This window comes from Melopsittacus undulatus, chromosome Z, assembly GCF_012275295.1.
Source record: "Melopsittacus undulatus isolate bMelUnd1 chromosome Z, bMelUnd1.mat.Z, whole genome shotgun sequence".
Lineage (NCBI taxonomy): Eukaryota > Metazoa > Chordata > Aves > Psittaciformes > Psittaculidae > Melopsittacus > Melopsittacus undulatus.
Genome location: NC_047557.1, coordinates 68,357,095 through 68,605,506, shown reverse-complemented (window position 1 = coordinate 68,605,506; position 248,412 = coordinate 68,357,095). Strand labels below are relative to the sequence as shown.

The 248,412-nt window shown below is 38.8% G+C and overlaps 1 protein-coding gene and 1 long non-coding RNA gene across 2 annotated transcripts; both read left to right on the top strand.

Annotated features, from left to right (window-relative positions):
* The first annotated feature begins 36,139 nt into the window (after positions 1–36,139).
* LOC115947627 (uncharacterized) lies at positions 36,140–42,024 on the top strand. Its single transcript, XR_004081515.1, has 3 exons — positions 36,140–36,241; positions 38,462–38,573; positions 41,895–42,024. It is a non-coding gene; the product is annotated as an uncharacterized lncRNA (long non-coding RNA).
* Positions 42,025–59,724: 17,700 nt separating this feature from the next.
* On the top strand, positions 59,725–213,178 carry FER (FER tyrosine kinase). Its single transcript, XM_034072609.1, is given in 19 exon segments — positions 59,725–59,814; positions 64,970–65,229; positions 70,211–70,384; positions 73,857–73,956; positions 83,446–83,629; positions 86,098–86,235; positions 87,138–87,257; positions 94,779–94,946; positions 97,822–98,011; positions 121,236–121,328; positions 124,596–124,799; positions 127,790–127,912; positions 145,784–145,840; positions 149,001–149,116; positions 150,700–150,794; positions 169,251–169,374; positions 197,940–198,094; positions 201,789–201,911; positions 204,833–213,178. Coding segments are annotated over 18 exon segments (2,514 nt in total). The 5' UTR covers positions 59,725–59,814; positions 64,970–65,022; the 3' UTR covers positions 204,976–213,178.
* Positions 213,179–248,412: the final 35,234 nt, after the last annotated feature.

Genomic DNA, 248,412 nt, shown 5'->3' with positions numbered 1-248,412 from the left:
TGTCTTGTGTGGTGACAAGCCTTTGAAAAGCAAAAAAATATTATTTAAACATGTGCCTCAGATGTATCATGACACTTTTTGTGCAGGGGCTGCAGTAGATGCTGGAAATTATCTTTATGAAATCAAGCTGGTATTAATTGCATAAGTGTAGTTATGTTGAACAAGTAGGAATGGTGAAGGGACTAGTAGGAATAGCTTAGTGAGGGTTATTTTGGTAGACATTTGTAACAGAGAGATAAGATCAAAGGAAAGATGCGCTTGACCTCATTTTACTGTTTTCTGCGTTGTCTTAAAAGTGTTTAGATACTTGTGGATTACTTAGGATTGTCAGCACTAAGGTGGGCTACGTAGGGTAGCAGTACATAGGGTACCAGTAGGGGGGTGATTCCTAGGTAAATTCTTCCCCCGTGGGAATCTGTGCTGGTGAAAGGAAAAAACAGTTAGTTCTATGTATAGCTCTTCAAGTCCCCAGATACAGTAGTAGGGCATACACAAAGTAATCTTGTGTTTCCTCCATAAGGCATGTGGAATTCATGTTCAAAACATTTTTTTTTTCTAAAAGAAATAGTATTTCAAGTTATTTTAATATAATTTAAATCAGAGTCTGCTGATGAAAGCTTTGATTTGAATGTGGGAGAACAGTGAAATACGACCATTTCAGTTCACTCATGTCCCATTTCAGCTGGCATATCACGTACAGGCACTCCACTCCAGGAAACCGTGAATCTTTTATCAGCAAAAGCATTTTAATATTTCTACCCAAATCAGCTGTTCCAATCAGTTGTTTTCTGATCATTGCCTGGTCCTAAAATAACTTCTTATATTTAATTGTTAAGAATTTTCACACACATCAATGGGGCACTTTGGGGAATAGCATAGGTGAACTGAAAAATGGATTCCCCTGTAGCAATTTCCTAATACTTACCTTTCTGGAAGTTCATTGAAAATATAAGCCTTCCCTTCTTCTTCTTACAGTCCAGTGTTCTCAACCAGTTTTTCTTCAGGAAGAGCCTTGATGTTGGCACTGCCAGTCACAGCCACAACTGAGAGAAGGACAGAGGGCTTTTCTGCTGTCTTGGAAATGAAGTCTTAGCTGACACTGAATAGCAATGGCTTCAAAACTGCAGGAAAGAAGAAAAAAATGAAAGAATAATGTGAGCCTTTTCCCTGTTTACTAAGGGAGCTGTACACAGCAAATGTGTCTCTTACAGGAAAAAGTGACTTCTAAAGATTAATGAATTTACATTCACGTTTCCATAAAGAGAAAAAAACTGTTATCTACATGCACAGAAGAGGAATATGAGGCACAGGCAGGATAGAACAGCCTATAGTCACATGGGAAAGCTGTGGCAGAATAAGAAATAGGATGAAAAACTTGCCAGACATTTGCTATGATCTCCTTACTTACCTCATTTACCCCATAATGGGGACTGGGAATGAATTTATTTCCACATCTTAATATTAGAATCTTGTACAGGGGAAGAGGAGAGGAGTATTTAGGACTGTCCTGTTTCTCTGAGTAACACTATCTCTGAGACAAATCCTAAAATGCTGGAGTACCTTAAAATGTGTGAAATGATTCAACTTGCTGAGGGGAGTAGCTTGAGAAAGGATGCCTGTAACACTGGAGCGGAGCCAGGGGAGATCAGCGTCCAGAACCCTCACCTCAGAGCGACAAGAGCCACTGAGGAGGGAACCTCAAGTCCTCGACAGGACTTGCCCAAGAGCTCAGCTACTGCGAGGAGGTGACTCACCAGGGGCGGAGACAGGAGGGGTGGCACCAACTGTGAGGGGTTAAAAATCTACCCAGGGAGCGTGGCAAACAGAGCAGGCAAACAGAGAGGGTCGAGGCAGTTTGCGCGGCAGTTCGCACGGGCAGGCGAGTGGGATGGTGAGCACTCGCCGTACGACCAGGGTCCGGTCTGGGCGCTCTGCCCGGCCGCCCCGGTGGTGGCCAGCGTAGGCACCCAGACAGAGCCGGTAAGTGGGGAGGTTGCGGTGCAGAGCTTGGAGTGTAGAGAGTGCCTGCACTGGTCTGGTGAGGGAAAGGTGCAGAATGGGCAGGGCTGCGCTCGCTGCTCCCTGATGGAGGTCCTCCTCCAGCAGGTGGCTGAGCTACGGCATGCTGTCAGTAAGCTGCAAGATGTCAGGGAAGCTGAGAGGAAGCAGGACTGCTTGCTCCAGGCCCAAACAGCACAGGGGCCTCAAGCTTCCCCTCTAACTCATGGAGGAAAGAAGGAAGCTGTTGATCAGGGAAGCTGGGAATTAGTAACAAAAAGAAACAACAAAAGGAGGAAGAGACCAATTAAAAGCCAGGGGCTTCCTCCTAAATCTGCTGTACCCACCCAGAACCGCTTTGCTGTCCTGCAAGGGGCTGATGAGGAAATGCACTTGCATCAGAAACAGTCGGCTGGTGCACTGGTACAGAAGATCTCTACTGGTGCTGCCAGGAAAAAGCGGCGGGTTGTAGTAGTAGGGGACTCTGCCTTGAAAGGGACAGAAGCGTTCATCTGTCGGCCTGACCCAGTCACAAGGGAGGTGTGTTGCCTACCTGGGGCACGGATCAGGGATGTTGCGGAGAGGCTGCCTGCTCTAGTAAGTCCCACAGACTATTACCCGCTTCTAGTGATACATGTGGGTGCTAGGGATATAGATAGTAGTAGCCTGAGGAGTATAAAGAAGGACTACAGAGCTCTGGGAGAGGTGGTCAGGGGTTCTGGAGCTCAGATAGTCTTTTTGACAATTCTCCAAGACACAGGGCAACACCTTCCAAAGGCAAGGAGGATTGGACAGGTTAATAAATGGTAAAAAGGGTGGTGTCATAGTCAAGGGTTTGGGTGTCTTGAACATGGGGCCCACATTTGTAGGCCAGGCCTACTGGCGGCTGGTGGAACTGCTCTGATAAAGAAAGGGAAGAGTGGTTTTGGTAGGAGGCTTGTCAGACTTGTCAAGGATGCTTTAAGCTAGTTGTGTTGGGGGAGGGGAGCATCATTCCATCCCAACACACCCAGTCAGTGGCTAGCACCTATAATAAATACTCTGCTCAGAGTACTTATTATAGATGTAGTAATACTCTACAGATGTAGAGTACATCAACTCTATAGATGTAGTAATACTCTAGCCGCTCCAGCCACTGAGCTGGCTTCATTTGGAGCTCGGATCAGATGCCTCTATACAAATGCCCGTAGCATGGGGAATAAACAAGAGGAATTAGAGATGTGGGTACATCTATGCGGCTATGATATAATAGGCATCACCGAAACATGGTGGGATGGCTCCTTTGATTGGAGTGTTGGAATGGAAGGTTATAGGCTTTTTAGAAAAGACAGGCCCGGTAGGAGGGGAGGGGGAGTTGCCCTTTATGTTAGGGATAGGCTGGAGAGTATGGAACTCTGTCTGGGACAGGTGATCAGTTAACAGAAAGTTTGTGGGTCAGGCTTAAGGGGAAATCGGTGACGGGACACATTACTGTGGGGATATGTTACAGACCGCCTGATCAAGAGGAACCTGTGGATGAAGAACTCTACAGACAAATAGGAAAGCCTCACACTCACAGGCCCTCGTTCTCATGGGGGACTTCAACCACCCTGACATCTCTTGGGGCAACGGTACAGCCCGGTACAAGCAATCCAGGAGGTTTCTCGATTGTGTGGAAGACAACTTCCTTCTGCAAGCAATAGAGGAGCTGACAAGGAGAGGTGCCCTGCTTGACCTCGCGCTCACCAACAGGGAAGGGCTCGTTGGAAATGTGACCCTCCAGGGAAGTCTTGGATGCAGTGATCACGAGATGGTCGAATTTGAGGTCCTCAAGACAGTGAGAAGAGCGTGCAGCAAGCTCACTGCCCTGGACTTCAAGAGAGCAGACTTTGGCCTCTTCAGGAACCTGCTTAGCAAGGTTCCATGGGATATAGCCCTAGAGGGCAAGGGGGCCCAAGACTCTTGGTTAACATTCAAGGGTCACCTGCTACAAGCTCAGGAGTGTTGCATCCCGACTAGAAGGAAGTGCAGCAGGAGGGCCAGGAGACCTCCTTGGATGGATGGATAAGGAGCTGCTGAGAAAAATTCACAAGAAAAAGAGGCTTATAAAAGGTGGAAGCAAGGACAGGTGGCCTGGGATGAAGACAGGGATGCTGTATGGGAGGTTAGGACCAACTTAGGAAAGCTAAGGCCCAATTGGAGCTAAACTTGGCTAGGGATGTTAAAGATAATAGGAAGGGATTATATAGGTAGGTAGCAGCTAAAAAACAGTCTAAGGACAATGTAGGCCCCCTCCGGAAGCTTTCGGGAGAACTGGCTACACAGGACTTGGAGAAGGCTGAGGTTCTGAATGACTTCTTTGCCTCGGTCTTCACTGGCAAAGGCTCTGACCGCAGCACCCAAGTCTTGGAGGGCGGACGCCGGGACTGTGAAAACTTAGACCTTGGGCCCACTGTAGGAGAGGATCTGGTTCGAGACCATCTTAAGAACCTGAATGTACACAAGTCCATGGGACCTGATGAAATCCATCTGCGGGTCCTGAAGGAGCTGTCGAATGAAGTTGCAAAGCCCACTGGCCATCATATTTGAAAAATCATGGCAGACAGGTGAAGTTCCTGACGACTGGAAAAAGGGAAATATAACCCCCATTTTCAAGAAGGGGAAAATGGATGACGCGGGGAATTACAGACCAGTCAGTCCTACACCTCTGTGCCTGGCAAAATCTGGGAGCAGATTCTCTTGGAAGGCATGCTTAGGCACATGAAAAAGAGAAAGGTGCTTGGTGACAGCCAGCATGGCTTTACTAGGGGAAAAATCCTGCCTGACCAATTTTGGTGGCCTTCTATGACAGGGCTACAAAAGTGATGGACGGGGTGGAGCAGTTGACATCATCTACCTGGACTTGTGCAAAGCGCTCGAGGACTGTCCCACATGACATCCTGTCTCTAAATTGGAGTGTCATCAATTTGATAGGTGGACCACTAGGTGGATAAAGAACTGGCTGGATGGTCGCACTCAAAGAGTTGTGGTCAACCGGTTCAATGTCCGGCTGGAGACCAGTAACGAGTGGTGTCCCTCAGGGATCGGTGTTGGGACCGGTCTTTTTTAATATTTTTTGTCACTGACATGGACAATGGAATTGAGTGTGCCCTCGGCAAGTTTGCCGATTACACCAAGCTGTGTGGTTCCGTTGATAGGCTAGTAGGGGAAGAACTGCCATTCAGAGGGACCTTGACACACTTGTGAGGTGGGCCTGATGCCAACATCATGAAGTTTAATGAAGACAAGCGCAAGTTCCTACACCTGGGGTGGGAGCAATCCCAGGCACAGCCTACAGGTTGGCAAAAAGGAAATTCATGGTAATCCTGCGGAGAAGGACTGGGGGTGTTAGTCAATGAGAAAATGAACATGAGCCAGCAGTGTGTGCTCAACAGCCCAGAAAGCCAACCATATCCTGGGCTGCATCAAGAGAAGCGTGACCAGCAGGTCGAAGGAGGTGATCCTGCCCCTCTACTCTGCTCTTGTGAGACCTCACTTGGAGTATTGTGTGCAGTTCTGGTGTCCTCAACATAGAAAGGACATGGTACTGTTAGAACAAGTCCAGAGGAGGGCCACGAGGATGATCAGGGGACTGGAGCACCTCCCATATGAAGACAGGCTGAGAAAGTTGGGGCTGTTCAGCCTGGAGAAGAGAAGGCTGCGTGGAGACCTCATAGCAGCCTTCCAGTATTTGAAGGGGGGCCTACAGGGATGCTGGGGAGGGACTATTCATTAGGGACTGTAATGATAGGACAAGGGGTAATGGATTGAAACTTAAACAGCAGGGGTTTAGACTGGATCTAAGGAAGAAATTCTTTACTGTGAGGGTGGTGAGGTACTGGAATGGGTTGCTCAGGGACGTTGTGAATCTGATAGTTTTCAAGCAAGCATTAGTAGGATATACATTAAAGAATCAAGAAATACAGCTGGCACGTACAACATTGTGCTAAGCAACTGAAGTAAGATGGTACTAAACAAAATGTCTGCAAAATTCAGGTTTACAATAACCAATACACTGTCAGCTGTTGGACAAACATGTTAATGACAGAACTACAGGTTTCATCTTACAGTTAAATTACTTTGACTATATTTGACTGGGTTTTGGCCTATTTTTTTTGCATTCTTCAATCATACTGTCCTAACTCTAAGGACTCCAGTCCTGGTACTGCATTCAATTCTGTATTTAACTGTTTTTTTGAGTTTTTTTTTTCTTATTCTGAAGGAATATAAGTGTTGTCATTATCTTGAATTAAGGCTGTTAATGTTTTTCAAAAAAAAAACAAACATGGGATTGATTTTTTTTTGTCCGCAATATAATTCTTTACAGCTACAATTTCCAGCAATTGTTCCAATTACAGAGCAGAAACTTCTACTTTTTCTACATCCCCATATACAGTTCCACCATTTACATCTTATTGTCAAGTATCTGTTATCAAAGCAATGCTCTCATTAGTTATGTTGCTGCAGACATATGATGCATGTATAGTAAAACAGTTTGCCCAGAACTCTTTTTGGTGGGTCCTTTCATTGTGCTGATCTGTTCAGAGGGAAATCATTGAAACATTAGAAGATCACACCTACAGGAAAATCCTCAGCTCCTTGACATTAGCTCTGAAAGCTGTGGCCATGACACTCCATGCCACCTGCATAGGATACTCTAGTGCAGTCAGTGCCTAAGGTTCTCCCTTAGTGTCAGTGGGGCTAGGTACTGAATATGGGTGTGTGATAGTCAGTGTTCAGCAAGTCACACTGATATTTCCACCAGTTTAATGCTATTAAAGCGAAAACCTTCACACAATGAATTGACAGGAGTCTTTATAATGATCTGAACATACCAATTAAGGAGCCCTACTTCGCTCCTTGATTGTAGTGACCATTAATACGTTTCTAATTTTCCTCATTAAGAAGCCATGTTTACATTTTTAAGTTTATATTCATTGATGTTTAGTTTCAATGTTTTACGTTGTATGTAAATACACATCCATCATGAAAAATGCTTGATCACCACATCTGCCTTAAAGACTTCTTGCACAGTTCAACTTCTGTCTATGGAATAATGGCTTCTGGGATTCAGTAAGGTATTTTTCAAGAGAATTTCTAGCTTTCATTAGTAGTTTAAATGCTTTAGTTTGAAAGAGTTTCAAATCATTGTAACAATAGTTGCTTTAAGCCTTGTTGTCTTTTTAGAAGATTCAGACTTGGGGTTTGCATGTTGGCATGGCATTCTGTACATATAGAATACATAAAATTAAATTATTACTGTAGGTACTATAAACAACTACACATTTTCAGCCTAAACTCTGCATTTCTGCATACATCTGGTAGGGTGCTACCACATGCAAAAGAAGAGACTTTTGGTGTTTATAGGGAAAAAGCCTTTACATTTAGAAACTCTTGAACAGCTTTGTTACTGGCTGCATCAGAATACTTAAGAAGAACCACTGAAGTTGAAAAGGTCAACTTTGAACTGTAAGAAAGGTTGTACATGTGTATCTGGAACTGAATCCTTAATGACAGATTTGTTAGTAATTAACTTAAAAATTCGTAATTAACTTCCTTTTCTGTGAGTTTGTTGCATGAAAACTATCAGATTCACAACCTCCCTGGGCAACCCATTCCAGTACCTCACCACCCTCACAGTAAAGAATTTCTTCCTTATATCCAGTCTAAACCCCTGCTGTTTAAGTTTCAATCCATTACCCCTTGTCCTATCATTACAGTCCCTAATGAATAGTCCCTCCCCAGCATCCCTGCAGGCCCCTTTCAGATACTGGAAGGCTGCTATGAGGTCTCCACGCAGCCTTGTCTTCTCCAGGCTGAACAGACCCAACTTTCTCAGCCTGTCTTCATATGGGAGGTGCTCCAGTCCCCTGATCATCCTTGTGGCCCTCCTCTGGACTTGTTCCAACAGTTCCATGTCCTTTCTATGTTGAGGACACCAGAACTGCACACAATACTCCAAGTGAGGTCTCACAAGAGCAGAGTAGAGGGGCAGGATCACCTCCTTCAACCTGCTGGTCACGCTTCTTTTGATGCAGCCCACAATACGGTTATAATAATATTGAAACTTATCCCCAGGAAGTAACCATACTGAACATTATAATACCCTACAAACTTGAGGGGGTTTGACTATTGAGTAAGACCATCTTCAATTGATGATGGGTGTCATGGGTTGAGCAGTGGCAGTCATTTTTTCTCCTTCTTGTAGCTGGTGCAGTGCTGTGTTCTGACTTTTGGGCTGGGAGCAGTTGCTTGATAGCGAGCATGTTTTGGGGGTGTTTTTGTTCAAGGCCTTTTCTGAGCTCATGCTCTGCCAGGGAGAAGGGGAGGCCGGGAGGAAGGAGAGACAGGACACATGACCCAGGCTAGCCAATGAGGTATTCCATACCATAGCACGTCGTGCCCAGGATGCAACTGGGAGAGGGCTGAAGGGGTGGAGCTCTGGAGGAAAATGGAGGAGGGAGCACGCGGTGCTCGGCCAGGCAGGGTGGAGTGAGTTATGGGTCGGTGGCTGGTGGGGTGTTGTATTCTTTTTCACTTGTTGTTTGCTGTATCATATTATTTGTAGTAGTAATGGCAGTAGTGATTTTGTGTTATGCCTTAGCTATTAAAACGTTCTTATCTCAATTCGTGTGGGCTACATTCTTTGGATTTTCCTTCCTAACTCTCTGGGAGTTGGGGACTTGGTTTAAAACCATGACAATGGGTCAAAAGAAGTATCACTAGAGAAGTTTAGGCAACTTTGATTATTTTAGAATTTAAAAAATTAGTCTTTCAATTGAATTTTGCTCTGTCCTGCTTTAAGACCTATTGCTGGAATATATTGTGAAAACAGAATAAACTTTAAATCTGAACTTTATCAGAGAAAGCTAAAGCTCATTCATTAGCAATGATTCCTGTTCCAATGTCAGTTTAGATACAGAACAGTACTTAAACAACACAGGTATAAGATGAAAACTGCTGACAGAGAAAAATCAATTTTTTTCACCTCTTGAAGGAAACACCCTCTAGACTTTAAGTAGGTTATTGCTTGATGCTTTAGTCTAATGCAAAGGAGCACTGATGCTTACAGGTAAACATGCAGCCATCTGTGACAGCTTATTGTAGCCCAGCAGTTTCTCCATTTGGAGATGGGAAACATTAGAAATATTGATGTGGAGGAACAGAGCTCTGTATATAAATTGCTGTTTGCAAATGCAGTGTAAACTGAATAGGACAAGATACTGCCTTCAGGATATTTCATCTCTGGAAAAGAAACAAACCAGCATTAAGTTCTGAATTTGTAGTAAACTAAGAAATCTGAAAACACTTGTGAAAGCCTAAACATGTAGATTTCTAGTTTTAAATTATCTCTCCTCTTCACTTCAAAATGATTAATTTAGATTCTTTCCCTCCTTTGTATCTACTGTCACTTCTGTCTGAGCTAAAGTGCACCAATATTCCTGGAGACAGATTCCAACCTAGTTTTTGGCAAATGGCTACTCAGCTGGTGCTAAATCACATCATACTGAGTTTTCACTAGTTCAGTCCCCCAAAGCATTACTTCCGAATTTTTGTCCATGGGCAGCACCTGAATCTTAACACATTAAACTTACTGGTACTCCATGTATTCTAGGTTTAGATACAAGGTGTTCTGCTGTCTCTCATCTGAGGCACAATATGATAAGCATATTTAGAGAATGCTGATTTCTATGTTTCCTATTCTAGAAGTTCATAAATCATCTACATGCAATGAACAGGATAAACTAAGATACTTAATTCTAGATTATAAATTCCACTGAAAAAAACATGGAAGTCTTTAGATAATTTTGTAAATATATCCTTTTGACACTTCTAGTCTATTAGTCCAAGAAAAAGCTTTTGCCAGTTTTGCAAACAACATTTTTTATACTATTCTGAAAAGTAATTAATAGAAAACTTCATTCTGATTTCTTATACTGTAACTTCAAGCTAGCCGTAACTTTTGAATACCTATTTTCTGATGAATTTTTCTTTCTCTCAAGTTTATTTGCAATCAGGAACACTTCCATTTTCTCCCTCTTTTAATGTCTGTTGTTTCTTAAAGAGACAATCCACAGAAGAGTTAATAATCTACTACCATATGTTATCATCTGCTTTACATGACACTGAAGGCTGAAAACAGAGGCTTGCTGCTCTTGCCTGCAGAATTTGCTCTTTATCTATGCTATTTATAAAACTGTCACATCTTTCAAACTTCATATTTCTCTTAATTTTTTATGCACATTTCTTACTTTCCCACATCTCCTACCCCATGTACTTCCACGTGATGCTGTGCTTGTTCTTCAGCAATGTGAAGAAGGCCCAGAATTTATTAACCTGTGACATGCTTCAGTAAAACTTACCTTGAATGCACTACACTTTTGTTATAGAAATAAATTTTTGCAGCTGAGTTTGGTGAGGCTAGACATCTATTTAGAGCTACATAGGGAAGAAAAATTGGTAACTGCTGCATTACTTTTCCAGCAGGGACTCCTTTCTGCTCTTGGACATGACAAGATAGTTTTAAGTTGTCTTCACCAAACAAGGAGGCTGTAGCCTACATTTCTGTAATACAAATCATTACAAGTTGACTTAATTCTTTTCATAAAATCTATTATCATTCTTGCTGTACCAAATGTAAGGTCACATGGCAATTATCTAAGTAGATTTCATAAACACCATTCAAATATATTTATTGGCTCAGTTTTCCCTTTAAAACCTAAACATTAAAGCAGCAGGCAGCAAAAACTATCAAGAATATATATGGGGGTTTAGTGTAGCTAAAGGAAAACCTTTTTTTTTTTTCTCACAGTGTTTAGCTTTGATTTTTCAGTTAAAGCTCTCTTCCAAGCTTCATTCTGCACCTATTCCTGCATGCAGGTGTCCCAAACAGAAAGAATGAATACTCCACCTTTCTTGTCTTCTTTTTTTAAACTCAATGTTAGCAAAAAGAGCTAAGTAAAAACTAGTTTCCATTCTTTACTAACAGGAGTCTTTGTCTAGAGCAGCTTTGATAAGTGCTCACACTTCTTTTTTTTTTTATTTAACTAGGATAAAAAGATAAGCAGAAAAACATTCATGGTTCTGAGGTAGTGGAATGTACTAGGAGTTAAATAACTTAAATTATTGAAGACGCAAGTGCAGAAAATAACTTTAAAATATTTCAGTCCCAGAGTATTGAATAAAAAAATTGCACTCTTGAAATTTTTCCTACACAGCCTTTTCTCTGGCATCAGACATGTGGTATAGCTTACATTGATTTTTCTGTAGACAAAAAATAGATTACAAGGGCAAATAATAATCATAGCAAGGCGGTTTATAGTCAATCTTTATCCAGCACATAGACCAGAAGAAGATGAGAAATATAAGACCATGTGTACGTTAAACATTTTGTGTTTGCTGTACCGTTGTCTTTTTCTCATTACCAAAGCTAATTATAGTTCAATCAACATCACCTCTAGGTCATTACTAAATACATGAATTATGCTTGTTTTCATATTGAGTGCTTGTATTGCTACATTCATTGCTGTGAATTTACCTGATAAGGATGAAGTGTACTCACTTATTCTATACTGCTAACGAGGCAGTATTTTCTTGCTGTTTCCATGAATTATCAGTTCTGTATGGTTAGATGAGTTCTGTTTAGATATGCTACATTTCCTTTATCCACTGAGACTGTGTGTCAGAAGAGACATAGATATTTAGTTTGGTGTCTTTTGCTTGACAAAACTCTACTAGCTTTCTTCCTTACTTAACTTCCTGTCAGTAGGAGATAATATTCTTTAAAAATACCATCAAGAGACAAGCTTTTCATCAGTCTCTTTAATCTGTTAGCAGTTCTGCCAGATTTGAGTTTAGATACCTGTTGTCCAACTAATTTCATTATTTCTCATCTATTTTAGGCAAGCATGCTACACGAACACTTTCACAAGGAAGCCCAAACCTTTGTTATTCTACAGAAAAACTGTTGCTGAACAGTTAAAAGTCAGAAACAATACTCTAATGTAAATTTAGTTATACTTACAAGCATTTTAAAAACCATTTTGTTTTCTTTCAGTAGTAATCATATTATGTTTTCCTAATATGTCATTCACATGTTTATGAAGCGTGGTTTTCTCTTTCGTGCTGCTAGGCACAAGAAAAACTGTGCTCCTCCATACACCTCTTCTAATATGGATCCTTTGTACCCTTGATCATCCTAGTAAACATCCCAACACCTTTTCCACTTTCTGTTTTCAATCTGCTGTCTAGGCTGTTATGAATTTATTAAGTTAATCTTATTTCTATGCATTTCAGGTTTTATTTTAACATTGACCTAAATGTACTATTTTGAAAATAGAAGATGCATAATATATTAGTGTCTTATTGCAAGAGAGAAATGTGAGAATCAAATAAAAAAATAAAATTATAGTTTATTAGAATTATTATTTTTAACTGAGTTTAGGATACTTCTTATATAAAGAACTGTGGTAAGCAAGAATACTCTGCAGAGAAAACCTGCACTCACTCAAAAAACAGAATTTGGAGGGAAGGGAATTGGATAAAAAGTAGGAAGAAAGGATGTAGTAAAAATAGTTGCTTTCAGTCTTAGTCATTCTCTCTCTCAGTTTCACATCGCAACTCTAATTTTTTCAACTTTTCAACTATCTTTTTATTTTCATGCATGTGTTTGTTACCGTTAGCTTTCTGGAAAGTTGGAACCGATAATGTACGACTATACAAATGAAAAAAAGGCTTTAAAATTGTGGCTTGTAGCCAGCCAGAGTGGCAAGATTGTGGTGATCAGTTTAGAGAGATATATATTTTCGTTTTACCTAGAGAATTAACAACATAATGGTGTTATGCAAATCAATGACCTAGAGCATTCAGAATGCAGACACTGAGAGAAACCCCATCATTATGGGTCAGCAACTGCACAAGCTCTCTGCAGTCTGATTGGTTGAGCTAATTCTAAGTCAATTCCTAAAAAACTTCATTAATATTCAATAGAAATGTGTAATTTAGTATTATTGAATTAACTTTTTATAATAAATCTGGTCTCGATTTTCAGCCCTCCATCTAAATTTTAAAAAGAGTAATTTCTTCTAAGAGATCTCCTTCCAACTCAGTATGATGCTAATATCTGGTTTGAGTTTCAGAAAATGCATTTATAATGTCTCATCTTGAATAGCAAAATGAGTAGCTGGAACACCAATTTGACCTTTTTTTCATAGCAGCCTTCCAGTATTTGAAGTGGACCTACAAAGATGTGGGGGAACTCTTCACCAGGGACTGTAGTGACAGGACAAGGGGTAATGGGGTACAGCTTACATAGGGGAAGTTTAGATTGGATATAAGGAAGAAGTTCTTTACTGTAAGAGTGGTGAGGCACTGGAATGGGTTGTCCAGGGAAGTTGTGAATGCTCCATCCCTGGGGGTGTTCAAGACCAGGTTGGACAGAGGCTTGGGTGATATGGTTTAGTGTGAGGTGTCCCTGCCCATGGCAGGGGGGTTGGAACTAGATGATCTTAAGGTCCTTTCCTACCCTAACTATTCTATGATTCTATGTGCAAAAGTGAAAGATCAAAATACTAGTACCTCAGCACTATTCAGCTGTGACTGAATAATACCTTTAAACTTAGCTGTAATTTGTTCTGCATTCCCAGCACTCTGGCCAGCAGCATCCTTTTTAAACTGATTTGGGGGCCAGACTGTTTACAAAATATATGTGAGCCTTACTGGTCAAGTACTTGTTATCAAAACAAGGTACTTGCACTGTTACTTGGAAAGAAACAACTCAGTATTTTACAGTAAAGAAAAGTGACAGCAGAATGATTTTCAGAAGGGAAAATAATTCATGAGAGGGGGTAGGTGGTGTTGCTGGTTTTTTGGTTTTGTCTTGTGGGGATTTTTTTAAAGACTGACAGACATACTGTTTTTTACTTTACTTTCTTCAAGGTGAAAAAAGAAAATGAAACACAAAAAAAAGTTAAAAAAATGGAAATGTGGCAGTCCCCATGCTTAACAGGCTGACTGACACAACAGTTACTGTATGCTTTGTCTGGGTTCCCTTGCCTGCTGAAACACTCTCTAGTATGCAAAGAATAAAAAATGAGCTTAATTCAGATTGAAATTTCCAAAGGAGGACTTCATTTATGTAAGGGGAACATATCCTTTTCACAGTCTCTCTCTTCTTAATAGGAAAGAGGAAGAAAATAAGAAAGAGGAAAAATATGGAGGATGGTTGGAGGTGCATGGGATCTCTTGCACACATAAGCTCCACTGAAACTCAGTGGGTTCCTATCATTCATTTGGGTGACATGGTTTATTGGGAGGTGTCCCTGTCTGTGGAAGGGGGGTGGAACTAGATGATCTTAAGGTCCTTTCCAACCTTAACTATTCTATGATTCTATGATTTTATTCCAATCACACCCTCATCGTGCTGGAGAACTTCTTATTCAGACTTCTTGGTCTATGTGTTTAACAGAAGTTGCCAGAAAGTTAAAGCAGTTGTTCTAGTATTTTTTTTATTGTCTTTTGCTTTTTCTTCCTACTTTTTCACAACCTCTTTAGTCAGCCTACTCTGAAGAGAAATTGTACCTTCCCACACAAGTTATTTCTAAAGGCACTCCCAATAAGAAGCAGTGAAAGGCAGCAAGGCAGCCTAATTATACACTGCTTATCCCTTGACTCTGCAATGGAAGGAAGGTAATTTCCTTGCCCTTAGATTGGACCTAACCACTAGTACTTTATTTCACACTTCTAGTTATGACCCCAGGGAGGTTGTTTTGAAATTGCTTTTTATGTGAAACAGTTTAAAAGACAGAGTCAAATACCTCTGTAAACGTGAGACTTGTGTTCAGATTTCAAAGACAGAATATGAACACCTGGCAAAGTGAAAGGAAGGTCCACAAATCTGCCAGATTTAAGAAGGATATTGTCAAGCAGGTGGTAATTAAGACATTTTAAATAAATAAAAGACATTTATCTCACTAGGAACTGTAATTCTAACCCAGCCAGCCAGAGCAATGTGTCCCATAGGAGTTGTTTGGAGGTTTTTTTTTCTCCATGGCTGTTCATTTGCATGGTCTTCTGAGAGGCAGAACAGACACCTACCTGTCAGTAAAATGTAAAATACAGAAGAAATGTTCTTAAAGTCCCACTGGTACTTTATAAATGTTCTTTCAATTTCACTCTGTTTCAGGAAGTAATTGTCTCCAAGATGGGGGGAAAAAAGTCAGGTACCCATCATTTCTGAGTACTAAAAGTTGTTTGTGAGTGATAATTGCTATTAAATTATGTATCTTGAGATTATTATAACTTCTCAGAAGAAAAAAAAATTACAAAAGAGCTTGTATTCCCAAAACAGCACGCAGTTACATCTCTTTAAAATTCGATAGCTATAGGGGCAAGAAAAAACAATAGAAATAAAAATTAAAAGATTAAATTAAAAGCAAAAGACCTGTTCAACTCTATGTAATAAACAAGATAACTGTGACCTGAGCAATCATCAGATTTTTAATGGTATATTTCTTTCAACCTACAATTGTAATTAAAATATTCAAATTTATGTTCTCTATTTTCTGATGCATGTGTGCAAGATCGATACATGACAACGAATATTTGATCAGTCAGCCAGAGATTCATACAGGATGATTTAATTTCTAAGCTTTTCTTTTTCCTCTCATCTCGGTTTACCAAGCTATCTAGAAAAATGTTAATTAATATTTTTGCATAATATCCAGGTATAACTTTTGACAATCTAGAATTAAATCACATAAATAAAATGCTCAGATTTAAATTACTACACATGATCACTTCTTTTTACCACACTTACAAGAATTAAAATTGTTCTATGCACAGGAGCAGAAAGCTATGCTGGAGAAAAAAGCAATTGCTTACAAATAAACCTCATTTTAAGAACTGTAAAGCAGAAAAGTAATCTCACATATTAGATTCTACAGAGTCCAAGCTTGTTTAATTACAAATAACCAAGTTTTGAGTGAGATAAAATGGTTCCTAAATATTACTTTTCATTTGTTTTGGATTTTTTTTGTGGGAATTTTTACTCTGCCTATGCCATTAATATTATGTACACCTCCATTTCTTTTTGAACCATTTGTATAGCAGCAATTTTACTGAAAAAACAACCCAAATAAAAACCAAACCAAAACAGGCTAAGACACATTAATTCAAAAAAAGACTTCTTGTAGTTAGGAGAAGATATGAACCATGTAATATACTATTTCTTCCACATTTCTTCCCCATGCCACCCAAGGGGAGGAGGGAGGGTCGAGGTGAACAAGTGGCTGTGTGGTACTTAGTTACTGTCTGGGCTTAAATCATGATATTAACACACTAGTTGAAAATATAGACAACATTAAAAAGAGACAAAATTTAAAATTTCTTCTTGGCAAAATCCTGGGCTTAAAGCACAAACTGCCTCTCCATTACTGTCTAGTCAATTTTTAGTGCTATTGATTTGAATGCTAGAAAAACTAGTGCCATCCAAATCTACGAAGCTAAAAAGCCTTTGAGGTTTAGTGATACTCCTTCCTGACAATTCAGGTTTAGCGGGAGGTTGATTAGTTTCGACACTGCTGTGTTGCTTTAGGGCATAGCACAACAGGCCAGTTTACTGCTACTTGCAAACTTAGAAGCCTTAGGAGATATCAGCATGAGACCTATGGCAGGTTTAAATTGTCTTTTTTTGCTGCACATTTAGAAAATATAGAATTCCAAATTCTGTGAAACAGAATTTCACTGTTTCACAGCATAAATTAATTGGACAAACTTTTGTCAATTGCCTGCCAAATTGGAGACAATCTTTATCTCTTTTATGTGATGACTTCTAGGCACAGTGAAAGTTGTAACATCCAGATGACTGTATCTGGATGTCCCAACAGTTGCACAGTGGTACAGTTAATCTTGGTCATTGCTAACCTGCCACTGCATTGGTACTTGGACACACTCAATATGAAGAAAAAGAATTAATCTATGAAAACTATTTTGCCTTGGTAATTTCTTGTAAAGCATTGAAGATTAACATTTTATCACAAAAGGGTGAAAACATTAGAAGAAGGAAGTCAGTAACTTGCCTATGAAATTATAACTTTGTGTGGCATTAATAAGAAGTGGTGAGACTAAGGTGAAAAATATATTTATGTATTGCCTCTTTTATACAGTACAATACTAAATTGTCTCTTGACCCTATAACAATTCTTTTGGGGGGGTCATAAGGATAGAAAAGGATGTTTGTCTTGATACATCCTAGATACTGAGTTAGCATGTTGTATGTTATATTGTGTGCTAGCAAATCCAGTTAGCACGCCCAGATAGGCAGAAAACCACTAATTTCTAGGGGCTTTTTTAATTCATTGTGCTCACATTTGTGAACACTTCAGCTCTTTCAATCATGACCTCCATTTAACTTGATATTTCTCAAGGAGGTAGAGGTACCGTAGGTAAGATCTTTGTGGAAAAATGTTATGTGAAATAACAGAATAAGACTCTGAAATTAAATCTGATCTGACCTCATCACCCATTAAAATTCCATTTAATCATGTTTTACCAAATCAGCTTCCCAATACATTTTACAGAAATAAGTATGGTAAGACTCCAGATAAAATCATGGGGCAGAGGAGATGCCAAACAGTACTAGCAAAAATTGGACATTTCATAAGGCCAGTTAGATAGCTTTTCTTTTGGATAAGTCTTTCTTTTAAATTCTCCTACCAAGTACTCACAGAGTCTGATCTTGATTAATTATAGACAACCAAGTCTGAAGTGAGATGAAATGGCTCCTAGATACTTCTGTTTGGCCGGGGGTTTTGAGAGGTTTTTTGTTTGCTTGGTCAGCCTATGTCATTGATATCATGTATACCTCCATTTCTTATGGAACCATTTGTATAGCAGCAATTTTACTGAAAAATCAGGCTAAGATACATGATTCAGAAAAAATTTCTTATGATCCATAAGAGGTCCATAAGATGTGGACCATGGGATATACTAGTGATGTAAAACTCAGATCAGTAGAACTACACAGGGAAGTGTTATGGGCCATCAAGTAAGAAGGACATCCACTCCTATTACTGCTGCAAATGCTTTAAAAAAGCATACCCTTCCATCCCTTATTACAAGAATAAAGCTTTGTAGTTCCCATGTGTCCTGGGTTCAGCAGTAGCAGGAATTTTTCTCCTTCTTTGTAGCTGGTGCAGTGCTGTGTTTTCAACTTCAGCCTGAGAACAACATTGATAACACTGATGTTTTAGTTGTTGCTAAGTAAGGTTTACTCCAATCAAGGACTTTTTAGTCTCTCATGCTCTGCCAGTGAGGAGGGGGACAAGAAGTCAGGAGGAAGCAGAGACAGGACACCTCCCCCAAACTAGCCAAAGTGGTATTCCATACCACAGCACGTCATGCCCAGTATATAGACTGGGGGGAGTTTTCTGGGAACTGATTTCATCATCTCTTCTGAATGGTTTTTAGGAAGAAATTATTTTTCAAGGACAGGTGGTCCCAGTTTATTTCTATTGCAAAGCTCTTTTCACTGGAGTATTTGAGATATATGGAATGGTGAGATATACTAGGATGGTACAGAAAATCTGTGCATCCCTAATTTTTCATAACCCCTCTGCATTCTTTTACTGAAATGGCACAGTAGACAGGTTACTCATCTGCAAAGTCAACAAAACATTTATTTTGTCATTGTTTTGTTGATATTTTTAATCAATGTTGTCTCCCCTCTGGCACTAAACTTTTCCATCATGCATCATGTTAGGGAAAAGAAAAAAACCAAAGATAAACATTTATTTTGTCATTGTTTTGTTGACATTTTTAATCAATGTTGTCTCCCCTCTGGCACTAAACTTTTCCATCATGCATCATGTTAGGGAAAAGAAAAAAAACAAAGATAAACCCTACAAAGCCAAGTTTATTCTGTAATTCTGCACTTGAAAACTCTACTTCAAGATGTCAGGATCAACACATCAAGCATATATTGTCAGCATAAGTATCAAGTATACAAAGATATGCTTGTATTTCTAATTCAGTTCAGGTCCTTGTGACTTTCTCAGTGGGCTATGCATAATCCTTTGCTGCCAGTAAACAAGTCAAATGCTCTTTATTTTCCTTCTGCAACAGCATCACAGCAATGAGAAGATGCCTGTAGGTACAAATCTTCAAACTGTACTATGCAGGTTGCAAACCAGATAGTCCACCCAGCCAGAAGTGATTACTCAAATAAGGGAATAGAGAAAACAGAGTTGTAATCACCATTCATTGGTTTAGAAATGTCATGACAGCCACATTTCAGACATCATATGATATTAGTACTAATCAAAATGTATTAGCAGCCAGATATGTTCACAAATGTTCTAACAGCTGAGTGCCTCCAAGCTAAATTAATTTAATTCTTTAGACACCCATTAACACCTCTCCTTCCCATTTAGATAATAGAACACAGTTGTTCAGAGGTGTTTATGAAATGACATTCATTTCATTGATGAGTGACCTTGACTGAATGAGAATATATGCTTGCTGGAATTTAAAAGATCATCTTCCATTCCAATAACCTTGTCAGAGTTACAGACCTCCAAAATCCTTAGAGAATTTGTAAGTGCACAATCAGTAAATACTGATTTCTTTTTTTTTTTTTTTTCCATGAGAAATGTGTTTGGGAGGATCAACTTTTAAATAAAGTCTTTCATATACATACTAATATTCTAATTGCAGAAAGTGTTGAAGAAATGTGAGAATGATAGTCTGGTTTTAAAAATAAATCTATGTTTAATTATTTGATTTTTGTACCTTAATCTGATTTGAAAAACTCACTGGCTCCCATGGACCATTCTTATTAAGATCAAATGAAATATTGAAGCTTCATATATTGTTTATAGGGCACATAACCTAGCTATGATTATCTTTGATACGATGCCAGAAAAAAAAAAAACCCTTTCAGTTTAGTATAGGACTGTTTTCTAGAGCTGCATTATAAGAGCTTTTCAACAATAGAGACTAAATAATTAAAATGCAATTTTATTGAAATCAGACCATTCTTCTTGTATTTCAAAATTACACACTGTAACAGACGAGACTGTCATTTCAGCTCCAGATGGAGGCAATCCAATCTTTTCTGTACATTACTTCAAGGAGAACATCAGACAGAATTTAAAAATGGGAAGTACTGACCAGAATATTTATTCAAGAGTTTAAGCAGAAAGCTTGGGATTTTCAGGGGTGCTTGAATATGCTTGCAGACAGGTTATTTGGGGGACATCACTGACACCAACTTTTCTTCATTCTAGAGAAGCTACTCTTGGGAGGTGAAGAAGCAACCACTGCTGATTATCCCACCTACCCCCAGGGCAATCCCCAAGCAGCCACACTTTAAGTCTCGAGCCCTCCATCTGCAGCCACTGCTGTTTCTGGCACCATAGAAGGTTACCCAAGCAGCGCCAACTGCAGCATTTTCTGAGGGCTCTGTGACAGAGCAGGTAGGCACTCTGGTGTCCTTAATAAGGCTGGATACAAGCAGCCTGTGAGCCAGATCTGGTTCACCAAACACCAGCTGGACTGTGTTAATAGTGCAAAAATTAATTTAGAAATGTTTTTGCCCCAGATTTGACAGTAACTGTTACAAGCTATTTCCATTGTATAGAGCAGCTGCTTACGCAATCCCATTTAAGTGAGACACAGAATGGAAGCAAAGGCATTCCAGGGTCAGTTCATAGTTATTTGCATAGGTTAATTTATGTGGGTTTTTGGAAGCATATTTTCTCCCTTCTGATACTATAATTCTTTCTGTATTATTGCTTTTTGTCTCTGCTGCTAGAATTGAAAAGATCAATCAACCATGATCGTTATGATCACACAGCTGTGCCGTTTTCCAGGATATTCTTTATGCTAATCAAGGGCCTCATCGAGTTCAGAGTTTAACAACCGCAGGATGTAGTACACTTTTCACCTCTTCCTAGTGAACAGCGCTCTGCAACCTACGTTTCAATAGCAAGTTGAATCAGTAAAAGTGAGGAGCTGTGTTTCTGACCGTGATAGCAGGACATGTGCACTGGGTTGCTTATCACTGGCTACAGCACAGTGTCCAAGGCTTTCCTGCTTTGTTTAGGGTTTATGTACACCAGGCGCAAGGAAATAATCCCCAAATAGATTTCAGTTATCCAGGGTCCTTTGCCTTTACCTCACTCTGAGATGAAATGAAGAGGCAACCATAAAACACTACTTAGTCCATTCCAGCTCAGATTTTTAGCCCTTCTTAGGAATTGCCTGATCCTCTATCTTGGGTCCAATAACTGGATAAATTTAGCATAAGAGGCAAATCCATGCTGCTCACTGTGCTGTGCCCTGGTGTTAGACAGGTTCAATTCATAAGGCTCACACAAAATCATACAGCATCTTTGTCAGCTCTTCATCAGGTCAAAAGGAGTCTCTACTGGTACAGCTTTTTGGGTACCTGCTCTAATTTGTCTTTAATATGTTGAAGGGAGTGAATGCTTTTGCTTAGAATCACCAATTAAAGACTCTCTTGATAGACTGGTGTATATTTCAAAAACTACAAACCTGGTGTTTTTCTGGTAAGTGTATTTTTCTAGAAAAAAAAATTATTGAAAAGTAATTCTTCGTGTTATATCTAAACAAGTAATTAGCAATTTGATCTCTATTTTAGACAAAAGAGCAGCTCAGTCATGAAATTCACTCATCCCTCACTTGATATTGTCAACCAGTGTATCAGCTGTGTTTAATTTCATCATTAAAGAGTTTTGCTGATTGTGGCAAATGCACTATAAAGAACTCTATTTCATGTAGGATAAATTAAGCATCCCTCAGATAGAAAACAGATTAAAAACTCTGAAACACATGATCAAAGAGCTGTGACCATCTCCGATTTTATGAACTTGCAGTTTCTTGTCATCAAATGTCTGGTGGAAGTCATTTATATGTGACAAAGTCAACATACTTCACAGTCGACTCTTCACAGGTCAGGTCCATAATACAGCCCACCTTTGTCAGCCAAACTGTCCATTAAGCGTTTGGCTTACAGAGGAACAGAAGCTCAAAAACTGACTTTCTGATGCTGCTACTGGACTTACTCTTCAGCACGAGAGCAGTCACACATCTGGGGAAATTGCATGATAAATCATTGCAATAAGATTTGCTAGAGCTCATTTTTTAAAGATTTTGAGAAAGCAAAACATCTCTGCATGTAGATCTTTAACAGTTAATAACTTCACATTCAGAGAGAGTGTTTTCTTCTCCTTAGGTCTCTGCTGAAACAATTCTTGCAGCAGCTAGAGTTTCCTAGGTCACTGGCAATGTGCTCTTAGATCTCTTCAGAGTAATCCATAGAAACTTTCATAAAATTGGAAATAACATTCTTCAGTTATGACCAGCTTGATCATCCCAGCAGTTTTCAATACCACCAATGAAAAATTGATACCAAGATCTTGTCAGTTCTTGAGTTTTAACTGCTCCCATCTTTTGTTGCTAGAAAATAACTAGAAATACAGCTACACCTGGGTTCAAAAGTTTTTTTAGAAAGAAAGGGAACATGCATCTGCTTGCAAACACTCTTGTAAAAATACAAGATTCTGGACAGACTTGCTGGCTCTTCTGTCCTTAAATTTGTGGATAGTTTCCCTGTTCCTTCATTTGAATACAGTATGTTAATTGGCCTAAATTTAAGCCATTCCTGGTTTTTAGTAACTGACATGACAAGGCAGGTGATGGCATAGCCTGCCAAGCAAGTATAAAGGATACAGCAATGCTTTTGTAGCCTCCTCTCACTTAAGCAAATCTTGGGAAAGGGAGAATCTAAGTAATTTAACAGATGTGAAAAACCATGTATGTTTGCAAAGGATATCTATTTTAAATGGCTTTTCTAAAATCCAACCATTTTATATTGAAATTGTTACATGTTGATGACAGATGCATGTAGCTAGCAAGAGAAGTATTTGGTAAAAGCTAATATCCGACTATAGGTCTAAGAAAAACTTAATTTCAGATGGTTAATGTGGGCCAAACTTGACCTAGAGGTTACAATTGTTTAAACTGATGTTTTGTTTTGTTTTTTTTTTAATCATATTTACTAGTTCTTATTTTAATTCTATCAGGTAGCTTGTTGAAAGTAAGAAAATTTTTGACAGAACTGGAGTGAAACCCAAGTGTCTCCAGCCTGCTTTCATACCGATTTAATAATTAAGAAGAAAGACTTTTGTCCTTAGAATTGGATTGAATAAGAAGACATTTAAATGCTCAAGTGTCATAGTTGTTACTGTTAAACCAGTATAAAAGCAGACTGGAGACTAATTTACAGGCTCTGGGTGAGCAAGATACCTGTTTTTAGACACCCATTTTTAGAAAGATTGTAAGCATAAAATATGGAGTTCAAATGCCATTGATGTTTAAGTTCCTTCATTTTAAGTATATATACAGTAGCCAGTTCCTGCTTGACAGTGCTCCTTAGTTTTACTATCCTTCAGGTTAGCTTGTCAAACAACAAAAATAATTCAAGTTACTCTTAAAGTTATATTACAAAGCAGTTCATATAATTACAATTCAATAATACACTTTAATTCTTTTGACAAAATTATTATCATGGATTTAAGTAAATAGAAGATGGACATAACACCTGGAGATACAGCCTAATCTTCCCTCATTAGGTGTCTTATCTCTGAAAGCTTGTTGGAAATTCCCTGGTCTTTAAGAGTATTGGATGTCTCCTACCTGAGGGACACCATTAGGAACCCAGTGCATGTACATTATATATCATTATGCAATGAGCTGTTCACCCAGCACTTTAGTGACATTTCATTGTATTTATAATTTATATGATGTATAAAAGACACTGGTCTTTACCTGTGAGATGTATAAAAGATACAGCTCTTTACCTATGAGAAAATAATCCATATGCATTTGAGTTAACTGGCAGTCAGGTTGTAAATTATTGAAGCAAGTTATGTCCATTTTTGGTATGCAATAACACATCTTATTTCTTTCTGAACAATTAACATTTTTCAAATAGATTATGACAACTAGTTTTTATCTGTTACATGAATCACCCCAATGTATTTCATTAATAGATGGGAAATTACAGATTTAGGTACATACTCCATTGTCGTGGTTTAAACTAAATCTGCACAGTTCCCCCTTTGTTTCCCCTCCCCCCCTCACCTTCCCACTCCCGAAGGGATGGGAAGGAGAGCCAGAGGAACACAACTCCCACGGACTGAGGTAAAATCAGTCCAGCAATCAAGGTATAACAGAAATCACTAACGTACCAATAACAAATCAATGTTAGAGGAGACAAACAGGGAGAGAGAATACGATACCACCTGCTGCCACGAGGCCAGCCTGGAAGAGAGAGAGCTGAACCCTCCCCTACCAGCCAGCTTCCAGTTGCCTCCCCGAGCCCAGCCCGGAGTGGTAACCACTTCCCTCCCGGCCAGCTTCCAGTCCCCTCCCCCAGCAGGACGTGCTGTGGTATGGAATACCTCCCCGACTAGCCCAGACCAGGCGCCCTATCTCTCCTTCCTCCCTGGCAGAGCATGAGCTACTGCTGAACCCATGACATTATCCACCCCTTATTCCATACCATTCACGTCATGCTCAGATGCCACATTTTCAATATACCACCACATATATATATATATATATGTATATATATATATATATATATATATATATATATATACACATCTGCATATACCCAGACAGGTAGAAAGAAATCATTTCTTAATACATGGACCAATCCCTATAATGCAATTGAGTCCATTTGGTCCATGATGTTAAGTTTGTAATAGTCTTTTGTAGCAGGAGAGTCTGTGTGTACTGCTGGATTGTTGCCTGCCGATGTTGATCATTCCTTTACTGCAGAACTCATCTGGTTCTATCAAAGTTCATTCTCTGTTGGGACGATGGTTAGAGGGAAGTCAGGGCCAGTCCCTGGTGACCTGAAGACATCTAACTGATGGACTATAAAAATATTACACAGCAAGCAACAACGTATAATTAAGTTCATTGGCTGTTTTCCCCTAAAATCAAATCCCCTTGAGGTATACATCAGACTTCCCCATCTTCCTGCATTACCCACCAAGTATATCCGGGTCCTTGAGCAAAAGCAATCCCACGAGTGGGTTTGCCTTGGCCTGAAACAGGAGTAACCCAGACTGTCTTCCCTAGCAAAATCCTCATGTGCACTACAGGAACCTTGTCCCCCTCTACAATATGTAAAAGTTCTGACTGGGCTGGGCCAGCCCTGTTAGCAGATCCTCTGGTGTTGACCAGCCAGGTGGCCTTTGGTAAATGTGTATCCCAAGGCTTGAAAGTTCCCCCACCCATTGCTCTCAGTGTAGTTTTTAACAGCCCATTGTACCGTTCAATTTTCCCAGAGGCTGGTGCATGGTAAGGGATGTGATATACCCACTCAATGCCATGTTCTTTGGCCCAAGTGCCTATAAGGTTGTTCTGAAAATGAGTCCCATTGTCTGACTCAATTCTCTCTGGGGTGCCATGTCGCCACAAAATCTGTTTCTCAAGGCCCAGGATAGTATTCCGGGCAGTGGTGTGGGGCACAGCATATGTTTCCAGCCATCCTGTGGTTGTTTCCACCATGGTAAGCACATAGCGCTTGCCTTGGCGGGTTGGGGGGAGTGTGATATAGTCAATTTGCCAGGCCTCCCCATATTTATACTTCAGCCATCGTCCTCCATACCAAAGAGGTTTTAACCGTTCAGCTTGTTTAATTGCAGCACATGTCTCACACTCATGAATAACCTGGGCGGTAGTGTCTATTGTTAAGTCCACCCCTCGATCACGAGCCCATTTGTACGTTGCGTCTCTGCCCTGATGGCCTGAAGTGTCATGGGCCCACCGGGCCAAAAATAATTCGCCTTTATGTTGCCAATCTAAGTCCATCTGAGCTACTTCGACCTTAGCAGCTTTATCCACTTGTTGGTTATTGTGGTGATCCTCAGTGGCCCGACGCTTAGGTATGTGGGCATCTACATGGTGTACCCTCACCACCAGCTTCTGAACCCGGGCAGCGATATCTTGCCATAATGCAGCAGCCCAGATGGGTTTAGCTCTGCGTTGCCAGTTGCTCTGCTTCCATTGCTGCAACCACCCCCACGGGGCATTTGCCAACATCCATGAGTCAGTATAAAGGTAGAGTACCAGCCACCTTTCTCGCTCAGCAATGTCCAGGGCCAGCTGGATGGCTTTCACCTCGGCAAACTGACTCGATTCACCCTCTCCTTCAGCAGTTTCAGCAACTTGTCGCTGAGGACTCCACACAGCTGCCTTCCATCTCCGATGCTTTCCCACAATACGGCAGGACCCATCAGTGAACAAGGCATACTGCTTTTCACTTTCTGACAATTTATTATATGGTGGTGCCTCTTCGGCACGCATCACCTCCTCCTCTGGTGACATTCCAAAATCTTTGCCCTCTGGCCAGTCCATGATGACTTCCAGAATGCCTGGATGACTGGGATTTCCTATCTGACCTCTCTGTGTAATTAGTGCAGCCCATTTACTCCAAGTAGCATCAGTTGCATGATGTGTAGAGGAGACCCTGCCTTTGAACATCCAGCCCAGCACTGGCAAGCGGGGTGCCAAAAGGAGCTGTGCTTCAGTGCCAATCACTTCCGAAGCAGCTCAAACCCCTTCATAAGCTGCCAATATCTCTTTCTCTGTTGGGGTATAGCTGGCCTCCGAGCCTTTGTATCCCCGACTCCAAAAACCAAGGGGTCGACCTCGAGTCTCCCCTGGAGTTTTCTGCCAGAGGCTCCAGGTAGGACCATTCTCCCCAGCTGCGGTGTACAGTACATTTTTCACATCTGGACCGGTCCGGACTGGTCCAAGGGCCACTGCCTGAACTATCTCGCGTTTAATTTGCTCGAAGACTTGTTGTTGCTCAGGACTCCATTTGAAATCATTCTTTTACCAGGTCACATGATAGAGAGGACTTACGATTGAACTGTAATTTGGAATGTGCATTCTCCAGAACCCCACAGCAACCAAGAAAGCTTCTGTTTCTTTCTTATCAGTTGGTGGAGACATTGCTGTTATCTTACTGATTACTTCTGCAGGGATATGTCTACGTCCATCTTGCCATTTTATTCCCAAAAATTGAATTTCCCGTGCAGGTCCCTTGACTTTACTCCGTTTTATGGCAAAACTGGCTTTCAACAGGATTTGGATTATTTCCCTCCCTTTCTCAGAAACTTCTTCTGCTGTATCACCCCACACAATAATGTCATCGATGTATTGCAAGTGTTCTGGAGCTTGCCCCTGTTCCAGTGCAGTCTGGATCAGTCCGTGGCAGATGATGGGGCTGTGTTTCCACCCCTGGGGCAGTCGGTTCCAAGTGAACTGGACACCCCTCCACGTAAAAGCGAACTGTGGCCTGCACTCTGCTGACAAAGGAATTGAGAAAAATGCATTGGCAATATCAATCGTGGTATACCACTTGGCTGCCTTTGACTCTAATTCATACTGCAGCTCTAACATATCCGGCACGGCAGCACTCAATGGTGGTGTGACTTCATTCAGGCCACGATAGTCTACTGTTAGTCTCCACTCTCCGTTAGACTTTTGCACTGGCCATATGGGGCTATTAAAAGGTGAGCGGGTCCTGCTGATCACTCCCTGCCTCTCCAGTCTACGGATCAGATTATGGATGGGAATCAGGGAGTCTCGATTGGTGCGATATTGCCGCCGGTGAACTGTTGTGGTCGCAATTGGCACTTGTTGTTCTTCGACTTTCAGCAACCCCACAACAGAAGGATCCTCTGAGAGACCAGGCAAGGTGGACAGCTGCTCAATTTCCTCAGTCTCCAAAGCAGCAATACCAAAAGCCCTCCGGTACCCTTTTGGGTCTTTGAAGTACCCTCTCCTGAGGTAGTCCATGCCGAGGATGCATGGAGCCTCTGGACCAGTCACAATGGGGTGATTCTGCCATTTCTTCCCAGTCAGGCTAATTTCAGGCTCTAGTACAGTCAACTCTTGGGACCCTCCTGTCACTCCAGAAATATAGATGGGTTCCACCCCTTGACAGTTCGATGGCATCAGGGTACACTGTGCACCGGTATCTACTAGAGCCTTATACTTCTGTGGGGCCGATGTGCCAGGACATTTGATCCACACAGTCCAGTAAATACGATTGTCCCCTACCTCCACCTGGCTGGAGGCAGGGCCCCTCTAATAGTCATCGTCGTCACAATCTTGGACACCTAAGTCGTGTTGAAAGGGATTATTCTTCTTTATCACAGGAGCTGGAGTAAAATCAGCTCTTCCACTCCATCTGGGAACCTGTTCACCAGAGACTGAAGCTGCAGCTCTCATGGGGCAATCAGTCTTGGCCCTTGCTCCTCTCTTCAATTCACCCACACATTCCTCCGAGGCTGAAGTAGGTTTTCCATCCCACTTTGTCATGTCTTCTCTGTGACCCCACACGTAAAACCATAGAGTGGCCCGCGGTGTGTATCTTATATATTTTCTCTCTCGAGCAATAGGACGCCTTTTGTTACTAGCTGAAATGCGTGTTGGCACACGTGAGGAGCTAGATAAATCAGACAGATCGTCCCTCAACTGTCTGAGATCATGAGACAGTTTTTCCACAGCTGAGATGATGGAAGGGGTAAGATTGTCTTCCAATTCTCGGAGTTTATGAACCATTTCATCCACTGTTAGTGGTGCTATGTCATTCAGGTTACCGTTGCCAATGGATGGGCATATGACGACGGTGTGTTTCGTGTAAGCTTTCGCCACATGGGTCGTGTGCATTCGACTTCATCTGGGTCTATGGGTACATTCCCATTATTCGGCTTGGTGTGGTAGATCATCTCTACAATAGCTGATTCCCTCAGGGACTGGATGCCTTCGTCTATAGTAGTCCACTTGGCCGAACGACTCATAACATCATCCTTGTATGGGAACCTCTCTTTCACAGCTGCCAAAAGCCACCTCCAAAGACTGAGGGACTTTTTCTCTCTTGCAATTGCTTTGTCAATTCCCCCTTCTCTAGCAAGTGATCCCAGCTGCTTGGCTTCTGTACCTGCTAGTTCGTGACCATCGGCCCCATTATCCCAACATCGGAGCAACCAGGTGATGATGTGCTCCCCTGATTGACGGGTGAAATCTTTTCACATTATTCCGCAGCTCAGTTGAGGTCCGAGATCGAGAAGTCACCTCTTCTTCTTCGTCGTGTGATGATGACCCCTGATCAGATACTAGACCAGGTAGTGGATGCATAGTTTCTTCATCCTGCCTCTTCCTTCTTGCCTCCTTTCTGCTTTTTCTCTCGTGTACAGGAGCAACCGATATTGGTACGAATTGGTCCTCTAGTTCAGCTGCAGTGATTATCACTGTAGTTTGAGTAGCAACTGTACTTGTTGCTGGGGTAGCTGCACTGTCTGTCGCAGTCGAGGGTTGAATAGCTGCTGTACTCGTTACTGGGGTAGCTGCTTCACAGCTGAAGTTTGGGTAGCAAGTGTACTTGCCGCTGAGGATGGTGTAGCTGCTGTACTTGGAATTGGAACAGCTGCGCTGACTTCTGTGTTGCTCTCAGATCCAGGGACATTTTTTTCCTTTTGAAGGTGTTGGATAGTGTCGAACAAGGCCCTATAGGCACAGGCCAAGCCCCAGCATGTTGCCATAATTTGTCCATCTCTGGTGTGGCCAGGACGACAACACACCTCATTTAGCTGTTTTACTAATTCTTCTGGATTCTTCACTTGTTCGGGAGTAAAATTCCAAAGTACTGGAGGGGCCCACTGACCTAGATGCTTGCCCATACTATCCCACACACCCTGCCACTCACGGCTGTCCAGCCGCTGGGAAAATCTCCTGGTCCTCCTATGTCGTCGTTTAACCCCAATACCGGACCAGACCTGACTCCGCTTAACTCTTGAAATCAGATGAAATAACTGTGAGCAAAACACACTCTGTATGCGTGCTACTATGGTGATCCCCATCACAATCAGCATACAAGTCTCAACAGTATTAAAAGGCCATTCAAAAACTTCAAAACCCTCAAATGATGTTGTAGACCATCTGGAGAGAACACTGGGAGGATAGCAGAACGTCTCCTTCACAGGTTGACCACCTGAGAAGGAGAAAAAAGATGTGAAATTCCTAAGCACTTTATTATATACCTCCCAAAATATCAAGTTGGTGACCATACCGGGAGCATAAACCAGATCAGTTTCATGATCAATGCTTCTATTGTATTACAAGTCATTAACATAAAGTACAATGAGACCAGAACCTTAGCCCAAACCCCATACTTGATAAACACTAACACAGCTAACATATAAGAAAAGTAATTGGTAAAATCCTGAAACCATGAGATCAAGAGAAAAAACTGTGAGAGCCAATAAAACAGCATTGTGACAAATGACTATAAATCCCGTCAGATTTGTTCTTATTTCATGGGTTTGTGCCCCACGTTGGGCGCCAAAAACTGTCGTGGTTTAAACTAAATCTGCACAGTTCTCCCTTTGTTTCCCCTCCCCCCCCCCCCACCTTCCCACTCCCGGAGGGATGGGAAGGAGAGCCAGAGGAATACAACTCCCATGGATTGAGGTAAAATCAGTCCAGCAATCAAGGTATAACAGAAATCACTAACGTACCAATAACAAATCAATGTTAGAGGAAATAAACAGGGAGAGAGAATACGATTCCACCCACCGCCACGAGGCCAGCCCGGAAGAGAGAGAGCTCCCCCCTCCCCTCCTGGCCGGCTTCCAGTCCCCTCCCCAAGCAGGACGTGCTGTGGTATGGAATATCTCCCCGACTAGCCCAGACCAGGCGCCCTATCTCTCCCTCCTCCCTGGCAGAGCATGAGCTACTGCTGAACCCATGACAGGGTAGACGATGTAGATGCTCACATACCTAAGCGTCGGGCCACTGAGGATCACCACAATAACCAACAAGTGGATAAAGCTGCTAAGGTCGAAGTAGCTCAGATGGACTTAGATTGGCAACATAAAGGCGAATTATTTTTGGCCCGGTGGGCCCATGACACTTCAGGCCATCAGGGCAGAGGCGCAACGTACAAATGGGCTCGTGATCGAGGGGTGGACTTAACAATAGACACTATCGCCCAGGTTATTCATGAGTGTGAGACATGTGCTGCAATTAAACAAGCTGAACGGTTAAAGCCTCTTTGGTATGGAGGACGATGGCTGAAGTATAAATATGGGGAGGCCTGGCAAATTGACTATATCACACTCCCCCCAACCCGCCAAGGCAAGCGCTATGTGCTTACCATGGTGGAAACAACCACAGGATGGCTGGAAACATATGCTGTGCCCCACACCACTGCCCGGAATACTATCCTGGGCCTTGAGAAACAGATTTTGTGGCGACATGGCACCCCAGAGAGAATTGAGTCAGACAATGGGACTCATTTTCGGAACAACCTTATAGGTACTTGGGCCAAAGAACATGGCATTGAGTGGGTATATCACATCCCTTACCATGCACCAGCCTCTGGGAAAATTGAACGGTACAATGGGCTGTTAAAAACTACACTGAGAGCAATGGGTGGGGGAACTTTCAAGCCTTGGGATACACATTTACCAAAGGCCACCTGGCTGGTCAACACCAGAGGATCTGCTAACAGGGCTGGCCCAGCCCAGTCAGAACTTTTACATATTGTAGAGGGGGACAAGGTTCCTGTAGTGCACATGAGGATTTTTGCTAGGGGAAGACAGTCTGGGTTACTCCTGTTTCAGGCCAAGGCAAACCCACTCGTGGGATTGCTTTTGCTCAAGGACCCGGATATACTTGGTGGGTAATGCAGGAAGATGGGGAAGTCCGATGTATACCTCAAGGGGATTTGATTTTAGGGGAAAACAGCCAATGAACTTAATTATACGTTGTTGCTTGCTGTGTAATATTTTTATAGTCCATCAGTTAGATGTCTTCAGGTCACTGACTTCCCTCTAACCATCGTCCCAACAGAGAATGAACTTTGATAGAACCAGATGAGTTCTGCAGTAAAGGAATGATCAACATCGGCAGGCAACAATCCAGCAGTACACACAGACTCTCCTGCTACAAAAGACTATTACAAACTTAACATCATGGACCAAATGGACTCAATTGCATTATAGGGATTGGTCCATGTATTAAGAAATGATTTCTTTCTACCTGTCTGGGTGTATGCAGATGTATATATATATATATATATATATATATATGTATATGGTGGTATATTGAAAATGTGGCATCTGAGCATGACGTGAATGGTATGGAATAAGGGGTGGATAATGTCATGGGTTCAGCAGTAGCTCATGCTCTGCCAGGGAGGAAGGAGAGATAGGGCGCCTGGTCTGGGCTAGTCGGGGAGGTATTCCATACCACAGCACGTCCTGCTGGGGGAGGGGACTGGAAGCTGGCCGGGAGGGAAGTGGTTACCACTCCGGGCTGGGCTCGGGGAGGCAACTGGAAGCTGGCCGGTAGGGGAGGGTTCAGCTCTCTCTCTTCCAGGCTGGCCTCGTGGCGGTGGGTGGTATCGTATTCTCTCTCCCTGTTTATTTCCTCTAACATTGATTTGTTATTGGTACGTTAGTGATTTCTGTTATACCTTGATTGCTGGACTGATTTTACCTCAATCCATGGGAGTTGTATTCCTCTGGCTCTCCTTCCCATCCCTTCGGGAGTGGGAAGGTGAGGGGGGGAGGGAGGGGAAACAAAGGGGGAACTGTGCAGATTTAGTTTAAACCACGACATTGAGCAGTGGTGGAAAAAAAACAAACAAACCCAACAGAAAAGACACAGTTATTACTGCTTTCACTTAGAGTTACTAAATGGTTTCTGAACTGCATGAAAGAATTGCAGGGAAGAGAAGAACTTAGTGACATTCGAAGTGCATATAAAGACTTATCTTAAAATAAACTTATTAATGTTGCTAGTACTCAAGTCATCAAATACACTAAGGCAAGGAACCAGTAGGAGGGACAGTACTTCTGTACTAATATCTTCATTAATTACATAAAAAGTGGGATTGAGTGAACCATCACCGAGTTTGCAAATGACATCAAGCTGCGTAGTATGGTAGACACACCTGTGAAATGGAATGCCATGCAGAGGGACCTCAACAAGCTCAAGAAGTGGGCACATGTGAACCTCATGAGGTTCAATGAGGCCAAGTGTAAGGTCCCATGTCTGGTTCAGGGTAACCCTCAGTAGCAATACCGGCTGGGGGATGAAGGGATTGAGAGCAGCCCTAAGGAGAAGGACTTGGGAATATTGACTGATGAAAAGCTCAACATGACCTGGCTTTAGTGTCCACTCACATCTCAGAAACCCAACTGTGTCCTGGGCTGCATCAAAAGCAGTATGACCAGCATGTTGAGGGAGGTGATCCTGCCCCTCTACTTCACTCTCATGAGACCACACCTGCAGTCCTGCATCCAGCTCTGAGGCCCTCAAACCAAGAAAGGCATGGATCTGTTGGAGTGGGTCCAGAGGAAGGCCATAAAGATAATCAGAGTTGGGGTTGTTTAGCCTGAAGAAGGTCTCAAGGAAACATTATTGCAGCTTTTCAGTACTTAAGGGAGGCTTGTAAGAAAGATCGTTCAGACATTGTAGTATGGCCTGTTGTGACAGGACAAGGGATGATGGCTTTAAATTGAAAGAGAGTAAATTCAGACTAGATAAAAAGAATTTTTTTATGATGGGGGTGATGAAGCACTTGCACAGGTTGCCTAGAAAGGTGGCAGAGGTCAGGTTGGATGGCAGTCTAAGTAATGTGATCTAGTTGAATGTGTCCCTGCTTATTGCAGGGTGGTTGGACTAGATGACCCTTAATGGTCTCTTCCAACCCAAACCCTTCTATGATTCTACAAAATAACAAGCTCATGATTCTCAGACCTGCTACTGACATGCAAACATACATAAGGTCTGCACAACAAAGGACGGGACAGAATTCAACTCCTGTAACCAACATTTGTCTTAACCTTTAAGGTTTTGAACTATTTTTTTCCTTTGTGGTTTGCAGCTTCAGTCACTGACTATGTCGCCAAACTAACAAGGCTCTGAACACCCTTTCCGGCAATATACTTATATCCTGATTAAGATGTTACAGATGCAAGATCTAACAAACTAGGAGCAGCTCTGCCAGAAAAAGCTGGAGGTCCTAGTGTACAGCAAGTATGAGTCAGCTCTGTGCCATGGCAGCAAAGAAGGCCAACAGCATCTTTGTCTGTACTAACACTAGCACAGATTAAGGGAATTGATTATTCTGCCTTATGCAGCACTTGTTAGAGCACATACTATTGCATCCAGTTTTGGACACCATGTACAAGAAATGTTGACAAACTGGGACAAGTCAAGCAGAAGGCCATCAAGAGGGTCTTCATCTCCTTTCTGATAATCTCCTAGTAGGGCACTAACAAGCATTGATGGATATAATCAACTGCATATAGGATCTGCACCCACGTAATAGACTGCCACCCTCCCCATGGGCACAGGGACTCCATTTAAGCTCAGCTCTAGGCCTTTGGCCCTTACCCAGGAGTGCTGGTCTCCAGCCACACCTGCCTGTAGTCCTTACCAATACTGACTAGTGGGCTTATTTCTTTGGTTTGATCTTGACCCTACCCCACCCTCAGTTTTGTGAGATGCCCTAGACTTGGGTCTTTCCTTCCTTCGCCACCTCATAGCACCTCCCCTGCTCCCTTCCTGGGGTGATGAGATGGGTGGTGAGGTCTCCTGTCTTGTCAGCCCTGAGGTCCCCTTGACTTTCTGCGTCTGGGAGATATTGGCTCTTAGGAAGCAGTTGACCCTCGCTGAGTTCTGGCACCTGCCTAGTCTGGATTACATTTCAAGGTGGCTGATTCTCTGCACTCACAGTTCAAATGCAGTTCAAAATATAGGGGTCTGGGAATGAGGTATCCAACCTTGTCACAGCACTACAAGTACTTGTGGGGTTCAGAGTTCTCCTGATTCTTACAGAGGGGATTCAAGGTAAGAATGCTGCCATGTCTTGCTTGAACTGAGACAGAGTAATAATGTGAGACATTGATACTTCCAAATATTTATTTGGATCATCTGTAAAAAAGATGCCAATGTAATTCGCAGTACCACAGAATCACAGAATCATTGAGTTGGAAGGGATCTCTGGAGATTATCTGGTCCAGCTCTCCTAAGGCAGTGTCACCGAGACCAGGTTACACAGGAATGTGTCCAGGCAGGTTTCCACAACCCCCCGTCAGCGTGTTCCAGTGCTCTGCCACCCTCAGTGTAAAGTTCTTCCTCATGTTGAGGTGAAGCTTCTTGTGCTTTAGTTTATGGCCATTGCTCCTTGTGCTGTTGCTGGCACCATCCTCCCAGCACCCATCTTTGAGATCCCTTCTCAGACTTCTCTAGACTAAGGAAGCCCAGCTCCCACTGGATTCTATACTTTATTTGAAGATCTAAGTATTTGAAGAATACTTAGTCTTCTGCAATAAGAAAACTCACCATAATGCAGGAAGACCAGTTTTGCTACGCTGGTTTATACATTCTCCCATAAAAAGAAACTCAGAATGTGCCTTCAAATACGCTAGCCCGACCACCTAAAAATATCATAATAAATCAGATCAAAACAATGTTTTCTACATTTGAAAAAGCTTATTCTTAGCTAAGTGCAAACATTGTTCCAGATATTTAATATAAACTAGCCAAGCAATTTCTGTAATTTAATATTTAACAGTAAGGAATGCTGATAAGCTACAGACATCTTATTTCCTGCACTTACATCAACAATTTTAGTGCAGTTTCTATTAAAATGGTATCATCATAATCCTAGACTATCTATTAGAGCAGAGGAAAATCTTGTGTTTTACAAGAAATGCTATTTATGACATATGATATGAATAAAATAGAGATGAGGTTAACGTTTATGAAACAAAGAAACTATTCTGATTAACTTTTCCTTTAAAACACCTTTTGCTGACTTTCATATTGAAAAAAATAAATTGAATCAAGTCAGAGACTTTTATTATCCTGCTTTGGATTCTAGAAGGTGAGATTGATTTACTGCAGCTGATTAAACAAGGGCACAAAAAATAAAAAACACTTATCAACTTGTTACAGCTTCACATGCAGGTGTTCAAACCTGGAAGATGGATATCTGAAGGTTTTTCATTTGGTTTGCTGCAAGCTGTGGAATTCATAATGTTGGCTGTTGAATGTGCTCCCACACCACCAATGTTGATATGCTTTGGCTCCAACATGCAAGGTATCGGTTCCTTATAGGAAAAGCTTCAAATTATGCAGAATTAAGATTGCTGTTGCATAAAGCTCTTCTTTGCAAATTCTACTGCTGCTTTCAGTATGACTCACTTATTAAAGGTCACATGAGAAAGTGTGCATGTACGCACTCATCCTTAAAGGGTTATGTAGGCCTGCCAGGGCTATCTAAACTGCATAAATGTCATATAATCTACTAAACACTTGTTGAATGTCCAGTGGCACAACATGTCAGATATGCCAGAAGCACCACCTTGATTACAGAGCTATGAGATAATCAACTTGCTGTAATTTTTTACCACTAGCATGTAGAAGAATTTGTATTAAAATTTGGGAAAGCTATTCACCCCCTTTCTCTCTGTACCTCTCCCTCCTTCCCTCCCTCTTTCCTTTGTCCCTCAGTTCATTTTCTGAGAGAAATATACTTGCCATGTATGCTTATTCCAAGACCTGAATAGCTGGACTTTCCAGAAAAGGATATGTTAGCTCTCATATAGTTGGAAGAGGTTCAGGATTGACTCTGAGAAACAGAAACAATGTGGCAGGTAGCTCATTGTACCCGGTTATTATTGCTGTGCTGTGTAACATTTAAAAGTCAATTTTAATTGTGAAATACACTCTGTTTCAAGAAGAGTAATGATGTGTAAAGTATCCCAGGGGACTTAGCTCCAGAAATCTAAAACAGTTTCTGATAAGAAGAAATTCCATTTTAGACATTTTTTAAAGAAAGTTCCCATGTCTCTCCATAAAACCTTCACTGTAAATAATGACATTATTGCCATTTTCTGCCTTGGGAACTCCAGTGTTTTCTCTTCCTGAATTCTCCTGCTCTGTGGTTTGCAATGGCATGTTATTCCTCTAGGTTCTCTTACTAATAGGTACTGAAAAACTGCCTGACAGGAGAATTCCACTATAAAAAGACAGGCAATTTTAATAAGATGTTTCTGACATCAGGGTAATTTTTTTTTTTACTTTTTCCTTGAGCTCTATCTAGGTAGGAAAACCAAAATTTTAAAATTATAAGTCAAATCATACACCACTCAGAAAAGAACAACTCAAGTATGGAAATGAGAAAGTGAGGAAAAGATTTATACAGGTTTTAATACAGAAATTACCTTTGGCACCCAACAAAAGCTAAAAGAAAAGTAAATTAATTCCACAAACCAGGTGTGTGCAACTTCTTTGATAGGTCTAGGGAGAGATTCAGAGGAAGAGTTACATATATTGGTATGCTAACTCTGAGAAACACCTTTCCATAATTCATCTATAAAGGTGCTTAACCACTTAACCAGTTATGGTATTGTTTATACAAACTCTTCAACCTAAAAAGCTTTTCTTAAAGGAAGAACACCTAAGAAATATGTAGCGTTATAAATTCTCCCTTCTGTTTTCTGTCTGCCTTCTCAGGGATTTTCAGGTTAAGATGTTGACTTTTATTTTTGTTGCTGCTTACATTTTAGAAAGACTACTCCTTCACCATAGTAGGGGGATGGATTAAATCATGAACCTGTTCTGAAAAACATGCTAATGTCTCAAGGTGAAGGATCAACTTCTAGATCATGGATTAACAAGTCCTCTCTTACAGACTTTTTTGTTTGTTTGCAGGATTTTATTTAGGCTTACCAGTTTTGTTCACGATGTAACCCTACTAACAGTTGCGTCAGTACAATCTAGCATAGTAGCATAATGCAGCACAGGAGAAGGAATGTGCATAATGGGAGAGAGGCTTAAACTGGAATTTGTCCTGAAGGTGTTTTTCTCTTTTTAAAATACAATCACAACAGTTTCATACAAGTGTATGACCAGGGAAGGCCATGATTTATTTAAACATATGAAGTAGCTTTGCACGTGCCTTACACTACCGTCTGCTTCTCAGAATAGATAAGGCAGTGACACAGAAAAAGAGGCAGATTTCCTATCCCAGGCTTGGAGGGGTAGGAATAGGAAAGAGGCAATCTCAGCCTGCTGCTTCAAGAATTGTACTCTGTAGTAACAATAGAAGACTCAGGTATTGCCACACTCATGCTCCTCCCCTGATGAGCATACCTAGCCTTGTGCAGCTGAGTTGTGCTGGCTGTATTGTTAATAAGATAGGGAACACATATGGTTTAAAAAACATAACAAGACTTACATGAAGAAATTATATATATCTAAACATAATAGCAAGACTATTTTTTAAGCTGGGTCATCTCCCATATGTACTTTTCAGGTCCACTGCATAGACGTTTCTCAGGGCAGAAGTGAGGGAACAGCATGCTGAAGATGGAGGAGGGGAACACATGGCTGTGGAAGGGTGGCAGAGGGAGCAATCCTGACTTAAGGTATTGTATCTGAAGATTTCACATCATGAACGTACAGTCCAAGATAAAATATCAACAGAAGGCTCAGTCTGCTTTACCTAGTTGGACCAACATACAATTGTTACACTTTCTTGCAGCTGGAAAATTAATTCTCTTTAACACTGTTGAACTTTTTTAAGTGGCTTCTGTGTTGTGTGAATCATAAACATTCACACCTTTTTCCAGTTCAGTTAAGCAGCATGATATAAATTCTGTGACTTTCAAGAAGAGACATTTAGCTGAGACATTAATATTCCTCAAGCTTAAGAGCAGTAACTAGCCCGTTAGTCAGCAGCTGAAGGGGAATTTCAAACAATTTTTCACAGAAGATTTCACCATAATTTATTTTTTTTTTTTTTTTTTACTAGTCAAAAATCTAACACTGTGGATTAGCAATACTTGCTCCATAGAGTTAGGTGTAGGAAAATGAAAACAGTGTGTCAGTCTGTACCATCACCTGACGTACAAGATAAAACCAGGGCTTACCATGTTAAGAATGGGAGTCAAGTGTTTGTAAATTCTTTGCGTAGATTCTGTGATTTTTTTTTTAATAGGTCTAAGTGCTAAGGAGCTTAGATCTATGGGACTTCTGTCCTTTCTTTTAGCACTAGTTGATGCAGTCCATCATTTAGATCCCACATTTAGATTACAGTGCATCTGTTCCAGTACTTGAGCAGGGTATCTGTGACCATCTATTGGGTTACAGCCTATGACTCTAATGATAATGGCAGTAAATTTATCAGGAATTTAAATAGTCTTTGGTATCAAGGATTTGAATGCTTGTTGTTGGCTTTGGATTATGAGTGGCTCCTTCATTACATGCTTGTATTTTATATTCAGGCGTTAGCAAGGATCAGCATCTCCTTTTCAGAATGAAACCACAACTTAAATACCTTCACACTTATCTTCTTTTCTAAAACTCTGCTAAGTTTTAATTCATTATTTTAAAATTAAACAGAACCTGCTGGCTTTTCTTACTTCTCTAAGAAGTCCTGTGGCAGATTCCAGCTTCCACACAGCTGAAAACCAAATGTGTATGTGTATATGTACATGTGCCTGCCTGTTTGTATACACATACACATATATATGTGTGTATATATATATTTATATGCATGGGAAGATTGACAAATATTCTTCCTTCTGTTAATCCCGCCATCTTCTATTTAGCCTCCATGCCCCACAGAAGCAATTGTTCAAAGTAATGCATACAGGGATAGAAAAGCAGTGGCAGGTACCAGGATTTAGGACTGCATATCTGCACCACAGTTTATGATTGGGAAATCCTGTCAGGTTATTCTAAGGAAATCTCCAGACACCTTTAGCATAAAATGTGTAGCTTTAAATAGCATGATGTAGATTTGAAAGGGATCTGAAGGCAGTACTAGTCAGACCATGGTGTTGTCATAGCAACAGACATGGAAATTAAAAAAATTAATTACAAAATGGGGTTGGGAAAAGATGGATAGAGAAAAGTAGTTTGCAAAGATGAAAATCTGTAAAAAGAATATGAAAATTAGACTTCCATTAAACAATGATAGAATAACTAAAATATCCTTATTCTGCATATTATTATTATTTTTATTTTTTTACCTTTTCCATACAACAATTTGAAAATGCTTTATAAATATTAACAATCTAAATCATCAAACATCCCTCAAGGAAAGTATTGATCTTGTCATTTATAGATAGAAATACTGAGGCAAAGAGACCTTTGCATTTGTAGAATGTGCATGGCAGAAGTGAAAAGAGAGTTCAGCTGTTTGCTTAGCTCTGTGCTCACATGCTCTTTGCTGCATTGTTTTAACATGACAGAGCTCTATGATGTTATTATATAGATATGTAACAGAAGGACCTGAGTAATTTTAATAATAACAGCAAAATAACAGTAGTAACAGCATTCTTTTTTTTTTCTGACAATAAAGCTCCAGGGCTATGGTAAGCAGTTTGTGTAATTATTTAAACTTTTAACTGTATTTCTTTACAGTAATACTGAGTAAATAGGGAAAGAATGAGTGAAATGATAAACTGCATTTTTTTTTCCTGAAGATGTGCAACAGTTTAGAAAGAGATACTCATTCATGCCTTACTTATCAGGAAACTACAGCAAATCTATTTCAACAGGAAGGCATTAATATGTCCTTGTTGGGGTTAAAGGAACCATGTTGTTGGTCAAAACCCTGGGATTACTGGGATTTTTTTCACGATTTATTATTTTTAGCCCTTACAGACATCTTTTTGCAATCTTCTATTTTGAGTATACTGTTATAATAACTTCTCTATATTACTGACTTGTGTATAATAGATTTTTTTAGTATATCCAGGAGATTTTTTTTATGTTGGATTTTGCAATGACTTGTATTTTACTTCAGCATTTTGAAAAGTGATAATGAGGAGCTTTCCTTCTCTTTCTTTCCTACATTTGTGTTTCCCTTCTAGGCATGTAATTTAATTTAAAGTTGTTATCATTCTTGAAGTAACATAATGCTACAGTATCTATCCTCTGAGAACAACTTTAAGTTTTTTCAACATGCATATCAGCAGTATAAAGCAGACAACTTGCATGTCACATCCAGGAATTTGAGGCAATGAGCCATAAAGAAATTAGATAAAGGTAGAAAAGAAGCATTCAAAATTATAAAAATGTGCTGACTGAATTATAGACTGACAGTACACCAGAAGAGTTGGAGCAAACAGAAGAACAACAGAAAAAGATTCTTGAAACCTCAGTCTTAATCAAATAGGTCAAGAGTTTTGCAATTTAAAGAGCAAATCCTCTGGTATTCCTAGGTTTGCAACGGTAATTATGATAGAAAGCTGAAAATTCTGTGGCAGTGGGGAACTCAGATGAGATTAAAGAAGATGAGTTTATAGAAGATGAGTCATGTCAGAGAAGAAAGATCCAGGGTAGTAAACCTGAAGTTTTCAGGTATGTTTACTAGACAGCTGCTATAGTTTCAGCTAGTCGAGCCATGAAGTCCTCTGGTTGGTAGGTGTTGAGGTGTTGTTGCACCATGGAATGCAGCATGTGCCAAGGTGCTTGCTGAGTTTGTCAGGAGGCAATTTTGTGGTAAGATCTGAAACAATTCTTCAATGTCACCTTTGTCCAAACCACAGGTTTAACATACCCACATTGGTCAGCTGTGGTTTAGCATGAAGCTATAGATTTAATGTGTATGATTTAAAATGTAGGAGCAAAGAGGAGAGGATGAAAGAAAGTAGGTCCAGGGATTGACAGAATGTGCTGAAATAGGACTACAAGAATTTTCCTGATTTTCTTTTTTTTTTTTTTTTTGTCTCTTTCAGATACTTTTAGGACCTAACCTCTCTGCTTATGGAGTTAGAAGTGGGACCTACATTAGGCCAGGTAGGAAAGTGGCAGAGGAAATCACATATGGAGCTGACTGGAGGAATGTGTGTAGAACCAGAAGACTAGGCTAGGGAAAAGAGAGGATCAGCATTTGCAGCTTTGTAGAAATAAAGCTGTTAATTTGGCTCTTATTTGCAAGTGCTAATATAATTTTAAAGCTTTTCATATTCCATTATTACACTTTCTAAATAAAATTAACAATTTGATTTTCAAAATAGTTTGCATATGTCTACACTTGTACTGCAGTGATTACACTATAGGCTTACCTTCTTTTCATCTTTAGTCAACAAATATCTGAAAGCTTTGGGAGAAAAACACTCTACTACAAAAAAGAACAGGAAATTCTTTCTTTCTTAGAAGGCAAACTGGCTCCTTAGTAATGTTAAAAAAATTCAAAGTGAAAAATTAATGATGAGAGATTTTTCTACTCTTGTAACATTGTCTACTACTTTTAATCAGATTCAGGGGTCTCAGGGCTGGCTAAATTACCAAACTGTAGACATAATCACAAAAGATTGTCTTTAAGCATGTAAGACTGAGAAATTATTTGCCCAGTAAAACAGTTTTCTTTGAATACAGCTGAACCAAAACTGAATCAGGCTGCTTGCACCTGCATTTGTCATAAAGCTCTGATATTAATGGCTTTTATACTGAATTCACTATTTGCACCTAATAGAAGATTTTTATCCCAAATATTATTGCAAAGTAATTAATTGCAAATTACATCTTAAATGTAATATAAAAACCTGCTTCTGACTGTACATATGTCTCAACTTGCCTCAAGATGCATATGGATGCACTACAAAAGAATCTAGTTCTTTCTCATTTGCTAAACAGGTAAATAAAGGAAACTGTTTTTATGTTATAAAGTTATGGAAGAAAAAGGCATAAATGCCTTAAACAGAGGTAGGAAGCTGCACACAGCAAAGTTTCTCTAGTGTTTTTTAAACACTCTGTTCTAGAAAGGCTTGGTTAGGAATACAACTGCTCTACGCACATCTTGTTTTTTAGACTCCTTCTGAAATACCAGTGACTATCAACTTATTGAGAAAGGGTGTTTGTCTGCAACTCTAGTCTTTCGTTCTTCCATACCTATGAAAAACATTGTGGTATCAAACTTTGTTATTGCTACATAATTAAATTAATTTGTTCATTTACTTTAAACACAAACTATTTCAAGAGATGATATACAACACTTCAATATGCATGAAGTTTGCCTAAACCTGTCAAGTTAGTGTAACAATATGAGCTTTTCAAAAAAAACTTTTTATTGTTTTCTACTTCCTTTCCTAATTTCATTTCTGTTTCTTTTTTTCTTCTGTTCTGCTCCTGACACTGAGTTGGGAGGTTACTGAACAGCAGACTTCTTGTCTATCTGCCCATAAAGTGCAGGGTCCTGGAGCTGTCCTCTCAGGATTTGACACCATTAGTCACAGAATCATAGAACCATTTGGGTTGGAAAGGACCTTAAGATCATCTAGCCCCAGTCCTTCTGTCATGGGCAGGGACACCTCCCACTAAACGATGTCACCAAAAGCTCTATCCAACCTGGCCTTGAACACTCACAGGGATGGAGCAAGTACCACTTCCTTGGGCAAACTGTTCCAGTGCCTCACTACCCTCACAGTAAAGAGCTTCTTCCTTATAACTAACCTGAACTTGACCTGTTTAAGTTTTAACCCGTTATCCCTTGTCCTATCACTACCATCCCTAATGAAGTGTCTCTCTCCAACATCCTTACAGGTCCCCTTCAGATACTGGAAGGCTGCTATGAGGTCTCCACGCAGCCTTCTCTTCTCCAGGCTGAGCAGTGACAACTTTCTCAGCCTGTCTTCATATGGGAGGTACTCCAGTCCCCTCATCATCCTTGTTGTTATCAACGAGTGAGCCAATCTCCTTTAAAACATAAATCTGACTAAATCAAGCAAGTGATAGGAGATAAAAAAAAAAAAAACAAACAGGGCTGGGAGCACTGGGGAGTCACCGCTCCACCCAACCCCAGGTTTTTGTGAGGTTGTCCTTTATACTTCTCGGTTCAAGGCTTCATCTTTTCGCTCAGATGTTGATGTGGCTCTTCTCCATTGTTTCCCTTTGTTGTTGGGGTCTCATCGTTGAGAAGTTTTGAGAAGTTCCCAGAGGTTTCGAGAAGCGTCTGTTACCAGCCTCATTATCGCAACCTCCATCCCTTATATGTTGCAACAAGATATAACTTCAAACTACCTAACCCCCCCCCCTTTTCCTTTTCATAATCTTGTGTAATAATACAACTGACTTCCCCTTTATAACTCATGAAGTACAATAGTTACAAAAACAACAAATAAAAGGAATATGGTTTCACACAGTGACAGTTTCTTAGAGTTTCTTAGAGTGTAGCAAGCAATATTTCCCTTTAAACCTCTTGATGAACAAACCCCACACATTACACTGGTGGCCCTCCTCTGGACTTGTTCCAACAGTTCCATGTCCTTTTTATGTTGAGAACACCAGAACTGCACACAATACTCCAAGTGAGGTCTCACGAGAGAGGTCAGGTTCATTTTGGTGCAGCCCAGCACATGGTTGGTTTCTCAGCTGAGAACGCACACTGAAGCAGGCCAACATCCCCAAGTCCTTCTGTCCACTCGGTGGAGCAGTGGGGATGGAAGCACACAGACTACACAGGCGTTCCAGGGCCGGTGTACATTGCACGACAGTGCTGTGATTCTACTCCCACGGATCCAGCCCCCGCGCTCTTTCGAGGGCCCTGAGGTGTCCCCAGGGGCATTGAGCACAGCCGTTGCTAGGAAACCGGCTCGCGGGAGGTGTGGTCGAAGGGCAGACCAGTGTCTCGAGGCGCACCACAGCTCTCCTCCAATGGCGCGCCTGGAGGCGGGAGCCACGGAGGATCTTTCCCCGCTGACTAGTCTTCATCTTCAGTGCGTCACCAGAAGGCGGGGAGCTCCCAGATTGGCTGCCCGGAAGAACGGCAGCGTAGTGCTGATTGGCCCGCAGCTGTCACGCGGCTCTGGTAGGGCTGTGACGCCCGCGGCTGCGGAGGGGTTCGGCTTGTCAGGTAGGAAGGTGTTGTGCTCGGAGCGCTGGCGCCGCCGCTGCTGTCCGACCCCGAGAGCGGTGGTCGGGCAGGGGGTAGCCTACCCCTACCCCTTGCCGTGTCCTGCCCGGCCCGGCGCCCCTCCCGCCCGTCAGGCAGCCGGTGCCGGGGGCGGGTAGGCCCTGTGCGGGGATTTACTTGCGGGCGGGGCGGGCAGCGGCTCCGCTCACGCTTTCTTCTGAGGGGGCTGCGGCGGTGGCACCTGGTGTCCTCGCTCGACGGTGGTGCGGGGAACCGGCGGCGGCGTCTGTTGCCTGGGGGCGGTTTCGCCCCAGCGGGGCCGCAGCGCGCCGGGCCCTGTGGCTGCCGCTGGGCCGGGGCCGCGGGGCCCTGCACGGGGTTGGGCCGGCCAGATCCTGCAGCATCTGTCCCCGACGGTGGGGACCCGGCATGTCCGCTCCTGTTCTGTGCTACGGGCTGAGACTGCCGCGAATAACGGACGGACGCGCCAGCCACCGCTTGGAGCTGTGATATGTGCCCACCCGCCAAATAAACCCAGCACCCCAGGCTTTGGATGGCCCCCAGTATACAGCCTGGGGAGTTTCTGAACTTGGGCGTTAGATGTATGGCCGACGTAGACAGGGCCTTGTCTGTGCTGCTGGCCAGGGTTTTTTCACTCGCGTTTTTATGCTGTGTTTGTGTGTTTGGTGTCTGCGATGGTCCTGAATGCTCACATAGCTAGTGTTCGAGGTCGAAATACATAGAAGGATGTGAAACACTGTTTTTCACGTTGGAGTATGTTTCTGGTTTGTTTGAACTCACGTGTGCATACACTCTTGGAATAGACACATCGTATGTGAATAAGTAGGGCTTTATTGTACTTTTAAACAGTCCGACTCTTTTTCTATTTGCGAGAAAGCAGCAGTGTTTCCACACGTGGATGTGACTTTTCCTGCTTTGTAACAAACCTTCACAAACAGATTTTGATGGTCTGCTGTATTTTAGTGCAGCTTCTTTTAACAAGTTCCTGTGTAAGAAAAATGGGTGACATCTGAAGTCTTTTGACCAAAAGAGTTTACCAGAAGTTGTATCTTCTGAATAATATATAATAAAAATATGACTGATACAGTTTACTACCTGTATGTGTTAGTCCTTGGGAGACTCAGGGAGGTGGGATGTGAATACTTCTGAGGTGTGCCCAATGAAAACAAATTGCAAATGATGGATATACAGTTTGAGGTACCATAGTGGTTATCATTGGTGAGACAAATGTATTTTTTTCTCTTTTTATAAATTCCTTTTTAATGTGTTAAAGCAAATTGTCAGTACATTGTTACAGTTTTAAAATATACATGCTTGGAATGTTAACCCCAGAAGAGTTGAGCTTTGGAGATATTTCTTCAAAGGAGAAGAGCAAGGTTACTTATTAACTGAGCAAAAGCTATGTTATCCATCACCAAGGTCCTTTCCAGGTTCCTTGCAACTATAACTTTGAGTCACAACTGAGTCTTTCGAATGAAGACTCTTCTCCAGTTGGTATTTATATTGCCAATGTGTAAAGCAGTTATGTAGAAATCATTCTGAGAAAACAAGACAGGCTGAAGAGGGGGCAGGAGGATTTTAAGGGTACAGTGACACAAAGGAAGATGAGAAAGGCCTTCACTACGCGTGCCTCACTGGAATGAGAGATTTAACACAGGAAAGCAAGATCCAGCTGCATGGGGCTGCAGTGTGGTTAGGTAACAGAGGATCTATTTCCATGCTTGAAAGTGTTCGTAGTTCACTGGAGAGAAGCGGATGATGTGTTATTTTGATGCTACTTTGCCGCGGCTCGGGGTGCTTTAGGCCACCCGCCAGGCGTCAGTTCTTTGTCCATGTAGAGACACCCCCCCCCTCCCCCCCTTTCCTGCCCGGCTCACCCTGCCGCTGCTAGGGGTACTTTGGGCTGGGGGCGGTGGGTGAAGGGAGATACGCTGCGTGTCAGCCCGAGCGCGGAGGAAGCTGGCTGCCAGCCCGAAGCTGCTCCATACAAGGAGATGGGCTTAGCTGCATGAGGTCATCACTGCGCAGGGAGGAGGTTTGTGCCCTGTGTAAGAAGTGGGTCTAGGAAAAGGAAAGGAGATTCTTTTGCCGGGGCGGGGAGTGGGGGGAGGAGAAGCAGCAAGAGAAGAGAGGAAAGCTTGAGTTCAGTCTAGCAGGATATAAGCTGAGTATATATGCTTCTGTCATAAGATAAGCCTGTCTGCTCTGTACTGTCTGAATTCTAGTGTTGGTGTATTTGCCTTGTAAGAATGTATTTTGAAAACTTAATGGAGAGGTTTATTATGTAGTAGACACAGTCTTGGAATTGTTAAGTATTCGTTTCTTTTAGGGAATTAAAGGGTTTGAAATACTGTGTGTGTACATATGCAGCACATTTCTACTGTATAATATTTGCATTAGGTAACTGCCACATTTTAAAAAACTATAATTTAGAAATTTTTGTTTGGTAGTGAATCAGTGGCATTTGTAGCTGTGCATCCCAGGTTTGAGAGGGTGTAAGGAAGGTAGTTACCATTCTTTGTAAGAGCTAGGTGTGTGATCTCATGCCGTGCGTAGAAATTTTTGGTAATAGCTCTTAAAAAGCAGCAAGGGTGCTTCTGAAATGGCTTCCTCCCACTCCCGCGTCTTTTTAGGCCAGCTTCATGGGATTTTGGTTCCTGTCATCTTGTAGCATGAAATAATATTTGAAAACATGATTGGAATATTTTCTAATTCCCTCTGCAAGTTTGAATTCAGAGTTGAGGTTGGTTTTGAGTGTAATGCATCTGAAGTAATAAAGAGTTTTTCAGTTCTATCTGTTTCCCTGTGGATAATAAAAATAAATTCCTAATAAATTAAGACTTAATGCTGTTGTTAGTCTGAGTGAATTGTACTTCCTAACATAATTCTACTTTGGATCTCAGATTATCACTTGCTCTGTAGGCACCAGCTTCCTTTACATTTCTGTCTTTCTGTGCTAGAGGGAAAATGCCAAATGGTTTAACAACATACCATTTCAAACTTTCTTTCCCATGTCTGAGCTTGTTAATAACCTGCTCATGATACACTAACTGAACTTGTTACTAAATGCTCATCAAGAGTGTCACAGGGAGTAGAGACAACTCTCCATACTCAGAACTGTACTGTGGTTCAGTGACTGTTTTCTGGCCAGTTGTACAGGTTTGTCAGTATTCCTGATCTTTGAAATGTATTAGTCAGCTTGTTAGAACACAGCTCTGGCTGCTTAATCTTGTCTGTGTTCTGAACTTGCACCCTGAGCAGCGAGGGTATTTCATTAGGTTTTCTGATATGGTTGCTCTTTCTGTTGTGGGGAAAGTTACTACTCTGGCCAGGTCTTGTCCTTATGATTGTGTTAAGGTGAATGTGGAATAACAACAGTAGTTGTGTACTGTGAGGAGTTTCTGTGGGGTGGCTCTCTGTTAAGGTGATCATGCGGAGCTTTCAACTGTTAAGGGAGAATTAAAAACATTGCAAGTGTACTCTTAATTTGTCCTTTAGGTATACTTTACAATATTGCTTATACAATACTGTAGTCCATTTGGAACCCTGTCTTATAAAGTGGTAGTAAGGAAAATACTTAATAAACAACTATTTGATAGTTATCATGTATTTATCATTTTCCTATATGGTAATCAAACCCTGGTCTGAAGACAGTCGTTTGTTTGCTAGCTCCTTTGTAATTATCATAATTTGCTCTTAGAGTCTCAAAACCTTTTTTCATATTATGATTTTGGAAGTGATTTATTTTAACATTAGGAGCTGAAACATAAGAAATTAAGCTTAATCATCAAAATAAAGGACCATAATTAAGACCTAATGAAAAATCAATTACCTTTTAAGTAGGGTCAACCTGTGAAAAGTTTGTGAATTCTTTGGTATGATGTGAGTGCTCCTTGCCAGAAGCAGAAATAGAATCCAGAACAGTGTTAAAGTACATTAATCATGAGCCCTTTGTTCCCTTGAAATTGCCTGTTTAGAAATTGGGAGACATACAATTACAGCAATGAGTGTGATAAGAGTTGTGAAGATGAGCCCCTCTGTGACAGAATGCTGAATCATCCCCAGTGCAGTCCATCCTCTGTAATAAATGAGGCAAGTGTTTATGGAGAAAAGTGGTATGGAAATAATTACATGACCACATGATGCATATTCCAAAGAGGATGGTATTTAGGTTTTCATCCTCAATTTGTGATTCTCTCAATTTCAGTACCTAATTTGTCAGTTTTGCTCCATTTGTGCAGTTCTCTTTATGCCTAACTTTTTGGCTTAGAAAAATTAGAAAATCTTATTCTATACATCAACAGCATATTGTAACTTACATTGTTGTCACATTTATAAGTGTTTGCTGTTTGAGCTGAGAATGGCAGTAGTAAGTTGATTTTCTCAGTACAAAACACACTGGAGTGGGAAATGGCATAGATGGTTGTTTAATGGTTATTTAATAAAAGCAGGAATAATTTTATTGAATATTTGGTGCTGTAATGCTCAGACATTACAAATAACATATTAATAATGGCTCAGTTAGTAGAGGTTGTTAGTGGCTGGGCTAGTAAATCATGAAATTCACCCGTGCTGAACCTATGAATAAATAAGAGTAGGGTCTTAAGATAAATTTGTTTTTGAATACCTAAAGCATGACTTATTGACTATTAAATTGTGAAAGTTTTAAAAATCTTGTTAGTGTAGCATACTGCCGCTCTGTCTGTTAAAATACAGCTTTTGTGAATTATGCTAAAGCTTTCTTTAATGTTTTGGCTTTCTTTCAGGTAGCATCTGACTTTCTAGTTGTGGCTTCTGCTTCAGAATGTTCACAGATATAAAATTGTACCCCACAGTATTTGTATCTCAAGAAAGTTTCAGGAATTCTAGATAAGGGGTGCAGTTGAGTGAAGTGGTTATGGTTTTAAAATGTGACAGTTTAAACACTGTAAACAATTTTATTTTAAAACAACTGTGCTACCCCTTTAGCAAAATAGTGTGAGAATTGCTCTTGTAGCAAATTTTAAGGAAAATCATACACCTTTTGAACATCTTTTTGCTGATTAAAAAACAAAGCATGGAATCAAAAACCATACACTCATTTATTGTTGGTGCACATGGTTGTTTTTGCTGGTGCTGAGAATAGTATGCTTTCTCCAAAGAAGAATATCTTTTGTGTAATTTCCATAATACGGTTGTTTACCAGTTCAGCAGATGTGATAAGTGAAGTTCACCATATAAAAGCAAATGCTTGATTCACCAAATGGAGAAAAATGTTAGTGGTTGAAGTGTGCAGCTGAAAAAGCAAAGAATTATAGAGTTAAAGGTGTATAACAAATGTGTGTAACAAAGGTAGAAGAAGGCCATTTATTACTCACTTCTGCCATTTGGGTTGGGTGAATGTTGACATTGGAGTGGCAAATCACTTATCACTGAATGTGTTAAGTGAATCCGAATCTACTTATTTAAACAAATTTAAGTGGCATCTAGATTATATAATTTATCTAAATGGTTCCTTCTTCATATGAGGAGGTAATTATACACATCCTCATTAAAGTCAAAATCTCAGTTTGATTCAGCCCTCCTCTTCCTTCATGGCCTCTTAGCTTTCCATGCTGTATGCTCCCTAGCTCTGCTTTTCCGATATCAGCTGGTACCCTCCAAAAGAAACCTGCCCACAGGTGATGGGATTTTTTTTCTCCAGGCTTTGCTGCATCCACAATGTGGATGCACACTGCAGCAGATTTGTGTCCTAAGCTAAACAGTGTCCCAGAAGTCTACTATCCTATGTGCCCTGTGTCTCCACACCTAAGGCTTTATGTTTCCACAAAGCACGTGGTGCATACCCTGCATATCATGCTGCTGAAACGTCATTCTGATGGCTGTGACATGGTGATTCCTTATGCTCTAGTATTTCATCACCAAAGTTATTCTACCCCACCATGAGGAGCCTAGTGGAGATGTACGGATTTGCAGGGTCTTTCAGCAGCTGTGAGGGGCCATTTCCAAGCAGTGATTAAGCAGATGATTGTTAACATTTTTTGACTATTACAGTAAGATACAGTAAGATGCCTTCTGTCCCTCTGAGTTTTTCTGAGATTAAGCAGGATTTCAGGTTTAAAGATGCAGTCAGTCAAATTCCCTTCAACTATCTCAGAGTACAATAAGGCAAGAATTTGGAGGGACCTAAATAACCCTTTCCCTGCAATACCAACATTATTATCCCTGAGTTTATTTATATTTTTTTTTCTGAAGAACATTCATGAATGGTGCTATGTCCTGAAGAACACTGGCCTCATAAAGTAAAGTTAGCTGTTTGGTAGCGTTGGTGGAAAGAATACTTAAATATGCATAATGAAAAGCTGGGGCAAAAAAAAAAAAATCTGTTGCAATAAAGATCAGTTAGGCTGAGTCTTATACAAATAGATTTCCCTGTGACGAGTCCAAGCATAAGTTTTGGGGTTTTTTTGCTCATGTGGACTTCAGTACCATTTATCCCAGAGACCTGGGAGGTTAAACGTTCACAACTTTTAGCTGTATAATACCCATTAATTAAAATTTGATCCATTTGTGCATTTTGAAATGAGAAAAATATCCTTCAGAAGGAATGTCTGTAACTGGGAAGGCTTATCTAAAAAAAAAAATGGCTGGATGTAAAAAGGGTAGGTTTGCTCATTGAAAAATCAGCTTTATATATTTGTAAAGTGTACTCATTAAATTTTTTTATGCACTTCAAGTACTTAAGAAGGCACACATGCATAGTTCAGTCACCTGCCTTTCTGGTGACTCTACCTTTAGTGAGAGTTACTGTATCCCGTTTAATAGAATTACCACAGTATCTTCTAGGATACCAAGAGTGTGAGTGAACTTGAAGCAACACCTTTCAATGAACCATACAAAGTATTCCTGTAGTGCAGCAGTCTGTTGCAAGATGACAGGACTCTCTCTCTTTTTCTTATGGACCTGTGTTTCTTGTGGACTGATTTTCTGTACAGAATACTGTGTGGTCAGACTACATTAAATGTGACATAATTGTGCCAAGGAAATAAGTGACTTGAACTGAGGTGAACAATGACTTAACTAAGTAGAGGGTTTAATGACCCAGAAGGATGTAATTAGTTTAATGATGGAGGAAAGAAGAAGCAGCACACTGGTTGTTCTTTGACTTTCTTTTCAAAGAGTGATGTATACTTGCAACTAGATTGTGTTTCTCCTGAGAAGACCAGTATTGTTATATATTTACAGAGTAATGGCAGATTTTTAATCTAATTGTTTTTGGCAGCAGTGAGAAATTCTGGCTGATGTTGGGCCATAGGAAGAAATTAAGCTGCCTCTAGATTTTTTAAAAAATTTCATGTCCTGTGGATTTTTGTGTTTCTCTGCACTTTATGTCCATAATCTCAGGAGGTAATACAGCGCTTCTAGAGGAAGTTCCTAGCAGTATTCCGGATTTCTAAATTGAAAAGTGCAATATCAGCAACTAGAAGAGTATGGGGATCTGAAACCTTTCCAGGAAGGGAAGCTTTCTTTATTTGTAAGCATGTAGAAGGTAGCAAGAAACTAGGTGCATTTACCCTTTGAAAGCAAGGTGTATGTGTGTTATTTTGTACATGGTATTGCCATTTTCAGTGTTAACAAGAGCATGACGTGGAGTCTAGAGGCTCACAGGCAGAGGGTGGTTTGTGGCAGCCATCCTAGTTCTGCTCTTCCTAACCTATAGATTAGGTTTAGATTAGGATTACAGGCCCTCACTGTCTTTTTCTTTTCTGCCTGGTGAGATCAGTCTCCACTGTCTGCCTTGCTATTTACTTGTGACTCTGAGGCAGAAAATTCTACAGGATGGAAGCGAAAGTGGTGAAGTAACTGCAGCTGTAGTAGAGAACCATTTACTGCATGGTTCTCTACTACATGGCAGCCCTTCCCATTGCTCATTTTTCACAGTATGCCAGAGGTGATAAAATAAAGGGTATGTTGCAGAAGATTTCAGGCCATGGGGAGTTGGGAACAACTGCAGGTGTTGTAGAGAATGAGATTACAGTTCAGAATCATCTTGGCAAATGGAAGACATCATTTGGAACAGAGCAGGGCATCAGCACAAAAGCTACACAGTCTATAGGCTGGATTGCATGAGTATGTGATGGGGGAAGAAACAGGGTATGATGCAGTTTGGTGAAAAGGACTTGGAATTTTTTGATCACAAAGGACACCGTATCATGCTATTTGGAAGAGACTGAAGCATTTGGGCAGGAGCTCAGAAATAATTTGAAGTAATCTCTCTGGTTTTCTCAGAGTTGATGGGTTGTACAGTACCTGACTACTTTAGGTTCTGAACTCTAAGTGAGATAGTGTCTACTTGGAGGGTGTTCAGAGGACAGCAGTGGTCTAGAAAATGATTTAAAATTAAGAATTTAAAGAATTGAAATAGTTTAATCCAAAAATAGTATATTCAGACTGTACAGAAGTGACTAGTCATTTCTCTCTGTTCCTCAGTCAGAGTGAGGAAGGTTAGGTTTGGTCATTGAGAAACTTTTTTCCTAGTGCTAAGGGCAGGGAGTGCTAAATCAGATAGCCTGAGAAGACTGAGTCGTGACAAAAATCTTTCTGTGGTACTTTGGTGGAACAGGAAATGGTTAGGTGGGCTCTTTACATAGCAAGCCTTATACCTGCATGATTATTAGTGACTTACTTTCATCATGTCTATTACTGCCATTTGCTCATGTGAAAAGAATTCCAACAGGTAAAGGAAAACTTTTTATATCCAAAAAAGGAAGTGTGTATTGTAATTCTGGACTGTCTGAGAGTTGTTTTCTGAGCTTTTATCCGTGTGGGTGTTATTTTTTTTTTGTGGTTTTTTTTTTGTTTTATTTTTGTGTATTTTTTTTGATACTACTGACAAGTGAAATCCAGTTCTTTGATGGAGCTCATTCCTTCTTATTTGCACATATTTTTAATAAGATCGCAGCTGCAAGATCTGCTAGGGAAAGCTGGTTTTCATACAGCTGCAGGGATAGCATAGTGAGAGCACATTGTGTGAAGATGCTTGTATGTGAGCAAGTATTGAGTACAGACTTCACTTGATTCAGTCAGGTAAGAAGGGATGTTGGCACAACTGACGGATAGTAATTCCTGTCCTGCTTTTGCAGTTTAGAGACGTCTTGAGATGGAAGTTCTGCTGTTAAACAGATCCGTGTTTTTTTTTTTTGCATGAATTTTTATCATATTTTTTTAACCTGTTTGTTTCTTGGTGTCAAAAGTATCTTTAGACATTGAATTCTCTCATTTAATTATTAGCTAGGCAAAGAAGTACTCAAGAGTAGCTTTTAGAAATTTCATTTGCTGTCCCCATGCTCTTCTGGGAAACATTTCAGGGATCTGACATACCATGTCACTTTGTGCTGTCATCTTTTTTTTTTTTTTTATTTTGATCTGACACTGTCACACTTACCTGTTTTGTGAGCGAAAAAATTCTCTTTACTTTCTTTGTGCAGAAGTTGCTCCATATTCTGAGCAGTGATACCTATACTTTTTTGATGCTTTGTGTTCTTCATGAGCTAGAATAATTTGAAGGTTTAGAGCAGCACAAATGTGTCAGCAGTGTAAGAATATGTTATGTTCTCTTTTCCCTTCATTTAAAAAAATCTGATATTCTGGATGGTTCCTAACCTGACTGCTTCAAAGCACTGAACAAATACTTTTGAAGGTATATGTTCAGGGACTACCAGACCTTTTTCTGGTAATGCCATTAAATAACCTGCAGTTCTCTCTTCCAGTATGTTACATTGCATTTACAGACATATGATGTCATCTGCTGTTTTATATGTTTGTTGCTCAGTGTTCTGGAGTTCTTATGTAAATTTTTAAATTATTTGTCAGTTCTGATTGCTCATAATGATCTTGTGTAATTTGGAAAGGTAAGCACAGATGATATGTGAAATGACAGATATGCAGGTGACCATTCTGAACAGCAGTCCAAGACCTGGCTTAGATTCTGGTGAGGCTTCTGACTCTCTCCCCTGTGAGTGTTTGTCTGGCTAAGTCTTACCCTGCATGGTTTTTACTTCTGTAATAGCTTCCAATGAGAAACATCAGAAGAAACTTCTTAGAAATCTTTTGTTCACCCCTAGTTCCAGCACCTTAACCCACAGGATCCTTGATTACTTCAAAGAACTCTTCAGATTGCAAAGCATGTTTTCCCTCTACAAAAGCAGTGGTGTATTTTTATTCTCCCTATTATTCTAGTCTACAAATTCTTCAGTATGATTTTAACCACCTTGTCTGGTATTGAAGTGAGACTGTCTTTGTTGTGCTTCTGCTAATTGCCTTTCCAAACTGTGAAAAAAATTGATATATTTTCCATTCTCCATTCCTCTTTACATAGGTCACCTTAAGTCTTAAGTTTTTGCAGAACTAATAGTTTGTCAATTTCATATTTTATGATGCTTTAACACCTCAGCTGAATAGTATCTGCCTCTGGTGATTTCTTACTATTAATTTGATATTTTTAAATGCCCTTCTGATGCTTCATTTTGAGAGAATGCCTTACATATTCCCAGTCTTAAGGGGATCTGATGTAGGATTGTCTTTGAGTGTCTCAGCAGTAATTTCAGAAAATAATAGATCATCCTATATTTTCTGCTCTATCTTATAATCTTCTTTCTTTTTATATCTTCATTATCTAGTGTTTTTTTTTTTTTTCATTGAGGTAGCGAGCTGTCTGTAACTATCAAATTCTACTGTGTTTGAGCTCAGAAACAGCAATGGGAGTCCTGTAGCATTTTATTGCTCTCTTACAGATGTCTCTAGTTCACTCGCAAGCCTTTATTATACTTTCGTGTACTAGCTACTATATACCTGTCAGTTAGATCAGTATTGGACTTATATTACCGGTTTTAAATTCTACTAATGACCTGTATGCAGATGAAAATATGCATATAGATAAAACGTCAGTAGCAATTTGAATTCTAAAGAAAAGTTGGGTTTGCATTTTAGTTTTGTATTGACTAACAATTCTCCATTCTACAGTAAGTGATAGTTTTTCCTTAAAAAAAAAAAAGGGCTCTTTGTGCAGAGAGCAAAAGATGGAGCTTTAACATCTGCTTGAAATCTAAATGTGGCCAGGTGCTGGTGGTAGTATGTGTTTTACTTTTTGTGAGTCCCGTTTGAACCAGGAAGGGGGTTAAAACTAGTGTTCCTGTCCAGTGATATACTGTTGTTTCCAGCTGGTTTTTATGTGTGATGGGAGGACTGAAGCTAAATTTACTATGATGTTTTCACTCTTTCTTGTAATTTTTTGCTGGTGAAGACTTTCTCTTGGGCTTTGCAACAAGTATTTTTGTATGTGTTTTTAAAAATGTAGTGGATTTTGTAGTGCTTCTAGCCTGCTGCATTTCTTTTACCTCCTTTTGTATCTGCTTGAGTAGCTGCTGGTTTTTTTTGCAGTAACTACATGTAAGCATCACATACAGTCTTCTCTATTTTTGGTCATGGAGCACTGAAGTTTCATATTTATATTAGGCAGCACTTTGTTTCTAGAATGTCACTAAGTAACCAGAAGGGAATACTAAATAATGTGTGCTTCAGTATAAAATAAACCTATCCCTTCATAAGATTTTGTAAATGTGTCCATGATTACTGCTGTGTTTTACATAGTGGTGATCTTGAAAATAATTCTGTTTTCTTTATCCTTACACACTGTCTTTCAGTTTTGCTCAATATGTCCTTTCTTAAAAGGGCATTGCTAAACTAATACTGAATGTCTCATCTTTAGATCTTTAGATGAGACATTCTGGTATAAGAGTGTGAGTGTACACTTAATACTGGTCTAAATGTAGCTTACACAGTATATATAACACTTGTAAGCTATAGCAAAGACTGTTTCTTATTGTTTTTTCTATTTCATATAGTTTTAATATAAAACCTCAAAGTTTCAGCCTTCTGTTTCAGTTTGCTTCACCTAGATTGCAGTTCAGAGTTACAGCTTGAAATTTTAGTGCTGCAGTCACCTGACCTCTTACTGCTCTAGATCTTGGAGTAATTAGAGCCATATAAGAAATATCTGTGTCTTGATTAGTCCCTTTCTTATGTTGATACTTGTTTTCTTACAGTGCCCTGAAAATACTGCTACTAAGTTTTGTCTTTCATATGATAAAGTCTGGCCTTTCATGCTTTCGTTTTCCTAATTAACTGGCTTCCTTTTTGTTTTGTCATGGGCGAAGTTCAGAAATAAATGAAATTATTCAATTTTATGGCTACAATACACTCTGCCATAAGACTTTCCAAGAACTTAAAAAAACCCCAATCTTTGATTACACGTGTTTGGCCTCTTCAGGAACCTGTTTAGCAAGGTTCCATGGAATATAGCCATTGAGTGTAAGGGGGCCCAAGACTCTTGCTTAACATTCAAGGATCACCTGCTACAAGCTCAGGAGTGTTGCATCCCGACTAGAAGGAAGTGCAGCAGGAGGGCCAGGAGACCCCCTTGGGTGGATAAGGAGCTGCTGAGAAAAATTCACAAGAAAAAAGAGGCTTATAAAAGCTGGAAGCAAGGACAGGTGGCCCGGGATGAAGACAGGGATGTTGTCGGGGTAGTTAGCAACCAAGTTAGGAAAGCTAAGGACAATTGGAGCTAAACTTGGCAAGGGATGTTAAAGATAACAGGAAGGGATTTTACAGGTAGGTAGCAGCTAAAAAACAGATTAGGGACAATGTAGGCCCCCTCCGGAAGCTTTCGGGAGAACTGGCTACACAGGATTTGGAGAAAGCTGAGGTTCTGAATGACTTCTTTGTCTCGGTCTTCACTGGCAAAGGCTCTGACCACACCACCCGAGTCTTAGAAGGCGGATGCAGGGACTGTGAAAACCTAGACGTTGGGCCCACTGTAGGAGAGGATCTGGTTCGAGACCATCTTAAGAACCTGAATGTACACAAGTCCATGGGCTGTGACGAAATCCATCTGCGGGTCCTGAAGGAGCTGGCGAATGAAGTTGCAAAGCCACTGGCCATCATATTTGAAAAATCATGGCAGACAGGTGAAGTTCCTGATGACTGGAAAAGGGGAAATATAACCCCCATTTTCAAGAAGGGGAAAATGGATGACGCGGGGAATTACAGAGCAGTCAGTCTGACCTCTGTGCCTGGCAAAATCTGGGAGCAAATTCTCTTGGAAGGCATGCTAGAGCACATGAAAAACCACAAGGTGCTTGGTGACAGCTAGCATGGCTTTACTAGGGGAAAATCCTGCCTGACCAATTTGGTGGCCTTCTATGACAGGGCTACAAAAGTGATGGACAGGGGTGGAGCAGTTGACATCATCTACCTGGACTTGTGCAAAGCGCTTGAGACTGTCCCACATGACATCCTTGTCTCTAAATTGTAGTGTCATCAATTTGATAGGTGGACCACTCAGTGGATAAAGAACTGGCTGGATGGTCGCACTCAAAGAGTTGTGGTCAACGGTTCAATGTCCGGCTGGAGACCAGTAACGAGTGGTGTCCCTCAGGGATCGGTGTTGGGACCGGTCTTGTTTAATATCTTTGTCGGTGACATGGACAATGGAATTGAGTGTGCCCTCAGCAAGTTTGCCAATGACACCAAGCTGTGTGGTTCTGTTGATAGGCTAGAGGGAAGGAATGCCATTCAGAAGGACCTTGACATACTTGTGAGGTGGGCTGTTGCCAACCTCATGAAGTTTAATGAAGACAAGCGCAAGTTCCTCCACCTGGGTCGGAGCAATCCCAGGCACAGCTACAGGTTGGGCAAAAAGGAAATTCATGGTAGTCCTGCGGAGAAGGACTTGGGGGTGTTAGTCAATGAGAAAATGAACATGAGCCAGCAGTGTGGACTCACAGCCCAGAAAGCCAACCGTATCTTGGGCTGCATCAAGAGGAGCGTGACCCGCAGGTCGAAGGAGGTGATCCTGCCCCTCTACTCTGCTCTTGTGAGACCTCACTTGGAGTATTGTGTGCAGTTCTGTTGTCCTCAACATAAAAAGGACATGGTACTGTTAGAACAAGTCCAGAGGAGGGCCACGAGGATGATCAGGGGACTCGAGCACCTCCCATATGAAGACAGGCTGAGAAAGTTGGGGCTGTTCAGCCTGGAGAAGAGAAGGCTGTGTGGAGACCTCATAGCAGCCTTCCAGTATTTGAAGGGGGCCTACAGGGATGCTGGGGATGGACTATTCATTAGTGACTGCAGTGATAGGACAGGGGTTAACGGGTTGAAACTTAAACAGCGGGGGTTTAGACTTGATCTAAGGAAGACAGTCTTTCCTGTTAGGCTGGTGAGGTACTGGAATGGGTTGCCCAGGGAGGTTGTGAATGCTCCATCCCTGGCAGTGTTCAAGGCCAGGTTGGATGAAGCCTTGGGTGATACAGTTTAGTGTGAGGTGTCCCTGCCCATGGGCAGGGGGTTGGAACTAGATGATCTTAAGGTCCTTTCCAGGCCTAACTATTCTATGATTCTGTGTGTAGAGGCAAAAGAATTTCTTCCCTCAGAACTGGGTGTCTGAAATCATAGCCTGCTGTGGCAGTCATTTAGGAAGTCTCCTCTTTTGGTTTTCTTGAATGACCTTAAAAAACCCTATATATATGTGTCTAATGGTAATAGTCTGAAAATGCAAAGCAACTTACATAACCTAAAGTTTCACAATTTATTTTAAAATGCTGAAATAATAAAGAAGCTTGATCTCTTTTTCTTTCCCAGAGTCCCCAGAAAATAAAAATATATTTCATAAAGTGAAATTCAGAAGTAGCTGCTGACATAGAAGTGTACTAAGGATCATTTCTTGAGGACATTTTTTTAAGGTATGTGAGCTGTGTTTTGCAGAAAAGCCTTCCTGACAATGACCTGGGTATTTTACCTTGAGTGGAGTAATATTTAGATCAATTTTGAAATGATCAGGCTAGCTTTAGATAATAACTTTGAGTGTTTATTGATGGCAGTAGCTCCATAGATGTATTAATTTTGCTAGTTCATGTTCCATACTTTTCACATTAAAATACTGAATGTGTGGTTAGTATAAACAAATAGTAGTTAAATCATATGTTATGTGTTTCATGGTCTTGAGCATTCCAGGAATAGGTCCTACACTTACATAAATGTCAATTGTTTTAATAGTTCAGTTTTCATTTAAGGTGTGGATGGAGGGCTAAGAATGACTCACTTCACTGTTTTAATGGAATATAACTACCATAAACCTGACATTCAGAAACTGAGTTGGATTGTCTTTACAAATTGGTCATCTGTTATAAAATTGCTTTTAAATCACTGCAGAAGCCTTGCATTGGAGCGTTTGTCCCCTGAATCAAAGTCCTCTTATTTTCCAGTTTTGCAGTATTATTAATGTTTGTAGGAGGCAAACTATAAACCATGCTAAGTGATTTGGAGTCCATATAGATTTATGATCAAGGGAGATGACAGCAGATCAAGAGTGAGTATGGTCTACTGTGTACCCTGCCCATTCCATGTTGCTCCCTCTGTAGGGGCCAGATGTGTTCTCTGCTTTCCTGTTCTGAGTTTAACTGGGGGTCAGGTGTGCTTCTGGTCTGTGTTTTATCGGTTGCTTACCTTGCCATCCATATTGTAAAACTACAAGTTCAAACTAATGCATGTAGATCCATCATTATTTTGACAATAGCAGTCAGAGTCTTGGGTATATTTCATGGCAGTATATAACAGAAAGCACCAATTGTTACGAGAGTAGGACAGCATCATGGAAATATATTGCCATGTATGTGCCCCCCGTTCATATGATTTTGGCCATTGTCAGACACACAGGATCTGTCATGAACAGATTGCAGTCTTTAAATTAAATGTAGATTTGCTATGAAAACTACTTGCTTCAGAGTTGTTGCTGGAATTCAGGAAGACTACTAAGGCTAGAATATCGGCTTTATTTGTTAAAAGAAGTGTTACAGTACTGAAGAATTATGTGACTCATTGAATTTTCTTACTGTCACGCTGACAAAACTTAACTTTGTTTGAAATCTGACTGCCTCACTGTGGTGATGGTGAAGACAAATTATAAGCTGTATTCAGTAACTATGCTTACATCTACTGCTGTTCAGGGTCTGATTGCTCATTCACAGTCTGTTGTTAAATGTACATTGAGTGTTCACTTCCTGTCAGCGATTAGCTTGTTATTTTTGAGAGTGATTCTGAAAAGAAAGAAATTCTTACTTTCTTTAAATTGGCTCTGATACGTATTTAACCGTTAAAGCTTACCAAGTATTGGTTGGCTAATTTGCATATCCACAATTTTTGTAGTAGCATATATATATTTTTCAAAATAAAAAAACTAGCTGAAAATCATTCGTCCTATTTAATGCCACTGGGATATTATTACTTTTACAAAACATGCTAGAATTCAGACTTGATAGCCTTGTCAAATTATGCAAGTATTGTTCATGCATGGAAAAAGAGATGAGCATCATGGGCATCTGGGAGAGAAGTAGGAAAGATCTCTTCAGAGTCAGAACAAGTAACTCCTAAAGGTTTTTTCTGTATGAATTTAGCGTATCATGTTTGTTGGCATTAGTTTTCCATCCAGGTACTTTAAAATGTGATGCCGTCTCTGTGGTTTTTGTTTGTTTGTTTTGGTTTTTTTTATGTGGGGCTTTTTTTTTTTCTTTTAAGGTAAAATATTCTCCCAACAATCTTTTGAGCAAGATTTTGTTTACCTTAGAATATGTTTGATGCTATATTTTCATCTTTTCAACACTGGAGTAGACACTCCCTATATTTTCTGGTAAATCTTTTCTGGTGTCAGATTTTGTTGCACTACTTCATTTTGCCACTAATATGTGGTTGCAAAATCTGAATCAGAATATGTCTTTGTTGTACCTGTACAATCTGAGCATTGTAATGTATGGTAAAGCCAAAAAATGGGACTATTAATATTTCTTCTGTAATCCTGTAACTGTGAACATGCGGAAGCAGAAAGAAGATCATGCCAGAAATAGCAGCCCAACTTGTTTGCTGTTGTTGAAGGGCAACTCCTGGTGCCATGGTTAGAGATGGAGAGCTGATCTAAATGGATCATTTTGCCCAGATGATTGTTGTAGGTCCCTTCAAACAGAAATATTCTGTTCTGCTGGTCTCACCCTATAGGGCAGCTGTCAACTCATCTGTGCATGCAAAGCAGGGAGATATTGGAAAAACAACTTTCTGTATTGGTGCCAGATATTTTCTCTGTGACAACTGGCTGTTGGCAATGGCCTTGTGCTTTTTAAGAGTAACGGAAATAAAGATTGTTTAGAATATGTCCATTTGTTGGTAATTCTTACAGTTTTGACTTCAGATAAGTGAGTCTGATCTGTACTGTTTTCAGTTGTTAAAAAATGTTAAAAAATTAAAAGTGATTTTAAGTAAAGCATTGGGTTTTAGCTAATCAACAGTTAAATGGCTGAGGTCTTGGATACTTGTTCACCACTTCTTTACCTCCACAATATTGGACCATTTGAGTTCTGCTGAATGTTTTGCTGAAACATTTCCTTAATTTACAATGAAGGCATACAGAGGCTGGCTTACCCAGCTGGGAATCATCAGCTCTGAGACTTCATTTATGCTCATTAGTCTTACAGAATCAGAATTTTATTACTTTTGAAAAACTAATTTTTACTGTGCTGCTTCTGCCATGGTGAATGGAGTAATTTAAAACTAGGACCACAGTCCAGTATTTGTACAAATTTATCTAGGTACCCAGGCATCTAATAGTGCAATCAGAAAAAAAAATCTACTTAGTGAAGGGAGGCTAAACAGGCGAGAGTGAGATGTTGTTGGATCTTCTGTTCTATTGATTTTTGAAATTGTATGGCTCCACAGTGAGTTGGCAGAAGCTGGCTGAAATACCATATGCTGAGAGTATTTCCTCTTGCCCTTGCCTGCCTACCTCTCAGTAAGACAGAGGTTAAAGTGAAATCAAACAAACTTTACTCATTGCACAAGGTTAGAGTAAAAGCAAGCAAGTCGGCACTTTACTCATAACATAAGGCCAGACATCATCCTGACATTCAGTTCCCATCTTTTCTGAATATGGAGTGTAAGGAAAGGAAGGTGCTATCTTTTTTTATAGCTAAAGGATATTTAGGTAATTATGCTAAAATGTGCTAAGAGAAAAATCAACTTGATCACAAAATTTTTTGTCTAAAAGGTGTCAAAAAATTCTGCTTCAATCATGTTAGTAAGTAGGTACTTTAAGATGTTTTGTTTTGCTTGTCTTACTAAAATATTGGTAGTTTTGCAAGACTGTTCTTAAATTTAAACTGGGAAAATATTAATACAACTTATAATGACACAGTCCACCCTTTTTAATTATTTGCTATTGTTCTTTATGACTGAGCTCCTAGCCATCAGCAAGAAATTCTAAAATGTACAGCTTCAAGTTAAAGAGAGTATGAAGCCTTAAGATAGATTTAAGGTTACTCATGCAACCTTGACTTGTCTCTCTTGTGTAGATGCATATGGGATGGTACTGTTCTTACTATTTTATCAGATCTTTGTTTCTTTAATAACATAGTATGGTTTGTGTTCTGAGAATAAATACGTAGTGGATGAGTTATTTCCATAACTCATGGGAAAAGCTAATGGAGTCAGGGAACTGCAGGGAGAGAGAAGTGAGTCCTGGGAATCAGACTTTAGGTTCTGATCTGGAAAATCTTTTGAATTTTTCTGTGGTAACTGAAGCCAGTAATGTCTTGCTTTTTTCTTGATAGGCTAAAAATACTAGACACCGAAAAGTGTGCTCTTAAACCGTTGTGCGTTCCAGTATTAGCTGGTACAGTGTTGTCATTAGGTTAATTGTCTCAGTTCTCAGTGTAAAATATGATGCTTCACCCCATGGGCTGTTAGGAAATGCGTCTGTTAATATTTGAAATACATTCTGCCAATTTAAGTAGTAATTTAAAGCCTATGGAAAAGATTAATACTCCTGGATTCCAAAGAGCCAGGACTTTGCTGGGGTGCAAGAATTTATGACTAAGCAGTACACAGGCTGTGTCTGCACTGTAGTTGAGAGCTGTAATTGCAGTTTAGTGTGAATTTATCTTACTTAATATGAAGCTGCTTAGTGTAGGGCAGTTTCTTGGTGTATATCAGATAACAGGATTCAACCCACATTACAAAACTCATGGAAGTCTGTGGAAATTACTCATGTGTGCCTTCAGAATTTCTATAATGTGGCTGCATGTTTATCAGTATTACAGGGAAGTATTTTAGAGCTAGCTCAAACAGATGACTTTGAGCTGTGGTTGTGTCATAGCATTTCATAAGGCAGCATTTCTTATCTGTTTATCAAATGGTTTCCATTTAGTACAGTAAGACTGGACTGCCTTAGGGGAAACTGTGAACTGAAGGACTCCTCTCTAATGGGTGTCACGGGGGAGCAGTGGACAATTACATGGGGAGCCTTGTTTGGGATATTTTCTGATTTTTGGGAGGTTGAAAATGCAAGTTTAATGGCCTGCTAATGTTTAGGAGCAAACTACCTTCTAACTAGTTGCCCAGTTCCCACAGATACGCTGCTTTAGAGCTGATGTGTTATTTGGACTTGTCTGTGCTCAGAGGACAGTAAACACCAGAAACAAATGTTCTGAGTCACCAGGAGTGGGATAGTATATGTAGTGTAGTTGGCAGTCCTTGTGTGGAAATACTTACTGGATTAAGTAAGTGGATTGGTCTTTAATATCTGTCTGAGGTGTTTTTATGTGTTCACCCATAGTTTCACTTCAAGTTACGAGAGCTACATTTTGCAGAAGGAAGCTGGAGAACAGCCTGAGATCTCTTCCAGTCATAGATAGGTATTTGAAACACTCTGACTCACAGTTTTTTTTTGAAGAAGTATATGTATGTGGTTAATCTTGCAGTTAAGTTATTTCAGGGTTTAGACATTAATAGTTTGTCACACTGGAAGTGTCTTTTTTTTTGTTTGATAGTGTCTCATGAATCTTATTTTGATTTCAGATGTGGTGAAGAGCCTGTATTTTCCCTTGTGTGGTATATAGTGCCTTAAAAAAATGGGGTTTGGAGGTGACCTGAAGTATTCTCATGATGCTTTATTAAAACTGCAAGATTGGGAGCTGCGACTGCTGGAAACGGTGAAGAAATTTATGGTTATGCGAGTAAAAAGTGACAAAGAATATGCCTCCACTTTACAGAATCTTTGTAATCAAGTAGATAAAGAGAGCACTTGTCAATTGGATTTTATCAGCAATGTGTCCAAGGTAAGACTATTTTGAATTTGGAATATCTTTGGAAATAACGGTGCTTGTTAGATTTATTTTTGCTTGTTTTAGTTTGAGTTGGATTTCTGTTTGCTCAGCTTCTTGGGAGTTAATCTTGCTAAAGTAGTTAAAATGCATTCCTTTCAGTTCCTCAGTGGAATATGTGGAACTTGAGCTCCAGTTTTGCTTTGAAATAATGATTGAAGTAGAATCAATCATGAATTCTGAAATTCAGTGTTTTAATTCCTGGGTTGAGCCTGTTACTTTGTTTAGTGTTTTGAAAATACAGCATGCTAAAGTAAGCTTTTCTTTTAAGGCAGTTAAATAGGAACTGTTATTTATATTATATAGAATTTGTGACAGAAATAGAAAAATATCAGGAAACCAGGCGAAGACTAGCAATCCAGCTGTTGTTCACACTGCAGCATGTGTTGTAAAAACAAAACATTAATTCAGGATGTTTCTCATAATTGTGAAGTTATTTTTTACCCAATTTAAAATGAATGTGTTTACTTTTTATAAAGGTAATGCTGTCCTTCCTTCAAATTATTAATTTGCAGATTTAGAGCAAGTTCAGTAAAGGTAATGGTGAAGTAAACTTGCATATTTCACCTGTTTGTATGCTTCACTCCTGTATTGGAATTCAGTCCTGAGTAGGGAAAACTACTCTGTTTTAATGGTTTACTTAATTCCCGGCCCTTCTGATACAGCAATGGTTCCACAGTCTCTTCAGTCTGGCATGAATCTGATCTCACCTCTTCAGGAAAGCACCCTTTTTTGGGTGATGTTAAGTTTTAGGCAAAGCAGTTTTTATGTAGTGGGTTTATGGTGTGGCTGCTTGAACACTAACTATGGCACAGCATTAGCAATGTGACTGCTCCTTGTGCAGCAGCCTAGATTTATGCTGGATTAAAGTGATGGGGTGTGTGACTTGAAAGCTGCACTGTTACAGCTATCCTGCTTCAGCTGCCCCAAAAGTAGCACTGCACAATGTTTATTTAGAGCAAAACCTGCCGCTGCTTCACTCTGCCATGATAATTCTTGTCATGTAAATTGATGCCTTGATGGTTGGGTTTTTTTTTTTGTTTGTTTGTTTTTTTAATCTGTGTGTTTTGGTGGTGTATTTGAAATGCTTTTCACCCAGTTATGTTTTTTCTACATGGTTTATTACAGATCTTGCTATATAGGTTGTGATGATTTTGGTAAATAAACATGAAAGCGTTGTTAGACTAAGGCAGAAGTCAGGGTTGGCTTCAAGTTTTCTACTCTCGGATCTTGAAGCTTTGTATAGAATTATTGTTGATGTGACTAATAATACTTGCTATTGTTGCCCCACTAGTATTGCTCTTATGTGCTACTAAACTGTCTTGCAGGTTTTTTTAGCCAATGAAACAGGGTGGATTAGGGCAAGAGAAATAAAGGAGCAAGACAAATCAGAGTATTTAGCATTATAAAGTACAAGCAATCTTTAACCTTCATATAGCTAGCTCAGTCTGCCTTGGTTCATGTCGGTAACATGGACACATCCTGTGAGCAAATAAATTTAAAAAACCTGGAGATTTGACTTAAGCCATGTTCTTTTTGGGTTGAAGAGAAGTACATGTGTCTCATATTTTAAAATCTTGTTTTGGACATAGGCATAAATTGAAAAACAAGCTGTTCTGTCAGGATTATTTTGTTCTTTATTCTTTTTTCTCGTAAAGACATACTATTTTTCTTTCAATGATATCGACAGAATCCCCGATCTCTACATCTTTATATAACAGTGTCAGCAGAGCACGTGCTCAGAAAAGGCCCTGAACAAAAACACCCTCAAAACATGCTCACTAGCAAGCAACTGTTCCCAGCCCAGAAGTCAAAGCACAGCACTTCACCAGCTACAAGAAGGAGAAAAATGACTGCTACGGCTGAACCCATGACAAACAGCAAATCACAGAATCCTAGAATAGTTAGGGTTGGAAAGGACCTTAAGATCATCTAGTTCCAACCCCCCTGCCCATGGGCAGGGACACCTCACGCTAAACACTGCCAGGGATGGAGCATTCACAACCTCCCTGGGCAACCCATTCCAGTACCTCACCACCCTCACAGTAAAGAACTTCTTCCTTATATCCAAGCTAAACCTCTGCTGTTTAAGTTTCAACCTGTTACCCCTTGTCCTATCACTGCAGTCCCTAATGTCCCTCCCCAGCATCCCTGTAGGCCCCCTTCAAATACTGGAAGGCTGCTATGAGGTCTCCACTTATTCATATGCTACTGACAGATCTTTTGTATGAGCTTGCCTTGAAATTTCACTGTCACCTTGTATTTTACAGTTGCGTAGTGACACATTGCTGTACTGGTTTTGGCGGTTAAAATGTCCAAAATACTGCTTACCTCACTCACCTCCTGCTAATTTACTATTTCATGATACTTTTTCTCTCTTCCTCACATTTTACAGAGTCAAAGTATGACCCAGTTATTTTGAGACGTAAATCTAGTATCTTGAATCTTCTAGGATTTAAAATACATGTATACTGAATATTTCATATTATGTGGCATTAAAACCAAATACAAAGATAGCTAATTTTTTCCTGGGGTAATAGTTGCAATTGATGATCTTAAAGGTCTTTTCCAACCTTTCTAGTTTCTGTGATTATAATTTTTTTTGTTTGTTTATTCTGTTGTTGTTGTTGCTTTGTGTGTCTGTGCCATTGTTTGGTTTTTGTTTTCTTTTTAAGCATACAGCAAGCGTGAGCACTTTGAGAGAAAGAATGTTTGGGAAAATTGGTCCTATGCTTATTCTGTGCAGAGGTAGCAAACTTTCTGGATGACGTAGTGACATCAACTGCTAATTCTATAAAAGCAGTATTTTTAAGTGCTTACCAACAGCTCTGTTGTGTTCATGTATAAACTTTTTTCTGTACATGTCTAAAAAATCCTCTTCAACCAAAAAAACCTTTTTTTTATTGGTTCTGCTGGACTGTGGTTTATTTTCTATGAAAGAAAACACTTTGCATTTTCTGCTGTTCTCTAACAGGCTGCTTTTCTGACCCATATAAATCTCTATTTTTTAAGCTTTTCCTCAAGTATACCTTTTCACTTTAGCTTTTCCTATTTTAAAATTAGTCACAGCAAACACAGAAATCTTGCTAATCTATGTAAATCTTGATGTTTTGTCAGTATGGAAAGAGGGATGTAGAGAACAGGAAAATGTACAAATGATTATTTATTTATTTATTTATTAAAAAATTGAAAGGGAAGTTTCCGGTCTGTTTCTGACTTACTTGTGTTTATTTGGTGGATTGTAAGCTAAGTATTTCTTTAGAGTACTTGTCCTGTTGGAAAATGCTTTTCCTGTGATTTTGAGGGTTGATGGAAATGGTACTTGTCTCATCAGTAATAAATCAGCCGTAAAGAAGACGGAGAGCTCTGACTACATTTTAACCTCTGAAAATGCTCTTATAAACCCTTCTATAACCACAAGAACCACTCTGCTCAGAGAGGTGTTTAATGACATTTTTAGTTTATGCAATATGGCTTAGATACAAGGAGGAAGTTCTTTACTGTGAGGGAAGTGAGGAACTGGAACAGGTTGCCCAAGGAAGTTGTGAATGTTTCATCCCTGGAAGTGTTCATGGACAGGCTGGACAGAGCCTTGGGCATCATGGTATAGGGTGAGGCAACCCTACCAAACTATTCTATGATTCTGATCTCATTTGGATAATTTTTTTCAATGGAGAGGTGAAAAAGTGTTCAGCCATAGCTGGGGAGCTTTAGGCCATGGTATTTTACACCACCAGACTTTAAAGCAGTCTGAGATAGCTCCAATGTAAAGATAGCTCAGATAGTCTGAGGTAACAAGTCAATGGGATGTTTACAAACTGACGGAAATGTTAAAGATGGTATAATATATACAGGAGTTAACTACCTTTTGTTTCCTTCTTAAGAATCCAGTTTGCATGCGGCATTGTCATGTAGACATGGAAATATCATATGTGTGTGTGTTTATTTCTGAGATGTAAGGAAACCCCCAAAGCTACCAAACAAACTATTTTTCTAAATTTTGATGATCTAAGGTGAATTTCTGTCTTTTGTAAAAGTAAAATAAATGCTAGTAAAACTAACATACTAGCTGCTTTCAAAACCTGGTAATTGCATGGCATGTAGCCTTTCTGGAATTTCAGATATAGCACAGTATTCAGTGTCAGGGAGTTCTCTCTAAGCAGTACAGTACTGTTTCTGTCAACAAACTGTGACAGAGATCTTTAGGATATCAAATGCTTTTGTTTGAGCTGAATTTTAATTTTGTATTTATATCTGTGGTGCTTTGGAAGTGTCTCTATTCACCTTAGAGTTCTTAATCAAAATTCAGAGCCACCCACAGCACATTAAGCTGTCCTGAAATTGACTGAGTGGCCAAGGAAGTTATTAAAATAAGGGTACAGAAAAATGCTAGATTACTAGGACAGAGGAGTAACTCTTAAGCTATTAGCACTTAATGCTTTGGTACTGGAGGCCTGACTGATGCTGTTGGTTATGTGAAGCAGGTCTTAAACAGTAACCACTCAAAATGCATATTACTGGGAGGTATTTAGACAAGGGAGGTCAGCTTGAACAGAGTAGCTGCCTGGGAAACAGAACAAAGGACATGCGAACATGGTTGTCAGGGGTGTTGGGGATGTATTCCAAAAAAAGGCTGTAAAACTTTCATCAGTGTTTAGAAGTAGTAAGTCAATGCTGAAGGGTGAACCTACAGTATTGTATTTTTGTCTCTGGTGCTTTTTATAGTTTTATGAGTAAGTCCAAGGCATGATTGTTCTGTAGCAGGAAGAACTTTTATTTTGGAACTGAATTTGGGAAAGTTTAAAATTAGTGGGGTTTTTTTCTGGATTATACTGAATTTTAAATGATGCAACTTTTCCCACAGTTCATGTTCATTGTTTCATTATTTGTAAGCCAGAATAAGTGAGTATTTTTTGTTTATGCTTTTTTTTTATAGTCTTGGTTGCTTGTGGTACAGCAAACAGAACAGCTGAGCAAAATAATGAAGACACATGCAGAAGACCTTAATTCTGGGCCTTTGCATAGGCTTACAATGATGATCAAAGATAAACAGCAGGTTAAGAAGAGTTTTGTAGGTGTTCATCAACAAATTGAAGCAGAAATGTACAAGGTACGTTATTTAATTGTACTTTAGAAATTTATTATAGTTTCGTGTGTTTAAAAGTCATATATTGAGAGTGGATTATTTTTGTGGTTATACTTGTCCTATGAAAAGGGTTGTGATTTGTTATATGTAGAATCTAGTTTAAATTTTAGCTGTTTCCTCTACATTTTCTCTTCCCTGCTAGCTGACAAGGCAGAGATGAACAAATTTCTTTTATATGAATTTGTACGAACAAATAGCACTGGATATGCTCTTGTTCCAGTAAAGGATGATTCTGTTGGATGCTTCTCTGTTCTATCTCTCTTCCTGTTCTCATTTCACTCCAGAAATCCATAGGACCGGGGCACTGAAAACATTTGTGAATGAATGCTGTTGATAGTCCAGACTATTTTGGGTGAGATTCTAGTGTCTATTCCAAAATATAAATCAAGTGTAAACTAAACATTATGGCTGCAGATGGAGGTCTTCAGGGCCTTTGCTGTTATGTGTCGGTTGTCCTGCTTATGTTGAAAGCAGTGTATCTTAGTCAGTAAAACTGACAGAAATCACGGTTTCATTCAGGTGCTCTGGGGTAAGTTTAACTGCAGATGTCAAAAATTTCAGATTTAAAGTCTGAAGGGTCTGGAGAGAAGAGGAAGCACTGTTTCTTCTTTCTTCCAGCAGAGAATTTGAAGTTTAGAGTAATATAACATCGAAGTAGTACAGTACAAATGTCATGGACTGATGAGTAAAAGATTCTTCATCCAGTTATGAGAACTCTAGGAGCAAACATACTAGGTTAAAAGTATTGTCTCTAAAGGGACTGCTTCCATGATGTGCTAAGATCTTGGCATCTTTCCCAGGTATTGACAGTAGGGAATACATCTTTTTTGTTGCATGGTCAGTTGACTGTCTTATCTGATAAAATTCCCAAGCCAGATAATCTCTCACAGCCACTTATGGAATGGCGTGTCTAAAAACACTCAGGATGGAAGAAGAGATAAAACTGATAGCATACATTAGAAATAATAGAGATTAAATATATAAAGAATTAGGAAATGGAAACAGAAAGAAAGAAACAAGACTGTTGGAAGTACAGATATACTCTTAAAAAGACTGCACAAAACATGTATTTTCTGTTAATAAATTAACTCTCATAAAAACTCTACTAAAGCTGTCTTTTAAAATAAGACTTTAAAAAAAATATATATTGAGCACTCAAAAACCATATTGATTTTAATCAGGGGCTGCATGGCCATGCGAATATTTTGCATCCTGATGAATAAGCTTGCATTGTTGTTTGGGTGTTTTTTCCCTTTCCTGATTTTCCTAAGAAGCATTTGAATAGCATTCTGGTTAGATATGATATGCTCTTGCATTGTTAGCTGACATTGTTTGTTCAAAGGTTTTGTGTCACTGGAACACTTAAAGAATGGTTCTCAGAAATTCAAAATACTTCTCATAGTCTCTGGATTACTTCTGCTTTTGTTACACACAGAAGCAGCATACTTATTACTTCCCAGGACATTATCCAACCCTTGTGAAGGTCAGTGTCTGTGCAGTTTATAGGATACAATGGCAAAAAAATGTGTTTTCCTTTAGGTGAAATGCATATGTATCATCCTTTCTTTTTTTTAAGCACCTCTTCACTGAGGAATCTTTTATTAAAACTCTTAATGACAGTGAAACACCATGGCTTTTACCTAAATGCAGTAGAATTCATATCTTGTAGATTTATTCAAATTCCCATTCAGATACTGGATTCTTTTTTTCCCATGAAACTTGAGGAAAAAAGTAGAGTACTGTGCTAGTTAGGTGGGCAAGAATTTTTTGCTATAAAAACTGGGTTTAAGATCATAGAATCATAGAATAGTTAGGGTTGGAAAGGACCTTAAGATCATCAAGTTCCAATCCCCCTGCCGTGTGCAGAGACATCACACCCTAAACCATATCACCCAAGACTCCATCCAGCCTGGCCTTGAACACTGCTAGGGATGGGGCATTCACAACTGCCTTGGGCAACCTGTTCCAGTGCCTCACCACCCTCACAGTAAAGAACTTCTTCCTTATTTTATATGTAACTGTGCATACAATCCATGTACAACCTTGACTTAAGATAATTCTTGACTTAAATATCTTTTGGGGATGGAGGTGCTCTTGGTTTTGGTTTTGTCTGTCGGAAGAACATAGTATAAGAATCAGTAAAATACATTTTGTAATTGCTACAAAGGTCTGCCTTTTATTTTCCAGTTTTTTGTAAGAGAAACAGTTCATTGTTATTTATGTCTTAATTGTGTTCATTACTTCCTAACTTCGTGTTTTTCTCAGTTTCTCATAGAATTTTTATAATAAGTTTTAAGCTTGTCATAGTTAATTTTTCTTGTCTGTAATAGCAACAATTGTGAGTGTAACTTACAGTGTGTAGAAATATCAGATGAGAATATAGGATCTATGTGGAGTGAAGTTAATGCCTCTAAGTTATGTCTTTGCACAGTTGATGCAGAAATAGAAGCTGTAGATAGCAACTTGCTGGGTCTTCGAAGAATTCTGTTAAGGGTAAAAGCAGTGGTATCTGGGCATTACCTCATGAAAAAATGGAGAATTGTGAACTCCAGGTCTCTTCATGCCAGCTGTGAGGGAAATAGATTTTCTGTAGAAAGGACTTCCTTTTCTGCGTGTTAATTGTGGAGAGCACTTCCATTACACTTAAGTTCCTTTTTTCCCATGTTGAGTATATTTTTGTCAGAATTTTTACTTTTAATTACTATGTGTGCCACCCTTTTGGTATTGTAGTGGTTAGTTTGTTACTAGCTTTTGTTTGCAAGTTTACAATTTGTGATTATTTGTGAACAGTGAATGTAAGTAGGGGATAGAAGAGACAACTTTATTTTTTTGATCAAAAATGTCATGTTCTGTGGGCCTGCTTCTACTGCAAAAAGATTCTTCTGTGCAGTTTGTTTTGGGGTTTTTATTTGTTTGTTTATTTCCCCTCCCCCCTTTTTTTTCCTATTTAGGGTTTAAGTGTTACAACAGCTAAATTGGTTCACCTGCAGTTGCAGTTTCTAAGCCATTTGTAGGAACTGTAATGCCTAAAAATTCTGTCTTTTTTTTTTAAAGATGCTAAAGGTTTTCCTTCCCATGCATAGAAATTATTCTTCTAGTATTATTTATTAAGCATCTTTTGGTGTTTTTTTTTTTTTATCTTGTCATTGCGATGGAAGTGTTTATGATTAGCTGGATTTCCTAAACATATTTTCCATTAGACTGATGTGGATGGAGATCCATGTTTCCAGGCCTCATATTTCATTCCATGTATTTGTTGAATTTGATTTTGTTACACCACGTAATATCCTATTAATATTATCTCAGGCCATTGGGAAGCGTTAACATCCTTATTTTGGAAAATAAATCTTAATTCTCTTAAATGAATGCTATGAGGGTTTTTTATATGTTGTGATTAAGTATTTTTAATACTTGTTATATTTCTGTTTTCTTTAAGGTCACAAAGACAGAACTAGAGAAACTAAAATCTAGCTATAGACAACTAATAAAAGAAGTAAATTCTGCCAAAGAAAAGTATAAAGAAGCTGTGGCGAAAGGTATGACTGAGTTAATTTTGTATATTTATTGGTGCCTTCTTCAAGCCTGCTAAAACTCTTACATTGAAACAGGGTGATTTTATTTTGAGCAGCTCAGTTACAATATAAAAGCTCATTTAGTATCTTAAGTAAGACAAGCTAATTGTGGTCAGGTGTACTTGGTGGTACTCTTTTAAAAAAAAAAAAAACAAAAACGAAAAAAAGGATAGCCCTTCTTTTTATGTAAATGCTAATCCTGTTCAATTCTTCTGTTATTTATTCAATGCATTTGGAAAGAGAATTTGCTGAAATGAGCTATTGATTGTGGTAAGTGGTTTGCAGCTCTGCCTCATTCACTTTGTAGCTTCAGGCTACTTGCATCTCCTGACCTTCTCTGGTTGCTGCAGTGGAATCAGCATCAGTTCTTTACAGTGTAATGCATTTGACCTTGTCAAGCTTACCCCAAAAAAGAAAAGAATTTATTTGTATACTGCGATGTTTAAAGATTTTTGAGGAATGATGTGTCCAAACTTCAGGGATTGTTTTGTGTGCTAATCGCGAGATTGCATATTGACTGCAGGTCACCTGAGCTGTTTGAGATTTTTTTTTTTTGCCATAGTGTTTTTATAGGGTTTCTGAGCCCTCAAGTTGTCAAATTGGTTTGTGAAGTTAGGGAAGTCTTAAAATTGTAATGCTTCATTACTGCAGGCATTAGCTTGGTAACTAGTCCTTATCCAAATTATGTTCCATTAGGAAATATTGCTTTTGTTAATATACAAACTGGTTTGGTTTTTCAGGATTTCAAGAATTACTGAAAACAACAGAAGGAACAGTGCCTACCAGAAAAGTTGGGAGGGCATAATCAAATGTTGGAAATATGCTCAGGAACATTTTATTAGTCAAAACCCCAAAATCTTTGGACCCCAGCCCTTGTAAGAAATGAGTTAAAAGAACCAGTCCTGGGCCACTTCTGTAAAATGCTCTTCTCCACAGACCCTGTTACTTTGGTAAACCATTTCTCCATAACAGTCCGTGGCCCTGCATTTCTGGAGCTAAATAGGACAACTGCTCCTTAGGACATACTACTTTGTCTTTTCCCCTGGGTGCATGCTGAATTAGCTGTAAATTTGTGTACCTCTAGCTCTACAAGCTGGTCAACATTAAAAGAATGCAAGGCACATAAAGAAAGGACTTAGAAATTTCTGTTTTACAAGTGGTCTCGAAATTTAGTGACTTTTTTTTTGTTTTGCTTTGGAATAGCAAAACCGTCTCTAGTGAGAGAGTCAATTGCTGCTAGTAGAAGAGACAGAAGTGATTCTCGAGTTTGGGAAAATAACCATTTCCCAGTTTTCTGATGGAGTTGTTAAAAGTGATACTAGATTCTGGGCTAAACGCACACAGTAGATGTTATTATCTGAAAAGGGTAAAGTCTGGCAAAGTTATAAAGAGTGGAAAGTGATTTTCTGTTTTTTATGTTTTTTTTTTTTTCTGCAGTCACAGTGTATGTGGATAAACTTGAATTTATGGGTTACACTTTCTACCAGCTAACAGGACAGTCACTTTGAATCAGCATGTTGGTTTGTAGCACTAAAGCAGGGTTACGCATTATTTTCAGTTTTTGGTGAAAACACTAACAGGACCTGTGGAAAGAGTAATAAGAATAAGGGCCTAGCACTGAATATGATATTGGTTAGTTACAGCCTTTGTTTGTGTTAGGACAGTGGGAAGGAAGCTGGTGGTTATTTTTGATAGTTTTATAATGCAGAAGAGGGAACTGCTTTCTGAAGAGTGCAGAAGCTTCAATATGGAAGTTTTTGTGCTGTGCAGATCTAGAGGAAGATGAAAGTGTCTGAGGTGCTGGCTCAGGAGTTCTTCTGGTTAACCCACCGTAGCACTTCTGCTTGGGCATCAGGGAAGCTGTGAGATGTGCTGTGTTGCACAGTGTGCACCAGTGAGCCTTGTCTGCCACTTAGTCCTTAGACTGAATTGCACTGCCCTGTTGTGGCCACCAGTGGCTGCATGCCATCTCAGTCAGAACTGACTGATTTATCTTGCTTGTTCTATCCCTTACTCCATTTAGTCATGTATTGTTGCTACCATGGAATCACAAGTGCAGCCTGCGTGGTTGTTCTTGGGGATGGAGACCTCAGGTGTCAGGCAGTTTGGTTGGTTGTTACTTGATTGATAAGGTTTTTTTGCCTTTTTTTTTCTTTCATGTATGGGTAGAGAAAACAAGTGGAGAGGGAGTAAAGTTAGCAAGAACTAGTCCAGTGCCTCTCTGATGACTGGGACTATGGATAGATTGATTTCCATAGTCTCTTCTGGGTTGAAAAGCTTTCTAAAACCCCAAAAGTATGTACTATGAATGCACAGCATGTTCGTTTGCCAGATTGGGGCATTTGGGCATGTTGGTGTCATTGGAGCAAACAGTAAGATAAAACTTACTGAATTGATTTTCCATAGTGAAATAGATAGCCTCTGAAATCTTTTGGACGTGTGATACTGAGAAAAATTTGGTGTAAAATTCTTAGAATAGTGGTCCAAAATAACACTGACAAGTTGTGTACAACTTGGAGCCTACAATGCTATGCTGACACACCAGGGCTGTTCAGTAACAACGTGTATAAATTGTGGCATGTTAATGTTGCTGCTGCAACAAAGCACATCAAAACAAAATTTATGCCAATCAATAAAGCCATTGTTTGGCTAAAAAGAAATCACAAAGCTTCTAAAAATATTTCATAAATAATGGGTTAAGAACACAAAATGGAAACTGTAGAACAGATAGGTATCAAGTGTGGTATTTCCTTACAGTTTGAATTTCAATGCATGTATTACAGTTGCTTATCATATTCTTGTTACTGATTAATTACTGGTTGAATGTAGAAGCTATGTTACCATATTACTGTGTGATAGAATGGATCTGAAGTAAAGAGTAAAGAAAAAGGTACTGATTCTAAGTATTTAATTTCATAATTTTATTTGCTGCTAGAGCACTATTAAAAAAAATGTACCAGGTTTCCCAAGGTTGGCTTGTGTTCTTTGACAACATTGTGATACAGAGAAGACCAGAAATGCTAACAGTATTCCTAGCACATTATACAGTGTTGCATCTTCAGAATTGATGTTACTTCTCTGGTATATACTAAAGTTGCATGACCCCATAAGCTATATCTGTGATTACCAAGGAGCTGTTGAAATAGTGTTCATTAGATCAAATTATTGTGCTACTATTCTTTTTATTAGCTGACTGGCCAGAAATTACTTTTACTAGATGGCTAGTGCATTCATCCCTAGATGCCTGTAAAATCTGCATTTCCTGGTGGCATGTGTTGCCTTCAGCTATTGCTGAGATCAAGGAAACTTCTAGGGGGTGTTTTTCTAGTTTATTTTTTATTAGAGCTCTCCCATTGTTAAGGCAAAACAAGTAACACTTTCCAGACTGGTCTGTCTTACTCTCAGGTGTCAGCAGGCTGGATGGATTTCAAATTAACTGGCTATTGTAAGTATTTGAAGTCATAGACACTACCAGTGCTTTCAAGGATGAGGGTTGTTTATTCATGTGTAAAATAAAGCTTCTAGAGCAAGAAAGTTTGTGGAATGCCAAGAGATCTTGATGACTTCTTTTGGAGTGTGGGAGACCAGCGTGGGTGTATTGTTGCCACTCAACATGGACATGCAGCCCCAGGATGTTCTGTCCTCAGTCTTCGCAGATTAGCACTCATAGTTCCGAGATAATTTATTAGTGGTCCTTATTAGCTCAAACATCTGACAGCAGTTCAAAAGACTGCACTTCAGTTTTCATGTTTATACTATGTTATTTGTTTATCATAACATTAAACAGATAACTTAATTGAACTGATTCTTGCATTAGAGGTTTATTCTGTGAATTTGAAATCTGGAAGTATATACAAATAATGTTTTTTTCCTCCCATTAGAAAACTAATTGTTACCTGCAGTCATTAATTTGTTAAATAACATTTGAAAAAAAAATCTTATCCTCTTCTTAGAAATAAGCTGAGCGGAGGAGGGAGGGAGTGATTTTATTTCTTAAAAAAACTCCATTCATGTAAGCCTCTTAAAAGACATAAAGGGAAAAAAGACCTTTAGAGATTAAAAGCCAAGATTTAATCTTCTTTCTGTATATCTTTGTGATTTTGGTCTTGTGAAACCCATGTTAATTAAGAGCACTGCATTTGCATCTCTTTATGTGGGGAGTGATGATAAGGCCGGTCACTCAAAATTTCTGAGTCTTCCTGAGACAGAACAATGAGAGCCATCCTAGTTTAGTTGGATGTTTATGCAGTTTACATAAAAACTAAGTCAATGTCACTGGGTAAAAGTTGTGTCACTGTTGGTTTTCTTGTAAGAAGTATTGTACAAGGAAATAATTTTCATAATGAGCAGTGGTATTAGACATGCCTAGCATTGTGTGAAATACTGAGTTTAAGGAGAGAACTTTAATTTTAATTTTAAAATTTTCTGAAATCAAATGTTGTGATACTCTAGTGAAGTTTTCATACAGAAAATTACAACTCTGAAGCCAAGCTTTTTGGCTTTTCCTGGAGCCTTGCTCGTCTTAACCCATAAGCTGTCTTGTCAGCTCTTCATCCATCCCTAGGCACAGCTCCCTGTACTCCAGCTGCTCTCTCATGTGGAAGGCAGGCAACTCACTCTCCTTGTCTTCCTGAGCTATCTTGCCTCAAGAGCCTGTGTCAATCTATTCCAACACTCCTGTCATGGGAACCATCCCGCTATGCCTCCATGATTCCTGCTGCGCAGAGATCACTTAGCTCATCATGTTCATTCCCCACGGTCCATGCTGTAATATACAGGCACTTCAGAGTGGCACCACATCATTTTGAGTTCCTAGAGAGAAAGATTTGGGGGATTTTTCCACGGGGGTTCCTTGTAGGCACCTCGTGCCCTGTACGCAGGTGCTGGAGGTGACCCTACACAAGGCACTGCTTTTTTTGTTTGTTTTCCCATCCCTTCCTATCACACCACACCTTGAACTACAGATGCAGTTATGTGAATTCTTGATGTATGTTTTCCTCCAAGTTTCTCTTGGAATGTTAGTCATAGTTTTATTTAGGTATAAAGATTATCTTTCCCTTTGTTACTTGTGTAGATCTTCAGGTTGCCCTTTTGATTTTCATTTTGTTTGTCTTGTAATTCTGTTGCTTTTCTGTTTCCAAAGTCGTCCCATATTTAAGGCTTCCCACTGTGTTTTTGTTGGGAGTGTATAACCCTTTATTGTTGTGTCAGGTGTGCCTCATCGTTACTGAATTAAATTAATTGTCAAAAAACTGGACTTGTGTAATAAAATTATATTCGCCTTTGTCAGATGGATGTTATCTTCATTAATGTTTGTTCATGCCACAGCCAAAAGTCTCATTTCAGAGCTAGGAGCTGTAAATCCAGAAAGTTAATTCATCTGTTGTAAGCTAAGCTTTTACTATGATCTATATTGACTCTTTAAAGAACTTCGTCATCACTTCTGAATGTCTGAAGTTCATATCTCTTGGTATCACTTAAGTTCCCAAGAGTGGGAGGCAAAGGGAAGTCTTGAAATACGAAGAGTTACAGGCAGACTTCTTCTGACATTTTTGAAAACTGGATTAAAAATTCTCTCTAATTATAGATGTTCCAAAATTTGCCCAACTCTGACAGATTTATGTTGTTTTCACAAACTACTTAGTATTTCAGTTATGCCTCCTGCATAATTGCAGTGATGATATATATTGTCTTTTAAGGACAAAGATGCGAAAAATAAGAGAGTTTCAGGCATACCTAGATGTTGACAAGTTTTTAGCTCTTTGTGTCTTTTTTATTTTTTATTATTTCCATTTTTTTTTCTCCTTCTCTGTCCTCAAAGGGCCCAAAAGAAGCAAATAAAAACAAAGTAAACTTAAGAACAAATAACTTAATAACTGATGCTTCAAAGGAGGTCTTGTAGCCTTTTTTTTTTTTTTACCATTGTTGCAAGGCAGTGTGGATAGGGAAAAATATAATTTTTTATAGAATGGCATATCATTGATGTAGGATTTTGTCTGAGCTGAAAGGCTGACTAGTTACATTTGCAAGGAAGGGTTGTGACTAAACCAACTTAACTGGATTTTTCTTTTACAGAAACAAGAGTAGATGTAAGCCTCAGTCATTAATTTAACCTATGCTATTATGAAGCAGGGTTTGAAATCTGAATAGCTAAGCTTGTGCTAAGTCTTGACGTGAGTCTTAAATGTCATGCTACAGGTAGCCTTCAGGATCTAGATCCTTGTCCTATGTGAATTAGTGGGTTCATTACACTCTATTCCACAGATTCTGAATTTTGCTGTTTCAATAAAGCATTAAATTCTGTAATGCAAATTTGAAGACCTTACAAGTGTTAAATTGTATTTAAATCAGTGATAACTAAATGTAGGGAACATATAAGGGAATATAAGCCTTGACTTACAATTTTTGACCAGCTGGAAAAAAATTGTAAGGGGGTAAAAATCTGACATTTTCAATATAATTATGTCTTTTTAGTAAAAAATATATATGATTTTTTTTTCTATTTGCAGTATTTCTATTCTGAATGTTTTTTTTCTTTGAGGCGATTACACTGTACACAGCTTATTTATTATGTGATTATTATGTAATTATTATGAGCTGAATTTTTCCTCAGTTGGTTGTCCTATCCAGTTTCTGTTCTTCCATTCGAGCTGAATAATAAACAAGAGACTAATACTTACAGTAGTAAGAACTTTAGAATAGCATATCTGCCTTTTTTAATAGAAAATACCCTAAAACATTTTTTCTGTATGTAGTAAAATCTGAAAGAGTTTTTATTAGCAATTGAAATACTTGACTGTAGAATGATTTAAAAAGAATGCCAGCCTTTGCAGATGTCAAACTTTCATAATTAAATTTTTGCAAGCTTCATAATACTGTTTATGGAGTGACATACTGTATACACAGTCAGTTTCTATAAACATTAAACAGTTTTGTCAACAACTAATGGCAGTGGAATTATAATTAGATCTATTTATAAAATTCATTATACAGATAAAGAAAATTTGATGTTCTCCTCTGTGCTAATTGACGTGTAGAACAATTGTGTACTCTGCTTCACTGCATTTTAGCTGGTTTAAAAGATAAATTACAATATGAAGATGATACTGTAGCTGTATTCCTTGTATTAATTGTAAGTCTAAAGGTTGTATTCAAAAGTTGAGTATATATGATAATTTGATTTATTTTGCTGTTAATAGAGGTGTGCTACTGAGGAATAATGTATATCAAAACAATTCAGTCCTCAAGGCAGGAGGGAAAATGGGATGGTTTAGCCGTTAATGAAGTTTCTGAGAGAGATAGTATTGCTAAGTCTCTAGTTACATGCTTGAGATGATCTTTAGGGTAACTTTTCAGTTTAGTTTAACTTTAAAGGCTGTTTGTTGTGTGGTTCATAGGTCAGAAGCCTGTACTGATGGTACGCAGTATAATTTGATAGATGTTGATTTTGGTAAGCTGATAGGAGGTGTATTTTAAAGACGTGGACAAGTTGTGGGTTTTAACATTTTAAACTGTGATATATGAAGTTAATTTTGGATTTTGTAATCTAGCATGTGCTTGAGTGGAGGTGGCCAAACATACAAAAAAGCCAAGAAATAATTCAGGATTTCTACTCTGATACTGCCTTCTCTCCCTCTGTTTCCCTGGCCAGTGTATCTCCCAAGGGATTGGACCAGGGCAAGGAAAGTGTAGTGCTTCTAGATCCAGTGGCTTCCACCTGCCCTGTACTCTTCTTCTCTTTGATCTAGTCCCTGCACTGTAACTGCTACTTGATGTCTTCCCCTCCAGACCTTCTTCAGACACCTTCTGTTATTTCCCATGTCACATGCCTTTCATTTTTCTCAAAGACCTTATAATATATCTGTCTTGGTCTGCAGATGACTAAAAATATCCTTTTATGACAAGGGTAGTGCCTGACTAAGTTGAAAATACTCTAGTAGAGGTGCAAAACTTTCATAAAGCTGCTTGGAGAATGGTTTTTAATGAGGCAGAATGATGTATCCTAAGCGACATTGTTGAGATTAGGTTTGGGTGGTCTGCCAGTGTTTCATTATCTAGTTTCAGAGTTTGCTTACATTCCCAGACGTTGCTATGCCTTGAAGAGACTAAAAGCTCATTGGAGGGCAGCTGTACAGTTAGAAAAAATTTGATAAACTGAGAAGTCAGTCTCAGAAAAATAGTGTTACTTGGCCGCATCAGATGCTAAAGCAAGAGTAATGAGTGATGCCATGTTTGTATGGTATTAAAAGCAGACACTTTTTTTTTTTTCAGTGAGCTAGAAGCATCAAGAATGTAAAGTTATTCTTTGACTTTAAGCCTTGACTGAAGTTGTACTTCTGTAAGATTGTGAACCAGTCAACCAAAAAAAGACAACAGGGCTTACAAGGGAAGACCTGTAAGTCAGTTAGTATGAAGTTTAGAAGACTGGGCAAAAGAAAAGAGTATGTTATGTAATATATAAAGGACGGATTGTAGAGGATGTAGAATCTATGTCTCAACCCCATGGCACATATGAAGTAAGTAAGGGTTTAAATTAAAGCAGTGAAGATCTACATTGGAGAATGAAGGGGCAGGTAGGTGGGGAGAAACCTTCGCTAGTCCTGAATGGTACTAGAAAGTTGCTAAATTATGTCAGTGGAGATGTTACGAAAATCATGAAAGTGTACACCATATACTTGTACAAGTACTGTGGCAAAAAATTGGATAGGTGACCTCTTGAAGTACCCTGTAGCTCTTGGGTTCAGCACTAAACTGTTCTTGTCAGCATGAATTTCAAGACTTCTAATCTCTAACACTGTAGAGCTGAGATTGTAGGTCCAACCTGCTGCTGACCAGGATATCACCAGGGATAAAGAAATGTTAAATCATAGTAGAGAAGTGGCCCATTTTGGACAGGAGTAATATCGTGTGAGAGTTCAGCTACTAATATGGAGACTGCACTGTTGCCTTATTTGGATGATATGTAGCAATAGAATTTTTGCTTGCAGTAAGTGACAGATTTTTACTGAGCCGTGGATCTGACCTAGTTGGATATCTCTTACGTTTTTCATTTAAAAATGTTTATTTGCTTTGAGGTAAATAAGATTAGCTTTGTGATTGTTGTGTATGAGTTTCGTTCTTTATTCTTCATAGTTATGTTATTTTTATACCATGTAGATAGTGGTTTTCATACACTTTTAGATAAAGAATGCTCACATTGCTGTTCAAAAAAAAAACCAACCCAAAACCAAACCATCAACTTTTTCCTACTTAGTCTCTTAACTAGAAAATCAAGACATTTGGTCTTGCTAGTGATCTGAAAGCAGTAAGATTTTATGTTCTTCAGAGAAGTACCTTGAAAAGAGTACTGTAGAAAAAGGTGCAAACTTATCATAACTCCACTAAATTTATGTCATCTACAAGTTTACATACTGTAAGTTACCACATACATCCTGATTTTTTATTTTCTCTTAGGAAAGGAGACTGAGAAAGCTAAAGATCGGTGTGAGAAAGCCACTATGAAGCTTCATATGTTGCATAATCAGTATGTGTTGGCACTGAAAGGAGCACAGTTACATCAGCATCAGTATTATGACACTACACTTCCTCTGTTACTTGATTCACTACAGAAGATGCAAGAAGAAATGATTAAAGCCCTGTAAGATGTATTCTTAAGTATTTATACTTGTGAAATTTTGTATGTATAGCATTCTAATTAATTTTTATTATTATTTGAAAATAATTGTCATTAATTGTATAGCTAGGGATAATGAAAAAAGATATTTTATCTTTCAGTTGACAAATGTACTGTATTTTTGGGTGATTACTTGAACATTTTTGCAAGGCGCTGTCTTATCATTAAAGTTTAAAATATTACAGATTAAGTGCGGTGTTTATATCTGACCTCATGCTTTGTCCTTCAGTTGGTGTATTATATATATACTGTACAGGTATATTATGGCAAGTTTATTTCATCTCCTGTAGTCTTATTAAGTTCTCCTAAGCAACAGTTTAGATTTGAACTGGCCAGCTGTCTTGCAAGTCATTGTGGAGGAGGGCCAGGCAGATGCATGGTTTATCATATGTGTTGGAGAAGTAACAGGATTGTATAATCCTGATCTCACTGTAAGGAGTTCTACCTTAAAAATACAGTTACCTTTTTCGTGAAAGATCTTAGATAGCTTTTAACATCGTTACAGAAGGTGTGCAAACTGATGATCTCAGAGGACTTTAAGCTTTCTTTTCTAATTTTGAACCACCATGCTCTTTGTCTTTCATGGAGAACATGAGTTGGTATAGGAGTCTGTGCTGTAGCTCTTTTTCTGGGGTGTTACTTAAATCATTTAGCCTAAAAGAAAGGGAACTTACTTTTTTTGTCATTTAAATATGAGGCACTCTAACTCATTTTCTTACCTTCTCTGAAGTCTGTGTTCATTGTGACTTCAGCATACAGGAAGTGAGGGAGAATTGCGAATTTCAGGCTTTACATGCTTACATGATGCAGATGCCATTAACGGCCCTATGCAGTATCATACTAATACCTTTGATTCTGGTGCCAATATCAAAATGAAATATGCCTTTGTAGTAGTCTCTATACAGACCTTTTAATCTTAATTTTGTATGTAAAATCACAGCAAAAGGCTACAGTTGAATTTCTGTGCTGTAATTACAGTGATTTTTCAGAATTATGAGATAATTCACTGAATAATTTCATGATGGAACAAGAGCCTATTTACCTCGCCTTTGTGATGTCTGGAATGAAAACCTGTGGAAAAAAAAATTGTTACTACATAGACATTTTTGTGAGATCTGAATGTACAGGAAAATTACTCCTTTCTACTAATTTGTTGTACAGAAAGAGGTGGTGATTTGAGGTGTAGAGCCTGGTGTGACCATCTGTGTGAAACACCCTTAATAACCTGATTTTGTTCATAAATTAGCTCAGTAAACTTGAATAAGTATAGATTAGTACTGCTAATGATTTTTATTTTCTTTTTTGCAATTGACAGATTTCCTTTCTCTTTGAGATGACATTGCTGTAGTTGCTGTTTGCCTATCTTGTAATGATATTCTTTAAACTATTTTCTGGAATCTTTTCACACATGTTGTTCGTAGGCAAGGCAAGATTTAATGCCTTCTTTTGTCTGTTTCCTTCTCAGAAGAAGTATTGAAAAAATTCGATCACATAACTTTTGCTACAGAGTTTGTGTTACTTGACATCTGGTCCAGGAAAAATCTATTGATTTTTTTTTTTTTTTTTCTGCATGTTCCTCTGGGCTGTCCAGTAGTCATCCATATTTTACGAAGTCTCACCATGATTAAGGGCCTGGCAGCATGGCAAGTTTATTGAAGATAAAGCTGAAATAGGAAACAATTATGAGGGTTTGTTTATGGAAAACTGAAAATTAAAGAGAATAGGAAGGTGTTCTGAGAATATGCCACTGGATGCTATGAAGAGTAGTAGCACAATGCCATCTTTTCTTTTGCTGTTCTTTATTCACCTGTTTTTTCCCACTCTGGGAAGCAGGTAAAGACAAGGCTGGGTGGCTTGTACTTTTTTTACAGGAAATTCTTGTGTGATTTTGTTGCAAAAATATACTAACTTGTAATTTATGCTTCTTTTTTGTCTGAATAACAAATCATAAAATGAATATATGAAAGAAGATAGTTTAAACATTAAAGAAAACTAGTTTTAAAGGAAATGCACACTATTTTGTGACTTGTTTTGATTTATGCCAGAATATAATTATTTTGACAGTCAGAACATGAAAAGCTTTAGTGTAGGATAGAGCAAGCATGGTAAGTCCCTTGTGAAGAAGAATGTCATCAATGAGCTATGTAGATACCTTCTCCATGTAATTTCTACAGTTTTTAGCTACTCTGTGTGTAGATGCACTGAAATCAGTACAAGGAGCATGGTCTTAGAGGCTCATAGTCAATCTGTAAAGAAAAGGCCCCAGCTGATCTGTTATTTCTCTAAGAATTATATTGTTTTATTTTTCCTTTTTTTTTTAGCCAGTTGTAGCAAGAGTTTGTAGAAACAGAAAATCGAAAGTTTGAAGCATCTTCAATGCCATCTGTACCTTTAGTGCCATGTTACACACACGAATTTTTTTTCCTCTCTAGAAAAGGAATCTTGGATGAGTATAGCCAGATCACCAGTCTTGTAACAGAAGAGATTGTGAATATCCATAAAGAGATCCAGACCTCGGTTGAACAGATAGACCCTAACTCTGAGTATAATGACTTCATAGATACACACAGGTACGTATTTTCACCTTGTGCATGTTCATGTTCTTTCTTAGGAAAACCCTGCATTAAACTGCAACACTGCTTATGAGCTGAGTTTGTATCTGTTTGTCTCCTTTTACATTTTTGCTTGTGAACATGTACTCTAGTTTGAAAATCATTCTACTTGCACATGCAGAAAACTGGCTGAAAGTCAGGTTTTGTAACTGACTTTGTTTAACCATCCAAAGCTTGGCTGGCAGTATTTTCAGTTACCTTCATTATATGTTAAGAACCATAACAGGTACTGACAGCAGACTATGCATGACAGTCCAGACTGTGTAAGCTAATTCACTGTTTATTTGGATGCACTTTGCCTTCTTGGCTAAACTTTCTCTGCTTTATGTCTCTTGTTGTCCAGGTTCTAGTTTAAAGTGAACTCTAGGTACCTCTGTGCACTCTGCAGTTAATGCAGGTTGAGCAGTGCCTGGGACTACAGAGTAAACAGATAATTAGATTTTTCACCGTAAAAATAAACTCTATACCATTATTGAACTGTTACTCCATATTAGTATATGCTGAAACAGTCCTAAGACTTCATGCGTTATCTATTTTGTTGTCGTGTGTGAATTCATAATTGTCATGTGCAGGTTTACAGCAGGACTAGCCAAGATTGGAACTATTAATATTGATACCCCTTGAGAACCTTTATTATGCTGTGGTCTTGATTAAAAGAATTGTATGTCATTTTATTACCTGGTATGATTTTGGAGTGCAATTTTTATTCAAAAGAAAAAGAATATGTATCCAGCTACTACCTTTTATTTCATATGTAATTTTAATTCTAGTTATTAAAATAATTCAATATATAGTGATTTGGTTTATGATCTACTCAAAGGTAATGTTATTTTTGAAACTATAATAATTTAATAAATTAGGTCATCAGAAGTTGTTGAGGAAGAAATAGAGTTTGATACATCTTTACTAGAAGAAAACGAAAACCTTCAGGCTAATGAGATCATGTGGAATAATCTGACAGCAGAAAGTTTACAAATCACGTAAGTCTTTACAAACCTTTCAATCTTTGGAAATGCTGTTATACGTTATATTTAGGCTCATTTTAATCATCACATGGTGTGCTCATTTTTAAGGTCTAGCCTCTTAAAAATAACATTTTCATAGAATCATAGAATAGTTAGGGTTGGAAAGGACCTTAAGATCATCTAGTTCCAATGCCACTGCCATGGGCAGGGACACCTCACACTAAACCATGTCACCTGAGGCTTCATCCAACCTGGCCTTGAACATCACCATGGATGGAGCATTCATGCTATAGACTCTTTTCCATACTGGTTTTATTGTTCCCTTGCACAAAATTTTCTGCTCCAGTCATACTCCCCAGCTTGGTAGCACTTTCAATATGTGTTCATCTCCTTGACAATTAATATAATGCCCCAAATCCATCATGAGTCCTCCTTTGGCTGATACTGATTCATCTTCCCAGTGCTGTTTCCACATTCAGTACTCTAGGAAAAATACTGAAATCTTTTGATGGAACCACAGAGTGCTGTGTGAAATTTTCATGACTGTATTTTACTTGTTTTCTAAGTGTTTGCTTTTGGTTTTAACCTTTAAAACAGATTAATTTACTAACACAGGTGTAGCTGTTGTATTGCATTTCATGGAGCTTTCAGCTATTCGGAGTGGTAAATTACCTCTCCATGTATTTTGTTAATACATTGTCCAGTTAAATCTTTTCATTACTTTTACCAGCTTCACCTTTAATTATTTGTTCCTGGGGAGCAAATCTCCTACTGAGGTTATTATGTTCTATCAGCCACAGCATTTGACATAAAATGTTCTAACACAGTAACTTCTGAGATTGCAAATATTAAGTGTATATTTATTTTTATATTAATGATAATGATTTAAAATAGAAAATTCATAATTTTATTCGTTGATGATGTTTTTGTTGTCTCTACAGTATTTCAAGCCATGTTTGACTTAGTTGCATCAGTTATGCTTTCTAGAGGAAAAAGTTCAGCTAATATCAGTGCTGTGTTGTGGGTAAAGCTTTTTAAAAATTTTCAGCAGCTTAATCAATCTGTGATCCATATTTCTTGTAGGTATTTCTGAAGACCAAAATCATAGGGAGTCCTAATAGCAGTGATGTATTTCACATATAAATACATTGCAGTGTCTGCAGATTTTCTCAACATAACAGAATCTCTGGACTGGATTATAAATTCCCTTTCAAGACCATGAATCATCCTTGCGTTTTTACCATTGCATTCTTATTACTTTTAATAAATATATTCCGTAATAGATCCTGAAATTCTATTTTTAATATGAAGTCTCAGCCTCCTTTGTTAAACTCCTCCTTAATCCTGAAGACACTTCATCTTTTTTCTGAAGGGAAGAAGGATCCCTTGATAATTGAAGTTCTTCCTTTCCTTTGAACATGTTTCTGTGTACAATATATTCTGCTTCATTACGAAATTGAGATTATTCCTGTTTAAACTATGCCAGTGTTGTACATCTAGATGTACTTCAGCACAGTAACAAGAAAAATACATATACTAAATCTTGCTTTTCATGAAAGTTTTACAAATTTTCAAAGATTTTTCTCTTCCATAGCTCAAAAAGATAAATGCCTTCTTGTTGGACTTGCCTTCTGTATTGCATTGTTTAGAAATAAGACATTAGCACATCTAAGTGAAAGAGATAAGATGCTGCTTCTTTAGTATGTGATTCTCATGAGGTGTATATTTGTTTTTATAAATGTGTGTCTGCATAATTACCTGTATATACGCATTTTCAATACAATTTCCAGGGTGTCCTGTTAGATATATCCACCCATTTTAAACTGTTTTGTGAATTTGAGAGAGCAATTGTATGGTGTGAGACTATTTTTGAAACAGGAATCAAATAGCTCTTTTAAGTATTGATGTCTTTAAGCTTAGTGTTTGCTTTCTGATACAGATTTAGGACTGAGCAAAAAAGTTTTAACTGTGCTAGTTCAGACTGACCTACCCAACTTTTTTCTCTCTGATAGTAGCCACAGGGAAAATACTGGAGGTGACAAGAACAGGATGAATATGCAGTGTTTGTTCCTTAGAATGATCTCTCAGCTTTCCATGATGTTCAGGTCAGAAATGTAGTAGAAGTAGTTTAATACCCTTCAGAGGTATTTTAATTTGGTAAATTTGTACAGTCAGTTTCAGTATGTTCAGGTATTTGTTGTCCACAGAATTTTTGGTCAAGGAATTCCAAAGAGTAACTTCCTGTCATCATATATGAACCTGATACTTCCTAGCTTTGTTTTATGGCTCTTAAGCTCTTTGTTTTGGAAGAAAACAGGAACATTCTATTCCTTTTTGGCTATGATACAGTAAACTTCTGTCGTACTCCTACTTTGTGATCTGTTTTTCAAAGGCGTCTTTAGCTTTAGTTTGTTCTTTCACAAAACTTACTCATACCCTTTATCAAGATTGTCATCTTTATTTGAATTTTTTTGAGGTTACTGTATTATTTTAGAAATGAATGATCATAACAAGTAATCTAGAGGCATAGTTTAGAGAGAGATGTACTGAGGTTTCCTCTATTCTTGTTCTGCTCTGTGTTTCACAAACCCTAGGAAATTGTTCTGTTTGATTTTTCTGACCACTGCAATGGTCAGAAGAGGCAGTGTTTTCACAGAACCATCTGCTGTAATTCCAAGATCTTGTTTCTGTATGGTAACAGCTTAAAGCTGCTCACTACATAAATAAAGCTTTGGATTGTTTTTTCTCCTCTGTGTATTTACCTATTTCAATATTCATTGAAATTATCTTCTAAATGACAGTCCAGTAATTGGGTATCATAAGATTCAGAATAATTCTTTCGTAGTCTTTGCTTTCAGCCCCTTCCCCCTATGTCAAATGACATAGTACTGTCAGCATTCTTTGTCACTGTTTAAACTGTCCTTTTATTTGGGTTATTATGAACATATTAAGCAGTACAGATTTTTGTAAAGCTTCACTAGTTCCTGGCACTGTAAAAATTGTTCATTCTTATCCTCTTTGGCCTTTTTCTTAATTGCTTTTTAGTGCAGGTCAAAACATTTCCTTTTAGAAGTGCTTAGTTCACTGTAACTGCCTTTTCTCATACACCTTTTTAACTGCTTTTTAGATATGTTTGCTAGTCTTACTTTTAAACCACTACAGCCAAAAAATGCATGGATATTTTCATAAACTCACTGTGTATGACTAAAAATTTGCAAGTAAGCTAAGTATTACATCCTTTATCCATAGATACGTTTCTGTAGAAGGGAGCTACCTTCGGTATCTACAAAATATAATAAATGCAATACACATATTGGATTTATTTTACAGACTTTTAATAGATACGAAGGTGTATATTGATTTGGAATCAGTAATTTTTGGTTGCATCAGTTGGTTTATTGACAACGTGAAGAAAAACATGGCAGCTTTACATATATTACTGTTTAAAAGTTTATAAAAACATTTTAAGGAAACATGATGAGAAAACTGGCTTACTTTTACATTTTTTAGGGAAGTTTATATTTACAAATAATGTTTTTGACAGAGGGAGATAGTTAAAAGTCAATGTTGACTACCTAACATATAAGTAATGAGAGAGGTATGATGTCTCCTGATAAATGTTGATGACTGTCAGTGTCTGAGATATTCTGAAAAGTAGAACAATGGCAGTTTATGCTTTGAAGATGAATGCATTAAAAACAGAGAGGAGCCAACCAGGATTAAGTAAATGTTGTTCAGTGGGCGTATGAATTAATATCCAAAATGAATGTAAAAAAATCTTCAAAATAGGAGTGTGTAAGCATAGGTATTTATTTTTATTGATATTTGAGACAGAATAGTGCAATGACTGAAGAAATCTGAAAGACAGCTTTCCAGGTAGCCAGAACCTAGTTTTAAGATTTTTTTTCTTTTTTTTTGTTGTTTTTTTGTTGTTGTTGTTTTTTTGTCTCATTTTATATGATGTTATGCCATTGAAACCTAGCAGTTTGGGATTACATGGCTGTTAAAGCTAATTAAGGATTATAGTGACTGGCTGGTTAGCAATAAGAACCCTTTTGTAAACTATTTTATCCAGGAGGCAAATACGAGGCCACAAGAAACTTACAAGTAAGATAACACAAGGCAGATGCAGAGATGTCAGTTCTTGCCAGTTTGAATGAAAATTATTGCTTAAAACAAAAAAAATAGAGGTTGAAGCAAGGAGAAAGGTTAGTTTAGTGTGTATATGATTACTGTGTTTTGGTTTCCCTAAAGTAAATACAAACATTTTAAAGTATCTTAAAGGATCACGGGAGACCTACGTGAACTTTCTGTTTCAATTTGATGCTGCAATATAAAATCTGATATTTTTGAAATGGTACAATATTTTAATACATTGTTTCTGTGTGCATACACTCATATCTTCCAGTGATAAACAATCTTACTAATTTGATTTTAATTTCTTGAATATTGGTGCTTGATTATTAGATGTAACATCTGCTTCCTGTTAATCAATTATTAAGCAAATACAATGTTGATTAAAATTTTTATTAGAAAGCTGATCAAAAAACAGTATCTGCATTTTCAAAATTGGTAATTATGTTTTTAGCAAGGTATTAAAAGAAAAAAATCGATATTAAATTGCTGATCCGGTGTAAGAACATTGTAATTTCTGAGAAGCTAAGCAAAGTTTTATAGCCTAAAACCAGTAAAAATGTTTATTAAAAGGAGATCTGTGGTGATATTTTAGAAAAATGTTTTAAGTATTCCACTCACTTCAAAATAAACACATTCAGAAGCTTGTTAACATAGGAAATAAACTTACCATTCATTGTATGGCTTTTTTATAGTAATGTCTTCCAAGATAAGATGCAGAACTTTCTGAATAAAGAGTATATATAATCAACATTGAATAAAATATATCAAGAAGGGAGAAAACTAAATCAGCATTTAGAATCAAGTCATTCAGTTTGGTATATATGGATGTAGAACATGGCTCCTAGATATCTAGAGTCCATGTATATTACTCTTAATTGACCTTCTTTGCCGCTCCACAGTCTGGAATGATTTTGCGCAATAGATTTGTGCAGTGGCAAGTACTGTTTGTATTTTACCTTTGCTCAACTCTTTATTTCGAGTTTTTTTAAATTGAAATTGGACTTCAAAATACAGGGGCAGGAGATTAGGGTAGTAAAAGACAGGTAGGTGAATGCTGTGCAGGAAATCAGGTGTACATATTTTTCCTGCATTGTTTGGAGTGCAGATGTTTTGTACATTTGTTGACTTTCTGGTTATCATAGATCTTAGAATGGTTACAGTTTGAAGGGACCTTAAAGATTATCCAGTTCCAACCTCAGGCAGTGACACCTTTCACCAGACCATGTTGCTCCAAGACCCATCCAACCTGGCCTTCAATGGTGCCAGGCATGGGGCAGCCACAACTTCTCTGGGCAACCTCTACCAATGTTTCACCACCTGTGCAGTAAAGAATTTCTTCCTAATGTCTAATCTAATCTCCTCTTTGTCAGTTTAAAGCCATCCCCACTGGTCCTGTCACTACAGGCCCTTGTAAAAAACCATCTCCAGATTTCTTGTAGACTGCCTTTAGATACTGACAGCTGCTTGAAAGCCTCCCCAGAGCCTTCTCCATGCTGAATAGCACCAACTCTCTCAGCATGTCTTCATAGGAGAGGTACTCCTCTGATCATCTTCATGGCTCTCCTCTGGACTTGCTCAAGCTGGTCCACATCTGCTTAGGGGACCCCAGAACTGAATGCAGGACTGCAGGTGGGGTTTCACAAGAGCAGTGAGGAAGAATCCCCTCCCTTGGCCTGCTGGGCACACTCTTTTTGATGCAGCCCACCCAGGACACCGTTGGTTTCTGGACTGCGAGCACACATTGCTGGATCACATTGAGCTTCTTATCAACCAACACACCGCTCAGGGCAGCTCTCATTCCAATCTCCACCCAGCCTGTTTTTGTGCTTGGGATTGCCCTGACCCAGATGCAGGACATCCTGCTTGGTCTTGTTGAACCATGGCATTTGAACTGGCCCACATCTCAAGCCTGTCAAGGATCCTCTGGTTGGCATCCCTTCACTCCAGTGTGTCAGCTGCACCACACACTTGGTGTTGGCAAACTTGCTGAAGGTGCATCAATCCCCCTGTCCATATCACTGACAACGATGTTGAACATCACCAGTCCCAGTACCAACCCTTGAGGACCACCATTCATCACTGAGATAGTCACTTGGACATTGAGACATTGACCATAACTCTGTGAGTTTGACTATCCAGCTGATTCCTTATCCACTGAGTGCTCCATCCATCAAATCCATGCCTCTCCAATATAGGGGCAAGGATCGTGTGCAAGACTGTCGAATGCCTTGCTCATGTCCAGGTAGATGACACTGGTTGCTCTTCTTTTATCTGCCAATGCCATAACCCCATCATAGAATGGCACCAGATTTGACAGGCAAAATTTGCCCGTAGTGAAATCATGATGGCTGTCATCAATCACCCTCTTATTGCCCATGTGCCTTAGCATAGTTTCCAGGATGATCTCTCCATGATATTGCTGGGCACCAAGGTGAGACTGATCAGCCCATAGTTACACAGGTCTTCCTTTTTTTCCTTTTTAAAAATGGGGGTTATATTTCCCTTTTTTCAGTCAGGAGGATCTTCACCAGACTGACATGACTTCTCAAATACAGTAGATAATGGCTTGTTGGTAATGATTCAGCAAATCTGCCAGTTCTCTCAGGACCTCTGGATGCGTCTCATCAGGTCCCATGGACTTGCACACCTTCAGGTTCCTTAGCTGATTTCAGACCTGATCTTCTGCTACCATGGGTTATCCACATTTGCCTTCTGCGACCGCGGCAGTGTGGCTGGTGCTCTTGCCAGTGAAGACTGAAGCAAAAAGATCATTGAGTGCCTTGGTCTTCTCCATATCCAGGTCTCCTGTTGCCTTCTGGGAGGAGCCCATGCGTATTGAATTTTTGTCATTGGAATGTTTGCCAGCATAATTGAAATGGTTGTAATGTGCAATAACCCCTTATCTTTTAGTATTAAGCAAATACTGATACCTTCTTGTACAAATGCTATCTTTCATTTGAATTAACTGTTACCAAATATTGACTGGCTTTAAAAAAAGTTAATTGTAGAGAAAAAAATACAAACCACTCTTATGGTAGTGTCCATTTCTATTTTTGTTATTCGTAGAGATGAGTACGGCCCAACTGCTGATTCATTGTATTTGGAAGGGTTTGATCTTTCATAAAATGTCTCATAAATTAGCAATATATTAGGAAGGTATTAATTCATAGACCACATCACACATTCTGGAAGAAATTTTCTTCAGGAGAGCCTGCAGGCAGCAGATCATTCTATAACCTTGTATGTGTACAGAAATTAGTATGGGATCTGTAATAATTTAAGTTAATAGCATAATATAAACCTCCATCCACAGAAAAAGATCACCAGGCACCGAGCAAGGTAAAGAGTAATGCTCTTTGCATCTTAAGGAAGAAAATGCAATGTTCCAAATATATACAGTTTGCATATTAATAACGTGGGCTTCTGAAATCTATGTTTTATAGGTTAAAAAACTGTAATAGAAGAACTGATTCAGACACAGCAAACCCTTTTGAGCAAAGAGGAACTTGTTTTGGAGCTGGAGAAAAAAATAGAAGAGTCCTCTAAGACTTGTGAAAAGAAGTCTGAGTAAGTCAAAATGAAATTTCAAAATACAGTAATGTGAGGCAAAAGTACCTATAATTGATTTCCTAAGAAGTAAGTAAGAAGTAACAATCGCTAATCTTGTTTTGCTTTTGTGAGATTATTTTGAAAAAGAATACCTCATCTCTAAAATAACCCTTACCTACTGCAGATCTTAATTCAGTAGGAAACTGAGCAGATCCACTAGTTCAGTATAATTGTCACAGTGTTGAGAGGGCTCAAGAACTGAACCTTTGCTTATTTTTAACTTCAGTCTGATGGAAGAAGAGCAGTCAATTTAGATTGCCTCTCTGTGGAGTTTATTGTGTAGATACAGTTTTGTGGAAGACTTTCAGACTCATGTTCAAGATGTACTTTTTCTTATGCAAGAATATGTTTGAGCTCATCAGGTTAAGTTAATTCTTTGTTGTATTTTCTTTACAAAACTGAATGTAGATCTGATACCTTGTAGTACAGCATTGTAAAAAATGAAGGTGAGGGATTAATGAGTGCTTTACAGTGCCATAAGTAAAAGATTATTATATTATTGGTAAAAGATTATTATTGGACAAGACCTTAGGTTTTTTTCTACCTCTGGTTAGAAAAAATACTCACATCCCAGTCTAAACTGAAGTTAATACAACACACAACCAAGCCTGTTGTGCTGATGTTTTTATGGTTCTTGTTGCAATCAGTCATAACCTTACGAACTTGGTCATAAATACGAGTTTATAATACCAGTAAATTGTAACAAAAGTCCTCAGGTAATCCTTTCTTCATTCACTGAAGAAGTCTTGAAGCTCTTTGCTGAAGGCAACTTGTCACTTGATACTTTGGATATAATTTTATTCATAAACAAAATTTTATGTATGTAATGTATATGATATTAGTGTTTTGGTTAGGTACTTTCCTATTCTTTCTTTGGTGAAATTCACATATAGGCACAGTATATTTTCCAGTCTTTTGGTTTCTGACCTATCTTCCTTGCTGCATGTTACTTAAATGATAAATTGTATTTGAACTGGATGAGTTTGGTGGTGTGTTTTTATTTTCTTTTTAATTTGGTTTGGTGTTTTCCTCAGTATAATTATTAGTTACCTCTCTAAGTTCAGACCATCCCTGAGTTTCTCACTGTGGGAAGACTCCTTTAACTGATCCCGTAGATGTTTGTGGTGTTGAGATGATTCCAGTTCAGTCTGCACCAGCACTTGTAGGTTGTATTAAAAGGCATGAAATTTGGTTCAGATTTCTAGTTGTCAGATAAAAGCTTCCATGAAATCATCCCAGGTCTGATTTGTCATTGGTCATGTCTTCCTCCAACAGACCCTGTTGCCACCTTTTAACTGCAGTTCAGAGTATATCAGGATGTTTTTGCATGTGCTTAGGGTCCACAGAAAATCTCTCATCCAACTGTTGCATGCTCTTGACTGCTGTCATAGCATATGGACTGGCATCAGTGATGCAAGACAAGGCGAAAAATAAAGGTAGTTGAGCAAAAAAAAGAAAGCTTGCTTCCTGAGCCAGAGGTTATTCTGCTGGTGAAGTGCAAGTCTGTCATCAGGAAAAGACAGTGAGGAGGCCCACTCAAATGCAAGAGCTCTAGACCCTATGTTATTGTTGAGCCTCACCCAATGTGCTGAGCGTTGCCCTTCAATGCTGAGGAAATCTACTTGTCTACTTTATGTGGGCAAAATGATAAAAGTCTGCAAAATCATGTTTTCTGTCTCTTCATTTTGAAGCAGTTTGGACTTCAGCTGTCCCCCTACTTCTTTATGACACAGCTTCAGTACCACATGTTCTGAGTTGTTTACTGGCTTTGCAGCAGGAATTTGGGTTGGGGCTTAAAAGCATTTCTCATTGTCTAATTCTGGCAAAACTACCAATTGATCTTTGCATGTACTAAGCTTTTAACTAGGGCATATGCAGAATTGTATCTCCAGGTCTCTGATTTTGTGTTTCTCCTCAAAAATTAGTTGTATTGCTGCTGTTATCCTGGCATTGATATCCATTTCCTTTTTCAAATGACAGTATCACCCATAACACAGGGAGTAGTTTCATATTTTATTTGTATATGTGTATGTGAGACATACCATCTTCCTTCCTAACATGATAGCATATTGAATATTTGTTTTTTAATTCAGTTAACCTTTTTACCACTTCCCAACCTGTTGCCCTCTTCAGGTCTTGCAAGGATTCTTCACACAAGATCTTACTCTGTGAGACATAGCAGCTCTTTAACATGCCACAAGGACTATAAAGTTTGCACTCAGGCAAGCCATAGGCAAATAGTTTTATAGGTTCTAATTCCTCATGCATAGATGGAATGGGGAGCAGTCTATGTTGGATTTGGGCAAGTCAATTAGAAGATAATCCATTTTGCCACAGTTGGGTTGAGAGAATAGCTTGTGACTTTTAACTTGCAAGATGTCTTGTTATCTTCAGATCATGATAAGAAGGAAGCCATTCAATGTTAGGGATGTGTCATTATATCCACCATCACCAAGGCCCTGCAGATGGTGGAAGACCATTTCCACAGGGTGATCTCTTTTTTCAAGATTTCTTCTCTAAAGAATGGTGAACCCTAGTGTTTATAAATTCAGTCCAAAATGGACAAAAATAGGAGTTTCATCTATATTTATTACAACATGATTTTGGGATAGATTGAGAGAAGAAAATGGCAAAGTAGGTGTTTGCATTGCCTTATAGCTTTGGAAATTTTCTAGAATTGTGTCATGTGTTTATGCCTTTGAACAGATAATTCTGTTGAGAAGTTTTCATGCTCTCTTTTGTATGTTTGTCTTTTTTAAAAAAAAATTTATGAAACAAACTATGTATTTTAAGTCATATATTTTTTAAAATAGTTCGTTGTTTTCCTCTGCAGCATTGTACTCTTACTGAGCCAAAAGCAAGCACTGGAAGAACTTAAGCAAACAGTTCAGCAATTAAGATGCTCTGAGGCAAAATTTGCAGCCCAGAAAGAACTACTGGAACAAAAAGTTCAAGAAAATGATGGAAAAGAGCCACCACCTGTAGTGAATTATGAAGAAGATGCCAGATCAGTGACTTCTATGGTAAGTTTTACATCTGTTTTACTGAATTGTGCAGTCTTTCTGTTGTACTTTGATTCTGGATAGAGTCCCAGGATATTCACAGGGATGACTGAAGTGAGTAAACCTCACTTTCTGTTTGTGAAGACTTGTCTAAAAAAAAGGTTCAGTTTTGTAGGGTTTTTTTTGTTTGTTCGGTTAGTTGGTTTTTAATTTGAATGACTTGTAATGCTCCCTGTATGTCTGTGGACTTGGTTTGTTCTTCTGTACAGTTGATGCTTAGATTTTCATTAGACTGTTTTATAATCAAATGTATAAAACCTTAAATAGATTCACTAAACATGACTGAGTAGATATTGATAGTTTCATTACCTCTGTTGAACCTTCACAGTTGTAGATAGAAATATAACAGTAAAAGCTGCTGGAATTGCTGCACACATGTAACTAAGAAGTGACTTTTATGTATATAATTACTCTTTTCTTTGAATAGAAATGAATGCTGGTTTCTTTGCAACTTACTTTTAAATATTTACGTCCTCTTACTTATCAACGGAATGTTTTGTACGATGATGAGGCCTCATGCAATTTGAATAAGTATAATTCCTTTTCTCAATTGTATGCAGCTGTGTGTAGGGACAGTAGGCTACATAAAAAAAGCAAACAAACTCTGTTTACTAAAGGGAAAAGCAGTAGTGTTTGCTTTTATGGATTAGGTTTGACATATATGAGATTTTGGTGACTTGTTTTCTTTAGAGGTTTAGCTTGCCATTTGTTTTGGCCCCCAGAGCACCAGCTCAGTGAAAGAATAATGAAATTATTGTTTCTGATAGGAATGCTTTTGTTTTCTCTGTTTGTGGAACCAAGTTTGTTTTTATTTCCATTCTCTTTCTACATATACACTTAATTATCAGTATTCTCTTACTTCCACTGCTGTTAAATATTTACAAGGCACTGGCAGGTTGCTGCCATTTTCACTGGTACAAAACTTAATTTCACAAAGTTGGCATGCTTATCATCTAGGGAGTTGCTAAAGCACAAAAAGATGGAGAAGGAAAGATCAGGGTAATGATTATGAAAGACTAGGAGGCTTGGAATCTTTTTGGGTAGGCTATCTTGTTAGTTATTTCATGTTAGTTACAGTAACTATAGTATTTCATAGTTATTTATATGTAGTGTTCCTACGCATCCTGTAGTAGCAGTAGTGGATATTGTCTGTAAGGGTTGAGATGATGAGTCTAATCAAGAGACTGGTATTCTTCTACCTCAGTGTACGATTACTAAAAACTGTTGTCCTGTCTCCAAATCTGTTTCAATGGTTATGAGAAAATAATCCTTGTACAACACATATGAGTAAAGAGTACTCACCTCTTAATTTTTTTTGGAATAAAAGTTATCCATGATAATTTTGTGGTGGTTTTTTGTTGTTTGTTTGGTGGTTTGTTTTTTTTTTTTTCTTCTCTGGAGTATGTGTATACTGAAATTTCTGGTATGATGCAGGAAATACATTTTTTGCATATATTAAATGTGCTGAGAGTAAGAAAAATGTTGCTAATTTGGCTTAAGAAAATTTAGTCTTGTAATTTGTATGTACCATGAAAAATAACAGAATTTGACTTAAGTGTTGGGTGATTTTCCTTGAGTAATTTATTTAAAGCAGGCATATACCACTTAAGTTTTGCGTAACTATTAAGTTAATATCATGTGCTAGTAAAATTGATTAAAAAAGTGGTAGAAACAGCTCAAATCTAAATTGAACTTTTTTCAAATTCCTGTAATTTGAGAGGGCAGTCTTGACTGTAATTCAAGATGAAAAAATAATACACTGACAGGCTGTTCAAATAAATAAGCTTCCTTATGCTTTTTATAATAAGATTATTTTTTTAAGTAAAACTGCTTAAAATTATACAGCTGTTAAATAATTAAAATGAAATGTTCTTACTGCTGATTGCTCATTGTGGTATCATTCAAGAGAATTGTTGTTTCTTCAGCTATGATTCTGTTTAGGTTTCTTGTCTGTATCCAGAAGCAGTTCATCTGAATGTTGTCTGATACTGCATTTGGATGTGGCTATTTATTCCTCTTCAGAACTTCATCATGAACGCTTATTTTACGAATTCTATTCCTAGGAATGACAAAATCATAGTTGGCTTGTGTTGTGAGCATGCATATGAAGTAAATTTTAATGTATTCAGTCACAAGTGAATTTTTTTTTGTAATTTAAAATTAAAAATATGATATACAAAACATTTTGTAAAGTTTCCTTTTCGTGTATTTATATGCTGTCATATAAATACAATCAAATTCATTGTAGATTAGGGCACAAATTGTGTCGTTTTCCATCTCATACATTAGGTAAAATTCCTTTGTTTCCTTGTTCTTTTTTTGCTTCTGTTAACTGTAGACTGCACACATTGTTAGTGTCTTCAACATGGTTTGGTTTATTCAATATATTTTATTGTTTCCAGAATGTTAGCTATGTATTGGTGTTCATGTGTACATTTTAAGAAAAAAGGTAATTGCTGGATGCTTCTCTTTTGTTCAATGATATACTATAGCAAGGAGTTGAGGAAAAAAATTTCTGGTTTTGCCCATTACTGAACATTGCATTTATTAGTTTTGGCATCATATGTGGAAATTTTTCTGGTATTTGTGCCTTTCGACTGAGATTACCATGCAAGACAGAGATAATTTTAATGCTGAAGTTGCTACAAGTTTAAAATAATGGCTTCAAATTTATACAATGCACTATGTAATCTGAAAAATCATAATTAACTTTTTCTTCTATACTTAACGTTTAAGAGATAAATACTAAGAAAAAGCTGGTTATTCCTTGTAAACTTCTGGATTTATTTCCCAAATGTATCCGAATTGATTTGATATGTATTATGTTACTTTACAAAAATTAACCAGTACCTGTAAGCTTGAACTCGTGTTTCATGTTTAGGTGTTAGGTCAATGGATGTATGGCCTGTCTTTTGTACTAAGGTATAAATGCTGTTCTTGCTATTAGCATGATTAACAGAGCATGACAGTAATCCATTGTCATTAAAACAAATACAACAACAACAACAACACTTACATCTTAAGATCTGAATAGAAACAAAAACACCAGGAATATTTGGAATATTGCAGTACCAGTTAAACGCTTACTGAGGTAATTAAGTACAATGATGGTGGTTTCCATTTCAGAGGCTTAAAATTACAGTGTCAGTTTTAGGGTGGAAGTTGTTACATAGTAGGAAATCTTCGTGAAGTGCTTAAGCCTAGTTAAAATAAAATAGTAATTAATTTTGTTTAGCAATAATACAGTTAAATCTGTATACCTCTTTAAAATGTTTTCTCCTTTTTGTTTACATGGTAAAAGCAAATACTATATAGGTGCAATCCCGTTACTTTTAAGAATATGTATGTGAAACTATATGGTTTTCTCACTATAGAAATGTGTCAAGTAGATTTATTTTTAGTAATACAGCATTATACTGGAACCACTGATAAAACTGAGACTTGGTATGCAGCCTTTGCAATACTTAAAGAATTGTCAGCAGGTGGAGCTAAGTGTCAGAAGACAAGTTATGACTGAAAATCAAAATTTTTTTTTGTTACATATGTTTAAAAAAGCCATGTAAGACACACAGATGTGGAGGGAAAAAATGTGTGTTCTCATCTGTCTAACGTCTAAATAATCTGAAATAATGGCTTTCTCTTGTATTGTTCGGATTTTTTATTTTTTGCAAATAATAGAAAAATACATACAACTGTAATGTAAAAACATCTTAATTCATAATCTCCAGCAGTGTGTAAGGCAACTAAAAGAGCTGTGTAGTTAGAATGTCCATGGAGCAACAGTACAATGTTACTGTTCTTTCTCCATATACTCCTTAAAGGACTCCCTGTCCAGCTTGGCTGTCAGGATGGAAGGTTCTCTGGAGTGCTGATGAGTCAGGAAGGAGACTGTGATGTCTCTGATAACTTTAATTCATGAGAGCTACACAGAGTAGAAGGAAGCTGAAGCATCACAATATTGTGGTACAGCAGTGGGATTGATCTCACCAATAATGCACTCCTCCAGGAGAGTGATATGCTTAAAACTGTGTGCAGTGGAATATGCTGTGGTATTTGTAGAAATTTTGCATTTCTGAGTTCCAGTTTTACCTGTTATAGCAGAATTATCCAAAAGGAAAAAAGTATATAGAAGTTCACCTCATATCTCACTGGTTTTTACTATTTGTCATTCCTTCAACAAAGGCTTCAGAGATCCTATTCTATTCTCAGTAAAAGCTTTAACAGTAAGATAAGCCAGCTTTTGGTAAAGATGACGGTAGAAAAACCCAATAAGTTCTCAACTGTTATGGTGGAAAAATATGAAATGCATGAAACAGTGTTTTCCTAATATGAATGCTTTATATTTCCATGCTCACTTTCTAAATTCCATGACTCAGTGCTCCTTCTAATAGTGCAATCAGCAAATCAGCAGTCTTAAGAATCTTCCTGTGTAGGTTTGGGTTTGAGGGAAGTGTTTTCAGGATTCTCACTGAAATCGTAATCGACAAATTTAATCAATTTGTCAGTTCTAAATTTTTTAAAGTCACCAAACAGCTGCCTTGCTTATCTGTCCATATAAGTAATTCTCTACTAATCTGTGTCTCATGACATAAATAACTAAGATTATATGAGGGCATGTAGTACGAAGTAGTAAGGGAGCCCTTCACAGTTGTTTGATTTATGTGTTTATAAATTTTGTAGACTTCTACTGTGGTATTCCAAGAATTTAAGATTCTTGTCAATAGAAACTGGGCCAAAGTAAGTTTGTGCAGTGTTGGTATCCCTATCTGTTCTCTCAATTATTTTTTCATCAGTAGAGGAAATGCTGCCAATCCAGTCATGTTGGAATTGTGCTTATTAATTCATAAAAGCCTTGGAAATAATTGCATTCATTGGTTGCCTGGACGAGTAGAGTTCATCTAAGCGATCTTTGCTTTGGGTCCCTTTCCAGGCTTGCTGGCTGGAGTCTGTGTTTCTGGCTTACAGCCAAACTTAACATGGAAAAAAATATTCCAAATGTCAGATGCTTCTAGGAAGTGTGGAGGATGAATTCTGTCCATCTTGCTCGCAGAGTGAGCATGTTCTGTTTCTTCTCCTTGTAAATCCTACTTGCCTGATGGACGAGCGTCAGAGTATGAACAATCCAAAAGGAGACACTAAAGAAACAGATTAACTCAGTCTTAATTTGTCCCATGTGGGCAGTACTGAGTGGTCCAGAATTTACAAGGTGGAAGATCAGTGGAGTTGTGAAGTTTCTTTCCAGTGAACATGCCTAGGAACATCTGAAGTGAAAGATTAGCATGACTTTTAGCAGACTTTTTCATAGATGAAGGTTCAGAAATTATGTATTTCTTGAAGTTATCATTTTATCTATCAAAAAGTATTGGGGAATAACCTAGTCTTGGGGAAAGGAAAATTAGAACTGGGGAGGAACTGAGGGAGGTGATTCATTCGGAGTAAACAAACTCTCAGAATATTTTAAGTGCAGAATTATTTTGCGCTGTCTGTATGAAGAAGAATATATGTTCTTAAGTACATATATTTCTCTTGAGCAGCCAAAAATATTTCAAGGCCTTTCAGTTTTCCTTAAGAAGAAGGCTTCATCATAGTAATGTTGCAGGATTGCACACCACTGGGGATTTGTTCTTTTGGTCAAATTTTTCTCTGTGAATTAAGAGAGCTTCACTCAGAAGTTTCCCTTTGAATAGAAATCACATGCTGGTATCCAGCATAAGTTTCAGTGTGTTTTGGAATGTTTGTGTGCTGGGAGAAAAGTAGTAATTCTCTGCCAGAATTATCAGGATTAGCTTCTTGCATCTTTTTCATGGTGATGGGATGGGATTTGTGCGATTATTAGCTTCTCATACCCTCTAGACAGCACACAGGAAATAGTGGGATAGAATTTGGCTGCTTCAAATCATCTCCTTTTTTAAGTGGCTGGTTAAAAATACCCTTGTTCTTAAATGTAATTATTATGTTTCTAAAAGTGTTAAAATGCATTGTAAAATACTTATTGGAATTGGAATTTATGGGTTGGATCTAGTGCCACTGGTAGTTTGTTGCCAGATTGAATTCTATGATTTTATGGTTTACTTTGTGACTTCTGCACTTTTTTGCCATGAGTATGGCAAAAAGCTGTGGGAGGACTCTTTCCTCCTACAGACTGAGAAAACACAATGGCATTCTAATCTATTTTTCAGAGCCCTACCCTTATGATACAGACCCAGTAATTTTTTGTTCCTGTTTTTATATTTTACTGTTAGCAATTTTTAACAGTGGGCTAATAATATAGCATGCTTCAGATATCACTGATTTTTATTTTTTTTTTCTTCTTTGGGTCATCCTTCAGTAATATATTTTTTAGTATTTTTAAGTGAGGGAAGATATATTCAGAGAGTTTTGAAAAAAAAAAGTGAACTAGTAAATTCTGAGTTAAAAAAAGAATACACTTCTAGGTACAAAAATCTTTCATGATTCTGAAAAGGAAGCCCCTGTCTTCAAGGAAAATTAAGGTTTAGAACAGCTGATATAAATTACTTTTTGCTGTAAAAGTCTGCAGTTATTATAGCATAGAGAGGATAGACTGTTAACGAGTGTGACAAAAAGACAAACCTGCAGGTAGGAATTGAGAGCATTTCCTACCTAATGGGATGTCTCATTACAGTGTATTTGTGCTTGTTTAGTAATTGTGAATGAGGGTTCCAAGCTACAGTAATATGTGACATACTTAGGTACGTAAGTACCATTAATGGAGGGATGATTTGTCTTCAGATAATTTTTGTATGGAGCAATGAAGTGGCTTTTTGAAAAATATGAGAGTTTTCTTTTAAGACTGTTGGTGGAACATCCTCTTTATTGTCACTAATTTAGTTCTTAGGAGAGCTCTGCTGAGATAGCCAGTGTGACAGTATGCAAACTGTGGGTGTGTATTAGAGGGAGTTTGTACATTTCAGGTGCTTGCTGCTGCTGTGTGGTTGTTCTGTTCAGTCTGTGGGATTTATGTATCATTGTAAAATTAACTCTACGTATATGGATCACAGTATCTGCAATGTAATCTTGACATTGAAGTGCCTCAGGAGCAGTGTGATAATGAAATGGAGCTTTATAATGTGATAAAAATTAATGAGGAAATAAGGATTTTCAACTAAGATAACTTAGAGTATCTTGTCAGTTCCTTTCTTCAACATACTTCTTGATAAGTTGCCTCATTGAGTCATGTATAACTGTACCCATAATCTGTAGAAGTTATTGGCCCTTTTCGGGGGTGGAAGGGAAGAGGACAGCAAAAGAAGTTTCTTCTGTTACTTAGGAGACTTTTATTTGTCAAGCAGCTTGAGAATGCTTAATAGGTACTACTGATGAACTCCGAGGAGGTTGGAAAAGTTTCCTTTTAATGGGTAATGAGTGAAACACATGAAAGACTCTTGTTGACTACTGAGCATAAAAAATTACAGTCTTTTTGTAATTCTGTGTGAAAAACTCTGCATATTTTATTTTGGCTCATTGTGCTAGATACCATTTATGAACTTCAGTTTGGATTTGAATCTGTTACTCTCATACCATTCCTGAGACTTGCACACTGAGTCTTTCCTCCTTCCAATATCTGTATTTTCAGAGTAGTCTTGTTTGTGCTTATGCTTCATACACCTGTGATGTATGACATGAGGTCAGTGGACAATAGGCTTTACTCAGATTAGAATTTGAACACTGCCTATTGGGTTTGCATTTTTCATTTTCTATTTAACAGATATTTGTGGTATTGTTTAATTTGTAAAAACTTTTAACACTATGTTGGTTTGCTGTTTCTCTTAATGGAAAAAAATAGTGGGTATTTGTGTATTATGCTTTTAAGTTCTGAGCAAAAACACTATTATGTTTCTAGTAGTTATGCCAGTAGATACTATTTATAGAAATGAAAGCTTAATTTTAAATTGGTACCCTACAAAAATTACTCATTAATCCTACCTCAGGAAGCCGCTGAAGTTTTGTATTGCAGCTGTTACAAAGTCTCTCTGTCATTTTGTCTATTAATATGAATCTGAGTTTGTTAATAAGCTGATGCAGGGATCTATGAAGAACATCACGTTCTGACTGTGCTAGCTGCCCAACAGAAATACCTGATCTCATTTGAATCTAGTTGCAGTACAAAATCTTTCTGGTTATGAAAGTATCATTTTTATTCTTTAAACAGCTCATTTAAGTGTGTATATGGCTTAAGAACCTGTTGTGTCTCATCTGACGGAAGTTGTTCAGTGTTAACTCATCAAGCTTTATTTTATTGTGATCCAACAAATGCATCTTCTCACAATACAGTTACCAAACAGGATGCAATCACAAGTCTATATTTAGAAATGCTATTTGTTCAGGGAAGAAAGAAGTTTTACATCCTGGCAGATCACAGGATGCTTAATGCTTAATGCTATTTCACATCACTTGATGTAGCATTTGCCAGGGTTGCTTCATTAAAACCAGTCAGTGAGTCATCTACAGCCACTTGGAGTCACAAAAGGCATCTTCATTGTTAGGTGCCAGTTTTTGGGTGGCAGTATGTAGAGTGCAGAATTCAATGAATGTTACTTTAAACCAGTCAAAATGGTATGATTAAGTTACAGACAACTAATTTCTCATGGGTGCAAGTAATGGGTGGCTGGGGAGACTGGGTTCCTCATGGGGGTCTAGAAACTTCCATTGAGGTTAGGGAAAAATATGGGGGTTCTCCTTCCTGGATGGAGTACTCTCTTCTGTTGGTTGGCATGGATCAGTTCTAAAGTTGAGTGGCGAGTCCCCGCTTACAGCCAGGGAGTCTGCAGCTGTGAAGTACTCAGTTCTTGGTGTCTCATGGACCCTGAAAGGAATTAACAGTTGCTTGTGGATTTCAAGGTCATGTGATACGGAGATCATGTTCTTCTTCCCTGTTCCTTCCTTACATGTTGACTTCTGGCCACTGATTCCCCCGCAGCTGTTAGCACTTCAGGGTATGGCTGCTAATCTATGCCTCTAGTCTAATTCCAGGGACCAGATGTTCTTGGGCTTAAATGCCTCAAATCTGAACTCCACCAATGGATTTGTCAGACATATTTCTTTAGCAGGCATTGCTGTGACAGTGTGACCTACTGTGACATATCTTTAACTGGAAAGCTACCAAATACAAACCACAGCTTTTAGAATATATATTTAATGAGATCTGGGAAGATTGTGTCATTCCTTCTGCTACTGACTAATGCATTCTAATTAAAGTAATTGACCTGCATACTAAGTGCAGTCACTAGCAGCATGCTAAATTCAGTTCATGCAGTACTTGTAAATGCTGTATTTGGGTATCTTTTGGGCTGCATAACTATCAGCTGGCACAGTGGTCTGTTGAGTTGGCCGATGGACAGACTGCTTTCTCTCATAGCTTCAGTCTTAAGTTTATGCAGCTGGTACAACATCCTGTAAGTTACTTCACTTGTCTATCAATTTATTCTCTTCTGGATACAAAATGCTGAATTCCAAAGACCTCCTTAGAAAAATCTCCTTTTAGAGGGAACCTCTGCTCGAGTGGAAGACACGTGAAACTTTATTTTCAGTTATCTCTTAAAGAGAAGCCCCCAGACTGTCCTTCCCATGGTACCCCTTACCTTTGCTCTGTATTCCCTATATTTTTCTGTAACATCTTTTGAGTAGCCTTTGTAGAAGCAATAATTCACCTGCTTATAGCTACAGTTTTTGTCTTTGTTGCCTTCTAATGCCCTCCCTACAAACTGCTTAACAGATTTGGATCATGTTTCATCAGAGTGCTGGTGCCATTATATTTGGTGGAACTGGAGGAGATTTGCCTGTGCAGATCAGGAATAAACAGTTGAGAGCAGTTCATGCTTTGTGCCTTGCTGAAATGTGGGTTGGCTTCTGATCTGCAATTTTTGAGTTATAAAATAATCAGAACACAGGTTTTTGCTCTTAATTAGGAAGGGAGAATGGTTTGTGTTTCTCAGTCCAGAAGGTATGTAAATATACATAGATTTCTGGCAAGCCTATTAACTGTCATTTGTGGTTAGTAAAAATAATTTCCATTCCATGTGGCATTCTTTGCATGTACACTGCTCTCCATGGATTCACCAACATGCTTGTGGTAGCTGTGAGTGATCATCCTTTCCTGACTTCAGCTACTGACCATTGCAGAGACCGTTAGAAATTGAGGGGTTTTTTTTGCCATTTTGTGCAACACTTTTTATGTTCAACAGTCCAGATCCTCATGTGAAAATGGCTGGAAGTTGTGTTTATATCTGCTTAATCTGCTGAGTTCCTTGTATGATTCATTGTACTTCAGCCACCTGCACTGTAAAATCAGTCATGCCTCATGCAAAATGTAGCCTTAGAGGTTCTTCACCTGTCTGTATTATTTGCCTATGCAGCTGTCTTTCACCAAATTCTTCCTCTGTTACAATTGCTGTGTTTTGATGCCTCTCTTGAGCATAGGTCAAGCAATCTTAATTTTTCAAAAATACATGTTCATTCCAAATTTGGGTCTAAGCTTTCAGGAGTCTGAACTGGTTTGTTAAGTTGCCTTTATTGAAATCAGTTCTCCTTTGTTTGGCATCATTATGCGATCAGAGGATGGATGTGTATTCATGGTGTAGAGATACATTCATTAAGCAAAGCAGGAATTCCTTACTAAATTCTGTCTGCCTTGCAAAAGCGTTTCTCTGTCTACCTTTTCCTTTCACAAAAACAGTGATTGGGCAGGATATCTGTGTCTCTGCTTAGGTGCAGTACACTTAGCCATCGTCTTCTATAAAGAATAGTTGACATTCTTAGTGATAACTAGATTAAATCAACTTTTTTTTTCCTTTAATAGAAAGATTGTTTAGCATGTAAAAATTAAAATGTACCATGTCTCTGGAAACATTATTGCCAGCCCCAGTTAAGAGGTACTCTGCTTCCTTAAAGATGTCTAATACACATTCATGTGTTTGGAAGATTTATTAATCATTTCAAATGTGAAGGTGACATTTCCCTGACATTTTATACATGGCTTGAAAAATTGGTCCTCTGAAACTCTAATTAAAACAGATAACAGTGCAGTCAACTTAACTGTACATTCTGTTCTGATAGATAGTCGTTCAAAAATAAAGCAAAGGGTCAGTCATGAATACATGCTGCTTTTTAAAACATTACTTCATTTATAAAAAGTGTATGCTGACGTCTGATGCTTTCCTAAGTAAAATTAGCCAAATTTTTTTTGTCTCCAGGTTTTTGTCTCCAAATAGTTTACCAGTCTCTTGTGTAATGATCTTTTTTATTGCTGTTTCTTTGAACAGAAAAAAAACCACTTTCTAATCTGTGTTGCACCTTAAAGATTCTGGTATAGAAGTAATAATATGCATATAAGTAATTAAAATAGTAGAAAACTTTATTTGGAAATAAAGCAAATATTTTTGGTAGTAAGTTTAGTGAATTCCTTGTTATAAATTATACAGATTATGTCTGTATTTGGTTTTTTATGTTAGTGTTATATATGAGTAACTACATTCCTGCAGAACGGGTTGTTGTAACAGTGCTTGATTTCACATGTAACAGTAGTGGACTCAGACTTACCAGTCAAAACAAGGTCCGAATGTTCCTGAGGATATCAGGTCACTGTTTACTCTAGTGCTCTAAACCAAAAAATATGCTAGAAGTTTTGTGAAAAGGGAGAGAAGATAGAGAAGAAAACATTACATCAGTCTAAATTGATGTGCACCTGCTTCCCATATATCTCAGAACTGCAGAATAATTTAAATTGGAAGAGATCTCAGGGAAGCCATCTGGTCTTGCTTCTTGATCAGAGCAGGGTCATATATTACGTCAGGCTGCAGAATGCCTTCTTGCAATTGAGGTTCTAGCAGCTCTAGTGATGGAAGTCTTTCTGGGCAGTCTGTTTCAGTATTTGATCCCTGTCCCTGTTGTGATTCTTTCCCCCCCAGTATCTAACTGGAATTCTCTGTTGCTGTTTTCCTTGTGTTGTATACCACCTAGAAGAATCTGCCTCCATGTAATCACTTATTTTCAGCTCTGTAAATTACAAAATTTATGTAGGAGAATTCAAAAAGGCAAAATAATGCTCAAATATGTGGAGGAGTTTCTGTAGAATTAGTGAATGAGTAGATTAGGCTTCACAGACTTGAAAAGCAGGCTAAAGGGTTATGTGATAAAGATACATACAATGTGTTGGGTGTTGGGTAACGTGGGAATGTGGAATGCTGGTTGTTCACTCTCTCTTCAGAAGCAAGAAGTAGAGGCCATCAAATAAGCATAGAGGTAGATGATTCAAAGCAAGCAGACAAACCTGTTCTTCAAAAACATGTAAATAAGTCATGCAACTGCTTGGTACAGCAGTGGTGTGTAGTAGTTCATATAGATTCAGAAAGCAACTGAAAGAACTCCTTTCATAACTGTTGCATGTAGAAACGTAACATCTTACATGACCAAGGCAGATCTTATACCACAGAACTTAAGAGGACAAACATACGCTCTAAAGAAATATCATTTGTCTTTTCCTGCAGGCCATTAGGCCACTGGCATAGCCTGGGCTGTATCTTTTGTCTGAGAATACATAGCTGTTCTTGAATTTCACACCAGTAACTCTGTGTTTTTCAGGCTACACCCTGCAATTCAAAAGGCAAAACTTTAATTTACATTCAGTACAGTGGTTTACAGTATGTGTACCTTAGTTATGCATAATTTCTGCTGCTTTGGAAGGTGTTGCTTGTGTTTAAAACAAAAAGTGTTACCTTATTTTTTTTTAATAGCTGTGCTGTTTAATTGGTTTCACTGTGTACTGGTGAGATTTTTAATTATCTTTGAATGTTTTAAATTTTAGTAACTATGTTCTGTCTTCATGGCACAGTGCTGTTCTCAGTTCTAGATATCTGTAATAGTAAACTAAGAAAACACATATTTTTTGTATTTCCTAGGAAGGTGCTCTGAGAATAGTGATCTGTTCATCTCAGATAATCAGCTCATATTCAGCCAGCAACTCATTCCATTTGTGAGTGCCATGGTGATAGTTTCAAATATCCTGTTTTGTTTGGTAAAGGTAGTGTGATTCTTTATCTGGTTTTCTACCTGTGGTCTTTATGGGATACCCAGAGGAAAAAGGAAAAAAAACTTACTTTATTTTATTTCTTACTTCAGAAATAAAATCATAGACTTCAAGGACATCAGACATTGACTGTTCAGGTTTTAATATACATCAGTATTTACATCTCCCCGAGTACGTGCTAATACTTATAAAACAGACACACAGAGATTTTGTGGTTACAGTCCTCATCCAGTCATCAATAGGCAGGCTAGAGTTGCTGTTACAGTCTCTTTGTTACACAGTTTTGGGGTGTCTCCTGAATAACTTCTAATGCTCACTGCTGGAGTTACTAATGCAGAGATCCATTTTCAGGAAATTATTTTCTCTGAGCTTCTTTGAAGAATTCTTGATTATAAATCACTAAACTCCATTCTCATGGCAGACATTTATAGCCTTCTAAAAGCAAAAATTTTCCTTGTTCTTCCCATTACGTGAATTTGAAGCCTTAAGATTAATGTTCTGTACCTTTTTCATCAGGAAAATTGAAGCATTTCCTTTGTGAAAAGTAGAACATCTTAATTGCTCTGGCAGATACTGTCTGGTATGTCTTTTTTATCTGTATGTTCACTTGAACATATAATTTTCAATAACTATCAGGAACCCCTCCCTGCTAGTTTTATTAGAGCTCTTGTATTGTGCTGAGTTTTCATCCAAATCTGTAAGAACCAGATCCCAAGCCAAATAGCAGAAGCAGTACTGTCATGCTCACCTTTTAGATGTCACTAATGTTCTTCTAATGAAATGTCCTTTTCTTGAGAATTAAGTTCCTCTTTCAGTTGAAGGGTTCTCATCATATTTCCTCTAAATTTCCTATGGAGCTTCTCTGATTCCATTTGCAGGCTTACAATCAACTTCTGTATCCATGCTTTGTATCTGACTCATTAGGTGTTTTTTCTTTGAATGGAATAATTTTAAAGTATTTGCCTGTTCATATGACCTATATGTATATGTCTGGCTAGTGTTTTTACCAGTATTAAATAAATGCTGCATTGTCCATTGTCCCTCTTACTGCTAATCTTCCACCTTTTGATCAGTAGAGATGTGTTACTATTAGCCTGTCACTTGGAAGGATTAGCTCTTTTTTCTTAAATCCCTCTCCAGCTTCTTACTTCCTTGCTTTTCTAAAAAAAGTATATATAATATATATATGTATGTGTATATTATAATAGCATCTAAGATACAGCCATTTTTCTGCATTTATACAGCCAAAAAGCTCCATGGGACTTTTATGTTATGCAGCTCAATTTAAGCAAAATCTGTTGCACTGTTGCTTTGTCTTGCTTACGTTCACTCAAAACACCATTGTGAATGTGATTCTTAAGTCCTGTCATTTTGAATGTGTCACAGTTCTGGGTATGTTGTATTACTTTTCATGCACTCCAAGTTCTGTGGTGATTTTGTCCAGTGACAGAACTGTATGTCTAGCAAAAAGGCGATTTTTGTCCACATGACCCTAACAGTTGCAGTGCATGGCCATGGAAGAAAACTTTTAGGGAAAAATCCATTAAAATGGACAGGAACTCGTGTTGCACAAAATCCCCAAAAGTGAACGTATGAAGGAGGGAATCTTGGCTTTCTGTGTTTCATATAGAAAGATGTACCTAAGGAAATCCTCAACCAGAACAGGGAATGCTTAATTCACATTTTAAGGCTGCCCTGAATCCTGCACTTCTTCTGGGGGTTTTATTTTTCCTTTCTCCATCTTGTCAAAATTGAAAAATGGAAAGTAAAATTAAGAGTGCCCGAGTGGTCTTCTGCTGTGACATCTCTTGAAAAGGGCTGAGGTAATTGTTTTGACTGTTAAGAAGGAAAAGGAGAACTGGAACAAAAGCCCAACTGAAATGTATACAGCTGGAAACAGGAGTTCAGCATTCCTTGTTTTGTGGCAGAATTGTAACAACACTGTTGCATCCAAAATTGATTTCTTGTGAAATATGACAGAGCACTTTAATCTGATGGCTACAAGTAGCTGCTGTCAGCAAGTTTCTCAAGAAAAACTATTTTTCTTAATAAATCATAGAATCAACAGTCTTAGAATAATAGAATCATAGAATACTTACGGTTGGAAAGGACCTTAAGATCATCTAGTTCCAACCCCCCTGCCATGGGCAGGCACACCTCACACTAGACCATATCACCCAAGGCTTCATCCAACCTGGTCTTGAACACTGCCAGGGATGGAGCATTCACAACCTCCCTGGGCAACCCATTCCAGTACCTCACCACCCTAACAGTAAAGAATTTCTTTCTTATATCCAGTCTAAACCTCTGCTGTTGAAGTTTAAACCCATTAAACCCTTGTCCTATCACTATAGTCCCTAATGAATAGTCCCTCCCTAGCATCCCTCTAGGCCCCTTTCAGATACTGGAAGGCTGCTATGAGGTCTCCACGCAGCCTTGTCTTCTCCAGGCTGAACAGCCCCAACTTTCTCAGCCTGTCTTCATATGGGAGGTGCTCCAGTCCCCTGATCATCCTTGTGGCCCTCCTCTGGACTTGTTCTAACAGTTCCATGTCCTTTCTATGTTGAGGACACCAGAACTGCACCCAGTACTCCAAGTGAGGTCTCACAAGAGCAGAGTAGAGGGGCAGGATCACCTCCTTCAACCTGCTGGTCATGCTTCTTTTGATGCAACCCAGAATACAGTTGACTTTCTGGGCTGTAAGTACACACTGCTGGCTCATGTTCATTTTCTCATTGACTAACACCCCCAAGTCCTTTTCCGCAGGACTACCATGAATTTCCTTTTTGCCCAACCTGTAGCTGTGTCTGGGATTGCTCCCACCCAGGTGTAGGACCTTGCACTTGTCATGGTTAAACTTTATGAGGTTGGCATCAGCCCACCTCACAAGTGTGTCAAGGTACCTCTGGATGGCATTCCTTCCCTCCAGTGTATCAACAGAAGCACACAGCTTGGTGTCATCGGCAAACTTGCTGAGGGTGCACTCAATCCCACTGTCCATGTCACTGACAAAGATGTTAAACAAGACCGGTCCCAACACCAATCCCTGAGGGACACCACTCATTACTGGTTTCCAGTCGGACATTGAACCATTGACCACAACTCTTTGAGTGCAACCATCCATCCAGTTCTTTATCCACTGAGTTTGGAAATAAAAGCAGTAGTGCTTTGCATTATTATCAAACAGGATAATGACAATAATTCCCACCCATAAAACAGTTCTTTGCATTCAGTCTTCCATCAATCCAGGGTAAGTAGGTGGCTTTTCAGCAGTTTTGGTAGGTATAATCATCCAATGTATAGAAAGTTCAGTATCTGCTCTAGGTGCCAGTCCAGATGTGGTGAAGACTCATTTAAATTCATTCCAGGCAGTGATTAGAAATCCATCTAGTCCTAAAAGGGAACTATCAGTCAATGAATTTTTTGTAATTCCTTGTATGATGTGCTCTCATGCCACAAGTACACCTAAACACAATCAAAGAAATAGATTATAAATGCTCTGTAATGACAGGATATATTTTTATATGTATCTAGCTTCTAAATGATAAACTACAATTTATTCTACAATAATTCAGTCTTTGCATAAAATCTTATGGCCCACTGTTGCTGCTCTTCAGTTTTATCCAGGTTGCCCTAAAAATTCTTAAATGAAATAAATAAACTCAGTACAAGCTACAGTTGTATTTATCACATGTTTAATATTGCCTGCCGACAAATTATAAGTCTTCATTGCTGTAAGATACAGAGTAGATTCAGTATGGCAGAGAGAAAGTGCTGTGAAAATATTGAACAGTGTTCATAAATGTAGTTTGAACAGGACATGCACTATGTTTTGAACAAGGCCCTTTAATCTGCATTTTAATGCTCATTCTGTTTAATGTGACTGTTAGCCTCTGTGTAGCATTTGGTGCTGCTTGTCAAAGTCCTCTGGTGTCTGTCCAGGAGGCTTTCTGGTGCTTAGGAGTCAATAAACTTCCTTGTTGTTAAAAAACTTTTTTCAGTAAGGAGAATTTTGTGAATGTAGAACCATACTTGTCATTTGGTGTTCTCATTAGATACTGTTTAGATACTGTTTTACATTTAGATACTTGTCATTACATACTGTTATTGTAAAATGGAAAGAAATTCTGTTTAGGGGAAGTGTAAGTGGAATTCATGCGTCTTTTTGGTAACTTATTTTATTCTGATCTATAAAGCGAATCCATTTAAGTGCAGTTAAATATCATGGCTCACTTCTGAAGAGATGTGTGAAATGAATGGATTATTCGACACCCAGCATGCAAACAAAATTAATCTCTGTCACCCTCAGTCATTAACAAGATTTTTTTTGTTTGTTTAATTCATCAATATTGCAAAAATAAAAATCAGGTCCCAGCACAGAGATTTTTATTATAAGAAAATTAATTGGCATATAATATAACTTGAGTCTGATAAAAGGAATAAAAAGGTTATTAATGGGTAAATGGACACATAGTTAAGGGTGACTCACTGGGGGCGGAGACAGGAGGCTTGGTGGAACATACAAACCAGCCATCAGCGGCCATTGTTAGTCAACTTGCTGAGGGGGGTGGCTTGAGAAAGGATGCCTGTGGCACCGGAGCGGAGCCGGGGGAGATAAGCGTCCAGAAACCTCACCACAGAGCGACAAGAGCCACTGAGGAGGGGGCCTCAAGTCCTTGACAGGACTTGCAAAGAGCTCAACTACCGCGAGGAGGTGACCCACCGGGGACGGAGACAGGAGGGGTGGCACCAACTGTGAGTGGTTAAAAATCTACCCAGGGAGCGTGGCAAACAGGAGTGCGGTGAACAGAGCAGGCAAACAGAGCAGATTGAGGCAGTTTGTGCGGCAGTTTGCGCGGGCAGGCGAGCAGGATGGTGAGCACTCGCTGTATGACCAGGGTCCGGTCTGGGAGCTCTGTCCCGGCCGTCCCAGTGGTGGCCAGCGTAGGCACCCAGACAAAGCTGCTAAGTGGGGAGGTTGCGGTGCAGACCTTGGAGTGTAGAGAGTGCCTGCACTGGTCTTGTGAGGGAAAGATGCAGAATGGGCAGGGCTGCGCTCGCTGCTCCCTGATGGAGGTCCTCCTCCAGCAGGTGGCTGAGCTATGACATGCTGTCAGTAAGCTGCAAGATGTCAGGGAAGCTGAGAGGAAGCAGGACTGCTTGCTCCAGGCCCAAACAGCACAGGGGCCTCAAGCTTCCCCTCTAACTCATGGAGGAAAGAAGGAAGCTGTTGATCAGGGAAGCTGGGAATTAGTAACAAAAAGAAACAACAAAAGGAGGAAGAGAGCCAGGGGCTTCCTCCTAAATCTGCTGTACCTACCCAGAAACGCTTTGCTGTCCTGCAGGGGGCTGATGAGGAAATGCACTTGCATCAGAAACAGTCGGCTGGTGCACTGGTACAGAAGATCTCTACTGGTACCACCAGGAAAAAGCGGCGGGTTGTAGTAGTAGGGGACTCTGCCTTGAAAGGGACAGAAGCGCTCATCTGTCGGCCTGACCCGGTCGCAAGGGAGGTGTGTTGCCTACCTGGGGCACGGATCAGGGATGTTGCGGAGAGGCTGCCTGCTCTAGTAAGTCCCACGGACTATTACCTGCTTCTAGTGATGCATGTGTGTGCTAGGGATATAGATAGTAGTAGCCTGAGGAGTATAAAGAAGGACTACAGAGCTCTGGGAGAGGTGGTCAGGGATTCTGTAGCTCAGATAGTTTTTTCGACAATTCTCCAAGACACAGGGCAACACCTTCCAAAGGCAAGGAGGATTAGACAGGTTAATAAATGGTTGAAAGGGTGGTGTCATAGTCAAGGGTTTGGGTGTCTTGAACATGGGGCCCACATTTGTAGGCCAGGTCTACTGGGGGCTGGTGGAACTGCTCAGATAAAGAAAGGGAAGAGTGGTTTTGGTAGGAGGCTTGCCAGACTTGTCAAGGATGCTTTAAGCTAGTTGTGTTGGGGGAGGGGAGAATCATTCCATCCCAACACACCCAGGCAGTTGCAAGCACCTATAATAAATACTCTGAGCAATGTAGTAATATTCTAGCCACGCCAGCCACTGAGCCGGCTTCATTTGGAGCTTGGATCAGATGCCTCTATACAAATGCCCATAGCATGGGGAATAAAAAAGAGGAATTAGAGATGTGGGCACATCCACGGGGCTGTGATATAATAGGCATCACCGAAACATGGTGGGATGGCTCCTTTGATTGGAGTGTTGGAATGGAAGGTTATAGGCTTTTTAGAAAAGACAGGCCCGGTAGGAGGGGAGGGGGAGTTGCCCTTTATGTTAGGGATAGGCTGGAGAGTATGGAACTCTGTCTGGGGACAGGCGATAATTTAACAGAAAGTTTGTGGGTCAGGGTTAAGGGGAAATCGGTGATGGGAGACATTACTGTGGGGATATGTTACAGACCGCCTGATCAAGAGGAACCTGTGCATGAAGAACTCTACAGACAAATAGGAAAAGCCTCATGCTCACAGGCCCTTGTTCTCATGGGGGACTTCAACCACCCTGACATCTGTTGGGGCAATGGTACGGCCCGGCACAAGCAATCCAGGAGGTTTATCAATTGTTTGGAAGACAACTTCCTTCTGCAAGCAATAGAGGAGCTGACAAGGAGAGGTGCCCTGCTTGACCTCATGCTCACCAGCAGGGAAGGGCTCGTTGGAAATGTGACCCTCCAAGGAAGTCTTGGATGCAGTGATCACGAGATGGTCGAATTCGAGGTCCTCAGGACAGTGAGAAGAGTGTGCAGTAAGTTCACTGCCCTGGACTTCAAGAGAGCAGACTTTGGCCTCTTCAGGAACCTGCTTAGAGAGATTCCATGGGATACAGCCCTAGAGGGCAAGGGGGCCCAAGACTCTTGGTTAACATTCAAGGGTCACCTGCTACAAGCTCAGGAGTGTTGCATACCAACTAGAAGGAAGTGCAGCAGGAGGGCCAGGAGACCCCCTTGGGTGGATAAGGAGCTGCTGAGAAAAATTCACAAGAAAAAAGAGGCTTATAAAAGGTGGAAGCAAGGACAGGTGGCCTGGGATGAATACAGGGATGTTGTCCGGGAAGTTAGGGACCAAGTTAGGAAAGCTAAGGCTCAACTGGGGTAAACTTGGCTAGGGATGTTAAACATAACAGGAAGGGATTTTATAGGTATGTAGCGGCTAAAAAACAGACTAAGGACAATGTAGGCCCCCTCCGGAAACTTTCAGGAGAACTGGCTACACAGGACTTGGAGAAGGCTGAGGTTCTGAATGGCTTCTTTGCCACAGTCTTCAATGGCAAAGGCTCTGACCGCAGCACCCGAGTCTTGGAAGGCGGACGCCGGGACTGTGAAAACCTAAACGTTGGGCCCACTGTAGGAGAGGATCTGGTTCGAGACCATCTTAAGAACCTGAATGTACACAAGTCCATGGGACCTGATGAAATCCATCTGCGGGTCCTGAAGGAGCTGTCGAATGAAGTTGCAAAGCCACTGGCCATCATATTTGAAAAATCGTGGCAATCAGGTGAAGTTCCCAATGACTGGAAAAAGGGAAATATAACCCCCATTTTCAAGAAGGGGAAAATGGATGATGCGGGTAATTACAGACCAGTCAGTCTCGCCTCTGTGCCTAGCAAAATCTGGGAACAGATTCTCTTGGAAGGCATGCTAGGGCACATGAAAAAGAGAAAGGTGCTTGGTGACAGCCAGCATGGCTTTACTAGGGGAAAATCCTGCCTGACCAATTTGGTGGCCTTCTATGACAGAGCTACAGAAGTGATGGACAGGTGTGGAGCAGTTGACATCATCTACCCGGACTTGTGCAAAGCGTTCGACACTGTCCCAAATGACATCCTTTTCTCTAAATTGAAGTGTCATCAATTTGATTGGTGGACCACTCAGTGGATAAAGAACTGGCTGGATGGTTGCACTCAAAGAGTTGTGGTCAACGGTTCAGTGTCCAGCTGGAGACCAGTAACGAGTGGTGTCCCTCAGGGATCGGTGTTCGGACCCGTCTTGTTTAATATTTTTGTCAGTGACATGGACAATGGAATTGAGTGTGCCCTCAGCAAGTTTGCCGATGACACCAAGCTGTGTGCTTCTGTTGATACACTGGAGGGAAGGAATGCCATCCAGAGGGACCTTGACACACTTGTGAGGTGGGCTGATGCCTACCTCATGAAGTTTAACCGTGCCAAATGCAAGGTCCTCCACCTGGGTGGGAGCAATCCCAGGCACAGCTACAGGTTGGGCAAAAAGGAAATTCATGGTAGTCCTGCGGAGAAGGACTTGGGGGTGTTAGTCAATGAGAAAACAAACATGAGCCAGCAGTGTGCACTCACAGCCCAGAAAGCCAACCGTATACTGGGTTGCATCAAAAGAAGCGTGACCAGTAGGTTGAAGGAGGTGATCCTGCCCCTCTACTCTGCTCTTGTGAGACCTCACTTGGAGTATTGTGTGCAGTTCTGTTGTCCTGAACATAAAAAGGACATGGTACTGTTAGAACAAGTCCAGAGGAGGGCCACGAGGATGGTCAGGGGACTGGAGCACCTCCCATATGAAGACAGGCTGAGAAAGTTGGGTCTGTTCAGCCTGGAGAAGAGAAGGCTGCGTGGAGACCTCATAGCAGCCTTCCAGTATCTGAAGGGGGCCTACAGGGATGCTGGGGAGGGATTATTCGTTAGTGACTGTAGTGATAGGAGAAGGGGTAACAGGGTGAAACTTAAACGGCAGAGGTTTAGACTTGATATAAGAAAGAAATTCTTTACTGTTAGGGTGGTGAGGTACTGGAATGGGTTGCCCAGGGAGGCAGTGAATGCTCCATCCGTGGCAGTGTTCAAGACCAGGTTGGATGAAGCCTTGGGTGATATGGTTTAGTGTGAGGTGTCCCTGCCCATGGCAGGGGGGTTGGAACTAGATGATCTTGAGGTCCTTTCCAATCCTAACTATTCTATGATTCTATGATTCTAGGAGTGTTTCAGGGAATAATAATATCCCTACTACTGTTTTGACTCTTTGACTGGGTTTTGTGCGCTTTTGCACAGCATACAAATTAAAGCACATTGCAGAATTCTACTGCCATATAAATAGATTTCTATTACTAAGACAATGTTTGACCTGTATCCTGTCAAGTAAATTGTGTTTGAGTCATTTTTAAGCACTGGTATATTCTGTGTACAGAATAAACGGATTTTGTTGTTCATTCTGAAGTCCTGGAATAAACTGAAGCTATGTTTATTATATTATCATTTTCAGTTTCTTCAGTCTAGGGTGTCCAAAACCTGGAAGCAACTTCTGTTTGTAACACTTGCAAACAGTTGTAGTCTGTCTCCATTATCAGTTGCTTATGGATAACCTATAGCTAATTAGAATGAGGTTGTTCATGTGTGATCTCTCTGCTTCAGGTTTAATTGCTTTGCAGAATCATATTAAAATATCTTTCCTGTTTCTGATTGTGATTTGCAAGCAATAAACTCAGTTTGTCAGTGTTAAAAAAATACATTTTTGTATTTTTTGACATTCTTTTATACTAACTTGGAGAGTTGATTGTAAATCAGAGGTTAAGTTATATGCAAGCTTTGGGCTAAGTCAAGTTATGAGCACCTTGGGATTTACGTTGACCTGTGCTGAACTAGAGGTGCTTAAGGGCTGTTTCAGTGTTCTAGTTAGATCCCTCTACTTACAGAGTTTAAAATCCAGATGGTGCTTGCACCTATGATTTACAGTAATGCCAGAAAGCAGGTGGATTCTATAACTTGCACTGATTTGTACTAGTATTTAAAAGTAGTCTATTGTTAGAGAAGAACATATTGAGGAAAGGAAAAAAACCCAAGCCTGTATTAACCAAGGATAATGTACCTGTGTATTTTTGTTTTACTAGGAAGGCTTTTTTTTATTCCATGTTTTTAAAATCAGTGTCCTTTTAAAATAATAGATATTTCAGGAGAGAGTGAACTGAGAATTATGCCCTGTGCTTTTAGGATACAAAAGAATTTCAGTTCTCTATATAGTTAGCAATAGTGATACTTAAAATAATTACACAAAATATTTAAGAAATTATAGAATTTCTAAACGAGTTAGCTTTATTCCACTGAAGTTTGCACTTCTCCAGTAATTCAGTGGTCATACCAATTTGCTAGATGTCACTGGAGATACTGCTTTTTCTCCTAGGACAAGAAAGACAAAGTCTCAAGATTTGATACTATACGTCATTCCATAGCGGGAATTATAAGGTCTCCAAAATCCATGCTGGGCTCATCCTCGGTAAGTAGCATCAATAATGTGCTTGTTGGAGTACACTGTGTTATTTTTACAGTTTAAGTGGGATTTTTTTTTTCCCTGAAACATCATGAATTTCCACCTATATGGACAAAAATTACGTTAAAATAATGTTATAAAAGCAGTGTTATGATTGATTAGCAGACATTATAATATTGTGGCATATGAGTATGTGCTAGAAAAGCTGACCATGCATACACAGATAAAATTTACTTTGTGAATTAGTACTTACCTTCTAATGTGGTCAGCTGCTAGGCTTTTTCCTGCTGACAGTTACATCACTGTACTTATTGCTGAATGTGTAAGCTGGTACTTAAAACTTATTATCCATCAACAAAGTATACAAAGTGATTATTAAAGGTGTGATATAAAATAATTTTAACACATGTAAAAGAATTTTTTTTAATAGATCAAGACCAAAAAGGATCTTGAGGCAAAGTAGGAAAAAATGTAATGTGAACTATCTGTTTTCATATTATATGTTTTAAGTGTATTGAAACTTTTAGAAGTAGAGCCATATCTTGGTTTACATACAGTGCCATTCTAAAATACCATTCCATATTTAATTGGTGGGAGAAGTTGGATATTATGTGTAATTAGAGAAAAGAGTTTTTTTTCATAGTCATAGGGAAACTGCACTTCCAGCAGCAGCCAGGAGTTGAGCTGTTACTTAAATTATTCATGTGCAGTAGGAATGTGAAGGTAAAGGGTAATATAGGGAAAAAGTGTAGTTTGAAGAGCAAGGAATTCATGTACTTTTTGTGGGGAAAATTCTAGCCAGTTTTCTGTAATAGCAAGAGACATAAGTTTAATGAAATAAGGAGTGAAAGCACAAGGGGCAACTTCCATGTACACGTAGTGCAGTACTATGGATGAACTGTATCAAGAGTCAGAATGAATAGCATTGTGAATACCAGTATCTGCCCCACTGCCTGTGTTTTTTTGCCACTGCGGCATTTCAGCTTAGCGCAGGTATCTATCGTTGTTCATAACTTTTTTGTTATTTACCCTAATAGGTGCAATTAATGCTGGTTTTATATGGTGTGTTAGCATGTATGAATGAGACAGGAATATGGAGGCAAAGGTAGGCTATTCCATAGGGAGTTATCTCAACACCTGGATTAGAGAAATCCCAGGGACACCTACACGTTTGGCAGAGAACAGATTTAGAGCAGCCCTGTGGAGGACTTGGGGGTGTTGCTCAATGAGAAACTCAACATGAGCTGGCTTCAGTGTGTGCTCACAGCCCAGAAAGCCAACCGTGCCGTGGGCTGCATCAAAAGGAGCATGATAGCAGGTCGAAGGAGGTGATCCTGCCCCTCTACTCTGCTCTCGTGAGACCTCACTTAGTGTGCAGTTCTGGTGTCCTCAACATAAAAAGGACATGGAATTGTTGGAACAATTCCAGAGGAGGGCCAAGAGGATGATCAGGGGACTGGAGCACCTCCCGTATGAAGACAGGCTGAGAAAGTTGTGTCTGTTCAGCCTGGAGAAGAGAAGGCTGTGTGCAGACCTCGTAGCAGCCTTCCAGTAACTGAAGGGGACCTGTAAGGATGGTGGTGAGAGACTCTTCATTAGGGATTGTAGTGATAGGACAAGGGGTAACGGGTTCAAACTGAAACAGGGCAAGTTCAGGTTAGATATAAGGAATTAGTTCTTTATTGTGAGGGTGGTGAGGCACTGGAATGGGTTGCCCAAGGGTGTTGTTAGTGCTCCATCCCTGGCAGTGTTCAAGGCCAGGTTGGAGAGAGGCTTGGATGACATGGTTTAGTGTGAGGTGTCTTTGCCTGTGACAGGGGTGTTGGAACTTGATCATCTTAAGGTCCTTTCCAGCCCTAACTATTCTATGATTCTATGATTCTACGTTTTTATAACTTATCAACTTAGATCTGTTGGTTTTCTTTCTTATATATGTCTGTGCCCATCTTTTACACTGGGGGCAAAAATGTCCTGACAAAATGTTTTGCTTGCTTAAAGGTGGAAGATAATGAAGTATGCAAAGTCTGAGCTCAGAATATATGTGGAAATACTGCACCATTTGTTTAATAAAATGTCATTCCCATTATTATTTTCTTTTCATTGACAGTGTAAGTACAGGAATAATGTGTCATTTTTTTGAGTTAGAAATAATACACTGCTGTTTGTTTAATTTTTCTCTTGAATAAGGGCAGCAGCTGGGGACTGCTTCATTTTATTTTGGAAAAAAAGTACTGTTTCAATGGATTGTTAAATAGGGAGAGAGAATTTAGGCTCAGAATAAGTAAAGAGGACAGTACTAGCATGATGAAGGATATGAGGGCATTTCCCTCCACTCAGAAGGGATGTTTTTAATCGGGGCAGAGCAGTAGGAGAGATTAATTCAGAACTGTATGCTTTGTTTGTATCTGTTTGTGCATAATTGAGGTGTGGGTCTTCCTACTGTTATCTAAAATGCAGCTCAGCAGGCTTGCCTGGGACACATTCACATGCTTGTTCAACTCATGATACAGAATGCACTGTTATTTTGTTCAGTTTTACTACTCTGGCAGTGAGAATTTCTGTGAGTGCTGACACTAATGATTTTGACTGATGTAGAGCTTAAGTAAAGGCTTTTCTGTCTACCTGTAACAAATAAATCTTAAGTGTTCACTGACCAAAATACCAAGTGTTTCTCAGTGTTTTCTTAAACAATGAAAGCATGTTAAAATTAATATGTTAAATTGGTGGTTAAAACTCATTAACTACCATTTATAGCCAGTATACACAGGTGCATATTCTGTGTTACAGCATAAATGCTAAGAAAAGTATCTCCTAGAGCTATTAACTGATTTGGGATGCAATTGGCAAATAAATTGATGAAAACAATTTACCTAGTTCAAATGCTTTTTATAAATCAATTTCTTATGTTTTTTTATTTGAGAAGTTTCTGTCTTTAAAAAGAAATGGTTCATTTTGAATTGCTGTTAATAACACTTGAGATGTTCGAGAAAGAGTTGGTCAGTGTGACTGGAAAAAATGGAAGGCAAATAAAAAATATTAAATAGTTTTATGGGTGTTTCCATAATCTTTTGCATTTTGTATGTGAATTTTTTAGGTGATAAAAAGGTGATCCCTGTGTCATTTTTGTAAATGTAAGAGGCTTGATTTTGTTTGTTGACGGAAATACGTAATTTAGATACAGAAATGGAAATCGTTGTTTAGCATGCTTTTCATGTCAAAGTAAACTAAAAAGAAGCTGTCAGAGTAACATTTTTCTTCAATATTTTTCCAAAGTTCTTTGATGTAATTTCAACCACTGAGAAACCACTGGCTGAGCAAGACTGGTATCATGGCGCAATTCCAAGAATAGAAGCCCAGGAGCTGCTAAAACAACAAGGAGACTTCTTGGTGCGAGAGAGCCACGGGAAACCTGGTGAATATGTCCTTTCTGTGTTTTCAGATGGACAACGGAGACACTTTATCATACAATATGCTGATGTACGTCTCTGACATAGTACTGAATATTTTAAATGTTAGGAAATTTATAATTTCAGCTAACCAGTGTAACCTATGCATAATTTACTATGGCAAATGGCTTTAGCCTTTATATGAAAATATGAAAGCCCTTGGAAAGATTTCCATCAATACTGAAATCGGGGGAGGGGAAAGATAATTATGGGAAACAAAATTATGAACTATGAGGTTATTCAACATCTTTTATCTTGCTTTAAAAAGTCAAGATATTTCTGTAAATGTTTTGAAATCCAGAATTTGTTATTACTAATTTATTCCTGTACATTTATTTTTAAACCCATTTTCTTAATTAGGCCACTTTTAATTCAGACTGTAAAGATTCCATTGAAAATTGCAAACATGCACAGAGGAAAGTAATCTGTGTTGATTTTTGTGTGGCTGGGAATTGAAACTGTTACATTAGAGATGTTCCTGTACTTTTTAGCCCTATGGATATTGTTCAGTATAACAAAAACTTGTGGATGTTGCAGAGCTCATATGCTTCTGAGGACCAGAATTTATTTCCTTGTTGCTCTAACTTAAGAAAAATTGTCCATTTTAAACCATATTTTAATTCTTACATGCCTTTATGCAGTGTATTTCTTCTTACTCTTCTTAATGCATTACTTGTGTTTTTTAATGTATTATTTGCTTTACTTTACAGAATTTCAAACTTACTCAAAATATGACAGTTCTTATTATTAGACGTTCTTGTAGTATGACATATCAGCAAATCATTCTTAGTTTTGATTCAGAAATGCTGCCAAGACATATTTCAGACTCTTGCAATAAAGTCTCCCACATACAGGAAAAACCCCACAAATTTAATCATATAACAAGATTTACAGTGGGAAATTTACTTGTCAAAATCCCTAGCTGATGCAGCATGCCTGTATGAAGTCAATATTGTGTACTTGTTTGTTTTGTTTTATGAGAGGAAGTGATATTTTTAAAAATTTGCTGAAGTTAGGAGGATTTGCTTACAGAAGCCAATTATATGTTAATCATTATGGGCCCTAACCCCAACCCTAAACTTAACTCAGTACAGCTGGAGTTTTAATTAATTTTCACCTAGAGTTTTCCTTACAGAAGTGAACCTTTGCACAAAGTCAGGGTTGATTTTAGTTTGATTCTATAACCTGAAAGCATTTTGACATGGCAGGATGCAGAATGAGAAAACAGGAGCAATTAAATTACCTGTACAGTCTTATAAGGTGTTTGGATCTCTCTGATCCCGACACTGCAGAAATAAATGCGCATTATATACTTGGTGTGGCTGGAACAGTTTTGCGTAAAATACATGACAAGTAGACCTTCATAGAAATGTAGATTGGACTTCCTAGTCGGTTAAAGTAGAGGATTTTGGTTAATAAGTATTACTTTGAGGCTTACCTGTAAGAGGACTCATTTTTGTACTAGAATTTTCCACAAAAAAAAAAAGTCTTTATTTCTATAATTTCACTACTTTCTCTTAGGAATGACATTTGAAATGTAAGACTGATGTTGTTTAATATTTCGTAGCTTGGGTGGCCTGCTTTTTCTGCTTTTAAGTTTAGTAATAGGGCATTATGTTCGTCTGATCTTGGGATGCATTTGTGTCAGATTTCCTTGACAATCATAGAAGCTAAAACCTTTTTCTTAAATAAATGCAGGACTCCTTATGTAGTCCTATGGGATGAATTTTGAGCATTTATTGTGGCAAAAAAAAAAAGAGCATTAATTGTAGAAAGAGTAAAGCTTATTAGGCTCTAAAAAGTAGATGGTGGGATTGTTACAGTCACATAACAAGAGGGATTGCATTCATGAGCATTTTGGCAGGGAAGTTTGAGGAGAGCTTAGTGCAAGGGATTTGTTTGTTAGAATTGATATGAACAGTGTAATCAGGTCTCTATGACTGGTCAAATCACACTTTTGGAACACTGACAAGTCTCCATATGAAGGCCAAACTTGGTGTCCAGGAGTGTTCTCTCTCTGTTATTTTGAAGTTTTATGTTAATACAACTATGTGTGTGATAGATGACTTTAGCATTTAGCTTTAAGCACCAAAATTCACTGTTGTCATTCAAGGTAGCTGCTGTTTCTTGAGTCTGTGCTTTATCCAAATGTTAGTAATCTTAGTAAGACATTCAGGAGAATGAAATAAATACTTCTTTTCTATTTTTTTCCCCATCAAGAGGGTGGGCAAAGATGAGCAATGACAATAACATTTTTTTCTCCTTAAAACCTGAAAAAATTGTATGTCATAGCAGTCTTTGCTAAGAAAATGTTACGTGCTTCTAAGAAACTAGTAAGGATTTAACTGTTTCCATTGTGTTTAATTATATATATAAAAAAATAAATTTATGAAGTGAGGGACGGAATTCTGTCTTGCCCAACTTCTCTGTGAATTCTGTGCATAACCTGCCCTTTTTTTTTTTTTTAGCTGCTGTAGACTCCTCTGGTCTATACTGCTTATTAAAGATCAATTATGCATCTTGGGCTCTGTGCTAGGGATTTATTGATTTTATCAAACATTGTAAATGCAGTGAGATCAAAGTTAGGTAGTGTTACTCATCTCCTGTTTATTTTATTGCCAGATGTTTAGGTTTTAGGTTGATATCTGTAATTCTTAGAACTTCAAGTAATTAGGAAGTTGGGGTTTTTTTGTAGTTTAGAATATTTTTTTTCACTCTGTCAGGGCTTTGACTGTCCTAAATATTTAAATTATGAATTTAAATAAATAGTTATTTTATCACGTTGCCTTAAATGAGTGATGCAGTAATTTTTCATTTACTAATTTATCATCTTTTTAACTATCATTCCATTTAATTCAGTAGAAATACTATTAAGTAGATCAGAAAAAAAAATCTAGTTCTGTAAAAGCAAATACTTCTTTACTTTGTTACTAGTGAGGGAAACTTGGTCATGCTCTTTTTCAGTTTCTTGTTCAAAACATTGCTTGTAGAGAAACAATATTTCCTTTTACCTCCATACAGAATCAATATCGTTTTGAAGGAACTGGATTTCCAACTATTCCTCAGCTCATAGAACATCATTACACAACAAAGCAAGTTATTACAAAAAAATCAGGTGTTGTTCTGCTGAATCCTGTTGTTAAGGTAATGCGTGCATTCCAAGAACTCTGTTTAATTGAAAAGAATTTGGAGAGGATGTTTGTATTGTTATTTAAGTTATGTTTCTGTGCAACTTCTTGGAAGATATTTCAATTCTTGCTCATTTTGTGACCGAGCTTTTCACCCTTCTCTCCTCCATGCAGCACATTTCTTTAGAATAATGCTTCATCCCGATTCCTGTAGTAAATCTTTACTATCTTGAAAGAATGTCATTCAGCATCTGACAAAATATCCTCCTACTTTTGTTTTTTGTTTTCCATTTTGTCATGGGTTCAGCAGTAGCAGTCATTTTTTCTCCTTCTTGGTAGCTGGTGCAGTGCTGTGTTTTGACTTTCGGGCTGGGAGCGGTTGCTGGTGGCGCGTATGTTTTGAGTTACTGCTTAAATGTTTGGTTTTGCCCAAGGCCTTTTCTAAGCTCATGCTCTGCCAGGAAGGAGAGGAGGCCGGGAGGAGGGAGAGATAGGGCGCCTGGCCTGGGCTAGCATGTCATGCTTGGGGAGGTAACTGGAAGTTGGCTGGAAGGGGGGGGGGGGGAGGTTAGCTCTCTTCCAGGTTGGGCTCGTTTCGGCGGGTGGTATCGTTTTTTTGTTTATTTCCTCTAACATTGATTTATTAGTGGTAGCAGTATTTGTGTTATACCTTAATTGCTGGATTGGTTTTATCTCAATCTGTGGGAGTTATATTCCTCCGGTTCTCCTCCTCATCCCTCCGGGAGTGGGGAGGTGGGGGGGGAAAAGGGGTGTGTGGTACTGCGGGAGACTGAGGTGGGGTTTTAAACCATGACACATTTGGATTTAATTTCCAAGTAATTGAAAGTAGTAGTTCATTGCCCATAAAGCTTTGATGAAGAAATTTTTTTTTATAAAATTGAGTTCTTTGACTAGTAAAGTTCTCATGAAATTTGGAAGTTACAGCAACTCTTTTGTCTCTATTTTATGTGTCAGAAATAAGTTATACAGACACAGAGAAAGGTACTGTCATTCCAGCATCACTGCAGGTTTGAAATAAGAAGTCCCTCTTTAATCAGTAAGCTATTGCTGAAAGTCTTTCAGAAGGTAAATTAAAGGGATGAAAATATTAAAGTATATGACTGTTTAGAAAGCTTAAGAGACTCCCTGGCTTCCGTCAGTAGTTTTGCAGTTAATATCTTTTTAATTGATGTTTATTTCATAAGCAAATTCTTTTCCACTTAAATCTTTGCATTTTAACTACGAGTAAGCCATTTGTTCTTATTTTTTTTTTAAGACTGGTTTCAAGTATATGTAAAGCACCTTCTGTGTATACAGAATTTCAGGAAGCATAACAGTTTTTATTTCAGAGTTAGTTTCCTACCCCAGTATTCTAGTCATTTTTCCCTAATAATCCTAAAAAATTAAAGCATATTCCATTCTCAGAATTGTGGGTTTTTTTAACACTTATCTTTGCTTACCAAATTATATGATTTTAAAATTTAAAGAATGGAGCTTTGTAAATACACATTTTGGGCTAATGTCTTGGTGATTACCAACTTGGCACTTTATTGAATGTAAAATATTGCTTAAATTCATTGTGGAACATATGAGAAAATGTCAGACATTATTTTTGATGCATGAATAAGTCGTATTTTGGTACAAAATGTTTAAGCAAAAATAAAGGGCTGTCAAACTGAAAATATCTTTTTGTACCTATTTGCAAGTTTTTGTCTTCTATAATACAATATTTGCTTTAAATGTTTAAGGACTTTTCTGTTTCCTGTTACTGTAGAGCAGGCCTATTTTAGCAAATGTAAAACTGTAGTGCAGTATGTTACTACATACTAAATGATACCAAAACTTAGTTATTCTCTGTTAATGTCAGATAGGAAAACATCTGGAAAATACCATCTCATCATTCTCTGTTCTTTACTTGGAAGACAAGGAGTCTCAGTATTCCTGACATTTTATTTTTGTTTTGCCATAACTTTTTTTATAAAGTCAAGTTTTAATTTATGCTCAGTTTTATGTAACTATCTATTGGCAAATAATTTTCCCACTACCTATACTATGAAGAAATATGGTCCCAAATCAATTTCCTGATCATTTCTCCATGACTGTAGTTGATCTCATGACCTTTGAGACATAAATGTACGAACAGAGCATGTGAATATCTCAGTGGCAACCATGCAGACCTGTATGACTGTGTGGTTGGTCTTTCCGGGGCTTGAACCCATACCACTATGTTGTGTCATAATCTCCTTACAAAGGGATGGAGAACAACTTTTTAAGGCAGGGGTTTTCTACAGTCACAGTTTTTCATTTTGGTTTGTTTGGTTTTTTGTTTGTTTGTGTGTGTGATTTTGTTTTGGGTTTTGTTTTTGTTTGTTGCCTTTTTTAAATTTTTTTTATTTTTAGGGGGAAAATGGGGCGGGACTTCTCTATACTTGTTGAGTTAGTCTGAACTAAAATTAGTGGAAATACTAATATTTCCTCTAGAATCATGCTAGTTTTATGACCAGTTGGTAGTAGATTTGAGCTGCAGTGCAAGTACTTTTGGCTATTCAGGTTTCCTGAAGTGCTGCAAGTAATTCATAAAAGCCAATCACACAGGCTCCATTTATTTTTACATATGACTTATTTAGTGCTGGTTTGCATCAGTCTTAATATGCAGAAGTATTTCCTTTAGGGTTAATGAACATTTCAGTTTTCATTCTGATAGTTTATACAAAGTAATGGAAAGGATGTCCATGGTTATACTGACTGCTAGTGCTGAGAAGAGTATTGGGTGACAGAAAACTTTATAGGTTTTTTGTAATACATTATGTAATTTATATATTTTATATATTGTATACAGGCTTTCAAGAATATATGAAATAGGATCTGAGTGTCTAATATGTGCTTATACTTTGTGTAAGCTAAAACCAGTGTACCTACTGCTTGATGACCAGTAACCTGAACCAAGGAAGACAGTGTTGAAAGGGTGTTAGCTGGATGATATAAATTGCTTTACAGCAGCTGTTGTTAAACATACAAAACAAACAAAAAACCTGCCCCAACACAAAACAAAAACAAAATACAACAAACCCAACTAAATAATTTTGTTTTGTAATACCTTTCAGTCTGGGCTATGATGTTATGATGATTTTAGCTCTCCCATTGGATAAAAACTAGTTGTTGGAAAAAGTGTTTCAGAACTAAGACAAAGAATGTTGTGAGCTTTCTGTTTTAATTTGCAGGGAGCTCCAGCTTTTATATGGGCAAGTGGAGACATTTTAAATTGCATTCAGAAATAGCATGTGCACTCTGACACCTAGTGTTGCCGTATTTTAGGCATCATATGCTATTATCAGAACATTTTTGATCATTTCCTTAAAATTCATTTGACATCTACGAAGATCTTCAAGACTGTTTTCTTTGTTTGTACTATAGCTGCAAAGCAGTCTTTGTCATTTTGTGCAGTATTTAATCTTTTTATACAAATTGTTTTCCCTGTAACAGCCTACTTAGGAAATGAAAGTTAAATATAACAGAACTTCACAGAAAAAAATGTATGCTTTGTAGTTTGTTTTTGCATTCCCAGTCATTCATCCTTCTTTACTATATTAGTAAAATTAGTGTTCACCTTCTGTGATGTTGCCCTTGAAAGGAGCAATCTTATTTGTGTCACAAAAAGCTTGTCCCACATCCTATTTCATGTAGACCAAATCTGTCTGATTGGAATTTTAATGGTACTGTAAAAATAGAATTTAAATTAGAAAAACTGAAGGTATTAAAAACGTATCTGCAAGTGATTTCTTTAATAAAAAAGTCTCTCATATTTATTTATAATCTTTAGAAAAAATGTATGTTAGGTTCTTCAGTTCATTATTGATGAGGTGACTGGTATGTAAAACCCTTGAATAACCTCAGTGCACACCCAAGGACATTATTAAAATAAATGCTATTTTAACCATATTAAATAAATTTTAACTTTCTAACATCCTTGACATCATTTTGAGAAGGTTTTAAAATTTACTAAAATGAATTTTTTTACATGTAAGAAATCTGTTTTAAGTTGTGAATAAGCTTCAGTTTAACTACTAGAAAAGGGAATAATCAAAGAAATAATGAATGCCATGTTTATTTGGATACATGTGCATTCATGTTTTCACTTGGATCAGAAATATGCTCTTGAAACAAATCTGCCCATGGCACTTTGCATTCTTTGCTTCCATTATTGAGCAGTTTCTGAGCATTCAAACATTCAGCTGAAAAAAAATGGAAGGTGCACATCTGCTCATGAGAAGCCATTGGGTCTTCAGAAGCATGACACACCTTGTTTGAAGTGATGTTTTTCCCCCAGATGCACATTTCAGGTCCTCAGCACTGTTTCACTTCACAGATCTGCAATTGTCAAGATCGCTAGTAACAATGAAGTCCTAGTCTTTGGATCCTTAGAAAAAGATCCAAGATCCAAGAAAATGATATATTTGAAAAAGCATGACAGTCAGGTAAAGTTCCCAATGACTGGGAAAAGGGAAGTATAGCCCTCATTTTCAAGAAAGGGAAACTGGAAGACCCAGGAAAATACAGACCAGTCACTCTCACCTTTGTATGAGGTAAAATCTTGGAGCAGATTCTCCTGGAAAGCATGCTGAAGCACATGAAAAACAGCAGGGTGGTTGGTGACAGCCAGCGTGGCTTCACTAAGGGGAAATCCTGCCTGACCAATTTGGTGGCCTTCTATGAGGGGTCTACGAAACTGATGGAGAGGGGCAGAGCTGTTGATGTCATTTACCTGGACTTGTTCAAAGCATTCAACACTGTCTCACACAACATCCTTGTCTCTAAATTTGGGGAGACATCAATTTGATGGATGGACCACTTGGTAAATCAAGAATTAGCTGGATGGCCATACACAGAGTTGTGGTCAACGGCCCAGTGTTGATCTGGAGACCAGTAACAAATGATGTCTCTCAGGGGTTGGAGTTGAGACTGATCTTGTTCAACATCTTTGTTGGTGACATGGACAGAGGGATTGATGCATCCTCAGCAAGTTTGCTGACAACACTAGGTTTTGTGGTCTGGTTGATACCTGGAGAGAAGGGATGGGATTCAGAGGGATCTTAACATACTTGAGAGGTAGGCCTGTGCCAGCCTCATGAAGTTCAACCAAGTCAAATACAAGGTCCTGCACTTGGGTCGGGGCAATCCCAGGCACAGCTACAGGTTGGGCAGAGAAGAGATTCAGAGCAACGCTGTGGAGAAGGACTTGGGGCTGTTGGTCAATGAGAAAATGAACATGAGCTGGCTTCAGTGTGCCCTCACAGCCCAGAAAGCCAACCGTGCCGTGGGCTGCATCAAAAGGAGTGTGATCAGCAGGTTGAAGGAGGTGATCCTGCCCCTCTACTCTGCTCTCGTGAGACCTCACTTGGAGTATTGTGTGCAGTTCTGATGTCCTCAACATAAAAAGGACATGGAACTGTTGGAACAAGTCCAGAGGAGGGCCAGGAGGATGATCAGGGGACTGGAGCACCTCCCATATGAAGACAGGCTGAGAAAGTTGGGGCTGTTCAGCCTGGAGAAGACAAGGCTGCGTGGAGACCTCATAGCAGCTTCGTGGTATCTGAATGGGGCCTACAAGGATGCTGGGGAGGAGCTCTTAATTGGGGACTGTAGTGATAGAACAAGGAGTAGTGGGTTCAAATTGAAACAGGGCAAGTTCAGGATAGATATAAGGAATTAGTTCTTTATTGTGAGGGTGGTGAGGCACTGGAACAGGCTGCCCAAAGAAGTCGTGAATGCTCCATCCCTGGCAGTGTTCAAAGCCAGGTTGACAGAGCCTTGGGCAACATGGTTTAGGGTGAGGAACCCCGCCTATGTCAGGGGATTAGAACTGGATGATCTTAATATCCTTTCTAGCCCAAACCATTCTATGATTCTGTAATCCTCTGTAGTAAATTCAGATTCTGAGCTGATGGAAATTAAAACTTTGTCAGATAATTAAGCCATATTTATATATTGCCATTAACTTTCATTTTAAAACTGATTCCATTTTGATGTGACAGAAAAGCCTGGAATATGACCTCAACATTTTCTGTACATGGGAAAATGATGAACCAGTTAATGCTGAGTGAGCACATGAAAATGAAAAGTGTGAAGAAAAAATTCACACAATGAAAAGTGTGAAGAAAAAAAAGTGATTTGTTATAGTGGTTCTAATATTCATGAAAAAGTTTGCAAATAATGTAACAATTCTGTGAATATGATGCTGTCTCGCCAGAGTATGTTAGTGTTAGAGATGAAAAGAAATGATGAAGAAATATGCATTTAATGGAGAACACTGCTTTCATGAAAATGCACTCATAGAAATCTGACGTGATGCTTATTTTTCAGTCACTGAACCAATTTGAGTAGTTTGCATTTACAAGTCTTTGAGCTGAGCTTTCAAAGATGAACAGCATGAAGTGTATCTGCTCCATGTTTCAGCTTCTTAATAGTACCACAGAAGTAATACTGGCTCCTTTAACATTTAGTTAGCATGCACTTATCCATGCAAAGCTAAACAGAAGTTGCTTTCCTGCATTTTGTCTCTCATTAGTGTTGGTTGGCTTTATGGGTGTTTTGTGTGGTTTTGCTTTGTTTTGAAAAACAAGCTGAAGTTTGCTGAAGCATAGAGACTTACCAAAGAGACTTTCAAGTTTATCATAAAGTCATTCCATCACTCAGAGATTCTCATCTTGTGACAGAAAAGGGAAACAGCTGCAGTAATTATGTGCCTTTTGGGATATCATAGAATCATAGAATAGTTAGGGTTGGAAAGAACCTTAAGTTCATCTAGTTCCAGCCCCCCTGTCATGGGCAGGGACACCTCACACTAAACCGTGTCACCCAAGGCTTCATCCAACCTGGCCTTGAACACTGCCAGGGGTGGAGCATTCACAACCTTCCTGGGCAACCCATTCCAGTACCTCATCACCCTAACAGTAAATGATTTCTTCCTTATATCCAATATAAATCTCCCCTGTTTAAGTTTCCATTTGTTTGGTCTGAGGACAGTTCTTTAGGGAGCAGAAATCTCAGCTGGAAAGGAAGAAGCAGGCTGTAGCAGTGAGCAATTCAGTTATTGCAATTTTACCTATGCTAGGTTTGTAGCTCCAAAGAGGATCTGTCTGTGAAATGCAAGTGTGATACCCATGCATCTGACCAGGCTTGTAGCAACGCTGAGAAGCACCTGGTGGTTATGGTCAATGTATGTTCATTTTTGGCCCAAAGCTCTAATTCTCATGAAGTCTGATACATGCATTTTTCAGTGTTAAAATACATCTTTTCTCTAAGAAAATTGAAACCACAGTGCGAAGTGAGGATTTATAATAAGTAAAAGATGTACTTATAGAAAATTACTGTACATATTGCATAAGCACAAAATGAATTTTTTGCTACTTATTTGCCATTCAGTGATATGATGATCATGCAGAAGGCTTTTGATTCATATGTCAAGAAAATTGGTAGGGTTTTTTTTAGGAAAATTTGGCTGAATTTTTAGTAGGTTTTTAAGTTTAATTCTGGAATCTGAAGAGAAGGCTGCAGCTATTGGTATTTGATAGCAGAGTTTCATATTTTAATGCTAGAGATGGATTTCAGTTCCTATTTCCACTGAACATAGATATGTTGTGCAATTCCTTTTAAAGCTTTTTAGCAGAGAGTGTTGCAATATTTCTGTCAGGTAACAATAAGAATGCATCTTTCGTAATGCTGGTCTGTACTTTCAAGAGACTGCATCCTAATGAGAAAAGGTAAAAAGGAGAGTAATTTTCTCATTATGCTAACAAAGTGCTAAACCAAGTGTATGTATAATTTCAGGTGTCTTGAGTACTTCTAAAATTTAGAGTATTTTTTATAAAAAAAAATCTTAAAAATATGTCATAATAGCAGAGACACATAATGCTACCTGAACAAAGTTGATTTATATCCAGTGATCAAAGTTTTCTGTAGCTTTGTTTTAAAGGCCATAGCACTGAAAATCTGCACTGCTAAATGTTTCTGATTCAGCCTTGTCTGTATGTTATTTCTTTCTGTGATCAGGTTTAGAATAAAATCGGAAGATAACGCTTTTAGAGGGTGCACCTGCAGGGAGGGTGCAAAAAGCATGGAGCCAGGCTCTTTGTATTCCTTTCTTTTTAAATCATAAAGAATGTTTAAATGGGAAACTATGTTATCATACAGTTTTTTTGCCTTTGAGCATATGGAAGATTCTCACTGTTTTGGAGGGCATTATTTGATAACAGGCAGATAACTTCTCTGCATGTATTTGATCAACAGGTGATTCAGAGTACTTCAGTTTGGGGGCTGGATTTACTGTATTAGGTAGAGAGGAATGCTATAAGTTTCTTTACTGTGTTTGAAATATAATGGTTTTGACATAAACTTGACTTTCCTTTTCCTGTGCTTAAGGATTTCACATTCTGTATCTGGTTCCTTCTCAGGGTTTTTTTCTTCTTATTTTTTATTTCCTGTATTTTTTCCTGAAAGATCCTTAGCATCTAGTCCTTTGATGAATAGGAGAGTATAAACTTAAGGAAATACTGTGCATCCTTCAAATAAAAAACTGAAGAAAACTGAGTTTGCATGTTGACTTCTACAGTAATTTTGTCTATTGATCTTCAAGAAAGTATGCTCAAAGAAAAGATGTGCAGTCAATCTGTCACTTTTGCAGCTTACTACATAGTAGCTTTTGCAAATCTCAGTTCTACCTTCTAGATTTATGGTGGTTTAGAATTTGGTTTGACAGAAAGGTTGAACTACACAGTGGTTTTTTAGGGAACAAGAACAGGTCAGATGAAATAGTGCTTTTTTCCAAGGAGGTGAACCTATTTGCACTATAATTCTGTTTTACAGCTCACATTGAATTTCATCAGTGTGGCTTAATACAGGGCTGATAATAATGCAAAACAGCTTCTATAACAATTTTTACAGCTCATGAATCTTTATTCTGAAACAGTTTTAAAGAAGTTGTCCACAGGGTGTTTTTAAAACCCTTTTTGTAAAACTCACTTGTTCTTATGAAAAATCTTTTCCACTAGCTACCTTTATTTCTGTACATAATCTGAAGGACTTAAAACCCATAGGTTATGATTCATGAAATTGATATGCACATTAGATATACTGGCATAAGTGATGTCAAAAATAGTACTTCTCTAAGAAAATAGTTTCTCATTTCCACATTTTTAGGCCTTATCCGCATGTACACAACTGTTACTGACTTTCTTTTTTTCTCTGTTTCATCAAGTTCTGTTAAGTGGTATCTAAATGTGATTAAAAAATATTATTTTCTTATCTGTTAAAAAAAGTCTTACTCTAATTATCATTAATACTGAAAATGAAAGATGGACTTTTTCTTTCTGTTTTTCTTGTGGAAAAATGTCTCTTAGCTGCAGTAATTCATAGTATTGTTATTTTCTATGTCATTTGGAAGAAGGAGAGCAAATATTACTTTCCAAAATATATTTCTGAATGCATTTTTTCTGTATACAGCATGGAGAAATGAGCATAATGCATGTTTATGCACCATACTTGTGAGAGGCTGACACTATAATTCTATTTTATTTTAGAGTAATGTTAATGATTAATTTACTGGGGTGAGGAAAAAAGGGATGGATATGTAGGCTTTTGCTGAATTCTTCATGCTGTGTTCAGGTAGATTCTTAGGTTAGGAAGTCTTATGTTTTCAGTTCTTTTAAAGTAATACGTTTTCCTTTTGCTTCAGCCATTTTGGGTTTCTCCAAGTCAGCTAAGGTTTCCAGTTTCAAGAGGTCTTTACCCTTTTTTGCTTCTATTACTCCTACAGTTAAGATTAAAAGTGATGGCAAAATTTGCTGTAGATACTGCCTTCATTAGCATGATGGTATCCAGCTTTATATTTTAATGTGGTCAGAAGTAGCTAGAGTAAATAATGTGACAGGGATCATGAAATAGTAAAGTGATGATAACATTGAGTTCTTATTTATTCATACTGTGGTGGAACCTTCTCAGGATTTGCTCACTCTTCCTCTTTTACAAATCTTGCTTTGGCTTCTGTGTAAGAATCTTGGTTTTGTTTCATGACACTCTGAAACTGAATGTAAGCGCAGTTGGCATTTTCTCTTTATCCCTTTTTCTCTCTCCTATTAAAAATTGAAAGATTTTAAAGACAAATGTTTAAGCTGAGGCTCATAAATTCATATCTAATTCCCTAAATGTCTGTTTTAAAGATACTTAGTATGTAATTGCATTAATGCTCATTGTTAATTTGAAAAAGTACAATTTTAGAGTACTTCATGATTGACATCATTACCAAAAATTATAGAAAAATAGTGCTAGGGGCATGTGAACACTAAGTATTTGTTCTGGGTTGTTTTTCATCTCACTGAAAGCTGTTACAATTTACTGCAATTAATTCATGAGACTGCTTCCTGGCATAATAATTTGTGATTTCTTTGATGTAGTTCCTACTAATGAAGGAAGATGGGCAGGAGGAAAACTACACTTCAGACTTGAGCTTACCTGGAAGACATTCAGGGCAATAGTGATAATGTTTCAGTCTCATAGCTCAGAAAAAGAAAAATGAGGTTGTGTCTTGTACAGCCACCATCTGCTGTTCATACTTTGGCCTCAGTGGTCTTGCACACAACACTTAATACCTGCCTCTTCGCTGAAGAAAGGACCAACTGATTCCCTACTGACTGCTCAGGTCTTGAAACTCACTGTAGTCCAGGGAACCATGAGGCTTACTAACTAACATATTCAGATAGCTTTATTTTACAAGTAAAAAGATAAATTTCTAGTTATTTTGCCTAGTTGACACCTTGTTTCTTATCACTTTGCCAACAGATCTAGCAGTATCTTCAAAGGGAAGATGCAGAGATAGGACTCCAAACATGTTATTAGTGAAAGACTAGGTCACTAAGGGTCTTGAGAGCATCCCCTATCCTGGATGGGGCTTAGCATCAAAAGGATAATGCAACTGAGGACTGCTGCTATCACCCTCAGCTGAGTGAAGGTCTGAGGCAGAGCCAGACCCTGTCCTGTGGAAGCCACTTTTGGCTGAGGCTCTGCTGCTCAGCTGAGACCCATCTCCTGCTGCCTTGCACTCCTGTGCCTAGTCATGCACCAAGTTCATCAGGCCCTGGCCCTTGGTGCCCAGATTGCTTCCGGACTGAGCATTGCACTGCCTTGTCGCTAAGAATGTGCCCATCAGTCGTGGGCGGTTGTCTGACTCCTGTTCCCATCAGTGGCCTTCAGCCTGAGCCCGACTCACAGGCTGACCTGGCTTGGCCGCAGACCTGCTTTCACCAAGGACGTGACTGATCTGAGCTTGGGGCTGCCCACCCAGCCTAGCCTGCTCCCTTGCAGTGGAGTGGGTGAGCCTCAGGGGTCCCCCATGTCTCCAGGGAGCAGCCAGCCCTCGCAACACATTGTTGCTCTGCTGCTCAGGAAATCAGGAGAATGAATAAGCAAGGAAAATTAAACAAAATAGGTGAGAGGATGTGACTTCAGAAGACAGTGATGCCTTTTGCAGCCTGGAAAGAAAGAATATCTCTGCCTAGGGTGGTCTCAGTGGGGTTCCTGCTCATCTTCCTTCTCAAGAAGAAGGTGAAAGTCCACCTTGAGGCAGTTTCTTCCTATCATTAGGTATCTCGTAATTTCCACGATACTCTTCCATAGTGTCTCAAAACCCTGCTCTTGCCAGATAGCTCCTCGTGTCTGATAAAAGTTATCTCCCAAGAGGCACTGGAGCTTTATCTGAGCTGAGCCAAGTTGGTTACTGTGCTTAGCTAAGAAGTTTGGCAGTCACTTTCCCCTCATGGGGAAGACCATAGGGCATAAATAAAGTAGAATGTGGTAAAGTCCTGTATTTCTTAATTCCATTTGTAAATAAGATATATTATTAACATAAAAACCAAGCATCCTCAAGCACTAAAGTCTGTAACTGGATTTGTCTAAAGTGCTTTTATATTCTGTGGCCCAAGATTAACAATACAAAAATCTGAACAAGCATGAGTTAAAGAGAGATTTACAGTGGTCTTACAAGAAGGTGGCTAAGCAGGCTCCTTCTGGGGGGAATAGTAGTGTATTGATAGTCTCCAGAGTTCTGTCCTCTCTCATTCAGGTTAGTTTATGATTAGGTGTGGAAATGAGGTGGATTTGCTCTATTTGATGTAGAAGCAGCTCAATTAAAAATTTCTATGACTTAAATTGATGGGCATTACAGTGTCTGTTTATCTATACCTACACTAAAGATTATTTTTTATTTTTCATTTTTCTGTCACATTTCTAACTTTCAGTATCTTTTGTATGCATGATTAGTCTGTAGAATAATAGCATTTAACAATTGCAGAAATACTACTTTTTATTCCTAATTAGAATTAAATACTTCCAGAAGATCATAAAATTTGTGATCTGACAGGAATAACGTCATGACTTTATTTCTGGCTTTTTTTAATGATATGCTAGTATGCCTCCATTCCTTTGTCTGCTTAAAGGGTTTATTTAATTACTGGCAGCTATCAAAAATATTGAATGATGACCTATTCAACTCAGTGCAATTTGAATGCAATTAGTGAGACAACTTACTTGTAGAAAGAATCTTTTCTTTGCTAGTGTCCACCCTGCAATGCTCTTTATTAATTAAAGATAAATCTGAACCAGTGATACTTTGTTTTGAAACAGTATTTAAAGGGGTATGCAACACACTGCAAGTTAGAAAATCGGGTTTGTTTCTTGACAGATGAGTTTGGTTTTGTGCAAGTGCCAGAATTATACACTAGTATGATGTAGGTGATGACATAGCTTCTCTTAGATTCTTTCTCACTATCTGTTTGAGAAACTGCTGTTTTTACAGTTTGGGGTTGTAGTATTCCACAAGTGCCTGAAGATACTAGATAAAACTGCAGTGCATGCTGCCTTTTTAACTTAATATTTCTACTTGAAATGCTTTCTTTAACTTTACTAGTGCTATGGGACAGAGGGACTAACTGCAGCTTCAGAGTTGAATTCAGAAATGGACTTAGGGACCGTAATTGGAAGTTCTTTTTTACCATCACAGAATACAAAACTCTGTGTTGGGTTTCCAGCCTGTCTTTTCACAGCATGGGGAGTCATGTACCATAGAAGGAAATTGCAGTCTTAGGAGAAAATTCAAACTTAGCTAGTGCTAGGGCTTAGGCACTTCTGTCTGCATAGCAGTTACAGTGTGTAATCCCTATGCCCTGCAGCACCTGAGTATCTTAGGTGAAGGTATCTCAAGTGAATCAGTTCACTTTGCAAATAGAAAAATACAGTGCATTATGAAAGCTGCCATCTTTTTATCCAGAAGCTCAATGTTAACACTCAGAGAAGGCTATATAAGATGCAGGGGAAGGAGAATTCTGTTTTGATACTTCCCAGTGGGGGAAAGAAATAAATACTGTATTCATAGACTTTAAGGCTTTCACTGTATCTGAGAGAGAGAAACCAGGAAGGGGAAGCATGACACAAAAGCTTATGAGTGAGGGGAAGGAAATGAGATAGATAGAAAAAAGGGAGAAAGGGAGAGAGAAAGAAAGAGGAAGAGAGAAAGAAAAGAAAGAAAGTGAGAGAGAAGGAAAGAAGGAAGGAAGGAAAAGAAGGAAAGGAAAAAGGAAGGAAAGGAAAAGTTCTGGGTTACAGTTTCTGTTCTGTTAATTCTGTCAAAGTATGTACTTTGTGCTAATCTCATGTGGATCATCTGGCAAATATTGCCAGCGTCAGGTTCCATGACAAATGTATAAGTTAAAAGACTAAACAAATGATGAAAGGTGCAGTCAAAAAGAGTACAACATGCTAAGGGTTGCATTAATTTCCTGAGCTGTCTGCTTTTGAGGTCTGTGCAGGTGTTGCCTGACGATTAGTGAAAGGACAGTTCTGAAGAGATTCCATCTGGGAACAAAAAGGATCATTGAAGCAGCACCTGCCTCCTTTTCAGTCTGCTGGCTCAGCCTTGTAGCCACAGAAGTGAGACATATGATAAGTCTTTGAATTTAAGATATAGTTTATATACCTACAAAATTAATTCAAGATTTCTATTCATAAAAGATCTCATAAACAGCAAACTCTCAGTTTATGTACCACTGAGGTGAATATTCACCTGCTGATACATTGTAAAACTGATAATAGCAGGGCTGCATAATTTACGTATGCTGATTATTAAAGATTCTTTCTAAACCAACAACGGGAACTCCAGTTACAAAGATGATCAAACTTTGAACAGTCCTTTGTGAAAGCTCTGGCAGAACCATGATAATGTAATGAACGGGTTATACTGGTATAGTAAATGACTGAAAGTTTTCATAAAAAGTGCAGGTAGTGAATAATGTACTGATACAGTAATAACAAATCCTTCAACAGATTACTTGGTTCCAGTTTATATTGCCATTTATTTTGATTAGTTTTCTGAAGAGCTATGCATCAGATTTTTTCTCCATAAACAAGCCTTTGAAATGCCATGTTTTTACTATTTTCTAAAAGTCGCTCACTGAAGTACTGTATCATTGGAATTAAGCAGTAAAAAATCCACTACATTTTAATTGTATAACTTGTTTGCTTTTACATTTGCATCTCAATGTTAAAACCCATTATACTGATACCTCCAAGTAATCATTTTTGTGATTTTTTTCTTTACAAATTTACTTGCAAACTGTTTTCTTAAACTTGCATTTTACTCCTAAAGTGTGCACTTTAATGACACTTGCTATCTATCTGTAGTGTAACAGCTTCTGAATGAGGCATCCACCCAATCAGAAAAAAAAAAAAAATCTAGAAAATTTTCATTGAATAGAACATGTATGATTTTTAGTAAAATCAAAAGGAGGAGATCAAGGAAATACATTACTTATGATCTGATCGGTGAAGCAGTAGTTTTGATTAAGAATCTTGCCTACAGGAGAAAGATCATTTGATGTTGAAGATCCCTTTCAACCCAAACTGTTCTATGAGTCTATGTTGGTAGGGTATTTCCTCACAAGAGGAGCAGGAGTGGCAGAGTATGGATCCCATCACAGCATAGTGGCATGGCATCGAAATTCATGCGATGGGGCTGACAGGAGTTGCCTGCTGGAAGTGTGGGTGAACAGAGGCATTCAGAAAGTCTCTGGAATGTGGACACTGAGCACAGCTTACAGGAGCAGTGGTCTGTGTGATTTTGTGACATTATATGTAAGAAGAAAAAAAACCCACAGAAGTCACCATAGCAATGACACCCCACACATATACTTTTTTTTTTACTCTGCTGAATTCATGTCAGTCAAAAAATGTGGAGGTTACAAATTAGTAGCCACCTTCCCAGCAAGTGCAGCTTAAATCTTCTGTGCTTGTTTAATTCTTTCAGTTGCCCAGAACATTTCTGGCTTGTCTGATGACTAATTTCCTCCTTGCAAAAAGAGGGAGCCATCAGTCAGTACAAACCTCCACCTTCCTTAGGAGTTGACAGCAGACTTCACTGGTTGTACTCTCCGAGATCCACATACAAGAAAGATATGGACCATTAGAATGCATCCAGAGGAAGGGCACAAAAAGTTATCAGAGGAGTGGAACACCTCTGTTATGAAGAGAGGCTGACATTATTGGGGTTGTTCAGCTTGGAGAAGGAAAGACTCTGAGGAGACATTCATGCAGCCTTTTAGTATTTAAAGTTGACTTACAAGAAAGGCAAAGAGAGTCTTTTTGCTAGGGCCTCTAGTGACAGGACAAAGGGCAATTATTTTAAACTGGTAGAGAGTAGATTCAGGTTAGGTACAAGGCAGAAATTATATATTGTGAGGGTGGTAAGACCCTGGAACAGATTACCCAGAGAAAGGGCAGATGCCCCATCCTTGGAGGTGTTCAAGATCAAGTTGGATGGGGCTTTGAGCAACCTTATCTAGAGAAAGATGTCCCTTCCTATGGCAGGGGTGTTGGTCTAAATTCTCTTTAAAAGTCCCTTCTAACACAGACCATTCAGGGATTCAATGGACTATTTACACACAGAAAGTTTTTCTCTGCCTTCAAATTACAGGCTTATTTAGATTGGAAGGGTGTTCTTGAGATTTTCTCTTCCAATCCCCCTGCTCAGGTAGGTTCAGCTACTGTGGATTTCCCAGGACTGTGTCCAGTTGTGTTTTGATTGCCTTTTGATTTGAGATGAAGACTCTCATTCTGGGTTACCTGTTCAGTGTTTGACCACCCTCACAGTAAATTCCTCATGATCAGAATTAATTTCCTGATTTAAATAATGGGCATTAGTATGTGACCATTACCTCTTGCCCTTTTTCTAAGCACCACTCACTGAGAAGACTCTGGCTCCCTTTTCTGCATTCCTTGACGTCAGGTGTTATATGCATTGCAAAGATCCTGTTTTGCGCCAGGAGGTGATGTTAATGATTCCAGTAGGAAAAGGACTTAGAGTGTAGAAGATATAATTTAAAATACTGTCTGTTACAGCTAATACTGTAAGGAGAGAGTAATATAGACAATCTTGCACCCCTTTAGACAGCGGGAGCCCCAGGTGGCATAGCAGTGGATGGGCTGCTAGTCCACATACATCATGCTGAAGAATGCCTGCCTGTAGTAGAGATTCTCACATTTTGGTTATTCGAGCTATAAGAGGATCCTCTTACTATGAAGCAACTCTGTTCATTATTTGAACTGGTAAACAGAAAGGACATCCACATGAGAATTCTTGGAGCACTTGTAGATAAAAGTAAGGCCATGCAGGTGCTGTGGTTGCTGGTAACCAGTGGGAACTGCTTATGGGCACCATTGCAAGAGTAGTGGCAGAGTTCCTCCTGCAGACAAGGGAGCTGTGCAGCAGAACACAGGCCTAGGCTCACTCCAGTTAACTGCTGTGTAGATCACTAACACTGTAATGTACATCCTGGCTTCTTCCGGTCATGATCATATAGTGATCCTGACCAGTATGTGAGCCTTCTGGACCACTCCATGGTCCAGAAAACCTGGTAATCTAATGTATTAAGTATACTTCAAAGCCAGCATGTTTGACTAGGTTTTATGGGAGTTTTAATGAGATATAATTTAATAAGTTAGCATACAATTATTTAGATATTTGCCTTTTTCGTTAGTAATAAAGAATGCTTAGAGCCTTACTGCTAACAGGAGGAGCAGTAGTAGTGTTTGTGAGGTGGTAAGTCGACGAGGTGCTAGCAGAGAAGTAAAATGGGAAAATACTAAATATGGGTAAGACTTAAAATATCCTATTCTAACACTTTAGCTAAGTATTTATTAAATATGTCTGTGTAGCAGGAAGTTTGTAATTGCTTTTTATATGTCTTTGAGCTGTTGCAGAGTATTTGTACTGTTGCTCATCAGCACTCGACAAATACTTTAACTGGCATTTGTTACGTTGTCTTTTCAAGTAGTTGCTTGTAATATTTCAAACTACCACAGAAGAGGCACAAATATATGTTTTCTTAATATGTAGATAAACCTGTTCTTCATGTACATAGAAAAGAAAAATGTGTTTTTTTAGTCTACTATTTCATGTTACATTTCATGTTATGTTTCATATACTAAAATGAAGTTTTCTTATCTGATTTTGACTCAGGTATCTTATCTCATTCTGACCTGTTAAAAAACAGGTGCTAGGTATCATTTCCAAGGTTTGTATGAAAATTTGCATAGTGTTCTATCTGCATACATGCTGTCTTATTGTAGGCTGAATCTTCTGATAGAAATTTGCGAAGTAGTGTATTTCAGTATTTTATTGTGTAGCAAATCTTCTAAACTGTTCTATAACAGTTTAGATTTAAAACTTCCTGGGATGTTTTTGATTGAGCAGTCTGAATGCAATGGTTCTACCTAGTGAAATGTATCTTATAGAAAATCATATATATTTGCACAGACTGAAAATTATTCTTTACATTTCTTTCTATAGGATAAGAAATGGGTTCTCAATCATGAGGATGTCACATTGGGAGAATTACTGGGTAAAGTAAGTAATCAAGGGAGCTAAACAACATTTAGATAAGTATATGTTCATCATAGAGCCATTTTCTGTTTTGCTATATCTTTTAAATTGCTGTGGTATATGATTTTTGTATAAAGTCTTTTACTTTAGGAGAAAAGACAGCATTGCACTTTATATGTCACATTTACTGGTAAAAGAATGTGTATGCTGAAAGTATTTAACTGGCATACATATTTTTCTCTTTTGGAAGGCTTTTAAGCTAACTAGATTTCTATAAAGCACAGTGTGACTGTTTTACTTTTTGTAGTCTTACAAAAATGTTGCAAATTATAAAAATGGAAAAAAATATATGCTTATGTATTTATGAAATTTCTGGGATTAAGCATAAAATCTTATATAATGAGATTAAATGAAAATTTATTAAGACAAATATTCTCTATTTTGTATGATTTATTGCATGTGAAGTAATTTCACAACCATTTATATATAAAATTAATAATTGTATAATGTAGTTTATATCACAAATTCTGCTTCAGAGCTCCAAGTCTTTCAAGTCAGGTAAGCCCCATAACTCACTTAAATTCTTAGCATCTTTGCACCTACAAAGACGGTCCAAGGGTCACATTGGACACAATGTTACTAAGGATTACCCTAAAGCTGAAAAACAAGCTTAAATGAGGAGATAAATGAAAGCAGTAACTGCTGCCTTACTTTGATACACCCTAAAAGAATTGATAAACTATTCATGAAATGGGGGCGCTAAATACTATCAGAAAGTTCTGTTACTGAGGACAAAATCTCTTTGGCAGCATAAGATTACATAAAATTCTGTCTGCCAGTAAAAAGAACTGTGTCTGCATCTGACAGCTTCACATTCTTAAACAGAATAGTATCAAGGGAGAAAAATTAAGATGTTTCAGGCATTAAAAAACTTTGTCTTGCTAAAAAATAAAGATGGATTAGTCTTGATGAGTAAAGACAGTTAAAGTAATCTGAAAATTTAGTAAACTGAATTTACATGTTCACTGCGTATTTTTAGCACAAAGCATTTTTAACATTCAATAAAGACCCCTCAGTGCTTAAAAGCAATTATAGAAGGATATGGTTTTTAAAAAATACAGAAAAGGATACAAACTTTCTTGGAATACAGTATAAATCTGTTATGCCTCCATCTGTAGAAAGAGAGTCAAATTGGAAAAGGTAAGAATGACAGGACCATCAGCATCTGTATGATAGAAGTTGGAACTACAGCCATTCACCATAGAAGTGAGAAATCTGAGGGTCTTTAAAATCTTTTGTGGCCTGAAAACCTTAGGAGGAAGATCATGAAAGTTTAATGTGTGAGAGGACTCAAACTTCAGAAAACATAGAATCATATAATCATAGAATAGTTAGGGTTGGAAAGGAAATAAGATCATCTAGTTCCAACCCCCCTGCCATGGGCAGGGACACCTCACACTAAACCTTATCACCCAAGGCTTCATCCAGCCTGGTCTTGAACACTGCCAGGGATGGAGTATTCACTACTTCCCTGGGCAACCCATTCCAGTACCTCACCATCCTCACAGTAAATAATTTCTTCCTTAGATCCAGTCTAAACCTCTGCTGTTTAAGTTTCAACCCGTTACCCCTTGTCCTATTGCTACAGTCCCTAAGGAAGAGTCCTCACCAGCATCCCTGTAGGCCCCCTTCAGATACTGGAAGGCTGCTATGAGGTCTCCACGCAGCCTTCTCTTCTCCAGGCTGAACAGCCCCAACTTTCTCAGCCTGTGTTCATAGGGGAGGTGCTCCAGTCCCCTGATCATCCTCCTGGCCCTCCTCTGGACTTGTTCCAACAGTTCCATGTCCTTTCTATGTTGAGGACATCAGAACTGCACACAATACTCCAAGTGAGGTCTCACGAGAGCAGAGTAGAGGGGCAGGATCACCTCCTTCGACCTGCTGGTCATGCTCCTCTTGATGCGGTCCAGGATACGGTTGGCTTTCTGGGCTGTGAGTGCACACTGCTGGCTCATGTTCATTTTCTCATTGACTAACACCCCCAAGTCCTTCTCTGCAGGGCTGCACTGAATTTTCTTTTTGCCCAACCTGTAGCTGTGCCTGGGATTGCTCCGACCCAGGTGGAGGACCTTGCACTTGGCATGGTTAAACTTCATGAGGTTGGCAATGGTATGGAAATTTATCAGATGCCTAATTTAAATTAAGTTGTACTTACTCTTTGGGAAATGCAAAACTTTAATAAAAGTATGAGATGTTTAATTTTGGGAGGGTTTTTTTTCTTCTCCTGGATTTTTTTCATTGATAGCAGTGTTTTGTCATATACCCCACAATTTCCTTCTTCCTTCCATTTGTGTCCTAATTAATTTTCCTTTTTTTTATTTAAGTAAATATTACATCTGTTGGAGATAATTCTATGATATGTATTATTTCAGTTTTCTTCTATAAAAAAAAAACGAACAACCAAAACCCAAACCAAAAAATTTACGCTTGGGGTATGTTGTTGAACACCTGAAAATGATTATAAAAAGAGCTACTTCTAAAATCTTGTCCAAATATATAGAGCAGTAGTGAGGTTAAGTTTTTTAAAAAAAAATGTGAATCATGTAACTTTCTCAGGGGAGACATGACAAGGTATTTTTTGAAGCGGCTTTAAGTTATTGAGTGGTGTCAGTTTTCTTATTTTGCATTTTTTAATTTCCTGTATGTGTGAGAATGTATCCATTATTATGGTATATTTTGTCTTAGTTTCACAGATCATCTCGTGGTCACTTACAGGCTGCAAGTTGGAAATTGTTTATAAAATACAGTAGTGTGGAAACGAAACAGTGCAGGAGTAAGAATAAGAAAAAAATATCAATTATCTGCACTATTATCAATGTCTGTTTACTTTAGAAGTTAGTAAGAGGTTTTATGAGAAAATTGTAATTATACAGTTAATGGGTTTTCTTTTTCTTTTGCCATCAAGGTCAAAGTAGAACTCATACAGTGTCCATATAATAGATGTCTGTCCTTATAACTATGTCTGTGTGAATTGTATTGTGTTAGGGACAAATACTGGAAGAAAACTTCATTTGACTTCATAAACATTTCAAAGTTCTCTACCAGTTACATTAGCTTTCTGCATTACTTTTGTGGAGTTTTGTGAAGATATTCTTTATTTAGATTTTTCTTTTCCTGATTTCAGGGTAATTTTGGTGAGGTGTATAAGGGAATATTAAAAGATAAAACTCCGGTTGCTGTAAAAACTTGTAAAGAAGATCTTCCTCAGGAATTGAAAATAAAATTTCTGTCAGAAGCCAGGTAGGTTCTCTAAATTTAATTGAAATGTATACTTGTCGTCAGGTGGGTTTTTTTCAAGTTTTATTACTAGATGAATTTACAAAATCTAACCTTCAGAAAAATTCAAAGAAGCAGTAGTCAAACTTTTCCTTCCTTTCCCCTCAGTATATTCTAGAACTGTTTCCCTTGTAACTAAAGATACGCATTTTAGTATGTGAAGCACAGTAACATCTGCGCTTGCTGAAGCTACCTCTTTGGCAAAGCAAGCTCTGCCTATAAAACACAATTATGTTGGTTTAAGTGCTTCCATTTGGAACTTCTGTGATGTATCATGAGCACATTTAATAAGATTATACCAGTCATAAATCCTACTTTACATGTGTGACTAGTAGAGCTGATCAAATGTGGTGAGGTTACTGAACAGATTTCGTTTAGTAATTTTCTTTGTAGGAAGAGTTCACTCCAGTAGAGATATTTTATGTTGTGTCAGGTAGTATGTGATTGCATACTTGCTTTTCAAATAATATTCATGCCACAATATGCTAAGTATTCTGAATGTAGCCTGATGTAGATAGGTAAGTTCTGAGACCTCTCAGTAAAGGGGTATGTTGAGATAATTTCACAATTATTTAAATTAACCTTTTCACTTTTGCTCTGAAGCTTAATATGTGAAAACATTTTTACTCCTGAACTAGTATGACCAGTATGGAAAAGTACAAGATACAATGTACATTTAGAGAATGAAGATCAGCCACTGTATCTATTGAACTTTAAATAGCTCAGAATTTGGCAAGTGCCACTTGTTAAGCAGCCTGCTGCTAATGGAGTAGTCTTAGTCTGAAATAAAATTAAATACATTGTTTCTCACTAGACATGTATACACCAGGTAGGTTAGCATTTTACTCCAGAACCCAGAAATAAAAGAGAGAAAAAGATGTGTTTTGAGTCAACAAATAGTAGAAAAAGCATTTAAGTTACTAGGTCTCTGTAGATTTCTTCCTTGCCCTTCATTTCACTTTTAAATGGTAGCATGCTGGTTTAGGCTGCAAATGTTATTAATAAAGTATTGCTTGAAATTATGTCATTTTTTTTAATTCCCAAAATTAAAATTGCTCTCTTTATATTCTTCTGAAACTTATTGTATTAATTAATCTCTGACAGTAAAAGTGGAATGAATGTTCTTTTGAAAAATGCAGCAGGGAAATGTAGAGGCATGCTGAGCATGCTTTTTTGATGTAGCTCTGCTTCTGATCCACCACTGAAATTCTGTTTAATTACAAGGGTTCTTGAGAAACTGCAAACCCATCAGGCCATTATTCAGAAATATAGACAAATGTTATGTGGACAAATGGTAAACTTACAGTGTTCAATCTTTGATTTATTAGTGAATCATGAATCAGTATGCCTTCCGTTTCAAACAGAATAAAGATTGATCTGTTACATTGATTTTTTTTTCTTTCTGATAACAATAATGATATGTTCCATTAAAATAATATTAAGAGTTTAAAATATTTTCCTATGTTATTCAGTCAGTTTGTACAATAAAATTAATAATTTAAAATAAAGTTAAAATTAATATAATAAACTTACTGTATGTTTTGCAGAATACTCAAACAGTATGATCATCCTAATATTGTAAAACTTATAGGAGTTTGCACACAACGACAGCCTATTTATATTGTTATGGAACTTGTTCCAGGTAATTTTTTCCCCTTTTTTTCAGCATATTTTCATAGGTTTTTTTTCCATAATATAAAGTGTATTGTTTTCTATCTGCCTTTATCTCCATTCTTACGACTGATCTCAAAAGTCACCTCTCTTGCAAATCTTTGGAAATACTAGGTTCTGCTAGATTTGGAGTGGAGGGATCTCCACAAATCTGTTGTGAGTTTCTCTGTAGGCATTGAAGACAATAGAGTTTGCTGAAAGGTATCTCAGCTCTATCTTCATTTTCCTCCTGACAAGATACTACATTTCCTTTAACAGTAGAGTTATGTAGTGAATGCTGAGAGTCTTGTATTTAAAGAAACTTCATGGCTGTGTAATGTTTCAATTTTAATAATATAAATTTGGGTCATCTTTGTTAATATAAGAGGGGGGGTTTCTTTATCAAAATGTTCAGGATCTTTATGTTCAGTTTATGAATAGCTTTTGATTTATCTTTGTATTCTTGAGTTCATGTTATTCAGGAATGGCTGGAGAGAATTTCAAGTGTTGGGATGATAACAGCTATTGGGCAATTTTATTTCTTTGCTGGTTTTCTCAGCAGCTGAAAAATGTGTGAGCTTGGTAGCATTTTGTACTGCAACACTATATTTGTTTAACATGTCACTGGATTTGTCTTCAAAATTATGCAGCAAGCTGTTTTAAGAACTCTCTTCATTCAGGAAGACTTCAATTGTTTATAATTCTTGAATATTGGCTTTAGTACAAGAGGACCTATTGGAATTTTCTGCCTTTAGTTGATTAAATTATATTAGAGTATTATATTTGTAAGCGTGGTTAGCTTTATTAAAATGGAGACTAAAAGCAGTGTCCTGGGTTTCAAGGCATACCTTGGTAATTAGCTTCTCCAGACATCTCTGAAGATAAAAATAAACCCTGATCTTTTAAAACCTTTATCATTCTGGTTCAGGGTTTTCAGAGCCTAGGACAAACTATTGAAATATACTAATACAATTGAGGAGGAATTAGTGAAAACCTTTCTCTGATTCTTATGCCTATTTTGCAGTCCAAATCTATCAAAAAATTCTTTTCTGTCCTGGCTTTGAATTTGTTAGAAACAGTTTCTTAATTCTTATCCTGTTTTGCTGGTCTTCAAGTCCTCTGGATAGGTTCTGTGCTTGCCTGTCTGCGTAAACCCTGTGTTATGTTCAAGCCATTACACTTTTCCATGTTCTTCTATGCCTTTGCTAGCACACCATGAGGCTGACCAAATCGGCTATGATAAGGAACTCTGAAGAAACTGGCAGAGGAAAGATAAAACACATCAATTCAGAGAAGCAATGATTCTGATGTTACTGGTTTTCTGTTTTCTTATAGCAAGTTTGGATGAGATTTCCTCAAATAATAATTACTAGTGTTCTGATTTGGTACTTAATGCTGCCCTCTGAAGAATAAAATAGCAGTAGGCTTGTTGACTTGCACTCAACAAAACTTCCTCAGTATCTGTTTTGTCTGTGTTTTGTCTTAAATGTGTTTATGCTTGAAGGTATTTAAGCAATGACATTCTTTTTAATAACTAAAAATGGCATGGTTTAGCTTAGAATTGTATTCTGGAAATGTATGGCTGAGGATGCCTATAATTCATAAATGTCTGACAGCTTTTACTGTGAGGAAAAAACTAGAAACATCTCCATAAAATGTGGAATTCTTGTGTTCTGTTTAATGTTTGCACTTTTTTTACTATTTTTATATCCTAAATACGTGTCAGTTATATACTTACTATACTATATAGACTGCTGTGGTTTGGCTCAGTAGCAGCTAATTCTGCTTGTCGCTCTGGATTCAGATTTCAGTTCAGATTCTTAATTTGTTCAGGTATTAAATATGTAATTTGAAACTTAGCACTTTATGTAGATAGGTGGTACTCAGTTCGTGATTCTGTCATAAGCTATCTCTGCAAAGGATTCTTTTTCCTTTGTTGCAAATGTAAATTGCTTTAAAAACTATGCATCTGCATAAAGTCATTACTAAAAACAATAGAGAAGGTGGCAGATGCATATTTCAGCATCTGTGCACCCATTGTTACATGCAGAAATAGCCCAGATGTTGCCAACAGAAAACAAGAGAAGTAAAGCAAATTGTCAACGACAGTTATCCTTTGTCTGTCCCTTTTCTTTGTTTGTGCATTAACATAACAAGGGACGTATCCTAAAGTGATAATCACATAAAGAAATTTCAAAATATGTGATATAGGAAGGATTAACTGAAATAGTAAATAAGGTAGCAGAGCATGTTTCAGATACATAGCCAAAGTGAAAAAGTAGATGAGAAACTATATATGTTAATGAAAAAGAACCATCAATTACTATTCACTTACTTGCCATTGGCCATACTGATCTCACTGTATATGTCCGCCCTGTGACAATCCATCATAGATTACTCCAGTACAGAAAGACCCTGTTATCTCTTTCTCAATCCAGCACCTGTAAAGAAATTAGGGTAGTATCTCAATGTCATATGTATGTGTTTTACATAAATTCTCTTTAAATCATGCATATGTGGAAAAATATATCTAGTCTCCCTGTCACCAGATGTGTTGTTAGAGCCAGGCCTCCTCTTAGTCTTGTCCTGCAGGTCTTTCTGCAGGAACCTCTACAGGTGAGAAGGGGAGGAGCAGAATGTGATATCTTTTCTTAGAGTAGGTTGAGATGAGGTTACTCTTGTCCTTCTAGTTTCTCAGATAACATCTATAGAAAGCAACAGTTCCTTAAACTGATAAGGGAGAAGGCCTGGAACGACATAACTGTATTTTTATGATAATCCTGTTGTGATTACATGGACTTAGAATGCTTCATTGACTAGATTAAAGATATGGCAGTAAAAGTCCTACAAGCTATGCATGATTTTTATGTCAAGGTAAGAGAGTCTAGTAATCTGGTGAAAGACAATTTTTTTCTGAAGAAAGAAATATATATATATGTATACACACATTACAAATGTCATATATATATAGCCTATCTATGACATAAACAAATACTTTAAGAAATATGTGTTTTACAGTTTCTAATAAAATATGCTCAATGACCATCACAAGATAAGTGTCTTTCTTACATTTTAAAGAATGTGTATCAGGCAACATGCAATTTAATGTAGGAAAAAAACCTACTGGAATTATTTTAAAGAGCTGAGCTCTGTTTTCCAGGTGAGCAACTGTAATATTGCCCAAGTAAAGGCATATAGTAGTTTCTCTGATTACAATTGTTTCTTACTCTTCCTGAGACACTTACTGCAAATAAAAATTTCAGTAAGCTGTGGTGGCTACTACTAATAAGAAACTCCCAATCATTATTCTAAAGAGTGGTGTTTGGGAGCTATGTGCTCTATTTTGTGTAGGGCAATATTTATTTGTTGTTTAATTTAGATTTGTTGTTGCTTTATAAAAGCTATTCTTGTAACTGATTAAAAAAAAGATTAAAATATTCCCTGTCTTGTATAAACAGAAGCTAAAATGGGGTGTAACAGCAACTATGTCCTTCATATATATACATGGAAAGTTAAATGTATAGAAGAGATGTGATGTAAGACTGCCATTCAGAAATTTATTGAGAGTTACCAATATATAAAATCTCAGATTTTTGTAATCCCAAGCAAATTGTTCTCTTTCTCTTTCCCTCCCCTTCAGAAAATCGCCAAGAGAGCTGTTGAAGTTGAGTCAATGAGTCTTTAATTTTTTCCTTACAAATATTTTAACAGAGATATATAGAAAAATCTGAATTGCAGGCTTAAGTTACGCTACTTAGCTGCTCTGAAAAAGCAATTAGCAAAGCAGATGGTTCTAAAATGTTGATTTGTGACTGCATAATGGATACATTTATAATACCTTTTAAAGCATTCTTGCAAATAATTTTATTCTTTTTTATCTAAATGACATTGAAATACTGGGCCCAGATCCTTACAAGGGCCCAGTGCTGAAGCTGCTCACTCGTTTCTCAGCCACCACATAATAAAAATTAGCCTTGAGTTTTACAATGTCATAGGTTTTTTTTCTGTGAATTTTTTAGTAGACTAAGAGCTGAGAAAACAACTCAATTGGAAATAATCTTTGTTAACTACAGTAGTCATAGAGAGTCATAACTACCAAACAAGAGCAAATCTCTCTGAGATGTTCTCCATTAGCAAATGTTGTAATACAATTTGAAAATATTAAGACTGTTAAAAAGAAAGAAAATGAGGAGCACAACACCCATGCATTTCTATGCTGATTTTTTTTTTGCACTTGTTTTGTGTTCCTAATAAGAGTTGGGCTTTTATTTCTCATTTGCTGTGCACTTAACTTTGCTCATATTACCTGGTTTCATATTGCTAGCTTCTACTCTTCATATACTATTAGGACTCTTAATTTAGGGTGGGCCTGCACAATGCATATGCACGTCTTCACCTGGTAAGTCAGATATGCTGGTTTCTAGATGCATAGACTCCAGTAATCTCAGCTCCCTGGGCACGTGGTGTGATGGTCTGAGCCAGAGAGCATATGAATTTGTTGAGCATTTGATAATAATCTGCGCAGCGTATGCACAGGAAGGATATGCATCCAGTGGAGGACTGTGTTTTAATACTAAGATGTTGTTCAGATAAAGAGCCTGTAAACTTATCTATGACCCTGAGATTTACCTTGCAGCAATACCTGGGGACAATACAGTGGGTAAAGTCTCTCTACTGATTATGATGTCAGTGAGGCTACTGGATGTAGGGGAACAGTATCTGACTGCCTGTTTCTTTTTCTGTCTCTACTGCCCAAGAACAGATTTCAGATGCTGTGTTACCACAGACCTAATGAGAACTCCATGACAGTGAACTTAAATCTTACTGTACTTGCAATATCATGCCCTGAACTTTGAATCCTGTATTGAAAAAGTAGAATGTTGAAGATCAGCTTGAGAAAAAGCAGAATAGAATTCTCAATTTGATGTATACTGCCCAAGATTTTCATACCTTTCCAAAAATCTGCTTAGAAAGAAATAGACCTGTTAGTATTAAGAACTTCAGTAGTCTAGAGCTTGTAGTTTGGGAACTACAAACCAGTTAGTCTCACCTCTGTGCCTGGCAAAATCTTGGAGCAGATTATCCTGGAAGGCATGCTAAGGCACATGAAAAACAACAAGGTGGTTGTTGACAACCAGCATGGCTTCCCTAAGGGGAAATCCTGCCTGACCAATTCGGTGGCATTCTATGATGGGACTACGGAACTGACAGACAGGGGTAGAGCAGGTGACATCATGTACCTGGACTTGTGCAAAGCATTCAACACTGTTCGACATGACATCCTTGTATAGGCCTACTGCTGAACGAAGTGGGTGCCCTGGAGACAGAGGATATAAAGAAGGCAGAGGTGCTGAATGCCTTCTTTGCCTCTGTCTTTACTCCTGCAGACTCTCCCCGGGGGTCCCAGATTCCTATAGCCCCAGAAGGAGTCAGGACAAAGGAGGAGTTTGCTTTGGTAGATGAGGATTGGGTTAGGGATCAGCTATGCAATCTGGACATCTATAAATCGATGGGTCCGGATGGAATACACCCACAGGTGCTGAGGCAGCTGGCGGAGGTCATTGCTAGGCCACTCTCCATCATCTTTGGTAAATCATGGGAAACGGGAGAGGTGCCTGAGGGTTGGAGGATGGCAAATGTCACGCCAGTCTATAAGAAGAGCAAGAAGGAGGACCCGGGTAATTATAGACTGGTCAGCCTTACCTCCATCCCTGGAAAGGTGATGGAATAACTTATTCTTGATGCCATCTCTAGACATATGAAGGATGAGGGGGTCATTAAGAGCAGCCAACATGGTTTTACCAGGGTGAAGTCATGTTTGATGAACCTTACAGACTTCTATGAGGAAGTAACTAGGTGGATGGATGATGGTAGAGTGTTAGATGTGTTTTTTTTTATTTCAGTAAGGCATTTGATACTGTCTCCCACAGCATCCTTATAGATAAGCTAAGGAAATGTGGGCTTGACGATCAGGTAGTGAGGTGGATCAAGAACTGGTTGAAAGGAAGAAGGCAGAGAGTTGTGGTCAATGGGGCAGAATCTAGCTGGAGGTCTGTGACTAGTGGAGTCCCTCAGGGATTGGTGCTGGGACCAGTGCTGTTTAATATTTTCATCAACGACCTGGATGAGGGAACTGAGTGTACCCTCAGCAAGTTCGCTGATGACACCAAACTGGGAGGAGTGGCTGACATACCAGAAGGCTGTGTTGCCATTCAGCGAGACCTGGACAGGCTGGAGAGTTGGGCAGGGAGAAACTTGATGAAATTCAACAAGGGCAAGTGTTGAGTCCTGCATCTTGGGAAGAACAACCCCATGTACCACTACAGATTGGGTGTTGACCTGCTGGAAAGTAGTGAAGGGGAAAGGGACATGGGGGTCCTGGTGGATAGAAGGATGACCATGAGCCAACAATGTGCCCTTGTGGCCAAGAAGGCAAATGGCATCCTAGGGTGCATTAGAAAGGGTGTGGTTAGTAGGGCAAGAGGGGTTCTCCTCCCCCTCTACTCTGCCTTGGTGAGGCCGCGTCTGGAATATTGCATCCAGTTCTGGGCCCCTCAGTTCAAGAAGGACAGGGAATTGCTTGAAAGAGTCCAGCACAGAGCCATAAAGATGATGGAGTGGAACACCTCTGTTATGAGGAGAGGCTGAGGGAGCTGGGTCTCTTTAGTTTGGAGGAGACTGAGGGGTGACCTCATCAGTGTTTCCAAATATGTAAAGGGTGGGTGTCAGGATGATGGAGCTAGGCTTTTTTCAGTCATACCCAGTGGTAGGACAAGGGACAGTGGATGTAAACTGGAGCATAGGAGGTTCCACGTTAACATCAGAAAGAACTTCTTTACTGTGAGAGTGACGGAGCACCAGAACAGGTTGCCTAGGGGGGTTGTGGAGTCTCCTACATTGGAGATATTCAAGGCCCGCCTGGACAAGTTCCTGTGTGATGTACTCTAGGTTACCCTGCTCTTGCAGGGGGGTTGGACTAGATGATCTTTCGAGGTCCCTTCCAAGCCTTGGGATTCTGTGATTCTGTGTAAACTAGAGAGACATCAATTTGATAGGTGGACCACTCAGTGGATAAAGAACTGGCTGGATGGCCACGCACAGAGTTATGGTCAGTGGCTTAGTGTCCAGCTGGAGACCAGTAAGGAGTGGTGTCCCTCAGGAATTGGTATTGGGACCAGTCTTGTTCAATGTCTTTGTTGGTGACATGGATAGTGGGATTGAATGCGCCCTCAGCAAGTTTGCCAATGACACCAAGCTGTGTGGTTCGGTTGATACACTGGAGGGAAGGAGTGCCATCCAGAGGAACGCTTGTGAGGTGGGCTGATGCAAACCTTATGAAGTTTAACCATTCCAAATGCAAGGTCCTACACCTGGGACAGAGAAATCCCAGGCACAGCTACAGGTTGGGCAGAAGAGATTCAGAAGAGATTCAGAGCAGCCCTGCGGAGAAGGACTTAGGGGTTTTGGTTCATGAAAAACTCAACATGACCTGGCAGTGTGCACTTGCAGTCCAGAAAGCCAACCATATCCTGGGCTGCATCAAAAGGAGCGTGACCAGCAGGTCAAAGGAGGTGATCCTGCCCCTCTACTCTGCTCTTGTGAGACCTCACTTGGAGTATTGTGTGCAGTTCTGTTGTCCTCAACATAAAAAGGACATGGAACTGTTGGAACAAGTCCAGAGGAGGGCCACGAGGATGATCAGGGGACTGGAGCACCTCCTGTATGAACACAGGCTGAGAAGGTTGGGGCTGTTTATCCTGGAGAAGAGAAGCTGCGTGGAGACCTCATAGCAGCCTTCCAGTATCTGAAGGGGGCCTATAAGGATGCTGGTGAGGACTCTTCATTAGGGACTGTAGTGACAGGACAAGGGGTAATGAGGTACAGCTTACACAGGGGAAGTTTAGATTGGATCTAAGGAAGAAATTCTTTACTGTAAGGGTGGTGAGGCACTGGAATATGTTGCCCAAGGAAGTTGTGAATGCTCCATCCCTGGCAGTGTCCATGTCTGGGTTGGCAGGAGCCTTGGGTGACATGGCTTAGTGTGAGGTGTCCCTGCCCATAGCAGGGGGGTTGGAACTAGATGATCCTAAGGTCCTTTCCAACCCTAACCATTCTGATTCTGTGAATCATATAAGCTGCTGTAAATTATTTTCTTTGTGGTATTGTTCCTTTTTTTCTTACTAATTTAGAATGAAATTATAGCTTAGATGGTTTCATAAGGTTTATTGCAAAGGGGGTGTTTGATGGGAGTTTTTTTTTCTGATACCTTCTAAAAATATGAATACTGCATTATTTAATAACTTAATACATAACTTTTTCATAATCTGGTATGATACATTTTAAATACTCTGTTGATTTTAAGAAAGAAGAAATTAAAGTGATAATTACAAAGAATTTCAGGGAAAAAAACATATGTTGAGATTTGCCAAATGCTTAATGTTAATATAGAGACATGAGTTTGTATCATCATGCTGACTTGACTAACTTGGTGGAAAAGTAAAGTAATAATGATGGGATACTAATCTTAAGGTTTTTCAGTGAGGGTTGCTAGTTATTTGAGACTGTGAATGTAGCCTGCACCACAGTAATTTTCTAATGTAGATAGCCTTTGGCAGGGATGGTTTTGAAAATGAGGAACAGTAGAACTTTGTGTGAATGTATGGTTTATAGAACTGTGTGAGAAAGCACATAACTTCTCTGTGATGCCACATCAATCTAAAAAAATGAGCGTTTTACTTACATTTTACAGGTTACTATATCCATTTTTTCTTTGCTTTGTGCATGTTTTCCCAGCGGTTTTTTTTGGTGCTTTAACCTGTGTTGTTGACCTTAAAACTGAAGAAAAGGAAGTAATTATGAGAAGCTGCTTTGGTATTCAGAACAGGAAAAGAGCAATTTGCCATTCTCTCTTAGGGCCACACAGGGCATAAGGAGTTTTAATAACAGCTCATTTTCAACTAATTTAGATGATGATCAGAAAGACTGCCTGGAATACTGCTAGCGTTATCTGTAAGGTGGCCAAAGTGATAACTTGAGACAAATGGATGCTGGATTTTGATGGGGTATAAAGAAGATTATCAGGAAAGTGCATGAAGAGGTTAAGAAAACCTTCCTGTTCTTTTCACCTTTGAGGGTGACCTCAACATCTTTTAATGGAAAAAGATAGGAAAACAGGTGACTAGAATACCCTTCTTTTTTACCTTCCTCACTGTTATCTTCCTGGTCCCAACTTCTCTCTTAGTGATCTTGGGTCTCATTATGGTATTTTTGTTTTGCGAACACAGGCTTTTAATTTACCGAAACACTCAGAATCAGTTAGCTGTGTTTCATCTGCTCTTAATTTGTTGTGCAATCTCACATATAATAAAAACAAACGAAAAAAAAACAGGAGTTCCTTTAAACTTTGAAGTTTTTTTTTTTCCCTACTTTTCAGGAAAAAACAAATCAAAATCACTTGTAATTGGTGAGATGCAAAAACCAGTTCCAAACCACAAAATTCTTTCTTGTCATTTGTTATTTTCATTTCCATTTACTCAAATATTAGCTTGCCCTGAAAGGAGAATTCAGTTTAGAGGTAGGAACTTCACATATTTGTGAATGGTGAGTGGGAGATCTAGACTGAGAGATTTTGAAGATAGATCTGTAATTCTGTAGTGCAGTTACAAGTTTCAGCAGTTTATTTTGTAGAACCTTTGAAGGTGTCTCTGCCCCTCCAGCAAAAAGAGTCCATGCAGATTGTTAAGATAAGCATCATCATCACACCTGCACCAACTCACTCCAGAAGGATTCATCTAATTGACAATAGATGCAAACATCTTTATATATTGCGATAGTTGATTTAAAGTAGTAGAAAGAATTTATAGTTGTATTGTTTTGTGACCTTCTTGTTTTAGAGGTTGGATGTTTAATTGCAAGCTGATAGTCTACTTTCTGTTTCAGATTGCTATACATTTAAACATTTTTATACTTAATATAGTTAAAATTACATCCACAGAAATATTTTGAAAGCATTTTCTTTTTGCTGTGTCAGGCATTTAGCAATAGACAATTCAAGAGTCTCGTTTGTCTGCTGAGTTTTAAATTAAATTCCTGTAGCATGTGAATTTTGATGATATAATACATTATGAATATATTATATGTTACAATATTATGAAAATCTGATCTCCTTTCTGTTCCAGATCCTTACCTCATACAGTTTTGAACAGTTTTTCAGCCATAGTTCTTGGTCTCCAAATCCATTTGTGACCATAGGCTTATTTAGTCTGTTCTATCAGAGATCTGCGCTTAGTATGATGCTGACACCCCCTCCCCAGTGAACATTTATGGGCATTTTTCCCTCTAATATCAAATGAATTGTAGACATGTCTGTGGAATATGTGCATTCCTGGTACCATCATAGAATTCCTATTTGAAAATGGATACAGGGTTGCAAAAAAAGTAACCACTTAACTAGGCATGAAATTTTACTTGTTTTTCTTAGGCTTATGCTGACATAAATCACAGTGGATCTGCTGACCATTTGCAGCTGGAAACAGGTTGAGCTCTGCTTGTGTATATGAACAGCTATGAAAATATCCAGTAATCTAATAGCATGGAAAGGTGCCTGAATTAGTTTTCAAATGTGTATGCTCATCTTATATCTAGACATATGTAGTTAGCTTTCAAAGCTCAGGAAGGTCGTATCATGCATCTTTGCAACTGGATAAGGTAACCTGTTGAAGTTTATGCTGAATCATTTGAGATGCAAATTGCCTATGCCATTGATGCAGAAACTGTTCAGAAGTGACAGATTTTATTAGCCTGGGTGCAGCACTACCAGCAACTCTGGCTGCCATGCATGTTCAGAAAGACCATAGACATTTCTCTACTGCCTGTAAGAAGATTTGATAAGCCATTCTTAACCCAGGCTCTGTGATTACCTTTGAGCCCTGTTTATGGTGTCTGACCTGCTTCCTGGTGTCTTTGGCCCATCTTGGCTACTTACTCCCATCTCTTCTGAAATAAAGGTGCCTCCATTTCTCTTTTCTGTATGTTACTTTTTACTCCAGCAAGACATGTTAGGTCAGAAGCATTTGCAAAAGTCCAGTATCTTGCCTGGCCTCTTGGGCCCTCATTTTAGCCTTTGTCAGAAGAGAATGCTGTACAGCGTAAAGTGGAGAAATACCTACAGCTTGGTTATAGCTAGTGCTGTGGTATATCTGGTACAACTTTCTGAATCTTCACTGACTTTTGCGGAATTACTCTTACTTTCTGCGTGTGCTATACCTATACCTCAGGGTATAGCATCAAATCACAACCAGCTCCTTGTATTTCTGCTGTTACTTCCAGTGAAATCAACAAGCCCATTTATACCCGAAGTCTTAGAGCTGAGGCTGAGGTACGTATAACATTTATTTAACAAATAAATGATACCTGTATTATCTGAGCTTTTGTGCAAGTTTGCTGATGACACCAAGCTGTGTGGTGTGTTTGATAGGCTGGAGGGAAGGAATGCCATCCTGAGGGACCTTGACACGCTTGTGAGGTGGGCTGATGCCAGCTCTATGAGGTTTAACCATGCCAAGTGGAAGGTCCTACACCTAGGTCAGAGCAACCCCAGGCACAGCTGCAGGTTGGGCAGAAGAGATTCAATGCAGCCCTGCTGAACACAGTATGAAATGTTTGCGAGAGCTTAATTTCCAAACACCATGGAAAATCACTTAAAGGTGCTTGAGTAGTTATGCATTTTAGGAAACACAAAATAAGTAGATTAAAATAGAAGACTCAAAAGACTCAAAAGTACAAAGTGAAGGTATTGTCACAAGAGCCTGTTTCCTGTTTAATGTAGTACACTGGACTGCATATGGCTAGGAAAGATGGATTTCCATTATGTATCAAATGAACTGTATGCATTTCTGAAATAACAAAAGTAAAATTCAAAACACTTTTTGCATTGGAACAAGCACCCAGAATAGAAAAAGTGTGTGAATGTTAGCAACACTTTTGATAGTTGATAAGACATGTTCATTACCTCTATACTCTGATCATTATATACTATGATATAGTATACTACTATCAGTAGTCACTCTACTCTGCTCTCATGAGACCTCACTTGGAGTATTGTGTGCAGTTCTGGTGTCCTCAGCATAAAAAGAACATGGAACTGTTGGAACAAGTCCAGAGGAGGGCCACAAGGATGATCAGGTGACTGGAGCACCTCCCGTATGAAGACAGGCTGAGAAGGTTGGGGCTGATTATCCTGGAGAAGAGAAGCTGCGTGGAGACCTCATAGCAGCCTTCCAGTATCTGAAGGGGGCCTATAAGGATGCTGGTGAGGACTCTTCATTAGGGACTGTAGTGATAGGACAAGGGGTAATGGGTTAAAACTTAAACAGGGGAAGTTTAGATTGGATCTAAGGAAGAAATTCTTTACTGTAAGGGTGGTGAGGCACTGGAATGGGTTGTCCAAGGAAGTTGTGAATGCTCCATCCCTGGCAGTGTCCAAGTCTAGGTTGGATGAAGCCTTGGGTGACATGGTTTAGCGTGGTGTCCCTGCCCATAGCAGGGGGGCTGGAACCAGATGATCCTAAGGTCCTTTCCAACCCTAAATATTCTATGTTTCCATGAATTGTCATGTTGAATAAGGGAGAGCTAATGCCAGGAGTAGCTAAAGTGCATCCATGCTGTGGCTTATCTGAGCTTAACGTTAGCCTTGCAGCCAGTTTCATAGACATTCTTGAGATGTTGACCAATGGTGAAAAAATGGGAACTTTTAGTTTCATATTATGTGATTCAGCTGCTGTGTTTTCGACTTTGGTGGTGCTTTTTTCTCTTTCCTGCTTCTGGAGGATTGAAATCTCTATAGAGATTTTTTTTTTCTCTATTAGTTCTTGTCAGACATCACTTTAAACTTTTAATAAAAAGGTTTGCATGATCTGCCCCTGTGGTTGTATTATGCACTTTTGCCAGCGAATTTCAGATCTATATCCTAGCTTGCAGTCACATCCTGTATCTTTACTGCTGGTGAAAAAATCAAGGCAGCAGAAAGAAAAAAAGACCTAATTCTAGCCAAATTGAAATCAGAGATAAGGTGCAGATTTTTAATAGTGGTAGTGACTGGCTTTGTTTTCAGGTTTTTTGTTGTTTTGTTTTTTTTTCCTAGTCAGATGAATTATCTGGTTTAATACCTAGCTGTTGCTAAAGCCACCTTCTGTCTGCCCTTCACTTTCTCTTCTCATTTTCTCTTGTGCTCAGCTAAGCTTCCAGCTTCCGTTTTTCTTTGTCTCTACTTCACTGCGACCTGCCATGGTTCTACCTCTGCCACCTTCTTTCTTGTTGGGCATGTCATGCTATGAACCAGTCACCCTTCTGTGGATTCCTTCAGTGTGTATGTGTATGTGCAGCTTCACCCTCTCAAGCCTTCTGGGTGTATGCACACACATGCAGATATACAGACCCCATTTTTTCTTTATTCTTTCATTTCTTTGTGTTGTACATTCATATGGGTCCCTGCCTTCCGATTTGCTCTATGTTTTCCAACTGTGAAGATACTAAGAGAGGAAGCAGTTAAATTCCTTTGTCAGGTTGTAGGTGGTAGTGATTAAAAGCTCCTTCAGGCTCATAGCTCCTCTAGTTGATAAAACCAGAAGCCCTCTATACAATCTTCTTTTAATGTAACATTTGAGATTAGAGTTTGTTTTTTATATTTTAAAATATTTTAGGCTTTGATGATATTATATTCCGTATTGAGATTGCACAAAAATGTATCGTCAAGTAGATGAAACTGGAAAATCCGAAAACTGAATAAAAAAACCCAAAAGTAAAAAAACAGTAGAGTGTTTTCGTAGTTGCAAGAACTTCTATATGCATCTTATGTCTTAATTTTTATTTATTGGTATTCCTTCACATTATTGTTTTTGCTTTACCTGTAATAACTTTTAGGTAAAAATATCTATTATTTAATGTGTCTGCATTTAAAAAATATGCTCATATTCATATTTGTATAATTATTATTTGCAACATTATTTAAATTGCGTGATGCCATATAGAGATACAATATATAATATATGTCTACATATCTAAAAATCAGTAAGTGAGAGATTTTGCACCATAATTTCAAAGCTATTTTTTAATTATATTCAGTGTGGATATTGGCACTGTTGGCATTCAGAAGAATGACAGGACTGCGTAGAACAAGTAGATGGGTGCCATTTTGGGCACCAACTCAGGAGAACACTGACTTGTGTGCTCACGGCTGATCATAAATGCCATTAAAGTCAGGAATTATTTCATTGGTGTTTCTTGTATTTTGATTTATTCTCATAGATCACAGATAGTTTTTCTTCTCCTGCAAAACATCAGCTTACTTTTGTGTGCACCATTAATGGAACTGTTACATTGCCATAAAATACTGTTCAACATACAGCATAAAATTTACGTTATAAACTATGGCCAACAGTAGGAAATGCTGGTATGTGGTATTGTTATGCTTAAAAATTCTGCGTATAATGAGAAATAGCTCATATTCACAGTGAAATACATGAAGGGGTGTTTTCAGGAATACAGTTACTAGAGTCTGCTCTCACGGAGCTTCTGCTTAGATATACTGCCTCTTGTCATCTACTTAGTAAAATAATTTTATCGTATTAGGCAGACACTCTTGTACTGTTATTTATCCTCTTGTAAACCCAAAACAGGCAGTCAGTTTCTGTTTGGTGATAATACTGTAATGGTCTAATTATTTCTATAGTACTTAGAGTGGTTGGAGCAAACCTTATTTCCTGATAAGTGTTGAATTCCATTAACTGTAATAACGCATAACCATGTAGAATACAATAGAAATTTCATGTAGAAGAGAAAGTACTAGTATGTAGTAATCTAGTTTAGTTTCAGTTGTTTAATAGTCTAATTGGTCTGTTTATTTAATTTTTTTATCAATGGCTACTATATTGGAGAAGATGTTGTGACACTGTGTGCTGCAAATAGTGAATTAGGGCTTTCTATATTTAAACATGTTTTAAGAAGCACATAAAGACATTACATAGCCACAGTTCTACACTGAAGGGTTTATAGTGAAATCCTCTTATCAGTGAAGGTATTCGTGTGCATGCTTTTCTATGAAGATGAGTAAGTGGAAAATTGGCCACAATAGACAGTAAAAGCAAAAATCTACTAGTAAGAAAATTTCTGTTAGTTAAAGGACAGACTTAAGACTATGTTCATATCACAATGATGAAGATTTAATTTGAGGATCAGATTTGACCTAAAATGACGTATTTTATACAAGTGTATCACTTTGTTCTTTTGTCTGCAACAGAGGGTGCTTTCAAATCAATACTGAACAGATTATTTAAAAGACATTTTTGTCATCTCTGTGCCAGGATAGATAGAAGGAAACAAAACTGCTATTGAAAATGTTCTTTTGCTGACTTTTTTCGCTATTGAGACTGAGGCAGATTAGGATAAGTTTATTAAACTGTGTTTTGATGATAGGCATAAAAAACACTGTATGCAGCTCAAGGTATATTGTGCTGGTTCTGCTCAGAACTCTGAAAGTTCAATACAGTACAAACACTGAAAACTAGCAAGTCTAAATCACTTCCTGCACTGGGAAGTTACAGGTTTCTGCTCTTGCGAGTTTGGCTTATTCTAGTGTGAGGAACTGAGCAGCTTTTGATCCTGTTCAGAAACAAAGTGATCAAGGTTAGGACAATATTTTGATTGCCTGAGAATATTAGAAACAAATTTATAACATGTATTATTTCAAAATTTTTAATGCATATGGTTAACTTTTAATATCTTAAAAATCTTTAGTAGTTCCTAAGGGCTGGCCCAAAATGGACAATTCCTAGCATTGTGAGTAAAAAAGATCACTCAACTTTGCTTTCATCCTTGTACTTGAAAAATGTATTCTGGCAGTCTGGTAGTTAAATACCTAGATAATCCATAGTATTGGATTATGTGGTTTATACAAACCCTTTGTTATTCTTACAAATGGAAAAATAGACTATATATGCCTTAAAGAGACTGTTTTTGCTGTTAAGTACACTGCTTTTTAAAAATGGCTGGAAATCTGTCACTGAAGAAAGAATGTATCAGGTAAATTTATTCACCTGTTTAACTGGAATCAAAGTATGAAGGAAATTAGAGGTCATTAAAGAGCAGTGTACTACAGAGGTCAATACTGTGTCCAGACCTGTTCAGCATCTTCGTTAATGATCTGAATGATAGGCAGAGTGCACTGTCAGCAAGTCTGCAGATGACACTGAACTGGGAGGAGGGGCTGATACACCAGAGGGTTGTGCTGTCATCCAGAGGCACCTGGACAGGCTGGAGAAATGGGCTGACAGGAACCTCATGCAGTTCAACAAGGGGAAGAGTAAAGTCCTATAGTCAGGGATAGGAACAGCTCCAGGCAACAGAACATGCTGGCGGCTGCCCAGCTAGGAAGCATCTTGGCAGAAAGAGACCTGGAGGTCCTGGTGGACACTAAGGGTTGAACACAGACCAGCAATGTGTCCTTGTGGGAAAGGTGAATGTTATTCTGTGTTATGGGCTGCATTAGGAGAAGTGTTGCTAGCAGATCAAGGAAGATGATCTTTCCTCTTTTACTCAGCAGTGGTGTGGCCACATCTGGAATACCATGTCCAGTTCTGGGCTCCCCAGTACAAGACAGACATGGACACATTAGAGATAATGCAGCAAAGGGCCACCAAGATGATGAAGGGACTGGAGCAGCTTTTCTAAGAGAAAGGACTGAGCAAGCTGGGACTGTTCAGCCTGGAGAAGAGAAGGGTCAGGAGGTCTCATCAATGTATATAAATACCAGGGAGGGTGCAAAGAGGCTGGAGCCATGCTCTTTTCAGTCATGCCCCATAACAGGAAGAGAGAAGATAGGCACACACTGAAATACAGGAAGTGCCTCCTGAGCATCAGGCAGTACTTCCCTGTGATGGTGACTGAGCACTGACACAGAGAGGTTCTGACACCTCCATGCATGGAGATATTCAAAAGCCATCTGGGAATAGTCCTGGGCACCCAGCTCTAGTGGGCCCTGCCTGAGCAGACTGTTGAATCAGGTGACCTCCAGAGGATCACTGCCAGCCTCAACTATACTGTTCTGTGAAAACTGTGTTTTCTCACTTTCCTGTAATATCACTGTGTTAAAAAAAAAAAAAAAAAAGTCAAGCAAAATGGAAACTGGTTATCTATAGTTTAATAGGTGTTAATTTCCTGTGAATTTCATTAAGGAACAGCCTATAAAGCCTATCAAGATCATTTGTACTAAAAGATACCTAAATCCAGGCAAAAAGAATAAACAGAACAGTTGACAGTTAAGGTGCTAATCCATTTTACAATTACTCCAATTTAATATTAGGTAGGTATTGCAGTTACACTTCACAACAGCAGACATTTAATATTCTCTTACTTTTTGCAGTATGAAATATAAATAGGAATGGCCTTCTAAGAAAATCCCATACGAAGCTTTTAATAATGTCTTTTCACGTAGATAAGAAGGCAGCAAATAGAATTGTGTGAGAGTGCAGTATTTGCCAATGTGTATCACTATGGTCAATTCAGTGCAAAGTGAAGAGAAACAAAGACTGGAGCAATGGCTGGCTACATTCTAGTAAATAAATAATGTGTTGTTGAAAGTTCCAATACAATTTTTTGTCTTTGTCTGGAAGAGTGTATTTTGGAAAAAATACTTAATACAGTTAATATCAATCAGAAAATGGCAATGCAGTCCATAAAATGTCTCCATGTAATATATGCAGACATAAAATGTCTCTCTTGCTTATCTTTGTCCTAATTTAGTTTTCAGAAACTCTTTTTTGCAAACACAGATGTCTTTTTTGAAATCCTCCATACTGTCCCCTTTCCTCCTCAGACAAGAGGACAGTAGTTTTGTTCCTCCAAGGCAGAATACTGTGAAGTCACAGCAACCATTGTTTGCCTTCAGTTGGCAGTGTCAAATATGCAGTTAGCACTGCCTGAGAAGTAAAACAATTTGTTACCCCTCTTCAGGGTATGACCCCAAACACATCAGTGCAGAATTTGAGATACACCCATGCAAATGATCAACTAAAAATCACACTCATCTAAGTAGCAGGACCTAAACTCTTTATTTGGAATTTTTGTAAACCCTTGCAGCAACCATTCTGTCATTAGTTACATTTATCACAAATTAGGTTTTGTCAACAATTTTCGTATGTCTGGATTTAATGTACACTGGTAAAGATTTTGTGTATATTAGAAACATGCTGTGCAGTTTTCACTTTAAGCACTTAGTGTTTATGGGGAAGTTAGGGAAACTGCTTTTTGGAAGGTAAGTTCCTTGTTCTTAAGCTAACCTCAAACTGATGCGTTCAGAAAATCGCTGCATTTAGTTTGGTTTTGCACCCCTAAGAGAAGTAAATGCCAGTACACTATCTGTTGTGTCTCACTGTCCATCTCTCTGTTTTGCTAGGAGGTGATTTCCTGTCCTTTTTGAGAAAAAAGAAGGATGATCTAAAAACCAAACAGTTGGTGAAATTTTCATTGGATGCTGCTTCTGGTATGGCATATCTCGAATCTAAAAATTGTATACATAGGTAAGAAAGATTTTTTTTTCCATACTAATTTTCATAACTGAAAATGCTGTCTGTTTCAATGTATATGATGCATATTATCAACAAGGATGGTGCCTGCAATTGAAAAAAAAAAAAAAAAAGGACTATTTCTAATACGAATAATGATTGCTTGGCTAATTTAAGACAATTGTGTTCATTTGGGTAAAAATAAGTACTATATTATTAGATCTGTATCATTTGTTGCTATTAAGATGTTAATAATGATTTTTCACAATAATAGTTGCATTATAAGAAGTGTCATCCATACAGTGACAGTGAATCATGTCAGAAAGCAATCTCTGAGGCCTTCCTGTATGAAATTCACAGATATTTGCCTGGCCAAGAAAGAAGTTAAGTTACATTTGGAGTGTGTGTCAGAAAAATGCACTGGTTTCTCAGATAATAAAGGGAAAAAAAATAGAGTTCTGTATATTAAAATATTAATTACCTATGCTGCTTTCTCTAAGATATTGAAGATTATCAGGCATTGTGCTCTTGGGTACCATGTGTCTCTTCATACCATGCCTTTTTGGTTTTTCTTCTCCAGTTTGACTTTGCCATGGCACTGCTTGTACTTAGTTTGTGTCAAAAGAAATGTACTTAATTTCCACATATTTTTCTCTGAAAATGACAGTGCATACCTTGCTGCACTGATACGGCTGAAATATGAGACATAAGCATGATGATAATCCACTTGACAGAAAAATTTTGAAGAACAAGTTTTTGTTTGTTATGTTGTAACATAACTTTTGCTTTGAGTTATAAAACATTTGGAGGGGACCTGTGTACCACTTCCATAATCAATCTGTTTCATATTTCGCATCATTCTGATGAATGCTGTTATCGGAGACCTGAGTGGTATTCCCTTATGTTTTTATTAATAGTGAATTTTGCAATCAGAACCGTGCAGGTCAGGAAGTAGATTCATCTTTAAAAACATGCTTTCAGTGACCATGAGCCTAAAACCTATTTATAAAATGTGACAGTATTGTCATAGGTGTCATTTATGTATTTTTTGTGCTTTTTTTTTTTTTTTGTTTTGAACTTGATTGAAGGAAGCTTAAATGGAACAGTAATCTTACTCTGTTTGCAAAATTTGGAAAAATATTTGGAAATACAAGTTAATTTGAAAACTTATGCAAGATCATGATATAAAAGAAGCATTGAAAAGAATAAAAAAATACCCTAAAACATGCAATATAAAACTGTGGAATATTACTTTTGGGAAATCCCAGAAAAGCATTGTAAGCACCATGACAAAAAATAGGATTAAGGTCCCAGCATTGTGTCATAGGAGAATGGGTTTCAGAGCCTGGCTCTATTTGCCAAGAAAATAACAGCATAAAAAGTCAGAGCAAGTCACAGCGTTAGTGACTTACACTAGCCACATCAATGCTCCAGTGCCTAATAATTTCTGTAACTGTCAGATCAGTGTTAAATCAGAAGTGCCTGTTTAAAACTCCTGTGTTCTTAGAAGTTAAAACTAGAGGGAAAAATAATTGCCAAACAGCTAAAATTTATTAGAAATGTATTGTTTAATGTCTTAGTTAGTGATAGTAATTACTGAGGAAGAGTAGAGTATTTATTTGTTACAGGGTAGAGCGATGTCTGCAAAATATAAATAATTTTACAAAAGGAATATTTTTGAGAAATATTTTCCCTTCTTCTCCTCCCCCCTTTTTTATTTAATTCTGGGAAGAAGGTATCTCTGCATGTCTGTGTGGATTAGTACTGTTCTAATGGCTGTAGGTCACAATGTGGCTTCAATGTAGCTCTGAAAGATGCACTTGGTTTTAGCAGTGAATAGGACCAGCTATTCTTAAGATATGTTTAAAAAGCTAATAGTGATTCAGAAAATATATTTCAGAGAGAAGATGTATGTAGCAGTGTCTTACTGTATGAAGATTTAATTGTGTCACTGCTTTCAGTTAGAAAGCTAAATACAAATGTCATACAGATCTCAAGTCAGGAAACAGAGCTATAGTCTGATCTGTTTCATCAGTGCCAGAGACCTGCCAATGCACACAGCCTGAGTGTAGTACAAGTAGGGAAAGAGGTTTTTTCACTGTGTTTATCTTTTAACTTTCAGAATCCTCACAAAGTTTGTTTATTCTTATCACAGATTGTCATATGAGGTTATCAGAGAGAGCTACCACTTTCCTTAATGGGAGAAACAAAATTTTTAGTAGACCTATCCTGAAGAAAGATAGAATTTTGAAGTGCAGCCAATCAAGCAAAGAGTGACTTCAGGAGAATGGCTTACTTTTATGAAAATTACAGGTTAATAAATCAAAATATGTATTTCCAATATTATTTTATGAGTCTTACTTTATGGGATATTCAGGATTATTTCCAGTTTTATGTGGTTGGCCATAATATATGTTTATTATATTTATGAGCTAATTCTTCTGAATTTGATAGGTAAATATGAAAATTTCTGAATCAGGACAACAACCTAAAATTTCTGCAAAAATAAGTGACTTTAGCAGAAATTTCTGAGGGACTTCTGATCAAGAGGTTTTTTTTAATTGCGAATACAGGTTAATTGGCAAATGCTTACCAAAAAAACAGTTGCTCTGGAATTTTTAAAGTGAATTTTACCAAAGGCTGAACTGCACTTCAGTGGGATTAGCATGCACAACATTTTTCTAGGTCTGTTCCCTGTTTGAGGTGTCTTAGCATTTATCCAGGATTTTTTGGCTTCTGGAGAAGGGGTGGCTGGAGATGCATTTGCTGGAATTGCTCTCTGCCACAGAAGCGCCAAGCATCTGTTGCTTGCTGGGTATTTTGAACCTGTTGCACAGTGGTGGGAACAGCATTCTTGTTGCTGTGCTGCAGATACACGTGACAAGGGAATGACAGCCTAGCAGGGAAAAATCAAACTGTTTCATGCTGTATAAGCAAGCTCCAGGGATTCAGAACTCAGAGCTCCACTGGAGATTTCAGCCCCTTCTTACCCAGGCACTGAAGTGCTGTGTGACTGCATGATCTATACAAGGAATTTGGGAGGCCTTGTTTCCTCCTTTTTAGGTCAGGTAAGACAAATTAATAATGGGTACATTTAATGTTGAGAGCAGGTAGATTAGAATGGAAAAAAACAGTTTGTAATATGAAGAAGATGTAAGATTATGTTAAAATAATAATTTTTTAAAAGAAAAATAAGCTTGTTTTTTTTTGTCAGAAAATTCATCAACTGAAAGTGGTTCTCAGGTAAAGATAGACTAAGCAATGGAATGTTTTTTATTTTGTTTAAAGTTGATAGGCTTTGGTTACTGTGATTAATGTTAAGAAGGATTAGTAATATGTAATTAGAAATAGTTTCTATTATGTAGGTTGCAGCAAAACAGAATTGTTTTGCTTCATGCTGTTGCTTTTCTGTAGTATTCTATTTCTTCTTTTGCAGATTGTTTTCAGAATCCTCATATGGTTTTTAGTAGTTTAGGTGGCTGTAATTTAGTACTAGGTGCATTTGACTTGTTGTTAATGTGAAACTAAAGGCTGCTCATCAGTCTAAGAAAGTTATTTTTAATGCCACTTTTTAGTTGTAGCTGGTATACTAGTATATACTGAGTGTATACTATACTAAGTATACTAGCTATACTTAGCCTTTATATTTTAAAATTCTAGCTAAATCTTACCTATATACCTATATAGCATCCTACAGTGTACCTAGAGTATACTATGTATATACTAAGTATACTAGCTATACTTAGCCTTTATGTTCTAAAATTCTACCTAAATCTATACTAGCTTTCTGAAATTGCTATTTGAGTAATATATTAACTTAGCCTTTCAGTGCTGAAGCCAGTGCAATATCTAATCTGCTCTCTCTTTTCTGTTTTCCTGTGTGCTACGGTGTTTCAGTGGTTAGAAATCTAAAGTGAAAATTTGTCAGAGTTAGAATGCTTAATGCATGTGAGTGATTATTTGATCCACATCTTCATCTCCTCAAGCATCAAGATATCACTTGCTCTTTGCTCTCTCTTTGTTCTGTTTAAAGAGCAGAAATGAGTGGACTTAAATGAAAAAAAAAGAAAAAAGCTGCATGAAAAGATGTTATTAAAAGTAATAAAAAGAGTGGTTGAATATATACAGAAGAATGTAATCATTTCATCTCCATTTAATTAACATGAGGTTGAAGAATTGTTTCTCACTTCATTTTTGCCATATGGCATTGTTTAAATAGTTCCATTTTTTCTGTTAATTAGAAAAAGAAGATAAAGGTGCAGATGTGATAATTTCAGTTGGTTCAATAAGCATTTATGGGTATATTTTCCAGTATTTTATTTGCATATGATGAATGCATTTGTTCGTAATTTGTGTTTAGTTTCCAAACCCAGTCTGTAGGAGTAGAGGAGAAAAGCCGCAGCTACCTGATTCAGAGAATTTGAACATACCTATTGTTTGTTTTATTTTCACCTCTCATTACCGCCATCATTTTGTAAAGAAAATAATTCAGGTTATGGTAGAAGTCAGTTGGAAAAATGTTTTAATATTGAGAGAACCAATTTTGAGTCGGATTTATTCTGCTTTTCTCATTTGATAGTTAGTACAACCTTTCAAAATCAAAAATACAGTTATTTCCTAAAAATATCTCTGTGTGGAAAATTGTGTTGTAGCTTTGTCTACAGGTAATGCATATATAAAATTAACAAACTGTCAGAATTTTTTTTCTGTGCTCCTTGACAGTGATCTGCACATAGTTTCTGCTTTACTAGAGAAGTAGATTGATTTTTTAGCTTTTTTAAGAGCTTTTACAAATACATTAAGAACCAGGGCTTTGGGTTTGTTGTTTTTTGTGTTAATAATTTAATGTGAGCTTCACAATGTTCAACAAGGCCAAGTGCAAGGTCCTGCACCTGTGTCAGATCAATACCCAGTGTCAAGACAGACCAGGGGATTATTGGGTTGAGAGTAGCCCTGTGGAGAAGAACTTGGGGATCCTGCTGTATGAAAGATTGGACATGACCCAGCAGTATGTACTTGCAGCCCAGAAAGTCAGCTGTACAGCATACTGAACCAAGATCCTTGAAGTTGACAGCCTGTCTCTCTGCTCCAAGGTGCACAAAGGTTAAGGTAGATGGTCTGCAGAAGATCCCTTTTTTCCTCAGTGGCTATCTAAACTCCATTCTGGACCATATTTATCAACACAAATGCATCAATGCTTTCAAATGCTCCAGGAAATTATTTTTTCATACAGGAATATATTACAGTATTGTATCCCAGGTTTCTCCTTTCAAAAACAGATTTTCAAGGGTTTTCAAGGGATTTTTTTCTGCAATTTACAGTCATCTCCACTGTCATATTGGTAAATGCAGATTGATTCTAGAGAAGTGCATTTACAGTTCAAGTTGAATCACTTCTGAATTGGTACTTCTGGTTGTCTGAAATCTTATTTGAGCAACATATTTGGAGCAGGGGGAGATCAGCGTCCAGGAGCCTCACCTCAGAGCGACAAGAGCCACTGAGGAGGGAGCCTCAAGTCCTCGACAAGACTTGCCCAGGAGCTGGCAGCTCAGCTCCCACGAGGAGGTGACTCACCGGGGGTGGAAACAGGAGGAGTGGCACAAGCTGTGAGCCGGGGAGCGTTGCCACCATAGTGGGCAAACAGAGAGGGTCGAGGCAGTTTGCACGGCAGTTCGTGCGGGCAGGCGAGCGGGATGGTGAGCACTCGCCGTATGACAAGGGCCCGGTCTGGGAACTCTGCCTTGGCTGCCCCGGTGGTGGCCAGCGTAGGCACCCAGACAGAACCGATAAGAGGGGACGCTGCGGTACAGAGATCGAAGTGTGGAGAGTGCCTGCACTGGTCTTCTGAGGGAAAGGTGCAAAATGGACAGGGCTGCGCTTGCTGCTCCCTGATGGAGGTCCTCCTGCAGCCCAGGCTGAGCTACGGGATGATGTCAGTAAGGTCCAAGATGTCAGGGGAGGTGAGAGGAAGCAGGACTGCCTGCTCCAGGCCCAAACAGTGCAGGGGCCTCAAGGTTCTCCTCTAACTCATGGAGGAAAGAAAGAGGCTGTTGATCAGGGAAGCTGGGAATTAGTAACAAAAAAAAAAAAAAACAACAAAAGGAGAAAGAAGGCAATTAAAAGCCAGGGGCGTCCTCCTAAATCTGCTGTACCCACCCAGAACCGCTTTGCTGTCCTGCAGGGGGCTGATGAGGAAATGCACCAGAAACAGCTGGCTGGGGCACTGGTACAGAAGATCTCTACTGGTGCCGCCAGGAAAAAGCGGCGGGTTGTAGTAGTAGGGGACTCTGCCTTGAAAGGGACAGAAGCGCTCATCTGTTGGCCTGACCTGGTCACAAGGGAGGTGTGTTGCCTACCTGGGGCACGGATCAGGGATGTTGCGGAGAGGCTGCCTGCTCTAGTAAGTCCCACGGACTATTACTCATTTCTAGTGATACATGTGGGTGCTAGAGATATAGATAGTAGTAGCCTGAGGAGTACAAAGAAGGACTACAGAGCCCTGGGAGAAGTGGTCAGGGGTTCTGGAGCTCAGATAGTCTTTTCGACAATTCTCCAGGACACAGGGGAGGACCTTCCAAAGGCAAGGAGGATTGGACAGGTTAATAAATGGTTAAAAGGGTGGTGTCATAGTCAAGGGTTTGGGTGTCTTGTACATGGGGCCCACATTTGTAGGCCAGGTCTATTGGGGGCTGGTGGAGCTGCTCTGATAAAGAAAGGGAAGAGTGGTTTTGGTAGGAGGCTTGCCAGACTTGTCAAGGATGCTTTAAACTAGATGTGTTGGGGGAGGGGAGCATCATTCCATCCCAACACACCCAGGCAGTTGCTAGCACCTATAATAAATACTCTGAGCAATGTAGTGATATTTTAGCCACTCCAGCCAATGAGTCGGCTTCATTTGGAGCTTGGATCAGATGCCTCTATACAAATGCCCATAGCATGGGGACAAACAAGAGGAACTAGAGATGTGGGCACATCTACGGGGCTGTGATATAATAGGCATCACAGAAACATAGTTGGGTGGCTCCTTTGACAGGAGTGTTGGAATGGAAGGTTGCAGGCTTTTTAGAAAAGACAGGCCCGGTAGGAGGGGAGGGGGAGTTGCCCTGTATGTTAGGGATAGGCTGGACAGTATGGAACTCTTTCTGGAGACAGGAGGTCAGTTAACGGAAAGTTTGTGGGTCAGGGTTAAGGGGAAATCAGTGATGGGACACGTTACTGTGGGGATATGTTACAGACCGCCTGATCAAGAGGAACCTGTGGATGAAGAACTCTACAGACAAATAGGAAAAGCCTCACCCTCACAGGCCCTTGTTCTAATGGGGGACTTCAACCACCCTGACATCTGTTGGTGCAATGGTACGGCCCGGCACAAGCAATCCAGGAGGTTTCTCGATTGTGTGGAAGACAACTTCCTTCTGCAAGCAATAGAGGAGCTGACAAGGAGAGGTGCCCTGCTTGACCTCATGCTCACCAGCAGGGAAGGGCTCGTTGGAAATGTGACCCTCCAGGGAAGTCTTGGATGCAGTGATCACGAGATGGTCAAATTCGAGGTCCACAAGACAGTGAGAACAGCGTGCAGTAAGCTCACTGCTCTGGACTTCAGGAGAAGACTTTGGCCTCTTCAGGAACCTGCTTAGCAAGGTTCCATGTGATGTAGCCCTAGATGGCAGGGGGACCCAAGACTCTTGGTTAATATTCAAGTTTCACCTGCTACAAGCTCAGGAGTGTTGCATCCTGAGCAGAAGGAAGTGCAGCAGGAGGGCCAGGAGACCCCCTTGGGTGGATAAGGAGCTGCTGAGAAAAAATCACAGGAAAGAAGAGGCTTATAGAAGGTGGAAACAAGGACAGGTGGCCTGGGATGAATACAGGGATGTTGTCCGGGAAGTTAGGGACCAAGTTAGGAAAGCTAAGGCTCAATTGGAGCTAAACTTGGCAAGGGATGTTAAAGATAACAGGAAGGCATTTTATAGGTATGTAGCGGCTAAAAAACAGACTAGGGACAATGTAGGCCCCCTCCGGAAGCTTTCCGGAGAGCTGGCTACACAGGACTTGGAGAAGATTGAGGTTCTGAATGGCTTCTTTGTCTCGGTCTTCACTGGCAAAGGTTCTGACCGCACCACCTGTGTCTTGGAAGGCGGATGCAGGGACTGTGAAAACCTATACGTTGGGCCCACTGTAGGAGAGGATCTGGTTCGAGACCATCTTAAGAACCTGAATGTACACAAGTCCATGGGCTGTGACGAAATCCATCTGTGGGTCCTGAAGGAGCTGGCAAATGAAGTTGCAAAGCCACTGGCCGTCATATTTGAAAAATCGTGGCAATCAGGTGAAGTTCCTGACGACTGGAAAAAGGGAAATATAACCCCCATTTTCAAGAAGGGGAAAATGGATGATGCGGGTAATTACAGACCAGTCAGTCTCGCCTCTGTGCCTGGCAAAATCTGGGAGCAGATTCTCCTGGAAGGCATGCTTAGGCACATGAAAAAGAGAAAGGTGCTTGGTGACAGCCAGCATGGCTTCACTAGGGAAAATCCTGCCTGACCAATTTGGTGGCCTTCTATGACAGGGCTACAAAAGTGATGGACAGGGGTGGAGCAGTTGATGTCATCTACCTGGACTTGTGCAAAGGAGAGAAGGGTGTGTGGAGACCTCATAGCAGCCTTCCAGTATCTGAAGGGGGCCTGCAGGAATGCTGGTGAGGGATTATTCCTTAGGGACTGTAGTGACAGGAGAAGGGATAACGGGTTGAAACTTGAACAGCAGAGGTTTAGACTGGATCTAGGGATCTTTAGATCCTTAGACTGGATCTTTAGACTGGATCTTACTGTGAGAGTGGTGGGATACTGGAATGGGTTGCCCAGGGAGGTAATGAATGCTCCATCCCTGGCAGTGTTCAATACCAGGTTGGGTGAAGCCTTGGGTGATATAGTTTAGTGTGAGGGGTCCCTGCCCATGGCAGGGGTTTTGAAACTAGATGATCTTACGGTCCTTTCCAACCCTAACTATTCTATGATTCTATGAACATGATTATTTTTCTTTTTCAATGAGTTTGTATGATTCTGATCTGACAGTATTATGGAAAAAAAAACTAGGGAAAACCTAAATATCCAAACCCAGTAAATTATTACTACCACTACATTAAATACTATTGATATTGTATACTTTAAACTCATTATAATCAATTAAAGATATTATTGAATTCTAAGCATGCTGTTATGTAAGTCATTATGAATTATGATGAAGAAGTGCTTCTCAATAAAAAGTGAGCTGCCTTTTAATCTGTTACCTGTTTCCCTAAGCTACTGAATTCTGGAATGGATGAATAATGAATAACAAAAGATTTTAAAACTGTGTATTTGTTGCAGAGATTGATACCGCTTCACCTTGTGTGCCTCAGCTGAAATTCCCCAGGACCTCTTTTATAAGCAGATTTAGCTTTGCCACAGATGAAGACTTCTAATTAGAGTAGCAGATGCATGGATTTGGATGGTCAGAATATGATATAAGAGATGTCTGAATACATTTTTGTTTACTGTAAATCTCAACATATCATGCCATTTCAGTAAGACCGTGCTATCTTTCATATATTTCTGAATTACGCTTGGTGCAGACCTGTTACCAGAGGGGTCAATGGTCACAATATATGGGAAATATATTTCTGAATTGGAGATTTTTGGTGTTTTAGCATACATATGGTTATGTTAACTTAATGATCAACACATTAATGATGGAACTGGAAATTCTAGTGTCTTTTCTTTTTTAAGAATAGCACATTACTTTATTGAACTGCTATTAGGCCACATTTTTTTGCCATTGGGAATTTGCATCACCAGTTATCTCTACCATTTGTTACTCTTCTTTTTAGATATTAAATTATAAGGCGTCTATTCATACAAGAGCCAACAAAGTTGTAGTTTAACTGTGATCATTTGGAGGCTAATATTAACAATTAATAGTTCCCAGAGGCAAATTTAGTATAGGATGTTTCTCAGTTTGGAATGGCAAGCTGTAGTTAACTTCATATGAAATAAATTGAGGGAAATTAAGTTCTTCCTGCCATGAATGAATTTTCTTTTGATAAGGCAGTTATAACATTTAATCTTATTTAATTGAAATTTCCTGATATCAAGCTAATAAACAGTCTGTGTATCAGCTGAATGGCAGCAGGGGTAATTTAGCATGATCAGCCAAACACGGTCCTTTGTATTAATGCTTTGAAGTGACAGCTAAAGGTTTCAACAAGGTTGATATTTTAATTTTACTGTAAACTTTCCTCAGTGCTACCTGTTCAGCTTGTGCTTGAATATCATCCTTTATGTGTTCCCTGTAAAATGAGGAAAATACTGAATTTTTTCAGACCTCTGATATTTCAGTATGTCACTTAGGATGATGATAAAATGTCTCATAAACTAAAGATAGGAATAAATTATTTAGCATATTATTGTAGAATTTTTTTGTAGACCTTGCTATTATAAAAAAATGCAATATCCATATTGACCTAAACTATTGCAATAAAAATATGTGTGATGTTATAAAAGATTTCCTTAGATTTCAGGGTTTCCATGGCCACTGGAGTTTCTTGGCCTCTCTGCTCTGTCTTTTCGTTAAAGAAAGCATTGTATGCCATGTGAAAACTGATAATGACAGTCACTGGATTTATACTGGATGTAAGATATTACATCCTGCTCAACTGGGAACATCTGCCTCATTCTGAACTGGACTGCATTGAAACGAATGACCTTCCAGAGTTAGTATCTGTAGCTGAATACATCCATTTTTTACACTATTAAAAACCATTCTTGATCTCTTGAAAATTCATGATGCTAACTAAGGGTTTGTTGACTGGGGAGGGGAGGGGAAAAAGAGGTGAGGAGGGGGGTAGAAGATCATAGCTTGGCTTTTCCATTCAGTGCATTCATGGACACACTGACAGACCAGAATTTCCCTAATGTAACATGAGGAGATTAATGAAAAGTCATCATATTGAATTAGTAGTGTAATATTATCATGGTATCCAAGTTCATTCATAAATTAAATATTTAGCAGTAACTGATTTTAAAGAGTTATACCCATATAATCATATCCTTATTCCAATGAACTGGTCAGCTTTCCTTGTTCAAGGACCTTGATGCCTGAATGATAACATGACTGAAAATCAGTGGGATATAATCTCTACAGTCAGAATGTTGGGGGCGGGGTAGGGGGGAGGGAGCTATGGGAGCAGTTTACAGATGGGAGGTGATGAAACTCTCCAGGCATTTGCCCAGGCATTTGTGGGAAGGAGTGCTACTGAGCATGGAGCTAGGTTCCTGGGGACGCAGGATGGGAAGGTGATTTGATATCATGAAGAAAGAACACAAGAAATCCTTGCCAAGGAGTAGCATTGTTTACATTGTATACAAATATAAAAGGAAAGGAAAAGTGCCAGTTTTAGGTTAATATTTTGCGAAAAAATGAGCCTAAACCCACATTTAATATTTCTTTACTTTTGATGGTGCAGGGCTTCTCATTCTGAGATTTTCATTGTCTTTACCTTCCAAGTTTTTATAGCATAATTGGCTGAGAATGAGGAAAAAAAAATGCAAAAGGAAAATTTATTAGGAAGGAAATATTACTTGTCCTTGTTACAGCATAGGTAAAGCACAACTGTCTTCGTAGCTACCTGGTATTCGTGCTCTGATGTGTTTGAGTGAGTAACAGTGAATCCAGACCTCGACATCTCAGATAATGGTCTTGTCTTTATGGCATGCTGAACTCACATTTGGGTCTCAAGGCTCATCAGAGGGTCCAAAAGGATAATACAAAGTGCGTCTTCAGAATACTCTGAGATTCTGTAGTAAATAGTTTATATAATGCATCAGTTACATGATCTGTTCTTTTAGAAGTGTATCTGTTTTATGCTTGTGAGACAGCTGTTCTTACTGTGTGTAACAGCAAAACAAAGTTGCATTAGAAAAATTAGTGGGTTCATACTGTGGGGAGAAATTTAAGTGTCAAAAGCTGATTATGGAAAGAATATTTATTGTAAGAAATCAGAAGAAATTCTTTGGTGATAAACAATTCATAAGAAATTTCAAAGAAGGTTTAGGTCTTTTTTGTTCCAGAAGGTGCATATTCTGAAATATATCTTATTTTTTTTGCCTTTGTAGAGTTGAGTCAGTGTATATCTGTGATATCCCTGGTACCGAAAAATCCCTCTTGAAAAATGAGTAAGCTTTACTAGAAATAAAGCAAATGCAACTGAAGGAAGTGTAAGCAAATTTTCATAGACTCCCTCACTCTATTTAGCAAGCTGTAGTATTTTGACTATTATGGTCTCATGTTAGGGTTGTTTCTGTTTAAATGCAATTCTACTTTTTTGTTGCTAATATTGGGAATTTACAAGTATTATTTGTGCAAAATCATTTTAATAACATTGGTTTATAATAATAAATCTACTCCCTGCATGAGGGCAACAGGCTCTAATTAAGTGAAAAGTAAAAACTGAGAGTAGAGAATATTGAAACAGATAAAAATAACATACAGCCAGTATTTGTGAAAGTTATCGTGGTGATCATATAGTCATATATCTTTCCTACATAGTATAAATAATATTCTTCCTACTTGCATAGTTGTGTTGCAGTGGAGAATAGTGGATGAAATGTAATTAACTTCTGTGGTTAAAGTAAAAAGCTTAGTAGCATCTGCTGTTTAGAGAAATAACAAGGCTGAAGTTCACGGTCTGTGAATTTTCTGTCTCGTGTTATACAGGGTCAATAAGCATGTACTCTGGAGCTGTTGTCAAAAGACATACCTGTATGCTTTATGCAGAAGCATGCACAGAAAAGAGATTATTTACTTTCAATGTGTGTGCAATACTAATTAGTTTAGTATTGCATGTAGACAGCTCTACTTCATATCTTTATTTTAGTTTCAGGTGACTCATTTTTAACAGTTCCTTGTTGTCTTAGCTTACATTACTGAACAGGGGTTTAAATTTCTGTTATTTACTATGGAACTTTTAAGAGGAAGAACAAGAAGTTCCAGTATGCCGTTAGATGTGTTTCTCCAGATTTTGATAGTTTGTGTATAGTGTATTTGTGAAGCAAATGACATAATTTGCAAATATGTTTCAAATTCCCTAATATCTTCCAGAGGGGAAAATGCACATAATGTTTAACAGTGTAAACATTTGCATACTCTTTCAGGAATAGCTCTGTTATCCACTTTCTTGAAGTATATGTCTATTCCTTAAACAGGGTTTTTTAAAGGATTTTATAGTGGTGTATGGTGAACATTGTAGCTTTAATAATAATAATGGGGAGAAAATGTTAAGGTGTGAGCCTGAAAGTATGAAGAGATACCAAGAGAAATCATTACTCAACCAATGGTCCTAACCTCCCATTGAAATTCAATAGTAAATGAAAAGCTGCAACGTTTTGATGGCAGATTTTTATTCCACAAATTAGAAGTAAATTAGTTATCGATGGCTATCTGGTTATTGAAAATAGTGGTTTACTTACCATCTTTCAGGAATTTTACTACTAAATTGCAGTGAAAAATTAGCTGATCCCACATACCAAAGTCTCAGAGCAAGAGGAGACATTGCAAAACCAAGGGACATTGAAAACCAGTGTCGTGTGTTTACCTCAGTCCATTAAACATAACTTGCCATGCTGAATTCATCAGAAAAATTGTCACTGAATTCAACTGGAAAAGAAGTAGGGCCTTAGATTATAAAATTACTGCTTTTCCATACTTCAGTACATGTGTCCTGGTTTCCTCTGGGGTAGTTATTTCCTTCCCAGTAGCTGGTGCAGTGCTGTGTTTTGGCTTCAGTCTGAGAACAATGCTGAGAGCACACTGATGTTTAGTTCCCTTTTTAGTTTTATATTCTCTCCCCTTTTTCTTTCCATTATCATTATTATTATTGGTGGTAGTAGTAGTATATTGCATGTTAGTTATTAAGCTGTTCTTATCTCAACCAATGGAGTTTGTGTTCCTTCAGTTCTCCTCCCCATCCTACCCAGAGAGGAGGGAAGAGTGGGGTGTGAGCAAATGGCTATGTGGTGCTGAGTTACCGGCTGGGGTTAAGCCATGACAATGTGTTATTTGATAAGTTGCTGTAGTCATTTGCCATGAAGCTACAGTAGTAATTCTTCTAATTTACTGGTTTGGGTTTTTTTTTTGATTTCCAAGTTTCATATTAAATCTGCCCAGAAAGTTCAAACACCCCCTTATCAGATAACAAAAATTTAAGAACCAGGAGATCCAAACCATGTCTTTGGCTGACTGTACCACTGCTGGTATTTCCACGGCATTTTCAAAGTATATTTTGTGATAATGTGCACCAAAAAGAAAGATGAATTGCAGGATTTAATTTTTGCAGTGGTTAAGGGTGGCATTAGTGATAGGTGATAAAAAATGAGTTAGAAGACAGGATAAGACAAAAGCAGAAGATAGATTGGAGAGGAAAGGAAGAATGCATTCAACTAAAAGCCAGTCATTTTAGAAATGAGTTTCTTTGAGCAGAGACTATTGACCATAGCATATATTTCAGTGTTTTTTTAGTAAACCCAAAGCTTGCTTGTTTTGTTGTTTGCAAGTAAATAACCATCTTTCCTACCACCAGAGAGCATTGTAAGCTTCAGAGAATTAGGCAGACAGAATGCTTAGAAGACTGTAAAAGTTCTGAAAGATTTGTCTGTGTCAGATGCAAAGACATACTTTTTTCTTAAACAGACAGTTCTTGATTTATTTTTTTTTTAACTATCAAGTAGCTATTAAATGGAGGTGCTTCCACTTCCTTTTGGGAGGTATTTTGTAGCAATTGATACAGTACTTGGTAATCTCTTACATTTGACAGCCGGTATTTTTCTATGATAGTTTTAACCTATACTTTAAAACTAGACTGTTCACCTCTACTAATATTTTGAACCCCTTGCAGTAGATGTTGTCTAAACATGGAGCTGGAAGGTACAATAGTCATCAGGAGTAATGACATAACTCAAAACTGCTATGATGATGAGCAGAAATAGTGGGAAGTCTTCCATGAACAACAGTGGTAGGGGCTCTGATATGGCATGTGCTGCTGACATTGGCATGAGATAGGGGAAAGGAAAAATGGTGCTCCTTAAAGAAGTCGAGCCAGTTGAGGAAGCCAAAATTTGTATGGTAGCCTTGCTGCACACAGTGTGAGACCATGTTTGGCACACAAAACCAGATTACATCTAATCCCAAATTAACCTCTGTAGCTGCATGTAATGGAAACTGGAGAAGCCTCTGCACCAGCTTCTTCAGTATGTTTATCTACTTCTCTTGCACTGAATTATTTGCTAATGTGGAGGTACCTGTTGGACATGATTCAGATCTTCATAGACTAAGTTGCTATCTGCAGCTACTTGACTTAATATTAAAAAAAAAACACCTTAAAATATTGTTCAGATATTTCCCCAGAGATTCTGGCCTATAGACACAAATTTCATTTCACTGATGAATTGTATGCTGCTTCTATGTTTCGTCTATGTATATTCAAGACAAATTGTATTTCGTATCTAGTGTATTGTATCACTTGTATCTCTTCTACAGGGATACATGGAGAGGTGCTATAGTTTTCCACATACTAGGAATCAGTAGAAAAATGTCTATAGGGGAGCAGTGAGGTACAGTGAACAGAGCACTGCATGTAGCTCTTGGACACTAATACTAGAAAGTGGCAAACACTGTACTAACTTAGGGAGAGGAATAAAAGTCTAGCAAAACTGATGGACAGAGAAAGCTAAATAATAAAAATGCAAAGGATAAAAATGCTTGATTTAAATTATCCAATAAAGTTAACAAATTGCATTGTGAATAGTAAAAAAAGTAAAATGATTTAATTATAGTTGATCTAATAAAAATATTTTCAAAACAGAAGCTGAATATTGTATCACTTAAAGTCTGTATTCATATATATATGGAAGGGAGTGCATAAAGTAAACGTGACCCAAGCTTGGGAAAACTAGAATATAGATATAGAGAATATGTTTCTTTTCTTACGATGCTAGTTGCCATAGTTGCTATTGTTGCAGGCAACAAACAATAACTATGTGCTTCTAATAGAAGCTGTTATTTTTATTCTTTATGGGAGAAGGAAATTTACTTTGTCCTGTCACCAGGACAGTTCTTAGGTCCCACTTTTCTGTGTGTCACTCCCCTGTTAATTAATATGCAGAGCAGTTGTGCATAAGTTCTCTGTATCTGCTTTTAGAAAAACTGAACAAAGTTGGAAGAAAGTATAGTCAAATATTTGAACAAATTGAGCTTAAAAAATGGTTGAAATCCTAATTCCATTAAATTAGTTAACTTCAGTAGAACCAGGATTGGATTTCACACTGTGATTTACATTTTCATTAAATAATAAGTTAAGAAAGAGACATGGAGTGTTTTAGCTGTACACAAAGTACTTTTTTTTTATTTTTTATTTATACATAGGAAGACTTGGATCACAATGCCAACTTCATTATCTGTTTATATTCCAACCTCATCTCTTTCAGACTTTCTTCTCTGTTGTGAGCTTGAGACTGGGGGTTTCTTTCTTGGGGGTTGTTTTCATCATTAAATTCACCTTTAGTGATAGTTTAAGCAGTCCTACTTAGAGTTGTCTTTCATATCCAAATGACATAGAACTTTAGTCCTGTAGAAACTGTGTATTACAAAAACTACTCCACACACATCACAATGGTGTAGCCCCAGCTACAGTTTGTTTACCTCTTTGTCCCCTAAATATTCCATATACTTTAGCTAAACATTTTTCAAAGAAACAGAGATGCAGCAGAAGCAGGCAGATCTTTTCACCAGTAGTATAATTACAGAGTCCCCAGAAAAAAACCTAGAAGGGTAAAATTAAAAAGTGAATGCAAGAAATCTGTCCCCAGATATTTTGATTTGTAGCATGATAGCTGCAGTTGAGGAAATGTGTTAGTAATTTTTAATGTCACTAGATAATGGAATTGATCTCAGGCTTTACAGATGGACATGCCACTGTCACCATGGGATTAAAAATTTTAGAAACCATAAAAGAAAAAAATAATTAAAAGATTGCACAGTCTATTGTGGAAAGGATGTCTCAATACTCCAATAGATACCTGCATCACTTTGACAAATGCCCAGTTTCTGTAGTGAGAGCCATCTAACAAAAATAGAAGAGAAAATGCTTCATGTGGGCATGTAGAACTGTGGGATCAACTGAACATTCAGCATTTATCAATTCATTACAAATCAAACCCCCAAATTTTTACAGAGTAAAAATTAAAGAGTAAGGATTTTAAGTGAAAGCACTACCATTGTCTATCTCATAAGGTATAATAGGCTAAAATTTGATCTCTGGTCCCTATTAAAATTATTGCTGTTCTTCAAAATGTCTCAAGCACTTTATACAATATTTATGTGGAAGTGTTAGTTCTTTTGTAAATAAAGGATGGTTCTGGGATGAATGGAAAGAATTCCTGTTAACATCCTCAGTTTATGATTCAGTTCTGTTTAATTGCAGTAGGTGGAGTTTAGAGGTTTTGTACATGCCTGCAGCTCTTGTATTATGTTGAACTGCAATGTCAGCTGACATATTTTCCTTTATAACACATATGAGATAAATATTTAAAAATCATGTGGGACAAGATTACCTAATATCCCTTCCAAATTACCTAACCTATCTTTCTTTTTGAAGATGACTTCTATGAACTTGATTTTATTCTTCTTACCTCTAAGAAAAGCTAGTGAATGTTACGTCTTTATCTATGGCTCCACATACTGTGTCACTAACATACTTTTAAAGACCATGGAGAAATACTGAAAATGTGTATCATCATTTCCAGTTCAAAGCTCTACTCTTCTAATTGTTCTGAATAATTTAATTTGTTACTTCTTTTGTTCCTTGCCTTATAAATAGCTTCATAATAACAATAATACTTGACTTCCTGCTTTTAACTTGTACTTACTCAATTTTTTACCATTGGTGCTGCCGTTCATTTTATTTTCTGTATTTTTTTTCCATTTTTATTTGTTTTGCTTTCTCGAACTGTGGAAGCCCTGAGACCTCTGTTGTTTATACACAGGATAATTGTAGGAAATGGTGTTAATGAGCAGGAGAAAGTCATGTTCCCAAGTCAAAGCTATAAATAATTATGATTATCTTTGATGATACTGCATTACTACAATTACTTTGTCATGGTTAAAATTGCAGACATGTTTTGTTACAACAGTTGGGCAAAATATTTCCTATCTCCTGTAACCCTTTGATCAGTAGTATGTAAATTTCTTATATTGGCAAAGAAGTCAGCAGAGCTAAGCTGTGCAGAAGAATAGAACATTTGCTGCCAGCAAGAACTGGCAGGAAGTTAATGCCTTACTTGGTGAAAGGAGGCATAACGAACTTCCTGAGGGTGCACTCTGTCCCATCATCCAGATCATTAATGAAGTTCAGCAGGATCAGGCCCAGTATCGACCCATTTTACACTGCTAGTTACTGGCCTCTAACTGGCCTATGTGTCCCTGATGTACTACAAAGACTGATTGTCAGTGCACACTTACTGAATTTTCTGTAGGTTTTGATCAGTCTTGTATTCGAATTCACAGTGCAAATTCATGAAATTACAACCACATCTCTCACCAGCTTTTTTCGAATTGCCTAGGGTTTTAGTATTTATGCTGTGATTCCATAAATGGCATGCTTTTGGTAGTAGGAAGGTTCAATATTTTTGAAAGGAGAGGCTACATTACAGTGGCAATGCAGTGGATTCAAGTTTTGAGGCAAATAATATAGGCAATGTAGCAGTGATTTAAAATTCCTACATCTGACTTTTTAAGAACCTACCTGTACCCAGGTGGCAACATGTGTAGTACTTTTCAGTACATAAATGAGCAACTTGTGTCACAAATTGTGTTTGAAGTTTTGTTGGTCTGCCCATTATTAAATTTGTTTTAAAAGCTTTCATAAATTTACTTATATCAGCTTCTGTGCATTTTGTTTTAAACTGAAATAAATGTACAGTAAAAATAAATCTGTAGAGCTGTTCTGTTGTGAGCTTCTAGGAATTCATGTTACAAGTTTCTCCTGCCTGTCTGCCTCCCTTCTTTCCTTTCTCTTTTTTTTTAATTCCCTTCTCTTTCATCATGTACATGTCAATTATCCTGCTATGGTGGTCCTGTTACATCTGCTGATCGATCATTAATCAGCACACTGTCACCTCATGTTTCTTCAGGTACCCCACCCAAATTGTCAAAATACTTTCTTCTCCCTCTTATGACCAAAAGAGTGCAAAGTTTTTCTTCCACCTTTATGTTTAATTTTGGGGTAGAAAACCTATTGTAGATTTTAAGTAATAACAACAAAAAGGGGGAAGGGAGGTTCAATTTATTTCCTAATTGAATTTACAGAAAATTAATAGGCCAATTTATTCCTTTTGATTTCTGTATATAACTCTCTACAATGTATTAGCCATATAAAATATCATTTGTATTTCTGTAAGCTAACTGCAAATCTTACTAAGATGTCTAGGACAATTAGTAAATTATTATTCACCCTCATTTTACCATCTTGAATGGTTTTAATTCATTTATGACAGTTACAAAACAGACTACTTTTAGACTACTAAAATATTTTAACCTGCCAGTAATTACATGTCGATAAACTTGGGTTAAAAGTAGAGAGATACTCGTTTTTTACTCAGATTAGAAAATTATGAATTAATGAATTATTGTTATGTATCTTTGTCAAATTGGTTTCCATTGCTAAAACTGCTTTGCTGGCATATTCTACTTGTGCCATCCATTGAAATATTTCCCTAAGTAGGAAACACCTACAGTGTAATATTTGCTTTAAATTGTGGTTAGTTCTTCCTTCTCTCTTTTTTTTGATTTTCCTTATTACTTTCTCTTAAAAACTCAAGAGGTTGGGGTTTGGGTTTTTTTTTTATATTCTAGCCACAAAGCTTAGGACTACAGCATAACCCTTTTGTCTAGCAGTATTTGGTTCTATTACTTCCGTGGTCTCTTTTCCTCCAGCTCCAGTTGCAGTGGTTTTCATCTGTTTCTCATACTCCTTTTTTTATTATTGGTCTTCAATTAATTAAGTAGTTTTTAAACTTAATACAACACATACTAATATTAGCATTAGGAAATGTCTGTTTAATAAAACAGGAAATTTATTTTCTAGAAAACTTGATCATCAGGAAGACAGCTCTTGAGGCTACTTTGCTTTAGCCATTTCCTTCAAATTCAGCATGCAAGGTTTTCTAACACTGATGTATGATGAACAAGTGAATATGATGTTTGATGTTATCTCATCTCCCTCTTCAGATGTTGCCAACTTTGTAAACAAGTTAAACCAATATTTAATGTCTCTGTACAGAGAAATAAATGATATTAATTCAGAACTAAATTCAGAATTAACTAAATCGATGCATCCTCCATATGTAAAAGTGTAAGGACTGTTATAGTAGCAAGTGTTGTGTCATAAGACAGGTTGAATAATGCCATGATATTATCACCAAAAATACACTTGTTAGTATAATATGCTTTATTGTTGAGTTTCATTTGTTTCTGTAAAGGATAAAATACTCATGGAAATTTTTGGTTAAAAATTGTTTGACCTTACTATGAATAATATAGTCTATTTGTATGACAGATTTTGGAAATTAAAAACATGTGAGGTTGTGAATTACATCCACTGCAACCTTCTTAGGCACAAAATGAAAATTTAAGATCTGGTCCATCTTGGTTAATTGTCCAGCTTGGATAATCACGTTTTAGACACCCAATTTCATTTATGATTCAGTTTATATCAAGTACATTTTTAAGGAATAATAAAAATCTCATGCACATCATCATGTATCCATATTTGTGCTTCTTATGTTCTGTAATATTTCAAGAGTGTAGGAGTGGATCCACAGCAATGATGCTATTCCTGTGTGCGTCATGTCCCTGGGAACTTCTGGAAAATGTTTTCTACTTTCCAGTTACCCTAATATTGTAGTATTTCCATGAAGTTTCTTATCATCCAGTCTGATAACTATCCAGACCCTTAGTTTCATAAAGACTAATACTAGGATTGCTTCTTGTAAATTTCTTTTTAGAGTTCCCTCTCATGGTGTAGCCATTACATTATGAGAAGTGAAAAGGCTGGGTAGGCTATTGTGCAGTTGTACAGACCTAATTTTTAAAGGGTTTTCTTGTGGTAAAGTATGCTGTGTAAACCTTTTGGTTTTGAAAATTTGAATTTTAGAAAGGAAAACCAGCTACCTATAGAAGGTTGGGTATTGCTATAAAATTGCAGGAAGTAATAATGTACTTGTTGTTACTCAGACATGACAAAAATGAGGTAAGCTTTCCTGCCAAATGAAATCAATCAGCACACAAAAGATATTAATGGACCAGCCTTTGTTTCAAAATATAAATGAAGTACAAGGGGAAAAAAAAGCCCCAAACATTAGACAACCTAATTCTCTCGTTTCCTCAGCACATTACCTGTAATCAGCAGTGCACAGGAAAAATGGGGTATAAAAATCTACAGAGATATCAATGCAAAGAAGGCTATTATAGTCTAAAATTACTGTGAAGCAGTTGTAATCAAAATAATTGTTCAGAAAAAATACAGACAATAACTGTTAAGTTCTAAAAGAGTTGAGAAAATGCAGAAGGAAAACATTAGATACTGCTGATAGGAATGTTTTTGCCCTAGAAGCAGGCATTGTAAAGAAAACCTCAGAAATAAGGAAAAGGTGGGAAAAAATAGATTATATATTGATTTATAACTTTGTTTCCATCTTCATAGTCTACCACTTTGATTCTCTTCAGGAGCTGTGCATTGTCTACTATGCCTGTCTTAACCTCTTTTAAAAGAGCTGGTACAGAAACCTTGTCTTACTGAGAAAATGTACAACACATAGTAACGTTCCTCAATAAAAAGCAAAGAAGATAAAAGTTTTATAATGCATCAGTGGATCTGTGTAGTCTCCTGAGCCACCTTTGGGCTGCAAACAATAAGTTTGCAATTGCTCAGTTTTCCTCCATTATTACCACTGTAGATGGCAAGTTCTGTATAATGTGTGACAGCAACCTTGGGGTTTTCATAATAAAAATGTACTCAGACCAGGCAGGTGTGAAGGCTCCAATATGCAAGAGTGACCTTGTTGCTCCTCAGAGCAGGAGTCTGGATTGGCATAACTTTCCACCATGCAGGATTGTTGATCTTGTTTTTACACAAAATACTGCATTGCTTAAAGATGCATTCTTTAAACAGAAAGCTTGAGTTTGTTTTTTTTTTTTTTAATTAGGAACACTACAATCAACATTGTGTTTAACCTTAAAGCGTTCAAAAAAAACACAACCTCTCCCGGTACCTGACAAACATATTTTGTATTTGAATGTAGTTGTGTTATTTTGGAGAAATCTGTATGTTTATGTGCAGACGCTTTGCTTACCAACTTACCAACCAATTTTTAGTTCAACAATGTTATAGTGTGTTAAGTAATCTAGATGCTTAAGCCTTATTATGCTTTTATATTTTCTTCCTTTCTTCTGCTTTCATTACTGGAAGTTTGCCCATTGGTTATTGTGATCTTCCTAACCTTAGTTCACAGGAATATGTTCTTCCCAGTGCTTTAGCATTTTAAATGGTAGCACTTACTATCATGATAATGAGAGTGAGCAGTGGAATGCAGACTATTTCTGGAATGAGAATATGTTTTTCTCTTAAGAGCTGGAGGAACTAAAGGTTCCATGGAAAAAGCACGCTTATAGCTAGAAGGTAGCTTTTGTACTTTTGTTCAGCCACTGAATACGATGATCTGGGACTTGCTTTGTTGCTTTTTTTCTTTTTTCTAGTGCTTTTTGCAAAATTTTTAAGTCCATCATCTGAAAATTACAAAGTGCTTTGGAGGGAGTAGTTGCATGTCACTAATGCTTTGAGGTGGGGAAAATTATTCATTTTACAGTTCAGAAGAACTGAGCAATATCCGTAACTACAGATAACAAGCAGAACACCTGCATTATTGAGAAATCAGTACTTCATCTAACTTGGATTTTCTCGGTTTCCTAGTACTTTTCATCTATAGAGATGGAGTTGCATTATATGAGGAACTGGGAGAAATTACTAGCATTGTAGTTAATATTGCTTCATTGGTATTCATAATGTGATAGCTAAAATAATATGAAGAAATAAGTAAAACAAAGTGTAAAGAGGGGAGACAACCCAGAATGCATGGCAGGATGTTCTCTGACCCTCTAATATTTTTCCAGTCTGTCACTATCCAAGTGCTATTTGCTGTGTTTTCCACATACAGCAGCATATACATGTCACGAAAGTTCTGAAATAGGTGTGTTTTGATTTTAGCAGCACTGGAAATTGCCTCAGGTGTCTGAAGGATAGTGTCTTACAGTCCACAAAAAACAACAGTTTCACTTGTAGACTTACCCCTTTATTGACCAGGTAATGGACTATTTTCATTGAATTAAATATATAGAGGAAATAAACTGATCCTAACTGTTCACTAACTAATCACTGGCGTTTATTACCTAGTTGTGTTGTAATTGCATGATCCGGGGAGGGGAAATAAAATGGCTAATTAGTTCAGTGAGGTAGTCTATCCTGGGTTAGTAATGAGAAGTTTACTCTCTGGTTTTGATTTGCTTTAATTGATGGAATTCCATTGAAAAATGAGGTGTTAGTTGCTATGTCATTCTTTTGGGATGGCAGAAGTAAGTGGAGAGGGGGAATAAGAGTATCCTTAGTGAAAAGTTTATGAGGTTTCTGTTTTTACAAACAGACATGAATCCAGGTGGTAACAGCTTCTAGCCTCTTCTTCCTCTTTTAACTGGCTATTGGGGTTTCAGCAAAAGTCTCATGAGCTAGCTCCTGAAGTTTCAGTGTATTCTGTCTATATTAGTGATTCCTAGTCAATGTCCTGTTTGTGTTTATAGGGAATGCACACAAGTGCTTAAAAACGAAATTTCATACAATCGTAGAATCACGGAATAATTTGGGTTGAAAAGGACCTTAAGATCATCCAGTTCCAACCACCTGCCAGGGGCAGGGGCACACTGTCACTAGACAAGGTTGCTACAAGCTCCGGCCAACCTGACCCTGAACACTGCCAGAGATGGGGCAGCCACAGTTTCTCTGGGCAGCCTGTGCAAGGACGTTATGACCCTCACAGGGAACAACATCTACCTAATGTCTAATCTCAGTCTCTTCTCTGCCATTCCCTCTTGTTCTATCCCTACAGGCCCTTGTCAAAAGCCCATCTCTGTATTTCTTGTATGCCACTTTAGGTATTGGAAGGCTAAAATTTTCAATTTATGTATTAATTTTTATTCCTGAGTAGTTGGGAGGAAGGCATTTGTTTCTAATAGCACTAGGAATTTACACAATCTTGGTATTAAATACTGCGAGTCAGCTTTTCTTTTACAATGTACTTATTCTGTAGCAGCCTAGTGTAATTTGTGCCCCATTTTTTTAAGTTTCAGCTTTCAAAATGTGAAACAGAGATTTTTTTTCTCATTTTCTATGTTAAAGATACATACTGATTTCATGGAATTACTGCAGCATGTAGCAAATGCTGTATAAGACCAAAACTAATGCCCCAAGCAGAAAGCAATTGTATAAGTATTTCTTCAGGACATTGGTTTTAGGAACCTTTAGGAGGAAGAAAAGAAAACAAATAGAATATAGTTGGATTTAGAGAAAAGAAGTAGAGCATAGTTATTCTTGGGGGTTTTATTTTTGTTTTTTTAAAAGTCTATCTGGAAAGTGTCATGATTTACTGTAAGTATTTAACACTGAAATTATCTGTAATATTGACACCTCATAGCTGTTTTCAGTCATCAGCCCATCGTTTTTACATTTTTTGTTTTCCCTTGCTCATGTCATCTATCATACATACCTGCATGTTACTCTTTTGTATATATTTCATGTGGAAGGTTAAGATGTAATGGCTTTTTTATAAGCCACTTAACACTGTTATACTAGAGATCTTTCCTTTTATTTGTAGCAAATTGAAATTCATTAGTATTGTGGAAACTGGAAGAAAATTAGTTATGAATTTAAAGCAATGGAGGTAATATTTTTAAATGTCTTTTTTCAGATTCTGGCTATAAGTTCTGTAATAAATCACAGGGATCAAAATGCATTTTTCTGTAGTTTTCTTTTGAAATCAGACTGAAAAATATGAAAATCCTTTTAAATAAGGCTTCACACATGAGTGAAAACAGTGAAAAATTGTTTGAAAAACCTTAACCAAACCCTCAACATAAAAATAAATAAATAAAAATTTTAAAGCTTGATGTAGCTGTAGCCTTCAGTGTACCAATGATTTCAGAAATACTTTTAAGCATGCAAATATACATGAGGAAATCTGGAAAATTCAGCAACAAATCACTGAGGATATAAAACATGTAAAATGGCAGCAGAAAGGCTAACAAGATACTGTAGCTTTCAGGACATTTATTAGCCTGGAGAATTAAATAATAAATGTTAGTCAAATAGACATTTTGAATAAATTACAAATAACAGAGAAAAAAAAACAAAAACAAAAATTCATCTACAGTGTATGTAAGTGACTGGTGATGGAGCACTTAGAATGAAATTGTGCTCATACTGTTTCACTCCACTGAACAGCAGGTTATTAAAAGTGCTAAGTAACTTTTGGTGAGATTTAGCAAGATCTTAAGTGTCACTGGATCTGCTAAACATGGGTGGTTTCTGTGTTGTCAAAGAACTAATTCCTCACAAGAACTATGAAAACTACCTGAGAGGGGTCCCTTTAAAACACTATGACTAAAGAGAAAGAAATTCACATCTGAAATATTTTCTAAGTGAGAGGAAGAGCCTGTTTTACACGTGAGAGGAAAAAAGCAAATTTGTTTTAAGTCAGAAGTAAATGTATTAAGTGCTCAAATGGCTTTAATAACACAGGTGGTGTATTAAAAGTAATACACAATATTGCAACTTCAAGAATGTGAGAATATTAGCTAAAGGGAGAAAAAGGAGTTAATATTGTGAAACTCATATCCAGCAGTAGTACTTCTGTTTTGCTCTTTGTAGCTTTACTAGAAAGTTTTAGCATAATGCATTCTTTTCTCTTACGTTAATAGCATGGTGCTCACTATTTCATAAATTTTACTGATATCCTGTGGGAGATGACAATGAACAGGCTTCTCTATTTGATACAAATTGAGACAAGAAGAAGCAATTAGCGTGGAAAAATTGATAGTGGACTTGACAGTTGTGTCCACCCACGCAAGCTGTGAGCCATTAGCTAACCACTAGGCCATAATTCCTCCCTTGGCACTTGTGTGCAGCCTGGCAGCTTGAATTGTGTAACTGTGTGACCCACTGCCAGCTAATAGCTTGATAACCACTGTTTCATGAAGCACAGATTTTGTGTATCTGTGGTCTTTCAGAAGACCTACTGTTAATTTACATATATCCTGAACATAGTGTCAAAATCTCTACCAGCTTTCTGAAATCCCAGTTTGATTTTCGTGCAAGTGGTTTTGTAGATTGTCACCAATGATGAAAAACACTTCCTCTAGATGATGCTGAAAGCAAGAGAATGTCACATACAAAACAGACAAAAATTGTATGAACTGAGTGTAATCTTTGTAAGCAACACATTGTGTACTATTTACGGTATTATTTTCCTAATAATCAGACTTACATATGAGGAATAAACCTAAGACAGTTCAGTATATAGCTTTATCTTAATCTGACTCACAACACGCTTAAATGCTAGGTCAGGCTCAGTTAGGAAGATGTCCATGGTTTTAATTAACTCTAGTTGGAGGGTTTTTTTGAGATACGACCTCATTATTTTTTTTTTCACTCCTTATGTGCTTCTGTCACAAATCTAGACTATACTAAGACAATAAAAATGTATTGATTGAAGTATGATTGTAACTGAAGCCAAAAATTATTGAAGTTTCTTAGTATTAGTTTTTACAGATTGAATAGAAGGACTAATGATTTGGTTTTATTTCTCCTCCTTTCACCATCAAACAATACCACATGCGAACATCAAACTATATAATACAGTGCATATTGAACCTTTTTATACATTAGTGCATATCTTCAGCTGGAGACTGTGACTTCCGTCTTGTTTTTGAGTGGTCCGTCTTTTCTAACTGCAGGAATAACTGCACTTAAATCTCTTCAGCATCAAGCTCATGAACAGTAAATGTTCTTAGTGGCAGAAAAGTCATCTGAGTTGCATATGTTAAATTCTTAAATCAAGTTACAGTATTCACACTCAAACACAGGCTCTGTCTACATACCAAATAGTATAGTGCAGTATTGGTATGGGTCAGTTGATCAAAGTAGATGTAGATATACCAGCTTTAACATCCTTAAATATGGCTCAAGACTTACTTTAGACAAAATATAGTTCAGTCCTTTGTCATGAATGTCCCCACCATGCATAGCGTTTGAAGATGTCATTGCTTCAGACCTTTCTTCTGCATAAGCTGCAGAAAAAAATCAGCCCACAGTGGGCAGATTTTTACATTAGTTGCTTCCAAGAGTAATGTAGTTACTAAAATCATTCTTCAAAGCCAGTGAACGTGCATTATATGCCCAGGGAATTTATTTCAGAACTATGCTATAGCACTGATGCAAAACATTAAAGCTGATGTAGTTATTCTAGAATACTTGCATAATACAAGCCATTTATGAGCATATTAGCTATTTAAGCTGAAAACAAAGATTGTGAATTTAGTTTAACAATACTTTTCCCATGATACTACTAATGTTACAGATTTAATTATGTTGCTTAACATTTGTTTTCATTCAAAAAAATTTGTGTATTAGATTAAGATGGAAATACATTATAAACAATGAAATGTAATATACATTAATAATATATTGTTAGCATGTATTATGTTTCCAAATATATGCTGTAGAGAAGCCACAGTAGGTCTTTTATTACGTATTACTATGGGCTGTCTCCTAATACTAAAAAAAAAAAACATATTTGAGATGGAGGGAGGGAAAGAACCACTCTTGATTTTCTGAGCTTCTCATCCATCGTTAAGCTAAATTTCCTTTTCCTGTAAGACTGAGTAGTTTTTTGGTTTTGATGGAAACTAATGCTGGGTAAGGTGGGTAGAGAGAAGATGGAGCCAGTTCTCTGATTTCTCAATGTCTTTTGTAATTATGGGAACATGTTTCAAGGTGCTTCTCCAAATATATATAAAATCTGATTTGTTAATCTGCAGGTTTATTTTTGTGACCTTGGAGGGCACTTGTGGTGAGTTGACCTTGGCTGGTTGCCACAGACCCACCCAGACACTCTCTTGAGTCCCACTCCTTAACAGGACAGGGGACAAAGTCAAGACAAAATAGCTCGTGGATCCCCCCAGTTCTCACCAACTTTGATGTTCATGACATTATTTCTCACACTTTTTTCCCCTCCGTCCTCTTTTCCACAGCTGCCGTGTAGGGCTTCTTATCCTTTCTGAAATGTTTTGTGAGAGGCACCACCATCTTGGCTGAGGTGGTCAGCCATTTAAAATGTCTTCAAATAGTTTCAAATGTGTAAATATATGGGTGTTTATTTTTTGTTCTGATTTAGAGACCTGGCTGCAAGGAACTGCTTGGTAGGTGAAAGCAACATTTTGAAAATAAGTGATTTTGGAATGTCCCGGCAAGAGGATGATGGTGTGTACTCATCGTCAGGCCTAAAGCAGATTCCTATCAAGTGGACTGCTCCAGAAGCTCTCAACTATGGTAAGAACAGACCTGTGTTTTCTTGCAAAAAAAAACAAAAAACCCAACCAAAAGCAGTATAAGAAGCACCAGGACTACCCATGGGCAATATTTGAGTGTGTGTATGTATATATATATATTTAGATATATATATATTCCTAATAATATATATTATGTATGTTAAATACATATATATTCCTAGTGCCCAGATCAAATTAATAATTTTTACAATTATTTTAATATTTCACTCTTGTTTAAGTTAAAGAATAAGACACCAAGATCAGAATTGCTATTATGCAGCAATAAAATAATACTTTAGGTTATGTTATTGACTCATTCTAGTAGACTACCTAGTTAGTCATCTAAATCATGATTGTTACCAAAATCTATGGCAAGTTCTGTTTATTTATGGCAGTGATTGTTCCATCACCTCTTTGAAAATGGTAGGAAGTTTTAACATACTAGAACACTTGTTGGATAAAACATTGCATTAGAGAAAAGTACAATCACTGACTTACACTTTTTTTTTTTAACTGCAGCTTTTTTAACTGAAGATGCTATATTCTGCTTTTTAGCTTATATGAAACTAGAAAATTAAGTTCTAAGTCAAGTAGGCTCTAAAGAAGCAGAGTATTAAATGAACAATGCCATGTTTTCTATGTAGTTTTCTCAACCAGTTTTTCAATTAAGTACTTAGAAAAAAAAGTGTTTCAAATTCTTCATTTGAAGTATACATAAATATTTCTCCTATCTCAAAGCTTTTATTCTAAAAAATTTTGCATTGGAAATTGCAAGTTGTGACTTACAATTGAAAACAAAATGCTTCTTTCCTTAGTGCTTTTTCAGGAGTTAATGTCACAGCACAATAAAGCAGATCTTCCTTTGGAAGCCTAATAAAAAATTAATAACAGTAATCATAGAATCGTAGAATTGTTAAGGTTGGGAAGGACCTTAAGATCATCAAGTTCCAACCTCCCTGCTATGGCCCCAACACCTCACACTAAGCCATGTCACCCAAAGCTCTGTCCAACCTGGCCTTGAGCACTCACAGGGATGGAGCAATTACCACTTCCTTGGGCAACCTGTTCCAGTGCCTCACTACCCTAACAGTGAATAATTTCTTCCTTATAGCTAACCTGAACTTGCCCTGTTTAAGTTTTAACCCATTACCCCTTGTCCTATCACTACAGTCCCTAATGAGGAGTCCCTCCCCAGCATCCCTATAGGCCCCCTTCAGATACTGGAAGGCTGCTATGAGGTCTCCATGCAGCCTTCTCTTCTCCAGGCTGAACAGCCCCAACCTTCTCAGCTTGTCTTCATATGGGAGGTGCTCCAGTCACCTGATCATCCTTGTGGCCCTCCTCTGGACTTGTTCCAACAGTTCCATGTCCTTTTTATGTTGAGGACACCAGAACTATACACAGTGCTCCAAGTGAGGTCTCACGAGAGCAGAGTAGATGGACTACTGATTGTAGATCATGATCAGAGTATAGAGGTAATGATCATGTCTTATCAACTATTCTTAGAGATATCAGTGTTGCTAACATTCACACACTTTTTCTATTCTGGATGTTTGTTCCAATGCAAAAAGTGTTTTGAACTTTACTTTTGTTATTTCAGAAATGCATACAGTTCATTTGATACATAATGGAAATCCGTCTTTCCTAGCCATATGCAGTCCAGTGTACTACATTAAACAGGAAACAGGCTTTTGTGACAATACCTTCACTTTGTAATTTTGAGTCTTTTCATAGTACAGGAAAGGAGAGGCTAGTTGATTAACATCAATTTATTTTGTGTTTCCTAAAATGCATAAATACTCAAGTACCTGTAAGTGATTTTCCATGGTATTTGGAAAGTAAGCTCTGTCAAACATTTGATAGTGTGTTCAGCAGTCTAATACTCAACTTTCAAATGTCACAGAAAGTTAATAGCAGTCACAGAAAGATTTTAAATAAAATAAAAAAAAAAACAACAAAACAACCCTACCGGCTGTGGCATCTAGAATTGCCAAATTAGGGCAAAAGAAGTAGTTACAGAGTTGTGTCTGAAGTCATAATCAAAATTCTGATGTTACTAGAGCTTCTGTGGGATTGAACCTTTGGTTCAGTAAGTACTGTTCCATGATGTTATTTTTGCTTGGAGCTATACGATTTCCATCACTTCCAGAAAGTGAAAAATTGCTTGAAAAGCTCCTAATAAAATTACGTATTTAGGTCATGTATTTTTGCTTTCTATTCTCTTAGAAATAAGACACACATTTAATATGTATGTTTTTCCAGTCCAACATTTTGAGTTGTTTGCCATGTTAATAAATTATTGTGTGGAAGGGTTTGCTTGTTGGTTTTTGTTTGTTTTTTCTTTTACTGTGAATGAACAGGCCTGTTTTTTCTGCCAGATAATGTCGTACTGAAAGAGATAATTAACTCTACAGAACTTGCACTCTCTTTAAAAGTACCCTGATCACCTATCTTTTATCTACTAAATTATTTAAATAAAAAGTATTAGATTACTGGATGCCAAACTCTGAAACGAGTTCATACATAGACAAAAAAAACTAATCTTACTACAAAGAGCATAGTGAATGTCTATAATTACCACCTAGAAGGCACACAAGCTAATGTAGTGCAGCTGGAAGTGGTATTTAGTTTACCAGTAAACTGATCTTTCTGATGTCAGAACAGTTGTTTTATCACCAACTTTCACTGTAATTTACATGTGTTTTCCTTTCTTCATGTTGGAAGGGGCTTAGTTTGGTTTATTTAATGGTAAGAGATGAAGAAACAATATGTTCACATTCATAAACATTTAAAGAATAAAGACACATATATACAAAGTAATAGTACGGAACAAAGGAAAACAGTCAGGAAAAACATTGAAAATATTGTTGGATATGGATTTTTAAGATAACAGTTTCACATATCCTGCCACAAAGGGCTAGAAGCCTTAGCTTTCTGATGTGAATCCATTCTTCTTAATATGACTTCATCAGCAACAATAGAAATATCTCCTCCAAGATCTCTTTTCCTCCATAAGGTAAAGCTTTCATTCCACAGAGAGGTTTGGAATTCAGTTATCTGTCAATTACCTAATTTGCTGTATGTGAAGCATAGTTGAACATAATGGAACCAGCAGGCCAGATTTTTTTTTTCTCTCTAACTGATTGGGTACATCAGTTCTTCAGGGTAAAAATTAAACAAGTTGAGGCAACTGTAATTTTCAGAGAACAGCATCTCAGAGCGTGAAAACCAGGCCCTCTTTGCACTTACAAACTGTTGATTGTAGCTCCTTTCAGAATACTCATTTCAATGCATTATTAGGGAACTGGGAAAGGTAATTTTTTGAAAAGTATCTTTTGAATTGAAAGGGAGAGAGGAGGAACTGACATTTTTCAAAAGGAAAATAATATTTTTGTACACAAAAAAGGAAAGAAATTCTTAACTTTCTTGAAAAATAAGTGATTTAGGTCCGTCAAATAGAACTTTAAATTAGCTTATATTATGTGTAGGTATTGACCTTAAGGTAATCTGTTTCTAATCTGAAATACAGGATACTGGTATCTGCAGAATGTATTACTAGTAGCTTCAGCTTTGTTCTGCTTAAAGCTTGCCAATGTAACCTGTAACTTCACCTTTACAGAAAATTTGGAGCCATAATTATCTGAAACATATATGCCTCTGTACACTAAGCTGAGGGTTTTCTCTCATTTTCTTAGGGAGATACACGTCTGAAAGTGACGTATGGAGCTTTGGAATCCTTTTGTGGGAGACCTTCAGTTTAGGAGTGTGTCCGTACCCTGGAATGACCAACCAGCAAGCACGAGAACAAGTTGAGAAAGGTAGTTATTTGTAGCAAGTGAAAGAATGCTCCATTGATCCATAAGGATGTAGTACATACAGTATAAAAGAGCAAAGAAGTAACATATGAGTTATCCAGTGAATTGGGCAAAAATATGATATTTTTAATTGCTTTCTGGGAGGATTAGTGTGATACATAGGCTTCTTGAAAAAAAGGAATATACTGACCAGTGACTTAAAGGACAGAAGACTTACAACATGTTGACTTTCATTGTGGCAGAACTAGAAAGTGAGACAGAGAGGAAGGTTTTACTGCTGTGCAAAGGAGAGGCTTGACCAGAATGTATTATTTAAGATTATGCTAATGAAGGTATAAATATTCTAAACAGCCAGAAGAAAAAATCTGTGTCATTCCATCTTCTCTATTAAAGCGTTTCAGACAAAGATTTAGCAATCATGGTAGAAAATGGTAAGTTAGTTGAGCATTGAAAGCCACATTTCCTTTATACAAAATAATCAAAAGGCTTTTATTTAAAATAGCAAATAATTTTGAGAATTTCCAGGCTTGGATTTATTTTTATCATCTTTATTGGCTTTTCAGAGCTTTTGAACTTTATGAAGTACACAGTAGTTCATAAATAGGTTCTAAGCTAAGAAAAATGTTAAATGATTAAAAATAAAACCCCAAGCATCTAGATTGCTGATTTATACAGATTAACCCTGATTGTTATAGACACTGTAGATGACCATCAAGGTTTCTCCTTCAAAGACCAAATCAAAAATCTAGTATTTGCCAGAGGAGTGTAATGTTTGCAAAAACAAGCCTTACTACCTAAGTACTGAGATTCTGTTTTAATCCACTGAGCATAACTGATAAAATTCATGGAGATTTGGAAGTACGCTTATGCTTTTCCAGCTATTTATACTGTGGGGGAAATAGTCCTGTTGGCTTATCAGCAATTCTTTTTACCTCTTTTTTTGTTTTTTAATGCAATTTTCATTTCTCCTGTCATCCTGTTGTCTTGGTTTTCAGTATATAATAGCTCTTCTTTTAGGACTGTCAGCTAAGACACTCCAGATTCTCTTTCTGGTCTTATCTATCGCAATTACTCAATCAGTAAGAGCCTTAAATGAATTTAGTCACTTGAATGCTTGATTTAAACCAGGATAATTTCAGTTCTAAATAACTATATAGAATCACTTTACGTTAAGGACAAAAAAAAAATGGTTGCTGCTGTCACTGTTTCGAAGAAATAGTTTGTAGGGGAAACTTTTGGTGAAGGAAAAGATTTTTAAGTAGTTTCATATAATATTGGCTGTGTCAACAGCCCAGCCATTCTCCTTTGAAGTTAGATGAGTTAATTCAGACATATAGCATATGCATGCCACATAATAAAGAAAGAATATTTTGATTTATCTGTTGCATGAGGCTAATAATCATTTATACTCTGCATTAGAAAGGGAGATGAAGAGAGTCATGGGTCTGCGTTTAGTTTTAGAGTCCTGTGTGCCAGCTCACTTTACTGTCCACTGCCTGTCATTTGCTCAGAGAGCTCCATGTGGTAAACAGTTCATAGAATGACAGATTAACAGAATGGCTGAGGTCTGCAGGGACCTTTGGTTGTCATCTGGTCCAGCTGTCTGCTCAATCAGGGCCACGTAAAGCCAGTTTCCCAGATGGCTTTTGGGTATATCTCCATGGATGGAGATGCTGTAACCTCTCTGTGCAACCTGAGAGTCACCATCACAAAGAAGTGTTTCATGATGTTCAGGAGGAACTTCTGATCTTTCATTTTGTGCCCAGTGAATTTCTTCCTGTAACTGGGCAACATTATTAAGAGCCTGGCTCTGTCCTTTCTGCACCTTCCCTGCAGGTATTTATATACATTGAGTTCCCCCTGACACTTCTCCAGGCTGAGCAATCCCAGCTCTCTCAGCCTTACCTCATGTGAGAGCTGCTCCAGTCCCTTCATCATCTTGGTAGCACTTTGTGGGACTCTCTCTGGTATGTCCATATCTCTCTGGTACTCAACACTGGATCCAGTACTCCAGATGTGACCTCACCACTGTCAAGCTGAGGGGAAGGATAATCTCCCTCGACCTCATGGCAACACTTCTCTTAATGCAGCTCATAACACCTACAACATTCACCTTCTTTCCCACAAAGACACGTTGCTGGTGCATGTTCAATCCTTGGTGTCCGCCAGGACCCCCAGCATGTCCTGGTGCCTGGGACTGTTCCTCCCTCTGAGCTGCAGGACTTTACTCTTCTCCTTACTGAACTGCATGAGGTTCCTGTGGGCCACTTTCTTCTCCAGCCTGTCCAGGTACCTCTAGATGGCAACATAACACTCTGATGTATCAGCCCTTCCTCCCATTTTCTTGTCCTCTGCCCAACATCTAGATCATTAATGAAGATGTTCAACAGGACTGGACACAGTACCAGTGAACCTTGGGATACACTGCTAGTTACTGACCTCCAGCTAGATTTTGTGCCACTGATCACCTCCCATTGGGACTTGCCATTGAACAAGTTACCTACTTTCTCCCTGGTCTCTGGAGCCTGAGATTCCTGAAGGACAGTCTTGCTAGGAAAGACTAAGGCAAAGGCAACATTCAGTACCTCAGAAATTTACTCCCATCTTAATGTTTATTATTGATTTCCTCAGTGAGGAACGCAAAGAAAACCTAGAGGGTAGGTACTTCCTAAAATACAGGAAACAAATCTATGCAGGTTGCTGCCTTAAGGATGAGAAGCATACTGACAATCTGCCATGCCCAAACTAAAAGTCATTGGTACTGAGCCTTGATGAGTTTATTACTTACTCTAAGGCTTTCCTCATGTTACCCTGAAGATCTTTCTTAATGCAATGATCTTGAACTTTACTTTTTTCTCTTTATATTTGTCAATATGCATCAGTTCTCAATGCTAAACATTTTACTCTCGTTTTTTATGTACCAGGTTACCGAATGTCAGCACCACAAAAATGTCCAGAAGAAATACATAAAATAATGCAGAGGTGCTGGGACTACAAGCCAGAAAATCGTCCAAAATTCAGTGAGATTCAGAAAGAGCTGTCTTCAATCAAAAAGAAAGTGACATAGTAATGAGCAAGTGCCAAACTCAATGTGTGGGACTTTTATTTGTCCAGTGAAGTAATTTTTTTCCCCTCAAACATTATGCATTTATACAACATTATTTGCAATATTTTTTATGATTACTTTGAAATTAACTGATTTTCTATATATATGAATACCATCTTGAATGATGTCTACACCTGCATTAAAGACATATACTGCAAAATGTTATATATCCAGTCACAGTAATTATGTCATTGAGGATACACATAAATAGAAAAGCACATAGTATAGATTTCAGGGACTGTGACTTCTATCTGTTTTACAGCAAGTAACTGTTAGTGACATTTTTCAGAGGTTTTCTACTCTAAGCCGTGTGCTCACTCTGCTATCACTGTCCTATATGTCAATACCAGCAGCACTCTAATGTGGTGACTGTCATACATGTTGGCTTTAAAACTGAAGACAGTTTTGACAGGTATTTCAGTTACAAACTTTAAAATATCAGTTTCAGAAAGATATTCCAAAATCTCAAAGTGATACTTTGTTCTAAGGGTGAAGGTCAGTTAGATTGTGGATGCAAATGTGCTTACTGAACAGTGAAATCCAGACATTTCTTTTGTAGAAAATTGAGTTACTTGTGCATTTCTTACCCTACTGTAGTAACTGCTTCTGACTTTTGATGTGGCTTACTTAGGCCATGCCTTCTGTTTGATCAAAGACATCAAAATTCGGTAATATATCCTTTACAATGACTTACATTTGTTTAGGAAGCAAAAAAGCCATTATCAAGTCAAAGAATATGTAAAAGCAGTAGGCCAGCAGAAAGAGGTTTACTAATGGTAGCAGCAAATAATAAATATTGATCTTAGAGTAGTTAAAGAATATGAATTGCTAGATTTGTGTATCATACTGATTTTTTTCCTGTAATTTGTAATAATTCTCAGAATGCAGCTGAAGCCTACAAAACTTTATGCTAAGCAAAAGTTCATTCCATGCATAATGTCCAAAGGAAAATGCTACTTCTGTATGACATAAGGAAATTGTTTAAGCAAACCAAATAAAGAAGTATGCCTCTGGCAGGTTTAGCAAGGCACAGTAGAAATGCTAACCTTCTAATATCTTTAAATCATTGCAGTGGATTTCAAAAAATTGGGGATAGACAAGTTTCAAATTCCTCCAGGAATAAAAACCTTGTGTGTGTGTGTATAAACAAAACAAAAAAACAACAGTAAAAAAAAAAAAACCAACCCTGCCAGAAGGAATAAAATCTTACTAGATAGGAGAAAGAGGAAAGGCACAGCTTATTGCTCTGCATCCTCTTTGGGGCTGTAATTCTTTTCTAGGGCCCAAATAGGAAGAGGATCAAGTTGCAGTATCCTGGTCTAAGTTCCAGAGTTAAGGTGCTTAAAATTTTTTGTGAGAATTAAGTAAATTTTTTGTTTAGATCAAGGAATGCCAGTTGCTGCTAATGCAAGTAAGAAACAGGGAATGTAAGTAACACAGCATCTGGAATGTTAATTAGCCGTATATATTATTGTTACATGGGGATTGAGATGTAGTGAATTCAGTAGCTACATTACATTTTTATTTCTGTTAAGGTGAGTTTTCTATTGTTCACAATATTTTTGCTCTCTAAAATGTATTTATAGTAGTACTGAGTGGTAATGTTTAAGGGCTATGTGTGACCAAAGTATGTGTAGTATAGAAGAGTTTGTTTGTTATATTGGGGTTAGTGTCCAAATAAAACAATGAACGGTCATGCTGGAGCATGTCACCTGCAGTGAGGTAGAAGTCTCAGCATCTAAATATAAACAATGCTGAGTGCTTCTTTCATTTCTTAAGTGTGTTTGTTTTTTTTTCTTGGAGCTAAGGAAGCATATACATACTCATAAAGGTATAATGCTTGCAAAACTTGGTGGCATAAATTTAATCTTCCTTATAAGCATACTGGATATATTTACTTAGTTCTGTTCTTCCAAGTAGCCCAAAGATAATTTTCAAGAGCAATGGGAAACATTCTTCTTAGTTTATATGCTTTTAAGTAGTACACAGTTTGTGCCTTAATTTGCTAGTATGCTAATGCAAATGCAAGTGTACTAAAATTTAAGGAATGTTCCACAATCATTTGGAAAAATCCAAGATTAACCAACTGCAGGTCCTTATGTATACATCACTAATGGAAGAATTAGCGTCTCCTCTGTTAGCATTCACAGCTTCTCTAGAGAGTTAATATTCTTCTATGAAAGAGATAAGCTGATTCTTTGCTATATGGCCTCTTGACAGCAAAGAAACACTGGTTTATTTTTATAAAGTAATATACCATTTTATTTGTCTTAAATTAATCGGTCACCATCCTGACTGTCACATAAAGATAAAAATTGTGCTCATATTTTATTCAGAGATAGTTAACCTTTATATTTCATATCACATTTGTGTTTAAATTTAAAGGCTTTTTAAAACATGGGATTTCTACAGCAGCAAGAAAATTTATTATTGGTTTTGAAGTAGACATCAGTTCAGTTCAAAAATAATAACTCTTTGGGAGAATACTGGAATCAGTTTATGGTTATAGAATAAATCTAAACACAGGTACATGTCTCTTCAGTTGTTTAAACCTTTTCTTACCATTAATTTGGAGGTTTGTGGCAGAACTTGTTCATCATGTCTCACTTGCAGTTACTGCAATTACATAATTTAGGAGGTGGAATCCATACCTATAGATAGTGGGTTTAAGCTTTTGTAAACTTCTCACAGAGGAGTTCATAAACAAATCTGTCATACAATCAAATTTAGAAAGAAAAAGTGGTAATCAATAACCAACACTGCCATATCTGTTTTCTGTGGACATTTGATGACTTAGTCTTGCGTTATTCATAGGTTAGCCAGATACTGGCTATTTGTCTCATGTACTGTGTTTATCCTAGAGAATTTACTAAAAAGTTAAGACTCTCTCTGTTGCAAGTATAGTGTTTCAGGTAGGTTCTTTACACCAGCGCTGTCCCAGCTAGGGTGACCCTAATGGAATCCTGACTTTATTAGGCTGTTAAATGGGAGAAACTGAATACTGTTTACAGTCAAGTAGAAATGCCTCAGCCTATTAAGTAACATGGAATTCAACAAGTTATCTGTTATTTCCTTCTTTTTCCAAGGAATTGCATTTCTTATCTTAAGAAAGATTGCTTTGAGAGCAAAAAAAATGTATTCTTTGTTTGTTTTCAATAGAAATTTAGCATTAGAGTTCAGTCATTAATGAAATCGTGAGGATTCCTAAGCATTTTAATTTTATGGAAAGATAGCAAAAAGTGCCTTGTCTGAAAACAAACCTTGCTTCAGCAAAGTGTGATCTTTTAGAGTAAGCATCCCAGCAACACACTCTCTTTGAAACGTACATTTTCATTAGTTTTTAAGGAAACCAATGAACTACTTTTCTTTTAGCAGCTACAGTTATATTGCATTTCTTTTTAACAAAAATCTGCCTTTCTGCAGAGTTTCCTGATGTTTTCATTGGAAGTTTATTGGAACATGCATCACCAGCAGGCTGTCAGTAAGAACTGCAGTTTGTAAAGTAAGCCTGATCTTACTGATGAGAAACAGAACACTATTTAAGGAAATAGTAGGTTTTTCAGACTTAAGTACTTTTTCATCAATTTCTTCGACCATCAGTTGTTCTTACTCAAATCCTACAAGCACATCACTGAAATCTACTTCACAACGGTAAAACTATAAAGCTATTTGCTTTCTCTTATAACTATTATGTTACCTTTTTTGTATCCATTGCAAATATATTAAAAAAAAACCACTTTCCTGAGTGCACTTGGATTTGCAACAGTTCTGTGACTGAGCATGAGTTTGATATTAAAAGAAGAGTTCACTGATTAATTTTTTTTCCTAAAGCACAAGAGGACTTTTGGTATTTTGGAAGCATTCTTGCTAGGCAAGTCAGGGTATGTGGAGGGAAGAATACAGAGGGAAGGTCATCCTTACTACCAAACAAGGTATATCTTTTTCCTTCTTAGAATCATTCATTTAATCCTTCATTTTCAGGAATACAGGACTTTAGTTACTAATTAGAAAGTACAGGACAGGTACAGTATTCCAGAAGTTCCAAACAACCATGAGTTTTTAAGAATGATCTGGTAAGTTTGGAACATCAGCTCTATCAAAAATGCTTTCTTCTAGTTTCCTTCTGCAGATTTACTGTAAAAGAAGCAGTCCTTAAACAATCATCAATAACAAGAAAATTGCATTGCCTCAGAAACCTATTAAGGTTCTTTAAGAGTAACTTAAGAAATATTTTTTGTAATCTTGTACTAGAATCCCCACAGGATAGCTTTTCTGAAAAAAAAAAAATCGCAACAAAACACAAGACAAAAAACAAGCACTTAAAAAGCCGAAAGCCCCAAATTGAAACAGAAGAGTACTTTCACTTGTCACATTCTGAAGTCTTTCAAGTATTGCCACATCTTCTTTCCTGAAACTCTTAATGTACCTGTAATTTCCGCTCTAACATAATTTTCAGCCTTGCATATTAGTGTGTTATAAACACCCAACTTTACTTTTAGACCACAGAAGGGAAGATTTGGTCATTGAAAACTACAGCAAGATCTGCCTGGCAGCTCTTACATTTTCCTTAATTTCCACATCCAGCTATCAGAGTCATTGTGTTCATTATAATAAGCACCACACAGAACAGGAGCTGGAAGCTAGACATTGTGTTTAAATCAGCAGGTAGTCCCCAGAATTTCGCAGATTTGACACCTAGAAGCCAACTTGGACTTTGTTCTCTGTCAAATAAGCAAAAGAAAGTTCTGTATTTCAGCCTTACCAATGAAACAGGAAGGTTCAGAGATATATTTACTTTTTGCTTCAAGGTAATGCTACCTCCACCAGTAACTGCAAGTTACCCTTATGTTCCTGTTGTGTCTCTCTTTAACATTCTAACTGGAGTGTATGTCCAGGTGTAGAACTTGGGTGTTAACTCTGATTTTCAGGAAGTTGTACATTATTAGCTGCTTTAGAACACCATTTTATCAGATATCATCAAGGTAGGACTTAAATAAGAATTTTCAGATGATTTGGTTTGGGGTTTTTTTCTTGTGTGATAAAGGACTAATTATATTGCCAGCTACATGCATTGTTATTTTGCAACTGTTTCAGATTATATCTGTGAGAGAGTAGTTAATTTATAAATCTTTGGTTATGTGTGCCTTCTCTAAATCCAAACCTGTTAGCCATACTTACAAAAAAATGAATATATAAACCCCTCAAATGTAATTGACAGAGGTCATAAAGTGAAAACTTGGAGGAGTCATGAGCTACATTTTCTTCCTCTATCCTCCCAGAATTGAATGCTTTGTAAATAAAACTAGCAGTAACTGGCTTTGTGTTTATAGATAAATACAGTCTGTGAAGCAGTAAGATAACATAGGACTCACATTGCTACAGGCAAAGAAGGTTTGCAAAAGAGTGCTCCTAACTTGCTACTATTTGGAACTGTCACCTAGTTTTAGAACTACAAATGTCTATAGATAAGTACATAATTTAAGTTTTGTGAGTATGGTAAGAGAGACAGTGCATGCTTCTCCATTAAAGCTCAATTTAAGGCAGTTATGCTTTTTTAAAAGAAAAATTGGATAGATCAATGATTCCTTCTAGATTACCTATTGAAACTAGACACCAGAGGTTTCTACCACTAAAGAAAGATTCACACTACTGTCTTTATAGCCAGTTCAGTCTTTCTCAGCATATAAAGAATTCCATAATAGTTAAATGCAGTAGTAATCAAGATCCTTTGATGAATGATATGTAAGCTACTTTAATCTGATCCTTTGCTTCAGTTCTTACAGAATATTTCTGCTCTTCAAAAAGGGCTGCAGAAAGCTTATAGGTTTAGCTGAGCTCTCCTGCAGTGATCTCCTTGTTGCATCTCCCAGACATTTCCTCATTCTGATGTGTTCGTGTACCACAGATGATGCCCTTCCACTTACTTCAAAAAAGTTACTCTTGTGACAGAAAAGTTCAAATATATCCCTGCTTTTTTTTTTTGACTCAAGAATATTGCAGTGATGTCAGACTCTGATACCTGTGGCAGTGTATTTGTAAGAAAACAGAAGTAACTGTGAATCAAGGTGATGCATATTGTTCAAATCATGTTTTTGATCATGTTACAAACTCTATTGTGAATTGTCCACACTGCAAAAGACATCAGAAAAACAAAATTCCCAACTGCCTGGTTTACAATACAGAGCATCCTGCTACTACTAGGGAATAAATATAACCCTAAATATGCTCCTTGGAAAAAGAATTATTTTGTTGTCCAAACAGTTCCAAACACCATCTTCAAAATTAACAGAAGTGACTTAATTCCAACTAAGCCTTTTCTAAACTTCCTTCTTCGTAACAGAACTTTCCAAATAGTGTTAATTTTCATTATTTTCATCAGTTTTGCTTTTAGAAATCTGTCTTCTGTCTACCATAGAATATTTACTCATACTGGTAATTATACCCCCACCACCACCATGAAGTGCAACTTCAGAAAATAAGCATTGCTAAGTCAGTAAAAGTCTACAGGGAACTACTGATCTTTCACTGGGTGTCTGAGTTGATACGGCTTAATGCATTCTAAATGTAACTGAAGTAATGGGCACAATTAAAACCTGTTACACAGTTTGAACAGCAGTATTCCTTGCTCAAGGTATCTCTGCAATGGCAATTTTTCTATTTGACTTGAACTCAAACAGGAAGGTACATTCCTTCCTCTCTAGTTTGTCAGAGAACTGCTGTGTTGAGGTAGCCAGGTCAGGCGGCTGATAGCTAGTGTGGATGCAGCCAGGATGCCATAGAGAAGCTTTGCATGGCCTCTCTTTATAATATATCTATGATGAGTCACTAATAAATTCACTAGAGACTGGAATTCTGCTGTATCTCTTAAGTGCAGCTAATTCCTTAAATCACCTGTAGTTGTAGTGCTTTAAGCAGAAATTGTGACTTTTTTTTCTGTGTCATGAAATGCAATATACAGTGGGAAGCTGCTGGATTATTTTCCTTCTGCCTCCTGCTCAGTCATAGACAGAATAACTAGAAGAAACATACCAGTTTCTGCTGTTAGTTGTGTCATTACCTGTAACTGACAAGTTGGCCTTTCCCCCCCCCCCCCGAACTTCCCCCCTAATTTTTGCTGAAAACATGAAATAGGAAAAAGCTCACAATACAGGTTCATCACACAGGACACAAAAGGCAGGCAGTAAAGAGAATCTTCAAGACTGAAAGCCAACAATAAACACCTGCCTTGCCCCTTCTGTGAAAGGAGTGTGTAGTTCACATGGTTTCACATGTTCACATGGTTTCCAGAGATGAAACTTGGACTAAGATTGGTGGGACTGCTGCTTGTTTCAGTTGCATCTATTACTTTTCTTTGGTATAATCATAGGCAGCTGGAGACAGAGAAGAGGTGTTGGGAGTGGAAGGAACGTTGGTTGCTGACCTCCTAGCACACACAAGACTTTTGACACCAGTAACCTTGAGTAGAGCACAGATGCCATTTGCAAATGTGTTTAGATTTCTATTTGATTTTGTGCCAAAGTATGCACCAGCAAGTTTGTCAGGTAAAGCACCTTTTATACTCTTTGTTGTTTAAAAATAATATATTTGTGAAACAGATTGATAAAACATAACACTGGAAATGGGTGCTTCTTCCCAAAAGTACACCTGTAAAAAAAAGGGAAACAACTGTTGTGAGTTTATCTGGCTTTTAAGCAAATCTGAAATAATAACTATGTAATACAGTTGCCAGTTGTCTGTCCTTTATAATTTTAAATAGATCTGCATTTTAGCTTTATTTATTTGCCAGTTTTTATATACTTTAAAGTTACATTTTTGAACTCAAGCAAACTTTTATTTTCCTGGGCTGTTAAAACAAAATTTCAGTGTTCTTGTAAACTGCAGACGTTTTTTGAATAGTCCTGTGTCTTCTCCTATGGACCAGTTACCACTAATGAGTCTGCAGCCTGCTTTTTACTGTACTCTTCCAATAAATGTAAAGTATTTGTACCATTTTTGTACCATATTTGTACCAGCTGTCTCATTTTATTTATATTTACTGGCTATGTTTACTCGCTTGCTTCTGTAATCAAGTGAAAGATGAACTCTAGAAACATTGCTCCTGGGAATAGCTACAACTCTTAATACTGTATTTCACCAAAAAAAAATTAAATTTTTTCTTTTCCGATTTCTGGAGTTTGGTTGTCACTTTTGTTCACCTTTTGTGTATCAGAAGGTATGGAAAGAAGGAGTAACCTATTGGGCAGAAGGGGAAGGACATAGTGAAACAGCCTGAGAACTTCAGGGCTGTAGCCCTGCAGTTTTGACCATGTCGCATTACACTGTGTGCTGCTCCCCACATCAGAGTTTTGTTAAGCAGCTAAGCACTAGAAAACAAACATGTATATTTTGCACCCCAACAGCAAAGCAAAATCCACAGGTGCTTCCAGTTATGAGCAATGCAGCAGTCTAAAGCCATACACAAGCTTTATACTGTCTCTTTTACATGACGTAGTTAGTGTTCTGTTCCCTTCATGTAAAAAAATCTTACTACTCACATTCTAAATACAGGCTTCATTTTAAAATAGACTGTTTAAAGCTACTTTAAGCTTTACTTTGAATGAAACCAATCTCCATAATAGCTATTTCCACCACACTTTGATGCAGTTTCTTCAATTTCCATAATCCCTTCATAATAGACTGATACCAAAATTATGATTGAGGTAAAAAAAACGAAAATTATTATGGCTTAAAAAACTTTTAAAAAATCTTTTGAGATCTTGCAAATAATGTAAGTATGAATACACCACTGAAAAAAACTCTACTGCCTTATGCTACCTCCCTGCCTTACGCAGATGCACTTCATTTAAACACCCAAAACTGGGTAGAAAGACAGGTTTTTTGTGTACCTGCACCCTTACACAGTGCTACTAAGCACACTATGTGTTGGCACAGCACTGTTACTTTCAAGATGTGGTGCCTGACTGAAGGAGTTGGCAAAGAAGTAAATTTATGGCACTGGTTCATAAGTGGGACTGAGGTACCTAGTTTTTTTATTAAAATTTATTTTCTGAATAAGGTACTATTGTTCCCTCCTGTGAGCTCTTCCAGGTAGTTTTTCCCACCATCTCTCAAAAATCACAAATAGGAGATATCTAAGTCCAAAGCTCATTCCCTGAATTTACCTGAAACAGAAGACAACACAACATTTGATAGTACATAGCTCTGGTACAACTCTGCTGAGAGACCTATTTATTAGCAGAATAATTTTAGAAAAGGTTACTAAATCTGTTCTGCTCAGTGATGTCTGGTGTCCAAATAATAGAGGCATGTTTGTTGGAAAACCTGCTACTGCCAAACCTTGAGCAGAGCAGGGTCATCAAATTTCCTCATTTCAAGTGTCATGGCAGTTAATTGGGAACAAGGTTAAAGAAAGGAGCCTTTAAGGTGATTGTGGCCTTGGTGCAGTCCTATATTTTGTACAGTCTAGAAGCAGATTTAAAGGATATGGAGTTTAAAAGATTGAGTTGATAAGACTTCTGAGAAGATCCCAAAGGACATTAGACACCCAAGGACCAATCGCCTCAAATGGCAGATTACAGCTTTTGGATATTCTTGAGATGCCCAGTTTAACCATGCAAGCATGTCTTCCCCTAACAAATCTAACAGTCAGCAGCAGCAAAACAGCCCCAGGTAGGAGAATATATATGCCCCAATTCCAACACAACCATAATGCCTCTTTTCATGTTTCAGCTCAAGTTTTTCCACTGAGACTTTTTCCTGCTTAGCTGACTTAAGCCCTAACCTTGCAGGTACTATACAGCTGGCAAAACTCCACACAGTAGCCATAGCAGTGCTTGCATCCATCCATATTTTTCTAATCACACAAAGTTTGAATGTCAAATGTAGATCAGTTTCTTTTCTCTGCAAGTGGCAGATGTATCTACTGCTTCTTTAGATCTAAGTACTGTGCATGCAAAGGTGTTTTGATACTCTGGTACAAAACCTCCTTTGAAATTTGGCAGAAATACTGTTTTTGTTAGGTGAGGGACAAACATTAATCTTGCTTGGAGACACAGAAGAAGCTTGTAGCTGAGAGCTCCAAGCAGAATCATGTGCCTGCTTTCAGCCTGATGTTAGGGATTTGGAGAGTTAGTGAAAGAGCAAGGGTGGGGAGAGTTGTTCTGCAAAGCATATTCAATTGAGTGTCATGCTGGGTCTGCTCAGTTCCATGTTGCTCCGGAGTCTCTCCATGTCCTGAACTTAGCTTAAACCATGACAACTCCATAATCTGGGAGCTTAACCCAGGCAAAAGACCACAGAGTGCTTGAAAGCCAAGTATTCCTGTATTTAAAATATTTGCTGGATCTACCCCCAAGACCAAATAGGAATAAGGAAACCTGCTGTAAGTTGCAGTTACTTAGTGTGGAACCCAACTGAGCTCCAGCAGTGCCAGAATTATAAATTTCTATGTCCTGGGTAGCAGTGCAAGCCAATGACACCTGAACACATCACTAAACCTGCCATGAACTCAATGCAATTTCATTAGTATTCATCTCCTCCTCTGTCCCACTCAGTTCCTTGCAAGTCTGCCACAGTAAGAGCACTGCTGCTAACAGCGCAGAAATGCATCTGGGCTAAAGAAGTAGCTCTGTGTTGAAAATACAGAATAATGAGACACTGTGCTCTAATTTTCTAAAAACTAAGTTCCCACAGTTTTCAATGACCTATTATGCTGCAAACAGAACTCTGGGAAGAGTAAAATCAAACCACTAGCTATCTTTGAATCCTCAAAAGAACAGACTTAATTTGACCATGCTTAATGGAAAGAAACATGCATCTTCATCACACAATTTGACTCATGATGTATTAGTTCTCTGACAGTTGAAAGAAAAATGAGATTACATTAACAACAGCTGAAGTATATTGAAATATTCTTCTACTTCCTCTCTCGAAAGCTTACATTGCAAATTCAATGAATTACAATTCAAGAGAAGACACAGAGAAGGGTTAGTAGGATAATCCAATTGCTAAAATTTAGTCTGTGCAATCAGCAGTTATGAAAGCACATCCTTTTAACACTAACACATAGAAGTCACAAGACATTGTAAAGTTAGTTCATGGTTTAAGCCCAGCCATAAATCAGAACAATGCAGTCTCTCTCTCATCCCACCCCCTTCCCCTCCCATTCCTGGAGGGGTGGGTAGGAGAATCAGAAGAATGTAACTCCCACAGGTTGAGATAAGAACAGTCCAGTAACTAAGGTATAACACAAACCACTGCTGCTACCACCAAGAATAACAATAATAAGGGAAATAACAAGGGAAGAGAATACAACCACTCACCACCCACTGACTCATACCCCACCTGACCTGAGCAGCAATCTAGCCCTTCCGGGTAACTGTCCCCAGTTTTACATCCCGGGCATGACGTGCTGTGCCATGGAATACCTCTTTGGCTAGTTTGAGTCAGATGTCCTCTCTCTGCTTCCTCCCAGCTTCCCCTCCTCCCTGGCAGAGCATGAGACTCACAAAGTCCTTGGTCAGACTAAAAATTACTGAGCAACAACTAAAAACATCAGTGTTATCAGCGCTGTTCCCAGGCTGAAAGTCAAAACCACAGCACTGCACCAGCTACTAAGAAGAAGAAAAAATGACTGCTACTGCTGAACCCAGGACAAATACACAGAAAGCCCTTAGATAAAAATTGTGACCCCTGAAAACCCTTGGTCATCTAAACTTACAGACCTGTGGGTTCAGAATATTCTTTCCAATACCCTATAACCCTGAGATTTAAAGGAAACAAACCCCCAAAAAACTGCAGTGACCTAGATCTAGCTAGATATAATTAGAGCACCTTCTAATATGATGGAACTAGGTAAGTAGTTTCCATTTCACTCATAGTTATGGACCCAGAGTGTCAGGTCTCTAAAGTCTGGGCCTGACTAGGGAACACTTTTCTACTATGCAGATGATTTATTAGGAGGTACCTTTGATTTCTTGTCTTTTGTCAGACCTGGTGGACTGCACCTGGGGACTGAGTCCTGGTGGGCCAGGGGTGATCAAGTCCATCTGAAGGTTAGGGAAAGACAGAACTCACTTTCTCAATCAGCTGCATAGCACAAAAACACAGCTATTCACAGAAAAGCAGGTGCAAAAAAGCCAGCCAAGTGACACAAATGGGGCAATTACAAGTTTTTACACATATATAGCTTGGTTATAGTCCAAACTATATGTAAAGACTAAATTTTATTTGACACGGGCTGAAACCACACTGAATCCCCTCTTTGAAGACTCAGTGGTTGATTTCACATTTGAAGCAGAAGTAAGCTGTTTTTACATAAATCCAGATGTGCAGATTCAGTTGTTTTATCTGACCTTACCCAAGTCTACTACTTGGAGATTTTCCACTGGCGGAGGTACAACAAGCCATCTTGGTTTTCATATTCAGGCCGTCCCATGCTCTCCCAGTGCTTTTGAGATGAGATTTGCTTGTACCTTCAGGGCTAGCTAGATCCAGAGGTGTCTTCAGAGAAAACCTCCTGAGTAAGCCTTATCCAAATGACAGCTAGGGGCATAGCATCTCTCTTCTGCTGGCACATGCATGGCCCAGTGATGCCTGCTATCCAGCTCCTGGCCTTTCCCTTATGAATATGTGGCTGCCCCATCTCTAGAAGTGTTCGCAGCCAGGTTGGACTGGACTTAGAGCAACCTGATCTACTAGAAGGTGCCCCTGTCCGTGCCCAGGGGTTGGATCTGGATGAGCTTTAAAGTGTCCTCCAAACCAAGCCATTTCATGATTCTGTAATTCTATGAAACCCGCCCTGATTTTGGGATGAGGGCTGGGTCTCCCACATCGTGGAGCTAGCTGCATCTCTCTCCAGCTCTGGACATTCAGGAGCAAAGTCTCCAAGACTCAAAAATCATAGCTGTTACACACAGGAGTGCTCACTGGGCTTAAAATCAAGCCAGCAAAAAGGCCAGGGTGAGAGGCAAGAGTATATTTAGTGTGCTTATTTTAGAAGATGATGTGCTTTTAGAGCAGTTCTTTCATTGTAAATCACAGTAAGTGCACAGTCCAAATGCCCTTTGGTGACAAGGACAATGCCTCCCTCCTCTCTATGAAGTTCTCTCTTTGCATTGACAGTAAATGCAGAGGGCCGCAAGCATTACATCAAGTATGAAGACATTTAGAGTACTGCACTACAAACAGGTGACCCACACACTTCAGGCAGCAACTGGCCCAACCCCAAAACCTCTCTCTGTTTCTAAATAAGAAAGCTTCTCAGCTGTTCCCCTGTGACACTGCTGTCCCAGCACGGTTGCTTACAGCACTGTGATCGACAGCTTTGCTTTCTTGCCATGATGCTTATAGCAGGTTTCCTCCTTGATATCTACTTCAGCAGCTCTCCCTCAGACTTGGCAGCTCTGTCAAGCTTAGGATGTTTTGGGTTTTTTATCTTTTAAACAGCAATAATGTTTAAGGAGGAGAACTATGAAAAAGCCCAGCTATTAGAAGCATTTGGCTGGTTTTGAAGAGGCTGGCAGCCATGACTCTGTTTCCCTACAGTAGCTGAAATTTCAGATACAAGTGATGTTTTTAACAGACTCAAACAAAGACTTTCAACCGTTGTTTGTACAAGTGTTCTGGCTTAAGCTCAGCCGGTAACTCAGAACCATGCAGCCACTTGCTCACTCCCAACTCCCCACATCCTACTTCCCTCGCTCCCAGAGGGATGGGGAGGAGAATCGAAATAATGTAACTCCCCTGGGCTGAGATAAGTGCAGTCCAGTAACTAAAGTACAACACAAAATCACTGCTGCTAACACAAATAGTAATAATGATAAGGGAAATAACAAGGGAAGAGAATACAACCACTCACCACCCACCAGCCAATACCCAGCCTGACCTGAGCAGCAATCTAGCCCTTTTGGGTAACTGCCCCAGTTTATATTCTGGGCATGATATGCTGTGGTATGGAATACCTCTTTGGCTAGCTTGGATCAGATGTCCTCCCTCTGCTTCCTCCCAGCTTCTCCTCCTCCCTGGCAGAGCATGAGACTCACAAAGTCCTTGGTCAGACTAAGCATTACTGAGCAGCAACTAAAAACATCAGTGTTATCAGCGCTGTTCCCAGGCTGAAAGTCAAAACCACAGCACTGAACCAGCTACTAAGAAGGAGAAAAATGACTGCTACTGCTGAACCCAGGACAACAAGTTAGCATGTTTCATCTCCACTTTTCCTTTACAGGAGAATAGGTTTGCCTTGCATTGCAGGACAGAAAATAATTTCCACTCAACTTGTGTCTAAGCACCTGTCTTTTGATCCCATCAAATTCACTCTTCATAAAGGCATTTATTTGAGACTCCTGGGTCAACAAATGCATTTTTCTGAATAAGTGTTCAACATATTACAGTAACCAATTATGAGATTTCCTAACAAGCTGAACAGTGGAGAGTTAACGACTGACACCCCTGAAACCCATCAGCTTTAGTCCCCACCAATTTCACTCTTACTTGTATGTGAAAAGCCTGCAGCACAGGGGCTGAGCATGACACAACCACATCCTCCTTCTAACCACTCAACAGACTTACTTAATTAAAAAACAAAATCCAGGGCAAGGAACCTTTGAGACTATTTGGTCTTCTAATACATGCTGAGCTAATCCAGGAAGGAAGAGAAACGCTGGCATTCACGCTATCTTTTCCTCATTTTCTGGAAAGCTTGTCTCTCCGTAAAGGTTTGCCAGCCTCTAGTTGCCAGGCCTTTAATGCAGGGCATGCAGTGAAATTTTACATGTGAGGCAGTGCATAGGAAGCTCCTTTGGGTGGAGCTAGTGACAGAAATCACACTTTCACACTCCGGCCCCATGAATCTAAAGTTGTCCTATGTTGTGATAGAACTAGAGACGCTGGCTGAAAGAAGCAGATGGGCAGGGCTGTTCCTCAGATAAGGATGGAGATATAAGGACAGCCTCAGCTGCTCTCCCAGGGTAGGTGTTTACATTAAACAGCCATTGGAGTAAAAGACACATATACTAAACATTCCTGGGACACTCACAGGGCCTCAAGGCTAACCAGTTCTCTCACAGACACCAAAATTCCTGTTGGAGGCCAAGACACAAACACTTCCCTCCTCTGGCCCCAACAAGCTTTTATTTTCAGAACAGGGGAAGGAGGTAGGGAGAAAAGCTCTTGCTCAGCAGCTATGACCTGGCACTTTCTCAGCCCCCGTGGCTGCAAGGGAAGCTTTACAAGGCTTGGTAGACAAAGTAAATTGTCACTCCCTGTAGACCCAGTTCCAGACATGGCTACTAAACTGGGAAACCATCAAGGCCCATTTTGGAGCTTCCAGATGGGTATCACCCAAAACCATATGGCTAGCATGGAGACAGCACCGAATCTTCCTCTAGCGGGGCTCAACCTGGCCTGATGTCTATAGGCATCAACAACTTGCACATGTCTGCCTTGGCGCTTTGCTGGCTTGCCCAGCATCATTTATCCTTTCATATGCCTGTCCAGCCCTCCTCTGAGATGAAAGACAGCACATGAAAGTGGTTCCTGAAAGCCAGAGAGTGTAGATGACTTCTGAAAGCATAAGCAGCATATGCCACAGGGTTCATCAGGTTTATTGCTAGAACTCTTCTAATTACAAAATCACTGTGAAATGCAAGGTTTAAGTAATTTTAAAACTAGGAAATGGGAAAATCCATTCAGCCTTTTAACTTTTCTGCAGTTTCTTCATGATCCACTTGTCAGCAGTCTTTGCTTTACAGTTTGATGTTCATCTACACTGATTTACAGGACCTTTATTGTGTGGGGTGGTGAAAAGTTCATTAATTACAGCTTTCAGAATATAATTGTGCCATACAATTTCAGAAAAGTCAAAGTTCTGGCTGCATTATAGCCAGCTATTAGTTACTGTAGAGAGAACATTAGACTGCTGGATCTTGGTTTTCATACAATGTTATCACCACCAATTCATAAGGGATTTCAAGCTCTGATGGTTATCTGCAGATTTACCACCAATCTCTTAAAGCCTCATTTGAAAACTCAGTCCTAATGTTGTCTGGAAGAGGGGCTGGGAGCCACTCTACATCAGAGCTGCTCACACTGTAGTTGCAAGGAGCCCTTTTCCTCCCAGCTCCCAGTGGGGCTGAGGAGGATGCCCCTGCAGCCAGTACACTCCCCTGGCACCCTCACACGGGCAGCCTGGTGGCTTCTGTCGCAGCTCTGGACCGGGTGCTGCCTTGCCTGCAATGTCTCCCCAGTCTGTAGTACATCACACCTAGAGGGAAGTGCCTTACCAAGAGTAACATAAATGTTCCTGTCTTCATTCTACACTTCATAGAATCATAGAATAGTTAGGGTTGGAAAGGACCTTAAGATCATCTAGTTTCAACCCCCTGACAGGGGCGGGGACACCTCACACTAAACCATATCACCCAAGGCTTCATCCAACCTGGTCTTGAACACTGCCAGGAATGGAGCATTCACAACCTCCCTGGGCAACACACTCTAGTACCTCACCACCTTAACAGTAAAGAATTTCTTCCTTAGATCCAATCTAAACCTCTGCTGTTTAAGTTCCAACCCGTTACCCCTTCTCCTATCACTACAGTCCCTAATGAATAGTCCCTCCCCAGCATCCCTGTAGGCCCCCTTCAGATACTGGAAGGCTGCTATGAGGTCTCCACGCAGCCTTGTCTTCTCCAGGCTGAACAGCTCCAACTTTCTCAGCCTGTCTTCATACGGGAGGTGCTCCAGTCCCCTGATCATCTTTGTGGCCCTCCTCTGGACTTGTTCCAACAGTTCCATGTCCTTTTCATGTTGAGGACACCAGAACTGCACACAATACTCCAAGTGAGGTCTCACAAGAGCAAAGTAGAGGGGCAGGATCACCTCCTTCAACCTGCTGATCACGCTCCTTTTGATGCAGCCCAGGATAAAGTTGGCTTTCTGGGCTACAAGCGCACACTGAAGCCGACTCATGTTCATTTTCTCATCGACCAACACCCCCAAGTCCTTCTTCACAGGGCTGCACTGAATTCCCTTTTTGCCCAACCTATAGCTATGCGTGGGATTGCTCCGACCCAGGTGTAGGACCTTGCACTTAACATGGTTAAACTTCATGAGGTTGGCATCAGCCCACCTCAGAAGCGTGTCAAGGTTCATCTGGATGGCATTCCTTTGCTCCAGCATATCAACTGACCCACACAGCTGGGTGTTATTGGCAAACTTGCTGAGGGTGTACTCAATCCCACTGTCCATGTCACCGACCATGTTGGCTGTCACCAAGCACCTTGTTGTTTTCATGTGCTCTAGCATGCCTCCCAGGAGAATCTGTTCCCAGATTTTGCCAGGCACAGAGGTGAGACTGACTGGTATGTAAATCCCTGCATCATCCATTTTCACCTTCTTGAAAATGGGGATTATATTTCCCTTTTTCCAGTCATTGGGAACTTCACCTGTCTGCCATGATTTTTCAAATATGATGGCCAGTGGCTTAGCAACTTCATTTGCCAGCTCCTTCAGGACCCGTGGATGGATTTCATCAGGTCCCATGGACTTGTGTACATTCACGTTCTTAAGATGGTCTCGAACCAGATCCTCTCCTACAGTGGGCCCAACGTCTAGGTTTTCACAGTCGCTGCATCCGCCTTCCAAGACACGGGTGGTGCGGTCAGAACCTTTGCCAGTGAAGACCGTGGCAAAGAAGCCATTCAGAACCTCAGCCTTCTCCAAGTCCTGTGTAGCCAGTTCTCCTGAAAGTTTCCGGAGGGGGCCTACATTGTCCTTAGTCTGTTTTTTAGCTGCTACATACCTATAAAATCCCTTCCTATTATCTTTAACATCCCTTGCCAAGTTTAGCTCCAATTGAGCCTTAGCTTTCCTAACTTGGTCCCTAACTACCCGGACAACATTCCTGTATTCATCCCAGGCCACCTGTCCTTGTTTCCACCTTTTATAAGCCTCTTCTTTCCTGTGAATTTTTCTCAGCAGCTCCTTATCCATCCAAGGAGGTCTCCTGGCCCTCCTGCTGCACTTCCTTCTGCTCAGGATGCAACACTCCTGAGCTTGTAGCAGGTGACCCTTGAATGTTAACCAAGAGTCTTGGGCCCCCTTGCCCTCTAGGGCTATATCCCATGGAACCTTGCTAAGCAGGTTCCTGAAGAGGCCAAAGTCTGCTCTCTTGAAGTCCAGGGCAGTGAGCTTGCTGCACGCTCTTCTCACTGTCTTGAGGACCTCAAATTCGACCATCTCGTGATCACTGCATCCAAGACTTCCCTGGAGGGTCACATTTCCAACAAGCCCTTCCCTGTTGGTGAGCGCGAGGTCAAGCAGGGCACCTCTCCTCGTTGGCTCCTCTATTGCTCGCAGAAGGAAGTTGTCTTCAACACAATCGAGAAACCTCCTGGATTGCTTGTCTCGGGCCGTACCGTCGCCCCAACAGATGTCAGGGTGGTTGAAGTCCCCCATTAGAACAAGGGCCTGCGAGTGTGAGGCTTTTCCTATTTGTCTGTAGAGGTCTTCATGCACAGGTTCCTCTTGATCAGGCGGTCTGTAACATATCCCCACAGTAATGTGTCCCGTCACCGATTTCCCCTTAACCCTGACCCACAAACTTTCTGTTAACTGGTCACCTGTCCCCAGACAGAGTTCCATACTCTCCAGCCTATCCCTAACATAAAGGGCAACTCCCCCTCCCCTCCTACCGGGCCTGTCTTTTCTAAAAAGCCTGTAACTTTCCATTCCAACACTCCAGTCAAAGGAGCCACCCAACTATGTTTCTGTGATGCCTATTATATCATAGCCCCGTAGATGTGCCCACAACTCTAATTCCTTTTGTTTGTTCCCCATGCTATGGGCATTTGTATAGAGGCATCTAAGCCGAGTTCCAAATGAAGCCAGCTCAGTGGCTGGAATGGCTAGAATATCACTACATTGCTCCAAGCATTTATTATAGGTGCTAGCAACTGCCTGGGTGTGTTGGGATGGAATGATGCCCCCCTCCCCCAACACATCTAGTTTAAAGCATCCTTGACAAGTCTGGCAAGCCTCCTACCAAAACCACTCTTCCCTTTCTTTATCAGAGCAGTTCCACCAGCCCCCAGTAGACCTGGCCTACAAACTTGGGTCTCATGTTCAAGACACCCAAACCCTTGACTGTGACACCACCCTTTTAACCATTTATTAACCTGTCCAATCCTCCTTGCCTTTGGAAGGTGTTGCCCTGTGTCTTGCAGAATTGTCGAAAAGACTATCTGAGCTCCAGAACCCCTGACCACTTCTCCCAGGGCTCTGTAGTCCTTCTTTGTACTCCTCAGGCTACTACTATCTATATCCCTAGCACCCACATGTATCACTAGAAGCAGGTAATAGTCCATGGGACTTACTAGAGCAGGCAGCCTCTCCGCAACATCCCTGATCCGTGCCCCAGGTAGGCAACACACCTCCCTTGTGACCGGGTCAGGCCGACAGATGAGCGCTTCTGTCCTTTTCAAGGCAGAGTCCTCTACTACTACGACCAGCTGCTTTTTCCTGGCGGTACCAGTAGAGATCTTCTGTACCAGTGCACCAGCCGACTGTTTCTGGTGCAAGTGCATTTCCTCATCAGCCCCCTGCAGGCCAGCAAAGTGGTTCTGTGTGAGGACAGCAGATTTAGGAGGAAGCCCCTGGCTTTTAATTGCCTTCTTCCTCCTTTTGCTGGTTTTTTTTTTTTTTTTTGTTACTAATTCCCAGCTTCCCAGGGTTAATGGCCTCCTTCTTTCCTCCATCAATTAGAGGGGAACCTTGAGGCCCCTGCACTGTTTGGGCCTGGAGCAAGCAGTCCTGCTTCCTCTCAGCTCCCCTGACATCTTGCAGCTTATTGATAGCATGTCGTAGCTCAGCCACCTGCTGGAGGAGGACCTCCATCAGGGAGCACCGAGTGCAGGCCTTCCCATTCTGCACCCTCCCATCACAAGACCAGTGCAGGCACTCTCTACACTCTGAGCTCTGCACCGCAGCATCCCCTCTTACCGGCTCTGTCTGGGTGCCTACGCTGGCCACCATCGAGACAGCCAGAGCAGAGCTCCCAGACTGGGCCCTTGTCATATGGCAAGTACTCACCATCCCGCTCGCCTGCTCACGCGAACTGCCATGCGAATTGCCACGCATGCTGCCTCGACCCGCTCTGTTCGTTGCGCTCCTGGCCGCCGTGCTCCTTGGGCAGGTTTTTAACTACTCACAGCTGGTGCCATCCCTTCCTGGCTCCACCCCCAGTGAGTCACCTCTTTGCAGGAGCTGAGCTGCCGGCTGCTGGGCAAGTCCTGTCGAAGACTTGAGGATCCCTCGGTGGCTCTTGTTGCTCTGAGGTGAGGCTCCTGGACGCTGATCTTCCCCCCGCTCCAGTCTTGCAGGTACCCTCTCTCAAGCTACTCCCCTCAGCAACTGACTGAGAATGGCTGATGATGGCCAGTTTGAATCAAGGGGCTGATGGTGAAATCAGGCTGAAGCAATAGTATCAAAGAGCTACTATTTTATTACTTTCACCAAGCACCTGGTTAATACTGGGATGAAAGCTACGTAATTACATTCTTTCACAATAAAAGTAGCCTTGACACTCCAAGACACCTTGGGGCACTCCTGCTGTGAGCTTAACCACAGCTTATGCACCAGAAACACATTTCCTTAAAACTCTGAGGCAAGCAAAATTTGACCAACAACAAAAAGCAGAAAATAGCCTGTCTTTCTTTTATTCTTGGTTATTATTCTTCAGCTGCTGGGATTATCAAAAAATCGATGGATACAATTTAGCTGCTCCATAGAGATGGCTTTAGAGAATGTGTAATCAATGTTATAAATGAGCAGCTGGCCTCGCAGCAAGGTGCACTCTACATTTCACTAAAAAGAATATTGAATAATGTATACTCTGCATTGAGAAGATTAGCATCCCTCTTAGTAGCAGTTCAGAGTAAGTCTCATTTATTTCACATGTCAAAACATAACCTAATGCCTAGTTGTTGCTCAGTGTACCCAATTTTACATGCAGTACCCATGGCCAAGTGCCATCAGGGACAGTTTGTCTAGGATGTGGCTTCCAGACAAAGACCATGGTCAGGCACACAAGGCAGAGCAGGTCATGTTTATCAGTCAGCCCAGACCCTGTGGAGCCTTCAGTGGCAATAGTCTTGGACTTTGTCCTCTACTGGCCCAACAAATTGATAATCTCAACAAAACAAGTATTTATTTTTTATACTGAACAAAAGTGTTTCACTGCAGGAACAGAAAAAACAAATTCCAATGCCACATCTATTTCATTCAAACTTAATGACATCTGCGATCCAGGAGAAAGTTTGCTCAGGCTGAAGGGCATTTTGTTGACTTTCCACTAGCCTTTCAGTCTATAATGTGATTTCTCAGGTCTTTGTGTGGAAATGATTTGTGACTCTCATATTCCCATTGAGAATAACCCATCCATTACATAGCTTCCAGCAAAAGCTGCACCGTGACAGGTTTTTTCAGGTCAGATATGCTACTGTAATGCTTCACATGGGCAGGCATGTCATACCTACATTTCCTGTGGCTCCTCAATATCTAGAGAAAACTAGCTGAAAGGAAAGAAAGAAAATGTGGAAACTGTGAGATCCAACCTCTTTGCAGATACAAACTCACATTCAGGTGTACATTTTCTTCTGAAAATATGGTCTCCTATTTGTCTTAGGAAACTTTTTCATTCCCCCATCAAATGCCATGAAGTAATTTCTGAGGTTCCTAGGTGTGCCTGATCAGATTTCACTGGCATTTCGATTTCTCATTACCAGACCTGCTTGGAAGACAGCAGGAAGGGAACCAGAGTGGCGTCACTGCTCAGAGCTGGCACAAAGTTGTCTGTGGGTTTTGTTTTTTCTGATAGTATTTATTTCATTTAGGAGGAAGTTGTGGTGGCTATGTAGACTATATTCAGCAACAACATACGCTAGGAGAAAAAGTACACCTGTGGGACCACATAAACATACTGCTAGTCTCCATGCTCCATGTGTACTGCAGGAGTTCAGCACAAAGCCTCAAGTTTCATATTTTTGTAGACCTGCTGTGTCCCAGCACTTTTTAATGAGTTCAACAAAACACCAGTAATCCTCTCTGCACTGGTTTTAACACTTTAACAAACCCTTTTTTGGGCACTTCAAGCTTCTGATGCTAGAGAGATGCAAAATTAAACACAGCACCCAACATTCATATGACAGTTCATATTGTGACTTCCCTCTCCTACATGGAATGTGATAAAATCAGTGGGACCTGAAGCATCACAGCTGTATATAAGCCAAAGAAGACCAAGGAGATCTTGACACCTTGTTCTGTTTCCATCACTGAGATGGCAATATTCACGTTGCCTTTCTCAGGCTCCCCAGCACTTGAGCAGACACCCAGTAACACAGCTAAGGATTGCAGCTGTTGCCAAAAGCTGGCAAGCCCTTGCTGGGAAATAGAGCTTTATGATACTGACATACCTACAGCTGTAATCCCAAGCAAGCAAAGCAGCTGTTCTAGTGGCAGATCCCAAACTGGCAACCACCATTGCCGCAGCACTGCCCTTCAGCTGGCACCCACCCCAGATGGCATAGCAAAGCAAGCCTTTTTGCTCTGAGAATCTTTTCTCTTTCTCTTTTTGCCCTAGGCATGAAGACAAAGGACATTAACGTGAGGTTTAGCAGTTGCTTCTCTCAGAAGGCACCAGAACCCAGTTCTGCACATTCAAGGCAATGCTTGGATCATATTCGCCCAGCTGTGCTGAGAGCAACACAGAAGTGCTCATTGCACAGCCCCTTCTGCTTCTTGATTATTCAGTTGTGCTTGTCTCCTCAGATTACCTACCAGTTTTTTAACATCTAGACTTCACAAAAACATCATGAGTCACTGCGTTTCTAAACGAGCTCATTCCACGCCTACTAAGTTAATTGGTTTTTAAATATACTTTCATAGGGAGCTGTAAACAAGAAACGACTGTTGTTAAAGCTTAAAGACTTTTCTTCATGGGAGAAGGTTGCTTTCACTGAAAAATAATACCACAACCTCATTAGGAAGGAGCCTGCTCTTGCTGTGTTTTCTGCTGAGCTTCTGGAGAAATGCTCTATAATCTAGGATTGAGGAGGGCATTATGGTATTTATGTGGCACTGACACTGCATATGCAGTGAGCAGACAGCTATTTGCACCCTCCCTTTTGAAAGAAACGTTGTTTTCCCAAGGGAGACTGATCTGTATGTAAGAAAACACGTTTCCAAATCTTATTCTTTTGCTGTTGTTTCTGAGAATAGACAGCACACTGCAGCATGCTGAGTGGAAACATTACAGGAGGCTGATGTGCTGTGCCATTTAGACCAGGTCACATCACAGTGACTCGGCTGTAGCAGCGCTGTGAAAGAGAATAGCTCACTAGCAAAGCCAGGACCTCACTGGAGAGAGGAGATCAAGTCCCTAGAAGAAAGGACAGAAGTATTCAATGGCTAGGTTTGCCCAAGGACAGGTGCCTAGCTAGTCCTCCTGATCAGAATGGTTTCCTGTGTGGGTTTTATTCCTGTCTTTAAAAAGGAGGCTGAACAGCCAGCACTTAGTACTCATTTGGGAAGTAAACTAGTGGAAGCTCATAAGAGACATTATGAAGAACCTGAGAAGTAACACCAGCTTCGCTTTCACAGTAAAATCTGGAAACAGCTGGTCTTTCATCATTCTCTCTGATAGCAGTTAATATCATGAACCAAAGTTTTAAAATACAGTTTTATTTTTATAAGTAAATGGAGCAGTCTCTCTCAGGCACATAGTTTTACAGGAAAAGGGCTGGTAGGGTAAGTAATCTACACAAAAGAGCAGAGGCCACTGAGTCATCTGATACCTTGTTAGAACTGTTGCTCAGACCCAGTTTCCACCTACAGAGCTGGCATATGCTGTAGGGGCAGCAGGGCAGAGGAGAGAAAAACCCTCATGTTGGCACCATGCTCTCCAATGCAGAAGACGTATTTTACACCTAGGGCATCAAGAAACTCATAATTCAACATCCAAGAAGAAACCCTTACTACCCTGCCTGCACATGAAGGAGGTCAGCTATACTTTGCTGCTTTTGATAGGTGCTTGTTGTGATTTAAGCCCAGCCAGTAACTCAGAACCATGCAGCCATTTGCTCAAATCCCCCTTCTCCTCCTCTTCCAGGTGGGATGGGGAGGAGAGTCAAAAGAATGTAAACCCCATGGCTTGAGATAAGAACAGTCCAATATGTATAGTATGAAAAAAAACACTACTACCACCACTAATAATAATAATGATAAGGGAAAAAGCAAGGGGAAAGAACATAAAAACTAAAAAGGGAATGTGAAAAAAAAAACACAATAAACACAAGTGATACACCAAAAAAAAACTATACACACAACTGATCACCACCCACCAACCAATACCCAGACTGATCCAAGCAGCGATCTGCTTCCTAACTCTTCATGAGTTGGGGGACCAAGGGAGGGGGAGTGAGTGCACAAGCTGTGCAGACTTGGTTTAAACCACAACACTTTCACAACCATCTGTTGCTTCAGCACTATTGAAAAGCTCTGAGGTCCACACAACCAAATTCAAAAAGCTATTTTACACTCAGAGATTAAAGAGGGTCTACTGATAAAACCACATTAAAATACAAAACTATATCCAAACCATAGTAAGTGTGTTCTCTCTTCATCCCTTCTCTAACAGTGATACCATTGATAAGGTGTTAAAATTCCTTTTGAGTATTTGTTTAAACACTGTTTATAGTGTTTAGTATATTCAATATGAAAATTGTCATGTCCTTATGTTCATGGTTTCAAATCCTGCACAATTAGGAAATATCCCTCAACACCATTGTAAAACATACACCTGCACTGTAATCAAATCCAAACATAAACTGCAACCAAATCCAACAAAACATTGTTATGTGCACAGTTTGGAAATTTTAAAAAGACACATCAGTCTTTGCACTGAAAGCACAAAGAATAAAAAAATTCAGGGCCCTCCTCACTCTGACTTTCAGCTCCCACGTACTTGAAACATGAACTTGGTTCATGAACTTATCATGATCTGTCTTAAAAAATAAATGCTCTTAAACACCTCACTATTCACCTTAGAAATTTATTTCTGAACCTGCTGATCTGATTAGAATGTGCTTTCTAGCTATTTCCCAATTCATCCTCTTTTTTTTTTTTTTGCTAATATTGCCTTCTATCTGAAAAAGTTCCTATTCTCCTTCCCTGGCCAGTTGCCTTCCTCAGGGTTTGACCAAGCATCGTTACACCACCAATAAAGAATAGCAGAGAACAGTAGTTAAAGCTCCCTTGTAGGTAATACATTTCTGCCATATACATGTTGCACAGGCTGTGGGAATAAATGGTTTCTGATATGTTGAACATCTGCTCCTGGAAAGCTACTCCAAGTCTGCAGTATCAGAGCTACAGTGATGGACAGAAAAGAGAGCAGGCCCTTCCCCTGTCCTACTCAAGGAGCATGAGGTATTTCCTCCTGCAAGCCCAGCTGAACATGTCCAGCCACTCCCCCACTGTGGCTTAAATGGAAGCTGAAGAGCAAGTGATCAAAGCAGTCTTGCTTAGTTCTTTTGTATTTCAACAAGTAGTATTTTTGCTCACACATTTAAAAAAAAAAAAAGGGTGGAATCTCCATCTCCATCCCTGGAAGTGTTCAAAAACTTTATCCTGGGATCTTGTCAGTCCTAGGGTAAAGTTTGGACTTGATGATCTTAAAGGTCTTTTCCAGCCTCCTTGATTCTATGATTCTATGCCAAACACCTCATGTAACTACAGATTAAAACTGACCTTAGGCACAAGAAGCTTTTTCAGGCCCACTGAAACAGAATTCTTGAAGGTTCAGGGGAGGACTCTTGTTATTTCCTAGGGTTAATTGTTGCCCAGTGAGAACACTGGATCAACTCTTCGTAATAAAGAGAGAAAAGGTGATTCTTCTGGCTGCCATGTTTCTTCCTTACCAACCAGTCTTCTTCATCCTCTCCATACATAAATTACAGCAAAATGGAGTATATTTTAGACATTAGTGCAATACACATAGTTATATGCAGCATTTTAAATAAATACTGCCACTAAACCTCCTCTGATCCCCAGTGAAGTGCACAATTACCTTTCCCAGCTACACCTAAAGATTCTTCTGAAACTGCCTTGCAACACCAATGCCTGCAGACCATTGAACTGACAAAGGCTCTGGCTGACAAATGTGGAGCACTGTATTGCTTTGGACTTTTGCTGCAGCATGCAAGAGGCAATATAACAGCCCAAACAAGCAAGAAAGAGAAGGCAAAGAACATGAGAGAATCTAGTTTCTGGCATTTAAAATACAAGTTGTCTGGAATGTATACAATTACTCTATTCATCCAACTTATGCTCAGTCTGCATTTATGGCCACAGCTGACAAGCAACCCAGGGAAGAACAGAAAAAAGTATTCATGTGTTCTAGCACAAAATGTCACCTTTCAAGGTGCAAAATGTTGTTAGTTACTGTTGATTTATCAGAAAGGTCGGTATGAAAAATTGCAGAAACATAGGTACTCTACAAAGGCATGCTTTGGAAGGCAGGGCAAGTAAACCAGGGAGGATGATACAAAAGTGAAAAGAAGAAAGAAAAAAGAGGATGAAATAACTACCCAAACCCAAGCTTCTCCAATGCTCAGTTAAAGTGGTTTTGTCCAGTGCAAATCATATAGTCCCAATTCCTGACAGGTTAATTTTTCCCCCCTTAGAAACTCACAGTGATTCAAGAAAATAATTATATTCACAACTTTTAATTGTTTTTTCTTGTTTGGAGTTAAAAGGCTGGAATTTCTGCATTTCTGTTAGGAGGGGTAAGAAAGCAAAAACCAGATAAGAGCCTACCCTAACAAAGCTGCCACTTGCCTCTCCAGTATAAGCCACATTTTTGCTCTTATGGTATTGTTCTGGGGACAATCAGGAAAGTGTTGCTGTGTGATTCAGCAGTTACAGAAGACAGATTTCCACATCAGTCCCTCTGTGCCCACACAGTAGTGAGGAGAGGAGCTACCACAGCTCTGGATTTGCTCACTGCTGTTGGGAAGAGGAGAAAACAGCTGCATATGCAGAATGAGACAGTAGATGCAAACCAATGTACAACCCCCTTTTTACAGTACCAAATCTCCTTGCCTGCTTTGTCGTGGAAGAAGAGTGGACATCCTAACAGAAAGTAAGTGTAGTCTAGGAGAAAGCGAGGTGGAGGTGGAAGGCAGGGCAGGTAAACCAGGGAGGATGATATAAAAGTGAAAAGAAGAAAGAAAAAGAGGATGAAATAACCACCCAAACCCAGGTAGGGAAAGAGGGAGAAAAACTGCACTGTAGTCACTGTTATGCAGGTGTAACTGATGTAGCACTATGTTAGCTGGTTGACACAGGTAAAACTTGAAGTCCAGCTACAATGGCATGGGCAAAGTTACATACTGATGAACTGAAGGTCAAAGGTGTCCAGTGCTTGGTACAGAGACCCAGAGACTTCAGCTGGAACTGTGAAATCATACAGCTTTATTGCTACACATTTCCAGGGAAGATGCTAAGGCACTTTTAGGCAGAGAGAGAGCAGAGAACATTTCAGATCAATAGGTTTCAAATCAAAATAAGGGTTTGAGTGACCATGGGCAAAGACGAACAAGTCCTGCAGACCAGAAGGTGAAATCCAGAAGGAAAAGAGAAAAAAGAGAAAAAAAAAAAAAAGCACAGGTGAAGTCTGGCATTGATGTGACATAAGACAGCTCTCAGACATTCTTCACCCCTTGTAAACAGTGATGATGCACTTAAGAGTGAATAGTAGACTTTCCCTTGTTATACAAAATAACTTGTAATTTGCGTTCTTTTACATCATTTTTACGTTAACTTCTCCACCTCAGTGTCCTGCCTGGGACCCTCAAAAGCTTGTTTGTTCCACCATTGCCTACATTTTCATTGAGGAGTTTACATCTTACATACATACATACAATGTCCTGAATAGTGGGACATTAATACTAGGTACTGAAATAGGAAGAAAACGATGTTCCACACATGAAAAGAAATAAAAAAAGCTGAATACATAAAGCCTTGACAAATTCATGATATAATTAGGCTGAAATAAATCTTGTTTTTTTCTTTGGGATGATCCTTGTAAGAACATGAGAAAGCACTTCCAGGAAGCAAAGGCTTGAAATTGATGTTACAGTTATGTTCTAACTGATCCACTAAAGGTTTATGTCATGTGAACAAGGAACAAAGCAGCTGTTTGGCTGGGGATTTTTTTTCCATTTTTGAACCATGGGAAAACATCCCCTGCTATTGTTGAATCATTCCCATTTTTTTTCCATATCCTGCTACATATTTTTCAGAGCATACTTCATCTCTTCCTGATTTATCCTGAAAGGGAAACTCTAGCTACCTAGAACATTTTTGTTCTCACCTTCTCACTTTTGAAAATCAGCAATGGTTATGCTCAGTAAGTTATTTTCATTCTGGTTGGCAAAGCTTCTTGCCAGTTATCCTTCATGTCTCTTTTCTGTCCATGTATTTCCACTTTCATACCTTCCAACAGGGACAGAGAAGATTGGTAGAGAAAAAAAGTATCTCTTTGTCCTAGGTTCAGCAGTAGCAGTCATTTTTCCTCCTTCTTGGTAGCTGGTGCAGTGCTGTGTTTTGACTTTCGGCCTGGGAATGTTGCTGATAGTACGTATGTTTGAGTTACTGCTCAAATGTTTGGTTTGTCCAAGGACTTTCTGAGCTCCAGTCCCCTGATCATCCTCGTGGCCCTCCTCTGGACTTGTTCTAACAGTTCCATGTCCTTTTTATGTTGAGGACACCAGAACTGCACACAATACACCAAGTGAGGTCTCACAAGAGCAGAGTAGAGGGGCATGATCACCTTCTTCGACCTGCTGGTCACACTTCTTTTGATGTAGCCCAGGATACGGTTGGCTTTCTGGGTTGCAAGCACACACTGAAGCTGGCTCGTGTTCATTTTCTCATCTACCAACACCCCCAAGTCCTTCTTCACAGGACTACTGTTGGGGGTCGAGCATGGGCGCTTGAACAGGCTTACAGCAAGCTGTGAGAAAGTGAACTTCTGACCCCAGGTTAAAAGAAGAAGAAGTGTCAAGATCAGCAAAACAGGAACACAATAACAGGATGCCAGTAATTGCAGAAGCATGATGTAACGCTAAGCTGAAGCGAAGGTTTGAAACCAATCAGGAAAGGTAAAGGGGAGCGTGTATGCCTCGTGGACAAAGTGAAGCAGCCAATCAAGTAATGCGTGATCGCGTGTAAGACAGTATATTAAGAGCAGCCTTGTAATCAATAAACGGAGCATTTTGTGAACCTACATCGTATCGGTGTTTTCTCCTCTCCACCTGGCCGCGGCATTCTGGTGACCCCAACGTGATACCAGGAGAGAGAGAGCGCGGACGAGAGAAGGTGGAGATCCCGGCTGCCCGAGAGAGGCAAGCTGCCCGAGAGAGGCAGGAAAAGAGCTCAAATTACGTGGCCACGGCTGACCGGTGAGTCAGGCAGACTGCGGTCTGGTTCGGGATGGGTTCCGCTGTATCAGCGATAGAAAAGGCTACGATAGAGGGACTGCTATGTGTAGCGAAGAAAACAGGGTACTTGATACCCCGACAGGAACTTGTGGACTTTTTATTTTGGTGCCGACGAAGGGGGTTGTTAGAAAATACGGGACAGTTATTCTCCAAAGATCAATGGCGTAAGATAGGGGAAGAATTGTGGGAGTCGGTGAAGCTTTTAATCTCGAGACTTGGGAGAAAATTACTAAGGAAGAAGCCCCTGATTTATGGATGTTTTCAGTCCTTCCTAAGGTAAAGGGAGCAACCCTTAAAGAGACAGACCTAAAGTTAATGTTGAAATGGTCGAAGACACGTTACCCAGAGATTTATGAGGCTACCGGATTTGAGATATCCTTGTGGAATGGGGCAGGAGTTAAGCTGTGGAATGCAGCCACGAAAGGCAATGAAGCTGTGAAAAGTTTGTTAGTCATTTGGAGAACTGTTTTAGAGACGTTAAAGTAAAAAAAAAATGAGATCATGGAGACCAGGGAGCCCCCCCCCCTCCCCCCCGCCCTCCCCCCCAAACCTCCGCTGGTTGCTGCCATGGCTGTGAAGACTGAAGATGAGGATGAAGACGATCCTTTCAACTCAGGCCCTATTGACCCTGAGAAGGAGCCTGTGCACATTCATCAGTTTGCTGTTGCTGCTCCTGAGATTCTGATGCCTGATAATGCCGATGCTGACCTGGATGGTGCTTTTGACCTGGAGCCTATTCATCCGGAAAAGAAGCCTGATTTATATCCCCCATATCCTCATGATAAATGGGTAGCTGTAAAGGGAGAAGTGAGATGGGTGGGGGATGTGGATGTATTGCACGGTTTCCCATGGTGTGTGTGCTTCCCACCTGAGATGGGAAAGTCTCTTGTATGCTCTTATCAAGGGTATCGGGCAGAATGTGTCAGACCGTGGAGTTGGGACCCCGTATACAATTCCTTTGATACAGTCTCTCTGTGATACTCATGTACTAGAAGTTGGTAAATATAAGTATGTCCATGTTTCTATCGACCCTTGGAAACCTTTAGAGGTATTGCTGGCAACTTCTTCCAACATAGGCTGGCCACCTGTGTTGGAATGAGTGTGCATTTTAGTCAGTATAAAAGCCCAAGACTCATGTGATGTGAAGGAGGCAGAGCCTCTGGGGGACGCCCGCTAAGGTTGAGCCTGCCACCCCACACTGTGATGGTGCTTCTCGGAGCTGGTTTCCTGATAGTCTTTACAGGGTCCTTGTGCCATGTCCTGTATGTGGGACTGTGTAGTGGGAACAATGATTGTCTGGAATTTGTGTTTCAAATATTGTAGCTGTGTGGAGTGTGCTTGTGGGATCCCATGCATATCTGTGTGTGTGTGTGATGAGGGCAGACAGTGTTCTGTATATTTTTTGTTGTCAGGTTCATATAAAAGTTTCTAATGGGTAGCAGTTTAACACTTTGGGAAAGAAAGGGTTAATGCAGAAATGCGGCAGGTATTTGTTTCTGCTGCTGAGAAGGCTGCTGCCGATAGCCGGTGGTTTTAGCTGTGCAAAGCAGGGTAAGCGACTTTGAAAAAAAAAGAAAAAAAGAAAAAAAGGGTAATGATAACTCATTCTAGCTGTTATTAATGACTGTAGTTTTGATGTATATTGCTTCAAGCTTGTTTTCCAGACAATATGCATGTGTAATCTAAAAAAAAAAAACAAAAAAACAAATCACTTGAGGGCAACTGAAAAGTAACACCTTGAATATGTGTGCTTGTAAAGTAGCTATTATTAGAGGTTGTGATTTTGTGTATAAAAACACCTGTATTTACTAGCCAGTTGCTAACAAGAAACAATACCTTGTATTGTATGGATTTGTCACTTGTAAAAGAGGTATTAGAACATGCAAATTTGCAGCAGCTGCTAGAAAATGCTAAGGCAAAAGCTAGAAAGATTCTAATATGATGGTAGTGTTATAAAGCAAGTAATGGAACAAATTAAGAGGGTGGGAGAACTCCACTGGTAAGAAGTTTCTTTGGTTAGTCCCTCGCTGCCATTAGCATCTTCAACATCCTGCTGCACTCTGTGATAGTTACTCTGCTAATGTAAATCTGTGTGTGCTTTGCTGTAGTAGTGACTTGTTACTGGGTTAAGCAGGTGAAACTCTGCATTGACAACAAGGTGCAAGGACTGAGATTGACCAAATGCCTGCTACCACAGTCAAGGGCAAGACTGGATTGGCCTCTGTGTTTGCCACCAAGAAGAACCTTTAGCTTCGCTGCTGGCTGCAACCCAGCAGGCGTAGAGCGGTGGAGACACATGTCATGCCAGACCTTGATGTGAGGGATGGCCTCCACTGTTATCAGAGAGCCATCCAGGAGAAAAGCGTAGGCCCAGCTGTGTAAAGCTATCAACAGGACCATAATGACTGCCAGCGAAATATATAAAGCCCCAAAACTCAACCACATAAAGAAACAGCAATGACAGAAATCTTTGTAAAATCTTTGTAATATCTATTTTATTATGTGTGACCATGGGTAATGGACAAGTATACTGAGCACATCTGTTAAATCCCCATTATTCCAACTTGTTACATGGTGTGTAGGATTCACTGGTATGCCACATGTTATAAAGGTTCAAGTGACTTCAAATCAGACTAATCTTACTGAAATAATGCTGCCTAGAGTAGTGGGTTGTTATGTTACACAAGTCAAGCAGTGACAGAGCAGACATACCAAATTGTAAAAAACTTTTAGTAAAACTAAAAAGGGGGAGATGTGGAGACAGTGTTCTCACAGGAGAATGAATATTTGGTACATGAGCTCTGAATAACTCTGAAAGATACAGCAAGGCTGTGGGAGGCCCGAAGAAGCCTAAGCAAGCAAGATAAGAAGAAGCTGTAATTCACTGAGTTATGAGAACTGTGGACTGTTGGCAAGCGTTCGAGGTCAAGTTCTCACACCTGTGCTTAACCAATTATGTGTTAGTCACAAAGGGTCTTCAAGACAAGTATCCAATCATGATATGCCAAATTGCTGTAGGTGTGTGTAAGCAATAGTATATAAGGAGTTAATGCTTTGCAATAAATGGCTTTTTGTCTGATCATATTGGTCTCCGACTGAGTCCGTTCTGCGGCAGACTACCATGAATTTCCTTTTTGCCCAACCTATAACTATGCGTGGGATTGCTCCAACCCAGGTGTAGGACCTTGCACTTGTCATGGTTAAACTTCATGAGGTTGGCATCAGCCCACCTCACAAGCATGTCAAGGTCCCTCTGGATGGCATTCCTTTCCTCCAGTGTATCAACTGAATCACACAGCTTAGTGTCATTGGCAAACTTGCTGAAGGCACACTCAATCCCACTGTCCATGTCACCGACAAAGATATTAAACAAGACCGGTCCCAACACCGATCCCTGAGGGACACCACTCATTACTGGTTTCCAGCCGGACATTGAACCATTGACCACAACACTTTGCGTGTGACCATCCAGACAGTTCTTTATCCACCAAATAGTCCATCTATCGAATTGATGTCTCTCCAATTTAGAGACAAGGATGTTGTGTGGGACAGTGTCAAACACTTTGCACAAATCCAGGGAGATGACATCAACTGCTCCACCACGTCCATCGTTTCCATAGCCCCATCGTAGAAGACCACCAAACTGGTCAGGTAGGATTTCCCCTTAGTGAAGCCATGCTGGCTGTCACCAAGCACCTTGTTTGTTTTCATGTGCTCTAGCATGCCTTCCAGGAGAATCTGTTCCCAGATTTTGCCAGGCACAGAGGTGAGACTGACTGCTCTGTAATTCCCTGTGTCATCCATTTTCATCTTCTTGAAAATGGGGATTATATTTCCCTTTTTCCAGTCATTGGGAACTTCACCTGTCTGCCATGATTTTTCAAATATGATGGCCAGTGGCTTTGCAACTTCATTCACCAGCTCCTTCAGGGCCCACATCTCTGATTCCTCTGTTTTGTTCCCTATGCTACGGGCATTTGTATAGAGGCAGCTGAGCCATGCTCCAAATGAAGCCTGCTCATTGGCTACAATATCACTACATTGCTCTGAGCATTTATTATAGTGCTGGCAGCTGACTGGGAGTGTTGGGATGGAATGATGCCCCCCTCCCCCAACACATCTAGTTTAAAGCACTTCTTCATGTAAGCAGGAAGAAATGAGCACAGGTGCAATCAACAGAACATTACAGTCACACACGAAATAATAATATGAGAAAAGAGTATGCATTTTTGTAAGATTACAGTTGTATTTGACACATATCACAGTGAGTCTGTATATATACACATACATCACTCACTGGATGAATATTTGAAACACATACCAGTGCATGGAATGAATGTGTATCCAATCATGTTTTTCAGATTCTATGAACTATTTCTAAATTGCCTCATACCAATGGAAAATGTACTGCAATTAGGAGAGTATTTTGTCCCCATATCCTTCTTGGTATTTTCTCCTAGTGACCACTGTCACAGTCTTCTACTTTTCTCTGGGATGTTATGAGAAGGTGAATGGCAGAGGCAAAAATCCTTGGATGCAGAAAGGACAACAAAGTTTTACACAAGCTATTTAATTTTTGACATGGACAGGGGGATCGAGTGCGCCCACAGCAAGTTTGCCAATGACATCAAGCCTTGTCATTCAGTTGATATACTGGAGGGAAGGAATGCCATCCAGAGGGACCTTGACACGCTTCTGAGGTAGGCAGATGCCAACCTCATGAAGTTCAACCATGACAAGTGCAAGGTCCTACACCTGGGTTGGAGCAATCCCAGGCACAGCTACAGGTTGGGCAAAAAGGGAATTCAGTGCAGCCCTGTGAAGAAGGACTTGGGAGTGTTGGTAGATGAGAAAATGAACACGAGCCAGCTTCAGTGTGTGCTTGCAACCCAGAAAGCCAACCGTATCCTGGGCTACATCAAAAGAAGCTTGACCAGCAGGTTGAAGGAGGTGATCCTGATCCTCTACTCTGCTCTTGTGAGACCTCACTTGGTGTATTGTGTGCAGTTCTGGTGTCCTCAACATAAAAAGGACATAGAACTGTTAGAACAAGTCCAGGGGAGGGCCACGAGGATGATCAGGGTACTGGAGCACCTCCCTTATGAAGACAGTCTGAGAAAGTTGGGGTTGTTGAGCCTGGAGAAGAGAAGGCTGTGTGGAGACCTCATAGCAGTCTTCCAGTATCTGAAGGGGGCCTACAGGGACGGTGGTGAGGCACTATTCATTAGGGACTGTAGTGATAGGACAACAGGTAATGAGGTACAGCTTAGACAGGGGAAGTTTAGATTGAATGAAAGGAAGAAATTCTTTACTGTTAGGGTGATGAGGCACTGGAATGTGCTGCCCAAGGAAGTTGTGAATGCTCCATCCTTGGCAGTGTTCAATGCCAGGTTGACTGGAGCCTTGGGTGACATGGTTTAGTGGGAGGTGTCCCTGCCCCTGACAGGGCGGTTCAACTAGATGACCTTAACTATTCTATGATTATTAGGAAAACTGGTAAATAAAAATGGGTCATGTATTGACCCATGTCACCTGATGATCTGACAGAAACCATGTCATTTAGGAAGGCTTTTTTATGGGCAAATGCATTACTCTTTTACACAGCGTTAATGTACATGACATTGAAAGTGGTCAAAAGAGAAGAAAAAGAAACAAAAGTACAGGATCAATTTAAATCTCCTTACGTTGTAACCTGCAATAGAATTAAACTGTCAGCAGACAACTGCTGCAAAGAGCTCTCAGCCTGGGTACATCAGCTAGAGCAGCATGAAATTAGATCAAGCTGTTTAGCTGGGGAAAAAAAAAAAAAAATCAAACAAAGAAGAACCAGTGTCTCTGTAGATCCAATTTAGAAACACTAGCAAAGGGTAATCTCTATTGCAAACTCCACAGATTCAGAGTTAATGGGAGATTAATTTAGTCCAAATTGACTTATGAAACAGCTGAAATATGTTAGACTGGAGACGGAAAAATCCCATCACTATGAACAATCCTAATGCAAGGATAGGCTAAAAGGGAAGTATGGACTTCTAGTTCCTCCAATCTCAAGGATATCCACCAGGTCAAATGGGGATGCACAAACTGCAGTGTGAGCACTGGGAGAGGGTGAATGTAACTACACAATGATGGCAGTGTGTGCTCCAATGAGTACACTGTTTGGCAGCAAGAGTTAAAACCAAAACAAAAAAATACTGCTCAGTACCATCTAACGAAACTCATTATCAAGTAGGTCTCTTACCTTTCCATTTTTAATACTGAAATCAACATGCTAGAACTGCACACAGCAACGTTAAGCTTGTATTTTCCTACATTCAAATGTAATTACATGTTTGTTTCAAGCAAATACTGAATTTATACTGTACTACACATTTATTATGAATGACATCTTTCTCAAAGTACTCAAAATTTTAGGATTTAGCAGTGCCAAAGTACTAGGAACTTTTCGGATTTGCTGTAATAACTTATTCTGTTACCCTGATAGTAAAATGGATAATGGAAACCTCCTTTCAAAGTTTATGGAGCAGGAAAATTCAACTCCCCAAAAATGTTTTCACCTTACATCATTGTGTTTAAAATGCTAATTTTCATATGCAAAACAATTTTGAAAGAGTGCTCTCAATTTCTTTCTATTTCTGTTGATGCCGTGTTTTCATATGTGTTTATGGATTATGATGATGTGGCCTATGCCCACTCCATATTTTCCAGATAAGGATTCAACACTAATTTCTGGTGCCTGTTGTTTAATTCAATGCAGCAGTGGGTTTTTTTCACTGGTTTTGCAGGCAATTGATTCTTCAGCAGATTGCAAAAGCAGCTTGTCAAAGGGTTTATTGTGCATATGCCAAGGTTTTGAAATCCCTTGAAGACCAAGTTTACATGTGTTATCTATCCATGATTACATTTTTCCTGTTACATGGCTACCATTTGCTGACTGAACTGTAAATAACAGATGACAATTCTTCCAGAGATTCTTCCAGAGATCCATGAAAACTGGATCTAATAGACTTGACTACATAATTTAGATGACTTGTTGGTTCATATAAAGTAAAATACATTAAAGATTATTGGTGAAGTCACCTGCTTTAGAGGAGAAACACAGGTTCTTTGTGACTAACACACTCTTTGGGACACATACACCTGGCAGACATTATCCTTACTTCAGAGGCAATGACCAGGCAAAAGCAGGTTTGACTAATACCCAGTGCAATTATTGACAATTATTAGTCTTGGTATTAAGGAAAATACACAGATAAAAATGTTTAATAGATAGGGAAATCAAGAAAATACCTGATTTTGCCGTCTGCCATAAATTTCAGTTTCAGGATCTTGCTGCTACTCAAATGAATAGAGCCCCTCATGACAAATATGGAAGTGATAGCATTGTGAAATAAACACGTATGCAAAACACATTTCAAAAATACAGCAAGATGAAGTTATTCCACATACGTTCTAATTGTCAATAAAGTACTTATATATGCAAGTCACAAGCACATTGATGTAGACTGACAGGTATACATACTAGCTATAAAATTTTAAATAAGGACACATAAGTCCACTGTATCTTGAAATTTTAATACAAATAAAATAGTTGCTGTTTGAAATTAGACTACTAATTTTTTATTTAAAATATAAAATTTAGCATATGCACTCATGAGAAGAAAGAACGCAGATTTCCTAAGGGGGATCTTACACATACACACACATACATATATAATTAACAATGGAAGTTTATTAGGGATATATATTCCTCTGAGGTTGACAAGAGTATAGGCTTAAATGAGTGAGCCATATGTTTTTACTGTTCTCTTGTCTTAATGTTGTTGAGGCAAGGCTGGAAAGCTCTTCAGAAAAACATAAAATATTTTGCTGTGACCCAACTAAACAAAATATGGGACTAGTGCACAAGAAAAAAAAAATCCTCCTCAGAGTGTAGTGTGGATCACAGAAATATATGTCCTGCCAAGACACAACACTCCACTTTAATGAACAGTTTAACAAACTGTCTCTCCTGTGTACATATATGCACAGATGCACATACATTAGTAATGGCAAGCAAATGCTGTGACTTACTTGCACTTGTGAAAACATAATAGATTGCATTTATTTTAAAATTCCATTGTCCACACAACCATCACAGAATTGCACCAGTTTTTAAATACACAATCTAAACATTAATCCATCTATTTAACGACTTCCAAAAACAATACATTGTATGCATCTTTTCAGATATTACAACATGGCACATAAAACAACTTTTTTTGGCTTTTAGTACCCTTGGAAGGCCACAAGGGTTCTTGATTGGAAGTGCTGTGACTGACTGTTAGCTCAAATCGCTTTTTGAACATCACGGAACAAAGTCTTCTTTCTATCCCATTGGGAGCAAGGGAAGTAAATACTATTGCTCCATAGGAGCTTTCTCCAACCCAGCCTGCAGAGTGCCACTGCACAGGCAGCACTTGGCAGAGGGGCAGCACAAGCAGAAGGGCTGCAAAGACTTTAGTGAATACCCTCATGATATTCACTGAGACATCAGTGATTGTGATCACATGCAGGGATCATGATCATATGGTCACATTCACCAGCATAGGGTCTCCCATATTGTGCTCCATAAATCCTTCCTTGCTTCCTCCAATCACCCAGTGATTCTCAAACACATTCAAGAGATGGTTTGGACAGTATAAATGCAGTATGTTTTGATTTCTTGGTACAGTGTATTATCCCATAATGATGCATCTAAGTTTCTGGTGGGTACCTGCAGCAATAAAGGCCACCTTCAAGGCTTTTTGTGCACAAACCATCTGTTTCCAGATATCAATAGAAGAGATATGCTAGGGGGAGTAAGCCAGAAACTCCAGCTCAGGCAGCCCTCCTTAAAATCATATGACTTAAACCAGGCTTAAAAAAGAACAGACTTATGACTTAAAACAGTACTGCTTTTGAAATAAAATATTTTGCGAGACAAAATGCAGCATCAAAAATGCAGACTTGTCTCCACACCAAGAGGCCTTCTCACATAATGGTGCCTATGCTACCTGTCAAACTCCATAAAGCCTCTGTCTTGTACACTTTCACACCCTTCCTAAAAATTCTGCCAAGATGACTCTGCTGCTCTGTGATGCAACAACGTTGAGAGCTGGCAAGCATCGACTGCCCAATTTTACGTAAAACATGATTATTTTGCAGGCAGTTAGTCTCCAGTAGTCCATCTACTCTTGCTGTGTAGTTCTTGCCTACTGGTTTGTGCAATCCTATATTAGTTTATACAAGCATTTAGGAGATGAAATGTTTTTCCTTCCTGAAAGTACTGCTTACAATGATCCCTAATGCTTTATCAAGTGTTCTTGAATTTACCAGACCAAAATCATAAATGCCACAATCTAAAATTTTATGAGTAGTTAAGGAGCATGAATGGCATATGCCTTGAGTTAGTGGTAAATAAATGCTTTTAGAAGAACTGATATGCTTCTGCATTGACTACCACAGTGAATAAAAATTTAAATATTTTTAATGCAGTTTCAGTTCACTGACTTCAGTGGGAATATTGCCTGAAAAGGAGCCACAAAACTGGCAGTGATGTTTTAATATCTGGGAAACTGCCAAGCTTTTCTTTTTCCTTTCCACACCGCAGTCTGTATTTTGTTACTGAGGGACAGTCTTTAATCTATTCCTGTTTCCTCACTGAACTATAAATCACTACTCAGTTATACTAGATAAATTCTCAAAAAAAAAAAAAAGAAAAAGAAAAAGCTAATAACAATAGTGGTCATAGCTAAGAAAACATAATAAACCCATAATTAAGACATTTAAAGGCTTGCAGGCTAACACCTAAGCATCTAGCACTACCCTCCTTCTATTAGTTTTTTAGTAGCAGAGAATGCAAGTGCTTGCAGCCATATAAGCATCTTTTAATTGAATATATATTTTATTATTTCAGAATGAACTTTCACAGCAACTTGCAGCAACTTTTGCCATTCTAAGTTATTCTGATGTTCTTCAAAATTAGTCATCAACTCATATGTCAATTTCTCATGCATACAGAAGGCAAGAGTCTCACTGACTAAAGGAAACAGACAAAGGCTCGGCCACATTTTTACTCCCTGACAGCTCCATCTCAAAAAAAAAAAAAAAAAAAAAAAGTAATTTTCCTCTGAATGAGGATGTGTCATATAACAGCAATGGCCTTTTGCATTTGGGGGTTGCAAATATATTTGAATTTTATGCATGGAAAGAATTTTGAGGGATTAGATATTCAGCAAAGCTTAATATGTGTGATGCAGGAAGACAAAAATAGTATTTGTTAGTAAGAATGATACCTAAAAACCTGCATGAGATTAGTTCTAACTGCAGTGAATATAAATATATAAATTTATTTTTAAGTGGGGTTTTTTGTTAACATGATGTAAAGACAGATCACAATGTTTCAAGAAGTTCATCAATATTTGATGAATTTTCAGTTGGATAATGAAAATCCTGAAAGGATTTCTGATTAATCTTCTACCCTTTAATGTGAACTAGAATTTCCATTGTATATGGGTGTAATCTCAGTTTTGAAGGTTGGGTACTGTGCAAAAAAAAAATCTTTATCAGATATTGTACTTATATCTAGACCTGTGGTATTGTCTCTTAGTCTTCAGAAGATTACCCAGTGAGTGTTGAAATTATGCAGCAAAAGCTGTGGAAACCTGGAAATCATCAGCACTGACATGATCCCCTTTTTCTTCCTTTAGGAAGGAATGTCTTAAAATCTTTCTGACAAGCTGCTACCCTGCATTGCATTTTGTTCCCTGAATGCACCCTGTTCTTGTACTCTAGGGGAGCTGGCACTAGATGGCACTCTCTGGTGTGCTCCAAACAAGGCATGTTAATGTAAGTTAATCAATTATACTACCTTGCTGATAACTTCAAAATACAGCAGATGGATAGGAAAAAATATAGTCATCTGCCTTGGGTGCGTGATGTAATGCGTTACAAAAGATAGAAGATGAACACTTGCAAGATACAGGCATCCCAAGTACAAACCCTACAAGGCAGAAAAAATAATTTATATTTGCTTGGAAATAAAAAAATTACTATTTAAATAGCTGTTAATTCTGAAAATGAAGCATCCAGAAGTTGCTCTTGAAGCTGTAAGCTTCAATTATGCACACAAAGAACTATTTTTCCTCTGTAACGTATATTATCTTCAGACACCTTTCCACTAATACACACTGACTGTACTAGTAATAAATGCCTCTGTTTACTGTCATTCATCAAACCATTTGCAGGAGCAGACCACAAAATATTTTTTTCAGCAAGTGAAATTATGCTTCTTTCTTTTGATTAGATATACTAACCAATTCATAGGAGGAAGAGTATGCAGTAAAACAGGCTGAAGGAGCTCTGATATTTTAAGACAGAGACCCTTCTGCAGGTAAGGTGTAGCTCATGAGCACAGTATTAGATTGTCTTTAATAACCTGCAGGGCATACAGGCATCCTTTCTTGTCCCTGGTACCAGATACATGCAAGTTATTCCTCTCAATCAGAAAGAAAATGATCTCATGCATCATGTACGATTTACATGCAGAGTTTTAAGTGTGTTGTAGCGATCAGGCTCCACCTTTCCTGAAGAGCTAGGAGATTGCTGCAGGCCAGACAGCAACACCTGGGGAGCTTGCATACTTTTTGCCATGGAACAGGACTGCCAAAAACATGATTGCGTTGCATACTCCTCCTTCAGCTTCCTTCCCCTTAACTCACAATTGGATTTGGTTTTTGTTGGCAAGGCAGGTTGTTTAGATTCACTCTCTGCTCCCATTTCTCCTCTTCGTCTTGTCCATTTTCAGATGAAAACTGCATGAAGAGAATAGACCTGAAGAGCACTTCTTCACTGAAAATTCAAACCACCAGTGACTTTGAAAGTAGGTACAAAAGCTCCGAGCAAAACATTGCCTCACAGGAAGAAAGAGAACTGAAGGTGGATTGTGGTCATCAGGCCATCAACAGACACTGCTGAATAGCATCTGTTCTTTGCATCACTTCTCTCTTTAAATGATGGTATTATCATGTCCCAGGTGCTTATTGTTCAATAGTGACCTTTTGACTTCGGCTCTGCTGTTTTGGTGTATAATTTTACAGTTGCTTTTTGTTGGTCTATTTAGTCTTTCATACTGTCAGAAAAAAAAAAGTCTGGCAGTCTGATGGACCAACATAGCTTAAACATCAGTAATGAAGACTAAACCACTTTCATATCTTTAAAGCAAAAATTCCTCCTTTCTTACATGGCATGTGATTGAAGCATGTAAAACAATAAAGAAGATAAAGGCATACATATGCACAGAATTGGTTCTGTACAGGCTTTGGTGTATTTCACTACAATAGCTTAAGAGAAGCCTACTAATCATTATTTATGATATATGGCTTAGTATGGCTTAGAGTAAGGTAATTATCTATCTGCAGAGAGGCTTAACACTGAAAAAAATGAGTCACAATTATGTGGAATTTTAGGACAACAAAGATCTGTAAATAAAGATTTTGCTTAATAGCCTATAAAGAATAAAGAATAAATATTCTCCACATAGCAGCATTGCTTCTCTTGCCTAAGTAATTACACATTTTAACTGTCTATGTGTAGCACACTGAATAAAGGAATGCACATGACCAACATTTTCCTATCTGTTTTTCACTGTGAATATCCTAAAGCACTGAGCAACAGAAAACACCTTGTAAAGAACATGGATTCCAAAGCCATGCAGATAAACCAAAACTCAAATTACTGAGCGGCATTGTTTTTCTTTTCCCATCTTTAACATTTTACAGGTTAGGATACCCTTAACAACAAGGGCTAAATTCACAGCATCAGTTCAGATGTGCTTACATATTCTGCCACTGTAGAGAGACTGCCCTATCAAAAGGAGAATGCGGAACAGGATTCCCACAGCTGCATATATTTGTTTTATGAAAGGATGTTAGTCTGATGTTACTGCTTTAATGTGTAACTTATAATAATAGTCCTAAATTAACTAAAATATGATAGGCCTTTTCAGGACTGATGTTACTGCAAGTTGAAAAGATAAGCAAAATAACAAATCTGGAAATATAATTTGGGAGTGTATATTGAAATTACATTTATACCAAATACATAATTTTCTCAGCAAAATATTCTCTCCTCTTTCTCCACCTAAAATCACCTGACAGATTTTGCTTCCATACCCAGACAAAAAGGCCTTTTTGATTATTATTTGATTACACTGTATGTGAGGAGTGATTACACTCTATGTGAGGAGTGAGAGATGAACTATGTTGAAACCTTGTACTCCCTTGGTTCTGACAAATACCAAATTTTGTTTTGGTTAGTTTGGACAGAATTCCAATCACAAAACAGTAACAGGAGCACTCCAAGACTCAAACACTGACGTAACTTTTGACATCAAATTTATACATTGAAGAGCTACACAGAGATGATTGTCAGCCTGTTTGTTCCTTCAATAACACAGGACAAGGAGCCTTATCCACTAGTAATTGCCAGCTAGCCTACAACTCACTAATTGTGCTTTAACTCCCATAATCAATCAAACCTGAGTTTAAAGGAGGCTATCTTTTTACAACCTCCATGTTCCACATAACCTCATTACATCTTCCTCAACAAGAATGGAAGAGGGGGGAAATTTCAAGGTAATAAAACAGCTGGGCAGCCAAAAAGGAAACTTTTTTCTCTTTGATTTGTTATTTTGGTTTTCTGAACAAGAACAAGCTTAAAAACAATAGCAGTATACTTCATTCAGTGGCAATAGTTATGTCTTATTGAGAGGTTACAGTATAAACAAATCTTCCACAAATTGTAATTCCATTCATAAAAATGC